At 39.9% G+C, this 249227-nt stretch overlaps 5 protein-coding genes across 15 annotated transcripts; 3 read left to right on the forward strand and 2 right to left on the reverse strand.

Annotated features, from left to right (window-relative positions):
- Positions 1-228: 228 nt before the first annotated feature.
- golga2 (golgin A2) lies at positions 229-20686 on the reverse strand. 5 transcript variants are annotated; one of them, XM_012917025.4, is made up of 28 exons: positions 20590-20686; positions 19253-19387; positions 17158-17226; positions 16200-16349; positions 15822-15868; positions 15389-15452; positions 14805-14864; positions 14152-14232; positions 13530-13568; positions 13350-13412; positions 12909-13002; positions 12661-12767; positions 12421-12479; positions 12112-12253; positions 11857-11946; positions 11586-11693; positions 11249-11336; positions 10760-10902; positions 10354-10572; positions 8969-9082; positions 8630-8854; positions 7929-8028; positions 7489-7580; positions 7066-7288; positions 4611-4772; positions 4417-4523; positions 3964-4156; positions 229-3636 (listed from the first exon to the last, which is right to left on the reverse strand). In XM_012917025.4, the coding sequence occupies exons 1-28, from the start codon at positions 20635-20637 to the stop codon at positions 3371-3373; spliced, it is 3288 nt and encodes a 1095-aa protein (XP_012772479.1). In that variant the 5' UTR covers positions 20638-20686; the 3' UTR covers positions 229-3370. The 5 variants fall into 5 exon arrangements, with proteins under 5 accessions (XP_012772479.1, XP_012772487.1, XP_012772492.1 ...); XM_012917033.4 differs by lacking the exon at positions 17158-17226; XM_012917038.4 differs by lacking the exon at positions 16200-16349.
- A 2498-nt stretch (positions 20687-23184) lies between these two features.
- Positions 23185-33581, forward strand: LOC106674485 (endoplasmic reticulum chaperone BiP). Its single transcript, XM_014409515.3, has 10 exons — positions 23185-23297; positions 23793-23812; positions 30768-30896; positions 30989-31220; positions 31323-31460; positions 31549-31661; positions 31752-32142; positions 32241-32478; positions 32568-32735; positions 32869-33581. Exons 3-10 carry the CDS (start codon positions 30778-30780, stop codon positions 33429-33431), a joined length of 1962 nt encoding a protein of 653 aa, XP_014265001.3. The 5' UTR covers positions 23185-23297; positions 23793-23812; positions 30768-30777; the 3' UTR covers positions 33432-33581.
- Positions 23808-26911, forward strand: hspa5 (heat shock protein 5). The gene is made up of 8 exons (XM_004537999.6): positions 23808-23945; positions 24038-24269; positions 24372-24509; positions 24600-24712; positions 24803-25193; positions 25293-25530; positions 25620-25787; positions 25935-26911. Exons 1-8 carry the CDS (start codon positions 23827-23829, stop codon positions 26495-26497), a joined length of 1962 nt encoding a protein of 653 aa, XP_004538056.1. The 5' UTR covers positions 23808-23826; the 3' UTR covers positions 26498-26911.
- Positions 33582-33848: 267 nt separating the features above from the next.
- rabepk (Rab9 effector protein with kelch motifs) lies at positions 33849-38960 on the reverse strand. Of its 2 annotated transcripts, none has more exons than XM_014409521.3 (8): positions 38588-38960; positions 38362-38416; positions 38112-38266; positions 37707-37862; positions 37341-37505; positions 34546-34695; positions 34265-34414; positions 33849-34158 (listed from the first exon to the last, which is right to left on the reverse strand). In XM_014409521.3, exons 2-8 carry the CDS (start codon positions 38412-38414, stop codon positions 33935-33937), a joined length of 1053 nt encoding a protein of 350 aa, XP_014265007.1. In that variant the 5' UTR covers positions 38415-38416; positions 38588-38960; the 3' UTR covers positions 33849-33934. The 2 variants fall into 2 exon arrangements, with proteins under 2 accessions (XP_014265007.1, XP_014265003.1); XM_014409517.3 differs by having other exon boundaries at positions 38584-38960.
- A 43470-nt stretch (positions 38961-82430) lies between these two features.
- rgs3a (regulator of G protein signaling 3a) lies at positions 82431-204004 on the forward strand. 6 transcript variants are annotated; one of them, XM_012916698.5, is made up of 17 exons: positions 82431-82662; positions 100292-100359; positions 114057-114138; positions 115462-115567; positions 116226-116658; positions 119069-119108; positions 119557-119888; positions 121368-121445; positions 124194-124305; positions 129757-129800; positions 145022-145156; positions 170891-171883; positions 189535-189605; positions 199416-199517; positions 200503-200564; positions 201569-201735; positions 201837-204004. In XM_012916698.5, the coding sequence occupies exons 2-17, from the start codon at positions 100345-100347 to the stop codon at positions 202035-202037; spliced, it is 2973 nt and encodes a 990-aa protein (XP_012772152.1). In that variant the 5' UTR covers positions 82431-82662; positions 100292-100344; the 3' UTR covers positions 202038-204004. The 6 variants fall into 6 exon arrangements, with proteins under 6 accessions (XP_012772152.1, XP_004538053.1, XP_012772153.1 ...); XM_004537996.5 differs by lacking the exons at positions 82431-82662; positions 100292-100359 and adding an exon at positions 109960-110744; XM_012916699.4 differs by lacking the exons at positions 82431-82662; positions 100292-100359; positions 114057-114138; ... (2 more) ...; positions 119069-119108; positions 119557-119888 and adding an exon at positions 120992-121109.
- The last annotated feature ends 45223 nt before the right edge of the window (positions 204005-249227 follow it).

Below are 249227 nucleotides of genomic sequence, written 5' to 3' on the forward strand. Positions count from 1 at the left end.
TTTCCAGTGGCAGAAACAAACTTCCATAAGAAGCCAATTTAGCGGTTTCACCGATAGGGTCCTGGCATTGTGGATGAAGGCTCAACAGAATCATAAAAGCACAGAGAAACAGTAGCTGTTATTAGTGATGATGATACTTATCCTATTATGATGGCAGCAGGTTGTAGTTTCTGTAAGTTGAGTTTTCTTTAATAATAATAATAAAAAAAGAAAGAAATCAAGACAAACCGTTTTTCAATCAGCTTTATTCAGGAGAAGGGGAGAAATATTACTCAAGGGAAAAAAAAATCAGAAGGATTCTGTCAGAAGCAGCACTCATACAAATCAGTTCTCTCAACGATCCTTCATTTTCATCCTACGGTCACTTCGAATTTACATTAAAACTGATTAGTTGAGATGCTAACTTATTTTTCAAATAAATAAAATATTTTCTCTTTGTCAATCTTTGTACTGAATCACAGCCAGTCAGTGACCCCCAAACCCCCGACTCTGGACTAGCACGCATACAATACAAGCTGCCAGTAAATACTGCAGAGCAGCTTCCCCCCCATACACCAGGCATAATGAATATACAATATGTTACACAGGTACAGTATATACACCACCTCTTAAACAGTAGAGACAAGAAATACTTCCTCATTGCCATGTTTCAATGACGCATTTGAAAGGGAATTAGAAAACCTCAGAAATCCACACAGCTGTTATTATTTTACAAGCCCCAGAAAGTCCCCAAACACCTGATGTAGATTTATCTCTTGGTCTTACCCTTTGCTAAAAGCAAAAAAAAAAAAAAAAAAAAAAAGGGACTGATTGCTAAGAAGCAGGGAAGAATGAGGGAGTCATTTTATTCAAAAGCACCTTTTTATGGCAAAGTGCAGAGGTTTAGGGAAGGTGCTGTTTACTTTCTCTGTAAAGAAACCAACATTGAGTACATACAACTACGACACAGTCCCATCTGACGTTGTATAATATACCTAAAATACCAAACTGCTTTCTACCCAATAAATTTGCCCAATAAATCAAGTGCGCGACTAATAATTTAATGAACATGCCCTTTAAAGCACAAGAAAGAAGATCTCAAAATTCAGAGACAAACATGTATGTGTAAAAACTTTTGCAAAAGTAGTCTCAATGAATTCATTTTTTGGATATGACCTTGCAGTGACCCCTTATCTTGCGCATTAAAAGTAAAAAAGGACACACAAAAAACAGAAGTTGCCTAAATTTAGTCTAAGTGAAAGAAAGGGGAAAAAAAAAAATCAGCTGTGGTAATTTGAATGATTAATTATAAAGGGATGCAATTTCACAATTCAATCAATATAGTCTCCAATCTCTCTTAAAGCTAGACAGAGAAACTTGAATTTCAGCCCTGATGTTGGGAGTTTTCCCCAATGTCTTGACTTTTAATGCCCAAAGGAGATTTATTCAAGTGTTTTGTAGCCAATACAACTACCAGCTATAACAAATCAGTCCTACTTTATTCCTAATTTTTAAAAAGAGGAATTTCTTTTCTCAAAATCTAGATGGTCCCTTACCTGTAGAAATAATTTACCATCTCATTCGTTTAATCTGGCTAGACTGTGTCTCATCACACCTCCATCAACACTCAATTTAGCAGAATCCTCAGCGTGCGGCATGAAGCTTCATAGGATCCTCTCTCTTCAAAGAAGCCATGTTAGAAACACATCTGTCCCACCAGCAGCCGGAGCAGAGGTGGGATAAACGAGAAGCTATGTACAGTTTTAGTGCAATCATACTTATATAATCTGATAGAACTCTACAAAAAAAAAGAAAAAGAAAAAAAGAAAAACCCAAACAAAAAGAAAACAACCCCCACAAAAAAAACCCCAAAAAACCCCAAAACAAACCAAACAAAGCACAACGGACGCAATTTTGGCTGAGGAGGAAAACAGTTTGGATTTCACACGTACAGCCTCCACATACGCATGCTCACACAGTCCAGTTGTTAAAGATGTGCATCAATTCGTCATTGATATGTAGAACTACACGTAAATGTAACAGAGAAGAACAGGCTCGTGTTTTTAGTGTCGATTTGTTTGGAAACTTAAAGACCCCGAGACAGCAAAGGCGTGGTTAGGGATAAGATGAAATGAGACGAGTGACCGAGTCTGTGATGAGGTCAGCCAAATACCCCAGAGCACCAGATTACCTGATTTGAGGAAAAAAGATGATGTGTAGCTGCAGGTATAGACATTAAACTATAAGCAACTTCCCCAAAAATTGCAATAACTGCAAAGATGAAATAATGTGAAAAGCAGTCAGCAGCAGCACAGCACCCCAACCACTAATATTTATGTTTACATTTACTTTATCCACACGACTGTTAGGAGAAGATGACTTCACTGCCTTTATAACTGAGTAACTGCTTAACTTCATGGGTCTCTAAGCTCCATCGATGCCCTATACCCTATAAAGGTGATGCCTTTTCAGTCTAACAGGACAAAACAGAAAAAGAAAAAAAAAAATCACAAATACTAACATTTTACAATGTACAAACATGACTTATTTTCAGTGTCTGGAGGAAAAAAGAACAGTACCAATCAGCAACATCCATCTTCCTGAATTATGTAACGTAGCGAGCTCTTGACTTCAAAACTGAACACCGCCTACAGTTTAAAAGCTTTTATGTGCACTAAACCCCTTTCACTCACTTAACTTCACCTTACATCTCACTCCACACTCATTAGTTACCCAACCTGATATGCTCTTTCTGCATCTCCTCTCCTCACTTCACATTAAACACACATACAGGTTAATATTGAGGTTATTACATTCACATGTGATGCTCTCTCTCTCTCTTTTTGTTTTGTTTTTTGGCATGTGTACAGTGGATTTAAACTGACATTTGCACTTGAATAAAGTTGCACACAAACAGGCTGTTAATACTTGACAGCTCTTTCAGCACTCTATCAGTGAGGGGACAGGATATACGGCCCCATTTATTGCACATATGTGTGAGATGGGAATTCAAAACTGAGGTGGAAAAAAAAATCAGATTGCATTTAGGAATACTGACCACTTCCTCGCTGGGAAAAGCATCAGGGACAAACAAGAACATAAAAACAAACAGCAAATACAAAATCCTCTCAATTAAGCCTCACACACAGTAGTGCTGACACGCGGAACGGGGGCGGGTGTTTTAATGTAACTGGGTCAACGACATTCGTGCATCTTCGACCAGTCACGTAAGGTTTCCAATATTATGAAGTGTTTTAGAAGATCATCAGTAAGCTACAGACGTGGTAAACTGTAGGATTTAATATTTCCCACACTTCAACACAAGTCCAACATTTCTCATGTTTACACACACACACACACATACACACACCTAAGCAGTCACACCCACATCTCACACCACCAGGATCTTTACTTCGTCCTGTTCGTCAGGCCGGTAAAAGAAGGGGATGCAGGGGTTTTCTCCCAGAAAAGGGGGTGATCTTTGAGCTCCTTGAGGGTTCTGGATCTCCTGAAGCAGCTGCATGATTTGCTGGGCTGTGGCGTCCTCTTTAGGCACCAGGGGCTTGGAGTCAGTCTGGCCAGATCCAGTCAACAGCATCTGGGATGAGGAAGCTTCCAGACCGGCGGCAGGTTCTGACAGAGGGATGTCCTCCATAGCTTATGCAGCAGAGAAAAAAAAAAGGTACAGAACAGTGATGTTATTGGAAATATGAATTAAAATCTATTTTGAAAAAAGAGGCAGAACAGTTGAAGCGCTAAAGGACCACTCTTTCTGCCTTTCAGACTCACACATCAGTGGATAAAGTCTTCCAGGACTATGAGTTTAAAATAAGCTTCACTGTACACACAAATATCCCAACAAAATAGACAGGATCAAACTCACCTACCTGTGGGGTTGTGTGGAAGTGTGGGTATGTTTATATTTGGTCTTTAAAATCCACCTGCTGTAAAACAATCATGATTAGCATAACTGGTTTTGCTTACCTGCTCCAGTGGCCGCATCAAGCTCTGTGTGCGTGTGTGCTTGGTGGTCTGGGTGAGTGTGTTCCTGTCCAACAGGAAGCAGGTCAGGGTTTACTGTGCCCATGCCGGCTACAGCTCCAGTGTAGCGGTTGTACCAGTCATTCCTCTCAGCTACCAGCCTCATCACAAGATCCTGCAGCTCAGCCAGCTTTGCCTATTGGGCAAAAGGGATAAATAGTGGACACAAAGGACAACAATCATGTTAAGTATGGCACACTTTTTTAGCGATGACCAGGTAAAACTTTAAGATGTGAGAGAGAAAAGTGTTCTTAGGAAGAAAGACTTTTGTCTGTGCAAACAATCTTCAAAATCTTAGGCACCTGCATATTTTGTCATGTCATGTCTTTTGTTTTCATTAATATTGCATAAAAGATATTACTGTGACATTCCTTCTGCATTAAAAGACATCAGTACCTTCATCTCCTCTTTGTCTTGGGCCAGCATGCTGATGTATTGCTCTTTCTCTTGATGCTTCTGTTTCATAATAGCCCGCTGACTCTGGTACAGAGCAATATACTCGCCTGCAAAAATATACATAACAGAAATGAATATGAGGAACAAATGATTACATATGAAACAGGACTAAGAACAACCTATAAAACACTCACCTATAGTGTCAGTCTCTCCAGACAGCTGGATGCAGCGGTGCTCCAGTTCCTCCACCCTCTCCTTCAGGTCTGCTTTCTCTTGCATTAGGGATGTGAAACGCTGCTGCAGCTTCTCCATTGCAGCTTGCAGGGCCTGATGAACTTCCACCGGCACTCCTCCTTCTGTTCAAGCAATAACGGAAAGGGGGGAAAAACTGTTTACATGGCACGAGAGTAAAAGAGTAAACTGGCACTAATAATCCACCCTGGATGACACACGGAGTTCAACAACTTATTCGAACAAGGAACAGCGCTTTCAAATCCGGGGACCAGGAGGCATACAGTGCTGCCAGGGCCAACCTGAGAAGAGGCATCAAGACTGCCAAGCAGCAGCACAGGAGGCGTATCGAGGCCAGGTTTGAGAACAACACAAACCCAAGGCAGGTCTGGGAGGGCATCAGGGCTATCACGGACTACAAAAGAAGAACACCATCACCCTCAGCCGACAGTTCTACTCTGGCTGAGGATCTAAATCTCTTTTATGCCCGTTTTGACAGGGAGAACACCGACCCTGTCCTGTCCCCTCTCCCCTCAACCGACCCTGCTCCGGTCCTGAGCACTCATGAGCTGAGGCGTGTGTTCCGGAGCATTAACACCAGGAAGGCGGCCGGGCCGGATGGAGTGCTGGGCCGGGTGCTAAAAGACTGTGCTGCGGACCTGGCGGACGTCTTCACCTCTATATATAACACCTCGTTGTCCTGTTCACTGGTACCATCCTGTTTCAAAGCAGCAACCATCGTTCCCATCCCAAAACAGTCAAATGTCACATGTCTGAACGATTTCAGACCTGTGGCACTCACCCCCATTCCCGCCAAATGCCTGGAGAGACTGGTCATTAAACACATCAGAGCTGCTTTTCCACCATCCCTGGACTCGCACCAGTTTGCATACAGGGAGAACCGGTCAACCGAGGATGCGATCGCCACAGTGCTGCACACATTACTGAAGCACTTGGAACACAGGAACACCTATGCACGGCTCCTCTTTGTAGACTACAGCTCGGCTTTTAATACCATCCGGCCATACAAACTCCGTCCCAAACTCCACCAACTGGGACTTAACTCCTCTCTGTGCAACTGGATTGTGGACTTCCTCACTAACCGTAGACAGAGTGTCAGAGTGGGTAAGAACACCTCTTCCACCCTTGTGGTCAACACCGGTGCCCCTCAGGGGTGTGTTCTGAGCCCTCTGCTATACACTCTCTTCACCCATGACTGTATTTCCTCCTGCGCGTCCAATCTCATTGTTAAGTTTGCAGATGACACTACAGTGCTCGGACTTATATCCAACAATGATGAGACAAACTATAGGACAGAGGTGCAACAACTAGAGTCATGGTGCCACGACAATAACTTGGTCTTAAACACCAAAAAGACCAAGGAGATCATTGTAGATTTCCGGAAGAGGGGTCATAACAACCATCTGCCTCTCTTCATTGGCAGTGAGGCGGTGGAGAGGGTGAGCAGTTTTAAATTCTTGGGGGTAACTGTGACCGAGGACCTGTCCTGGGGCAACCATATCACCTCAGTTGTACGGAAGGCCCAACAGCGCCTCTACTACCTGAGGAGACTGCGGAGCGCACACATTCCCAGATATCTGATGTTGAACTTCTACAACTGTGCCATCAGCAGCGTTCTGACGTATGGATTTCTAGTGTGGTTCCCCAGCTGCACCAAGGCCGATCAGCAAGCACTCCAGCGGGTGGTGAAAGAAGCTGGCAGAATTATTGGAACAAGTCTGCCAGAGATCAGTAATATCTTCCCCACTCGCTGTCTGAGGAGGGTGCACAGTATCCTGCGGGACCAACATCACCCTGCGCGCCACCTTTTCCATCTGCTGCCCTCAGGGAGAAGGTACAGGTCTATACAGGCCAGAACATCCAGACTGGCCAACAGCCTGTATCCACAGGCTGTGAGGCTCCTGAACTCTCTGCCCCCCTCTCACGGACAATAACCATATCCAACTTCTTAATAGCAATGAACTGGTCTGCATTGGTGCATCATATCTTTATTCTCTTCCCCCTCCTGCCCCCCCCCTCTTTCTTAAATAGATAACTATCATATCTGATATCATATCTCACAGTACAATAATATTGAATGGGTTGCATTGTTGTATTTTGTCATGTTTCTCAGGTCTTTGTCTGAATTTCTACGAACATTATTGCTAAGGATTGTCTTATTGCATTGGAGTCACACTGGGTTAAATATGTACACTTGGGTTTTAAGGGGTATTTATTATTTTCTTCTTTTTTTTGGGGTTGTATGGAAGCCCCAAACGCAATTTCATTGTTCTTGACAATGACAATAAATAAATAAATACTAAATACTAAATACTAATACTTGTTACTCTCCAGAGAATTTAAGTCTTTTAGTTGTAGAAAGATCTGCAAAATTGCACAAACACAAATGCTTCTGACCTGAATGCTCATGGCTGTGTTCACAGTGACTGTGTTGACCGTGACTGTGACCGTGCTCGTGGTCATTAACAGGTGTTTGGCTGTGGCGCTGCTGCTCCAGACTTAGGGTGACGCTGGCCTGGTGCCGGGCTGCTATGTGAAGCCTGCGCTCCTCCTCCAGTTGCCTTCTGGCCTCGTCCCTCTCTGCCTCCAGTTGAGCCAGAGCTCCACGAATAAAATCCTCCTGCAAGGCAACACGAAATAGAAATGAGGGTAAGGTCATACTTTTGTTTCATGCCATAAAATTAAACCATATAATTCACCATAGAATGGCACTGGACATAAAAATATGAACTTTAGACTAAGATGTGATATTAAAAAAATAAAAAGACTGTGAACGAAAGAAAAACAGAACATTTGCATGAGCTGGAAACATCTCTTTACCATCTCTTTCTGGCTCTCAAAATCCTCTGGAATAACTATGGGGGAAGACTTTGTTGGACTTTCTTGCAGGGACTGGCTTTCCACTCCATCTCCTAAAATGATATGACATGTACAACTGTTTTTTAATTCCTTAAAAACCTATCACACTAATGAAACACATGGTGCAGCAGCACTTAATGCTTTCCATTTTTGTTGCTAGTACACAAAAAAAAACTGCACTTCTTCATTTTGAACAGATTAGCCTTAATCTGCAGTTTCTGCTGTAACAACATATTATCTGCTTCAAATTAAGAAATTGTGACACTGTTATTTAAAAAGAGACAGGATAAAGCCACTATACTATTATAACTTTAGAGATAATTATTTTTAAATTGCAGGAAATCTCTCACCAAAGGAAAACAAGGCAGAAAGTGCAAACATGTCAGTAACAGAGAGATTACCTTGGTCTCTGGGTGATGTCATAAGAGCAGAGCTGTTGAGCAGCTCTTTCACCTCAGCTTTCAGCTGCTCATTGTCTCTGACTAATTGTTCCAGATGCTCCTGCAGGAAGAGGCAGTAACGAAAAACAATTAGAGTGTGTTTTTGAGAGTGTTAAGGAAAAACATAAATAAATAATAAAAACAGACTGCAGTTTTCCTTGAAGACGGCCAGTATAGATTAGATCATATTAAAACAGTCATGTCAAAATTATAAATTTTTCTATGCATAAAAATACCTTAATCTGAAATCATTTCAAAACGTATTTTCTGCAGTATAAAAACACTAATACCAGCTCTGCCTTTCCACTCCACCTTCTCTCTAATGGCATGTACAGAGGCAACAGAATGGGCCTAACTTAAGTGCTGAATCCATTAAGTTAGGAAACCCGAGAAGGAGCAACACCCTGAAGCATTAAACACGATGGCCAAGCGAACTGCTGCAAAGTGTCCCAATAATCATTAGTACAGCTCAAAGCTGCACTAATCCCCCTCAGAACTATCAGGCCTGACAGATTTACCACGGCAGTTCAGCTGACAGGATGAATATGAACATACTTTATGCTCTATATTGCAATGTATTATTGTACTGAATTCTAGAATCACAACACCATCTACACAGACTGGTCACAGATGTATATATTAAAAAGGTCTTATATACATACATGGGCTTGTTTAAGCTGACTGTGACTCATCTCCAGCTGTGCACGGCCATTGCTTTCATCGTGCTGTAGTCGGTCCATTAGCTGACTCTGCTGCAGATACTGTTGGTGAAGTTGTTCCCTCTCTGAGACCAGGGCCTGGTAGCCAGCACAGTACTGCTGGAGATGTGCCGCTACCTGATCCCTCTGCTCCATCAGACCCTGAGCTTCTGTACATTTCAGCTCAAGCTGGAGGCAAGAAAATAGAAGAGGACAAAGCATGAAGACAAACAGCAAGTGAGTGCATATTCAGCTGACTTTTCATCTGTGTTTGCTTTAGGGGAGTGCTGTGTGTGACCTCACCTGCTCCTTGACGTTGTGCAACTCCTCTTGCAATTCACCCATTCTGCGTGCAAGCTCCTTTTTCACATGTTGTTCTGATTGGATGGCTGTAGTCAACTCCATGTTCTCATTCGTCTGTTAGATTGAAGGAGTAACAGGAATTTCGGTTTAAAGACAGACGTGTCAAGCACCACTGAGGTCAATCAGATACTTACTAACAAAACACAGCTCTGTTTCAAACAGAGATGGGCAGTAACGCGTTACTGTAATCTGATTACTTTTTCAAGTAACGAGTAAAGTAAGGGATTACTATTGCAAAAACGGTAATTAGATTACCGTTACTTTCCCGCAGGAACGCTGCGTTACTGCGTTACTAAAACCGTGATTTTTTGCGAGAATGTCTCATGACAGTGACGTAAGCGAGTGCGCCGTTAGTGACAACAGCTGTGTGCAGATCAACAATGGATCACATATCGATTGTGGGAGAGAGTATGAGCGTGCAGCGTTTAAAGTGTGGAAGTACTGACCTTACTTTGAGTTTGATTCCATAAAAAGTGACAAAAACATTAGCGTCCATCGTGCGTGGGAAGAAAACTTGTTTTTACAGCGAAAAAAAACCCTAAACTTCCAAGCAAGCACTGAGTGCGCAACGACGTAATGGGAAATTCACAGAGAAACTCGCGGATTCTTCAACTGACCGCAGCACACCTGCACCAGCGTAAACCTCCGCCTACCCCACTCCTGCTTTACAGGTGAAAATAGAGCAACAGGACCGCTGAGTCTTTGACTTTATTTATTTTCTGCTGTGTTTTACTTGCATCTATTTGAAAGAGTGAGTGTAAACACAAAAAATATGTTATTTTATGTGCTGGAATGTGCAGAAAATAGGTTTAAATCTTAAACTAATTTATTCAAGTCAGAGAATGTTGCATATAATTAAATTTTTGCTTGATGCATAAAGTTAAAAGATTAAAACTGATAAAACAAGTTAAAAAAAGAGTTTTCCATTTGATTACATTTTGTATGATGGATTATGTAGAAAAAGTAGAATTGGGCTGAAAGATCTATCGCTTTATCACCTATTCAGGTTGTAAATCGTGTTTTTAAAAAGTAACTAAGTAACTATGTAATTAATTACTTTTGAAAATAAGTAATCAGTAAAGTTACTGATTACTTTTTTCAAGTAACTTGACCAACACTGGTTTCAAACAAACAAACAAACAAAAAAAAAACAACCCAAAACAGATTATGAGAGCATAAATTCGAAGAGAAAAAAGGAAATTATGAAATTAAAGACCAGCAGAAAAAGTAGAATTCTGAGCACTGTGGTGCAAAAATAAGGCAGTTATAGTGGTAACTAAGGGTGTCCTCTAAAAATAAACAGATAGTAAGATTTTCAGCCTCACCAGTTTGACAAAACCGTTCTGTAGCTCAGCCAGCTGGTCCTTCAGTGTTCGGTTCTGGGTGAGAGCACGGCTAATAGTGGCCTTGTCTGACTGAACATCCTCTAGCATGCGTCGGCGGTCCTCAGCCTCCTGGGTTTGGCTCTCCACCTGACGCTCCAGCTCCCCCAGACGCGACTCCTGCTCTGCACACATACGGCTCAGCTGCTCGTTGTCCCTCAGCTGTGGAAGTATTACAGAGGATGATTAACACACTTCAAATGTAAGAGGTGCAATGAAAGCACCAACTCTCTTTGAAACATCCAGAAAGGGAAAAATCAATATGTGCTCCTTTTAAGTGTATATGAAACTATATATGAGTCACATTAACCCATTAAAATGGGTTTGGAGAAAACAATGTGAAGCACACCTGTGCCTGATACTGTGACGTAATGGCATCTTTCTCTTGTTGTAGGGCATTAAGGGCCTCCTGCAAAGCCACTTCATTTTCTGATGGTCCTGAGGACTGATGCTCTGTGCCATGCTGAGCTTCTCTCTCCTGGGATAATAACGCTAGAAGAGAAAAAACACCAATTATCAAGATTTCTAATTCTACTAAACACAAATACTGCAGCTGTGTCACATATGGCCAGTATTTTGAATGCTATATTTGATATGTTTTTAACATATATGCTAAACTAAACATTAAAATAATATTTTACAAGGTTATAAGCAGGAAGACCTGACAATAAACACACAATGGGGCTAATGTTAATCCCGAAACTGCAGATCACTTACTGCAGCCCCATCTGCTCTCCTTCTGACTTTTGTGTTTCTTGATCTTTGCCACATTAAGAAGACATGAAAACTAATGAGGAAAAGGAAGAGGCACTAGATGAGGGTTGTGTGCACTACTCACCTGCAGCATTTCTTAACTCTGCAATGCTGGCCTCCAGTTCTTGCACCTGGTTGATGTTTCTATCCCTCTCTTCTGCCACCAGAGAAACCTTGAGAGAGAGACACACACACACACACACACACACACACACACACACACACACACACACACACACACACACACACACACACACACACACACACACACACACACACACACACACACACACACACACTAATTAGGCTTAAATACAAAAAAATAAACAAACAAAAAACCCACACAAAAGAAGCAGCACTACCATTTTCGCTCTTTATTCAAAGCTATAGTGAAACCATAAGCCATGCTGATGTTACTGTACCTGTGTTAGCAGTTGTTCAGTTTTGTCCTTCCACACACGACCTTCTTCCTGGATCTGCACTGCATAACAATCCCTCTCTGTCTTCAGCTGCGCAATGGACTCCATAAGCTACATCATCACAAATGTAAATAAAATAATAATAATTAAGTCTTCTTTTTTAACTTTTCTATATTGCTTAATCAGTAATGGAATAGGTACAAAATATATTGAATATTAACACAGACAGCAGTCAAACACAGAAGCCAATGATAAGACAAAGGTCCATGTAAACCTGGTGATTGTGCGCCTCCAGCTGCTGCTTCTCTTCCAGCAGTAACTGAACCTGCTGGCTGGCACTGGTAGGATCTGACTGACTTGAGCACTGGAAGAAATTAGTAGGAAAACTAGAATTACTGTCGGCCATACAATATTCAAACACTGGCCTCCTAGACATTGACTCTGGAGTTGTTCCACTACTTCCAGCATGTGGTAGGAGAAAGATGAATTCATACGTGAATGAACTGTGTTTTCCTGGAATTCAACAGACCTGCTGTAACATGAGGTCAGTTATCTCGAGCCTCTTGCGAAGATCTTCTACCTCCAACTTCATTGCGGCATTTTCTTGTGTACTCAGTTTTATCTGCTCTGACAGCTCCGAGCTCTGCTGCTTCGACTCCTCACTCAAATTGCTGTGAACAAACAAATTCAGTGTTTATTTTAAACTCGCCATATCCAGACAAGACTTGGGAAACCTGTTCAAGCCAACTCTTCCATTACAAAGAACCAAAGCATTCAAAATACAAAGACCATATAAAAAAAAAAATCTCCTCAGGCAAGTCAGGATAAAATGACTTACTTTAGTCTAAACACCTCCAATCTCAGATTGTCTCTTTCCTTTTCAAGCTCTTTGTTGTGCTGAGGACAAAAAATAAAAAAATAAAGACTCAGCAAGACAAAAACATCATAGAAACCTATTAAAAACAACCACACAGACAATACGTGCGATCAGCTAAATTAGGTAACACTGCCTTCTTACGAGTTCATTTATTTGCATTTGCATTACTCATATGCAAGTGATTGCTGGATTGGCTGTTACCTTTTCAAACTGTTTCTGCTGCAATGAGACAGAAGAGAGAGTTCTTTCAAGTTCTGACACTCTCTGCTTTGTTGATTGCAGACGGTTATTCAGCTCCTCTGCCTCAGCTTAACATGCATGCACACACACATACAAGGAGAAAGAGGCACACACATACACACCGTTAACTGCTGCAGCGATAAACCATTGCCAAGTTTATTATTTAAAAAAATAAAATCCCCTCCCCCCAAACACACACACACACACACCTGTTTTCTGCCGTGCAGCCTGTTGTGTGTATTGTAGTGCTGTTTGTAGCTCCGATTTCTCAGCTACTAGTATGCCAATGGTCTGGATATGAACCTTGGAAGAGGACATACGAACAAAGAGCACCATTCTTCATATAAGACTAGATAAAGTCAGCTGACTTCACTAACAAGACCTGATTAATGAAACATACAGAAAATTCTAATTTCTCAGAGTAATTACACACAGTAGATTATTTATTCTTGTTAGAGTTAATTAACAATATAGGAAGTGTTAAAAAGGGCAGTGTATGTTGTTGGATAACATTTTATGCAAGTGCAACTCAGTGCACTCTGGCATTATGCACTGCCACATCACACTGTAATACAACGACACTATTAAGTGACAAATAAAGTTGCTCCATAGGACAAATTAAATTTATGCATTTGGGTAAGTGAATGTACCTGTAATTGCTCCCGCATGGCACCCTGCTCTTTTGAAAATCTCTGTTCAAATTCTTTTCGCTCCTGAAGAAAGAAAAAAATAAAGTTGATTAATAACAAAGAGCAAAACATTACAATAACAAAGAAAATAAAGAATTACACAGATACAAATAGAAGGTAAAAAGAGGAGAACAAAAATACCTTTTGTAGCTGATCTGTAAGCTCCTGAGATTGCTGTGTCTGCCAGACCAACAGGATATATATTTAAGTTGGGGAAAAGTCTTGTATATACACACTTTTAATCATCACAGCAGTGCTACACAGTGTTAGCCTATAAAACATAACCAAAATTCTGGCACAGACCTCATGTTCATGCCAGACAGGACAATAATAGCACCGAGCACTAAAATAGTAAACCTATTCTGTTATTAATGTTTTGTTAATCTTTCATGTGGTTTTAAAGCTTGGAGCTCTGGTTATATTGCTAAACTCAAAATGCCATACAATCCTGCATCTACTATCAGGTTATGACTGCTCTGGTCACAAGGTGCACAGAAAGGATCAATCATGCTGCCGTTGTTAATTCTCTGAAGAAATTTTAGTTAAGCTAACAAAAAAACAAATAAATAAATAAATAAATAAATAAATACCACTAAAACCATGCCAACCATAATTCTTTTTAAAGGTTATGGTTACTCAAGATGACATGAAGAATGCATTAAAATGCATGCACTGATAAGAGTGATTAGGGGCAGAGGGAGACGAGTGTTACTGCAATCACACAAAGATGTGCACATGATTATGCATACACACAGCTTCTTACCAGCTGGTCTAGCTTGGTAGTGAGCTGAGAGTTTGTTAGGTTGCTGGATTCCAGGGCGGCTGCCAGCTCCTGGTTTCGACTCTATCACGTGCACGCATGCATCCGGGTAAGGAAAGGGAAAAGGAAAAAAAAAAAAAAAGAAAACAAAAGAGAGGAATAAAGTGCAGTGGCAAAAGTCAAACAAAGAACACATGGGGGGAGGAGGAGGAGAAAATTTAAATGTGAATTATTAACATGGAGGCAAAAATAGCACCATGACAAGTAGTGCATATGTTCTACTAATAATGAGAAGTGGATCAAATAATTAAATAAAACATGTGATGGCTATTAAACTGATAAATGGAGCCAGTTGAGAAGGAGAGGAGCATTCATACAAACCTATTAAAGTGTCACTTGTAAGACCTGCTCCTTCATACAAAGTCTCTGCAACAATATTGCTGGATATCTGAACTTCTACTATACTCCTCACCATAAAGATGACTTACCAGTTATATAAACAATGGGGGGAGTAATATTAGAATACCTTCATTAATCTTGGAAACTCATTTGTTCCACTTGCATGGCTTTTGGATACTACTGCATGAGTTAAGTGACTTGTAATTCAGGCTTTAGAATGTCAAAAACTCAACAAAAAAAAAGTTTCTTCTTCTTACCTCCAGTTCTCGCTCACTCAGAGGAGGTGCGCCATCTCCATTCACATATGCAGCAGATGACTAAAAGACACATCCAGGCAGACATTAATGTGCTTCCCACACAGAAAAATATCAGATGTTTTAAGGTAAATAAGCATTGTCAGGGAATCTGTGGCACCGTTTCTGTTGCCATTCACAGGAGAAACTTTAAACGTGTTTAATATAGTGGATGAACTGCAGATAAAAAACTGATTCGTCATCCACAGTAGGACATCTACTTCACCACAATGGGAAACAGCACTTTAGTAAAAACATGACAAGAATTCACCTGAAACGGTCTTAGAAACCTGAGAAAAAGCAATGTTTGTGGTTTGACCTAACAAAATTAAAGTTAAAAGAAGATCTATCAAACTATTTTAGTGCACCAGTTGATGCTGTCAGCGTGCTTCAGACCACTGGGAATGACTGGCGAAACTGAAAATGCTTTCAGTGCATTCCTACCCAGAATAGACGCAACGCTTCCTGATTAAAACGCCACATCGGTGGTGGTAGTGGTGGTGTGTTATTGTTAAAAGCCAAACTCTGTATGAAAGAAGTGTGCGTACCTCAGAGACCAGGCCGTTCAGTTGCTGCGAGAGCTGTCGCAGGCTCTCTGTGGAAGACAGCGGCCTGCAGGATGACATGGACACACACATCAACAAACACTCAGTAGCTTACATGAACCACTTCACTTTATAAGCTAGCATACGGCTACATAAAAAAAGGTATACTGGAAAAAGTGTTGCTTGCTGTATTCATTCTATAAGATACATATATTATAATAATCCATGAGTTCAAAACACACATATATTTTATGTAATGATGTGTGGGATACCAAGCTTTCAGAACATGGATGTTACAGCAAGTGCCTGCCCTTGAAAATAATCTATTGTCTCCAAACTGTAAACATGTCATAGTTCAGAACAGTCCCCCTTCAATACCCTTCTCCTTAATTACCGATACATAGATATATAATCACGATTCTATGACAGAACCCACCTATTTTCCTCCATTGAATTCTCGTTGCCGTTGGTATCAGAGTAATCCTGCAGGGAGACAAAAATTGAAAGCAGAAAACAGAGAGCATAAGCGACAAATATAGATAAAAGGGAGACAGTCAGCACATTTGATAAAGAGAGGAATATGTGTAATAGAAAAAATAATAATAATAAAAAAGTCACATAAATGGCCTGTGCTGAAACTGTTGTTCCTATTATAACATGTATAAATTAATACAAATGCAGCAAATGAAAAAGGAACTGTTCACACTGATGCTTAGAATGACAATGCAGTTTTATGGCCGTGTGGTGCAACAATGACAGGACAAAATATAATTTTCAAGACTGAGAAGGAAAGAGAAACATAGGAGAGACACACCTGGAGGTCAGTATTGTGATCGACAGACTCAGAGTTAGTAGCAGTGTTAGCGCTAGCGGGGTTAGACAAAGGTGAGATGTAATCAGGCTCGCTGTTTGACTCCTCCAGCAGCTGAGCTGAAGACCTCACGGCCTCCACGTCAGCGAAGGTCTGAGGCGACACATACACAGAAATGCACACACGGGTTTAAACGTACAGAGAAGTAGCAGTTTGAGCTGCAAAGAGACCACAACACACGCATAAAAATCACCAGACTAGTGTTCTATCCAAACTTTTACTGTTAACTTTATCATTTCTACATCTAGATGAGTACAGAAGCTGATAAGAAGAAATTAGACTGTAAAAAATGAATAGAAACACCTTTCTAGCAGTAATTAAGGTGTCCCACTGAAAATGAAGTTCCTGTACTGGTGCCCCATTGCCACTGATCCCACCCATTGTAGACTCTCTGAAATATCTGCAGCATGTCTAGTCTATATTAACGCTATATGCAGTTTTGGCAAAATAAAGCTTCAGTTTTCAGTGGCTTTGATCCAGTACAAGCAATAATCTGCCACATAAAGAGACACACACACACACACACACACACACACACACACACACACACACACACACACACACCAAGATGACACATGGATATTGACATCAGAAACGTGCAACTAGCAAGAATCTGGAAACTATTTATTCAAAGCAATGCAATATTATTTAAAGATCACCAATAATGCTGCGATAAACTGATATATATTTAAAACCAATAACAGGCAGGAATTTATAGACAATTCTTTTTCATGCTTCCAGCTCAACATGACATAAAGAAAACGTTGCAGTTGAAGGAAGGTAAGAATAGAGAAGCAGGGTAAAATATTAAACACCAAACATCAACAACAGAGGGGTGCAGAGAACGATTAAAAACAATCAGGAGGAAACAAAGAAAGAAAAGCCAGGGACAGAAGCTCACCTGACAGTTGCCATAATGAGGGAGGACTATTCCATTGCTTTGACTAAGTGCTTTTAGAAAACTGTCAAACTACAGGAAAAGGAGGAGAAAGAGATTGGAAAAGGGAGAGAAAAATTCAGAAAGTGACAGAGTGGTAAACAAACAAGCACAGGGAAACCATTTCTACAAGCAGGAGGTCTAGAAGTATGCAAGAGGGCAGTAAATGTAGACTGGACTTGTACAGACTCTTTTATTCTGTTAAAAACCACAACAACTAACAAGAGAAAAAAGTAATTTAAACTAAATAACAATTACAATAACAGCTTGGGGAAAGCACAGCATTTTTTTTTTTCAAACGTAGTAGTAGCAGCATAAAATAGTCTGACTGCAATAACTGCACTAAAAATTCAAAGTTTAAGATTTAGCTGACTGGCTGGTGAAAAAAAGAGAGGGTGTAACAGAGACGGAAAAGTTGCATGTGAGGGCAGTCAAGACAGGAAACATGCTTTAGGATAGAAAAGCAAAAGGAAAACGCAACTTTTGTCTGGTAACAACTGGATGTATTGAGTGCAACTCTCAGTTGTACATGCTGCAGACTGGAGTTTCTGCTAATAGCGAGAAGCAGGGTGACAGCTGTCTCACGAATGTATCCAAATGCAGGTCAAATGTCGTCGAGCAGACTCTCGCCACATGCGCAACTGCTGTCTGAAAGCACTACACATATTCTCATGGGTACTTTTAATTTGATTAGAGAGCTTTGAAAACAGGCCACAGCAGAAGATGGTGTTCCACATTAATAATCAAAATGACATTACCGGTAAATACCAAAAAAATGTTCTTAAAAAAATCCAAAACTTGGTAGACTGTCAAGTGAGCTCAAAGAATGTGATTGTGTTACTTGCTGAACACAATTTGTGCCAGTACTTTTTAAAAATCACCAGAACAAATATCAAAGCAATGGTCTTGTTAGCACATTAATTATGTTTTTTACTCAAACAAGTACAAATACGGTGAAAAACAAGTGAGTAATGAAAATCAGAAAAAGAAAATCCCAGGGAAACAGGAAATTTGAATACCCAGCAGCCACCTCAGCTCAACTACAGATATACAGAAGAAATAAATGAACTGATGGATGAACAGCTGAATAATGAGTCACCGCTTTGAAGATCAGGAATTAATTATTATTTATCAGGTATAAAGAGTGCTACTAAAGCACAGGATAAACCTAAAGCAGCAGCATAGAGTAGAGAACTGGCTGATATTCACAGAGGGATTCCCGGGAGAGGAGACTTGAAAACCTATCATTTTTTAATCAGTGTAATTTTATGATTACTCCCATTAAATGTTCTATAACAAAAATCTGATGAACCTGAATGCTGAAACAAGCAGATGACATAAAGTGTAAACTGACAGGGGTAGAGGACAGTGAGTTACTGATATGCACGCAAGTTGCTACACCAGTACTTTTTTGGATAAGTTATTAAAAATCAGCATATACATTGTGGTATTGAAGATATTGGAAATAGTAAGTGTTTTGAGACAAATAACAGAATATATTCAGCTGCCTATCTAGCCAAACTGGCTACAACTCCAGCAGCTTGGACTGCAGCTGGTGATAGTAGTCAGCCAGTTCATCATGCTCAGATTGCTCCAGGTTCTAGCTGGAATGCTGCTCATCTGTGCAGCAGAACAAGGACTACTTTATACTTTCTCATAAAATTATATATTAGTTCTTGAAATTCTTACCTTATGCTACATATTGCAATATGTAAAAGCCAAAGTTGTGGTCAGGGGCTTAAAAAACACTGTCTCATGTGCAACACTCTTCTTAGGTAAACATGTCTGTCATCAGCGCTGCAAAGGGGTCTAAATAGTTCTACTCTGCTGGCCCTGTGTGTGTATTTGACAGGTGTAAGTAAAGCAAATGCCAACTAGATGGAAAATCAGCCACCTGATCTGATAATTGGCAAAAAGCAATATATGCTCTTCAGCCAAACACACAAATACAACACCCTGCAGCTTCAAAGAGCTAATCATCATATGACCATCTATCAAGCACAAAAAGAGTACGACATTTGACGACAACAACAACAATAAAGCAAACTGTTATGCTTACATTGTCTGGAGAGTTTCTGTCTGGTGAAGGTGCATCATGTTGGCTGGATCCCTTCACCTTTCTCTTCTTCTTGGCTCCACCTCCTTTTTCTCCTCCTACACTAGCAGGGGAGCTCTTCTGTTGAAATTCCTTCAGCTGAGTAGGAAATGGAGAAGAAACCCATAAACGTGTGCAGATGAACAATGTCTACTAATATATATTTATTTTGTCACGTGTTACACAGATAATACCAGGACTCTGCAACTGTCCCCAACTATACATATTAATTCAAACAAATTACACTCAACACCTTGAGCGTCGTATCAAGCTGAATGAATGAGGCAATAAAATACGAATTCAGTGCTCCTATTCCAAAACAATGCACCAGCTAGCAGAAAGATCCGGCTTCAGACGGATCAAGGTAGTAAGTTGCGCTAAACAATGATAACCTGCGTATGATATGCATATGACGGTTAAAGCATGCCAGAAAGCTCTATGCGGGCTCTAACAGCTGTGTAACGGGAACTGCTGGTTGTTGTTTTTTTTAACAGTAAAGCTAAATAGCAGCAAAATGACATGTCACCATGGCCACTTATTCGTGAAGCTTGTGGGCCAGCAAGAAATGCTGAGGAGTGACTTCTTGAATCTGATAAGGCCATCTTTCTGACTAGCCGAAAAAGACACCAAGCCAAAGCACACAGCAGGACAGGGAAGAGGGGTGTCAGCTGTCAAAACACCCCCGTCAGTCCATCCAGCTAACTGTGCTGCAGGGGTAGCTTACAAGCTCGATGAGTGCTTTGTTTTAAAACTACCGTTTGTTAGACATTTTCTTATGAAATTAAATCCTGCAGATAACATAAAAAGCTGGCTGGCTGCTGTGCGACATTCCTTAGACTCACACGTAGCCATATATTCATCAGCTAGTTAGCTAGCTTGCTAACGTTAACTTACCTGGGTTAGCACGTTAGGCTTTAACTACATTTAAATGTCAGATGGAAAGTCAAGTAAAGCGGCCAAGCAAGTGGTGCAAGTTAATCTGCGAGTAAATAAACAGCGTGGGATACTATGCGTGTCTCTACTAACTAAAAATAGTCTACATAATCTGGGAAAGTTAATGCTATCACCAGAGGCCCCGATAAAACATCGGTCTCTCCTACGCAACAGAGCCGCGAGAGGAGCGGAGGATGTCGGACAAGCGACAGTGCAGTACTCGGGCGACGTGTAATGACAACACCCTTGCCCCGTAAAAATATACATAACGAAAAGACAAGAAAACAGAGTTAACACAGACTTGTGTACACAAAGTGGGAACTACACTTTCCGCGATATGTGACTGCGTTGATTGTAAAATACTTTACCTTTTTCTTAGCTGCAGCGAGTTTTATTTGCCTACTCTGGTCGGCCATCCTGCTGCTCTGGTGGTCAACTGAGCGATCCACGTCATCAGCTTGGCGCTCATACGCGTCTCAGCCAGTAGGTGGCGCAGAGCTCAAGCTGTGCCCTTATCATATCATAAAACATCTTCATACAGCTTATGGCCGTGAGCCTACAACCTCACATAAATTAGCCTGAAACATGTTTTTTTTCTTTTGTTATATATAATATATAAAGTATTATTTTCGACAGAGTTTACGACAACATGTATTAACATTTTTGTTATGTGGTTGTTGGCTGCTCTCATTGTCTGTAGTTGTTGCTACTTTACATTTGTGTTTCTCTATAATTAAGATAAATATAGTCTATTATTTTGTAGGTTACATTCATTACAAAAAGAGAAATGTACCGTATCTTATTATATATTTTGAAAAATGATTTTTTTCTTTCAATTTCTTTTTGTTATATGTAAATTTACCACGGGTGTAATGAAGTGTAGTACTGTGGAAAAAGTCTTGATCCTACCTTACATAAAAGAAAATATGGAATATAAGGAAAATTCTAACAATTCTGTACAAACAAGCTTGAAAGTCTCTATTTGGAATGACCACCTTTATTCTTCCACACAGTCAGAACGCTGTTAGGCTGATTTCTTGTCATTCCTTTAAATAGTCTTAAAGAATAGTTCTCCAGGCTCCTTAAGGGACATTCAAACTATTTACAAACAAATATGAGAAAAAAAACTCTACAAAATGTCAATCTATTAATTCATATTAATAGAAAGCGTATCAGAAAGGGGTTTCCATACAACAAACACAAGGCGAAAACAATGCCAGTAGTCGTTATATTGTAATAACCTGTATGAAGGGCTATACTGATCACTTCCTCCTTGATTTAGCAACATGGCTCCTCCTAGTGTTAATTATGATATCCAACTCTCTCTCTCTCTCTCGCTCTCTCTCTCTCTCTCTCTCTTTTTTTTTTTTTTTTTTTTTACCAGATTTAACAGTCCAAGTAAAAAGTTTAAATGTATTCAAAGAAAATGACACATTTAACTCAGAATTTTCCATCTGGTTTGTTTCACTGCCCTGTGTAGTTTAAGTCTTAATGAGTCATCATTGTCTTTCAAGTCTACAGGTCAGTTTTGCTTTTGTTTGTAACACAAACAAAGTGGATATGAATGACACAAATAGTAAGCTGCCTGACAGTATAAGGACCTTATAAAGAATATAAATGCATCTTTTAGATTTTCTTGAATAAAATATAATGAATTCTACTAACAGGAACTGAAGGCTTCTCTGTAACAATATGCCTTTCAGTGCATCAGCATTAGCTTTAAAATGAGGGTATCCTTTGATTAGAATATTAAAATGTTCTGTAGAAATCCCTGCAAAGTCTGAAAAGGGCTAATAAAACATGTTGCATTACCTTAAAACAATAAAGAAAAAGATGAAACACTGTAATCTGATGTTCAGTTGTTTTTCTCCCATAAAACATTATCAGAATTGGAGGCCACTAAGTAAGAGGTTTTAAATCTAAACACAGAAGTGTTTATGGTTTTTATGGGAAACACTGTAAATAAATAAATAAAACAAATAGACAAAACTTAGCTGCTACACTGATATTTTATAATTTTATGACTTTTCTATATTCTTCCTGACAGTACAACCGGTTTAGTTCAGGAACCTTCTGGAAATATATCAGTGTGTCAATAGAAGAATTTGGATAAATCACAGTAGGAGAAAGCAGATCAGTTCAATTCTATCCATGTAATGATTTTGGATTCTAGAAAATTCTTGCAATTAGTTGATGTGTTTTTAAAATATCCAAATCATAGCCTTATATTTTGGCTGAAATATATTGGGACACTTGCCAAGGATCATATCTTGACAGTGGCAGTCAGCTTCCTTGACCTTTTAATCAAATATTTGTCTTGTTGATTGAATTGAAACCCAACTGAATGCGCCAGTTTATGTTACCTTCTTATGTGTGCAAAAGATTCCAACCAAATTGAAATCAGTGTGATCACATGTATCTGAAGTCTTTGGCTAAGACTTGTACATTCACTGAGGAAACACCCAGACAACCCAGTTCACCTGGTACAAGATTTCCTGTCAGATTCACCACAATCACACAAAGGATTTGGATTTTCATACTCATTGCAGTTAGTCATTACTAATCACAATTGCATCACTATCTCCTCGTAATGACACGCCTTAAAACCGCAAAATTAAGATTACAAATCTAACACTTGGTGGGCCATTGCAAAAAAAAAAAATTCTTGCAGCAAAAATTTGTAAATGTCTGAAGTGCGAGAAATGCACCCACCCCCCGGCCTTGAGAGTGGCATGTAGCTGCACCAACTGTGTTCAGGATTGCCCTTGACAGACAGCCAATCAGCGTCGGCGCAGTGGACACATACGGTGACGTCGTTTCAACCTGATGTGTGCAAATCAGCGGCGGCCAGCGTGCTGAATGAAACCAATCAGCGTGTTCCAACGAGCAACAGCTCAGCCAATCGCGAGCCTCCACGACGGGAAAGAAGTGACGGCTTATATATGGAGAGACCACATTTCGTCCAGCATTATTCTAGACAAGTAAAGATTTGAAGGAGATACAGTTTGCTCTAAGCGACTCTTACCGGTAGAGGAAACGCAAAGGCCGTTAAATCATTGGTTGTACTTCTGTTAAGGTATGTATAAAGCGTTAATATGAATATGATAATGAAGCATAGCTGTATTTTCCATTTTCTGCAAAATGTTTTATTAAGATAAAACCGGTTAAGCTAAATATTGACAAATAAACCAGCTGAAATGTAACTACACTACTGTCCTCTGAATGAACTGTACATACTCGGTAACCTAAATATAATAAACAGGATGTAGTTTGGAATGTTCTAGCATGGTGGTTTCCCCCTGCATGTCTGCTAGGCATGGTAGCGTAGTTAGCAAGATACCGGGGAATTGGCAGTGGGGTGGTGGTAATGATGGAATGATTGACTGGTGATCCATCTTATTTTATCGAGAATTCATTTTTCCTGTTATATTTTTTTGCCAAGACCAACTTTTAGTCTGCCGTGGGTCTGCAAGCTCAGCAAGTGACATTACGCAGTACCGTTAGTTTCTGGCTAATGGAACTTGGGAGGCTGAACCCACCTAATATCTTACGTTGTATTTCTTTTCTGCAGATCTGCTTGTAGATTTAAGTACAAACAAACAAAGATGAAGCTGTTGTGGGTTGTGATGCTGGTGGTCGGCACAGTGTTTGCCGCCGACGATGATGATAAGAAGGACAACGTGGGGACTGTGGTTGGGATTGATCTGGGGACCACATACTCATGGTAACAAGTCACGTTAAAATCTTTAAATAGTGACATGATGCCACAGTGGAATAAAATGGCATTCAGACTAAATTCAAACTGTTTTCTTGCAGTGTTGGAGTGTTCAAGAATGGACGCGTGGAGATTATTGCCAATGACCAGGGAAACCGAATTACCCCCTCCTACGTGGCCTTCACCAGTGAAGGTGAGCGTCTGATCGGTGATGCTGCCAAGAATCAGCTGACCTCTAACCCTGAGAACACCATCTTTGATGCCAAGAGGCTCATTGGTCGCACATGGGGTGACTCGTCTGTGCAGCAGGACATCAAGTACTTCCCCTTCAAGGTGAGCTTGTAAACTGAAAGTAGAACTTGTAGTTGCTTGTTCTGTGGGTCATGTTTGAGCTAAATTGTTGTTAAATTAATATTGATATGTTTTCCTCTGAAGGTTACTGAGAAGAAGAGCAAGCCCCATATCCAGGTTGACATTGGTGGTGGTCAGATGAAGACCTTTGCTCCCGAGGAGGTCTCTGCTATGGTGCTGACTAAGATGAAGGAGACTGCTGAGGCTTACCTGGGCAAGAAGGTACAAAAAGTCAGAGACTGTAAAACAGGGAAAATGTTAATTTTAATTAAATGGTGTATCATCAAATCTAACTTTATCCTTTTTCCTCAGGTCACACATGCTGTGGTCACTGTCCCCGCCTACTTCAACGATGCCCAGCGCCAGGCCACTAAGGATGCTGGTACCATTGCTGGTCTGAATGTTATGCGAATCATCAATGAGCCGTAAGCATCCAGTCAAAATGAATTTGCAATTTGAAACTCCAAAGAATATCTCTGCACTCCCTTCTAATAAACTCTCATTGTATTCTTTAGAACTGCTGCTGCTATTGCTTATGGCCTGGACAAGAAGGACGGAGAGAAGAACATTCTTGTGTTCGATCTGGGCGGTGGCACCTTTGATGTCTCTCTTCTGACCATTGACAACGGTGTTTTCGAAGTGGTGGCCACCAACGGTGACACTCATCTGGGAGGAGAGGACTTTGACCAGCGTGTCATGGAGCACTTCATCAAGCTGTACAAGAAAAAGACTGGCAAAGATGTGCGCAAAGACAACCGTGCTGTGCAGAAGCTGCGTCGCGAGGTCGAGAAGGCCAAGAGGGCGCTGTCTGCCCAGCACCAAGCCCGCATTGAGATCGAGTCTTTCTTTGAGGGAGAGGACTTCTCTGAGACCCTGACTCGTGCCAAGTTTGAGGAGCTGAACATGGTAAGATATTAATTTGGTTCTGAAAATATTGCGTATCAAACATTATGGGAGAAACTGTTGACCGAGCTTTTTTTAACCTGTGTGTTCTTCAAAACCCAGGACCTGTTCCGTTCCACCATGAAGCCTGTACAGAAGGTGCTGGAAGATTCTGACTTGAAGAAGTCTGACATTGATGAGATTGTCCTGGTTGGAGGCTCCACCCGTATCCCCAAAATCCAGCAGCTGGTGAAGGAGTTTTTCAATGGCAAAGAGCCATCTAGAGGCATTAACCCTGATGAGGCTGTGGCATACGGAGCTGCTGTGCAGGCTGGCGTGCTTTCTGGAGAGGAGGACACTGGTGAGTCATCACTTTTAGAGATATTCTTTGAAACAGGGGTGAGCTTTCAAATGTGGTCCTGTTTACTAAACATTTTCCTTCACTTGCAGGTGATGTGGTTCTTCTGGATGTGTGCCCCCTGACCCTTGGTATTGAGACTGTTGGAGGAGTAATGACCAAGCTGATCCCCAGAAACACTGTGGTGCCCACCAAAAAAGCTCAGATCTTTTCTACAGCCTCTGATAACCAGCCTACTGTCACCATCAAAGTCTATGAAGGTAAGAGTTTGGATATTATTCTTTAAATTTACCAAATAGTGTTTTTATACAAAGACTCCAATGACAAGAAACCCGTGACAGTGAAATAAATAAGTTCCACAAGTCTAATTGTTGACTTTTTTTTTTTTTTTTTTTTTTCCCTCTTAGGTGAGCGTCCTTTGACCAAAGACAACCATCTCCTGGGTACCTTTGACCTGACTGGCATCCCCCCTGCTCCTCGTGGTGTACCGCAGATTGAAGTCACCTTTGAGATTGATGTCAACGGCATTCTGCGTGTCACTGCTGAGGACAAGGGCACAGGCAACAAGAACAAGATCACAATCACAAATGACCAGAACCGGCTAACGCCCGAGGACATCGAGCGCATGGTGAACGACGCAGAACGCTTTGCTGATGAAGATAAGAAGCTGAAGGAGAGGATCGACGCTCGCAATGAGCTGGAGAGCTATGCATACTCCCTGAAGAACCAGATCGGTGACAAGGAGAAGCTTGGTGGCAAGCTGTCAGATGACGATAAGGAGTCCATTGAGAAAGCAGTGGAGGAGAAGATTGAATGGTTGGAATCCCACCAAGATGCTGACCTGGATGAGTTCCAGGCCAAGAAGAAGGAGCTTGAGGAGGTGGTTCAGCCCATTATCACCAAGCTCTACGGTAGTGCAGGTGGTCCACCACCAGAGGGCAGTGAGCAAGATGAGAAGGATGAGTTGTAGGCAGGTCTGAAGTCTTGTCGCTCCTTGGCCCTCTGGCATGTTGGTGTACATATTGGACTGATGGGACTCAAATTGTGAGAGGAGTGGTCGGGAAGGGGCTGACAATAACAAGTGACCATACTGAATTTCCTGAAAGACTTTAAAACAAGTTTCAGTGTGTGAGACGTGTTCTCTTCGCTGGAAGGCGGAGATATTTGTCAGCCTGGATATGAGGCTTGTTGCTGCTGTTCTCAGGCAGTCCTGATGGGGAGGGATGTAGTTGGGTGGGCGGGTGGGTTTTGTGGGTACACTGAATATGGTGTCTGTGGGATGAAGGGCTCTTTATGTTCACAGGCAGTGCAAAAGTTTATTTATTGAATCTGGTCATTGTACTTCTGGAAAGACAATTGAAATAAATGTTTGATACAAACTGTTTTCTGTCTGGTCTTATTTTATAGTTTCAGGTTCCACATTGGTAAAGTCAACCCTCTGAAAACTTCATCTTTCAGTGTATGAAATTTCAATTTTGTACATGAATGAGAAGCATTTAAACTTTTTTTTTTTTGTTTTTTTTCTTTCAGCATTTAATGGTAGCTTTAAATGTAATTATGTCAAATATTTTATTCCTACATCTTTTTTTATTTTACAAAATTCAATATATATGGTACCCAGAGTATTCATGCCTCCAAATACAAATAACAGGTTTATTGGCTCAGGGGGTGCTGGTCCGTTGGCTTCCTCCTCTGGATTCCCATCATCACACACTGTCCAGGGAAATATACACATGGAGTGGTCAAGACGTTTTGGTGGCAGAGCTCCTTTGAATTTCATTAGGAGCCATCTACATTTGTCTGCAAGCAGAAAATATAAAAACAATCATACTTGGATGTTTGTAAACAACTAAAATACCGTATTTATATAGGGTTAAAAAAAAAAATTGGCTTAAAGACAGTGTACCAGTGTTAAATCTGTACATGGAGTTGCTTGCTCCATCTGCTGTCATCCCTCCAAAGATGTAGATATTTTTGCCCAGCACAACAGCTGAGTGGGCAGCTACTCCTGGTGGAATATCTCCTTTGGCCTGCACTTTCTCCCACTTCACGTTCCCTTTAAAGATAATTTAACAGATATTTTTATATCATCCCAGTGCAATGCAGTGATACTCTGAACAATTATGCTGCATGTGTGTTGACATAGTGAATGAATATAGATCTTTGAATCCACCGCTACAATGATGTGATCACGTGTGGCTGGAGGGTGCCTGTCTTGTGTTTCAGGTTGGGACCAAGTAGAAGACACTGCAACAGATTTACACGAAAGTGATGGACAGAGAAAAAAATAATTACTGTCATATAAACATATATTTTTCATATCATTTGTTCAAACTGAAACCAGAAAGGCATAATTTACAGCAGCAAAAAAACATAATTTCAGGGGCAATGCAGAGAATACATGCCCCTTGATATTTAAAATGTGTGCTTTTTGTCTCCCTTAATAAAAATATTAAAGAATCAGGTATCTTATTTTGAAAACTTAAACTTCTTGAAAGACATTTAAAGCTGTGTTTGGATGTTGGCTGTTTTCATTCTCTGTCAAGATGATCCCACACTGCTTGAATAATGTTGAGGTCCAGGCACTGGGGAAGCCAATCAATGACTGGTTGTGTTCCATTGTTTGTGTGCTTTAAATCCAGGTCTGCTTTTACTGCACTGGGGTTATACTGGGATCACTGTCATGCTGAAAATAAAGCCGTTGCCAATTAGATGCTTTCAACAAGGTGGATCAAAATCTGACTGTACCTTTCTGCGTTCAGAATTCCACCAGTTAAAAAAAAAAGCTTCAATGCCACTGTCTGAAATGCTCCTCGAAAACATAACATAGTCTCCACTGTGTATTACAGGTGGCTGTGGGTTCTCTCTGTTGTAGCTCTGTCCTGTCCTTCTCTGTACATATCGATGAGGATTTACATCAAAGATTTCATTTTTTCATTAATCACTCCAACAGACCTGTTGCCACTGATTTTCAATCCAGTACCTGTGTTATTTGGTATACCTCAGCCTTTTCTCCCTGCTTCCCTTCTTTAAGAATGGCTTCTTGAGAGCCACCCCTCAACTTAGACCATTTCTGATGAGGCTTCAATAAACAGCAGATGGATCAGTTGAAAAGCTAGATGCATTTCTCAGGTCCTGTGTCAGGTGTTTGCTGGATTTTTTCCTGTTTCTTAAGGTCATGACTTTCAGGCAATATTCACCTGCGGTAGATTTTTAGGCCTGAAATTTTTTTTTGTTTTGGTCCTCCACTTGTTCATCTTCTTCTGATATTTTATAAACAATCTACAAACCATGCAGACATATGCCAAGTTTTCACCTAATAGCTCTTTGGGAATCATCTTGTCGGTGCAAAAATACAAATTTTGTCTGTCAAACTGTGATATATTTGGCATTTATGGTAGTTGTAGTAGGAACTGAAAAAAATTGGAACAAAAATTGTGTTTCTGCAACAGGCTGCCAGCAACAAAAAGCATAAAGATAGAATTATCTTATGGTTGTATGGCATAACAGACAGACAGACAGGCAGATAGATAGATAGATAGATAGATAGATAGATAGATAGATAGATAGATAGATAGATAGATAGATAGATAGATAGAAAGGGCAGTATTTACTTTTAAGGGAATAGTATTGTATTTTGTATTCTATTTGTTGAAATGTTTAGAAAAAATGGTTTAAATGTTTAGCGATAATTTATCAAGTGAAAAAAGTTAGTTTTTGTAAAAACATAATAGTTATTTAGAAACATTGTACATGTATGCCTATTGCTATATATTTAAACGATTATCATTTGTTACTGTAACATACTTAAGAAAGTCACGATAAAATGAATCAGTTATACTCAAAAAGTGTCCCACCTCAACATGTTCTTAGCAGTCTGAAAACCTATTATCATTTTAAATATCTCCATGTAGCATTATCCCTCTGACTTTCAGATTAATCTTTTGAACTTGAAAGAGAGGTCAAAGGTTAAATTTGGTATGACATTTAAAATCTTTAGAGTCTAAGTTATAAGGCTTTTGGCAATTTTCCACCAATAGACCAATAGGTCATTAAGTTTACAAGGAAGACCTGAGTGTATGCAAGGCCGATTTTAATGTGTTGTTAACATGAACTCACACTACACTCCTACGAAGGTTTATCAGATTTCTATCAAAAGTTTTAAGTGGGAGACTGACAAAAATATAACTGCCTTGGCGGAGGTAATTATACATTTATACATACATTCACTTATTTTTACATACTTGTGGCGTTACATTCACACACTCACACTTCGGCACAAACGGTGACGTCGCCTAAACCTGATATGTGCAAATCAGGTGCAGCCAGCGCGCTAGACGAAACCAATCAGCGCCTTCCACCAAACAGCAGCTCAACCAATAGCGAGCCTCAAAACCGGGAAAGCGTGACGACTTGTTTATGAAGGCTTCTATATATACACGATTTCACAGATGCAATTATGTGAAATAGACAAAATAGACACAGTTTGCTTCACAGTATTGGAACTTTTGGAGGTTATCGTTGCTTATACTGTTTTATTTTGTAAAAAAGACGCTATCAAGACCTCAACTACAAATTGGCGAAGGTAAGACTCGAACCGGCGGCTTCAAACTGGGATTCATGTTGGTGCGTCTAAACGGAGTGAGCTAAACTGACAACAGGGGCAAGTGCGTCACAGATTTATATATGAAGGTTAAAACGTCTATCATCAGCATGATCATTTTTTACATTTTCAACAATACTTTTTTTTTTTTTATCACGAAGTAGTCAGTGTTTAAGAAAAAGGAAAGAATAATATTTAAAAATGCCGAGTGACTTTGAAATATGTTTTATTTGTTGATTTTTTTTTAATTACCACTTAGAATAAAATATTTTTTTGTTTTTAAATTGCCACTAAGAATAAAATGTGGTTGTTGTTGTTTTTTAAGAGGAGCTGGCCAAGAAGGTGGTAGGAATTGCAACCAATGTTACATCACAGTTTTGTCAAAATATTTTAAGTTGCCAAAACGGATTGGACTTATTATACTCTAGGTACAATAACGTAGTCAAAAATGTTTATAGTATTTATTATCTAAGACCAACTTCAAATCTGCTATGGTTCTGGAGCTCAGCAAATCACATCAGTACCATTAGCTGCTAGCTTCATGAACTCGGGAGGCTTAGTCCACTTATTGATTTCAAAGCCACGTTGATTTACGTTGTATTTATTTTCTGCATTTTCCTTGTAGATTGGAGAGCAAACAAACAAAGATGAAGCTGTTGTGGGTTGTGATGCTGTTAGTCGGCACAGTGTTTGCCGCCGACGATGATGATAAGAAGGACAACGTGGGGACTGTGGTTGGGATTGATCTGGGGACCACATACTCATGGTAACAAGTCACGTTAAAATCTTTAAATAGTGACATGATGCCACTGTGGAATAAAATGGCATTCAGACTAAATTCAAACTGTTTTCTTGCAGTGTTGGAGTGTTCAAGAATGGACGCGTGGAGATTATTGCCAATGACCAGGGAAACCGAATTACCCCCTCCTACGTGGCCTTCACCAGTGAAGGTGAGCGTCTGATCGGTGATGCTGCCAAGAATCAGCTGACCTCTAACCCTGAGAACACCATCTTTGATGCCAAGAGGCTCATTGGTCGCACATGGGGTGACTCGTCTGTGCAGCAGGACATCAAGTACTTCCCCTTCAAGGTGAGCTTGTAAACTGAAAGTAGAACTTGTAGTTGCTTGTTCTGTGGGTCATGTTTGAGCTAAATTGTTGTTAAATTAATATTGATATGTTTTCCTCTGAAGGTTACTGAGAAGAAGAGCAAGCCCCATATCCAGGTTGACATTGGTGGTGGTCAGATGAAGACCTTTGCTCCCGAGGAGGTCTCTGCTATGGTGCTGACTAAGATGAAGGAGACTGCTGAGGCTTACCTGGGCAAGAAGGTACAAAAAGTCAGACTGTAAAACAGGGAAAATGTTAATTTTAATTAAATGGTGTATCATCAAATCTAACTTTATCCTTTTTCCTCAGGTCACACATGCTGTGGTCACTGTCCCCGCCTACTTCAACGATGCCCAGCGCCAGGCCACTAAGGATGCTGGTACCATTGCTGGTCTGAATGTTATGCGAATCATCAATGAGCCGTAAGCATCCAGTCAAAATGAATTTGCAATTTGAAACTCCAAAGAATATCTCTGCACTCCCTTCTAATAAACTCTCATTGTATTCTTTAGAACTGCTGCTGCTATTGCTTATGGCCTGGACAAGAAGGACGGAGAGAAGAACATTCTTGTGTTCGATCTGGGCGGTGGCACCTTTGATGTCTCTCTTCTGACCATTGACAACGGTGTTTTCGAAGTGGTGGCCACCAACGGTGACACTCATCTGGGAGGAGAGGACTTTGACCAGCGTGTCATGGAGCACTTCATCAAGCTGTACAAGAAAAAGACTGGCAAAGATGTGCGCAAAGACAACCGTGCTGTGCAGAAGCTGCGTCGCGAGGTCGAGAAGGCCAAGAGGGCGCTGTCTGCCCAGCACCAAGCCCGCATTGAGATCGAGTCTTTCTTTGAGGGAGAGGACTTCTCTGAGACCCTGACTCGTGCCAAGTTTGAGGAGCTGAACATGGTAAGATATTAATTTGGTTCTGAAAATATTGCGTATCAAACATTATGGGAGAAACTGTTGACCGAGCTTTTTTAACCTGTGTGTTCTTCAAAACCCAGGACCTGTTCCGTTCCACCATGAAGCCTGTACAGAAGGTGCTGGAAGATTCTGACTTGAAGAAGTCTGACATTGATGAGATTGTCCTGGTTGGAGGCTCCACCCGTATCCCCAAAATCCAGCAGCTGGTGAAGGAGTTTTTCAATGGCAAAGAGCCATCTAGAGGCATTAACCCTGATGAGGCTGTGGCATACGGAGCTGCTGTGCAGGCTGGCGTGCTTTCTGGAGAGGAGGACACTGGTGAGTCATCACTTTTAGAGATATTCTTTGAAACAGGGGTGAGCTTTCAAATGTGGTCCTGTTTACTAAACATTTTCCTTCACTTGCAGGTGATGTGGTTCTTCTGGATGTGTGCCCCCTGACCCTTGGTATTGAGACTGTTGGAGGAGTAATGACCAAGCTGATCCCCAGAAACACTGTGGTGCCCACCAAAAAAGCTCAGATCTTTTCTACAGCCTCTGATAACCAGCCTACTGTCACCATCAAAGTCTATGAAGGTAAGAGTTTGGATATTATTCTTTAAATTTCCCAAATAGTGTTTTTATACAAAGACTCCAATGACAAGAAACCCGTGACAGTGAAATAAATAAGTTCCACAAGTCTAATTGTTGACTTTTTTTTTTCTCTTAGGTGAGCGTCCTTTGACCAAAGACAACCATCTCCTGGGTACCTTTGACCTGACTGGCATCCCCCCTGCTCCTCGCGGTGTACCGCAGATTGAAGTCACCTTTGAGATTGATGTCAACGGCATTCTGCGTGTCACTGCTGAGGACAAGGGCACAGGCAACAAGAACAAGATCACAATCACAAATGACCAGAACCGGCTAACGCCCGAGGATATCGAGCGCATGGTGAACGACGCAGAACGCTTTGCTGACGAAGATAAGAAGCTGAAGGAGAGGATCGACGCTCGCAATGAGCTGGAGAGCTACGCATACTCCCTGAAGAACCAGATCGGTGACAAGGAGAAGCTTGGTGGCAAGCTGTCAGATGACGATAAGGAGTCCATTGAGAAAGCAGTGGAGGAGAAGATTGAATGGTTGGAATCCCACCAAGATGCTGACCTGGATGAGTTCCAGGCCAAGAAGAAGGAGCTTGAGGAGGTGGTTCAGCCCATTATCACCAAGCTCTACGGTAGTGCAGGTGGTCCACCACCAGAGGGCAGTGAGCAAGATGAGAAGGATGAGTTGTAGGCAGGTCTGAAGTCTTGTCGCTCCTTGGCCCTCTGGCATGTTGGTGTACATATTGGACTGATGGGACTCAAATTGTGAGAGGAGTGGTCGGGAAGGGGCTGACAATAACAAGTGACCATACTGAATTTCCTGAAAGACTTTAAAACAAGTTTCTGTGTGTGAGACGTGTTCTCTTCGCTGGAAGGCGGAGATATTTGTCAGCCTGGATATGAGGCTTGTTGCTGCTGTTCTCAGGCAGTCCTGATGGGGAGGGATGTAGTTAGGTGGGTTTTTGAGGGTACACTGAATATAGTGTCTGTGGGATGAAGGGCTGTTTATGTTCACAGGTAGTGCAAATGTTTATAGTTTTCTCATATATATATATATAATTTTAATTTGAAACTTGTTCAGATGTAAAACTGCAAATTCCAAAACTAATTTCATGTCGAAATATTTTATTGCAATATCATTTTTTTTTCCTTTCAAGCTTTTTTTTTTTTTAGTTTTTTTAGTTTTTTTTTTTTTTATTTGACAACAGTCACAATACAGTCATTATATATGGTACCCAGAGTATTCATGCCTCCAAATACAAATAACAGGTTTATTGGCTCAGGGGGTGCTGGTCCGTTGGCTTCCTCCTCTGGATTCCCATCATCACACACTGTCCAGGGAAATATACACATGGAGTGGTCAAGACGTTTTGGTGGCAGAGCTCCTTTGAATTTCATTAGGAGCCATCTACATTTGTCTGCAAGCAGAAAATATAAAAACAATCATACTTGGATGTTTGTAAACAACTAAAATACCGTATTTATATAGGGTTAAAAAAAAAAATTGGCTTAAAGACAGTGTACCAGTGTTAAATCTGTACATGGAGTTGCTTGCTCCATCTGCTGTCATCCCTCCAAAGATGTAGATATTTTTGCCCAGCACAACAGCTGAGTGGGCAGCTACTCCTGGTGGAATATCTCCTTTGGCCTGCACTTTCTCCCACTTCACGTTCCCTTTAAAGATAATTTAACAGATATTTTTATATCATCCCAGTGCAATGCAGTGATACTCTGAATATGTATGATGCATGTGTGTTGAAATACAAAGTGCTTCCTTTGTGAATCACAGATGTGGACAGTCTTACTTGAATCAAGAGAATACATATCGTTGTGGAATTTGTCTCCAGCCATGCCCCCATGAATGTAGATCTTTGAATCCACCGCTACAATGATGTGACCATGTCTGGCTGGAGGGTGCCTGCCTTGTGTTTCAGGTTGGGACCAAGTAGAAGAAACTGCAACAGATTTACACAGAAGAGATGGACGGAAAAAAGATTATTTTTATATAAGCATATACGCTTTTCATAGCAATTGTCAATAGTGAAACATGAAAGAAACAGGAGAATATGGATTTTCTTTTTGAAAATCTCAATCACAGACAGGAAATGCCTCGAACAGTGACATATCATATTTCCTCAGCACTTGATCTTTTTGTATCTACCAGTGAATGAATAATGAGTGTATACATTCTCTTAATTGTTTGCATCATATATCAATTATGTCTGTTATGTGTGTTTTTTTTTTTTTCTGTTTTTATAATCAGCATTGGGAAGGTTACTTCTAAAATGTATTCCACTACAGATTACAGAGTACATGCCCCAAAATGTATTTTTGTAACATATTCCATTACGTTACTCAATGAGAGTAACATATTTTTGAATACTTTGGATTACTTAATATATTATTATGGTTTTTACAACTACATGAATGTACTCTTGCTGTGTGATTTATTACTGAAGGCTACTCGCCATACCAATACCAACTACATTTTAGAATCTTAATATAAAATGAGTAACAGTAGGGTGGACATTAGGTAAGGCTGCAGTTTTTGCAGCGATCTCGTATAGAAAACTATTTCATGTGTATATAAAACAGGTCCCCGGCTCCGAACCATAGTAAAGGGAACTCTGGCTAATACGTCGGGTTCTGTGTCGGGCTCGTAGCCTGAAATCTAGCTATACTATATTTACATGCTTCCATCTCCAGTTTCTGCTCAGGGACAACTCGTACTTTTCCACTCTCCTTTTTCTCCCTCCCTCGCACACAGACACATAACGGGTATGGCAGTCCATTCTCCCTGCAGCACGGACTACACTGCCCATGAGGCTACATTCTTTAGGGCGATGCCTCTATCACTGCCTATTGCCTTCATATTAAATAATTTCTTGACCAATTTTTAAAAATATTTCTTCACGTCATTATGCGGGTCGCAAGTAGGGGTTACATAGTCCGCGAGATTGACACACAGGCATTAGAGCCTCTTAATGCGTGTTTTGTTTGGGTTTCCACTGGCGTGGAATTACCAAAAATAGAGAGGGCATAGCCTAACATATGAAACAGGAAAAGACCACCGTGTAATCCATTTGTTTCAACAAAGTAACTGTATTCTGAATACCACCCTTTTAAAGGGTAACTGTAATGGAATACAATTACTCATATTTTGTATTTTACATACATAACGCCGGTACATGTATTCCGTTACTCCCCAACACTGTTTATAATATACATCTAGAGCAGGGGGTCCCCAATCCCAGTCCACGAGGGCCGGTGTCCCTGCAGGTTTTAGATGTTTCCTTGATCCAACACAGCTGATTTAAATGGATAAATGACCTTCTCAACATGTCTTGAAGTTCTCCAGAGGCCTGGTAATGAACTGATCATGTGATTCAGGTGTGTTGACCCAGGGTGAGATCTAAAACCTGCAGGGACACCGGCCCTCGTGGACTGGGATTGGGGACCCCTGATATAGAGGTTTAGTCATGAGAGCATCTAAGACACCAAAAGTGATGAAAACCAAAGAATTATAATAATAAGACATTTTTAAAACAATTCAGTACCAGGTTTTCCATAATTTTCTCACATGATTCAGTAAAAATGAAATTTGACCTAAAAGCCATTCTAAGCTGTGGAATAGAAATGCTATTTGACCATATGGAGTCAAGGCTAAGTTTCAGCTAATTAAAAAGGTCTACAGCCAAAATGCTCCCAAAATAAATAAAGAAACAAAATTTACTAAACTTCAAATCACTGAATCTAAAAAGCTGACGCTTAAAATTGTTGCTTGGCTCTAGTGTTAATGAACCTCTACTGCATCAAAATGTCTTTACTGAAAATAACTAAAATACATTTTGACCCCTGGAATTATTTTCAGACGGCCACCGTTCTTAATCCATTCTGGCGAAACTGCGCTCGCATGAATGAGAAATGTAAAATATATGAAATTCAACTATGAACTATGAAAGTTCAAATTTAATGACATTATCTCTATTTGATCTCGTGACTTTTACTCTGATTTCACATCTGATCTTCCTAGAGTAGCAAATACTTTGTAATGCTGTAAATTAAACGTACATATTTTTGAAGCATATGATAAAAAAAATCCCACTTTATTTTTTCATTGTCTTTTACACTATCAATTATTTTACACATTATTTTAAACTGCTGTCAGTGAAATGAATACAACCTTTGCATTTCATTTATTGGTGCCCTACTCTGTTAAATAATTTAACAGGTTTGATTGTGGAGACATCCACAGATAGATATGTAGCCCAGTGAATTGATATGTTTTCTAATATCCTCTCTTTATAGATTTTTTGTCCTTATTTTTAAAACATTATTATATAAAGCAACCATTGACGATTGAGAAAGCATAAGATTACTATTTATGATGAAAATTCAACTCAGCAATTTACATAGATGTCCAATACAAATAGATCAATCAATATCTTAGACACGGCACCCAATCAGCTATTTCAGTTTTCACATCAAAACCCGGAAGAAATAACAAAATTTCATCTCTGAAGCAGATTTCTTCTGAAATACTGTCAGGTGGTGTTATTGTAATGCACTGCGATAAGCAGCAGGTTTATCTGACACAAACCTGTATCAAACACATGAAGTTTGGAGTCAGAGACAGGTGCAGATCCTATTTCCCCACCAGAGAACACAAAAAGCCTGTCTCCAAGGCAGGCTGAGGTGGTGTGGTATGTCCTGGGACTCGCGGGTGTCCCATTTGTTTCTACAGTATTCCAGCGAGGGTTACTGTCTAGACACACACAGAATGGAAAAGATTTGTGGGTATTCAATATATCGTGTAATCTATTTATATGATCATGTATGGTTACAGACTACAAGTTTTCAAGGTTTTCACAGCCATGGTTTCACAGGTCAACAAGAAATCTGAGTGAAACCTTTCTCATCTGTGAAAATCCATCAGATTACTAGGTTAGGTTAAAATAGGATTTACCTGCCACCTGTACATTTTGGATACAGTTGCGATTTCCAGTCTGCTGCGCACCCCCAAACACCCACAGGCTCTGGGGGCAGCTCTCTGGTACAAAACTGCAGTGTTCATACCTTGCCTCCAAACCCTCCCACTCAGCAATGTCCCAGCCATGATTGTCTGGTCCATACAAAAACAAAAATGCAAAGAAAGTTATATAATATCAGTCTGATGGCTGATGATAACTTTAGCTTCTTGTCATAATTAAAAAAGACGTCCCATTAAAGCCTGTAAAACACAAGCCTGATAACTATATTATAAAATACAGAGGTATACTGAGGTCATAATACTGTAAAAGCTGGCTCTGGATATATATATATGTATATATTCAGAGCCAGCTTTTACAGTATATATATATATAATTTTTACCTAGATTTATGATGTGCGAATCTGAGAAACTGCCACTGGGATTGGCTCCTCCAATAATAAGGAGTCTCCCTTTTCCTCCATCTTCAGATGGAGTGAATATACAGGTGTGACCAACACTAACACCTGGAGCACTTCCCCTGGGTCTCAAAGAATACCTATTAGCAACAGAAAAATTTTAACCAGAGGCTACATCCAATGTTATACTCTTTTTAAAATCACAAGTGCACTGAAAGTACTTCAACTCACTAACCATATTCCTTCTTCGGGTTTATGTTGAGGATCAAGGACTGGGAGAAACTCCATGTCTGTCAGAGATACATTAATATAAAGATTGTTTCCTCGTGTTTTGTATCCTCAGTGATGATGCTACAATCAAAGTTATAAGATACGAATAATACACTACGAGCTGGGATTAAAATAATGACTAACACTGACTGACTGTACTTGAGAGCCTCTGAAAAAGCATACATACCTACATTTTCTTACGAAATGTATCCACAATGTAAGCAATCCAAACAGGCCCCTTTTTATTGTTCTAAACACTTAGAGAAGAACTTCTTGTAAGCGACTGAGTTGGAAACACAATCAGCGTCCCCAGTCCGCATTTTGAGCACGAGAAGAGCTTCCTCTCCGCTAACCTGTCCTTCCGGGTGAAAAGAGGAGACTACCGTGGCTTTCCGTATATATTACGTGAAGTAATTTCCCCTTGGTCCCACTTTGTAGTGCACATACGTGAATTATGTTAATAAAGTTAAATAAAAAACTCGTAATTAGTTAACGTAAATACTTAACTACTAGCCAGAATGGGGCTCTACGTTGAAGTCTGTACGCATTTGTTTTACGTAGGTTACGTTATGTCATGCCTTCGTTCCAAACGTGGTTGCCATGGGATTGCCGAGGCGCATGCTCAGTTTACCAATCTCAATTAGCTACTCCTAAGTGCATATTTTATCATACCTAAAACATTAATGTTAATTCCTGGCATGGTTAACGTAGAAAAATGATTTTAAATACAAACTGCAAATTGTTTATTTATTTATTTATTTATTTATTTAACCCAAAGAGTTCTACTTCTCACTTCAAGCAAATAAGGTAGGCAGGCTAAGAGCATTTTCAAACTTAAATACAAGTAAAAGCATAAAATGTTTAATGGTATATTTGACATAGTAATGTGGCTGTGCAAATATTCTCAGGATACCAATATGTCTTATCTGGCTGGAACATAAAAGGTCCATCTCACTTTCTATAAAGTCTAGGCATAGAGTTACTGGGAGTCATAGTAGCGTTTTTTAACAATTATTATTAATTATTATTAAATAATTTCCTCCTATACGTTTAGTTTTACATCAACTTCACGAACACGGAATTGCTACATCATCCGATTTTTTCACTCAAAACTACGCTGTTTAAAAGGTCCAATGTTGCTGAGTGTCGGGTATCCAGTAAATAATTCATTATTAAGGTTAATCTTAAGTTACAAAATGAGTGCTCTGGGTTCATGTATGTGCTTGTGTGTGCGCACGCGCGCCTCAGTTCACAGTGTGTCACATTTTGTCGCCATCTGGTGGGAGATTACATTTACTGCAAAGCACTTGCTAAATGTGCTGCTGAAAGACAGAATTGTGGTTCTGTTGAATGGATCTTTAGAATAAAGTCAATAAGTCAGATATCTACAAACTGGAGCACAAACAGGAAGTCCTGAGGATGCAAAGCAGACCCTCACCCTTCCTCCAGTGAGACCAGACTGTACCACTGTAGTGCCTTTCTCACAACCCTGTTTCCGAAAAGCTCATTGTTATTTGGACATGAGTATGAACAAGAATAAGAAGATTAACTCTGTATACTGGCATTAACTGGCAATTCTGTCAGTCAAAGCAATAGTCGTGAAGGACAACCTCTTCCTGATGCCACTGCCTGTTTTTTCTTCATACCTGGGGGTATTGATCTTTTTTTGTATTTGCCGATTTTACTGTGTTTGAAACTTGAGATATAAGAGGTTTTGGGGGAGTGAAACACAATTCTCCTGCAGTCATCTCTCCCACATGTGTAACTACCCAATTAAAGTCCTTATTCAATATTGGAGATGTTCAGCAATTAGAGCCACAAGTGTACCAGGAAACAATGAGAATTGTGTTATCTTGCGGTGTCAACTCCACTGAAAATCTCCAGTATTTAAATTGTTACGGAGGAGGTGAAGCGGTCAGAGCTGTTTGACGTTTTGCAAAGGATTTCACTGTCCTTCAAAATAAATGACTCGTTTGACAAATCATACAGGCATGTGATAGTGACTTTTGAGGCCAGTTCAAAGATCACTTCTCAATTGTTTCAGTTCACCTGATGGGACCTAGACAGAAAATGCAATTATGTTTTAGCAACCAGGTATTTTAAAACCTCAATAAAGAATTCTTGTTGGGATGGTACCTTAAAATTATAACTCTGGCTCTCCTGCATGATGCTGCAGTTCACAAACCAGTCTGAAGTCTTCACTATAATTAATTTTCTCTTAATTTTAATGAGCTGACATATGTGCTTTTTTAAGAGTTTGAAAGAAAGTATCAAAAGGTAAAGATGGGCGATGCTCAAGTTTGGTACGACTGTGTGCATGTGAGTGAATGTGGATGTGTATGTGTAACAAGTCCCAGTGTTTATTTTTTATGGTTCTCATTTTGAGCACCAGTTTTAACTACAATTTGAAATTTCAGCAATGAATTTGATTTGACCTCTTTCACACAATTTTAACCTAAATTTAAGCTGCAGGATGCAGGATGTTTGGCCACCAATAGAAGATAAATATTGCATGATCCACTGAGTCTTAATTTCTACTGTAACATTCAGATGTTAAGGTCAGAATTTGGCATAAAGAACATGAAAGCATGGATCCATCCTGCCTTATATCAACAGTTCCGGCTGCTGCAATTGTGTTGGGGGATATACCAAGCATTATTTAAATACCATTGCTGTCATCCAGGTTCATCCCTTCATGACCAAAGGCTGCTTCTAGGAGGTTAACATGCTGTGTCACAGAGCTTAGATCATTTAATTGGTTCCTTGATCATGACAATGATGTACTCAAATGGCCTCCACAGTCACCAATCCAGAAAGAGATACAAAAAATTAAGGTAGCTCTGAAGGCAAATTGAGCCCAACACTAGCAAGGTGTACCTTATGAACTGGCCAGTGAATTTATATTACCATATCTGAATTAAGCAAACAATTAAGATAAAATGGGTGTATTTTCAGCATGGTAATATTTAACTTATTCTTTTTTTCTTTTCTTGTTTTTCCATCAGTGATGTTTCTTCTAGTATGTTCATATAGAGCAAAACATCCACAGTGCATTTCATATTTTGCTCAGTAGGTTGTGCTATTGCATTTTGTTTGCTCTAATGTTCCATGAATTCAGTGGGAACAGCATAAAAAGCAACAAAGATTCATGTTATTCCACACACATACTTTTGGACAACAGTTCTAAATAGTTTAGAATAGATTAAGATAAATATAGTAAAAGTATTAAAATCATTTTCATATGCCTATATTGAGGTTTCTTTCAGTTAAAATCAATGTGAGTGAATTTTATTGTACTTGCCCTGACTTAGTTTGTAGTGTTACGGTTACAATAGAAGCCATGAGAAAAAGTTAAGATAATAGGTCCACTCTTGATACTTTCTTATTACCTTAATAACTGAATGAATGAATGAATGAGCAGAAGTATGAACGCAAGAACATTCAAAAATCTAAAAGTAGAGACTCAAACGCTTGAAAGCTTTGGCATCTAAAACTCCTCAAACATATGTGTGCCCTATACAAAGACACATTAGTCGAACCTTTCTGAACATTTATCCCACACTTAGAAAGGGTACAGCAGATATTGTCATTCAGCGTAGCCTTTTTTTAATTCACTGAAAAAGGAAGGAAAATCTTTTAAAAGGACTGCTTCTTTCAAGTTTAGGGACATAATGGGAGATTGATTATATGTCCTTCTGGGTTTGTTTGTAGCCCAGAACTATGTGTACTCTTTGAAGCCCACTTTATTGGTTATTAATCATAATCTCAAAGAGCCTCTAGTTAAAAAGAGTGTAGGCCATGTCTCTGTTGTTGGCCTTTCCTATTAATAATTAAGTAGGAAAAAAAGCCATTCAGGCACAAGGTTAGACTGCTGTGTTGCGTGTTTAATGATAGTCCACCATACAGTTCAGTAATGTGTCTGTGAGACGGACAGCGTAAAAACATGTAAAGTAGCAAAGTGAAATGTAAAAAGTTACGTGGAAATCTGCAGAGTTTGACAGAACAAGTACAAGAAAATGGTAACTACCTACAAAATCATAACATACCACAAGATACCATAAGTACCAAGCTCATAAAAGCACCTGAAATGAAAAAAAGGGTTCCCAGGGTTTCTAGGAAAAACAAGACCAGATGCAAGACAGGAACCTAGACTACAGTTAACAGAGTATAGTCTGTGTGTAGTACTGTGAGACCTATCATCCAAACACAGTTCAGATACTGCTGCTGGCTGATGCTTATCTACAGTTTGTTTTTTCAAGCAGTCTTGATCAGTGTTGATCTTCAGAATACCTGTTCAATCATAAATAAGTGAATGAGTAAAGTATTTCCATCATAATAATATTTAGATTATACTACAAATGGTTTCAAACTTGATATTTGAATTGACACTGCTTAGCCTTTGCAGTGAAATCACTGAACCGATCCTATTGAACATGTTCGTCATATTATTGCCTTTTTCTTTAATGGAGTTATGTGCCGAATAACAATATGGATAGCTGTGTGGTGTAGCTTATTCAAGAGTTTAACCTGTGCTCTAGTGTGGTCCATGGTGTGGGAGGGACTTGTGTGTGTGCGCGCGTGTCTGTGTGTCCTCTCAGTCTTGGATGACACACACACACACACACACACACACACACACACACACACACACACACACACACACACACACACACACACACACACACACACACCTTGTGCCAGTCCCAAACCCAGCAAAAATCTTAGATCAGGAAAGGCATCCAGCTTAAAATCTTTACCAAATCAGACATATGGATCCATATGCTGTGGTGACCCCATGGAAAATAAGGGAACAATTGAAAGTACCTACTAAGCTGTAATTAGCTGGTGTCTGTGTGCTATGGATGCACCTTGCTAACTAACACATTGCATTGGTTGCACTGGGTGCATTTTAACATAAATGGTAAGTTTGTGTCTGTACTCTTTTTTTAATGTTTCTGTAATTAAGGCTTTTTTCGCTTCACATGATGATCTTTTGTGTCATTATTGCTTTTGTTTTTTTGATAGGCTTAATAGACTGTTACTCAGTGAAACAAGTTAGAAGACATGCTCTTCAGTCCGCCTCCAACAGGTGCTTAGCAGTCCCTGTGGCCATCTGAGGATGTAGTCTTCTCCCTTTATGATTCAACAATGATAGAATTCACCTGCAGTCAAAAAACTGCACAGTCATCTGCTGTCTTCCAGGGCAAATTGAAAATTCTTCTCTTCAGGGAACTTGTCCCATTCTTGCCTGCTTATCACTCCGATCTTAATTAAGTCTCTCTCGCCTTTACCTTCTTCTTCCACTAGTACCTAATATTGCCTCTTCTTCACATTTCTCTGCTTTGTAGCTTTCTGTTGCACTTCCTGCACTTCCTGAGTGTCAGCCCTATGGGGACATAGGATTATTTGCTAGATCTAATCATTGGGTCACTGTGGCTTTGGAACACAACTGGAGGCATGTGATATTGGCCATCTAGGGACTAAAACTACTGCTGCACTCAGGTCATGGTACGTTAGGGCTTGCCACACAATGTTAGCTTGACAGACTGTAAAAAATATAAATTATTTCTCGGTTACTCTAGTTGAAACCCCATGGAAAGTACTAATATTTAACTTTAAAACTAGTTAAAATCCAAAAGTTTGTGCAAAACCAAAGTGCATCAGTGAAAATGTGCAAATTAGACTGTATTAGATGGAAGTAAAATCCTAAAAAAACCAAACAAACCCAGCAATGGGCGAGAAAAAGCAGTAAAATTATGAGACAATAAAATATGACACGTTGGTACAACTGGTCTCCAGTGTGCTATTTTGGAGCACATATTGTGGAATAAAGCAGGATATACCGGAGAGGACTTGTATAACTTGTCTGTTTAAACATAGACAGGGTAGAGTGGACTTTTGGGAGTTTGAATAGTCTATTATTTCTGTTGAAAGCTGCAAACACAGTGTGTATATTTTCGGTGTGAGAGACTGACATATGGATACCCATTCCCCCCACCCCTAAACAGGCCATTCCACAGTAGCATTATCTGACCATCTTTCCTTTCAGGGAAACGCAGTATGGGTTTCAGAGAAGTCCTTTGTTTTCCTTTCACTGTAACTGATAAGGACCCAAAAAAAGGGAAAAAGGGGGCTTTTTCTGGGTGGACAGAATAAGAGGAAAGGGAAAATGATCGTGACTTTTTAAAGTCCCGGGGAAGGGACAAGAGGCAGGAGAAAGAGATAACTGATATCATTTTTGTCAGCCTACATTAGCTTCTGAGTGCACGCTATCTTTCTGAGCATGCTGTGTGCACAATACTTGCTGATTTGTGCTCTAGGCGAGGGGAAATCCATTAACCAGATTCCGTTTTTTCGTCGCCTTTAAATAGAGCTCGATTTGGGTGCCTTCTTGGTGGGTGGTCTGCTTGGTAATCGGGATTAATTTGGAAAGTTCATCTCTCGGTTACTGGTACACTGCCACTGGGAAAGACGTCAAAACAATGTGCTAGAGCCATTGCTCTTGTGTCACATTTCACCCAAAGGTGTGTTAAGTCATGCTGCAAAAGTAATCTGGATTTTTGACATGCAAACACAACACTGGATTAGTTTTATCTGTTTGACAGTGCTCCCCTGGTGATTATTCAATCAGGGTATTAAAACATGTTTTTTGTCTTTCTGTTGTTTGCTCTAGAGGTGGCTGTCGTTTCTGTTCTGTTTCCTGTTAGCTCGAATTGATCACCACATTTCTCAAAGAAACAAAATAAATCTGCCATGTAGTTAATTTTAACCTTAGTGTGAAAAATATATTTAAGAAAAGATATATTTTACGTCAAAAAAATAAGTTCTGACCTTTTAAAAACTATATAAGCAAAATACTTTAACCTCGGGGAATGAAGAGATCGAATCTGGGCAGTCTTTTCATATCTTAACCTTGGCTCTCACTTTTCAATAACACTCTTGTATGTCAACATTTGCCAAATCCATCTGACAGCTGTCTAGTACAGTGAATGTCACCCATATGTCTCCAAATCTGCAAATGGTGCTAAACCAACCAGCTCATACATCCAATGGATGCTTTTTCACTATCAGGCAGCAGTCGTATTGTTTAACTTCATATGGAAAGCTGTCGCTGCTACTTGGTAGCTCATTAGGAATAGTAAGAAATAGGTAAAGTACACAATCATAAAATTCAGGTTAATCAGTAAAAATGTGCTGTTAAAGGCATACAAGGCAAATCATAATACATTGAGCATGTAAAATGTATAATTTTGCCATAAAAATTGGAAATAGGGGCACAGATATATTGAAATGCATGTAATTCAAGTAAATGGAAATGCAGCAAAAAAGGCAGAAACAGAGCACGAACAACTCTAATGAGCTTGAAAGTCAATATTTTCTTCTCTTCTCATTGCTTTATTCTTTAATACAGCCGGAACTCTCTTACACAGCTTTCACACACAGCTCCAGGACTCTTGAAGCTCTTCTATGGACAGTTTTTCACGTTTGCCACCTCGTCTTTTGCCCTCCCTTTTTGCCAGTTTCCTTAATTTTTTAAGAATACACTGCAAGGCATGCTGAGATATGCCAGGTTTTCAGCTAATAGCACTTTGAGAATCACCTTGCTGGCATTTTTCACAGATTGAGCTAAAGGATTAGGAACAAATTATCTGCTTTTGTGACAGCCTGGAAAGAGCCTAAATTTAAAATTGCTTCTCTTTTTCAGTTGTTTGAGTTGTTAGTGAATGATAAATAAGTCAGTGTTACGTGGTTTAACAAAAAACAAAAACCTTCCTCTGTCACGACTGAAAAAGAATGAAAAAGCAGCCAATGTCTGAAAGACAACTGTGAAAGACCTTCAAAAACCATGGAGGGCTGTTGAGCAAGTCCATTGTAAAAAGTTACAAAAATTTCCGGCTCCTTGGGAGCAAAATATATAAAAAAGGGTCAGGGTCAGATATGTTTGTTATTCTGTCTGACTGCCTGCACACACACACACACACACACACACACACACACACACACACACACACACACACACACACACACACACACACACACACACGCTCATGAACAAAGCAGGATCAGGTTTCTCTGTCTTCTTTTTAGCTACTGAAACCACCCTGTCTGCAGTAGCAGCTAGCATGCTCTCTCCAAGATGACGTGTCTCAGAGTTTTCTTGCGGAAACCCCCTGCCAATCCCTCAGAGACATCATCCTTCCTAGTCAGTACCTATGGTGAGGTAAATTTCTTTTATTTGAAATACCATCTGAATACTGTAGGGCTAGACTGACACTGTGCTATTTTTGGTAAAATATGGTTGGCATAAACCCACCAATACCAATGACTATGAGAGTATAGAAGAGCTAGCAATGGCACTTATCCGGATGTGTTATTTACTGACCACATTGGCACATTGGTAAAGGATTGTGTTAATTTTATAAAAACGTGTGTCACTGTTTGTGACACCAGAGGCATTCAATCCAGCAGTGCATCTAAGTTGACAAGCATATTACTCCCAGCAACAAGTGGGCTCAGATGTAGTAACATGTCCTTTAGTCTGGTAATGAGGCTTCTCCTCTTTATCCGATGACACATTGAATCATTTATGGAGGGTATTATCCAAACTGGAGGAGGTCGACCTGCACTGTTTACCGAGACGAAAGCCTCATCCATTATCCAGTATTTATCAGTCAGTATAGAGTAAATTAATATGGATAAGGTATTACAGGGGTGTGGTTAAAGTTGTGGGGGGGACTTTTGTATTTTATGCCTGTGATGCATGTGTGGGTGTGCAAGCAGGAAGCCAGAGGCAAGTTCCAACTGTGGCTGACTTTAAAGACCTAAGCAGAAGATTAGCACCTATCTTTGTAGTGAAACATCAAAGCATTTTATATTTTATTGTGAAATTCCCATGTAGTTACAGCACAAATAAAAATTGCTTTACTGTACCAGAGAACTGCTGATATTTCAGATAAAAGGAGGAAAACAGGTTATGCCTGTCTGTCAATTTTCTTTTTAAGAGAGAGTTCCAGGCTAACTCTGGAGAAGGGATCATTACGCAAGCCAATTATTGACTTCAGTGTTTAATGTGGACCATTAATGAATTAATTTTATCCCACAATCCCTCCAGTTTCTGCTCATAACTTTTAACTTTTATACCTATATTTTTACAACATATTTCAACATTCACTTTGTGGAAATTAACTTTGTGGAAATTAACTTTGTGGAAATTAACAACAGAGATACACTATATTGTGTCTCTGTTAGATAATATAAAGTATTAATTCATCTGTCTTCACATGCATATGAACTTGAGTAACACCCCATTCTTAATCCAGAGGCTTTATATGATGTCAGCTCAGCCTTTGCAGCTATAAGAGCTTGAACTCTTCTGTGAAGGCTTTCTACAGGTTTAGGAGTGTTTATGGGAATTTTCTACCAATTTTTCCAGAAGTGAATTTGTGAGTTCACACACTGATGTTAAGCGAGAAAGCTCCCAGTCTCTGCTCTAATTCATCCCAAAGGTGTACTGCTGGGTTTAGGTCAAGTTCTAACCAAACTCACTCATCCATGTCTTTATGGACCTAGCTTTATGCACTGGTGTGCAGCCATGTTGAAACAGAAACAGAAAGAGATCATCCCAAAACTGTTCCCACAAAGCTGGGAGCACGAAATTGTCTAAGATGTCAACCCCACCCCCCAACTACCACCACCACCACCTTTACACTTGGCCGAAAAATACAGTTCTCCTGGCAACTGCCAAACACAGACTCGTCCATCCGATTGCCAGACAGAGAAGCGTGATTTGAGAGAGCACGTCTGCTCTGCTCTGGAGTCCAGTGGCAGTGCGCTTTACTCCACTGCACCTGACGCTTTGCATTTGGTGATGTAAGGCTTAGATGCAGCTGCTCAGCCAGGGAGATCCATTCCACGAAGCTCTCTACTTACTGTTCTTGAGCTGATCTGAAGGCCACATGAGGTTTGTAGGCCTGTATCAATTGACTCTGCAGAAAGTTGATGACCTCTGTGCACTATGTGCCTCAACACCCACTGATCCTGCTCTTTGATTTTACACCCAGTACTTCGTGGCTGAGTTGCTATTGTTCCCAGTTGCTGGATTTCACTGAGCCCCTGAGAGCCCTTTCACAAATGTTTGTATAAGCAGCCTGCATGCCTAGATTGTTGATTTTATATACCTGTGGCCATAACTGAAACATCTGAATTCAATGATTTTGATGGATGAGTGAATACTTTTGGCAATATAGTGTATATTATATGATCCTTTCAACATTTCACTTTGTGAAAATTAGTTGACTGTACTTTGGACTTATAATTGCAGGCAGGGTATTCCTAATGAACAGGACTATGAAAGCATGAAAAAATGGACACACTGCACTGCTTTAAAAAAATCCAATCAGTGACAACTGTTTTCCTGTTGATAAGAAAGAGAAAGTGAAATACTTGTGGACAAAGAAAAAAAAGACCCAAGATTATACTCTTTCTACTTTCCTCCCAATGTATTTGACTAAAAAGAGTTCACAAATGAACTTTATTATAAGCAGTCTCTAAAACTAGACACTATAGCTACAACTTTCTCACACAAAATGCTGAAAAATGCCCCAAAATACAAGTGAAAACTGTTTTATTAATATAAGACAAATTATTAGATGCTCTCCTGCTCAGCGGTCATCCATCCACTCTGAAAGCAAACAAACAGCCTTGACCCAGAGGAACCTGACAGTCTGACAGCTCAGACAGCTCATCAATTCATATGTGTTAAGTGTTCTCCAATTAAAACAGTGACAGCCACTCAAATACACCCTAGCAGGATGTGTGTGAGCCGGTAATTATGGGCCATGTTTACATGTTTGAACATGAATTTGAGTTGGATAAAAAATGTAGAGGAGGACTGGATTATCTGGGTGGACGCTAATCTCACAAATTAGTGTCATCGGATGCTGTTTTATCATAAAACATAAAACTGATCCACCCACTTATCTCCAACAGCTGATCACAGAAAGTGAGTCTCTTTATAACAAACACCCTCCCTTTAGGCACAACTGCCTAACAGACACCAACAGTTTTGCCCAACTCAAGATGAAATAGCTGAAAACGTTGCAACAGTGGTAACTTAAAAGTGATTTTTATTCCCTCAAGTTTTAAAAAATAGGCACTTACAGTGCTTTTTTTTTTTTTTTTAAATATCCAATTTATATTGCTGATGTTAGTATTAATATAAGAAGCTGTAGTTCTATTTTTAGTCAGGATTACTTTTTTAAGTAACTTTTTCTGATTATTAGTTTTTAAGACTTAGAAGTTGCAGGTATACAAAACAAAATGAACAACAAACAAAACATGTTTTGAATTTTCATAGTACAATACTGCATTGTTTGTCCATGAGCCCAATGAAGATTCATTAGACTATTCAATCAGACCTGGGACTATAAAGCATTTTTTTCCTGAAAGAGATCTGCTTTGTTTGACTTAGTGTATCTAATTTTCTGTAGGTGTAACACACTTCCTAATGTCCTCAGCCACCTACTGTTGTTTTAAAGTGTTGTATAAATAAAGCTGAATCGGTCTGGACTTCCAGCAGAATTTTTCTTGCTAATAGCATTGATAAGGAAATGGACTGAGCCTCATAATGATCTGCTCAAATCAACCATCAAAAATAACACTGTGAAAGAGGGAAAAGGGAGCTACCTATTAAAAGCAGCAGTGAAAAAGTCAAATAGAGGACCCCAAAAAGTCAGTAATCTGTTAGTCTGAATAAACTGATGAGTAAGGGTTCCTTGATCTGTTGAACATATCACATATATAGGTGAAGTGCCTTTAAATAATTTGTGTATTCTAGATGGAGAGAAGCATGGTCTGTATACAACTTTTAATTGTATCAGGGTGTGATGAGCATTTATAGTCATACTAGTGTAAACATTTTGCTGACATTTGTTCATACTTGGGCTTTTGTTTGTACTTTGAGACACGTGTCCTTAAAAATTGTCTTCAGTTACTTTTTAAGAAAATGCATAAATCATCCCACCTTGTTGCACGATTAAACATTTTGACCGTCTCGAACATATAAAACAATCAAAATTCTCCCTCTCAGGCCTGAATAACCTGAATAAGCCATCTAATATCTTACACTTGCAGTAACATATTATAATTGATTATGCCTTGAACTAACACTTTACATTATTTCTGTCTGTTGCTGTACAAGTTATGTTGGATACCCCCTCTCTCATATGCCTGACCTGTGTAGTCTTCAGAAGGGATATTTAGTTCTTGGAAGGATTTCAAAAAATGAACCAAATGCTTGGTGCACCCGACATCAGACACTTTAACTAAAAGAAAGTATTATTACTATGATTTTTGTGGTTTGGCGTTATGGAATGCATGATCTTTTCATGTGGGCTCTCACTGAGTTCATCCTGACAATGTGCCCTTTCAAAAGTGGGTCAAATTTGGCCACGAGCTTGAGTTCTTTCAGAAAGCTTCTATTGTTTGTTTGAGTGTGCCTGTGGACCCCTTAGAGAAAGATTTTTCGCTGCCAACCACTGAACTTCATCTGCGGACAATGTGAGGACCTAATGCTTTCTCTTCCCCTTGGGCGTTTGCTATCTGCAGTATAGTTTTCTCCTTTCCAAATTGAAGTCGATGATATCCTTCTCTGATAATGCTGGACATTTTGCAGCAACAGACTGAGGCCACTTCCACTCCCTTGCCAATTATTCTTGCCCCTTAGGACTGTTCAGGGGGATCGTGAACACAAAACAAACCAGTGAAACAACTTTACACAACCTATTGCCAGCTGCAATGCAAATGTTTTTTTCAGGGGTTTTTTGGTGCCTAATCTGAAATTTTAAAGATTTTGATGTGTAACTGACTTGGAAAGGGAGAGAATAGAGGAACAGCAAACGAAGCATAGAAGAAATCCAAATGAAGTGTTTTATGTGGATTTAAAATAAACTGTGTTTTAAAATAAATTTTATTTAAAGACCATCTCAGATTTGCAACGTCGTGTATAGGTGCTGGTCCGACAGAAAATAACAAAGGCTTCATGGCAAATCTGGCCATTTTGAGGTAACATTTTAAGGGTTGAGTTAAAGGTAGTATTTATTTGTAACACAAATTGTAGTGCTATCACTTTGAAAGTGCATTGAAGTGGATCTTAGGAGGCAGGGGGTGGTGGCAAAGCCATGAGTCACTTCTTTCTCACTAGAGACTAGAGTTTGAATCTCACACTGGACCAGCTATTTATACTTTATTTGGTCATTTTTACACTCAAGTTGAAGTTTCACTTCCTGTGAGGTCTATCAAAAGAGACTAGGCAACTCGTGTCCATGTCCATTTTCAGGCTTTGCCATGAACTTATGCGATCATGTGCAATGAACCTGCAATCTTGATGTCTTTTAAAATGCCTGCTTCAGAGACACAGACCAGGTCTGTACAGACTGGCAGTCAGTTGCCAGCTGGGCTTGTAATTTGAATTTGCAAATTATATGAAATCTGTAAGTGAAAAAACAGGAATTAACTGTCATAAATCAGCATAAAGGACAAATCTGTTCAGATCTGTTGTAAATCTGTTACTGTCTGGATACAGTGGAAATTCTCATTAACTAACTACATTCAGAATCTCATAGACTTGAAACAGAAATTCAAAAATTCCCAAATAGATGCTGCAGTAACTACAAAATGACACAGTCATAGTCATGACTCAGATGGATAGCAAGGTGCTGGCAGTCTGTCTGCATTTATTATTTAGGCACTTATTTAGGTGACATTTATTTGCAAAACTTTACCAGTATGTTTGAGTGTGATTGCAGTCAGTTTGAGTCAGCCTGTGACAGTTTGGAGACAGGTTGCCTCCCACCAAGCGATCCAGACCATCACCTTGCAATCGCTTGAGAGTTAGTCACTGCAACTACCTAGTCAGTTGCGCAATGCGAAAAATTCTCTGCAGTCACTGGGCAACCACTAATTTTTTTCAAACTTTTTCTTAAAGTTGTATCACCTACAGGTGCTTGCTAGTTGTGATTAAATGCTCTCTGTGGATACTCTAACTCTGACTTCCATGTTTTTGTAGGAACTGTTATTTCTGGGAGCTGTCTATCATATCTCTACTGTTTTTAGCTAAGCAAAAAAAAGCAAGAAACCTAGAATAACGTAAGTGCAACAATTGAGGATGCACTAAGCTGAATACTTGGAAAATACTTATGTGTTCATGCACTTGAACAAAGATTATTCCCTAAATTACAACAGCTTTCCATTTGGCAGCTTTTCCCCCTGCACACACACTTGGGTGTTCCTTAATGGTCTCACCCCGTGCAGCGTTTATCTCTTATCCCTTCCTCAGAACAGCCAGTAAATTGAAGTTTCTTTGTTATGAAGTGCACAGAGCATCAAATATGTGACAAGATCTGTTAGAAATATGATATGTTCTGTCTTCCAGTTACTAAATTTCTGGAGACCTGTTGACCTAGTGAAGAATGCAGTTCTGTCTTTCAGGAGATATTCACATTATATGGTGCCTCTCTCCGTAGAGTCAATGGACACAATAAAATTGATCTAAAGCCCTGATTAGATAATGCAGCAGGAGCTCCATTTCAGAGATTTTGGCAACTAACCTGGAAGAAGAGCTTTTTGGATGTTATATAACAAGCCTGTTAAAAGAAATTCAGTGAAGAAACGAGAGGACACCTCTCATCAAATCTGCTCTTTGTTCCTCCTTGGATCAAATGGGATGATTTGGCACTCTCCCCAGATGAAAACTTTAAATCCCATACACAGCAGTTTCCAAACTTTTCAAAATGGTTCCTTTTCTCACAGAAGATGTTACCGAACAGGGATTACCGCTGTTCTGTTCTCTTGCTCCTTAATGCTGATAATGGCAGCTTTAACTGTCAGTGTCTCTTGGCATGGCCTGACCGGATGATCTCGGGGTGCAGGTTTTCATATGTAAATGTAACAAATAAGCAGCAAAGCCTATTAAGGCAACAGGAATAAGGGCGAGCTAAAAAGTAACAAGGACCTACACATACACAAACACACACACATACAAATACAAGGCATAACCCTTCCATGAGGCCTTTTCTCTGCTCATTCCTAAATTGAGTGAGTGGAAAATAGCAAGGGCATTTTAAGAAAAATAATAAAAAAGAAAGCGTTAGTAGCATATTTCACATTTTTCAAATTTTTAAGTGAACTCAATTGAAATTGGACAACAAACATGCATCAAAATATGGCCTTTATCAAATATTGTTGCTTTTTATATTCATTAAATGTGAATGTAGCAGCACTTAACAGCCATGGAGTTACGTAAGCCGTGCAGGCAACTTTAAATGAGGCTAATCGATTCCTTCAAAGCAGCAGCAGTCCGTAAAAATATAAAGAACCTTGAAAAATCCCATGTCCAAAGTTTCATCAGGAAATGGCATTTAAGCGTGACTGTGGAAGTCAAGCAAAGATCTGGAGGACCAAGATAAAAATGCTTGTTTGCAGGAGAGAAAAGCAAAAAAAAGTATCAGTACACAACAGTAGTGTGGTCTCCCTGACACAGAAGTGGTGGTGTTGATGCTCAAATACGATGCGTCGCCAGAAGGAGCCCATACATGTGACCTTATCAAAGCAGCACGCGGATAAGCCCGCTGCCCTTCTGAGAAAAGATAAAGTTAAAATTCAGTTTACTGGTCACAATCACCACGAGTAAGACTAAAGGACAAAAAGAGCAGAATTTCATGAAAAGATTACCTTGCCAGCTTTTCAGCATAGTGATGGAAAATAGAAAGAAATTACTTTGAGGTTGTGCAGAAACTAAAGAGGGAGAAGAATGGACTGCGCTGACTAACAGCCAATTCTTTATGCAGATGTCACTCAAACGTATGCTGTCTCTGTCCCCTCATTTGAACATGAAGCAAGTCTTTATGGTTAGGGCCATTTATGCAGCACATGTAAGACATCCTAAATGTACTGCAGATAGTGTAGCTTAGAAAGCGTTTTGGTGGATTTAAATTCAGTAAATCTGTATTCTGACTTTGCTGTACTCATATTCTACAGCTAGCACATCAGTATAAGTTTCTCTCATCTTGTCTCTTTTTTTAAAGCTGTCACTCTCTGCCTCTCTCCTTAAATGTCTTTGCTCGAATTGCATTTGTCTTGTAGTATTTTACCACTGCTGTATGAGTTATGATATTCAAATGAATGACATCAGAAAACACTGACAAGCTGATTTCACTATTTATGTAACTTGTTGTGCAGCTTGAAGAAATAGATACAAAACACATTCAGGGAAATAGCTTGATGCAAATAAAACAGAACACTACTTAATATTTAATATGGAGTATTGCCATAGTTTACATAACATATCTTTGCTCACTGTGTAAAACCTTAGGTAGGTTTTTTTACTTGCTGTAAGTTTGCCTTTTCCCAAAGTTGATGCCAGTTTGTGAATTGATAATACATGAGTGTGTTGGTACATCTCTAGTGTAAAAACGAATGGAGCAAAAATTGAAGTTAAATAAGGATTGAAGTGAAGTTATGTGTTAATTTCCATTTAAATGAACAGAGTCTAGTAGTTGGTAATAGTTTGGATTTTTACAACACTGTGGCTGTGTCTCACACACATCACACATACACAGATGTACATGCACACACACACACACACACACACACACACACACACACACACACACACACACACACACACACACACACACACACACACACACATACACACACACACGCACTAGCGCACACGTCTTCTTCTGTGTAGTCAATTTAATAAATATTTTCAGGGTTTTGTGTTTTATTCTTTCCTGTCTAATTTCTTTTAGTGTAACCGTCTCTGCTGCTGCAACCTGCTGAATACTTTTATTGTTAAGGAGACTCATTAGTTTTTACTGTCGCTACAAAAAGCCTCATTCTAGACCTTTTATTGTGCTGTATTATTTTAATTAAAGAATTTTTTCCCTTTCTGTAAAGCTTGTCAGGTTGGCATCTCTATAACAAAGAGAGCTTGTTTTCCCCTAACCTTCACCTGAATAAGCCTGGCATTTCAAATTCCTGCTCTGAATCCTTCAATACGCAGGACAGCAGAGCATCTTTGCCACCCAAGGGTACATTCATTGCATATCTAAAAAGCCAAAGCAGTGATGAAGAAAAAGGTAGAGTGCATTTCTTCGGATCTTTAAAGGTATCACAGCAATATATTCAGTTGAAGTTCACTGAATTTACAGTGCTGAGCAAAGGTCTTGAGCAAGCCCTCATTTCAAAGGAACAAACGGCAGGCCTAAACAACGATCTGTAGCATATGAACAGCATTTGAAAGTGTTGTCCTTAAGAAACAGAAGAGAATACAGCAAAGACCTGACACAGGACCTGGCTGTTCAGCTGATCCATGTACTGTTTGTTGAAGCCACATCAGAAAGGGTCTCAGTGGAAGGGAAGTCAAGAAGTCAGTACTTAAGGAAGAGAAACAGAAAAAGCAGAGGTGTGCCAAATTACACAAGAACTGGACTGAAAATCAGTGGCAACAGGTCTGATGGAGTGGTGAATCCAAAGTTTTGTTTCATTTTTGGGTGCATTTTTGCTTTTATTGGATTTTGTAAAGATTGATGAATTATGAACATGTAAAAGTGATCATAATGATCTCATGGCCAGTGCAATAAAAGCATAACTGTATAGAAAAGCACTAAGTATAATACTATCAGTCATGGATTAGCCCCCTCAGAGCCTGGACCTCAACATTATTAAAGTAGAATGGGATCATCTAAAGCAGCGGTCCCCAACCTTTTTTGCGCCACGGACCGGTTTATGCCCGACAATATTTTCACGGACCGGCCTTTAAGGTGTCGCGGATAAATGCAACAAAATAAAACTAGTACCGGTACCGAAAAAAAGAAGATTTATTCATAACACACATGAAAAGACCCAGGAAAACCGAGTTAACGTTAAAAACGTTAACAAAATAACGCTGAAAACCGATAAAAACCCTGAAAACCATACATTTCACACCTGAGCCTCAACTCTCGCGGCCCGGTACCAAACGACTCACGGACCGGTACTGGTCCGAGGCCCGGGGGTTGGGGACTGCTGATCTAAAGGCAGCTGACATCCAAAGAAGAGCTTTGAATGTCCTTCAAGAAGCCTGGAGAACTGTTCCTGAAGACTACTTAAAGACATTGCATAAAAGTGAGAGTTCGCACTGTGTGAAAAAATAAAGGTGTTCATACTGAAGGTTGTTGACTTTTAAGTCAAGATCTCATTTTCCTTACAAAACATTAAGAAAGGAGTGGCAGAAAACACAGTACTGTGTGTAGTCTGGCACACCAAATTTGGTATTTGATCCATCATTGTGCTTTGCTGAAAAATAGAAACTCTATCATTTCATTTTTTTTTGCCTGATGAGCTTTTAATCTCCATGGGAATGTCTCTGATCATAGTAGATTGGATAGTCATGTATAATTCCTAGAAACTGATTCACAGTGTTCACAATGTTTCAGTGTTTCTGGATTTCTGAATAAGTGTAGTTATAAGGGTAACATTTTTACGGGTGAACAGCTTAAGCACGAACTATGAAATCTAGTAAGATATTCTTGTCTCCCTTATATTTATTAGAATTATAATTTTTTGTTATTCTTTTTTATTCCATCATCAGGTCAAATACGTATAATAAAAGTACATAACCCCCAGTTGTAGCTGTTCCCTAGAATGAATACGTCTTACCTGTTTAACATACTATTCATGAATTTAAGAAAAACTGCATATTGTTTCGATCTGAACTGCCACTCCAGGTGCGGCTTCACAGTATTGTTTGCGTGGCTCTGAGCTTGTCTTGTGTAATGATTAAGCTCAAGACTGTGATCTTTTCTTGACCGCAAGATGGATAGCCTCCAAACAGAGAACACTTGTGCATGGAGATTATTTTTGGATGACAGGGTTAGTTTGATGGCTACAGCACATAGTAGCTCTCTGTCCATGAGGGCATTGGAGTGGAATTGCGTGCGTGCTTATGTGTCGAGAGTTTTCACTTGTGCACATACTGACTCACCGTGTGCTGTCTCATCTGCTATGCTCGATTAAGTCAGTTCTCATCTCACAGGCTGTAACCTCTGCTTCTAAAATGTCGACATCCTGCCCTGACAGTCATTGTGCTTTCTGTAAGGACAGCTCTGTTCTTCTACTTAGTGCCTCTTTTTGGTTTAGTTTTTTCTTTCTCTCTGAGTATGTGGCAGGGACTAAACACGATCACAGACTTTAGAGGGAAAACCAGCACACCGCAGACCACGGCCTCTCTGTGTGAGGATCTAAACGTATTCTACGCTAGATTCGACACAGCGAACACCATGAGACCGGACAGTGTGCGCACCGCGGATGACGTCAGTGCGCACACTGTGTCTGAGGAGGATGTGCGGAAGTGCTTCAGGAAGGTGAACGCACGCAAAGCTACTGGTCCGGACGGGATTCCCGGCCGCGTCCTCAGGTCATGCGCGGCTCAGCTGGCTGGAGTGTTCACGCACATCTTCAACCTTTCCCTCTCTCTGTCTGTAGTCCCAGCCTGCTTCAAAATGGCCACCATCGTCCCTGTACCCAAATCCTCCACCATCTCCTCATTGAACGACTGGCGACCTGTAGCCCTGACCCCCATCGTAAGCAAATGCTTCGAGAAGCTGGTCAGGGACTTCATCTGCTCTGCACTACCCGACTCACTGGACCCTCTACAGTTTGCATACCGCCACAACAGGTCCACTGATGATGCCATAGCCCTGACACTACATACTGCCCTGTCACACCTGGAGAAGAGAGACACGTATGTGAGGATGTTGTTTGTAGATTACAGCTCAGCATTCAATACCATCGTTCCCTCGAAGCTGGACAGGAAACTGCAGGATCTAGGACTGAGCAGCTCCCTCTGCAGCTGGATCCTTAGCTTCCTGTCTGACAGACGCCAAGTGGTCAGACTGGGCAGCATCACCTCATCCCCCATCACACTGAACACTGGTGCTCCACAGTGGTGTGTACTGAGCCCTCTCCTGTACTCACTCTACACCTACGACTGCACAGCCACTAACAGCTCCAACATCATTGTGAAGTTTGCGGACGACACTACAGTGGTGGGTCTTATCACCAACGGTGATGAGACGGCTTACAGGGAGGAGGTCAGCGCCCTGACCCACTGGTGTCAAGACAACCATCTCACCCTCAACGTCGCAAAGACAAAGGAGTTGATAGTGGACTTCCGGAGGTGCAGAGAAGTACACACCCCCATCACCATCAACGGCGCTGCTGTGGAGAGAGTGAGCAGCTTCCGGTTCCTTGGCGTACACCTGGCTGAGGATCTTACGTGGTCAGTACACACAAACAAAACAGTGAAGAAGGCCCAGCAGCGCCTCTTCTTTCTCAGGAGACTGAAAAGATTTGGCATGAGCCCCCGCATCCTCAGGACCTTCTATCACTGTGCCATTGAGAGCATCCTCACTGGATGCATCACCACCTGGTATGGCAACAGCACCGCCTACAACTGCAAAGCTCTCCAGCGAGTAGTGCGGTGCTCTGAACGGATAATTGGAGGTGAGCTTCCCTCCCTCCAAGACATCTACAGGAAGCGGTGCCTGAGGAAAGCGGGGAGGATCATCAAGGACTCCAGTCACCCCAGCCATAAACTGTTCAGACTACTTCCATCAGGAAGGAGGTTCTGCAGCATCCGGTCCCGTACCAGCAGACTGAGAGACAGCTTTTTCCATCAGGCCATCAGACTGCTGAACACGTCATAGACACCTCAGCTTCACTACTGGAACTTCAACATTATGCACTCCACACTGTATATAAATGCCACTTGTTTTGCACATATTCAACTCTGTATATTTTATATATTTTATTATTATTATTATTATTATTATTATTATTATTTTTTTACTATTTAATTTGTAAAAATGTGTATACACACACACACACACACACACACACACACACACACACACACACACACACACACACACACACACACACGTAGGAAAATATTTAGTATACACATCCAGAAATGCATACACTATTATATATTGTACATATATTTATTAGTTTCAGGTTGGCCATTCTTGTATTTTGCTCGTTTGTGTTGTTGTGTTTGCACATCTCTGTTGCTTGTGGGGCTCGCACACAAGAATTTCACTCGCATGTGCTGTGCCAGTGTGCCTGCACATGTGATGTGACAATAAAAGTGATTTGATTTGATTTGATTTGATTTAGGTGATATGGCAGTGACTGTATTTTGATAGTATTAACTATTTTCCATGGTATCACCTGCTGTGTTATGCAAATTACAATACAGCAGAAGCGATATGTTTCTGGTGTTTATTAAGTGCAACATTTTTGTAACGCTTTAAAATAAAGCCCACGACTAAGGGTGCAATTCTTATTCTTATATTTTATTTTGAAATTACAGTGTAATTATATTTACATACAAATTCTTTAAGGAATACACACTACAGTTAGGGGGTAAGAAATCAGGTTTTTTACAAAAAAAGATTATACTGTTAGTAATTTTAAGTACTGATAAGTAACTACGGTATCTGATCTTATAATGATGGAGCCAAGTCTAACAATTTTTTTTCTTTCACACTTACTGCTCAAACATGACTTTGAAAAGAAGTTCACAGGAAAGGAGTGTCCCTTTTCCTGTGAAATAACTAAAGTTACACATTACTTAAAATGACCTACTTACCCACCTACCAGACTACTTAAATTACAGTATGTCCAGTCTCTATCTAGTGTGCCTACCTTTATGTGTTGATTAGTAAAAATAATTACATTGTAATTGATTTTTTTTTAACATGTTCAAAATAAAGATTCAATTCAATTCAATTCAATTCTGAATTGGGCAGTAATGTGTAATCCGATTACTTTTTCAGGTAACGAATATAGGGATTATTATTGCAAAACAATTATTAGATTACTGTTACTTTCCCGTAAGCACGCTGCGTTACTGCACTTTCTACTACACTCTGCGTGAGAAGAAATCTTTCTACAGCGAAAACATAAACTTAAAATCTGAGCAAGCACTGAGCACGCTGCTCAGATAATCAGTAATTAGTAACTAATTACTATTTTCAAGTAATTTGACCGACACTGATTGTAATTTTAAATAAAATATTTTGAAATTCTATTACACAGGAACAGTGTTGGTCAAGTTACTTGAAAAAAGTAATCAGTAACTAATTACTGATTACTTCCCAAAAAAGTAATCCCATTACACAACCTGATTACTTATTTTCAAAAGTAATTAGTTACTTTTTAAAACATGATTTATCCCCTAAATAGGTAATAAAGCGAGAGATCTTTCAGCCCAATTCTACTTTTTCTGCATAATCCATCAAATAAAATGTAATCAAATGGAACAGTCCCTTTTTAAAACTTGTTTTATTAGTTTTAATCTTTTAACTTTATGCATCAAGCAAACATTAAATTATATGCAACATTCTCTGACTGGAAGAAATTTGTTTGTATTAGTATTTTAAAGTGTTACCAAAAGCTTTTAAGCAAGATATTTGCCAAAACACTACTGGACATCTTTAAATGGATTTAGTTTGGGCTCTTATAATAAACCACTTTTTCTCACCCCAATGTGTGAAAAAGGTTCATGGTAATATTACTACAACTGCTGCAGGAGGGAAATAGTTGAGTATAGAGGTGAAAAACATAATTTTAATCATCACAGCATTCATAGTTATGTTTATGTTCATACAGCCACTCCACATATGATGTTTTTGTATGTAACTACATAATAATAACAAAAGTAGAAACTTGTTATGGTGACTAGATGTAACGTTATGTAGAAAGAAAAAATGACATTGAACGTGATGCATGCCTACTGTTAGAGTCTTTATTAATTCTATGTTAAAAGACCTGTTTTGTATCATGCTTTAAGCCCTACAGCTTTAAAGACATTAACTCAAGTCTCGCTTGTTCATCTTAATAAATTCTGTTTATTGGCACTTACTATAATCTACCAATGGTTTTACAGTCCTTTGCTGCAGGCCGTCTCTGCTGTCATCAGCTTCCCAGAAAAGCCTTATAGTGAGGGGACAGCTTCTTTCCACTGTTTTTAGAAGGCGCTGTGGGTGAAAATGGGTTGACAATGTCATATATGTTGTGCCTCTTGTCTTAAACTGCATCCACACAAATTTTACTAATCACAGAAAGGAAGTACACTGTTATGACTCCTGTAGAAGCAGTACACCTGCCTCTTTGAAATCAGATTGTGTTAAGAGTTAAGATGCTCAAAGAGAAAAATGACATTCAGTTATTTCTTGATTTTTTCTTTTTTTCTGGTGGATGTTTTTGATAGATAGGGTGTGTACTTTTTTGTCTATTCTGTCCTACTTGCAATCTGGAGTTAGTTTTAGCATGCAGTGTTGAAAGATGTCTCAGTTCCTTAAATTCATTTGGAGGAGACAGGAGTGAGGAGGCTTGCTGGAGAAGTAATAGAGGATGTGCAGATGTATCCTTTGAGGAAGTGTTTTTGCCTGTGATGCATGAAAGAGGGGTGATGCACAGCTTGAATATACAATGCCAGGAGGAGGACTCTAGAAATAAAAACATCTTTGCATTTATAGGACATTTTATTATTTAAGACACTTTCTGCCCTTCACAGTCTATGTGTGTGATTAAAGATCAGGTATATCTTGTCATATTTTGTTAAAAGTAGCCCTAAATACACTCACCAGTCACTTTATTAGGTACACCTTTCTAGTACTGGGTTGGATCCCTTTTTCCTTAAGAACTTTCTAAATTCTCTGTGGCAGAGATTCAACGAGTTGCTGGAAACATTCCTCTGAGATTTTGCTCCATATCGACTTGATAGCATCACTCATCTGCTGCACATCTATCATGTGAATCTCCCATATTGGCACATCCCAGGTTCGAAAAGAGATGCTCTTTTGCATACGCTGGTTGTAAATAGTGGTTAATTGAGTTACTTTTTCCTTCCTATCAACGTGAAGCAGTCTGGCCATTCTCCTCTGACCTCTAAAATCAAAAAGATATTTTGAACTGCTCACTTTTTTCTCTCTTTTTTTTCGTTCTCTGTAAACCCTAGAGATGGCTGTGTGAGAAAATTCCAGTCAATCAGAAGCTTGTGAAATATTCACACCAATCTACAGTATCTGGCACCAACAGCCATACTACATCAGAATCACTTAAATCCCCTTTCCTCATCATTCTGTTGTGCAGTTTGAACTTCAGCATGTGGTCTTGATCATATTCACATATTAAATTGCTGCCATGTGATTGGCTGATTAGATATCTCCATTAAGAAACATTTGAACCATATGTATCTATCAAAGTGGCCATGACAGTCCATATGTTGTCATGAACACTGTTCGTGTTCAATGCCATCTGATATGATAAAATACTGCAGCAGCTGGCTACAACAAACAGAGGACAGATTGTCCTCTTGACACAATGTGACAGAGTGTGACACAATGTGACACAATGTGCTTGTGTCACATTTTATATTGAACTGACATCAACTTTAAATGTTAGCTTTGTTGCAAGGATGTCTCATTTTTGTTAAATGGCTGTTTCTCGACCACTCTCTCTCCAACACAAGAGATGGAGGCAAGGACATTGAGGATGTACAAAGTGGGAAAAGAGGAGACTGAATATCTATATAAAGAAACAGGAACTTAAATCTTTGCAACCTATGTTCTGTTAACATAATTGTATATACATTTGTTAAAGATGGATCTGGCTTCTGGGTTTGAAAAGCTAAGCCTTGCATTGAAGTCTTTGGCACCCTTACCCTACAACCTCATTCACTTGTTTCAAGTCTTGGTGGATTTCCAACACAAAGTTCATTTGGCTGTCCCCATCTTCACTCACTTCAGTGATGTTTGGGCCAGCTCGTGCAGTGCTCGGTCTTGGGTCACGGTTCCTCACTGCACTTAGAGCTCAATGTTTAGTAGTCTTTCAAAATCCCCGCCAGTCAATCACTAACCCTGGCATCCACCCTCATCACCTCCTGAAAGGCAATTTATTACACCTGTAGCCCTTTCAATCCCACTCCTTTCACATCTTAGTAACCTGATTATTGGGTGGGTGGTATCATGACAAACAGGTGTCAACAACAGCTTTAACCTCCTAAGACCCGAACTCTTCCACGGCATGCATTTTTAATTTCTCTTTGATATTTGGGCATATTGGAGCCCGATGAATGTAAAAACAAAGAATGACCAGATTTTATTTTATTTTATTTTTTACCTTATTTTGTTTTTAAGAAAAATAAGAGCCACATATGAGGATATTGGTTTAAAATTTTGATAGAACAGTAGCAGTATAATGTCCTTGTAAGTGGATATCAAGCCCATGTAGAGCAAAATTGAGTATTTTAGTCTAAATAACCGAAAATGTGATGTCCACATATGTGGACGCCAGGTCCTAGGAGGTTAAAGCAACCAAATATAAACAGTGAAAATGCTCATAGGCTTTATAATGGGACCTTACCAACCAGATGGCTATTATATATATATATATTTATAACTTCTTATACTGTGTATATTCTATGTAATATATTATCTTTACTAAACTCATTTCATTCATTTGATCTGTGTCAAATAGGACAAATATATTGTTCAGGGACTTTAAAAAAGGAAAACACTTGCATCTGTGTTTTATTTATGAGCTATGTTTTCTTTTTTACTAGAAACAACAAAGTGACATTTACCAAATGTAAAACCAATGAAACCTCACCATTCCTTAGTTATTACACTGATTACATATAATTAGATCGTTCTTTACTGAAATGTTTTCTGGAAAATGACCCATACTTTATTACATAATTATATGTTATTTTTCTATAACCTCTGACTCCCAGCTGTCAGTGTTCAGACTGTCTTTCTTTGGTCTTATTTTTTTTCTTGCTCATCTGGATTTTTTGCATATCTCTTTGGTTGAGCTTTTATCAACATTGCCAAATACAGCAGGCGAAGTTTGGTACTTTGGGGCTACTTCATGACCGATTTTATATGAGTCCTGTTCAGACCAGGAAGATATTTCTCACAGTGTTTTCACTTTGTTCTTCCACTGCGGCCACTAGCACGAAACCATGCCAAGTTTAGTGTGGGAACGACAAACATCTCTTGCACCCCAGCTACAGAAGTGCCAGTGGCGTTATCACACAATGAGGCACCCTCATTTTAGCTTCAGACTGTGCTTTTATGAGGAGGATTAATTAAAAATAGCACAAAGGAGATGTTAGCAGTGGCCATGTCAACATGGTTAGCAAACCTCCTAAAGTTGTGGAAACGTACAGGAAAGAAGAGAGAGAGAAAAACCTGTAGACAGAAAGTGTGAGCAAGAAGGAGAAAAAGTGACAGGTCATAGCGGACGATGACAGCCGTACACACAAAGTTTTGGCGACTTTGACTTGATGCTAAAAACTGAAGTGAGAAAAAGTCACAAGTTGCAGCCAGAAATTGCACAAACACACACTCACAAATGCTATCAGACCCTAGAGGCTGTTTAATCTTTACCAGGTATTATACTTGCAAAGTTTAACAAACAAACAAAAAAAGGTCAGTGTGGTATTTCATTATGACGATTTCAACAGACTGATGAGATCCTTAAAACAAACTTTAGATGTCTGTCAAAGTTATATATCAGATACAAAGCAGTTAAAAATATGAAAATATACTTATCAGTTTTTCTGAGCGCTAAATGAAAAAGCTGATACTGTTCTCACATCTGTGACACATCGATCCACACCCAGGAAATTCTTAACTTACTGCCTGACGTCTTATATTCAGTGGTAGACCATTTTTTTTGGCATAATAAGAGGTGTGAAGGTACAAGCATTTGCATATGCGCTGAGCATCCAATTCCTCGGATTAATATCTCATTATGGGAGCTACTGATAGACGGTGAGAACTACAGATTAAAACTAATAAAAATGAAAAATAGCTCAAAATGTTGAATAGTGAGTTTTGTAAGGCTGTATGGCAGTCAGCAGTTATGGTACAAGTCTGTTTAACAACTGCAGCAAGACTGCTGCCAAAAGTGGTCCATCATATAATGCTAAGCTATGCTTTAAAATATAGCAAGTTGCTGAACTGTTCCTTAATATAAAATATAATACCTGAGGGTGATCTGTCAGCTTTTTATAATATTCTTTCTCTTATTTTCCATAGGTCAGCTCAAGCTTTCAGTCATCCCACAGAATGAAGTGCTTGTTGTCAGTGGTGAGTCCTGTTATAGGTCGTTCATGTCCCCTTTGTTTATTTCTGTGAAAGCAGAACCTCAATGTGAAAATAAATAAATAAACTTTGTCAAGAAAACAGAATAGCAGAATGCTCAATCAGTGCCCTGGTTTCAACATTTCATTTTTATTGTTTTCATTTTGCTATAGAGCTGTAAAACAATGCATTCCTGCTTGGGAATGGTCAAATATTGATAAAATGATATTGAAAATATTGAAAGGCAACCTTAGTCTGATAGCAGAACAATCTATTTAAATTGTTTCTTAATATAAAACATAATTCAATTTTCAATTCAATTCAATTTTATTTATATATAGCGCCAAATCACAACAAAAGTCACCTCAATGCGCCTTATAGGTACAGAGAAAAACCCAACAATCATATGACCCCCTATGAGCGAGCACTTTGGCGACAGTGGGAAGGAAAAACTCCCTTTTAACAGGAAGAAACCTCCGGCAGAACCAGGCTCAGGGAGGGGCGGGGCCATCTGCTGCGACCGGATAATCATTATGCACGATCTGTCAACATGCACATGGACATGAATGGTCATGTTTTTTGTGACAGTCAACACGACTTTATAAATATTTCAACAGGAAATACCGCATAGCTTTTAATGTGTAAATTTATTAAACTTATTTTAAATTGCAAATGTTAATAATAATATAATTATAAAGTCTATGACATGCATGAGTTGAGCTTGGGTCTCTGATGTGAGTAGCTAAATGACTCTTTGTAGCTGTCCAAATGTGTATTTTTGCACCCTTTAAAAGTGGGAAGTGATAATGAGATGGACAAAAAATTGTGTTCAAGGACACCGAAATAGTATTTGTGTTAGTAGATCAGAGATAGTGGCTGTTTCAGGAGCTGTGACACTGCCTTGAATTTGCATCACATAAATGTTAAATGGCACCGTGCACCACTCAAATTACGATGGGCGACAGTCTGTGCCTGGGTTGGTGGGTACATTAATCCACAGAAGGGAAGTTGTTTATTTTGGAGTCATACCAACCAAACCGCAAGCAGCCTTCCAGACATATTTTGCATCCCTGTTATGTCTCTATGTCATCTATATTTGGTCATGCAGTATAGGATTGAGACTTGATATGATCTTTTGGTTTTGCACTGCACGAATAAAGTGTTGCTTAAGAAGAGTTGAAGGTCACCAAAAAATGTTACTACATGCACCCAGATGCAGGCCACTTTAGATTTATTAGATTTATACTAAATATATTTAGTGTTTTATAGATTTGTCTTATTTTTATTATTATTATATTACTTAACCAGTTTTAGATCGGAGCACCAGGACCGCCAGCTCTGACTGGTACCTGATCCACAGACCACTGAACAATATAGACCCCATGGGTTAAGGTTCAGCCACCAACTGTACTACCCAGCCTGACTCCAGAGTCGGACCCAAACCATGCCCCAGGCGTGGTACGCTGGACCTGTGATTTATTATGTTGCATAGAGGTTGCCTGAATCACTTTTTGTCTGGCCCCTCACCCAGGATTTGCATGGGTGAGGCAGATTACTCCTGACAACTTAGTTCCCAGGATCACTGGAGCGCACAAACACCTCAACCTTGATAAGGTGGCGATTCGAGATCTGTTGTGATGAAGAGAGAGTTGAGCTGAATTTACCGTCAGTCTACATTCCTACCCTTACCCATGGTCACAAGCTGTGGGTAGTGACCGAAAGAACAAGGTTGTGGATACAAGCAGCAGAAATACGATTCCTTCGAAGGCTTGCTGGGCTCTCCCTTAGAGATAGGGTTCCTCACTCTATCTCTAAGGTGAGGAGCTTGGTCATTCGAGAGGGAGCTTTAATGTTGCTCCTCAACATTAAAAGGAGCTGGTTGGGGTGTTTCGGGCATCTGACTGTGCCCCTTGGACGGCTCCCAGGTAATATATTCTGGGCATGTCCTACCAGGAGAAAGCCCCAGGGCAGACCCAGGACCTTGATGAGCTGGAAGAGGTGACCAGGATGAGGGAAGTCTGGGCTTCTCTGCTCAAGCTGCTGCCTCTGCAACCTGAACCTGTGCAAGGTTTAGAAAATGGATGGAAAGATGTACTGTCTTAAATTTTTAAGTCATTGACTCATAATGTTTACTTTAGTACAAGTCATTGTTCTTATCAACAAAATACCCATTCATTTACAACACAATGGCTGCTCATTTAACATTTCTTTGTTGGAAGTTTTAACCTGTTCTTCACACGCCATGATATGATATTACTTGATATGACTAGTAATATAACTAGCAAAAAGTGTACACTTTTAGATTATATGATGACTACAGGTAAATCCTGAGTTTGAGCCACAGAGAAGCTACTTTTTTTAGCCAGGCAAACACACAAGAATGAATTCTGATTTAGTGTTGTACCACGACAATAAAATGCCTTTACTGGAAATGGTAAGGTCTGAGAACAGTTCATTAAAGTCTGATTTACTCACAGGAATTGCAGCTGTTTCTAGAAAGCATGCTGATTTCCTTTTTCAGTTCTCAGCCACTGGAAATACTTTATGGTTTCCTGCAAATCATTTTCACAGCTTGTTATTTCACATGTCAGACAGCCTCTTATTCGTTTTTCACATGCTCCAATGAGAAGCAAAAACTCGGGGGTGAGTTAATAGGAATCCGACAAGCTAAACATGGCAGCCCTTTGTTATTTAGAAAGAAAAAAAGAGCTTGCCTGGTACATATGCTTTTATATTTTCTACCCTGTGGTGCAGAAGTACACGCACACACGTGCTAAATGTGAACAAACCTTTTTTTTGTACATTTTTGGAACATGAACAGAGCATTGATGTTCTTTATTAATGTGACCAGAAAGTCATTAAAATGTATTATGTGGTATTTGTACTTATTCACAGTTTTGGAGGCGAGAGACGTGCTGAATGAGAGCCAGGAGCCATGTGACTCTTATGTTAAGGTATGTGCTACAGAACAGAATGATGAAAAAAGCCATTGTGGAAACTCTAAGACAGTAGTTAGTACTGTTTTTTTCCTCTTCTCCTCAGGTTGGCTTGTTTCCAGATTCTGATCCCTTAGAAAGACAGAAGACTCAGATGGTCCCCCGCTGTAGGAACCCCATCTTCTTACGAACCTTTTACTTGTAAGACTTTATCCAGTTGCTCATCTTGCATCATTTGCATTAATGTGATAGGCTGCAGTCTCTGTTGATGTTGCCCTGACAGTGACTAGGGCTGTGCCATATCATACTGTTTGTATTAATACTGTTATAAACATTCATGCCGGTATTAAGTGTCATACTGTAATCGAAATATTTACAAAAAATGTAGCATATGTTATTGTTGTTTCATGTTATTGGTGTTTCATGTTATTGGTGTTTCATGTTATTGGTGTTTCATGTCATTGTGCGCAAATTTACAAGTAATGCATTTCACTGAGACATATACTATATGCAGTGTTGGGTAAGTTACTTTAAATTAGTAACTCAGTTACATTACTAGTTCTATCAAACGTAACTCAGTTACTTCAAGTTACTCGTTACTTTCAGAGTAACTAGTTACTAGGGAAAGTAACTTTGGTTTTACTCAGAATTCTCTTGTTAATGTGTTGCTTCCATAACTGGATACCCAGCAAGATTGCCAGTCTTCTAGCTTGCTTACTTGCCACAAGTGCACTGTGCCACCTACCAATAGAAAGGAAAAAATAATGTGCACATTTCCACGAGAGAAATCCCACGCCTGATTCTATCCTAGCCTGCTTTTTACATCCAACACAAAAACTGCAGTCGTGGTGCTTTCGATTGTACTCAGAACTCGGAAATTCGACCTTCTGAATGGGAAGATGTAGGTAACACCAGACTGCAGCTGAGCTGCATACAGAGCTGGACTGGGACAAAAAAATCGTCCCGGGCATTTTGACTAGAGACCGGCCCACCATTATAGGAAAAATCATAAAGCCTTTGAATGAAAATAAACACTGTTGTGACAGTGATGTTCACTGTTCTGATGGTATATATGCATCAATCTATCAATTGTTTGTTGTAAGACTCAGATAATTATTTTTTTAAAAGTGAGACATTTTAAATGAGAATAAGAAAGTACACTGAACAAAAATATAAACGCAACACCTTTGTTACTGCTCCCATTCCCCATGGGATGGACGTAGAGACCTAAAATTCATTCCAGATACACAATATAACCATCCCTCCCAAACAGTGGTCACAAATCAGTCCAAATGTGTGGTAGTGGGCACATCTGCTATATTGAGATAATCCATCCCACCTCACAGGTGTGTCACATCAGGATGCTGATCTGACATCATGAGTAGTGCACAGGTGTACCTCAGACTGCCCACAACAAAAGGCCACCCTGGAATGTGCAGTTTTGACTCACAGCAAAATGCCACAGATGCCACAAGCAATGAGGGAGCGTGCAATTGGCATGCTGACAGCAGGAATGTCAACCAGATCTGTCGCCCGTGCATTGAATGTTCATTTCTCAACCATAAGCCGTCTCCACAGGCGTTTCAGAGAACATGGCAGCACATCCAACCGGCCTCACAACCGCAGACCTCGTGTAACCACACCAGCCCAGGACCTCCACATCCAGCAGGTTCACCTCCAAGATCGTCTGAGACCAGCCACTCAGACAGCTGCTGGAACAATTGGTTTGCACAACCAAACAATTTCTGCACAGACTGTCAGAAACCGTCTCAGGGACGCTCAACTGCATGCCCGTCGTCCTCATCGGGGTCTTGACCTGACTCCAGCTCGTCGCCGTAACAGACTTGTGTGGGCAAATGCTCACATTCGATGGCGTCTGGCACGTTGGAGAGGTGTGCGCTTCACGGATGAATCATGGTTCACATTGTTCAGGGCAGATGGCAGCTGAGAATGTCCCAGTTCTTGCATGGCCAGCATACTCACCGGACATGTCACCCATTGAGCATGTTCGGGATGTGCTTGACCGGCGTATACGACAGCGTGTACCAGTTCCCACGAATATCCAACAACCTCGCACAGCCATTGAAGTGGAGTGGACCAACATTCCACAGGCCACAATTGACAATCTGATAGACTCCATGCGACGATGTGTTGCACTGCATGAGGCAAATGGTGGTCACACCAGATACTGACCGGTTCTGGGTCCCCAGACCCCCAATAGCGCAAAAAACTGCACATTCCAGGGTGGCCTTTTGTTGTGGGCAGTCTGAGGTACACCTGTGCACTACTCATGATGTCAGATCAGCATCCTGATGTGGCACACCTGTGAGGTGGGATGGATTATCTCAATATAGCAGATGTGCCCACTACCACACATTTGGACTGATTTGTGACCACTGTTTGGGAGGGATGGTTATATTGTGTATCTGGAATGAATTTTAGGTCTCTACGTCCATCCCATGGGGAATGGGAGCAAAAACAAAAGTGTTGCGTTTATATTTTTGTTCAGTGTATTTCCTTGTGCCCCCCCTTTTCCTTTTAATGCCCTACATGGACCCCAGGCAATACTTTGCTAGACCCGCCCCTGCACAGTTACCAGCTGTCAGGTACCTAAAAAAGGATCCTGGTGTTATTTGTCTCTCAGAAACAGTTCATAACTTCTCTTCAACTCGTTCATGTTAACTAAAAGGTAAACCTGTTTCTCCATCACAGCTCTGATGATTCAGTAAGGACATCTCCTGGTTTCATCTTCATGTTTCCCTCTCATCACATAACCAAACCATATCATGACCAGCAGCTTTACAGCTGTGGCTCCAGCAAACATCAGCTGATACTAGAAATTAATATTAAATAAATTCTAACAACAGCTGATCAAGCTTAAACGTGCTGCTGTTGTTTACCGCGACATCCGCTGGTTTCCTCTTTCTGGCGCAAAGTGGGCGATAAATAAACAAGAGAGAAAAGCCGATCAGCTGATCATTGATCAGTTTCATGATTGAAGTAGAATCAGGAGAGGGAGGGTGAGAGGATGAGAGAAGAAGAGGCTGCTGTGCAGCGTAAACACAGAATAACTCCAGCTTTGTGTCTTTTTCATTGTAGCTGAAGTCCGGGACAAACTGTTCCTTTTCACCTCAATAAGAAACGCGTAATATTTTCTCTGAATACCAGACGATTCTTTTTTTTACAGGACGGTTGGCAAATGGTAAATGGTAAATGGCCTGTATTTATATGGCGCTTTACTAGTCCCTAAGGACCCCAAAGCGCTTTACATATCCAGTCATCCACCCATTCACACACACATTCACACACTGGTGATGGCAAGCTACATTGTAGCCACAGCCACCCTGGGGCGCACTGACAGAGGCGAGGCTGCCGGACACTGGCGCCACCAGGCCCTCTGACCACCACCAGTAGGCAACGGGTGAAGTGTCTTGCCCAAGGACACAATGACCGAGACTGTCCAAGCCGGGGCTCGGACCGGCAACCTTCCGATTACAAGGCGAACCCCCAACTCTTGAGCCACGATCGCCCCCAACTCTAATAATTAACCTTATGAACAAAATAAAGTTCAACATCAGTAACATAGCACCCACCCAGCTGTATAGAAACTCCGTCATGCTAGCTAGCACGCAGTACGAAAAAGTCAGCATAAAATAAACTCCACCTAAACTTGGTTCATATCTGACCCAGATGGACTGCAGGTTATAACTTCTTACCTGAAGTTCAGTTCACCTGACACTCTCGGACCAGCGGCCGCTTCGGGTCTCTCCTCTTGCCTCCCTTTTCCTTCATCCACCTGCTGGCCTCCACCACTTGCTAATGTTATTGAATCTGTGGAAGCTCCGTGATAGCCACCACACGAAGTAACGAGTAACGAGCCTATCTAAATCCCAGTAACGAGTAACGCGTTCCTGGTTTTGGCATAATAACTAGTTACCGTGCTCGTTACCACAATAATAACGTAGTTACTGTAACGCGTTACTTAATAACGCATTAGTCCCAACACTGACTATATGTCAGGAGCTGGTATTTTTTGCGGTGTCACCATGGCAACAAAGACAAAAATCATTTAAAATATGTGACAGACGTTATATTTTTTGTAAAAGTTATTCAAGTAGTTTCTTGATGACTGCTCAGTCATCCTGGTAAGGAAATCCCCAAAAGCTGATTCTCTTATTTCCAAACGTTTCTCCCACTGAAAACACTAAATCCAGATGAACAGAATCAACTTTTTGGGATTAATCAAGTAGTGTTTAATGGATAAACCTAATTGCCTAATGACAACCCATTACTTTTTAAATATATATTTTAATGCATAACCCTAAGTAAACAGCATTTGTAATTACCAATGTATTTAAAAATGTTGGAACTGTTGGGACTTATGTTGCTGGTTTGAAAAGTCTGCACCACCCAGTTTTCAGAGGTGGACTTTCTCTTGCTTTTTATTAAGAGCACATGAGAAAAAAGGGAAACAAAATACTGTTTTGAAACTTGTGTTGAGCAACACGTCGAGATACATATGAGATATAATAAACTGTTGTAAGGCTGGGCTGCTTTACATATAAAATAATCAAATGAGATAAAAACATAGGACAAGATGACAGAATTTAAGAACATAAGAAAACCTGAGAAATAAAAGGAAGAAACTTAGTATTGTGGATGTAAAAATCATGGTGAGTTGCTGGTCATTAAAAGGTGTTCCGAATGTACAGATCATGACAAACTGCTCGCCCCTACATGAACTTCTATTATAGGTTGAAAGTATTGGAATCAGTGAAATCGAGCAAAATTTGCAGTGTTGCGCAGCACTAATGCTTACTCTTTCGGATGCACAACAGCTAGACAACCCAAGACATGTCTGAGAGCCAAAGCAGTCAGCACCCCCGTGACCACAGCTAAAAAGGGACCTGTAACAAAGCGCAGTGCTTTGCAAAATATGCAAGGAAACTGTTGGCACTAGAGGTGGAAACCACGCGAGGCAAATTCACACCATTGTGCAGTGGAGATACACAAAGAAGAAATGCTAGCAGCTGGTGATGTGTGATCCAAAATTAAACAAATGACTCAGTGAAGCATCACTGGAGTGCTTGCTAGTTGCATGACATATGAAGAGCAAACGGTGGATGGAAATTACTACTCTTGTTACACTGTGGGAAAGAAGAGCATCAAGCAACTGGTTAAAAAAGTCAAACTTGGCAGGCAGAAAAATTTGTTTTATTATATGAAAATATTGTGCAGCTCATAACGAGTTGCAACGTGAACCTAATTTTCAGTGTTTCTTAAACAGAGACTTAAGCAGGTATTTTATAATTTCACTTAAGATTTCCAGGGAAAATACAGCCTAGGCTACTTTTGTGCTTACATTTGACTTTGCTGTGTACCTACTTTTGCACTACAATGCTAAAGCTTCTGGCACCTTGTGGCAGTCGATTCACATTTTGAATTAGGCAGTCTATCATCAATGGCAGAACCTCATTGGGAAAGAAGAATGAAAAATGCCCTTTCATTTTTGTTGCACTAATAAATACTGCTGCCTGCCAGCTGCAATCGCTGGTAAAATGTACAGTTTTTTATCTTTATTGTCAGAAATATCACTAATGCGGAGTTTCTTGAAAAATTATTGTAATATAACGTCAAGGCTATATTGCCTAACAGCAACTGTATAGACATTTTCAGAATGCAGCTAGCAACACACACACTAATCAGGAGTGCATCTGAAGTCACAGTGGACCCCCCGATTTCTTTTTTTCAGTTCAATCCGCTCGCTCTCCTTTTCCCGTTTGTCTCTTTGCTGTGTTGAAGCAAGATCAGGCCCCAGGATAAGCGGCACATTTTTGGCTCAAGTTGAAATATTTAAAAGACTGATGTGTAAATTGTGTCTCAACATTACCTTTCCTACCATTTGTCTGCATAAACACACTGTCTCAATTTAGAAAGTACTTGACCTAGTTTCCTGTCTTTGTTTTCAGTGTTGTCAGTGAGAGGGGCCTTCATAAGAGACTTCTTTTTACAATGTGGAACTCCAACTCCAAAACAAGGTAACTGCTGGGAAAGTTAACGAAGGTGATGTTGCTGACGATAACGTGACAGTAAAAATTATATAATAATATAGTAATAATAATAATAATATAATAATGCCTTTTTATACTTGTGTTGAAATGTTGCACATTGGTGTTTCTACATCTTTGCAAAGGCACAACACTTCATGTATTATTTTATAATTAATACTGCTGCCTGCAGTGTGTGTAGTGTTTTTCGTATCTGAGTCTGGCAGAGGGAATGTGTTACTCTCGCCTGCCTGCCTTAGCAGACTTAAGCTGAAACAGTGTCATTGCTGGGGATGGAGGACACATGGTTGAGTGAGTCACAAATTTCGTTGTGCAATGTTGTATTGAGAGGAAAGAAGAAAAGTGTTTCTGTTATTTTGGAAATGCTGAAGAAAACACTTCATGGCTCCTTCAAGCCTCTGCTGAAGAAAACAGTAAAAATCTTCACGCCAGTCTTCACAGCATTTTCCTTAAATGTCCTGTTTTCTGCATTAAAAACAAAACAAAAAACAGCCCAATATATATTTAGCAAGTATTCCAAAAGATGCAGTTGTTTTATATGCAAGGGGCAGACTTACATTAGTGGTCAAGTTCAGATCATGGAATGATTATAAAGATAAAGACCTTTTGGGAACAGTTTCTGGGACACAGATTAAGAGCGATTTTCGCATCTTTGGTAAGCAATTAAGCCTCATTCACACCAAATGTCTATATGGTATGAGGCCGGATAAAATCTCTGCCTGATTGCTTTGATATCTTTTTTATCTTTTAGTTATTTCTCAGATTCCAAGTGTAATTTTCCTCAACCAGTAGGCACTAAGCCCTCCTTCTGGCCAGGTATATCCATTAAGTTAAAGATTAGATGTTCTGATTTTCATTGTGCAGAACAGAGCCCGGGTTATTGAAGATTTACTTGCGTTTAGCAGGCTTTCTTAACACATGTAAACAGAAAGACATCTCATACAGAGCTGTGGATTCTTCAGATGCTCTGTAAAGCAAGGACAATGTTACAGTCCCCTGTAATAACCCAGGGCAGCATCTGTTCAGTGAATGCAGTCTGTCACTTCAGATGAACAACAATCATCTGATCGTTTTCTACAGTAGTTCAAGGATCTGTTGAGTCCAGTCTCATGCACTCAAGGGTATTTCATGTATTTATTTCATTCAAAGTAATATTCATATTTTTGCACATTAAAAAGATTGGTTTAGATCTTGTCAGTGCATCTGCAGACATGGTTCTGGTTGTTATTAGCAATCATATGTATGGCTTCCAGCTGCCTCTCATGTGTGATATAAACATACACAAAACGATACAAGGGACAGACAGAAATTCAGACAAGTGCTTGAATCACTCTTGGTTTGGACTGTTTGCGCATGTACATATTATAATCCTGCTTCTTTATTTTCTCTGTTCAAATTATTCTATTGTATCTAAAGAAAGTCTACATTGTACCAAATCTGCCTCAGGTGGCCTGCTGCCAGCACAGCAGAAATGTTTATTCGCAGCTGTGGCATGCTCTAAGCTTCACAGTGTTTCATCAGTGCTTGACTGTATAATTTTGAAAACAAAACAGAAGAAAAGAGATAAAAATACTGTAACAAAGACTCCTTTGGATGTGCTATAAGCATCTTTTATTTTCTTAAGTAATTTGTTTTGCAGAGTTAGTTGTGATGAATCTACAAAGTACCAATTTCTCATTATGACAGGTGGCTGGCAATACAATATTGTGTATATTAGGTGTTGATGTGAAAAGACCATCGCTCTCTCCTTTAGCACCAAGTCTTTAGCACTCATTTCAAAGGGATTTGTGACAACAATAAAAACCCACTTATATACCGTACATTTACATTATTAAATGTCCAACAAACAAAACAGCTTAGTACTCTTGTTTAACATCTATCACGAGATACAGATTGGAAAACAATTTCCAGTGATGCATTTGGTGCACTAATGAATATTTAAATATGTTTATCATAATAAAGGAAGGTGCCACAACTAGAGTGGTGAAGCAATTTGATCTGTTCTATACCATTTTGCACGCACCCTAATAGACTTTAGAGGAATATCTCTCATGTGCTTACACTGAGTCTCCATTCAGACACTTTTAGAAGCATTGTCTCTTATCAAGGTGTCTCAAATCAAAGATCTTGATAAGTTTAAGCAATCACAATTACAACACTGAAACAACATTGGAACAATTACAACATTTTCTGATGTCACAAACTACAAAATTCTTCTTTACCAAAGGCAACCGTTTAACATACATAAAGACCTCATCTCATTTATCTGTATCTGTTTTTCTATTGTTTTCTCTTGTTCTAAACTAGTTGTAAAGCACTTTGGTCAACTTTATTTCTTTTAAATAAATGTGCTATAGAGCTAAATTTGATGTTGATATTGATAAAGACCAAATAACGATACAGCTCATATAATGTGGTAAAAAATAATATGCCAGTGTTAGTTAAGTATCTTTCAGTGGCAGAAACCATGAAACCAACATCGCTCACCACGTGTCTTCCTCCAAATGGTTTAAAAGTGGTCAGTGTTTTTTTTTCTTTCTTTGTTAAATACTCACAATGGTAACCACTGAAGATCAGAGGTGTACGTCATGTCCTGTTTGTTTTTCGACAGTATTCAGTTATGCAATACTGTGCAAAAGTCTTGAGTCACCCTTCATTTCTTTGTAGTTTGCTAGGGATAAGGGAAATAGGAGCAGTGAGTTACTGACAGATATGCAAACATACATTAAGTACAGAGTTTTTACAATTCTAATGAGCCTGAAAGCCAATATTTAGTACGCCCACCTTTATTCTTCAACACAGCCTGATCTCTGCTAGGCAAGATGTCTTCTAATTTCTTTAAGTTGTCTTCTAGGATTGTTCTTTAGGCTTCTTGATATTCAGATATTCAGATATCTTCTTTGTTTTGTTATCTCTCAAGATGATCCCACACTGCTTCAATAATGTTGAGGTTAAGGTAGTGGGGAGGCCAATCCATGACTGATAGACTGTGAGTTTTTGTTCTGAGGCGGGATTTTTAAAGGTCCTTTCAGACCTTTAGCAAACCTCTACAATGTTCAGTGTTAAAGATTTACAACAAAGTCTGTCTCCTTGGAAGCAAAATACATTCTCACAGTACTGCCGCTATACTATCAAGGTGCTCCTGTCAGTGTAAATGAACGTATGCGCCCAAGTGTAAATACAGGATTTGAGACACAGAACAGCTCAAAGGTGTTTAGATAACAACGTATTTCCATAGCACGGACGATACAAGTTATTGCAAACTACTCGTTGGTTTTGGAGTTTTTGGTGGTTTTATGTTACATAACAAAAAATTGAATCTGTGGTTGAAGTGACAGATTTGTACCAGTGGGCGACTATACTGGTGAAAATGTCTCACAGAGCTGCCTCTGGATTCACTGGAAGTTGTGGTGGTTTTGGACACTAGCTTGTTTTACTGAGTGTAGCCAAGAATTGTTTCAGGTTTTCATTTGTGCTGACGAGCGGTTTGGCCATCCAAAATACGAGCAGCTGCATTACTGCTGTCCAGCTGTGAGGCTGTCAAGAGCTATTTTTCTGCTGTATGCATAATTAAACATCCATATTTCCTTCCACCACTACCATACACACACTGCTATAACTAAATTATATACATCAAATGTCAGTTATTGTTTCGTCTGCTTCCAACATCGCCGTTTCCTCTTTTGCTTCCTGTCTCATTATAAATGTGTGGATGTGGTACTGTGGACAGCGTTAGGCTCTACAAAATCTGATATCAAGATGAAGAAACAGTATAAACATTTAAAGACGCTCATTTCTTATGCCTCTATTATTTAATGGTTATGTAGAATAAAAAGCACATTTCAGGTGTCTGACCTGAGTTAGATGATACATGGGCTTCATTGGGGTGTAATAATAGATTTTTTTCTATTCAATCATTCTGTCTGTATCAGCAGGATAAGCACGCTGCTTGGCTGCATGAGCTTCGGTGTGCGCTCACTTATGGATCCAGACAAGGTAGGCTTAAACACTAAAGTAACAGATATACAGTAAATGGTTTCCTGTTCAACTTTCACTCTGCATCTCTGTGTGTCTGTCTATTAGACCATGAATTTAAGAGTTTAATTCAGTGTGAACGAATTCCAGTGACCTCAATAATTTATGAGGAAACACTTTAGGGTTACCAGTGTTAAAGCACAGCAGACTAGCCTGCAGATACTCGAGTGAAACACAGTTTGAGTCCTTCTCTCTTCTGAATTTTATGGGTCATACTCAAACAAGCACACATGCACTGCTTATTTAAGTCTCATGAAAATTAATGTCTGTCATTCAGTGAATCAGAGTTTTAAACCCCCTCCCCAAACAAACCCACATCCACCTGCAAATTCCAAGAGGACATAGTAGAGTATGGCCAAACAAAATATGATGTTGCATGTTGAGATTTCTGTGATGGAACTTCTTCTTTTTTTAAAGACAGCGACCCATACGGGCAAATATAAACAAGCAGTGTGTCTTAGGTGACCTTTAGACTCACTGGCTTTGATGACAAGAAGTCTGTGACTTTTCAGCCACAAGATAAAAAGGGACAAAGTTGGATTCTCTCATTGGTTTGTGTCTGAGCTGTCAAAAACGGCACATCCTGTTCTCATCGCACATACGCTGCTCAGCTGCTGCTGCTCTTCCCTGTGTGCTGAGCTTTGCTGGTGTGAGGACTGCGCAGTCTCACAGATACTAAAACATGATTAAGCGTATATTCCGGTGGTGCAGTTGGGCTGTGCTAGCACGCTCAGAATGGCAAAGCTAAATTGCTGAAGCTGTGCTTTGATAATGGATTAAGTATAATAATTCTAAGGCTGCTGTGACGCCATTAGTTCGGCAAGCATTTAATCATAAGCCCAAAAATAACAGGCCTCCTAGCCCTTGAGGCAAAGTCGGGGAATCACCAACCTCAGTGCGATCTGTTCTGCTGACGTACTGTTAATATCTGTACCACCGTTATTCTTGGTGGGATTAAGTGTTTCAGATTTCAGATGCTAACTAACTACTACTTGCCAGGCGAAAGGGAGAAAACAAATGGTCACAAATGCACAGCAAATACATTTTATTTAAATAGCGCCTTTCAAAGCACCCAAGGACACTGTACTGTACAGACAAAGTATGACACTTCATCCACACACCTACATGCTAACAGAGAAAAGCACTGGGCCTCAGTCTTTCTCCCAGAGCTGTCCCAAGTGTTAGCAGATAAATGTGAGGTCCAAAAGTTCAGTGGTGTTCTTTGGCTAAGTTGGTTTTCCTCCACCGAGCAGCATATCCCTATAACTGCTTTTCTTAGCTCTTTGCTTCACTGTTCAATTATTCAGCCCCAATTTATCCTTCTGTCTCTCCTCTGCCTTTGTAGATGTGCCTTTTTTTTCTTGAAGCAAACCACATATTTACATAAAAAGCCATGCTTTAGCGGGTAGTACAGTAACAAACAGTTGTTATGTAATACTTCTTTACTTGTATGTTATTACACAATTAAGCCTCCTTAATTAAGCCTCCTTAATTGTTTAAGGCAGATGTGTATTTATTATAGCTTTGCTTAAAGGTACATATGCATAAGGTGCATAAGGTGACAATGAGGAAGCAGTTCAGCACCAACTTGAGGCTAAAAACCATCTTGCGTCTTTACTTCAGACTGTTAAATTCAAACTTTTAAAAGAAGCTAGCTGAGAAATAAGATTAGGAGAACAAGCATTAGAACCCCAGCAAGTCTTTTTTTGTAGTTTGACGAATGAAACAACAGAAAGAAATTGTGCTTTAGTCAAGCGAACATCTTCCTTCCTCTAACATTTATCCCAATGAATATTTAATTGGCTTAATATGCTAATGAGGGAGATTTATCTTTGAATCATAGGGAGTTATGTCTCTTCATCCTCCCTGACACATCCGTTATTCTCATCAGTTGTTTTTCATTCATCCTTTCCTACAAGCCTTTCCGTTTCTCTCCTCTTGGTTTATTTCAGAAGTGTTTGGGGCCTTACGAGCGTTGGCTGCTTAACTTGCCTGTCACATCTTGTCATTTGTTTGCACCCTTTTGCCACATCGTGCTTTTTTTTACATCTCTTACGTTTCCTACCTTCTCTTTTCATCTCCCTCTTGACTAACAGCTCTGTTGCTCCCACTCTTTCGCCTTTCTCACATGTACAGGGGAATATTGAACGACGGCACAAATCCCTCTCTGACTTTGAGGACATATGCCCTCCCCCTTCTTTCATACGAGTCCCTGCCCGTCCTCCCCCTCGTCCCGCAGCCTGCAGAAATCTGTCCACTCAGATAAGATGCTTTCAAAATGGAGATTATTGTCACTGTTCATTGCGTCACATTATTTTGTACAAAAAGAGAAGGCTGGCAGTGTATGTGAGTGTGTGTGTGTTGTAATATATGTGCGACACAGTAAAATGATTATAGACTACAGTAGTGTTGCTTTGTTTGTAAGACAGCGCCCACATCATCGGGATTACAAAACAGGTTTTATTTAACGTGCATGCAGCAGTAGAAAATATGTAACACATATGAGCACACACACACATGCGTACACTCCCATGCCATCTGGTTCACAGGGCACTAGTGAAGACGTAGGGGCATCAGCTGTTAGTGTAAACATTACAAGCGGTGAGTTTATGCACATTTAGCCCTGGAGGAACAACCAAACTGGTTTGCACTCGTTTTGGTTTTTGTCTGTTTTTGATTTTATGTACAACATTTTGATGTTGTCACATTGATGATGAGACATGCACTCACAAACATATATACACACAGTCAATCATTGCGTGTGTGTGCTCTAGGAAGTTCAAGGTTGGTACTACCTACTCGGAGAGGAGCAGGGGAGGAAGCAGCATCTTAAAGTACCCACACAACGCAACACTGGTAAGTTGTCATTTATGAGGTCAGGACACTGATGAGTACAGTGATTACTTATATGTGGGCAGTCAGCAAACCTATGTTTGTTTTATGTTTACTTTAGTTCTTTACTTGATTATCCAGCAAACAGGCCCTGTGTGCATGAAATCAAATGTTGACCTCAGTAATTTAGGCCATGCTGTCAGATATAAATATAGAGAAGAAGATTAATTAAGGCCACTTAAAATGATTTTTTTCCCCCAAATTCTGAGATTAAAATCCAAATTACGACTTTAATAAAAGTGATTTTTTTTTTGAGAACAACAAACAAATCAAACATCTGAGATTAATGTCATCCTGACTGATTGCTGGAATTCTGAACTCAGAATTTGGTTAGACTTTTAAGAAGCATTATTATTATTATATTAGAATTAAAACTAGTTTTTTCACTCCAAAATCAGAATTTTAAACCAACAGAAAAACAAAAATATGTTTGAAATATGTTTTTTTTTCAGTTTCCCTAATCCTCTCACATATAAGTACATATTGTTTCAGTTTCTCTAAGTAACACGTTTTTTGTTAAAATTAAACCCTGACTTATTAAATCTCAACCAGTGAAAACACCATTAAAGTTGGTAAAAGTATAGAAAATAAATGTGACATAAGAATAAAATTATTCTCATGGCCAGTGTGCGAAGGTTAAACAGGGCCACTTATTCTTATACGTACGTGTGTGCTAGTCTCACAGCTCGGGGTCTTTATCTGTCTTCAGATTGGGAGGCTGGGGATGCGAGGGATTAAGAGAGTCAAAGAGAGGGATTGGAAGAGCGAACGAGGGAAAGACAGGGAGAGAGTGGGAAGGAGGGAGGGGTCTGGATGAAACCCTGACGTGTCACAGTTTCCAGAGTGAGAGAGAGAGAGAGAGGGGGAGAGAGACAGGGCGCTCCGATACCATTCGCTGCTGGAGTGGATCCCCCCCTTACACATCCAACACACACACACATACACACAGACACTCGCACACCCCGCTCACAGACACATTTGTTTGGAAATCTATTTTTTCTCTTCTCACCACCTTTGAGTGCTCCTTCTCTTCCTACTTATGTTTGCACTCACTCGTAGTTGGTGCTGCTGGTGGTGTGTGCATGTTGGAGTGATGCTTCTCTGTGCCAGCCATGAGAGCAGCCTAGAATAGGTGAGTAGTCCGTGTTGTCATACTTGACTGTACTCACTTTACATGTATTCTGAAGTTGCACGTTATGTTGGAAACAGCACTGCATTTGCCGCGTGGACCAGCGTGGCTTGTTTTGAGGATGCTGCAGAGATGTGTGCGATCTCCCCTAACTTCTTTCTCCTTCTTAAATATACTTCCCACATTTTTAGACATTTTTTTCTTTTATACCTTCTTTTGTGCCCTTGTTCCTCTTCTGTGTGCTTCTTTGGTTGCTCATATTACTTTTAATCTCTCTTTGTTACTGTGCGTGTGATCATAATCTGTCAATTCTCATCTAATTTTCTCGTGCTGGGCTAAAGTGGTCGCTCCACTGGGGAACCTTTAAGGAGCTTAGTTTTCCCTTTCAGTGGATTAGTAATACTGGGATGGAGTCCCCAGTATCATTGTGACCCCATCTCTTTTGTACACACTTGCACAAACCTTTCACATCAGCACACAGAGCTACACATACTCTTGTTCACCCCCAACAACACTCGCCTTCTCCTCTCTCAGTGATGCTGCCAACTTTCCTTTTTCATATTCACGTTCTGGGTTATGAGAATGACGGTGATATCGTGAGACGTTAGCTAACCTATCGCAATTTATACCACTTGGCTGAACTAGGCTAATCTGCCTCATGCAACTTTAAAATTAGTTTTATGCTGCTGTAGATGGAACTGGGGCATCAGATTGGGTAATACTCAGGCATCAGGAAACCATTACCAACCTTGCATGAGGGAATCCTGACTTGTGCTCATAGGCAAATTGTTCTTTTTGGGGTTTGCAAACTGGGAGGTTTTTTTTAAAAAATTTAGCCAAACCAGAAATAGATGTTGAGAAAGAGCTATTTAGGAAGTTTCAACATCTTTATTTCACAGCACATTACTTCAAAAACGAGAAAGGAAAAAAGAAAGAAAGAGAGAACGAAGTAAAAACTGCATGTTTGCATGAGTGAGTGTAGACCGTTTTCGTCTTTTCCACTGGCAATATTGCCCCGCTCCTGTCTCAACTGATCTGTGTTTGTGTGTTTGTGTGAGTGGAAGTGCACACTCATGAATGCGCTCGTGCATTGCCAGCTGGCAGAATGTAGGCCATGGAGGCACTGCTGCAGCGTGACATACACTAACATGGGAATGACCCGAGCCTCATTCATTACAATATCACTCAGCGTGCTTCCATCTTCTCCCTATTTCTCTCCCCCCTCTGTTCTCGGCCATTTTTATTTTGTGCCTTTCACACTGATTATTCATGTGTTTTTTGAATATCCTTTCGCCTCATTTTCTCTGTCAGTTTCATTTCACACATCTCTGTCACACTTGTATTTTGTACACTTGTCCCCGTGTTTTCTCTGATTTCCCTGTTTGTTATTCACTATGACGTCTCTGCCATTTGTCTTCTGTTTTGTCTTTTACCTCATTCGGAGGCAAATCATTATAAGGCTTTTACTAAATAACTTGTTTGTATCACTGCTTTGAATTTTATACAGTACAGCGTATCCTTAATGAAGACCCTGAAATAATAGGATTGGGGTGGGGCATACAGAGAGTTTTGGCAGGCTCACCCTATTCTTGTAAAGCTTTGGACTCAAGGCCAATTTGTCATTTTACTGCATGTCATCATGTTTCTTTTCTTACTCTCTAAGTCTCTCTGTCTGCTGGTGTCTTAGAAGCCTAACAATGTAGAAACAACATCCTTCACTGTATTTGATTATTTTCCGGGAGCAGATTGTTACTGTCTGTTCGTGTTGAAAAGTTTCTGTCGTTCTCAAAGTGAAAGCTGAGTTAAAAGACAACCTTGAGGTTGACGATTGTTTTTGCATATTTATTTCAAAGTCAGAGTAATGTTTTTGTTGTAACTGGGTGCCAGCTGTAGTTGTTTGTGAGTTGTCGTTGGTTGATGAAATCGGTCATCATGTTATGGCCGCCTGCGTGCACTCTTTCAACAGGCAGGGCAGTGGGCGTTATACAAGGGTGAGTCAAACCGTGCAGTGTAAATATTTTATTCCTACTGATACAGTATAAAAGGTAAACAAAATAGAGAGAAAATAGGAAAGATCAAATGTTTTAACTGAGAAATTGCACGACTTTTTGAAAAATATGAACTCATTTTGATTTCGATGCAGCAAAGTTTGAGATGGGGGGCAACAAAAGGCTGGAAATGTAAGTGGTACAAAAAGTGTAATGTTGTTCAATGTAAAATTATGAAGACCTTGAAAATTTCATTATGTACAGTGGATAATGTCATCAACAGATTCAGAGAATCTGGAGAGAGTGAAAGTTACAAGGCCAAAGATTAGTGTTGGATGCATGTGATCTTTGGGCCCTCAGCTAGCACTTCATCAAAAACAGGCATGATGCTGTTATGGAAATCACTGCATGGGATCAGGAACACTTCCAGAAATAATCTTCTGTGAACACAGTTTACTGTGCCATCCACAAATCCAGGTTAAAGCTCCATCATGCAAAGAAGAAGCCTTATGTGAACGTGATCCAGAAACACAGCGCCTTCTGTTGACAGCTCATTTAATATGGACTGAGGCAAAGTGGAAAACCGTTCTGTGAACGCTGTGTCCTCTAGAATAAAAGTGAGAGGGCACACCCGACTTGTTTTGAGTGCTGAATTCAAAGGCTGCACCTCTGATGGTATGAGGGTGAATTAGAGCCTATGAAATTGGCAGCTTACACATCTGGAAACCCACCAGCAATGCTGAAAAGTATATAAATGCTGTAGAGCAATGTATGCTCGCATCCAGATGTTGGTTTTTTCAGGGTTTATGACGTTATTCATTGTTGTATGTAAAAAAAACAACAACCCAAAAACCAAGCAAATATTTTGGTTAAACTTAAGAATTCAACTTTAGCTACAAAAGAAAAGTTAATAGCACCCAAACTCTATGCTTACTTGCTTTGCTGTTTAACTCCACTTAAGAAAAAGTCTCTTATCTGACTTTTGTGTTGTGGAAAATGTGCTTAGTCTGACAAACTTGTTGTATATTTGCATAGTAATGCAAAATTTCCTTTTTAGGTAATTTTGTCAAACCAGTCTAAACAGTTTGAAGACTGAGCTGATCAGAAGCTGAGATCAGAAGCTGCTCTTGACTTCAAAGGCAGTGCATGTTAACAGCTATGCTCCAATAATGCCACAATACCAAATTCACTTTGAAAGAATGTCGCAGTTTATTAACAAACCTCTTCTGTTGAAACAAGCATTTTACTGGTCAGCAAGTTAATCCATGTTAATGTCCACAGACTCTCACCAGAGGTGCACAGTTTGGATCAGTGTGTCTGACTAATCCCTCGCTCAGAGACCTGTGCCATCGCAGAGCCTTGGCTGTGCCAGGCCAAATCCGTGGATGCAGAAATATGCTAAACTGCATTTATGAGACTGGCAGCCATGTGCGCATGAAGCACCATCAAGCTGACCTGATGAGGAAGAAAACTTTATGTGCTTCTTCAGATAAATTATTGACCAGAAGACCAAAAAATAAAAACCAACAATGAATAAATACTTTTAATGGACATTTTCAAAATCTGATATGTGGTCAAAACATGATAACGGTGCTTTTAAAAACATCCATCCGTCCGTCCGTCCGTCCATCCATCCATTCACTTTTTTTAAAAACACATTTACACGAATCAAAAAGGTATTAAAAAACGGCCACAGTAGAGAGACTATTTGGAATCATAGTTTGACAATCTAAGTATCAGATTGTCCGAATTTTTGCTTCCTTTACTTTGTTGGCAGGGACAGAATTTTCTCATGAATGCTTCCACAACAAAATCTATCCATCGCTTTGCGTTGACAGCTAATTACACTGTAGGGCTTCAACAAAAAGGCTGCCATCTTAACTTCGGTTAAGATGAGTTGAGAAGCTGTGCATGAATGGCAGCTAAACAACTTTTTGTGAGATGAGGCGTGATACCTGATGTATCCAGAGCTTATCCTCTAAATACGTGGTTGATACATTTATGTGAGATGAAACACAAAAACACAAAATAAGGAATGTGTTACTTTGGTGCTTTAAACCATACCTCTGCATTTATTGATTAATATTAAGAAAGAAGCAAAAAAAATCTCATACTTCTGCTTTTTTTTTTTTTTTTAGCTTGAGCGCAGTGTGTCAATAGAGACAGCTGACCCAGAGTGACATGTATGTGTGTGTGCTTTTGACCATGGGTAATGCACTTGCCTCCAACAAGCTTACGATGTGGGTCAGGTGGTCTGTATGTCCGTGAAAGCAAAAAATAGCGGAGCACCCTCTGGGTTTGTGCTTAATAAGTGTGTCATCAGCATCATACTCACATTTGTTTCACTGTTTTAGGATAGACGAACGGGGACCCAGACAAAGTGCACAAGCGTACATAAACACTGCCAAGCTTTCCCAGATGGCACGCCGCGCCTTTAGATCAGCAGATTAAAATGGACACTGTGTGATTATAAACGTATATTGGAGGGGGGTGGGCATGAGTGTGGGGGAGGGGGAAGTGTGTTTGCTGTATATTTGTTCTGGTCAACACTGGCGAGGAGTTTGCGTGTGTGCACGATCTTTGCAAGGTTGTGTACTGGATGTTTGACGGGCCATACATCTGCCGCGCGCTTTGAAGGGTGAACCTGACCCTAGGCTTACAGCTGCTTGAGCTTGAATGAAGCACTTGACCCCAAAGGCTCCAATTGGTGCTACACATTGTGCTGTGTTGACACTGTTGGCTGTTATTTAACCCACACAATAAGACAAAGGTGAAATGAAAGTCACATTTGATGGATGAAAGCTGCCATCATAAAATCACTGCTTATTTAAATCCCTGCTCAGGTTTGAATTGGATGAAGTGAGGTTACCAAACTTTTTGACCTGACTGCAAGAATGTTTCTCAGAAAACTGACTGACCTGACGTGAAAGAGCAAAGCTATCGTGAATAAAATTAATTCCACTGAGCTAATTTAGTTTTGCGGTCCTGGTATTGAGAGCTTTGAGCACAACAGAGGTATCACTAACAGTATGTCACACAAGTCAATATATCCACTGAGGGAAAAGGCCTGTAATAAAAGTGTAGTCTCTCCCACCTAACTTGTCACATAATGACACTAATAAGAGGTGCAGACAGATGCATGCACAGTCTGACCGTGGGTGTGTTTGGCATTTAGTTGCATCCCAACCATGAATCTCTGCAGCCTACTAATAGCATGGAGTTCAATCTAAAGTGGGCGGACACTGCTGGGGTCAGAGGCAAGAAACTGAGATGGCACATGTACATGAAGTAAATCTGAATTAATTTGATAGGCAGGCATGTCGGGTCTGCAGAAAGTAGGCAGAAGTAAGTGAACGAGATGGGAGGAAGCCGACAAGCTCTGTGGATTGTCTCATATCAGCATACTGACAGGTCTGACAGTGCTCAAAAAAAGGAAAGCAACACTTTTTAAAGTAAAGCATCAAGTTCAATTCAATTCAATTTTATTTATATAGCACCAAATCACAACATAAGTCGCCTCAAGGTGCTTCATAGATACAGAGAAAAACCCAACAATCATATGACCCCCTATGAGCAAGCACTTTGGCAACAGTGGGAAGGAAAAACTCCCTTTTAACAGGAAGAAACCTCCGGCAGAACCAGGCTCAGGGAGGGGCGGCCATCTGCTGCGACCGGTTGGGGTGAGAGAAGGAAGACAGGATAAAAGACATGCTGTGGAAGAGAGACAGAGGTTAATAACAGATATGATTCAATGCAGAGAGGTCTGTTAATACATAGTGAGTGAGAAAGGTGACTGGAAAGGAAAAACTCAATGCATCATGGGAATCCCCCGGCAGCCTACGTCTATTGCAGCATAACTAAGGGAGGATTCAGGGTCACCTGGTCCAGCCCTAACTATATGCTTTAGCAAAAAGGAAAGTTTTAAGCCTAATCTTAAAAGTAGAGATAGTGTCTGTCTCCCGAATCCAAACTGGAAGCTGGTTCCACAGAAGAGAGGCCTGAAAACTGAAGGCTCTCCCTCCCATTCTACTTTTAAATACTCTAGGAACAACAAGTAGGCCTGCAGTGTGAGAGCGAAGTGCTCTAATAGGGTGATATGGTACTGTAGCCGCTAAGACTGGTGGACCTAAATCTTCACCACCACCACGTCTGGTATACATACAAGCGAAAAAGGGGAGTGGGTGGGTCAGCGCACAGGGCACAGAAACTAAGCTGGCTTCAAACACCATTTATTTCCATAAAACAAACACAGCCAGAGTCACAAATACAAGATAAAATTCCCCGTATACAATAAAAATAGTGTTGCAACCCGCTAAAAACCCTGCCGGCAGAAATAACTATACAATATTAAAACAAGGCTAAAACATGTTTTCCATATACTAAAATTACTCTCCCATAGTCCCATAATCCCACAGTCCAGCCACACCTGGGCGAATGGTCCTTATATGAAGGAGACAGGAGAGGAACTTCTCGTCCAGTATGGTAAAACTCGTCAGCAACAGACCAGGGAGGGGGCTCCTATCGCAGACCTGTCTCCTTCTGACAGCGCGTCGCCGCACAGTCCCGCCCCACTCCACACCTGAACACGGCCTCCCTCGTCTCACCGTCAGATGCAGGCAGAGGGGCATCCCTGCCCTGTCGTGCATTGCAGCCATCGCCACCCACTGTTGCCGTTCCTGCCGTTAGGACTGGATCGCCGAACAACTCGCGGCGCCCCACAGTCAGGCAGCAGTTCGTTCCACACACGTGCGGGGTTGCACGCGTTCCTTTTTCTCCTCCTCACCCTTCGTGCGTCACTCCTCTCTCCTTTTGTCTCTGCACTCACCATCCCCTTTAACAGGTCAACCTGGCGGCTGATAGGCCACCTTGGGGAACGCCCCCACCTCACAGGTGCCTACAATTATCTGTTTAGTCCACAGTGGGTTAAAGGAACATGGTACAACATTAACACAAATATAAATATGAGGATAAAACCATGCAGTATAAATATCAATAAACAAACATGCAATATAAATATCACTATAAAATCATGCAAATAAAATCAACACTATGTACCAATACACAGATTGATAAAACATAAAAACACAAATTTCCACTGTGTGACAGTACTACAAGGTCATTAAGATAAGATGGGGCCTGATTATTTAAGACCTTGTATGTGAGTAGCAGGATTTTGAATTCAATTCTGGATTTAACAGGAAGCCAATGAAGGGAAGCCAAAACAGGAGACATATGCTCTCTCTGTCCCTGTCAGTACTCTTGCTGCAGCATTTTGGATTAGCTGAAGGCTTTTCAGTGAGTTTTTTGGACATCCTGATAATAATGAATTACAGTAGTCCAGCCTGGAAGTAATAAATGCATGAACTAGTTTTTCAGCGTCACTCTGAGACAGGATATTTCTAATTTTAGAGATGTTGCGCAAATGGAAGAACGCAGTCTTACATATTTGTTTAATATGTGCATTGAAGGACATGTCCTGGTCAAAAGTCAGTTAAACGTCTGGGATATTGATCCAGCCAGTTAAGTAGCAGAGGGGGTTGTTGATCAGTATCAGCTGTGTTGGTGGTAATAAAATTAACAACATGTGCACTAGAGGGGAGACAATGAGACAATGGGTTTAGAGTTGGAAGACATTTTTGACACTTTCTCCCTCCTCATTTTCACCAGTTTTGCATTAGACTCAGGTCAGTGTCACTATTGGTGGCATGAGGCGATATGCGGAACTCCTCCGGGATGGCACATCAACACATGCCATCGCCAGAAGGTTTGCTGTGTCTCCCTGCACAGTCTCAAGAGCATGGGGGAGATTCCAGGAGACAGGCGGTTACTCTAGGAGAGCTGATGGGTACACACATTCTGGAATCAAATAAAGAAAAAACAAAATAAGAAAGGAAACCTTTTCAAACTTGTACTAAGACAAGCACATCCCAAAAAAAGGAAAAGGGAGTAGTAGTGTTTTGGGGGCACAGTGTTAAAACACAGTAGTGCTAAGAGGTAGCCAATTTTCCAGCTCTCTCACCAACTAAGTATAACAGGCGTAAAAGGAAGCTTAAGCTGGTTCTAAGCAATACTGTAATTGTCTTGTAATTGTCTTTGGGGTTCAGTAGGACTGCAGCTACATATCTGTACATCTCTTATGGGCACACCTGACTTCTTTAAAAGATTCTGAGCCATTTATGACTCACACCTTCCATGTCACTTTATACCATGTTTCCCCTCACACAAAATTGAAAAATAACCCTGGCAAAAAAGCAAAGGAAGTGCCTTCCAACAGCTTCACCCAATTATATGTAGTTTTCAGGGATTTTTTGTTCTTTTATTTTCATTCTGTTTCCATCATGTTCGGCCAAAATGCACATCACTTGTGACTTTGTTAAGTTTTCCCTACTGGCAGCAAAACACAGGATAACCTGCTCTTGACTATGATGAAAGCTTTCCCTGCTTTCTTTACGTACATTGGCTAAAAGCCTGACTTTGGAAAAGTGTATTGCAGGCTACAGCCAATCAGAATGTGGGCCACTGTCTCAATATGTGGAACGGGGGGACAAGGAATAAAAATGATGTGCACTCCCTCTATAAAGTGGGACACCTGGTCACCCTAGTGTACACAGACGCTGTAGTTGGGTCAGAGTTGTGAATTTGAACTTTTTGTTTCATCTTAACAATAAAACTACTTTAAACACATATTAACTAAATTCCTCTCCACCAATTCCCATTTTAGTTTATATGGAGGAAGCAGCTTGTGCACAGGAGGTGACAGGAGAAGTAGATCTGTCACAGAAAGACTTTTCTGATTCACGTGTTCATTAGTACTGTTGATGATCTTTTTGGTTTAACTATTTTACTTTATAATAACATTATTGCTCATTTATAGCAGTCGTTTTTAAAAGTCACATTATAGTGCTTGTCAAGTTAAACAAATGTAGACAGATTATAAAATCGATGTAGACGATTGCAAGGAAACCTTTAAAAAAAATGTAATAATGTATTATGCCAGCAATGTGCATTAAACCAAAAAGCCAATAACAGGAATTAATACACCAAATGCAGTATAGAATAAACATAAAATAACTCCAAATATCATCAAAGTATCCAGTGCTGTAAAAAAGTGTAACACTATTACTGCTGAAGATGATGAAGATGCTGTTGAATTTCTTGAATTTGTAGGCACTATTCAAACTGGAGATTTCTAGGGACTTTTTAAAAATCCCAAGCTCTAAACATTTCTATGTTTTTTCTCCTTAAATCCTTTCTCCCCCCAATCTGAATCAGGGACAATCAGGCAACACTGAATCAACAGCCATCTGACATAATCCTTTCTGGCTTTCTTCCCTTGCTCAGGACAGAAACAGGAAATGAAATGTGTCTGTCATTACTGTCCGGCTGACCAGAGGGCCCAGAAGTAATCATATTGTCTTATTCAATCTGGCATCGTGCAATAATCGTGAGTGGGTTGCTCAGCTGTTGCTGAGGTCAAGAAGAATTAGGTCAACACTCACCTTCTGTTTTAGAAATATGTATTATTCTTGTGTGATTTTTAAAATGTGTCTTTTTCTGTTTTTTCTGGTATTTATCGTTTCTGAGCAAACACACAATTCATTTGCTGCACATCTATTTAGAAGACTATTTCTAAAAAAGTTAGGATGCTGTGTAAAATCTAAATCCCATAAATTGATATTTTATTCACAATAGAATGTGAAAATGACAAAATGTGTCATTTTAAGAAAAGTATTGCCGCATATTGATTTTGATTTTGGCAACATGTCACATAAAAGCTGGGCCAGTGTTTACTGTTGTGTAGTATCCCCTCTTTTTTTAACAACAGTGCATAAATGTCTGGAAATGGAGGAGACCAGCTGCTGGACTTTTGGGCGAGGATGTTCTCTCTTTTCTTCATTTATTGACGCACCAGTTGGTGAAAGATCTGGACAACCATGCCTTGTAATAGATGCAGTATGTAGTTTAACATTGTCTTGATGAAATATGCAAAAGACTGAAAAAGACAACATCTGGATGGGATGTGCCTTTCAAGATTGATGTTGCCTTTCCTTAGCCATCTTCTGATGGCTGCATTGAGCACGGCAACATGCTATGTCACAAAAACTGGTTTCTTGAAAATTACAATGTACACTGTACTCAAATGACAGTCATCAGATCTCAGTCCAGTAGAGCGCCTGTGGTATGTAGTGTAATATTTCCAGCACCTTGTTGAATCTGCGCCACAAATAATTAAAGCACAAATAGTTAAAACAGTTCTGAAGACAAAAAGAGGTTCAACATAGTACTATCACTGTGTAACTAATAAAGTGTCCAGTAAGTGTATTTGCAAAAAGGAATATAGCCTTTATGTTCTTACAGATGTATTGCTGTAGTCTACCTAAGGCTTCATGTTACTTTTTAATGTAATTTTGTCATGCAATCAAACAGAATAGCTAAAGAGTTAAAACAGACGGTGATAGATCATTAACATTGGCCCCAATGCAATGGAAATGTGATTAAAACATGAATAAAAAGTTTTGTTTTCTGTTAAGCTCAATATTGTGGGCAGGACTTAAGCTGAAACGTTTCTTTGTTGGCCAGCCTCAGTAGGAGTGACAGCTAGGCAGCGTCTTTATATAGGAAACAGGAGAGGGAGGGTGTGAAGAACAAAAGTGGATAAGACTGTACACTCACTGTAGTCGCTGTACAGTACAGTCACTGTACAAGGTGTTTATAACCTCTGTCTAACAGCAAGGATGATGTTGTTTGAATTGTATGGTTTATATTTTTTCATATTATTTTGCTGACCTCTAGTTACTTATGTGCACTTTTACCCCTTTACAAGATAATAGAGAAAGAAAAGCATCTTCAAGCACCAGTTAGTAAATGAATACGGTGTGAAATTGTGCATTATAATAGGTAATAATCTTCTGACTTTTGAAAGTCCTCTCATTTAGTGGTTGTAGATGTTTTTGAACCTCTCACTCTGATTGAGTAGAAATGGGTTTTTTTTTTTTGCATCTCAAGGCTTATGTCAGCTCAACAGAAACAAAGGTTTTAGGTTTGTAAACAAAATATATACATAATATAATATATGGCACATTTGTCTTATTATAATGACACTATCATAAAGTTAGCCTTCGTTTTCAACAGAAAGTTTTGTTATATAGAAATCTCATCCACCGTCTGTAGAGATTATTCTTAAAAATAAAGATGTTATTATCTGTTGAAATCTGTGGCAGAAATGTCACTGTGCTTTCTTTCAGTGTGATGACAGGAATGGCTCTGAATAGATAATGACCCTCAATGTCCAGTTTCTCAGAAAAGTGAAAAACTGCCATAGGGACAGTTTCAAACCTTAGGTTTTGAGTTTTTGTTTTTTGGAGCCAGAAGTGACCAGATCTGGACACACAAGTACACTAGTATCCCTTAGCATAATATATGAGTTACTTTATATACAGAAAATTGATATATCAGGTATTTAGTTTTGGGTTGTATTGGCTTGCTGAATATTGATATATGTCAATAGCAATACTTTGTTCTTTTAAATGTTTGAAATAAACTAAGAGGGCAGAATATAAATGGCCTGCATTTGTATAGCGCTTTTCTAGTCCATAGGACCCCAAAGCGCTTTACACTACATTCAGTCATTCACCCATTCACACACAGGCGATGGCAAGCTACATTGTAGCCACAGCTGCCCTGGGGCGCACTGACAGAGGCGAGGCTGCCGGACACAGGCGCCACCGGGCCCTCTGACCACCACCAGTAGGCAAACACGGGGTTAGTATCTTGCCCAAGGATATTTGGCATGCAGCCAGGATGCAGCCTGGGATCGAACCACCGACCTTCTGATTAGTGGCTGACCTGCTCTGCCACCTGAGCTACAGCCACCCCTACTCCAGAATAGTGGAGATGCAGGACAGCTACAAGTACCTGGGTATCCTACAGGCTAACGGGGACCAGGATAAAGAAGCACAAAGGTCAACAGAAGCCAAATACCTCCAGAAGATATGACAGGTACTGGGAAACCAGTTCAGCAGGAGGAGAGTTCAGCAGGAGGAGTAAACTCCAAGCCATCAGTGCATGCACCCTATTGACCATTTGGTACCCAGCTGGAATAATAAGCTGACCATAAGAGGAAGTAGATGCCACCAATGTCAAGACCCCTAAACTCCTCACAATGCATGGAGGTCTACACCCAACATCCAGGATTCTTAGGCTCGAAAAACTATGGAAATAGGAAGAATGAGCATTAGTGAGTGCCAGAACCTCAATCCAGGAATAATCTAGGAAGAAATGTGAAGTGTTCACGAATACAGGTAGATGGCTATCAGGAAAAGGCTGACATAAAGGAAAGGACAGAAGCTCTGATCATGGCAACACAAGAACAGGCCCTAAGCATCAGATCCAGAGTCGACAGGACCCAGGCTGCAGGCTGTACTCGGAGAGGCATATCCTGTCTGAGATAGTGTATAGGAACAACATAGAAGTACCCAACTCCCAATGGGAGACACCACTGAAGGTCGTTTAAAACAACAGTGCTAAGGTCCTGTGGGACTTAAAGTTCCAGACAGACCAGCAGCTGCTGGCAAACCAAACAGACATAGTGCTTGTTGACAAGGAGCAGAAGCCTGCAGTTGTAATAGATGTGGCAATCCCAGTGGACAGCAACATCAGGAGGAAGGAGCACAAAATAGAAAAGTACAAACATGGTTGAGTCCAGTTCAGTTGACCGAACAGTACAGCTGCCTGTGTTAACACCCACCTGTCGCTCGAAGTGACATGTGGTACCCTAATAATGTATAACTTTAAGCTTTAATACAATTTAAGTGAGTAAGTCATGGAAATAATTCACAGCTTTTTACGGTTAAAAAGTAGGAAACTAGTTACAGATACTAACCGTTGTTGTGTCAGGCTGTTTTTGTTTATTTCTGATGTAAAGCTTGGCATTTTAACAAAGTCTAATGGGACTAATTTGAATACACTTTCACATTAGCTTAATTTTTAAGATCTGGAGCTTGCTGCTTGGATGTTACTTATGTCCTGGAAAAGGTCTGGTGGCAATTATACGTAGACTGATGAAAGGATGGATGAAATAATGACACAGAAAGTGCTTTCAGTTAAACACCAATGACAGGACGACAGAACAGCATGCAGTCAAGTAGTTAGACAGATATGCATCATGGATATGTTATATATGTTTACCCAACACAATAATTATGACAGCAACTATAATACTGTTATTTATATAATACGGAAAAACTAAGCCGGATCCAACTTTTGCTGCCCTACCTCTTTGTGTCTTGTCTTTCCTTGAGAATCAATTTGTCCACTGACCAATAAAGACTCCCTTGAGCACCACACTGCATTCAGCTCTGTGGTGAGTCACACAACTATTTACCAGAACCACCCATAAACTCAGATTGAAGTGACATCCAGTTTAAACCCAAAATATCCTGTTTGTACAACAAATGCAAAATACAAAACCCCAAACTGGGTAAACTAAAGCAGCATTACTCAGACAGACATGCACATTTCATCTAACCTACAAACAACATCTCTGCCTGAGGGATTTGTTTCATTTTTTTTTTTTTTTTACACTGACTGTGGTAGAGGTCATCTTGATGTCATCACGCTTAAGAAATGTTTGAATCTTGAATCACTGAGACTGTCATTCCCCGACAGCTGTGCAGCTTTATGTACCAGAAGGTATCCTATCAAACGTAAATCATACTGCATTATAAAGACCTCTGGTGTTTGTGTGTGTGTGTGTGTGTGTGTGTGTGCGTGCGTGCGTGCGTGCGTGCGTGTGTGTGTGTGTGTGTGTGTGTGTGTGTGTGTATGTGTGCGCGTGTGTGTGCGTGTGCGCGCGTGCAAATTTATTTTACTCTTCAATCTTTGTTGTGTAGATAACGACAAGCACAGAATAAGGGCTGCTTGTTCACTGATCCCAGCTTTAAAACATTCCACTCTAGTTGTTCAATAAATTGAAACCTTTGTTCAGCCATGGCAAAAGTCACTTCCTACATCAAGCAGTGTGTACATAAAATCGGTTTTGACAACAATAAAAGTGAGAGTTGGAATACTGTCAATTCTCACATCTAAAATGATCATTTTTATTTTAGAAGATTACAAAGTCAGTAACATTTAAATAATCCTGACTGCATTTAAACTCCTTCATTTATTTAGATTATTTTTTTAAAATCTGAGATTAGCCTAATCTCAACATACACAGTATTTCCTTCAAATGTATTATGACGGAAATGTCAAAATCATCTTGAAATTGATGTTTTTAAACTAATACAATTACAGAATATATTACACTCCCTCGATTTGTTTTTGTAAATGAGTAGAGCTTTAATTGTACTGTTTTCAATTATACCATAATTTATGTTACCTTTAAAAAAATCGCTCTTTATTTTAGTGAAATTCAAAAACTGATTTTGTTTTTGTTTTTATTTACCAATGATTATTTCAGCTCAAATTAACTTTAAATAATTTTTTTTCAATGGTGTGCTTTTTCAAAAAATGTATTTTACGTTTTATTATTTGTTTTCAGCTATTTGATATTGAAAGATGATTACACCCTTAAAAATATGCATTGAACATAACTGTTTTCATTTAGTCCATAAACTCACCATATCAAATTTCCCACAAAGTTATTCAGGATATCAGACTTAAACATCTTGAATAGTGAGCAAAAATCATAACCTGCTGCTCACAAAACCTGATGTGTGTTTAAATATCTTTAAAACATACTTTTGCTACTCCTATTCTGTTGTCAGTTAGCTGTGCTAATTAATGCATTTTACACAGTGTTTGCTGCTGCTTGAGTTGATCTCGAGATACTTCCAAAGTGAAGTGGAGACATTCGCCTCTTTTCTTGGCCTTTCTGCTCTCTTCATCAAGTGTTTGTTTGTGGGTGACAGCAGGTGAATAAAAAGGGCCTGGATGTCAAGTGATTGAGTGTTGCAATGAGGGACTTAAGCAAAGTCAAAGGCTTCAGTGTTCTGGCAGATCTGACACTGGCTGACTCAACGGCGATGCACTGCCAGCACCTTTTGAATTCTCTTTTTCCTTTTTTCACTCTTGCCTTCTGTTTCTTTCTGTTTTTTTCTCCCTCTTGTCATTGCCTGTCTTTCTCAAATATTCAACTTCTCCCTTCTGCTACCTTTCCCCACATTTTCTTGAATTTGTCTAGTGTGTACTTTTCCCACTGTCCACTGTTTCCATGTGGCATTGCACCACTTTCTTTCCCTTCAATCATGTTGGATATTTCTCACTGCTAGCTGCCGCATGCCTCTACCCTCATATGGCCTGTGCTACTTATGTCTTACCCAGACAAAAGGCTTCTCTTCTGGGCTTAAAGCCAGCCAGGTTAGCCCCTCTTTTTTGCCTTCCCCAGGAACTTTCAGACTCACAGCTAATAGATTTACTTAAAAACTACAACAGGGTTACACAGGAAACGGTGTCCAGAATGTTGAGAAGTGCTTAATTTTGTTTTTCATGCATGTATAATAAAGTTACATTTCATTAAAAAACAAACAAACAACCCCTACCCCCAAAAAACAAATGAAATGAAGTCAAAAAAGAAAAATAATGTTTCACTCATAACCCTGTATGACAGATAAATAATACAGTACCATGCAAAAATTCCTAGACACCTCTCATTACTTTATATTTTGCTTCCAAGGAGGCAGATTTCCTGATAATTTTTAATGTGGTCTTAAGCTACAGTTCTCTTGGTTTTCTGAAGTTCAGTCATTATCATTCCAGTCTTTATACTAAACCATTTTTAGAGGAATGTTTTTTTGTTAAGCCACCTAACACTGACATATGAACCATTCAAGCATAAAAAGGAACTAAACTACTAAATTGTGTTTTCATGCACCATTTCTTTTGTTGAATCTGTGAAAAATGCCACAGATGACACAGTCTGACAGCATAAAACAGTATTTTTGCATCAACAAGGTGATTCCCAAAGAGCAGAATTTTTCATATTTTAATATTAAAAATTAGTTGCATATGTTGGGATAATGTGCAGTGTGTCTGAAAAGAAGAAGTAGCGGGCGGGCTTTAAAAAAACCCCCACTTTATAGTAGCATTCAAAATTTTTGTCTTGATAATACATCTTTATAACAGTGGAGGCTCTGTCATGGTTTGGAGGTCGATTTCAGCCAGTGGTGTTGGTCATCTCGTCAAAATTAACTGAATTATGAATGCAGGGAAATACAGTTAAATTTTGCTCCACTGTGCAATACCATCAAGAAGTGGAAAGTCTCTGATTGGCGTCAGCATCATATAGTACATTCATAAAAAAATCACTACAATGCATTAAAAGCATACCTGGAAAGAAAAATACACAATGAAAATGTCAGTTGTGGATTGGCCTCCCCAGATCTGCAACGTTATTGAAGTAGTGTGGGATCATCATGACAAAGAACATAACAAAAGGCAGCCAGAATCCACAGAAGCGCTTTGATTGTCCTCAGAGAATCCTGGAGAACTATTCCTGAAGACTGCTTAGTTTGACTAAAAGTGTTCAGACTGTGTTAAAGAATAAAGGTGATCATACAGAATATTGACTTTCATACTCATCAGAATTGTACAAACTTTGTTTTTGCCTTACATACTGCACTTCCATGTATGTTACATATTTCAACAATTTACTGCATCTATTTCCCATTTTATAGGAAAACATAAAGAAATTAGGGGTGACACAAACCTTTGCTTAGTTACTAATATGCCACTATAGCAAGAGTGAAATGTGTAAGTGGGGAGAAAATGCAAATCAGTGGTTACTCAGCTATTTTCTTTGATTTACGCTGGGACTGTTTGGACTGAGCTTGCTGAAACTTTGAAAATTTCAGTCTGAGACAGGATCGCGCCTCTCCTACGGTGCGAGAGGTAGGGGTGTGACTCAAGAGTATAAAGAGAGGGGTAAGGGGAGGGGGATAGACACATCAAACAAAGGGATGATGGTAGTGGTTGGAGGGTGACGAATGGGTGGCTCTGTCTGAAGTTTGGGAGGCAAAGAAAGAGAGTGAGGAAAGGTGTACATATTAAGCGAGAGATGTAAACGGAAGTAAAAGCACAGACAGAAAGAGAAAAAGACAGAGCGAGTGAGGGAGATCTGCATCATGGCCTAAAGCTGAATGCTGCCTTTATGAGCTATAGTTAAAAGGACACTGAGGCGTGAGTCCCTGTAACCATAGCAACTTCCCAGGAGCCCTGTGACAGACGGATAATAGAGTGAGAGAGGAGTTGCTTTTCTCTTCTTCACCCCTCCCTCCTTCCCTCCCTCTATTCTTCCCTCCCTCTCACTTGTTCTCACTTCCATTCCTCTCTTGGGCAGTTTGTTGGATCCTCGCATCTTAAAGGGATTTTCCTTCTCGCGGCTGCCCTGTCTTCTTCTTCTTCTGCTCTCTTTTTTTTTTCTTTTGCCTTTTATGTGCGCTCTGAAGTTTCCCAGCCCAGCAAAGGCTGCTCCAGACAACTGTTGCCATAATTGCTTGTTATCTATGTGAGCGACTTTTATGGACTCTCAGAACTGTTTGAGGACTTTATTTTTGTACATCCAGCGGGGCATTTTGCATTGGCACAGGGAGAAATGTGCTCCAAAGGCACTGTCTCAGCCCGTGATTCCTTTGTCTACATTTCAGAGGCTGTGCTGTCAAACCATGGTGCTGCCCCTGAGACCAATCGGCCTGAGAATATGCAATGCTTAACAGTAAGTGTGATAAAACCTTTCTCACTTTTTTTTTTTTTGTGTGTGTGTGTGTGTGTGTAAAGCTTACTTGTGCTTACATTTGTTTCTGCTCTGTGTTTGGGTGTGAGTGAACTGCATCAGAAACACTCTGGAACTTTAATAGCATTTGCAGTGCATATACATGTGTGTCCATATACATGTTTGATGATGCCGTTGCTGTCACTTTATGTTGGAAGTTTCTCCATACAGGTGCACAACTTTTGTGGTCCTTCGTTTTCAGCAGCTGCGTGTGTCCTTGTGTGCTTTATTTACTGGCTTTCCACGTCTGTGTGCAATGAACGGATAGGCCTGTTAAATGTACACAAAGTAGTTGACCCGTGACATTACACCACATCCACTGAAGTCATCATGCATAAATATGCCTGCAGTAAGGGAAATTTACTGCATGAAATTCCACGTTGCACATTCTGAGAAACCATAGCAACTAATTGAATCATTCGCTTAAGCTTTGAGGGGTGAGTGAAGCGAGATGTCATTTCTTGAAAGACAATGTTTGTCAAAAGGCTCGCTTCCATGTGACTCACTTGTGGAGCGGTGCGATTGTTTGTCATTACAAAGGCAAAAGAAGGAATCGTGCAGTCAGATGAGAAGTCACTTTTTCTTAACTGTTCTTGGAGAGCACAAATCCTTTCTACATTGCCTCTCTTGACCTTCACGTTGTGCATTTCCAGTTCTACGTCTTTTTTTTGTAGTTAGTTTTCTCTATTTCCACATTCTTGCCAAGTAGTATTAAAAATGAATGAGTTCAAGCGTCCTCAAAGTTGCTGGAGAGGGAGTGAGGATGCTTTTATCCATTTGAAGTGGCAACAAGGAAGAAGAAAAGCAACATGAAAAGAAAAACCTACACGCTAAGACCTGAGGGGTTTATTTGATTAAAGCACAGTTGGGACTCCTAAGGGACACACAAATGGCATTTTCAATCTATTGAGTATTTCCTGTTTTTACCCTATTTGGAACGCTAACTGCTTTGTTCTTGGCCTTGTGCTCCATGAGCTGCCTCCCTGATGGTTTTGCATGTAGCATGTGGTTTTGGCAGAAGCTTCTTTGCACTGTCCAGTGGTAACCTTCAGTAGGGAGGTATAATAATGTAAGATGTTCCTGGTCTCGTGCCAGCTCTACTGGGAACTTTTTTGAATGAATATTTTCACTGCTTGGCTGCAACCTATGCTACGTGCTCCTTGACCTGAGCAAGATAGCACAAAAGAGTTACTAACATTGTAGCTATTAGAAGGGATGCTTTTATTTAAGCTATCATTACATCAGTGTCATTAAGACATGGCATATGCATAGTCCTTGGCTTTAAAGCTGCTGTCAGATAATGCAACTCTCATTATCAGGTGTTTGTCAAAGAAAAATAATACACCTGTCAGCACTTAACTGTATGTAGCACTTTTTAGTGCTACAGTTTTAAACCTTAGTTAAATTCTGCAAACCTAACTATGTGTAAAAAGTTCCTCAGTTACTCATTCACATGCATGATTGGTGGTAGAGCTACACAACAAGCATCTTGGTTACCACTAGAAGCATTCAGTGTCTTGCCCATGGGTACTTTCACACATGGACAGCCAAGGTATTAAACCTCCAACCGTGTGGTTAATGGACACCCTAAGCTAGCACCGACACACGGCCACCCAAAGAACTCTGCTCCTAAGAAACTGAAACCTAAGAGCTTTTTGAATACAAGTTAAGTTTCCATCCGTCCATTTTCTGAAAGGCATCTTGATCAAACAATGTCTATCACAGTCCATTACAATAAGCTTATTTTTTATCCTCACAATGTCAGAAAGCAATGGAACATATTTATCATGTTAAAACTGGTTTACACTGCATCCAGTGTGTAATTTTTACATTAGCTTATAGATTAAAATTTAGATCTCTGATGAATCAATGCTGACCCCCCCAAAAAGTCTGCTTTTAAAATTTGCTCAATAAATGTGAAAAGTGGTTATTATATTTAAAAATAAATATATAAATAATCTTACTTTACTGCTGCCAGTGGAAGCCCCTGGTTGGCTCTTCGTTTATGCTGTGACTCATTTGACCGTCCTGTGTCACATCAGAGATGGTGCTGGTGTTGTTTTATCCCAAATTACAGCAATTATGCAGCAAATAAATAAGACATAAAATTGCTTTGCTACAAGCATCTTCCAGAATGCATCCTGTAATGGTAAACAGGTGCTTGTTCGAGATAGTTACTTGTATTTTTTCCCCCCCTCCAATGTATGGAGCAGATTACACGAAAAACAAAACAAAAAACAAAAAACAAAAAAAAACAAGACTGAAGAACGGATATTATCAGTCTTTTAGTACAAATGTACAATACGCTGCATGTCATCAGAAAACCCCACAGTACCTCAGTCTAAGTAGTAGAGTAACAAAACATGCATACGAGGCTCAGAAGCCTATTGTAAGAAAGAAAGTCCTTAGCTGGTCACAGACTGTTTAGCAGACAAACTTTGAAAAAATAAAACAATTAATAGTGACTATTTTGGCAGTGGAATGAATGAGAAATAGTATTAATTACTTTTATGACTCATTGATTGCGGTAAATAATTAAGTAGGCAGGCAGGTTAGTTTTAGGGAAACACTGATTTGCGTTAAATAATTTTCGGTTGTTAGATGAGTTATTTTGTTCGGCTACAATAAAAAGTGCTTGTTCGTGGTTTAGGGAGGATTGGTCAAGATTAATAAATGTCAGTGTTAATTTGTGGTTGGACAAAGTAAACAAACTGTTAAGTTGTGTCATGTTTCGGCTATGTGGCAGGCAGGGATTGGACCCAAACGCAAACTCACAGGGACAGAACTTGAACTCAAAAGCACAGCTTTATTGCTGGAAAATAGAACACAAGCAATACAAAACTAAACTGGGACAAGCCAATTAAAATGCACACCAGAAGCCACAGGGAGAATCACACACAGCATGAGGGAGACTACAACACTGACAAAGAGAAACACAGGGCTTAAATACACAGAGGGATAACAAGGGAATGAGACACAGAAGGAGAGCACAGCTAGGAGTAATCAGGCTGGACGAGACAAGGGAAGCAAAACTAGAAACACTCACATGAGACATGGACCTTCAAAGTAAAACAGGAAACACACTGACTGAACTCTAAACATGCAAACTTAACAGCAACTGAGAAGACAGACTACAGGGACCAGAAACATGGTACAAAGAGGTCACAGTAGACACAACATTGAACACAGGGAAGCCATATTACAAAGCCAAAGAACTAAACCTATGATAACCATAACTGAAATCTAGGGAAACAAGAAACAGTACAACAAAGGACTCAAAACATAATCCATAATATAAAAACATGAGATCTCTTCAAAATAAAACAGGAAACATGAGAGGCAGACATGACAACATAAGACAACAGACATGAAACACACGAAGGGCAAGGGAGACTTCGCAGGGGTTGAAAACACAAGGGGGAGCTAATAAGCAAATGAACATAGGAAACCTAATAAGCTTAAACATACACTATAAACATCAAAAGAACTAAAACTCAAAACACTGGGTCATAAGACCCAGGATCGTGACAAGTTGAAATTCAATATTTTGTTGTTTTGTTTGTTCACCTGATCTTATCTCAGATTTTTCACTTGAGTCTGCTTCTGTCTTTAGCTGCCGTTGGCTTCGACTCAAAGGCCAAGACTTCTGGTTTTCTGTAGGGGTCATTGTGTGGATGCAGATAAAAAAGAAGAAAGCTAAGCTATCATTCAACCCTGGCCCAAAATACATTCCATCATACAACCTGTAAGCCTGCTTAAATGCAATTGACCAGTTGTACTGAAAGCCCAACCAGAAACCATGTGCTGCTAACAAAAATCAGATTTTACATGTTAATATGCAGATTTTAAACCCTACACTTGGCATAAAAGTGGGATGTTTTTCCACTTTCCAGACACCCTGAATATCCTGAGTGGAAGTTCCCCCTGTGCTTGTTAAGACAGTTTCTCAAACCACAATCAATCTTTTAGACCAAATCATTTTATAAAGTTAATTTCTCTGAGCTTTATTAAATTACATCAGGTAAAAGCGGACTCCTATTGGTTGATCTTCATGGTATCAAGAAACTGCATGGAGTGAATAAAAAATAATCAATAACAGTTTGAGGCTGCGTCCAACAAATTCTCCCCCCACCGCACTTTGCAATGGCTGAGGCCTGTGTTTTTTTACAGGACCCTAAATTCCACAGCGTCGTCTTCCAAACTGGACGCTTTTTCAGTTTGCCACAAATTAAACTTTGGGTAAAACGCTCAGTTGTTATTTACTTAGCCATCAGGCCACAGTAGAGAAGGTGCGGGACTAATATCTCACTGGCTACTTAAAAACACTGGAGGACTTTTACGGTCGCCCTGTCTTTACCTGACATCCCCAAATGAACACCTTGCTCAGAGGGAAACAGTTCTTGGAGTCACGTTTTGTTGATCCGGGATCTATGAGTTAACCAACAGTCAGCTGGAGTCAGGTACTTGCTTCACATTACTTTTGTGAATATTCCGTTTCGTGGCAACTAAAGCGCTAACCTGAATCCCCACCCCCACAAAAAACGCTGTCCCCCTAAAGCGCTCTCAAGCGCTCCCAGCTGGATGTTTTCAGAAGAACGTCTGGCGTTTTCACTTGGCAAAAAATGCTTTAGTGGACAAAGCCCCTCAGACCTATTCAGCAGATCAGTATGACACTTAAAATGTATCCGTGTTGCTTTAGAAACACTCTGAGATGCCAGCTTTGTGAAAAGCAGTGGTCATATGGCGCTTATGTAGAGAATCAGAGTGATTGCACAGGATTAGACAGAGGAGGTAACTTTAGTTTCACCTTTCACATGCTTTCCTTCTATCGTTTAGGTTAAAAAGTACTTCTCTATATCTTCATGTTTTCCACATATGCAAACAAAACTTACAAATACATTACATTTCCTACACTGCTGGAAGAGTCGCTTTTAAGGTCATTGAGGGCATTGTGGCATCTGCATGTGTAAAAGGTCCTTTCGTCTTCCCTTCTCATCTCCTCCCTCCTTCATTCTTGTTTTCCCTCTTCCTCTTTATCTCCGGGTGAATCAGAGTAACATATGATTGTGCGGTTTGTGTGGGACAGTCTCAGGGGAGACTTAAGGGAGGGGGGGAAGCACATTCACAGACTAAATTAGGGGAGAATGGAAAACCCTTTTAGAGTTTCTCCTTTTTTATTTTTTTTGTACTCTCTTTCTGTTGCCATGTCCCTGCTCCGTTCCAGACCACCGCTAATTTCCTCCCTCACTGTGGTATCCTCCTCTGCATCCTTCTCCTCTCTTTCCCCCCTGTCCCCTACTAAACAAAGAGGTCTGTGGTATCATTAACTGCCTTCTCTTCACCAACTCAAACATTTTTCAGTGTTTGGTAATGGCCTTGCACATGAATACCTTCAGCGATTCACACAGGACTCATTAAAAGGCTTTGGCAATGTTGATAGAGATGTTGGTGAAGATAATACTTGATATACACAAAGGAATGTACCACAGCAATGAAAAAGCACATGGCTATTTTCCATCCACTGAATACGCTTTCACAACTTCTTCTCACGTATTGTGGTTCTTGTGCATTTAGTTAATTAATAAATTAAGTTAGTTAACATGTTTGGAAGATAAACTGTGTTTCGTAGTGTGTGTTGCAGTGTGCGAGCCGAATGTCCCTGTAATTTATTCCGAAATGCTGGTGCTGCTTTTTAAGAAAGTGTTGTTGGCATTTAGGATTAATAATCATAAGAAGGGCATGTTGTGGTGACTGCAGCATTTGATTTGTGTGATATTTAGAGAAAATGTTGATGTCCTCTTAAAAACAAAATCAGAAAATTCTCTTGCAATGCCTTAAATGGAAAACTAAAGCAATTGATCTTTTGAAATCTGACATTTTGAGTTACCAATTTAGGGTGAAGGATTAGTTTACCTGTCAGATTGTACTGAAGTAAAATTAAACTATAGCTTGTTAGAAAGCAAGGACTGCCACCATAATAATAATGGTCACATAATAAATGTAATGGTTCCTTTATATGGTTCCTTTATAAAGATGCCTTTCAAGATTTTGTGGGCACTTACTGACAATAATGTAGAGTAAAAGCTGTTATATAAAACACAAACCAGCACATTAGAAACAAATGTGCTGGTTTGTGGAAAAAAAAAAACAGGAAAATAATCAAGCCTAATGAGCTAGAACAAAACCCACTGAGGATGCAAGGTGGGGTTTGAGTAACGTCTTAAATTGTCCAGGATTTCATGTTTTGGATGTTAGTTTGCAGAGTTTTGGAGTGTGGCTACAGAAGGCTTTGTCTCTCACAGGCTGCAGTCTGTGGAGAGAAACGGGCACCTCTCCTGTGTCTGAGGATAGGAGGGTTAGGAGGCAAGAGCGATGCTGAGGCACAAGACGGTAGAAGGGCTTGCAGGTGAGGTGGAGAGTCTTGTAGAGGAGTGTGATAGACATGTGCCTCTCAAGAACTCAGTAGGAAACAGCACTTTATTACAGAAGTTCAGGGGTGGAAAGAGAAATGCATGCTTGAGCGTTTTTAGCAAGAGGATTAGAAAATGAAACCCAGAGACAAGAGGTGTTGTGGAGGTGGAGGCATTCAGATTGATGTGTTGATCTGAGCAGTGGAGAACGCCTTGGGACAGAGAAGCTAGTGGGGCTTACTGATAGTAATTAACTGCTTTCCTTTGAGAGGTATGATTGGAACCAGGAGAGGGCAGTGCCACAAACATGCATTGGGTAAAGTGGGTGAGCAGAACACTGCAGCATACAATATCAAAGGCAGTGGATGGGTTGAAAAGGCCAGCATCTTTTGCACTGAGGAATTTGTTAGTGATCTTGATGAGAACAATCTCAGTGCTGAGCTAAGCCTGGGTTGTAGGTTGTAGAGTTCATGATTGGACTTATAATGCTGGATCTGTGAAGCAGCTGCTGCAAACTCAAACTTTCTGGAGTTTTCTTTGTTTTCTCACTTTCTAAAAATGATCATCTGAAGCACAGATTTAAGACTTGACATGAAACAGAGATGCCATGTCAGCATTTACCAGTTATGTTTACTGGTTTTTAAAAAAAGGCTATCGGCTCATGGAAATGACAGTGAGCACAGTTCATGAATATTAACAATAGTTGAGCCCTGGACAACATGTCCCCTCACATCAATTTGCTTGTCAGCTACCATTAGCTTTTAAACCGTCTCTGTGCAAATGGGTCTGACACTTTTGTCTGTTGCAAAGGATGGACAGGAAGGGTGAGGTGAGCTGAATAGATGAGAAAGAGTTTATTTTTTTCTTCTTTTGGATTGTGTCTTTGAAAAAAAAAGAAGAATGGCTGGATTCATTGCCAGGAAATATTCTTTTGTGAGTATTTTGGGACTTGGCTGCTCTTAACCTTCCTCTCTTCTCCGCAAGGTGCTGAGCTTATCGTTGTTCTTTCCTATACTTTCCAACTTTTGTTAATCTGAAAGAAGCAACCCTGTCCTGCTATGTTTCAGGGGGAAGAGCAAACTGTCTGTGCCTCAACCCCTAAAATTGCTTCTGATGAGCAGAGCAGTCTTCCACTTCAATTCAAGTGTAGTGACATTAAAAGTAAGAACTGTGATCACTTTGCTGATCCCCTTAGATTTCATGTAGTCCCATCACTTAAACGTGTGAGACATATATATCTGCAATTCGCCACTTGTTCTTTGACTTTACAGTTCAAACAGATGATGTGAGTAACTGATCGATTTAAGGTGGTGCACTGCAGAGAAAAACGTGTTTTTGTTAGTTTTGAGATCTGGTTTTCAGACTAGTGGAAAGAAAACATCCATAATGCACTGCGCATTTACTGCATAAATATACTGTATGTGCTTTATTTTAAAAAATGCGTTGTCATAACATAAATAATCTGCTGGGGAAGTTTCATGATGGCATCTGCACTAGCTACTTGAAAGTTTTTACCTTGTTCCTGTGTAGTTTCTCCCCTAAACATACAGTAAATAAACAATTTGAAGTTCATTGGCCTGCTGCATTCAGGGTTGACTTGCTCTTTATCTCTCATATTATGCACAGTGTCACCCTCAAAATGTTGTAACTATAGTTGCACCTATGACTCTGCATGCCAAACTTCCACTGTTTGAATTTTAAATGCAACTCGAGCTGTGACCTTGAACTCGGTCTTAGACCCATCGTGTGTTCACTGGCTCAGAAGACGTCTCTTCCTTTGATAGCTGTTTATTCAGGTCAGAAAGAGAGAGGCAGAAGGAGGGAGAGAGATCCCACACTACTAAAAAAACAGATTGGCCTTGTCTGGCTCCGAGACAAGCTTTTCAAACTTTTCTTTCACTCTTCTCGCTAAGACCGGCTTTCTTCTCTCCTTTTCTTCTGTCCCTCTAATCCGTCCTTCTGCCTATTTAGAGGTGAACAGCGCAGCGTGAAAGAAAGAGAAAGTGTTTTTGTGTGCTTGACGGGTAACCCTCGCCCTTTTCAAAAGGCAAACAGGGAAAAGCTGCCATCACTATTGGCATGAAGGGATCTTAAAACAATGGCCTTTTCTGCCACTTTATTAACACTGTACAGACTAATGCAGCAGCACTCCTCTTTCACCCCGCTCGTTTTCTGTCCGTGTTTCTTTCCTCGAGCCAGATATTCAGACGATTAAAAAGAAAAAGCAGCAAGCTGGGAATTAAAGGGGCTGTAAAGGGTTAGACAGCCTTTGTCGCAGTCGTGATTTAACAGGTTTTTTCCCTCCGCTGCTATTCAGGCGTTTTTTGTTGTTATTTTGCAGCTGACCACCTCTCTCTCAGATATACGGATATTTAAAACAAAAACAGAAGCAAAGCTTGGATAGCTGGAGCAGGAGGGGAGATTGTTCGGAATTCTCAGACCTGCGAATTTCCGTACCGTGTGCTTGGAGCCGAGTGGGGAGCGACTGAAAGGAAAAGCAGAGGAAATGTGGAAGTCGAAAACATAACAAACAAGCAGAATGTCTGGACGGAGGTTGGGGAGTATGGGGAAAAAAAAGTACGGTGGAAAGAGTCCGATGAGGTGCGAAGTTTGATTGAGGCGCGAGAGTGAAGCTTGTCCCTAAACAACAGTGCTGTCGTTGTATTTTGTGTGTTTTGCCGGGAAATGAGGTCATTAAAATTGGTAACACGCAAAAGTGGAGAGCAATCAGACACGTTTCCGTTTACAGTCCACATGTGGTCCGAGTTTAACTCTGCGACAACTGCAGGCTCAGGCCCGGCCTATTAAAAGTCCTGCCTTTCACGGTCTTATTCATACATGTCTCACTCGCGCTGCCTGCATTAGTCACTGCAGAGTATATACAGTATTTACAAGGGACAGTTCTATAGCACCTTTCACAACCTCACAGTGTCGACTCAGGAAACAAACTGGCCTTATCGGGGGCAGACACACAAAGCTGTTCAAGCAGCAGGGTGGCGAGGTATGCATAAGTGCATGTGTGTATGTGTGCGGAGGGGGGTGGCGGTGGGAGGCACTTCCTCCTATTCTTCTGCTGTTGAAGAGTTCCCATGAGCGCCCCTGCCAGGAGCTACAGTGTGGCCTGAGCGGGCTGAGCCAGCGCCAGTCTCGCCTACATGACGCCGTCACACACTCACACAGCTGATCTCAGGCACTGCTGCAACTTCTGCTGTTCAGGCCACAGGGCGAGGAGCTGGGCCGCGTGGTGCAGGATACAACAGATGGAAGAAGAAAGAAGAGAGATGAAAAGAGGAAGGTTTTGAGTGAGAAAGGGAAGTCAAACACATGAAGCTGAGGTTGGCATGAAATTGTAGGTACAAAGAGAGGCAAAAAAAGATGATTCTGCACAGATGACTGGAGTCAGAATAATAATACATTTTGAGTTTGGAGGTCAGTGGCAGTGTTTTTGCACAGAGGACGGGGAAACTGAGACTCATTTACGGAAAAGCTGGTGCAGCGTGAACGCCCGAAGTATCCAAGGAGCATTTCTCTTCCACAGATTCCTGTTTGTTACCCAGCGAGGTGAGGGACACTCTTGCCACCTAAAGCCACCTCAACTGGACTGTCACCTGGGCACACTTCAATACTAAATTCCCTACAGCCTCTGCCTGGGCAGCTGTCACCACCAAGATGATCCATAACACCCTAAAGTCCACCCAGCCATCGGAGCAAAGCCCCAGGAGAACAAGCTCAGCGGCACAAAGGAAACTTTGGCGATACTCGGGCTGCAGGAGTGCTGGCCAGGTGGAGAGTCACCGTCGTAGTGTGTGTGTATTGGCTGCGGACTTGAACACAGGAGAGGGAGGAGGAAGAGGAGGTGGTGTAATACACACCATCCACGGGCTGTGTCACCTGTGCATCGGATGTAGGCTGCCTCAGGTGTGTCTGAGTTCAAGTTACAGAAGTGAGAGAAAGGGAAGGCGGTGGTGGAAGAGGGAGTGGGAATGGGGAGTGCTTTAGCTGCACGGTTGCAACCTGTGTGTGTGAGTGAAACCCGAGTTAACAGTTTTAATAGTTCTGATCTTGGAACAGCGCTTTCATAATTTATCTGCAACAGATGAATAAAGTTCCCAGAATTATAACACTCCAGCAGCGTAGATAGTTTTTGATCTTTCTAACACAGAAGCAGAATATAAAATATTGAAGTGGAAACATCCTTGTTTGCACGCTGATAAAAAAAGAAAATGCACTTCCAGCTACATGCCAGCAGAAGAATAACTGCCGGCGGTATGGTGGTGTGGGGGTGGGCGGGGGTGTTTTTCTTGAGGTAAGAGACCCAGGAGACACATATTTAGAATGATATGAACTGACACTTTTGGTACACATTTAACATACAGATCAAAATTAGTCAATCAGATGTGAAAATATAAGAATATAATGTTAATGACTCCGAATAAAGATTAATCAGATTTCTGCATTTAGTGTCTAACGAGACTAAAAGAATAACGACTGGAAGTTAATTTTGAGTCCGAACTTACATGATGAAAATTCAGCGAGACGTTAGTCAGATAAGGGTGTGGGTGCGTTTTGCTTTCTTTAGTCAGTGAACATACTGACCCAGATCACAGTGTCCAGCCGTATGTGATTGGTAAGTTTTATTTACTTAACTCTTCTCCTGCACTGTTGGAAGTAAACAAGACAAAACTGTTTCCAACTAAATGTTAGGGCTGTAAAATAAAGGCGTTAGTAATAAAACTTTGCAAATGATTTGAATCATTCACACCTGTTTGAAAACAATAAAAAGACAAGGAGTTGGGGAAAAAAGGCTTTTGAAAGGACAAGGTTGATATTCATTTTCATTAAAAATAATGAAATGAGAAACAAAAGTTGTGCTATCATCAGATCTATATTGATGGTGATTGTGGGTCACGCAAGGATGAGTGAAAAAAAAGAAAAGCACATGCATGAGCACTCTTCTGCTGGGTTCATTTAAGTTTGTTACAACTAACTTAAAATCCTACTTTTTATTCTAGTCCTTACTCATTATGATTGTTATTAATTCATCAGTAAAGCCCTGCTTATACAATTTAAATATTTAATGCATGCTGGCAGCATGTCCCATTCATTTTTCTTCATTTATCTCACTAATACGTCTCGTGATTGATGGAGCAAAATATGAAAAATCATTGATGGATTATTTCCAGGCTCCTCTTTTCTAAAAATAATCCTCCTGATTTAATTTAGAAGTGGAAAAAAAAGGACATCAGACGGCTTTCTAAAACAGACCAGAGGTAGTCCAAGTGATTGGACTCGGCTATGCTTACAAATTTAATTAACGCTGTAAAGGCTATGGATTCTGGATGAATCAATCCAAATTAGGCAGCTCTGAGAGCTCGCTTAAAAAGGACAAGTATCTGAACAAGGAAGAGATAGAAAGGGATAGATGAGACAGCAGACTGGCAGTCTGTGCCGCACTTCTCTCCATTGTCAGTCCCATTCTTTGCTTTTCTCAGATTTCTGTCACATATTCGGTTTCTGCTCTTTCAAAGTGTTTATTGGTGGTTTGTTGTTTGTCTTAAATTCCAGGGAAATGCTTTACTTCAGACCAGCTGTTCCTCTTTTTGTCGCTTAGTTTGTGATCCGTTTTATCCCCTTTCATAGTGTTTTTGTAAAAAACAAAACAAATCCTGGTTTAGGTGAAGAGAGATGGTTTCTTTTTCAGTTTTTAACTGATTTTGATTGAATTTGATTGCTGTCTTCCTACAAAAATATAGACCTACACACACAAAGCACTGAATTAAGTTTAGTTTAAGAACTTATCTTAACCGTTGTCACAGTCGCCAGTGAAGATATGCAGTCATTAGTCTACCAGTTTAAACGTGTCAGTGTTTTTTGTAGGTTGCACTGACATATTCTCCTTCTCCTAATCCCAATTACATAGTTTATGGATGCTCCAAAGGCGAGTGTTTTGTATTTTTCAGTTACTGAGGAAGGACAACAACTAAAAGATTGAATGTTTGGCACATTAGTGAAACGTGTACAAAACTGTGCATCAGTCACATTTGCTTTTTTTTCTTTTTAGGGCAGCGACAAAGTCCGCCGTATTTGTCCGTGGCATGAAAGTCTTTTTTGTAGCAGTGTATTTTTGGAGGGGACAGATTAAAGTGACTCAAGGTTAAAGGAATATGGTGACACGAGGCATAAAATCGGTGGACTATAAGAAACCGCAATGGTAGTCGACATTTCAGGGTCGTGCCGAGCTTCGGGCCCCTGAATAATCAGTGTATTTCTACAAGTTGCTGCATCTCGCTCATGGGCAGACTTTGTAATTTAGGAGCATGTACATGTTTGCTCTGCTGTAGGAATAAAAAAAAGAAAGAAAGGGCGAGCGAGCGGGGATGTCTGTGTGTTTTGGGCCCCCCGGTTTTCAGCAGATGACATGGAAAGTGAGATGTTTTGGATGGAACTTTGTTGACTTTGGCTCAGGCTTTCGGGTGCAGGTATTTGAATGTTTGGCAACACAAGAGACAGACAGACAATGTGAAAGATCCATCAGCATTTGTGCCTGTGTGCGTATGTGATACTTTTCAATGGACAAATATTGGTCCTCTCTACTCTACCTGATTGGACAACATATTCCAGTAAAATCACTTCGTATCGATTATTTGAAATGTTCATGTTTATTTATTCATTTGCAGAATTAAAACCCTACAAATAGCTATAGAGCACAACACAGTTCTTACCAGCACCATCAAAGGATCAAAGGTTAAATCGAACTCGATATGAAATAGGTTGTAGTGATTATTCATGAACTTCCTGTTGTATTGACTTTTTTGGACCTATTTTTTGCAATATAAAACTAACTTTTTACATTAATGGGGGGGAAATTAAAGTCTTTATCAGCTGCCTCTGTACACTGCGTATATAAAATCTGGCTAAATGTTAAGTTAATTGGCAGTCTGACTGTTTTTTCCCCTTTCTCTCAGCTAATGGACAAAGAATCTTTTTATCTCAACAGTTGTTTTTCCCACTAACTCAGCTAATTGGCTTCAATGGGAATCTGCTGTCAAGACAGTTTTAGCAGGAAGTAGAAGCAGAATACAAATCATAAATCCAATTGTCCCGTAGCGAGGAAGGAAGTTGATCATTTTGCTTACGTGCTACTTTTCGTTTCTCAGGTAGCAGGGGAGAGAGTGATTTCCTATCACCGTATCACAAAATGCTCATGGTGTGTGTGCGTGTTTTCTGCAGGTGACCATCCTTCGAGGAAAGGATGGATACGGATTCACCATCTGCTCGGATTCTCCTGTGAGGGTACAGGCTGTTGATCCAGGCAAGTTTTACACGCACGTTGTTAGATACATGAAACCCAACTGTTCCTAAAGGATCCATTGTTCAAACTGTGGGTCTTTAAATACTCGGAAACATGACAAAACAGCGCTGCACTTTTCTTTGAGCCTGCCTTTTATATTTTTGATGGACGGGTTTGATTCAACATCAGAATCTGAGGTTTTTCCATGTTTTTCTCGCTGACTGCCAATGACAGATTTCTGTTTTTAATAGTATTTGTATAACATGAGGATATGCCAAAACAGTGTAGTGCTAAACAACATACTATAAATTGTATATGTCAAGACAGGGGCCTTCTTGAGTCAGAAATGGCTTGGTGTTTTCCTCTGTTCCATTTTACATTTGCTGTATAAATACTCTGTTTGCCTTTGTGTCCCATTGATTGACCTGAGTTTGACATCTCTCCCCCTTTTCTGGCATGTTGCCTTTATTCAATAGCGCCGTGGAGAGAGAAGAGAAATGTGGGGAAAGAGGGCAGGGAAGCAAAGGTCTGGTCAGCTGATGACTCAACTGCTATTGACATTTTCTATTAGTATGCCCCCTTAAGATATCAGATTGCCCTTTTAATTTGGTATGTCATAATTACGTGATGCATTTGAAGTTACATCATCAGTGTGTGGGGTGGGGGGGCTCGTAAAATGACCACTATTACCAGCTCAGTCGGTTGAGTGTGGCAGTAGATAAACTTCCACCATCCTCACACTGCCACTCTGAAAGGAACTAGAGTGAAGGCATCCAACGGGGATAACTATATCATCCTGGCACCCATCAACCCTGGAAGCCAGGTACCGCAGAGTGGTGGTGGGCTGCATCTTCATCATCTTCTCCGTCCTCCTCATCCTCACCATGGTCATATGGTGGCTCATCCTAGATATGTCTCCTTACCTTACATCCCTGGTGCTGATAGATAGATGGACTGTATGTACAGTATGTCTGGGCCATTTGGGTTACTGCTGTCTCACTGATTTGTGATTTATAACATGTTCAGCTCAGTCGGTAGAGTGCGGCAGTTGAGAGCAAGGCTGTCTGTCAGATAGATACCTTTGAGTTAAGCCCCCATGTTGGGAAGTCTCTTCCCAGTTGTCATGTCTTTAATTAAGATGCTGTGTCCCAAGCTAATAATGTGTGAAAAGTTGTGGTCATGATTTTATTGCTTATGCCCTGCAGGGATTTGCCATTATGAATCTCGAAGGCTAAAGAAACAAACTTGCACATAAAATACAAGCTACAGCTCTGGTGTGTGTTAATGGTTCTTGAGAGTGTGCAATGATGCAAACTTTTTGTTTCCATCTTTTTACTTTGACAGGGGGTCCAGCAGATCAGGCTGGTCTGCAGCAGCTGGACACTCTCCTGCAGCTAAATGGTCAGCCAGTGGAGCAGTGGAAGTGTGTGGACTTAGCCCATGCTATAAGGTAAAAACAACACAAACAAAAACAGGCTTATTGGCAACTAAATGTTGCAGAATAACTTTTCATGTGCATATCCACATCTCTATGGTGAAAATTAGGGAAGTTATTAGAGAGGTTTAGAGGTTTTCAGAGATAATTGTTGCATCCAAATTGAGTTACAGATCAGTTTAAGCGGCCCCCTAAGCTAAGCCTGTGGTGTTTACAGGGCTTTCATTTCAGAAGCTGAGATTGTCAGAAACCAAAAGGAAATCCATTTACACTGAAGCGATGTGGGAATAGCTCTGCAATTACACGTTATGAAGTCAGTGATTTATCAGCACTCAACAGCATAATCTTAGTTAAACTTTTAAGGGTTTGATCCTCTGTTTGCTTTTCGATGAGCTGTCTCATTCCTACAGTGATGCAGTTTAAAAACAGAATGAATTAAAGTAGGTTTATTTCTGTATTGGAATCTATTTTTTACAGACATGCAGTAAGTATCAAAGAGTCTGGTTTTAATGCGTATTAAATGTGTGGTTTCAGGGTTGCTTTTCATCCAGATGTTTTTGTTTTTGACTTTTAATGTATATTATAGATATAATTCATTTTGCCGTGCAAATTGAGGCATGTAAATTCCACTTGTCTGGCTTTTCTTAACCATCGTTACTTTGCTTTGTTTCAGGAACAGCGCCAATGAAATCACAGTGGTAGTGTGGCGAACTGGTCCTTCAGCTAAACCTAGTTTTGAGGGTCTCATCCACCGACCCTCCTACAAACCCTCCACCTCAAACTATGATGCCCCGTCACCGCCCACCCGTAGACGTGTACCAGATGTCAGCACAAGTAAAACCCCCCCAGCTGTGCCGCCACTCCCAGCCCACCACCGTGCCACTGCCGCACGCAGGCTACTGGTGAACGGCTCTGAAGCTGGAAATAGCGGCGGTGTAGGCATGGGGACCCTGGCGTGGGGGGCCCAGGGAGGGTCGGCCGAGGAGCTGGACGGGAAGCCGCGGCACCTCCACCATCCTCACACTGCCACTCTGAAAGGAACTAGAGTGAAGGCATCCAACGGGGATAACTATATCATCCTGGCACCCATCAACCCTGGAAGCCAGGTACCGCAGAGTGGTGGTGGGCTGCATCTTCATCATCTTCTCCGTCCTCCTCATCCTCACCATGGTCATATGGTGGCTCATCCTAGATATGTCTCCTTACCTTACATCCCTGGTGCTGATAGATAGATGGACTGTATGTACAGTATGTCTGGGCCATTTGGGTTGCTGCTGTCTCACTGATTTGTGCTTTATAACATGTCGTGAACACTACATACTGTGCATATAGTTCACTGTCATGTAAATATGGAGCAATAGACTGAAAACCAAGAGGATAAAACAGCATATAAAAATAGAGCTGGTAATAACATTATATGCCTGTATTATGGGGAAACTTTTGCTGTATTTCTTTCTTACATTGTGCCAGACATGGTTCATATTAGAGAAACTATGCATATATATGCCTCAATTAATTTATCTAGCAGATTTTCTCTAGACACAAGAATTTCAAAGCAGTTCTTTAAAATCAAATAGTGCTTGCATTTAGGAAGGAGAAAGAAAGAAGAAGGAAACACATATTTCAACATAATATCCAGTGTCTGTATAACATGCATGTACATGAACATTAGGACATGTATATGACATTTTATACAGCATGCACTTTATAGTGCTTAACAGATTTATTAGACCACCACCCAATAATAACATTTATGCCACAGCTGTGCTGTGTTAACAGTGTTGAAATTGACCAAAATTGTTTTGATTTCTGTAATGCTAATTCACCAGTATGCACAAACTCTTTATATAAAATGTACATTTTTAATGTTTATAATAACAGTTCAATATTTATCCAATAGTTATCCATACATTTTCAAAATTAGCATTTTTCAAAGAACAGAAAAAATTGTAAAGCTCATGATTATTTTTTGATTAAGATGTCAAATTATAGATATCTACTTGGATTTCTGCGCAGAAAAATTAGTTTTAGTGGTCAAAAGTTATGCTTCATTTCTGACTCCTGAGAGAAGTCCAGTGCGCTGGCATTTTGTTATCTGATTACAAATAACATTTTCAAACAAAATTTTGTTGAAAGTTTCCTTGTTTTTATGACAGGTGGTCTAATACATTTGTTAAGCATGCTTTTTTTTGCATTCAGTGATCTTGTATATGAGGTAAAAGCTTTCATCATGAAAACAAAATAAAGCAAGTCAACAAATCAAAAAGACTGATCTGAATTCCTAAGCTAACCGTACAATACTAACCCACTAACTAGATTCAGAATGGGTTTGAGACTTTCTTTTCCTGATATGAATCTAAGTATCTTAATGGTTGCTCAGCTTACACAAAACTAACTAACTGTATGCAACTGGTGCAAACACGTAGAGTCTCTGTGTGTCCTTGTTTGTGAGTCTGCCAACACAAAGCTCTGTGTGTGTGTGTGTGTGTGTGTGTGTGTGTGAGTGAGTAATCTGTGTGTGGCTACGTCATGAGGTATGCACCTTTGTCTTTTTCAGATCTAGGTTCAGTTAATGGCAGTGGTACCAAATTACCAAATTATAAGGGAGGGAAGGCAGGCAAATTCAGAAAAATTATAGGCATATTGAAGGAAGAGACTTCAGCTTCAGGCAAAACAGGAACATGCCAGCACAGTGAAGCTGGCCTCCCTTACAAATAGCTGCAACTTGTATCTCAAACAAAGGAGGCAGAGACTGAGGGGATTCTGTTTTGGCCTTGCTAAATATACTAAAAGCCCTGTGGAAATGGGTCACGTTAGTGGCATACCACACAGATACAAAGAAGGCGCTTTGAAAACCAGCACTAAAGAAAATGAAATAGTTATCCAAATAAACAGGCAGAAAAGTGCAATAATGGCATATATATATATATATTATATGAACATTTTGGGACTTTCCAAATCCCTCTCCACCTGCAGATTCCTAGCCCTGCACCCTCACTAGATTGTGATATGTTATGACAAGCAGAAACCATTACTGCCTCGGTGGGTCCAGCCTAAAATTCAAATGGGCTCAAAAGTGTCCTAGAAACTAAACCGAATGCCATGCAAGAAACAAACAAAAAAAATGAAAATGCAGAGATGCAGAGACTGGATAGTCAAAGAAAAAGAGACGAAAACCCAAGGCACACACACACACACACACACACACACACACACACAAAACAGCAAAGACAAAGAGTATGGAATAAATATGGTAAAGTATAAAGTATAGTGAAGTATACAGAATTTTTTTTTAAAATGACAGTTGATCTTTTTATAAATATGTCTTGTTGCATCATCATCATCATCATCATCATCATCAGTATCAGTGTCGGTAGAAAGTTAAGATCAGATTTAATACATTAACCTTTGTCATTGCTCTTGCATGTCTAGATTCATGTTTAGAATGTTAACATTTTCATTTTTGTTTTATTTAGATTGTAATTTTATGTTAATCTCATATTATTCTGCTTTCAGATCTTGAGGCCCGTTTACTCAGACAAGCAGGGTACATTAGGTAAGTCGCGTACTGTATATAATATTAATACCTGTTTAAATTAAATGACTGTTTTGTTAAGTGGTCTACTGAGTTTGTAGATCAGCTTCTATTGTAGAAGGCAACCTAACAGCCTCAAACTAAAGTATTAAAGGACAATTGCTCCAAAATATGTTTTCTACATTACTTATTTCTTTGCATTATATTCTTGTGCTTCTTGTTGGATTTTGTTTGTTTCGAACAGAACAATCTTGCTGTCTCCATTCTTGCACTCCCTTCATCGTCAATCTTCATATTGAGGATTGATTGACTGATTGATAATACTTTATTCATCCTGAGTGAAATTGGATTAAGGCTGCCAGCCTTGCCAGCGCCATCTTACCCTTCATAGATAGGATCATATTTGGAACAGTATCGATCTTAAGTACTGTTCATAATCTGTGTCTTCACTTTCTTTTTTGCCCCACAGCTGCGAGGTTAATCCCCACCCGACAGGCTCCTGTTCCTCAGCCGCAGAGTGGTGCTTTTTCTGGAGGTATGGGTGGAGTTGGTGGTGGCGGAGGCAGCGGCGGCGGTGGCGGTGTTGGTCTCTCCAGCCGTACCGGCTTCCTACGTCGATCTAACAATTCGAAGACATCAAAGGCGCCTCCTGCCTCCTCTAATGCAGCCAGCTACCAACAGCAGAATGCCAATTTCGCCAACTACCAGAACTGTACCATTGTCCGATCACATGCTCCGCACGCAAATTATGGATATGTTAAAGTGGCGCCCAAGATCCTTATCTTCCCCATCTTTGTTCAGGTACACCATTTTTTATGTGCCTGTACATCTTGATTTGGTCGTATCGTTTGTTATTCTTTGTCTACGTTTTACTGGACACTGTATTATATACACTGAAGTCCTGCTGTTCTACTTATACTTACTGCTGAGAGTGAGATTTTACTGAACCAATCTATAGTCGTTTGAACCCAAGGCAAAAGAGTGAATAGATCTAATTTTTGAATGATCTGCTGCTATCATTGTTTCAGTAGAGAGTATAAGACCAGATATGCAGGGACTGGGCAGAGAATGATATGCAGAGGCCCCAGTCTGGACTTGAGCTGTGGATGCACCTGTTCTGTGGTATCAAACGAAACAGGCCACTGAGATACTCTGAAAAACAGTTTTCACAAGCTGTCCAAGTATGATGAATATGATTTATTTCCCCTTCCGCATTTGTGTCAAAAGGAAACAAGACATTTCAGGTTTGCAGTTAGGAAATATGTTGACCTTCATGTCTGAGGTTCTCGTGTTTTGCAAGTCATCCGTGAGCTTTTCACACGTAACACAGACTCGATCTACATATTTTTTTCTGTCTTTAGGCAATAGCACTAACAGCGGTAGTGTTACCGTATGAGATGTCAGGCAGATGTTTTCTGTACACATTTTGGATCAAAGAGTGTCAAAGTTCTGTGCGACCAATTCAACACTTACTTCCAAAATCCACTTTCTTCAGAATAAAACGGCAAATCTAAGTGGGGCTACTCCAAAGAGGCAGCTTCTGTCAAATGAAGCATCATCACTTAATAACTGCTTAGTTTTTCACATGTGCGTTATAGTGTGTTGACCGCAGTGAGATAACTCTTGCGCCTGCACTGACATGTCAACTGGCTTAGCTAGCTTGAGCTGCGATAAACTTTCACACTCTGAAAAACACTGACTGTGCTGTTACTTTCTTCATATAGAGTCATGTATACAAATGTGCAGCCCTGACCCTGTTTCACACGGTATTCAAATGTTGCACATGTTGAATTGGGCCTCTGTCACACCCTGGACTTGAGAGGAAGTCCCCTCCTCCCACGTTGCCATTCTATTTCATTTTAAGTGTCACTGTCTTGTCGTGCTCAACCGCACATACCGCCTCTCAGTTGCAACTTGCTTTCTGTCTCGACAGAATCAGTTTCAGCGGCGTTTCCCTCCATAGAAAAGACCTGCTTTTGCTTTTAAGCAGATCGATTGGATTTGGGAGCCAAAATGGATTTGGTACTGCAGCTTTTCAGCTTACAAATGACAGATGCAATATTATATTTTTGGATTTTATGTTGAAAAATGCTCAACATATGTTTAAGAGGTTAGGTTAATACTAAGCAGAAGGAAAATACTTTACAAGTACTATTTACCTCAATATTACAAGCATTAATGTCCCTAAAGCGGCTGGTTATGAATAACGGGATGAGAACTCGATTCGGTAATGTTGCGTCCTCATTTTTTCATGAAGCCTGTTGTTTTCTGTTGTTACAGCCTCTTGACCTCTGCAGCCGGACACTCATCATATCTGAAGAGATGATACTACATGAGAGCAAGCACCACTCTCTTAAGGTAAGGGCCAATCAAACAGAGTGTCTGTTTTTGCCCGTGCTCATATGAATGCATTTAATTATTTTTCATGCATATTAAAATCTGTCTATGTCTGCAAACCTAAAAACACCCGCTTGAAGCTTTTATTTTAATTTAATGTTCTGACCAAGGATGTAGTTATTGATTAAAACATCTAAAACATTATGCAGGATTTCATTAAAGGTGTCTCTGAGATGCATAAGCCGCTATTTCAAAGAACTCTTTCGTTTCACTGATACAATAAGATCTCTCCGACCAGTGGCAAGCATTCAGTTGGTTTGGTGCATCCTCCTTTGTGGTTTTTTTAATTTGGCCAAAGTGAAAGTGCCGTCTCACTGCCTTGATTCAGAATTTAAGCGAAATATATATTCGTATATATTTATATATATATAGCTATATATGTATATGTATCTATATATAGATATATATATGTGTGTGTGAAAGCATGCAAGTATAAGTGTAAAGCGACATCTCAGGAGAGGAATGAAGTGCAGGAGCTGTCTGAACTGGAGCTGTCCACATGAGTCAAGAAAATCAATACTAGATGAAGAAAGAGAGCAGCAAGGATCAGACTGACAGATAAATTGTGTTTTATGCATCAAACATTGCTTTCAATGTACATTATTGAAAAATGTTATAAATACTATCAATTCAAAGTATTCCTATCCCTGTGACAAGTATGTAAAGTCTCAGAAATAGTCTGTAAATGTTGTTGTGTAATATGTATGAAATGTTATTCTGTAAAGATCGTATTAAATGCCAAATATTCATCGCTGATCTGGTAATGTAATCTTATAAAAGGCTCACATTTGCATGACCCCAATTAGAGTGCAGATTCATGGAAGGAAAAGCTTTGAATGTTTCCGCAGATGAGATGATGATGACATCACTGCAATAACCTTAAACTAGTTCACCAAAAACAGGTGGATATGCCTCGGAAATTTAAGGTGTTAAGTTGGTGTTTCAAATGTTTTATTTGAAAGAAGCACGTGAAACAGGTCTGTGTGGGCTCTAAAAGAAAAGCTTATTTCACTGCTGAATTCAGCTTTGGCCCTGTCACATAATCTCAGCTATACGCGGTAAAGCGGAGCCACTGCTGGCATCAAAGTATAATAATGGACTCTCTCTGGGGTCATGGATAAAACAAATATTTAGCAGGCAGTGTTTGTCGAGAGGGAGTTTCTCTCCACTCTGCCACTTTATACAGGCTGTTTTTTTTTAATGATCTCTCTGTGTTGTTCCAGCTTTTGCTCTTTTAGTCTGGGAGGCAAACTAACATGCAGCACTTTAACATCTATAGACAAACACAAAGACTAAGCGGACCATTATATTTAGTGCAAAGTGAAACAACAGGATTTCACTGTAATCGTTTACATAAGAGATGCAAGTTGATTAAATCACCAGATTTTCAGGATGTATTGTATTATAGATAGATATATTATCAATAAATGTAACTTATTCGATTTACAAAGCATGCTAGTTCTGTATATTCTTGAACATTATATGGAACATTTATGTTTTATGAGATTCTTTACTTAACTGTAAAGAGTATATTGCGAGTTATGTTTTTGTTTGAGACCCTGCGTTCCAGTATAGGTACATTACACTTGGCTTTTCTCCACGTTATGCTTCGCTCTGCTTAACATAGAAGTGTAAAGGGTGCGCCCGCTTCTCCGTTTGTGTGGGCTGGGATATTAATGCATAAGTGCTCAAGGATAAGAGATTAAGAAAATGGATGGAAGTCTTAATCAGACAAAATTGTTGCATGAATTATTGAGCTTTTTGGGACAGCAAGTATGTGTGGAAAATGTAAATATTTGAAGTGGATATTTGATTTTGTGCACAAGTTTGCGCAAATGTTATACATACTAAACATGTGTGCTTCTCTGTGTGAAAACTGCTGCTTTCATGCACTTTGTCCTTTACTTTTCACTCTTACTAGCATTCTCTTCCACCCACTCAGATTTACACACAGACACACACAGACACACACACGCACGCACGCACACACACACATTAACCACATGCTGGCTACATCTGAAATACCCTCTGCTATCTTATCCCTCAGAGGAGGCCACCAAAGCAAAAGCATTGTCTTCAAATGTTGCCCATCTGCACGGATTACAGCTTATGTGTGTTGAGCTGCATGTTTGCACCTGCTTACGTAAGAGGTCTTTTTACCTTAATTTAGGTGTTCTCTTTCTTTTTCTTTTATCTTCTACTTGTTTATCTTGATTTCTTCCTCGGTTTCATTCTTTCATTCTCTGTTCGTTTGACTTTTTGAAACTGTATGTGTGTTTTAAACAACTACAGAGGTGTTCATTGTTTCTTATAGTCATTAAATGCCTCATTCAGTTAATAAAAGATACATTTAGGACTACGTCAGTGTAGACGCATGGTTGATATTCAGACACCAAACCACCGTGTGGGAGGATGTATACATGTGACCAGGGCTCTGTATGTGTGAACTGCATTTCCTGTGCTAGGACATGATTCGGGGGGAAACTGCAGGGGGTGAAACCTGCCAAATATTCAGTGCTGTACGTGTAGTTAACTGGGTTGCAGGCTGATTTTGTAAGGTGGAAAGCCAAAGTGAGATCATCTGAGATGTAATGCGCCCCCACCCCCAGTTCTCACATCCTGTTCCCCTTCACCACCTTCTGCCCTCCATCCCCTTCTTTTCAACGTCCTATTCTTCTCTTTTTAATATCCCCCCTCCATGTCTTTTAGGTTACTGTGTTTGTCTACAACGACCTAATGCTGGTGACGAGAGAAAGCGAGCCAGGCCGATGTAATGTACTTCAGAGTCCTCTGTACCTCCGTCAGCTGCGACTCCAGGAGGGTATGTAAGCCTAAACACGGGAACCGTGATTCATAGATGTCTGAGACGTTGAGGTGGTTATATAGATGAAAAAAATTCTTCTTTTGTGCACTAACAGATTTCTCAACAGTCCCATAACAGCCAAAATCTGTGTGCAATCTGTGTGTGTATGTTATAAAGCTAAACCTTTACAATTCACCACAGAGTAAGAAAGGAAGTGTAGCACACAGAGGCTGTGCAACCAGAAATAAACACGGGGAGCTATGACTGCAGTAATACTTTCAGCTGAGTTTAACCAAAGGATATTTAGGGAAAGACGGTCCAATTTCCTGTTGCTTTGTCTTTTTATTTCACCTTGGTGTAAACAATCATCTCCTCTGCTGTTATGGAGAGAATAGTTTGGCCAGCATGGCCACGCAGAGTACAGACAAATCAAATAAATACGGCCCAGCGTAAATATCTGTGTTTAGAGCAGCGGGTGAGGACAGGGATGGGGTCAGGAGGCATTACTGGGACAGGGCCGGGTGAGAGGGGGGGCTGCTTAGACATGTGCATGGGCAAGAAACTGTACTGACAAGCTGACTGCTCCGGAAGTGGGTTTAAACCAAAATGCAAGCTTTATGCTTTGTGATCTGTTAATGTGATAACAAAAAATAAGGGAAAGGCTGTCAGAAGGAGAGTGTGTGTTCTGTACCAGATCAGTGTGGGGGAATCACCATGTAGGTTTTAGGGTGGCTTGAGAGAACCACAGAAGCACTGCTATGATTATGTAGAGAATGAGGATTACGAGTTCTCGCTTTCTAATATGATTACAGTTATAATAAAAGAAAAGTAACATGAAGGTAAAAACAGGGTGCAAAAATCTTGGTTTTCACTCGGTAACTAAAGCAGGTGTGAACCAGCATTGTACATGTATACAAAGTACAAGAAATGTTGCTGTTTCTTAAGTAGAATTAAGTAGAATAAAGCTAAACTAATAAAAGAGTAATGAAGCAGATTCCTTTCTTCCAGAATTTGAAGTTTGAATTCTCCCGGCACAACAAGCCATATCTGTTTGGCTGCTGTAGTAAGACAAAAGAGATGGTTTTATGTTAGTAAAACAGCACACTAAGAGTTGATTTCAATACATATCTTAAGACCTTTAGTTGAATAAACTTGAAAAGGCTACCCAGCTTTTTTAAATTATTCATTTATTTATTATTTTTCACAGTTTTGTTTTCTATAGAGAAATCAGAGCTCACTTTCAGTATTTTCACAGTAACTGTATATTGGATCTAATCATTTCTGAGTCCTAACTGCTTTGTTTTTGTAGTTTTGTAGTTTTTAGTTTGGACTACTTGTACTTTTTCATTTTTAGAGTTTTATTCCCCTAAGACAAGAAGATTAAAAAGATAACAATAGATAATAGGACATGGAGTAAAATCAAACCGAATATTTAAAAACCTTTTAAACTTGTTATCTAAAATATAATAGGTCTTTATCATCATTATTCATGAAAACAATGAAAATACAAAAACATGCAATAGCGTGAACATGACAAAAGGTAAGCACAGTGAGGTAGTGTATACAGAATAACAGTGACATGTTTTTAAAAATTGCACTTCCTGCTCTTTGGGTAAAGATTTATTACTCCACAGCTGTAAGGAGGGGAGGAGGGGCAGTGCTTTTTACTGCCAGTGAAAAAAGATGTTTTATAATCTTTTGGTTTTGGACTTGATTGATCTGACTTTCTTCCCAGAACGCCGGGGTTAAGAATAGGTGATGTTTAGAGTGGGTGTGGTCCAATGTGATACAGCTGGCTGTCTTTTGGTTTTGGCCACTGAGGGAGGGTAGAGAGTCATCCCGATGATGTGCTCTGCTGCCTTCACCACCAGTTGTAGGTCCTTTCTGTTCTCTCCTGTTCAGCTAGGGGGGGGCGAACATGCTTTAACTTCCTCTAGAAGTAAAACCTCTGTTTGGCTGTCCCCACCTGATGGGAGATACACGTGGTCCAGGTGAGGTCAGCTGACATGTGAATACCAACAATCTACGTCCTCACTGTGTATGCAGAGTGTGTTTCCTGACGGCCTCTATTGTTTCCTTGGTTTTTGTTGGCAGTTTGTAGGCAGTTTCGTCATTGGCTGATATCAGGCCTACTATGGAGGAGATTTTACGATGGAGTTTGTGTCAATTATTTTTCATGTTGTAACAATGGACTGAATAATGGACTTGCTCATGAAGTCATCCACTGATTTGTGGACCATAGTTTTGAAGTTTAGCATCATTGACATTCATTTGCCAGCTTTGTTGTGTATTTTTTGCAATCAATTCGATCAATGCGTTGTTATAAAAATATCTCAAATCTTCAGAAAAGCGCTAACTGAGGTCATAATTTATGAGGGAAGCAGGATTGTTTTCTGGACAACCAGATCTCTTTTTGAAGCCAGAGCATTTGTGGATTTCTGACTGTTAGAACTAATATAGGTCCTTCCATCTTTTACACTCCTTTATTGACAAGTTTTGGTAAAAACTTTGAAATCATTCTTTCATTTTAACAAGCTGTTAAGTCAGAAATATTTGTGACACATTTTTTGACAGGGATGAACGGAAATAGGACATATTAACTAGTTTTATTAATTGCAGCATTACATTGGAAATGCATTGTCATAGGATTTGACTGAAACTAGTAGCACTTCTGAGCTGTTCTTCTCTGTAGACACTGCTCCTCCTCTGGTCCAGTTCTGACCTCCATCCTGCACCCAAACAATCAGTGATCAGCAGGGTGGGGATTCAATTGAGTTTGCGTGTCTGTGTGTTCTTCATGAGAGGACACACACACACGCACACACACAAATCTCCACCCTGAACCCTGTCATTGTTATTTTGCTTCAGCAGCGTCACTCAGGAAAGAGGCGCCGGGGGATTGTGTTTGTTTCAGTGAGGGTGTGTTTTATGCATTTGTGTGTGTGTGCGTGTAAGTACACAGTACACGTTCAGTAAAGGGGCTTTCCTGTGTTCCTGCCACCCCAATACTAGGCAGAGGAGCGTGGGAAACAATGAGAGAGTAAAAAACACATGTAAAGCCAAAATTACACTGTGTCAGTCTAAATATTGTTATTACACTAAACAAGCTAACAAGACTAACGCTCACCATGATGTGAAACCTTCTGACTCTTGAACCAAAATTCTTTATCTTTTACTTTCTTGGTACCAGGTAATCTCATCTTTTTCTTCAGTCGATTAACGAGAAAACTTGAGTGACTGTAAAGAACTGCAAGTATTATACCTCAGACAGCATTGTATCATGGTTTTCTTGATCCACTTCCATTTCAAATGATAACTTTTTGGAAATTAAGTACAAGTTTAAAAAAATTCTATCTTTTAAGAAATCTTTAAATTGTTACAGGATGTCTCCATCGGTATTATTCTCTAATTTAAAACTTAAACCTTACTCATATTATTAGCTTTTTACAATCCTGTGCAGTATGACAGCACTCTGCTTTTTGACATCAGAAATATATCCAACAGTGACCTCTGCTGATGCTTCTGCACATCACACGGGCTTTGGTTATACACTGTAGTGGTTCATTATAATGTGGAGAAAAATTAGAGCCAAAAACAGAACAAAACACACACAAAAAAGCAGCAGGAAGAGTTTTGGGCCTCCGTTGTTGTTTCCTACTGTCACTATTCAGAATCTGGATTCACACATGGCCTTGTAAGTATAGAAAACATGTGTCAATTTGTGCTTCAGAGAAGAGATAAAGTTTTGAATACTGTTTCTCAGTGTTGTTGGACTGAAAAATGACACTTCCTCACAGAAACTGTTGCATCACAATGACACCATAAAACACCATACAGTCTTCTCAGGTTGGCAAATACGGCTTTCACACAGATGATAAGACGTTTTTCTGCTACAGAGCATTTAGGAAGGTTGTAGGTTATGGACCTGGCATTTTGTATTTCTTAGATTACCGAACTGCACATAAGCAGGGGTTTCTTCCTGTGTATATTTGACCGTAGCTGACTCATCATTTTTGGTTGTCACGTCCTGGTGAGATTTAGTTCAGAACCACTTGATTAGGTTTGGGGAAAGACTATGGCTTGGGGCATAACAGATGCAGATCACATGCTAAAACCTTCTCCTGTATGTCCTTTGTTACATCTTCTGCTTGAATAGTGGTTTGCCTGAAAAAAAGCCAAAAATGACTAGAGATTTTAAAGCCACAAGGGGTCGCCTAAACAAACATTGGCTTTTACCTCCTCAAGCAATCGCCCTGCGGTATTTTGCAGTTTTTCTGGTTAGGGTGTGCTCCTCTAAATGTATTTAAAGGTAATCTGAGCTACTAAACTTAAATGGGGGTTAAAACTGAAAAGATGATCATAAAGAGGAGGAAAATCCCCGTTTAAACGGCATTTTGATTGTAAATTCTTTCAACGGAAAGTGAAGAGAGGTTGCTACTTTGGCTTCTTGCTCACTTCTTCTCAGCTGACAGCTGTCTCATTTGGTTTTGTTAAACAGAGTAACAGAAATCATCAGACACAAACCCACATAGTCCCAAAGTGTGATTTGACCATCCAAAAAGCAATTATGATGGAACATTCTGGCAACTCTAACATTGCTGCAGCCAGAGGGGATTGGTCTTCAACCAGCGCATCACACATTTCTTTCCTCTTTCTTGCTCTTGTTTGTAAGTTTATGAACAGACACGGGGGAGTATTAAATATGCTGGTTGGGTTAAACTTAAATCAGTGTTTGTGACAGTGCAGTTACAAACTGTTATGTATTAATCTTCTTTCTGTCGAAGTTAGAACATTTCCTCTGAAAGGTTGGGTTCTTTTTCTTTTTTTAATCCAAGCAATTTTCCACTAATTTCCAATGGGTCATGCTCAATTAATAAAAAAAAGTGCGCCAGTGAACATCAGAGACATTTGAATAAAAGTGTTATTTGGTCATTCTCAACAACAATCAAATGAAAATCATATCAAATAAAATCACACACACATTCCAGTAAGTGAAACTCATTTTTAATGTCTTAATAAACAATTAATATCTTTTAATAATTTGACTTTATTACCTTATTTGGCTTCGTAAGACAGACAGAGATAGATCTGTGGATGGATAGATTTGTTGATCTGTGTGTCTGCTTATGCGAAACAAAACACAACATTAAACCACGATGTATAAATTCTGGGGGTCTGAGTTCGACTGCGTGCGTTCACTCGATTACAACCATTTATCTTGACTCCAGACACACAGGCCTGTCTCACAGAGGGCTTTCTCAGTGAAATATGGGAGGATGTCTATGAAGCTGACGTACAGTAAAAGCTTTCCATCAATAAAAAGCATTTTGTCAGTATCGTAATCGGAAATCAGGAATGCTGCTTTGTGTACAAGAAGGACACGAACGAGCAAAAAAGAGCGCACTAGAGTTGGCTTGGCAAAAAAAAAAGTCTTGTTAACATCATCGTCTTCCTTAATTTGTCTTGCAGATTACGCTGAAGAACTGAGATTCTACCTTATTCACATGACGGAGGTAAGAGAAAGTGTGTTTATGTGCGTGTTTGAAAAAGAAAAATTAGCAAAGACGCAGAGCGCCAAGGAGGGTTTAACTAGAGCGGCCCATTTGGTCTGTGAGCCAGAAGGGGCTATTGGCTCCGCTGGAAATCACATTTCAGGCAAGAAGGATTAGCAGATAACTTTAATGAAAGAGTTTTTTCTCCCTGTGTTTTCCTTAGTTCTGACTCCATCACAGGCCTCACTCCTTCACACGTGATTTTTCACATATGTTCCCTTACTGGAAACACTGAAATTGTTTACTTAGATGAAAATCTGCCAAATCATATATGCGAAGCTACCCCTGTGGTGACCCCTCATGAATAAGTTAGCAGTAGAAAATAGCTTTTTATTGAGATATTAAGAAATAAACATAATCGTCATCGAACACGTTAATGCGTCAAACGTGATGCGTCTCTCTGTTTACATCGTGATTTGTTTTGTTGCTTCGTGTGGGTGCGCTTATAAAGAAAAATAATAATAACTTCATGCATCTGCTGTGAGACCTCTCAGGCTGGCATTTTGAGATAAAAGGAAAGGTGCCATTATCATTGAAATGAAAATGGCTCTCTAAAGGCTAAATGTTTTCCAGTGTTTAAAAAACAAACAAAACATGGCCATAACAAAATCCCAGAGGTCTGAAATGAGCTCATATATATTTATAATGTAAATCACATTCATGAATACCTGTGTGAGATTTCATTTAGTGAATCACAATCAGTTTTTTTCTCTTACTGAGCTTAAAATTAGAACTTTTTAATCAGTGCTGCTAATTAACAGCAATAATTAGTCAAATTTTCAGTTTTATTATACATGACCTTACCATCAGAATCAAAATCAGAAGACGTTTTTATCCCCAAGGGGCAATAAGAACAATAAGTAGCCAGTCATTTGCTTTCCTCTTCTTGAGCTGCCCCTCCTGCTCGCACTTCTTGCTAACTTGATTGCATTTTTTTTAACGCTGCAAGGTGCACGGAAAGGAAATGAAAAAGCAGGTTTCATTATGCTTTTAATGTTGCCATACATTATATTTTCATCACCTTTTACAAATTGCTATCATCCGCCGTTTCACCTCCTCCCCTTCCACAACGTGCACACATCTCTTATGCTGTTGTTTGCATTCAACTATAAGAAGCCCTTAAGCGTAATAATATGATGCAGCTCCATTACTATGCAAATGTTTCGAAGACTTATATAAAAACATGTTCAGCGTTGGAAACCTTACTGCAGATTAATCCAGATTTTTCAGCAAGTCATCTGGCAGAGCATAAAAGTATGCCTCAAAATGCTTAAGCTATTAACATTAGCATGCTGAAGTGTTACTCATAGAGATTTATGGAGGTGTCGCTCGATAGCACAACAGCAAAGGTTAGGTTTGTGCTTTGAAACCATTTTATCATTTAAAAAAAATGTATTTTGTTTCCCGAGCAGGAACATGCATTGCAAAGTTGAATGATTAATGTTCAACAAACAACAGCCAAAAGGTGTGTCACTGTTTGCTATTTATCAACAGAAGCGGTGATCAGCAGTAGTTAAAATGAGCGTTCAACTTAAACATTTATTTTCGGCATTGTTTAGAAATCAATAATGAGAGAAAAAGAACACTTTAAAAGTGCATTTCTGTTTTATTTAATAAGAAACTACTTCCAAAAGGAAACCACACCCTAGTGGAGTTGTTTGTTAGATGTCAAATACAGGATACTGTAAGAAATATCTGACAATTACCAGGTCAGCAGTCAGGAACACAGACATGTCTGTACACATTCCTGTATGCTGTATGGTTACTGAAGATTAAAAGAAAGCCATCATCAAAAATGTAGACAGGCCACCAAGTATTTGTGGCCTGTCCTCTACTATTGTAGATGGTGTTTTTTTAAGCCTGCTGCTTCTTGTTTTGTCCTCCATTTGTCCAGTTTCCTCATCCCAAGTGCTTTGGGGATGTCTTTGTTAGTGTAAAATACTATTGTGTGTTACCTTTCAGGTGTAAAAAGGGGAAGCAGTTGGGATGGACACCCAACTTTGTGAATAAAACAACTTGAAAATGACACGATGTAGGATTTTCAAATTCATGCCATTGGTGCATCTACCAAAAAAATCTCAGACCAGCTGAAATCTTGATCTCACGATCAAGGTCAAGTTTTCTGAAAATCTTGTGAACATGATAACGTGAAAGAGACCTGATCTATGATTTTGCAATTGATATAATAAATGCACCTGTTAAGAATTTCACATAAGTTCCAGTCTCAGTGACCTCAGCCTCAAGGTCAGAGGTCAAGTTTTTGGAAAATCTTGTGAATGGGATGACTCAAGACGGGAGTCACCTAGGATGTTCAAACTTATTTCATAGGTGAATGTACTGGGAGACTGAGGTGAGCACTAGTGGCTTTATGCTATTTGAATATATGAGATGTACAACTAGTGTCCCATAAAGATAAAACAAAGTTACTGTTTTGGAAGCTACTTTTAGTTAAGCAAGGAAACACATAGGAGGTATTAGGCATTATTATCTTTACCTTACAATATAAATCACCTTGAGGCAACCGTTGTTGTCATTTGGCATTATATAAATGCACATGATAATTTTTAAGACCCCTTTCTTACACTACAGACTGAAGTTGTCAGAAGTGGTTTAGAATATAAACTGAAAACATGAACCAGTTTCCTTTTTCACAATCCAGTCAGACGTCTGCCGTTTGTTTTAGCTGACAGTGTCTGCTCATCTGGTTAATCTTTTCACTGAGCAACAGTATTGCATAACCCCCATCTTCTTTTTGTGAGCTGTGCACACACACAGACACACACACCTCGTCACACTGTTTTTGCTTTGAAATGTGCTGCGTAACCTCATTAGCAGCTTATGAATCTTTAAAAGGGTCTTTTTTTGTTTCTGACATTCCAGACATAATGAGAAGGGCCTAAAATCTGCCCCACTGGTTGGAAAAGAAAAAGGAAAAGGCTCCCATATTATTCACTCTGTCCAATTAGACAACACACATATAGAAACTCTTACATAAAGCAGAATGGAAAAGAAAGAGACAGAGTTTGAATAAGTTAATGGCAGGTTTTGGGTGCAGTACAAAACATTAAAAAACATGTTTTAGTGATTATATATCAGCTGTAAATAACTCTTATTGTCATTTGTCAGTGTTGTGCTGCTGATATATCTGTATATCTGCAGGGCTCTTGTTACATATATACAGCTTGTCAGCTAAGACAGCTGCAACAATCCTCCCAAATCTAATGCAGCATATATGGCAGGTATCATACAAGAAGCCAGTGAGTTGTTGTTTCCAGACAAGATTTTCTTGGCTTAGCTTCCTGTTTATCCGACACATCCATCCAAACTGGCTAATACAGTGTAGGTCCTCACTGTGCTGCCAGAAAGCTGTAGCTTATACAGTCATGGACTCCATACGATCTTTGAAGGTATTCTCTGGTATCAGGCATGGAGATGTAGGCAGAAAAGCTTAATTCCTGCAACTTGTTAGGTGGGGGTGGTCATGTGGGGAATTTGAAGCCAAGCCAACACCTTGAACTCGTCATCTCTGTAAAAAAAAAAAAAAGAAATTTATACAGTTCCCTAAGCTTCCTGATATTGCTTAAAGGGAGCATTTATCCGGGAAAATGTATCAGTCCAAGAACAGAGCCTCTGTGATGATCCTTTTAGGCATGCTGACTTGTTCTGTGTCTGTAAAAGTTGTGATGAGGGATGACAAATGCAGCAGTGAGACCTTGGATGACAGTAATGGAGACAAGTCGACAGTCCGAGACTATGACAGGATCGGTGGAGACTTCACCAGCGCTGTTTCTGTGCAATTCTGGCCATTAAACAAAACCCTTCCTATAAATTTGGACGTGTTAGAAATAAATGATGAAACCCAGGTGTTGTAGCTAATTGTATGTGAATATATAATTACAATTTGGATACATATTAGCTGGATTAAATGCAGTAACCTAGCTTGATATTAAGGACAGGTTGATTAGAAAAAAATAGAAGTGCTCATTTAAAACAGCTGTATTGTATTAAAAAAAAAGGGCTTTTTATACACGACTTACTCTAAGATGTGAAATTTATCAGAGTGAAATGAGTGGAATTCCACTGCTTTCCCAGCATTCACAGTGTCGAGATGATCTTCCCTGATTCTTTGTTTCTTTATTAGAGGCATCTGTACTGAGTGTCTTATGCAGAGAGGCCGTAGTGTTATCAACACAACAGTTGGCTCGTGTGTGTATGTGGGAGTAAAGTTATCTGCCCTCCATTGTGTGTTAACACATCAGAGTCTTGATTAGTCTCAACTGAGTGGTTATGTTCCCTTTAATAGGGTGCATTGGTATGTAAAGTGAAGAGTAAAAGACACAGATAAAAGCACAGATAGGGAAAAGATATTAAAGGAGTAGTAATAGGGGATCGTATCTCCTGACCACCAGAGGGCAACGATGTGTTGAGTAGCAACAGTTAGCACAATAGAGAATGTAGCAGAATGCCTAATTGAATTGCACTAACATGTTAAAGCGACCCTGTTCATTGATGTACCGTCATTACCTTTGGCTTGATATACATTGTGCACAAATATTAGTAATTCAGTTATCGGACTAAAAGAAGAAAAGAAACCTGCATTTGTACGCATCCACAAAAAATGAAGACTCCTTTAGCATTTCTTAACTGGCGCCCTTATCGGGTTTAATCAAAAATATTAATGTCAATGCAAATACAGCGTCAGATCTGATTTTATTTACCATTTTCTGACACGTCACGCTTAATTTTTATTTTTAAGTAAGATTTAATAAGGTTTATTTTTACTATGATTCTCTTCTGGACCTCCTTAAGAGAAACAGCAGAGACTTTCGTTCTGCAGATGTGAGAAAAGCTCCCGTTTCTCATGAAATTGTAAACAGTTATAAAATCCTCTCTCTTAATCTGTCTGCCTGTGACACTGTTACAGTCCTCTTCCTTCCTTTTGTCTACTCCTGCCCTTCTCCTCCGTAACTGGAGGTCATCCTATTTTAGATCTCGCTCAAAACAGGACTGATCTAACCCAGATTTATACGTGAAAAAAAGTGTGTGTGTGTGTGTGTGTGTGTAGAGGGACAGGAGGGTGCAACTGGAAATTCAAGTGTGAGTGTGCGTCTGTAAGTGTGTCAGTGACGCAGGAGAGGAGAGAAAGTAAGGAAGAGTTGAGTAGGTAAATGAAAAGAAAAAAAGACAGACAGAGAAAGGAGAGACAGTTGAATGAGATTATTTACCGGTGGGCTAAAATCGTAGACTGATCATGGGCAACCTGGCTGACCGAGTTGGGCCTAAGAAAAGGTTCGTCAGGGAGGCGAGCTCTCTTCAGCAGCACCTGCTATCTGACAGTGGAGATGTAAGTGTCGAGAGCACTCTTAAAAACAGAGACTTCTGCTGCTAACTGACTTCTGTGTCAGGACAGCAAGAGCCGAACTCAAAGTGGCATTTTCTAGAGTGATAGATAACAGAGGAAAATTATTCTATCTGTTAAAAAAAAAGATTTTCTGGTTGTTTTTTCCTCATGGAAGTTAATTTATCATAGTCTGAACATGAATATAAACATTCATTTGGACAAAAGTTACCTGCATGTGTGTAAATTTAGAGGTTACCTGTGAGTATTTAATCGAATGTAATAATCTGGTGCTTTATGGCGTACCAAAACTTCCTGTCTGAGTATAGCTCTTCTAATAGTTGCTAAAGTGTGTGGATTATTCAACAAATGAAAGATGAGAATTCCATTAAGTGAAGTGCATGGTCTCTCATTTACCACCGTTTCCAAGAAATTGCCATTAGTGTCTGACTGCAGCGCAGTGGAGCACCAAAAAACAATAAAATTATAACTTCCATCTTCTCAAAGCCCTGGCTGAAAATAGTGCTTACCTTTAACATACAGTAGAGAAATCCTGTTAATAAGTATCTTCCAGTTGTTGGTTTAGAAATAATTGCCTTTTGTACATCGGTAGTTATTCTGTGGCATCTCCACAGAGTAAGTAGCTCTGTGGAGATGCCACAGAATAACGAAGAAGAGATCAGATAAGCGGAGACTCTGCCAAACTAGGTGAAATCACAGTGTGATTTCGAGGCTGGAGAACAGCAAGGGAGCGCTGTCGTCAGGCTAACATAGGACAGTGTTTTGAACTCAGATGAAATTTATGCAAACTGCCTGTAGAATAAATGTAAAGTGTTCTCATTTTATTACGCACAGGGCGATGCAGTGTGTGGTTTTTTCATAGAGTAAATAAAAGTTGAAGACTCACTGTTTGAGTCCAAGATTAAGAAGATGTCTCAGAGGTGCTTCTGTGTTTTTGCAGTATGCCTTTGTCTGAGGTTCCACACACATCCGAATTTCCCTTTGCTTTAAGTTGCATCATTGGCTGCATGATACACTGGCTGTCACTTGCAGTCTGAAGGCAGGGCACGACTGATACGCAACCAGGGGCTCTTGTCAGCAAAATGCCTACTTTATGATGGCTATCCATTACAGGGCAAGGTTGGGTCCAGTCTCTCAGGGGTCTAATTGAACTGAGATGTACCCTCTTCCCTCAAGCTGAGTCACAACTTAAAGTGTGCTTGGCTTTTTGTCTGATTTGATATGCCAGCGCAGATTGGGCTGTGCATACATCTAAATTTAATCACTTAAAGACGTCCATCTTAATAAAATGATTGCACTGAGATCTATGACAAAGACAAAGTACTCTCTTGAGCTGCACTAAACTGTGGTTTATCTCCCTATTTCATCAGGTGTAGAGCAAATCGTCTTCAGCATCTAAATTATTCATAAACCTTTAAGGGTGAAGAATCATGAAGTAATTTCCAAATCAATAATATATGTTTCCCCTGTATGACATACTTAGAGTAATTAACTACAACAGGCTTTCACAACAACTTGCAGACACTTTGCTATCGACTGGAAAAGTTTATTAAAAAAAGCATCTTTGTCTATGGACAATTATGCTTATGCAATAAAAGCACAGCACACAGTCATATGAAAAGAGCAAATAAGTTAAATTATCAATGAACTCCCTCACTGGATAGTGATGGAAAGAATGCAAAACTTCTGCTAAAAAAAGGCACAAACTGAGAGAAAAAACTTTTGAAACAGTACTTGACATCTGTGGGTCCTGTCATGTGCTTACCATCTTCCCTGGTGGCTTTAGGAAGGGCCTCGGGCCAAGAACTCCAATTTACATGCTCTATTCGTAGCAGCTCTGCCGATGCAACCCACAGAAGAGCCCTGAGCTCAAAAGCAGACAAACAAATGAGAAATAGATTAAAGAGTGTGGGAAAAACACGGAGTCATGAGGAAATGACATCCTGCACATTTCATGTGGAACTTGATTTGTGAATTTCTTTGTGCAATTTATTGACAGTTAATCACACCATTACCTGCTAGCCCGTGAAAGAGAGAGATGAGAGATGCAACGAACCTGGTTTTCAGCTTGAAAAACACACATTGGCTCAATGGATTTAACTGGGAAGACTATAAATATTTTTTCAGAATAGTGCCATCATGAGACAGTGATACGTGAAACCGAGACTTGACTATTTTTCCTGACCTTTTCATTGCATGAGATACTATCTGCTGCTTCATACTAAAAATAGTGCATTGCTGTAGAGAAAGAAGAAGAATGCAGTCATTAATTTCCCCATTTCCCATTTAGGAAACTCAATGAAGAGGCAAAAAAACCAAACAAACCCAAAACCCTTTCTGACACTACACAGATCATTTTTTCCGCACCATTCTCTTGCACATTTATAATGTGATAAGTGAAAACTGGTTAAATTAGTGACTCTCGCATGTATATGTGCTTTGGTATAAATATGATGCTAACTTGGTGATATTAAATTCATAGGTCAGGGTAGTGATTATAAAGAGTCACAAGATCACCAAAGTCATTTCATTCTTGGATTCGTTCTCTGATGAACCAACGTCTGTACAAAATTATGTGTCAATCAGTGCGGTAGATGTTGAGATATTTCCACCTGGTAGCAAAATAATCAAGTTACTATCCCAAGAGCCATGCTCCTTCCACATCCAGTGACATTAGTGAGGGCATTCTGAACCAAGAGTCAGCTAGCTGCTTAAGTATCATTAGCTCGTGTTCACATGTCACCTATGCTGTATCTATAAATGCATTAAATACTAAGATTGCAAAGCCTCAGTGGTCCACAAGCGAGATCCCTTAGCCCAGAGTAATTGAGAGTAATGCCAGGAAAGACATAAAGCCAGCCAGAAAGGATTTAAGGACAGTGACGTAACTCACTGTAACTCACTCATTTGTGACACAGTGAGTCACATGTTCAGCACAAGTGCGTTGGACATGACTAATACGGTATGACGCTGCTCGTGTGATGATGTACAAAGATTTACTCTGGAAAAAAAAACTGGCTTGATGTCACACTTGATATATCCGGAACAATTCCTCTATTATGGCTGTTACAGATGAACTGAAAATACATAACAGCATTTATGCTTTTATTATCATTATTCTGCTACAGCAAGTGCCGCTGGTGGCATTATGTGTTTATCTGCCTTGTAGAGAGCTTTGCCTTACTGAAGAAATATGTACTGATTTTAATGATTTTAATGGAGGTAAGTGCGTGGAGAATGTTATAAATCTCCATGAGCACACATCTTAAGTCACACCGTGTTTCCATATGGCCTAAATAACCTCGGAATTTCCCATTTTTGTGTCATATTTTGGGATTTAGAAAATGCTTACTTACCAGTGAATGTTAGTTGATGGATGATGATATTGCAGTGAGTGTCTATATGAGAAAGTCTGATGAGCAGATGCTCAGGCCTCAGACTACTGAGAAAGCAGTAGGTTTTAATAGGTTTCAGACTTTTTATTGTGTACTTGAGGGGACATCCTTTATATGATCAGTTCATACACGCCTCTCTGGCTCTAAACACGGCAACCCCATCCAACTGCTGTTCAGATCTTTTGTTTGGGCAGCAAATCAAACGATAGTTGGCTTACAGTTATGGGTCTTGGGCTTTGGCATGCCAATACGCAGACCAGCGCCGCAAACATTTTAATACGTCGTTAACAATAAAGGAGGATCCATGTTAATTTTTACCAGTGATTTTTACAAGCTGCAGCAATATTTGACGCTCAGTGATAACAGTCCTCTGGAGAAAGTTCCCTTTCTTCTATAAGTATATTTAAAGGAAAAATGACACTCTTTTGAGGATACTAATCTTCAGATTTTTAGATCGAGGACACAAATGGTTTGAGACAGATGGTGTAAAAGGAGGCCATCTATTTCCACTGTGAACAACTATGTGCCACCTGTAACGTCATCTTGAGACCCATTCCCAGGCATTTCAAGCCTCGCTCACACCTCCGTGTGACCTTAATAACAAATAGGTTGGCATGGCGGAGCAGTATCTTACAAAGCATTCACACCTTGGTTCGTGTGACCCTTACTCAATCAGGCAGATTTAATTATCATGCACTTTGTTGCTTCTTACCCTCTTACTTACTATGGAAAGTACAGGGTTTCAGTCCTTTGAAAACTTTATCTTTCACATGACTGTTCAGGACAATAAAGGTTCAGCTTTCATAACTCTGCTCAAAAGGAAGCCATGCTCTCCTTAGGTGATAAAAAACAACTGGAAAGCACAAGGAAAACCTGCCTGCTACCTTTACTGACTACTGCCTCTAGCATTTTTATTTTTCAGAATCACTATATTACTGTCGCTCGTCTCATCCAAGTTATAGAATGACAACAAAATAATATTGTTGCCAAAATGTCAAACTGTACCTTCGAGCTCTCGTATTTAGTCTGTGATCGTTAACACAAGGCAGCAGAATCATCGTTAGCAGGTGATGTGAAAAACAGAAAGAAGGAAAAAAAAACATGGGCATTAGCTGTCATTGAAACCATGCTAACCTGTGCCAAAGCAGTTTAGGTGAGCTGTGTTGACAGCGGTCCAGTGCACTGAAAACTCATCTGCCAGATGGCTCAGGGGGAGGGCTTCAACCAGGGAGCACTTTAATCAATCTGATTAAGGGGAAATGCTGCCTGTATTTTTAGCCACTCCATGGCAGGCCAGTGACCATTCATTGAATTTTGTTTCATTAGCTCTTATGTTTATCTCTTGGAAGGGTGGATTTATAAACAGGGTGAACTAATGCAGAGACCCAAGTAAAGGGAATTTACTTATTTTAGCAAATAATTCTATGATCATCATAGACGGTAACTCAATTAATGCTAATTATTACAATAAGGGGTTCAGTTGGCTTAGCATTGAGTGGCGTGTTCTTTCTAACATTGCAGCCTGGGCCACTGATGAATCCTGTTTAAAAAACAAAATGACCATAAAAAGCTGCTTCCATATAGTCAGCGTGACTTTAAGGTCTTGAAGTTGAAAACGGTCCCGATTTTGAAGCTAATTTGTTTAGCTGTGCCTTAAATTAGTTCTTTGCATCCCCAAAAGACATGTAGGCCTAGTGTATGCACTGGAAAAGTGAAATGGCACTTGAATGTGTTTAAAAGATTGCCCTGCCGAATAGATTGTGGTGGCAACAGTACAGAAACCCCCTGCAGGGTCCTGACGATTCCCGCCCAAAACATGCAATCTGTGAACTGTCAACAGTTTACTGGCGTGACGGATCGTTTCAGCTGACGTAATGCAATGATGCACAAGTCACTGTCAGGGAAAGTAGACCCAGATAGATGTAATAATACACAGTTTAACAGTACAGCTCATATATCTGTAATAATGGCACACCAAATATAAGCAGGAAAAATGGAAATGGATTGCAGAAATTGTTAGCTGGAGACAAACAAATCATCATTAGTAGTCGCCCAACAGAGCATGGTGCATTTTTAAGATGGGAAAGAAAGTGCACTTCCCTACATGCTCTATTCCTCGCAGTAAGAGTGACTTCATGTTATGGCCAAAACAAAATGTGCATGGTGTCAATAAGTGGCTTGCAGTGTAATATGTACACAACTAAAACTGTGTAAACATACACACTTCCTCTCTTTGACAGATTACGGATGTAAGCCTTCCTGCAGCTCTGAGATGTGTGCATCGCAATGACTCACTGTCCCAGCTGGAAGCCTTTTTGTTCTTTTTTTTGAACCATTATGTCTTCTAAATATGTCCCTACAGTAAGATTATATTTATAAAATGAATTCAGACTGGTGCTACATACAGAGTGTAAAGCTGTGGTTGATGTGTGCGGATGCAGTTGCATGTCTGTCTCTGGGACAGCATCTGTCGTAAATAAGCCATATCCTAAATGTTTGCTTTTCAGGAAGCAGAGAATGCGGGATTATTTCCAGCTTGAATGCCGTACATGCTTCTCTTCAGAGAGGTTGTTGAACAGCATTTTCTGACCTTTCCTGGCATGAGGAAGATCATGCAATGCTTTGCACGAGAGCTCAACCTTAGACCTTAAATAGAAATGTCAGTTTTTTTTTCACTGGGAGCTGTATTAGTTTGCCCAGAGGCTAGTTGTTTACATTTAACTCATTGTATGTCTGTCCCTCTGTGTGTGTGTCCATGTGTGCTTGTGTTCCCAGCCTTGTGGCTCTTGTTGCAGCCTCATAGACTCAGATTCAGTCCAAATGATGGATATCAAAGAACATTAACATTGATTTCTGTCTGCTCTGAATAAGCCCCTATTTCATCATGCTGTGGTGCAACAGAAAAACGTCAGGCCCAATATCATAAATTCTTTTGCTATCCCACCTACCTATTTTTTCTCTTACTGCGACTTATGTTTTTTTTATTTTACTTTATGTTTTTTAAATGAAAACTTAATATTAGATGCTCAATTTCTCAAAGCTCTTCTTTAGACATTGGTTGTTTTTACTTGTGTTTTCTTTCTAGAGAACATAACTGTAATGTTTAGGTTCAGGCTCTGGGGAGGCCAATCCATGACTGATGTCTGTTTTTCTGTCCACATATGATTTTACTGCATTGGCAGTGTGTGTGGGATTTTTGTCTCAAACACACAACCAGGTGCCTAAAGATACAACTTATAATTTGGTTTATGTGTAGACATAACAGTGGTTTATCCCTTGAGGTAGGTGTTGGGTCTGTCTAGCACAGGCCCACCGCTGGAACGAGACAATTTAAAAACACAGCAGTAGGCATTGTTATCTGTGCTTAAAATATTCAGGCTAATGTTACATGGTTTAGCAAAAAAACAAACAAGAAAAGAAATCGTGGTTAAGTGGTGAGTTAAAAGGACTGGAATGAAAATGAGTGAAAAAGCAGACAATGTCCAAAGAAAAACTTTGAAATACCGTCATAAAGTCTGGAGAACTTTTTCTTAAGACCACTTTAAAAAATTGCACGCAAAAGATATTTACCCGACCACCCTTAAGACTGAAGGGGTTATAAGCAGGAGTAGAGACTAACAGTGGCATCCCTTGACAGCGACACCATAAGTACCATTTAACTGCCATTAGTAATGCCAAAAATGAGAAAACTTTAACCACATCAAGCACTTTTCACCACTGGACCTTTCAGCAGCACTATCCTCATCTTCAGCAGGACTCTGAGTAACATTCAAACAGTTCAAATGGCAGAAACACAGTAGAGGATGCACAATAAACCCAACAACCATGCAACCAGTAGAGAAGCAAATAAGCTAGCATCTTCATTCACCACTGACCAGGGCAGTGAGCATCAAGAAAAACCCCGAGGACTTCAGTCAATCTCTGAAGACTTGTACAAAATGGAAAAAATCCTATTTATAGCCCGAGTCGTGTTCAGAAATGTCAGGACACAAATGTTTTTCCCTGACATTGCTGGAAACGGAGCAGCCGAGATAAATGGAATTTATCAAAGAATAAAAAGGAGGAGAAATAGAAAACCAGTGTGTCTGAGAACAAAAGGTTCCTTTAATATTCATCAGAAAAAAAAGAATTTGACTTTGTTACTTCTCTAAAAATGTGACTCAACGATTTATCAGCAAAGGTTGAGCACATGTGCACAAACAGGGATTTGGTAGATGGTAGAAAACCAGACTGTTTTTGCATAGAAAATGCATTTTAGACGATTCCAGACATCCATCCACCTGTTCTTAACCTTTGATCCAGTTCAGGGTCACAATGGGGCTCGAGCCTGCCCCACCCTGGACAGGTCCATCACAGGACCAACACAAAGAGAACCATGACCATTTCAACTTGCAAATGGCCAGAAACCAAGTCCAAGTTCTGTTGCAACTTGCCAGAAAATTAGAAAAAATTTAATGTTTATTGAATCTTCTGACCACAAAAAAAGACATATAAATTGGCATATATGAGTTTTAATTTGTATCATACTTCCTACATTTAAGGGGTTAAAAGGAAACAGAGAAATCTCAATAATATGAGGGAACTTGATCATAAAGGAATTCCTTATTTTGCTGGATCCAGAAAAATTATTTTAAAACAAAAGCGTGTGTAGTGTTGTGGAAGTTTTCCATTTAAATAAAGCCTGCAGACGAGTGGTGAGCAGTAGCTAACATTCTTTAATCAAAACACAAAGAACAGACAACCAAGTTGGTGGAGAGCCTGCATGACCGTGGGGCAGACGGTCAGCAGAGTCTCTCTGAGCCTAGCATTGCTCTCAGTTAAGTACCTTCTCCAGGAACAAAAGGCAGTACACAGCTGTTTCACACCTTAAGGTTCACACTCCCTTGCTACCTCCCAGAGTCCTCGAAGAGACAAAAGACTCTTCCTGTGGAGCTGTCTGCTTCCCCCAACTTCCTTACTAGACCCCCACCATTTGTCTTACAGTATGAGTGTGAGACATGTTAAAATCCAGTGGCACCAAGGCATTATACAATAACATAATGTGATTAATACATAAGTAAAAGAAATTCCTATACAGTAGTAAAAGTTGGTATTTTAAGACCTCCACTTCAAACAGCACTATGTGGCAATGTGATAATTACACAGGAGGAAAAACAAATGCAGGAGGCACGCACAGAGGCAGGGTAAAATCCAAATCCACTCTTTAATCATAGGCAGGCAGTGAAGGCAAACAGAGGAAGGTAAAAGGACAAGGTCGAAAAATAGGCAAGACGTCCATCACAAGTCAAGAACACACAAGGAATAAATAAACAGGAAAATGAAGACATACTAGGAAAACACAAGAGTATGAATTGAAGGCATAAAAGCTACTTTAAACAAAGACATTCAGACAGCTGGAGGGTTCTAGGCACGAGGTATATAAACTGAGAAGGACAATTAGCTCACTCAAGACCGATAAAGCAGACACAGAAGGGAAAAAAGGCAGGAACAGAGATTTCAAAATAAAGCAGGAAGTGACTAACCAGAACCAAACATTATGAAAGGCAGACGCTGACCTCACCATAAATATTTTATCATGTAAACTCTTCTTCCTTTCCTTTATTTATTTTTGATACAGTCCATCTTTGATCAAAAATGCATTCCTTGAATCACGGCCAACAAACAAATGGGCCCATTAATCCATTAAGTGTTTAATGTGTTCATTACTGAGAATGGTCACAGGTCTTCGATTGCAGATTCTAATGTACGAGGAGTATTTATGTCCTCTTGAGTGAAAAGTTACTGGACTGCTGTTTGCCAACTCTTAGCCAATTAAGCACTCGTCAGATTCTTTCTCATGTATTTCCTGGGGATGCATTGATTGGTACTTTTTCAAGAGCACCAGCTTGACACTGGCTACATAATCATTTTGTCAGCATATCAAATTCTGCCTAATGTGGATGCTGGCCTTTATTCAATTTCACTAAAGCAAGCATTTTGCTTCCCAGCGTGGGTGCGTGCCACCTTAAACTCTGTTCTAAAAACAAGGCTCACATAATACCTGAATGTTAAGTCAAGGTCAAATGCTATATAGATACTATAGTCATTCTATAGTCATTCATTATCTCTCTTAAAGGTCTCACAGAAAGAGGCACTCAAACAGGCACACGGTTAACTCTAGCATTCTAGTATTCTCTAGTTTTCTTGAAAAGGGCCAGTAAGATGGGGAAAAACTTGTTTTTGCCACTTTTTTTTCATTTTTATTATACTTTTGTGTTTTATATATTATATTATGTTTATTTTCTTGTGCTGTGACAGTCTTTCACTATCCAAGCATCAGGAGACACTGCTTTTTCATTTAGTTGACAGTAGATGCGTAACTGCCCGCTGTCTTTTCCTCCACCCCTTTTCCTCCTCTCTCCCCTCACTCTCTCTCTCTCTCTCTCCAGAAGTGTGACTGCCTGCTCAGCCTGGAAGCCTATTCAGCAGACCAGAAGCGCCGTGTGTGTCAGTGCCTGAAGGACAACATTGACAAGCAGCTCCAACTACACAGGAGGGAGCCTCCCGTTCCGCATTTTGAACAGGTATGACACATGGACACACATATCTAGGAGCATTTCCAATTTCATTTGAGGCCAGAGATGAATCAGTAAACACATGAACACATGGGAATGCATATATTTGTGCAAACCCCCCATCACAGATGCCCCGTGAATTGCACACACTTTGTGCACAGTAACGTCACGCATGTAAAAGCCTCGTCTGTAGTTCTTATTGCCATAATTCTGATTTTCCACTCACAGAAACTCTTACATTTCTCTGGGGAAGTTCAATGCTGCCTTTGTCTGACGTAAATTTCAAAGTTTAAAAGTTCCTTGACTGTCCTCAAGGAAATTTAGGCCACATCCTCCTAGCAAAAGCCAGTGTTTGTTCCTGTAGTTTCTTTTATAAACCAGTATGATTATTATAAACCGTAACCAGCAGGTTTAACTGAATGCTGTTAGCATCAGGTGCTTTTTTCATTGAGGTAAAGAGTTTGAGAAGAAACTCTGCCTTCTGTGTGAGGCTGTGCTTTGTTTTCTCACTGACATACTTTATTCAAAATCAATGCCATGGCATAATCAAAGATAATGACCTTGGGAATGAGATTTTTTACCTGGATAAATAAAGGACTAATAATAATAATACACTGCAAAGGCTTGTGCATAAATTATTTGAGCTTTTGTTTCTACCTGCATTAACCTTTTAGATTTGTTTCAGTTTTTTCCACGAAATTTTGTAAGAAACAGTTGCTACATACTACTTAGTTACTTTAGGCAGATAGTAAAACAGGAAACTTGTAGGCTGGAATAAAAGAAGGAAAACTGTACGATGCTAAAATCCACCCAGCTGCGGTGAGCTACTGATTCTGCTTGTCAAGGCCTCTCTTTCACGTTTCAGTTAACCATTCTTGTTATTAAAATGTTCAAAAATTGATTAGAGGTGCTTGTTTGTCTTCACTGGTCTATTTCAAAAATGAATTAAATGCACCTTAGCCAACTATCCTTGTCTTAATGTAGCACAATGCGTCACGCTTAAGGATGCACTGGAACTGATCTTTAAGAGCTCATGGGGCTTCTGCTGCCCTGATTAACAGGGTGGCTGCTGGGGATGCTGTGACTGAGATTACCATGGCCCAGTTTGGTCATTTCAAGCTTCTACCCAGGGAAATCTACTCAAACAGTTTTCTTAATTGCTATTTGGGGTTTTTTTGTGTGAAAAAAGAGGTCTAGTCTGACATAAATATGACATCATACGAAGCACTTTTTATTATTAAGAAAGATGAATGCACATCTGTCTGTAATGTGCATTCGTTTGTTTAGATTTTCTCGGACTGATTATTTGATGTAGCGTTTCTGTGAGCACCACTCACATTTCCTTCCTCTTTAATTTCCAACACTTTTTTTTCTCCTTTCCTCCTTCATTTTTGATAAACAAAAGAGACAGCTCATTCACTTCATCAGTTTAAAAGGAGTGCTACCCAGTTCATTTGAGTTTAGCTGAAAGGTGATTAAAAGGGATAAATAGCCTTGTGTGTGGATGGCACACCTGTTGCACATTAAGGGTTCATTTCATCAGTGCATGAAAGAGAGCAAGAAAGACTGACAAGCCGGCAATCTTTCATCTTTCATTCTCTTCTGTCTGCATGCATGTGTATTCATTGCACGTGTACATATGTACATATGTGTTTCCCCTTTTTCAGAAGTTTCAGTCAGACTATCCTCTGTTTTTTTGTTTTGTTTTTTACTATTTCCCCATGAGTGTTATCAACTTCAGCACATATAAAAGCTGTTTTTAACTTAAGATATCTTTCTAATAATATTTGCACTGCTACAGTGTTTTTCTTGCAGGACAATGTTCTGATCTATTGAATCTTTCCACATCAACACTACGTGGAAAGTTGGATTCCTTGCTTGTGTCCTCCCAGGGTCAGTGCCAATTAGGCGCTCCCTGCTGAGTAAATGAACACATTTACACACACGACAGTGTTCAATGTGCTCAATGGCAAAACAACTTTGCGAGCATGCTAAGTCACGTAAGTCGATGCTGTTTATGCAAACTCTATTGACAAAACAGTGTCTTAGCGCAGATGTGACCCAGAAACCTGCCAGGTTTATCACTTTTTCAATTGTGAAGTCTTTAAGTTCCCCCATGCCCGAAAGAGGCTCAGTTGTACTCATTGTTTTCCTCAGATTTGGCCTTTCATCCAAACTAAGTCAGTACACAGCTGAAACATGAGCTGCGTGAACTCATTTTCCAGGAAAGATGGATCTGAAAATGTTGCACATATCACAGAGTAAACATCTGAGAAACATAAGGTGGCGTAAGGCAGCTCGGACACGGTGGCGGTGCAACTGAAGTACAGACAGAACAACTTTTAGTGACCTCTAACACTCTATGGTCACTCATTTTAAACCTGCAGTGTTTTCAGACCAGGAGGCAGAGGAAGATTTCTTTGAAGAAAAACATATTTACAAAACATGCTAAAATGCTCGAGGCAGTTCTTGCCAAAACAAAGTTTTTAAAATTCATCACAAATCCTGGAAAAACCTGATAGTGCAGTTTCGTACATGCGCTGCCCAGTGCGATCACTCCTGTTATTCCTGTTCCGTGCACACTTATTAGAACATTTTATTGTAATCCCTTATTAAATGGAAACGCAGTCCCGAAGGCAAGGGAATACATGCTTAATCATAACATTGTACATCTAGCCAAATTAGTTCACTTTTGATTGCATTTCTCTAGAGTCCCTTAGAGGCAAATAGTTTGTATTCAGTCACCTCCAAATGTATTTAATAATATGCAAATTAGCTTTGTCAAATATGGCATATATGAGGAAAAGTAGTATCAGCAGTGTTGCATGGAAGCTTTTAAAAGATATATATCCAGGTCACTTTACTGTGTATCTTGGGAAGTGTTCTTGGGTTGCTTCACGTTACCACAAAGGAGAGAACGCGTATCAAAAGGTAGTTTCAAATGTCAATCAGACCTAACGTGCAGAAAATTATTCAGAAAATTACAAATTTCTCCGAATAATTGAACATTTTAACACACTTTCACTTTCAAATCATCAGAAAATTATATTTTAGATTCAATTTCCGACACACTGGGATACCCTTTTAGTGTCATTTTGGATGTAAAGGAAACCAAAAACCTATAAAAGTCCATGTTAGAAGGGAAGTGGGGTGGTGGACAGCACAAAGACACAACCTCCAACCAGGAGAAACAAGTTCTATTCTTGTCCTCTTTTGTTTTACATTTTCGTTTTACTTTTCTTTTCACAGTGTAAAAATATGCTCAAAGGAAAACTTCACACAGCTTCAACAAGCTTTCCTTGATTACCACAAGTACACACCCTCTCATGTTTCAGGATGTGGGAGTAAGATAGTATTTCTTTTGGTGACACTTCAGTAACTTCATTTCTGCTTTATTGTTACTGTTGAATCAACACCAGAACCTATTTTCAAAAGCGAATAGACTATGTATTTGATCCGCAGTGTGTATTGCTGCCAGTGAGCAGGAAGAGCAGTAAAGGCGCTTTAGAAAATGATCCATTGATTCAACCGTTTTCTTTGTGTCAGAAAGTGTATTTCTCCTCTCATGCACAAAGCCGAGTAAATCTGCACTTAGCTGAAGCACGCACCTTCCTCAAGAGTTGTGTTCAAATGTGCAGCGAGAGCAGAATCCTCTCCAGAGGGAGAACACGCGTTCTTCAGAAGCCACTATCTACTCGCGTTAGGTTTTTCATTCATGTTTAACCGTAAAATGGGATTATTTCGTCACAGTGTTGATGTCAGCAGCTGCCCTAGTTCCTTCAGTCCCTTAACACTTTTCAATGCTTCCCTTTGGAAAAATTTGGACACAAGCCTCTTTTCTATTGAGGAGTCTCTAATCTCCGAGTCCTAATGAGAGTGGGGCACGATGATGACTTTCATGTCTGTTTTGTGCAGAGCTCCATTTGCTGTCAGCATATTGAACAGACGGCTCACAGCAAACATTTATCATTAACTTGCAAATATGATGCATGCTCACTCTGTCAGCCCTCTGCTGTCGAATCTGTCGCGAAATTGCAGATCAAGAAAATGTCAAGGAAAGTGGGCCACGAGTTAGATTGAGGTTAGAGAGGAGGTTAAAATAATCATAGAGCGGGATGACATGATATCATACAGCAGATGTTGTCAAAAGGTGGAACAACAGAGGATGATCCCAGGCAGAAACCTGCACAAAGGCTGGTGAAATTTAATAACCTGACATACCAGAATGTGCCAGTTAGAGGCCAAACATGGTCGGTTCATAATTTAAATGCTCAAAGGAATAATCTTTTTGCATTAGATTCGCTTTAGGTTTTCGTTTCAGTTCATTTAAATTCTAAATTCATTCAGAAATAAGCCTTTTCTGATTCTGACAAATCAAACAAGTGCTTCTCATGACTTAAACATCAACTCTGGTGCACTTTTTATTTCAAAAGTAGTTTCAAAGAACTCCTATAAGGTATTCTTGGAGGTCTGGGCCCCTTAGATACTAATGTGTTTTGATAGCCTGCTGACACACAAGAGCTTTGCTCTCCTAATTTGTTTACAGTCTGAAATCCCTTCATATCTATTCCACATTACATCATGTTACAATGTGACATCAAGTCATTTTAAGGGACTCAGCGAATGGCAAGCTCATTGAAAGCAATGCACTTTGCTTTGCTTTAGGTCTTCAAAATAAAAGCACTTAAAAACGCCACAGTTACAACTTAAATTGGCGAGCTTTTTAGGTTTTAAATGTGCAGTCTTGAATAACTAATATAAGTAATCATGATCCCTAAGCAGTATACACTAATGATTTACTGTATAGGTTAAAAAGGTAGGTTTTCTTTTTTCCTCATGCACACAAAAAACATTAAACTCAGCCAGAGCCATTAAAAGTGTGTTATCTCCTTCACTGGAGAGCTTCCGGTACATTCTTCATTCTTCAAGAAAAAAATACATTTGCACAGCTGCATAAACAGACACACACACACACACACACACACACACACACACACACACACACACACACACACACACACACACACACACACACACACACATACTTGATGGGAATTTAAATAGGGCTGCCCATTTTGAAAATGACAACCAAGCTCACACACAGTTTGCATTTGATGAGCAATACTGGCGCTCCTTCTCTGAGTCAGAAACTATCTGCAGTAAAAGTTGCACAAATTTTCTACATCAGCACCGTGAACAGTGGAAAAAAAAAGATGGTTTCTGCTAATGAACAAAATGTGTGTGTGTGTGTTGAAGTTTGGAGGCAGCTTGTTCTGTTCTCATCCTGTCTCATTTCACATTTATGAGAATCTGTTTTAGCGCTGAAGGGGTTATAATGCAGCATTCATGTTGGGAGAAGCGGTGACGTAGGGCGACGAGGACCCGCTCTAATTCTTCCTCTGTTGCTCACTTTCTCTCAACTTGTCAGGCTGTTCATGATGAATTATAAAAATGTGGCGATCCTTTCCTGTTCATTGTTTTCCTAATCTGCCATGTCTCTCCAGCTCAGGCGCACTGTCATGCATGCTATCAAAGAAACATGAAGTTCAGGGACAGATAAGAGCTGTCGGTGAATCTGCAGCTATTAAGTAGCATATTTCACACACTGCATTTTAAGCAGGAACACAAAGTAAAAATGGGCTGATGGCTCCAGTTTGGTTTAGGATTCAGTGGCTTAGCAAAATATTTGCTTTGTTTTTAGCACTTGAGTCATTCAAAATTTTCTGACACAGCACACACTGGTAAATATCTCGTTCTATTTACTCCAACCTCACAATCCAGGACAGCAGCTGTCCACAGAAACGTTATTAAAACTGTAAAACTTGTAATCTATACTACCCTTGTTGTGTATTTGAGACTCACAAAATAAGCCATGGGCAAAGCATTGACCAGGCTTTGTCTGTGAATGTTACGCAGGGTGTTTTTGAGTGCCTTACTGAGTAGCAAAACAAATTCTTTTTTCCTTGCTTTTCTGAAAAATACTATGGAATTAGGTCAACTCCAGCATGTCGCCACGCCTAGCTCCAACATCCAGATTCAGAGATAAATGGAATGCAGCATGAGTGCACTAAACATATATTTTAGATGATTGTTTATTAGTCTGGTTAAGTATTAAACTATTAAACATCCGGTACATTTATTCACAGTTAAGAGTCATGCATATGTAGCCTTTTCGGAAGGAGATCAGTAGTCCTCATCTTAACGCTTATTGCTCCAGTGAGCTAATGGAGCAGATTTGTCCTAGACCTGAGTGAAGTTTGTTTTTGTCACACAACAACGGCTTATCACTGTGCACAAAACATTGTCTCAGTTGAACTCTCACAAGGAGTGAAGCTTGTCAGGGAGACAATTATGTTAGCAGACATGAGTGACACTAGTCCAAGTGGAGAAGTAGGTCTCCAAGCTGACATAGAGTGAGTTTTAGTAGATAGTCATCTTCAGGAGGCCGGGAGTGACATCAGAGAGAGCGAGGGGAAAGTTAACAAGTTGCTGAAGGAGTGTGTAGTTTTTTTGACAGTTTATTTTCACTGGGTACACAATGAGGATAGCAGTTAGCCGTGAGGGGTGGCCGCGCATGTGTCATTTCAGTGAGCCATTCTAAACACTTTAAATACTAATATTTACACGTCGGATAAAAGGCACTTTTTTTGCGGACCTCTGCGCGCTTCTTCCAAGATCACTGCCGACTTTACAATTTCAGATAGAAAATTTAAAGTATCCAAACAGAAAGTGAATTATGGTAAACATCTGCACCAGCACATGTTAATATGATTGACATTTCTCCTGCTCTTATTCTCTGTCTGCAACAGATGCATACTTTCCCCCTCGCTGTCTCTAATTAGACATGGATGAATTCCATTTGTCTTCTTGTTGCTGCTTGCTCTCCATCGCACACATGCACACACTCACACGAGGCACATTGCATGCTATTTCTGGGATGTGGTGTCATGACATCCAGATTTACAGCTCCAAATGGTGCAGATGTGAGGAACGTCATAGTGGATCATAATTTTTAATTAGATTTCATCATCCAAAAAGATTTTTCCATAATAAATTAATGGCATTGCTGCTGCTCAGTAGTCATCTTTTAAGAGGCTTAGAATGCACTATGCTTTGCTGCGCCGGCTATAAGTGGTTCGCGCTATTTCCTTTAGATTTTACCACATAATTTCCTCAGGGATTGATAAAGTATTCTGATTCTGATTTGGACTAAATACTGTAAAAAAATTATTTATAGAGATTTTATTGTCTTATAATCACCAGGACGACTATCCACTTTGTGTGCAAGCAATGCCGCAATCTTAAACTTTCCTTAGTTTTGCAGAGTTCTTCATCAAAGCTGGACTGTGAGAAATTAAGACATAGGTGAGATGTCAGTAATGTGCTACTGTATTCATATTAGGAAAATAAGAATACATTCAGTGGTTGACAAAAGTTCAACTTTAACTCAACCCTGTTTTTCGGGCTTGTTTTGTTGTGTGTTCCCTCTTCAAATATAATCTTCTTAACACCATTATGCACCGGACGCATAAAATTTGTATGAATATGTCACGCACTAAAAATATTTTTCCGGCCCAGCTATTCTTAATGTAGCCATTTGCTTAATTTGTGGCATTTGTTTTTTTTTTCAGCTACCATGTGAATAAACAGTTACAACAAGTACAAATGTGCGCCGATACTGAATATAAAATGATATGGAAATAGTAAATGAATTGTATTTTATCTCACACTGTCTGAAATTATGCGTACAGCTCTTCAGATGTGGTCCTAATTCTGCCAACAACTGATCGTGATACAGCTTCGACTCCGGGATTAAGCATGAAATTCTTCCTTCTTGCGAGAAATGGATGAACTCAGATTCTCAAATTCTTCCTTTTGTTGTTTAGAAACATCAGGACCAGCTCATTGTCATCTGATGTCTACTTTTATCAGTTCTTTTTACAGTGTTTACATTTTTTTGAGCTAGTTTTTTCACAAAAATGCAACATATTTGGCACGTGTAGAAACATTACACAACAAGTTCACATCTGAACACCTCTGAATATCGTCTACTTTTTTCTACGATGTGTAAAGGCCTTTTCTCTGGTATCACAGGTCAATCCTGTTCACTTCACTTCCTTTCCATGTGTCACTGTGTTTGTTTTCCCTGCACTTGACCTCGCTAACTGTCTTTCTGTCAGTCGCTCACACACACGCAGACACACACAAATGGCTGAGTGATGTTAATGATTATGGTCTGTGGTGTTAGATTAATTCCCTTGGCTTTCTTTAAAAATTAATGATTTCCTTCTGACGGAGTGATGTTTGGCTTTATTTTAGCTCACCTTTAACTATTCATAACTGTGTTATGTAATGGTAATGCATCAGCACAGAAGGAAGTATAGATAAGAGCCTCGCAGACTCAGACCTAAGAAGGTAATGCAGAGCATGAAATCCATCCACTCTGGGTTTTAATTACGCACATTCTTTACTCTGAAAAATGACGTGTGCTCCACCGAGCATGTAATGGAGCTGCGATAATATTCTAATGTGTAAATTACAAGGATGGTTTTGACACAAGGACATTTCTGATTAATACGACAATTAAGAGACTGAGAACTTTATGCTTTTAGCCACAGCCTAAAAAGAGTCTTTGAAGCAGGTTTACAAAAACAAAACAAAGAAAAAAAAACAATCACTGAAATCTAATTTCCATTAAGTTTATATCCTGCTTTTTAAACGTTACGTCTGGATACATTTTCTCAGGAATAATTTTGGCTAGAAACTGTGAGAGGCAGCTGTGCGTCTGTGCAGTGTAATTGACAAGTGTTTAAAATAGCTATTTGTGAAGCCTATTATGTATTAGCACATGATATGATTAGATAAGGCCTGATGAATAGCTTACATGCCACTCTTCAGATCTGATGCAGACGCATGGTCATTGTAACGGACCAGTTTGGTGTGTGCGTCCCATTACTTGTGAAAGTCATGGCCCTTAACATCCTGCTCTTTTGATAGGTTTTGATTCGGGGCTTTGATTTGCGGCAGATCAACTTCTAAAAATAGCACGTAGTGGAAAAGAGAGAGAGGGTGAGGAATGAGGGACTCTTGCTGCTTCGATCTCCAGAGTTTCGCCGCATTTGATCTTTTCCTAACCAGCGCTCCCTCCGTGATTTTTAACACATCACATTTTTACATTTCCTGCTGTCACTCTCACACCTCTGTCTCTCCCCGATTCCATCTGTCTTTCTTTTGCATCGTCCCCCTCCTTCACCCAATCCCACCCCCACCCACCCCTCTCTTCTCTCAACCCCTCCCACCCCCTCTTCCCTCTCTTCCCTGTCTTTCGCACACACGTTGGCGCGCACGTTATCACCGAGCTGGGGTAGAAGCTGGGACCGCTGCAGAAAGAGCAGAGACAAGAAACACAACTAGGAGAAAAAGGCACTATCACAATATCTGAATAACAGATAGGAGAAAAAAAGACATATGGTCACTGTGGATTAGCAGCCTGCATCTAGTATTTGCACTGCACATGTGCTGTGTGTATGTGTGTATGAACTGTGCTCTTCTTCGGAGTACTCTAGGACACACAACAACAATATTAACGCTCATTGAAACAAGCAAGCACACTGCGTGTCCCGATGCCGGTGTCTAAGGTACTGTATGTCATGTTTATGTAATACTGCTGCAGAGGTCACACTCTTTTTGCTCTCTATATTGTGTCTGCATGCTTGTTAAATATGGTCCCAATGCCTGAGTGTGTGTGATTTGACTGCGGGAGTGTGTTTAGTTTTGTAAATACCATGTTAGGTGAAAGCAGGGACTTTGATAAACATTTTATTTAGACTGTGGTTGTTTCTTGTGAAATCCCCCTTTTGTTTCCCCCCCCCGTTTTTTTTACTGCGAGAATGAAAAATGAACTTACTTGCCAAGTACCGTATTCAAATTTTGGCCTTTATAAAGTTTTTGATGCCACGTTCACAATGGAAAAGCCGAGTCCTGAGATGAGTGTGTGGGTGGAACCTGACAAATGGCTCAGGTGTGATTTACCTCTTTTGTTTACCGAGTGGAAAACACTTGACCTTCTTCTCACCTTCTGCACATGAAATCGATGAAATTTGCTGCGACTGGAGAAACTTTAAACAGTTTTTTCTTTAATGTTATTGTGATCTGTTGGAGTTCTTTTTCTCACATTAACCACTGTTGAACTGTTACCTCAGCATATGAAGCCAAGCATCTTGGACTTTTGTTGGTGAGGGATAAGTATTGACTCAAGCATTTATGTGGAGAGAGACAGCAGGTGTGTCTCTTACCTTCCAATGTCAAATGTTCCTTGCCACTAAGGCGACAAAAGAAGAAAAAAACACAACCTTTCTCCTGGGTAGTGCAGAGAGGCTCTTGTGATAACAGTGACAGAAGAAGAGCGAAAAGAGAGAGGGAAGGAATGTGTGAACTGGTGCGAGGGGCAAAGAGAGTGTCATGTGGATCCGTTATGTCTCATTATTAAAGGTTCCTTTAAAACTTCTCATGTTTGCCATTCAGTTTTAAAGCTTTTATCAGAGGCACTTAGCACCATTATCACATTGTATTACGGTTGTTGTGTTACTCATTATACAACCTCAGTATTAAAATTTGTCAAACAGCCAAAGTTGTCTTTGAATGGTTGGTCATATTTGTTCAGTCTATTTTTAAAAAAAATAAATTTAATTTTAATTTTTTTAAATATAAGATTAAGTTTAGTTTTTGAACTTTAGCATAATTGATATAACTAGCTTGTTTCTTATTATTAGCTAGTTAAGTCAAGCAGTGATGCTTTGTGTACTATTGCAGGTTGACCACAGTTTCATTTTATTGTCTTATTTGCAACATAAGCGTGTCTTAGGTGAAAGTAGACTAACATTCTGTTTTAGCTCTCTTACAACGCTTGTACAGTAAAATCCCTCCTAACCTCAAGCTCACTCAGGGTTTGTTTCAATAGAAAAAAAAAAGTGCATTCATGTCATCAAGTCTAGGATGTTGAGGCAAGCTGTGACTCAGTGCGTTTATGGAGTGCAAACACATCTATAAATAGCCACACGGCACATATCTACAGTGACCTTGACAAGAAGTGTAGAAAATGATGTCAATATAATTGCTGATTGATCAAGTCAGGTTGCACATCATCGTACATGCGTTGTGGAAGTACAACAGACACTGTGTTAAGGTGAGGTCTTCACATGTGTATAAGGTCTTAATCCTGATCTGAGCATGTGTCAGACGTGTTTGCGTCACCAAAGGTAGACGTCTCAGCGAGTGCAGGTTTATTTTTAAGTTATGTTATCTGAATTGGTGACACAAATATGAGGTCACAGAAGAGTGTGAATCATCTGTGGAGTCAGATTAAGCATAAGCTTATGTCTATGACCCTAATAGTATGCAAATATTATTTCCAGGGGTATGCCACAGTATGTTAGTACATAGTACTGTACATAGCAGCTGAGAACTCCTCAATTTATCTGTTTAAATATAAAGTAGAAGGTTATTTATTTATTGTTTCTAATAATGTATCTGTGTGTTTATGTGTTCTTTGCCTCTATTTAGAATTAGCAATATGAATCCAAACAGCAATAGATTAAATGTGCTCTTTGTTTGGCTGTCAGCAATATACCTGTGAAGTTACAAGTGAGTTGGAAGAAAGTTGACTGAAATAGGAAAAGAAAACAGTCAGCACACATAAACATACAGAAATCCCTCCATTTATTAGAGCGATATTATGTCCTGCTATCCCGTGCACATGTTGTAAATATTATCTGTTTAGTGTCCAAAGAAATGCCAGATTTAGGCTTTAAAAGTCAAATTTAGCTGCTATTTCTGCTATCGTACAACGTTATAGATATTGTAGCACCATCTGTCCCTCTGAGATAGGAAGCTTTTCCAAAATGACATCTTTCCCATTTCATGTATGGTTGCTCTGTGACTTTGTGGCCGCATCGTGTGTGTAAGATAGATGGATATGTTTTCTGCTGCTTGTGCTTGTGTGTGTTTACAGTGGTTATGTGTCCATTGTGTCCTTTGTGCACCCTGTGGGACCTGGCTGTAATGGCTTCACCAAGAAATGGAGTTTGGGCGGGGGGTGTGGTGGAGCCACAAATGGACACAATATGTACATTCATGTCTGTCACACACATGTCCAATTATGGAGGACAGTAGAGATGAGTTAGTGTGATTGTTGGACATACACACCGCGTGTTTCTGTCTGAGCTCACGCTGCTCATTCGTCTCTTCTCATTATCGCTGTCTCCTCCCTCTCCTTCATTCCCTCTCCCCCGTTTCCTTCTCACTTGTTTGTGCAGCTCGGGAGTCTACCTTCTTAGCCTCTTGGGCATTCTCTCTTTTCTCTCTCTCTCTCTTGCGCGTGCTCTCTCTCTCTCTCTTCTTCTGTATCTCTGCACAGTTCAGTTGGCCTAGCCCACACTGACAGCATCACACACACCAGCCCAGCTAGCCAGCCACAAACACTCACACACCAGCTTGACAGAGGAAGTAGGCCACTTTAATGGGGATGTGTGGAGTGCCTACATCTGCCTTTAGTGGATTATAACCTGGAACTGCTTCCTCTTGCCAGGTAGGGTTTATATCTCGCACTGTTACTTTATTTTCCATATGAGGAGTACATCTTTTCTGAGCAATCAGCAGAGTGGTTTCATGCAAATGGATTTTATGGGTCTTTTCTTTTGCTCCAGAGGGACAAAAAGAGATTTGAGAGTATTCATGCAGTGTTTGAAAAGCTGAGATGTTAGCACTGCTGGGAGGCGTTTGGTCATATAAAAGAAACTAGACGAAAAGATGTGAGGAAAGATAGTAAAAGTAATAAAGGCCTATTCATCACATCGGGCATCTTTATGACAGGCATATATGAAGAGAGTTTGCCACTGCTGTGTGCTGTTTTGATTCACTTAACTTTTACCTCCACCTTTGATTTGCTGAGGTTTTCGTTTTCTTTCCCTGCTTCCTTCTTTGTTTTAATGCTTGTGCGTTATTTGTCCCTACTGTCACTGCATCCATTTATCCTCCTTTCCTTTGGCAGCTTTAATAGCTCCCTTAAATATTATTGTCTCTGAAATATCATCTCATCCTAAATAAGCAAGAGTTGTGGGCTCTGTTTTACGAGTAACACCCTGTTTACGTCCCCTATTTGGTGCTTTAATGTGAGTGATTTTGGCTTCGGTTATGTGCCAGTGACATATTTTAACCTGTCACATGGCTGGGGAGTGGAAGGGTGAGAAACAGAGGGATACAGAGAAAAGAAGGCTAGGAAGATGGCCATTAAGGAGACATACTCTAAATCATGTTAGAGCAAAGCTGAAAGTGATAGCAACAAGAGGAGAGAGAGCAAACCGAGGGACCACAGGGGAAAACAACAGGAAGCACACTGGGGAAAATTGCTTTCCTCTTTCCCTCATTAGGAGAATTGAGGGGTTATACTCTTCTTAGAGGAAAAAAAAAGACAGAGAGAGTATTAGATGGTGGGTGTGTGGTTTTGTTGGTGCCTGTTGATAAACAGGGATATGATTGATTTCATTACAGTGGTGTTAAGGCTTTGAATCTAAAAGTTTTAAGCACCAGGAGAAGAAAATCTCTCCACCAGTCCTCAATTTCTCCTTTGTCTTTGATCAATAGTAGACAGTGTCAGTGGTGCATCCCTCCGCTGCGTACACATGCAGACACACACAGACACACAAACGATGAATGTGATTTATCAGCTGGTCTTACACTCCCAGCTTGAACAAATGAGATGGTTGTTATAACCTGGGAACATGCATTGCAACATTTTGTCACACAGGCGAGCAGGAAACTGAAAGACAAACCCCAAATTTATGCACACATGCGTGTAAATCCTTCACACAACCATATACACCTACGGTCACACCCAGGGGGCAAATATAGAGTGGAACTAGGTTAAGTGAATATGAAATCTGAACAAACAATCTCGCTTGTGCTGAACTTTATTTAACTAGATTTAAGCCTGGATCCTTTGATACTGATAGAAATTGATACATAATTGTGGATGAGCTTTTCTAAAGGAATGCTAGCTTAATTTAACTGTAACTTTCACCCAAACCAAAACCGTGCCTTTCTTCGCACTTAGGTCTAGTCATATTTAATGATTTACTCTTTGGGCACTTGGTTTTTGTCCCCAAACGGGAGGCAGCGCCATACAATGTGACTGTTTAAACTAATTTATGTCCCTACAGCATGAGTAATTGTGCATACACACACACACTGACATAAACATCTCTGGCCTTTCTTTCTGCCGAGGCCCTTTCCAGTCTTTCTCACTGGTCACATTGTCTTCAGCTGCCTGGCGTCATGGGGCAAGTTACGTCAATGGCATTTTCTCTCTGAACCCTTGGATTCTAACAATAATGTCTTTACAAAAAAATTTTAAAAAACCCTCACATTTCTGCCCGCTGGCTGGTTTGTGTGATTCTTCTAAAGGTTGTGCAGGAGCGGCTATGTGCGGTGCTATTTTTAAGTTAACTCGATTGGAGGGTAATAGGGCTGGGTTTTGTTATCCGCTTCCAAGTTGGTGAAATACTGTATTCATTCAGTTTTCACACCCAAGAAATTATCCCTCCTCAGAGGTTTTGTTCATGTTCTCTGCTGACACTGTTTTGCTTTTTCTTTATATCACAGGCACCGTCAAAGCAAATAAAAGGAGAATAACAATGTATAAGAAATAAATAAAAGAAAAATAAAACAAACAAAACGAAAGTGGAAGTCACAGAAATAATGCAAACTGTAATATTTCTAAAAGAAACCTGTTCTTTGTATGAATATTTAAACCACACGTCAGCCACAGTGTACTGCTGATTTCATATTCTGGGACCTGTCACATTGGACTCAAAGACTGTATTTTAACGATAGCTGTAGATTCTGGATCTGACAAATCAAGGCAATGCAGTAGTGCCTTAACCATTTACAAGAAACACTTCAAACTTTTATTTATTTATTTATTTATTTTCAAAGTTAGTTAAATTATTGTATAAGTTTCAATGGGAGTTAAGGTTGGGGTTTGGTGTTACAGAGGATTTATGGTTTATCAAGAAATCTACGCTGTACCTACGTCGTAGCTACAAAATTCCCCAAAAAGTAACCTGACCTGCACGTTCTGTTTATTAAAGTCGATTTCTAGTGTGCGCTTCTTGCTACTTTTTGAATTTCTCAGTCATTTGCTTCTTCTATTCAATCTTTGTTTTCAGAAATCATAACGACAAAATACTAAAGACAAAGCTTCACAAAACACTAGATGATGTTATAGTGGGTATCCATCATTTATATACAGTCTGTGATTACTCAGGTTCACCTCCAACTAACACAGGATGCATTGTGAACATGCACAAATATGCACAAATTATGAATTTGGTGAATGACGATGTAAAGTCAGTAAAATCATGACAGTGTTGTTTTGACATTAGCTCTGCAACTGCAAATAATGCATGAAAGCAGTGGCGAAATATGTGCTGAATGCCTTCAGCAGATGCTTCAGCAGAGCAGTCATTTAAAAAATAATGAGTTGAAACCTTTGCCATATGTTATTTCACTGTAACAATAAGTTCTGGTGCTAAAATATTTAAAGCACTTCCATCTCTACTAATGACTGAATATCATTTCTTAAACATAAACATGCCCACAACCTGCATCTCCAAGGTTGAACTGGCTGTCAAGTAATCCTGTGAGATTGCTTTTATTATGCCGTCCTCCTTCGTGTGTTGTTAATGTGCACAATATTTCTGCAGCCTTGCAGAAATATGGAAATAAAAATTCGGAACATTTTATTGATGGTTGCAGGCAGCAGTAGCAGCACTATAGTTGTAATAGTAGGTAGCCTTGTAACACTTTAGGAGCTGCCCAATAATGTCACTTAATATGTTCTACCTGGGATGTTCTACCTACTAGCATCTCTTCCTTCATAGCCTGGTTACACTCGATGGTGTTTTTTTTGCCTCAAGTGGTGAAACACACAGATTCTACCTTTAGTAAGAACAGTTTTTTTGTATATTTATTGTGTTGTAGTAGTAGTATTGTGTTTTGTTGGAGGTTGTATGGCACATCTTTGATCTACAGACACTTTTCAGTTGTTCCCTTTAAAGGCCGGTCTACATATGAATCTGCTGGTATCAGCATTCACAATCGCTGATAAATGAAAATTAAGAAAGCAGCGAAGACACGGAAGAAACACTCTTCAGCTATGATGTGAGGGTTGATGCCGCATAATTTGTCCACCACATGCCACTCTGCAGTTTTCCTGTTAGCAACAGGTGTTTGGAAAGCCACAAACAGCAACAATCGGATGACTCAAGTAGAGTCGAGCAGAGTTAATCCACAACTTGTTGTGACAATAAAATAAAATTTCATTTTTTTTTTTTACCTTATAAAATGTTAGAGAAATCTGTTAGGTTTCGTGTGTCTGAAAAAAATTGGATGTTTAATCTCTGACATATTGGTACTGGTCCAAAAAAATCCTATATTGATCGGGCTCTGGTTCTCTTGCTCCTTTGCTCCATGTTCCTTTGTGTATGTTCTCTGTTTTCTGTCCCCTTTTCGGCCTGACTACAGCAGAGGGCTCTGACAGACAAACGACTATTACTGTCTCATCTGTCTTCTCTCAGTGAAATCGAGAGCAAAAGAGGGCAGAGCATTGTGGTGCATGTAATGAGGCCATTCAGAGATTGATCATCTATATGGTTAGGTCCCCTCAGTGAGGTATTCATATTACATGATCCAATAATGGCTCTTAAATCTTTCGACCGCAGCTTGTCCTGGACAATGCATGTCAAAGCTTGCTTAATATACGTTCGGTTGGCGCAGACATGGACACAAACATCCGATCAGCAGCAAACATAATATAGCTATCCAATTGTATGGAGAATGAGCTTCTCACACATAGAGACAGAGACATGTCTCTTGTAAGGTATGAGCTGTGATGACATACATAGAAAAGACATTGAAAAAACAGTCTTAATAATTAATGTACATATAAGTCTTGTAAAAGTCTCGACTCATGCTATGATTTACTTGTGTTTTTATGCAACAACCTGTGACGTGGTTTGAGCAAATGTTTTCACTTCATGCAAGTAAACAGTTTGGGCTGTGTGTGTGTGTATACGGCTAAATTTAGTGGAAAGTAATGTGGTTTACAAGTACGGTAGAAAAACAAGTTTGCTATCACTCTTGAGAGCGAGAGAGCAAGCTTTAATGGCATCACATCCCCGAGGAGGTTTGCAATCGCCCCATATGGAAAAGAATTGGAAAGAACTACAGTACAGGCTACAGAAAGAGGACTTGGTAGCATTCTGGAGACCAAGCAAAGACTCACAAGCTCAGTTTTTCAGTTGTGGAATTTTATATTCAGTAAACAATGTGTCAGTCTGTTGTCTGTTGAGACAAACAAACTAAAAAGGGAGACTAAATAGGACTGGACATATGGGACGTCTTACACAAGGAAGAGTGCTTAATGCTTGACACATAAGAAAAAGATGATCTGAGAGAGGAAGATGGTAACACACAGCTTTTAGGTGAATACAGTTAAATATAGGTGCAGCACAAATGGGCAGGAATATAAAGATTCTCAATAAAAAGCAAGGCTGTGTTCTAAATAAAACAGGAAATACCAAAAATGCAAGTCAAACAAATGTTAATTCAAGAGCTGTGGTTGGTTCTCACACAAGCACAAGTGTGTTTACAAGTGGGGAGCATTTGGTTTGAATCTGTGGACAAAGGTAAGACCTGGGGATGCCCTTTGTGTGAGGTTTAACCTTTCAAATGAACTCCTTGCTCAAGAGTACACGTCAATACCCCGGAGCTGATTTCCCTTTAACGAGTGATGCAATGAGACCACGATTATGCTTATGAATTCCTGATTAAGAAAGTAGTCATGAGTTACAAAACTGTAATTCAAAAACAAGTCATTATCGTCATCAGTGAGGACAAAGGTGGCGCTCAGTCACAAGCTTGTGCCTGAGTAGTTGTCTCAACGTGATCACCATGCAGATTTAATAAAGAGTTGGACGAGGATGATGCTTCGAGTCAGTTTGGAATAAGGTTAACTTTGTTGTTATTCTCTGTTATCACCGTATTCATTTGATGTGTTCCCTCCGGGCTATAAACAGGATGTCTTCTCTTGACTCCTCAGACCTTACACATCCTTTGAAGAAATCAATATCAGATAAGCCAGTGAATAAAGGAGACTTTTGAATAGAGATAAATAGCATCATGCAGGCTTGTTGGGTGGGCTTGCATCACTTAGACAGCCACCCAAATTGCTGTTATAGTGATCCAGCAGTGAGTATGTATGAATAAGTTAACAGAGATGGAGGGAGTGGCAAAGACGAAGGCAAGAGAGGAGAAGTCACGTTCTGTTATTGGATGGTACAAAACATGTCCAACAGCAGTGCTAATTGAGATTAGCTGGATTTATTGAGGCTGCAGTTGGATTTGGCAAGTGTGATGTTGGACACTTTAGACCATTAGCCACCAGTATCACACTAAGTGGAGTGAAGTGATGCTCTTTAATGTAATGCCTTACTTAGAAATAAACAGGAGACAGGAAATTAAAGGAAAGGGGGAAAAGGAAGGAAAGCGATGAAGATGAAAGATGGCACTTTGTAATTGATAAGCGGGAGGGGTTTGGGGAAGCTTTTGGAAAATGCACAGCACAGCTGCTCCCCTGGGATAGGTCTCCTGTTGTTATGGTAACTGTAGGACAGAGGTCACATAATTGTTTGCGGGTGACCATTCACGATTGCGTGCAGTTTTCTGTAGTATCTGTATGAGAACATAATGACCTCAAGACATGCAGACCATCAGCACAAGAATATTTACTCTGATCATATTTGCCATCATGGAAATGTGAATATAGAACCACGGTATTCACTGCTCTCACCTGGTTCATACTGTCCCACCTGGTCTGCAGCGTTAGACTCAGCTGATGGTGTGGATCACAGATAGAGTTTTGTAAAGCACAACATTTAGATCATCATTGGACAGTTTGGTGGAACATACAATCCATGTACTGACTGTAAGTATTTATGGCACAATATGTAAAGGTGGGGAAATTTGGCAGAATTGGTAGCTGTAGGCTTTTCCAAATTTCAGCAAAAAATTACAAGTATGGCAATGTTGTATGTCTGCATCAACATGGTAAAAAAATGAATGAATCAATCTCACATCATACCAATCCAGTAAGAGACAATAATGTAAAGGTTGCAGTTAAGCATATCTTTGGTAGCATTCTTTCATTCAAAGGGAGTTGCCTTTATTTACTCAGGTAAAGTAGAGTCTCTGAAATTGTTGTGTCTTCACTATTGCGAAGATCAGTCCAAATACCGTTTTTTTGTTATAGTTTTCAACTGCTTGGTTTTATAGTTAAGGATAATCTAGCCTTATCCCAAATTTCTTTTAGTTTGAATTTGATGATTGATTAATATCTTTTTCTTCTCTTAATCTGAAAATTATGGGCTATTTCCCAAATTAAAATGGATTCTTAGAAAATGGAAGTAAAAACTTTATAAATTATATTACATTATAAATGTCATCATCTGCTGGTCCATTCCCCCCTCTTTGCTTAAGGCCCACGTAGAGTCCTTAAGCCTGTTCTTAAATTCAGTTAGCTGCTCTGGAGGCTGTAATGTTCACTCCAACTGCAGTCTTCGAGAGCTACTGTCCTGCAACTTTTAGATGCATCCCTACTCCAACGCAGCTGAATCAAATGGTTGAATTACGTCTTCAGCAAGTTTGGCAAAGGCCTGCTAACAAGCCATTCATTTGATTGAGGTGTGTTGGAACAAGGATGCATCTAAAAGCTGCAGGACAGTAGCTCCCGAGGACTGGAGTTGGAGACCCCTGCTCTAGAGAAACCCAAACTCTGTGCTTGAGTTTGATGTTTAACTCTGTGGAGGAGGTGTAAACCAATTGAAAAAATGCATATTCTTTCACATATTTGCATAAAAATGCATATTTGTTCCACCAATCATGCATGATTGGTGGAACAAATATGTGAATAATTAGAGATGGTGATATGCTGTTTTTCATTTGCCTGGACATTTAGCCATTAGCACGGTTGTGGTCATCACGCTGAACAGTTTAAACAACGTTTGTCTTTTCTGTCAGCGGAAAAAAGCGACGAGCAAGTACAGTTAGCTCTAATGGGAATGCCATTCATTTTGAAGTTATCTGGTCAAATGACAAATTAGAAAATAAATTGAAAGTTCGTCTTAATAATAATAGAGATATAAACCTGTTGATGTCTGCTTCAAAGTGTGTTCAGATCCATTCATCAGCTGTTGGGACTGTCAATTATTTATTTAGTTTTATTAAATTTTTACATTGTTAATTTTAGACGCAGGAAAAAAATGTATAAAACATGTAAAATTTCTTTTTTTATTCATTAATGAATGAAAACACCTGCTGGCTTCGTCTGGTTATCAAAGCATTAAATCATATTTTTTCTAAGTTCAGATTTTTGCTGTTTACAAATTCAGATCAGTATTGCTGTTGGCGACTCATTTGAATATGCCATTTCTCTTCAGAATGAATCGTTACTTTGAAGGGCCATACACATGACACCAGTGAGATTTATGAGATCCAGTTCAATTCAATTCAGGCTTATTTATATAGCAACAAATCATAACAGTCGCCTCAAGGACCCTTACTGTAAGGTAAAGAACCTGCAGACCCTACCTGGGAGAAGACGCCAACAATCACAGCAGGAACTTTGCAGTGAGGGGAAGGAAAAACCACTTCCTTTTAACATGAAGACACCACCAGCAGAACCAGGAACAGGGAGGGGCAGCCAAATGCTGCTGCTGCTGGGGGATGAGGGGAGTGACCGTAGGGAAACAGGACAAAACACAGACTTATGCCTGATTTAGATTCCTGTGGGGAACCTTTGTACGTAACCTACGTAAGTAGTTGATGTCATTGCCCACATTTATGCTTATTTGTTAATTACTGTGACGTCGTGCCAGACGATTTTTTTTTTTTTAAAAACTGCTGGGACCTTTTTATTCGTCCTGGCTCCTCGCTTTTCGTTTTTTTTTTCCTGATATATGTTTGCCTCAGGTTTTTTTCTCTACTTTGTACATTCGCTCACATCCATTTCGGGAGTTTCAGCAAATTTCCTCCAGGAATCTGCTGACATTTGTGAGTCCTTATATTGACGCTGTGATTATTGTTCTTTATACTGAGGCAATGATTGTTATCATCTCATGGATAAATTCAGTGCTGCAGGATGTTATAGGATGCAATGAACAGGCCAATCACAGTAGATGTGGGCTGATTCTCCCCAACGTGTAGTTACATTTTTCGGGAGGTGCATGTCAGGTGACGTCATAAGATACAGCATACATTTTCCACTGAAGCATAAATTGGGAATAAGGGAGAGAAAAGAAACACATGGGGATTGAGAAGAGGTGTGTGGAAACAAAATGCTCAGTGCATCACAGAGCATCATATGAAGCAGTCTGAGCCTATCTCAACATAACCAAGGGATGGTACAGGGTCGTGTGATTTAGCCTCAACTATAAGCTTCATACAAAGATAAGATGTAAGATTCAGACTCCTCTCCTCAGCCCTTTTTCACTCACTTATCTCTTTTCTGTGCTGTTGCCATTCACTGACTCCCCTCCTCCTTTCCTCCTTCTGTTTCTGTTATCCACTTTGTCTCCTCCATCTATTCACTCTCCCACCCTGCATCTCACTCTCTCTGCCTTTTAGGGCTGGTTTTGTTTCCTTCCTTAATGAAGCAATGGTGGAGATTATATTCTGTTGAAACATTGATGACTGTGAAACACTTTTGGAACACGTGTACATGCGCTATATGCACACACCGCACACAGACGCAAACATAGACACAAAGGGCTTGCACGCCGCAGATGTCTCATGGCCCATTAGCCTGCGTGTTTCATTCATCTTTCAAGGCAGATTCAGGGAACAGACAATGTTAAAAAGTCTGCAGTGAAGTCAATGTCATATTTGGAAGGTATCTCAAAATTTATTGATATGTTTGTTCTTGGTCTTCGGCTTAAGACACGAGGACATGTTGCTTAAAAGGGGTTAATGATTTTTGTGCGTGTATGTGTGTGCTCGCTGTGGAGAATGTGAGAAGGAACAAGTGTATCTGACAGGACAGGTGGCTCCATTGTGTCTCTAGCCATATCTTCAATGGCCAGGGATTCGTGTGCATAAGACAGAGAGAGATGGGGTAGGCAAGGTGCAAAAATAGACTCCATATAAATCTCAGATCTAAATATGTGAAGAAACACAGAAGGAAAAAAATTATATATATCCCCAAACATCTTAGATTCCTTTGAAATCATCATGTTTATCCTGTGACAAGCCTTGTAACATGATTAAAAGTCATCCATTACTGTCAGTGACTCACTGCTATGACTTGCACAACATGAAGAATAAATGAACAGAGGCAAAGTAAGGAGAAGAAAGGATAAAGTGATAAGCTTTACTTCCAGTTTCCTCTTTGGCTTTTATGAAAGTGCATTTCATTCTAAAAATACCTCCTATATACCCTCTATCTCACCAGAGCTTATATTGGAGGTAATGGGGTCTTGATTTTATCTCTAGGCTACAGTGGACCATTTAGAAATGGAAGGTGAACAAGTCAAAATGTATAAAGAGTAGCATTAATTGTTGCATGCTCAAAAAAGTACAGTCTTTCAGTTTTAAGGTTTTACATATCAGGACATAAATCATCTTTAGTAGGTCTAAACTTGGGTGTATACAACCTTCAGGGAACTACAAAACATGATTTATTATACAGTGTCAATATTTATTCAGCAGACACGAAGCCAAAATGCAGAAGCCATGTGTGAGAAATTAAATAAGTCCTGTGATTCAGTATGTTTTGAATCGCCTTTAGCACCAGTAACTTGAAGTAATTGTTTTCATGTAATTTCATGATTCTTTCACATTGTTCTGAAAGGATTTTGGCCCGCCCTTCTTTACAGCGTCGCTTCAGTTCATTGAATGTTTACAGGTATTCATTTACACACAGCTCTCTTAGCTCTCTTCAGTCCTACCACAACATTTCAATAAGGTTGAGGTCTGGATTTTGATTGGATCATTGATTCTTTTCCTTTTCATTCATTCTTTTTCGGCTAGTGTGCTCTGGATCATTGACCTGTTGCATGACCCAATTTGAGCCTCATTGCTTCACACACATAACACACTTTGGTATACAGAGTAGTTTATGCTCAACTCACTGACTGCAAGGTGCCCAGATCCCGTGGCTGCAAAACAAAGCCAAGTTTCATACCCAGGTGGTATGAGGTGTTGTCATTGATATGCTGCGTTGGAGGGCGCTAAACACTAACATCTTCACTTTGGTCTCATATGTGCAGAGGACATTGTTCCAGAAGTCTTGTAGCTTACTTGATGCATCTTTGCAAACCTAAGCTGTGTCACGACTTTCTTTTTAGAGGGAAGGTGCTTTCTCTTAGCAGCCGTTCCAAACAGGCGATACTTGTTCAGTCTTTTTCTAATCATGCTGTCATGGAGTTTGACATTTACCATGCTAACTGGGGGCTGTAGAGTCTGAGATGTAGCTCTTTTTTTTCTTCAATTTCTCCGAGCAGTGTAATCTGACCTTGGGGTGAATTTCCTGAGATGTCTTGGGAATAATGGCTACTGTCTCGAATGATTTCTACTTATTATGAACTTCAAATTGCTTGGAAATGATCATATAACCCTTCCCAGATTGATGATTAGCAATAGTTCCTTCTCTATAAATCGTTGTGTTAATACACGCCTGAATGCTTCAAATAGGCAAAGTGCCAAAGCATCAGCCTTTACTGAAGCGCTTGCAGTGCACTTGCTGATGATCAATTAATCAAGTGCATTTGATTAACAGCACCTGGCTGCTAATTACCCTGTTAATTCCCAAAGAAGCAGTAAGACTCTCTTTAATTTTCAACACTGCTTCTGCGTATTTTGTATTAGTTTTTGTTTCATATTCAGATTATTTTTTATTATGTCATGATATGTAAAAACGCTAAAATTAAAAGAGCGGTTATTTTCTTTTTAAAATAACTGTAGAGGCCAGGCACATCATCCACTAAGAAACAAAAAACAATAATGGCTGATTTATGTACTTAGTATCCATATTCTTATCTTATCTTCTGCACAAGGGCAGCAATGGAAGCCGTTAATGTTAAAACATTTTGGGATTTTGTTTATGTTTGGTGCTGAATGAAAGAGCACCTTTTTCTGTAAATATGGGCCAAAAGTTTAGACAAAAATACAACCAGGCCAATTGTTTCCGCAGAAACTAATTTGAGCTGTGTAAGTACACAAACGTCTTGTGAAATATCATGAGAACTGCCTGAGAGGAGGCAATATTATCTCCAGTTAGAGCACTGCATCTTGTGACTGCAGCTTGTCATCATAGTTTAACTTGGCCAGTACAATGAGGCCCTTCACAAGACTTGATGGAGACTTAAACAAGTTAAAAGTGATTCTGTAAACTTGGAGATCTGGGATTTAACAGGTAGATTTTATTTTTGGTACTTTTTCTTGGACCACTGTCATTGTCCTATGGTAAATTATTCTATCTTGGGTCAAGGGCCCCTCTGTATAAAGTCTTCTGGTTTCAGGAAGGTGTCTCTGAACCATATTTAGTGGTGAACACCTAACACATGTTAGGTGTTCCTGATAAGAAGAACAGAAAACAGAAATAAAATGCAGCATCAACACATCCCACTAAAAAGTTTCAACTTTGTAAATGTTTCCTATACTCAGACTGATATGTTCAGCATCACCGACTACTCTGTGACCTTTTTATAAAATGCAAATTAAAATATGCGGGCATGAATGATGTGGGCCAACTCAAAAATGATTTTGGAAGGATGTTAAAAGGGATGGATTGCCAAGTGCATGGGAGGAGGACAAGCATTGTGCTGTTACACACACATTCACATTAGTGTGTGACAGGGTTATTATGTTAGGCCTTGGGAAATGGGTGACGGCAGTGGTCATGTGGACTACAGCTATACTTTCAAATGTTTTGAAACATCGCAGGGGAGATAGATGGATGAAAAGATGGGTGGCTGTTTGTTTGTTTTTTAATGTAGGAGTAATCTCATTAGTTTCTGCAAGAGGTTTGGTTTGTTTTCTATTCCACTGCCTCGAGGGCACAGTACCAGTTTAATTTGACTGATTCACTGCAGCAAGCGCGAGTGTAGTGCAGCAGCCAGCAGCACTGGTGAACTGAATAGTAGTATATCACAATATGAACTCACTTGCACTAATATTACAGTATAGTGTCTGGCATTTTATCATTTGATGCAATGTTGGGGACAAAAATTACCAGTGAAGTTGTTTTGTATGTCTCTTTTCATACCTTGGAAGCCCCAGAGGAGTATCTGAGATTTCCTTTGCTTTACCTTGGTCCACGGTGTGCTCTCTCTCATGACATGGTTGTAAGCATTCCAGATGTGGGATGCGTTCCTCCGTCTCCTCCAGGTGGCGCAGCCAGGTCATGATAGTCTCTATGCAAGAATTTGCAGGAGCATTATTGCTTTAAATGGCACTGTGATCATCCCAAAAGACACTGTTTTGTCTTGTCTCGTCCTGCCAGTATAACTCAACATCATTATAGGAGTATTTCAAACCAAACTGAATGAAAGTGTTAAGTGGGTTTATCCAAACAGCCTGAGGCTGACTATTCATTCTCTGTGTCTTTCTTTTTGTCTTTTCCTCTCTTTCCAGATGTTGGAGCCTAAGGTGGATGCCCCTTCATGTGAACTGGGTGGAGTAGGAGGAGATCGAGGAGGTGTATGCCTCCATCTGCCGACACGTAGCTCAGAAGGGGAGGAAAGCAGCCTGTATCCCTCCAGTCCCTCTGAGCCCCCAACGCTGGGTAGTCCTCACCCCTCAGAGCCACTCACCCCTCTGGATGAGGTCTACATGCCCCTTAGAAGTCTGGTGGGATCTGACGAGGGACTTAAGGTACCTCCAACACCACCGCCTTCCACTGAGGGTGAGGATTCCAAGAGCATAGAGGGGCATGAGATGGAACTCTGGAAGGACAGGAAGGATGAGGAGAACAAGCCAGAGGAAGAGGAGGATGAAGAGGAAGAGGAGGCCGGCAGAAAGAGTGTTGGGAGCGAAGGCTGCGAGAAAGAAGATGAAGGAGACGAGGAAGGAGAGAGGAACGAGGAGGAGGTGAACTTAAACCTGGTGGTGTCAAACACAGATGAGGACAATGTCTCAGAGCCGCCTGACACCAACGCTCCCCCTTCCTCCTCCTCATCTTCGTTTGTTATCCCGGAGCTCCGCCTTGACCGCTCCTTTAGCGCCGATGCCCTTTCTTCACCCAACACTGACGAAGAAGAGTACGATGAAGATGAAGACGAGGAGTCTGAAGAAGAAGATGATGAAGACGACAGCGACGATGCCTACCTGCAACGCAGTGACAGCAAGCGCCGAAGCATGGTAGAGGGTGCCACGTGTGAGAAACACGGAGGAGGGGGGCTGAGTGTGCAAAATTCCCTCCGCAGGCGCACACACAGCGAGGGCAGCCTCCTGCAGGACCCCCGCACACCTTGCTTCACTTCTGACAACGCCATCAACTGCCTAGAAACTGGAGGGGGATCCCACAAGGGCGGCTGGACACTCCCGTCACCTAAAACCTTGAAGAAAGAGCTGACCAAGAATGGAGGCTCCATGCATCAGCTGTGTATGCTATTTTCTGGGAGGAAGGTAAGCAACGTCACTGTGAAATACCAGTGAGGCACAGAGAGAACAGGTCACGAAGTACAAGCAACAAGAAACACACACAAACAAGCACTGCGATATTGACCAGTGGTGTTTCAGCTACTCCTCCTGAATAGCCCAGTTACTTTCCAGTGGTTTTAGTGAAAAGGGTGACATCAAGTGGTAAAGCAGAGCAAATGCATGCTCTACCTGATGTTATAATTACATCAGCTTGTAATTAACACTTATAATTATTCACAGATTGCTCACATTTACATACAAAACACTTTAATGCTGATTGTTAAATTTTCATAAATTTCAAATGACTGTCTCATTGGCTCTCTAATGTTGTTATGTAAAAATCTGTAAAAGATCCAAGAATACTGTGAAATTATAGCATTATCTATAATAGCAGTGTGTTTCCCACATCTCATACCAATCTGTGTAAGTTTTAAGAGTCAAGAATTGTAGAAAATTGTAAAGGTAACAAACAAAAATAGAATAGTGCAATAATGAAATAATTTATGGGCTCCTATTTGAGAAGGATTTCTGCAGTTTGAGATTAAGTGCCGGTAAATGTTGTTTCACTTGTCCAGCAGAGGGTAGCATGCATCGTATTGTCTTGCCTTATGCAGCTCACACTCAGTAACAGAAACAGTTGTGCTTTTTCTCACTTTGCTCATGCCAGTGTTGAGTAGTGCTAACTGAGAAATTATTCTGTCTCATGTTCCTGTTCACTATGAAGTAATAGGTTTTTTATTTGTCCTTAGAATTATCACACTGACGGTGCACACGGACGATTAATCATCTGTGCCACCGTTTCTTCCAAAACTATTTATAGTGCTGGTCTGCACACCTGTACACATGTTTCAGAAGAAATAGTTTGGAAAAAATGAGAAAGAAAGAAAAGAAGGATCAGAAAAATGTATTAAATGGAAGGAAAATAAGTCAGTGATAGCAGAACTCAGTAGGCTCTAACAGAGCTGATTAAGTGCTTGCTTTATCAAAAATACTTCTCCTCTTTATCTGCCTCTCCCTCCACAAATCTGTCAGCACACTCGGCAGCCTTAAATGGCAAGGTGTGTACACTGCGCAGGGAAGGAATGCAGCAGACGGAGCTGCAGCCTATTGGTCTTGGCAGATTCAAGGGTAATTTTACTACCTCTTGCCGTCATGGATACAGTTCCTTTGAGGCTTTTGTTTCCATTATTTAAAATGACATCTTCAGGCGCAGTGTGTGTGTGTGTGTGTGTGTGTGTGTGTGTGTGTGTGTGTGTGTGTGTGTGTGTGTGTGTTTTAGTTAAAGCTATCTCTATTTGGTTTGCAGTGTTATGCTGTTACAGTAGGATGAAATCAGAACCACTTATCAGAACCATTTAGCCACACGTGGTGGGGACTTTAATTAATTTAGAATCATTAACCTTGACATTGTTTTTGGAGGTAAAACAAAGAAACAAACAGAAACAGTGTATACAATGTTGTCTGATCGTGTTTGTTTTAAACTTGCAGTGAAACCTTAGCTTCACTGATTACATTGTTTTATTACTATTTGAATATTTGACGTGCCACATCAGTTATCATACACTATAAGATACTTTGCACACAACTCAGTGCGCTGCAGGTTGGTGTGTGCGCGTTAGAAAGTGTGACAGACGTGTCTGGCCTTTAACAAGCACCAGGCGTCCTCCTGTCTTTCTTTCCGTTCTGCACCTTTTCTTCTCACTTGATGTTTTTAGTGGCCTATCATCAGTGCAAAGAGAGCCAGGGACGGACAGAGAGCAGGTCAAGAAAAATAATGTCAGTTTGTTTGACTGTGAGATTTTTCTTGCTTACTGCTTCAGTGAAACGGTAAGCAAGGACCGGACCGGTGAAAAATTTGAATATACTTTTGTCTGTTTCTTTTTAATCCTCGCATTTTTGCCTCTCGACTTTTCAACTGTTCATGTTTTATCCATGCAATGAACCTGATCTAGCTCAACTGTTTATAAATGTAAAAGTTCTTTGGTGTCTTTTCACATTCCAGTAGTTCCTGTGGTATTTTATGGTATTACATAAACTTTATAAGGCATTTCAATCAAAGACAACAGAAAGCAAAATTATAGCAATAAACATTTTAAAAAGTTTAAACCAGTAATACTTAAATTTGTGTCTTAACCAAGTAGCCAGTAGTAGCGCTCTTTCAAGGTGCTTGGTGCTTGTTTTATGTCACCGCACGAACAAAATACTTTATGAGACAGAAAGTCAAATTTGATTTCAAATAATTGTTAGTCATCTATGTAAAATAATTTTATTTATTTTTTTTTACCATGATTGTGGTAAACAATATTTTTAATTAGTTTTTTTAAAGTTTAATTTAAAAAAGCTAAAATTGTTCTATGTAAACAACCAAAACAAATGGAAACCAGAGATGATCAAATTATTCTTTTTTTTTTTACAATAGTTTTTACAGAAGGAGCTAAAACCAATAAATTGTATTTCCAGTGAGGTCATTACATTGACTCTCCTCTCGCTGCACAGACACCCACCCCCTCGCAGATGTCGCTGACATGTGAGGATCTAACCCAAGCAACCCAAAGAAAGAAAGAAAAAATCTGTTTACGGGGCTTAAATGTTTGTTTGGATTTTGAATAAATATCGCCTCTCTTTACAGATGTTGGGTGGGGAAACTATTTCAGTGTGTTTACTGAATGTGTGTGATGCTTACATTCTTGCGTTGACATAAGGATGGCCCCAGGCAGATAGTATAAAATGAACACTGATGAAAACAAATTAGTATGTATTTAACATTTAACATCGGTGTAGTTTGGCATGATGTTATGGACACCTCTGACAGTCGTAAAAATGGTCTCAGCGTACTTCCAGCCCAATCACTGAGGCCGACTTGCAGTTTTCTCTCATGCAAGGCAGTTTCTGTAGCTGTCCAGCATTATATAACATTAACTCCCCCCCTCTTACTTTTACATGAAATAATAAAAACAGTTGTTTAACATTATTTAGCATTATTTAAAGAGAGAAAAAAACATATTGTTGGCTTGAACATAACTTAAAAATTCAGTACGTATGCAGATGTTTTCCAGTAATGTTTGTGCACTGTGCACATAATCAGGCCGTCCAGTTCTGTTGTGTTGGCTCCCGCACAACTAATTTAATGTTATAAAAATATATATATTTTTATAACTAATGTCTAAAATATAATTGGGAGAGTAAAGCATATGTATTATGTTAAACAGGTTGAACGCTAGAAAAACACTCATTGAGTAGAAAAGATAGTTAGGGTTAAGCACACATTAAAGAGGTTAAAACAATAGAACACACAGCTGTGTGTTTGGAGTGACGTACCTTCAGAGAAAAGATTGGCTTCTGTTTTTCTCGCCTTTACATAATACTTTCTGTGCTGTAATAATAAGCAAGAAAAACATTTACAGGAACTTAAATATTCTATTTTAGGGTGACACAGAAAAATATGAGTAAAGCCCCAGCAATTTTCCACTAGAAAAACTATTCTATTAATCCTTGTCTCTCATTATTCCTCAGGCCCTAAGTTGCATATTTGTTAATTTTAGCTCAAAGGTTATAGGACTCCATATCAAGATTTTTGTGTTTATCTCATATGGCTCAGCGCATGACCGGGCCTAAGAATAGGGTTGGTTGTGTTTTTTTTTTTACTGAATGAACTAAATAAGTTATTCACGGAAACTGTTTAAAAATATAGTGTATTGATGAGTACCAGGCTCATCTCAAGTGTTTTGTTTCAGCATAAGACAAAACAGGCGCCACAGGTAATTTGCCAGGTGCCAAGGCACACATCACAATCGGCACGTATCGTCTGTGAGCACTACGACCCACTGAACACAGATGGCGTTGTGGACAAAAGCGTGGGTTTTCTTGATTTTGTTGTACAGTAGTTGGCCTGGATGGGACAAAAGGCCACAGTTCAAATGCACGCAGGGCACAGCCAGTCCACTGCAATGCTAAATGAGTAACATGTAAATATTTACTGAGACTGAGCAAACTTTCAGAGCAGTCAACACAGCATCCTGTCACCTCCTACTTATTGACAAAAAAAATGTGAATGAACTGAATGCAATGTTTTTTTTAGGTTGTGCTGTGTTACTCCACAGTTTACAGCAAACTTTAATGGTGGAGAGTCCATAATGTAAATGTAATGTGAGTGTCCATGTACGTTTCCAATAAAGGGAAAAAGGAGTTATGTAAGTCTGAACAGGACTTTTTCTTTTTTTTTTAATTTGGGAACAATTTATTATCTCTTGTTGTGAAATCAGGGACATCTCCCTTTGTCTTTCGGTGAAGTCTTCTGTGCTGTCTGGAAAGTTCCAGAGAGATGTTATGTCATTCTCCCCTATCCCTGTCTCTGTATGTTTGATTGTTCATTTGTTTTTTAAATTTTGACTTAAGCAGGAAGAGGAATGCACAGTTGGGGAGAAAGTAACCGCACATACCCACAAACCCGAGGTGGCACATATATACGTCTAAGTCTATATACATATTTCTGCATCAAACAATCCCTTAGTCACTCTGTATGCAAACAGAGAGCTTTATTTCATTCTTTCTTATTCTTTTTTAATGATTCATCTTCACTCCCAGCCATATTGTAGCTACATTACAGAACAACACACAGCCAAGAGGTCCTCTTGCATTCTCCTTCAATTTTTCCACATAACAGTTTCCATTCGTTTTATTTACAACATTGGCCTGAACTGTTTTGGCATATCACGAGAAGTTATGGCACTTGTAAATCACACACACACATGCACCCACACACAGTGCCAGTGGTTTTCCTACGGCGCACTGTTTTAATGCTGTGATTTTCATGGAGTCACTTTCTCAACTGACTTTTAACATCTTATAAAGCAAGAAACCATGTGGTAACTTAATTGCCTAATGAAGAATAAAATATTCAGGTTGAAGCTGCAGGTCCCATACAAAATGTCTCTATCCACACCAGCAGATAAAGTGCTTTGGAGAGATGAAAATTAAGTTTATGTTGTCGTGCAGAGTCCATTAGCCCAGATAATATAATGCTATCTACTTATCCAAGTTAGCCTGCCTAAAATGACTTCACATCTGCAAGCCACTTTGCAAACCACTTTCCCTTCAGCACTGGCTTTTCATGCTTAGTGAATGAGGCATGCAGTGTTCTGTGCTGGCATCTCAAAAGAGCTGACAGATATTAATAATTGTAGATTACTGACATATGATTAAATGTTGTAATATGTAAAAATGTATCTGTCTAACATAATCCTCTCTAAAAGCACAGTATAGATAAACTTGATTAAACTTGTGCTAGGCCAGCTTAGAGCATCCAGAACCAAACATGTATGCTGTGGATGTTTCAGTGCTGAGTAGAGGCTTTCCTGTTGCAATGTGCATTTTAACTAAGTTAAACTAAGTTCAGTAGAAGTTCATAATATTCTTATTGGCTTTGAGAATGATGTTATTGCTTACATCCACTCCTTAAACGTTTGTTAGAAGCTGTTTCTCGTAGCTCTACGAACACCATTTTAACATGTGGAGAAATTCCAGGCTTGATAAGTGTACTTTAACTAATTCATACAAAAGTAAAGTAGTAGAATACAGACACATAAAAAGTGTGTCTGATTTAAAAATGTAATCTTTGTTAAAGATCTCAACGTTCATACTCCAGTGCTACTACTTAACCACTCATTCATGGAGTTGTGCATTTTTACAAAACCCCCACAACAAAGGCTAGCTAATCCTGAGTAATTATGCTTGCATTATCCTTGTTTATTTGTTATCAGTTGTTTGCCTGTTTGTGACTGTGCCTGAATTTTAATGGGGTTCGTGAATAGTTACTCTTCTGAACTGTGCATGAAGGAGTGCTCTACACATGTCAATACCAATGACTGTAGAGGACCCTGTCTCAGTAATTGTAACAGACTGCCTGACACCTGCTTCCAGTACCAACACTTAACAAAGTTAGTGACTTTCTACAGTATGAAGAACCAACACGGGAGACCTAACAGACCTAACTGACTGAGAGCTAGGAAATCACTGGAGAGTATTGTTTCAGTTGTCATCAGCTTGATGACTAATACAATATCGCGTTATCACTTGCATCTCGGGAATATGCAAGACTTTGAGCAGTATACAGGAATGACCATCAGCATTTGCTCAGTGACCTATAAACTAATTACTGCGCAGAGTGTTTGATGATTTTTCTTTCGTCAGACACGTTGCCCTGATGTCAGAGCACTTACTAGAAGAGCTCAGTTCAGCAGACCCGCACTGTCTCCTATAGTGTATTCTCTTTGGTCGGTAAATGTTGGGACTTTGGATGCTATCACTGGCATTCTCCTGACATTCAGATGACTCAAGACAAGACAGACTCCAGAAGGCCTCCTGTTTCATAGTTGTGTCCTCTGTGTGTTTGAACTGAGGTGTTTACAGCGCTCGTTGCCATAGCAGTGTTTTGGGTGAGTCAGCCAAAAAATACTGCTATGGCAAAATATTTAGATAAATAAATGTTTATAGATGGTTCCATAAGTAACCCGTGTACAGCTGTTGTTATTAATGATACCTGTGGCCTTTAACGGAACTGTTGTTCACATATGTGTGCGTCACCCACCAGTTTTGCACAGTGAAGCTTACGGGACATTGCTCTAGTTGGTACTGTTTGTCTTATTAAAATAATTATGAGCTTCAGAAAAAAAAGCTCTGAACGTATACATCTAATCTCAGCATTTAAAGTAATGTAGTGAAGTTGTTTTTTTTAATTAATCAAATTCACTTAAAAAGAGCAATTTTCTCCATCTCCTGTTTTTGTCTCCAAATGCATTTGGCTCAGTGAAACAATACAAATGGTTAAACATACCAAAACTAAATCAGATCCTTCTTCCACCTAGCAATGTTTGGCCGACTGGGTATTTAATAAAATATTTAATAAAACAAATATTCCTCTATATTTAATAGCTTGCTTGCATGTTGGCATATATTCTACTATCCTGCAGAGCATCATCTGCAGCACACTGCTCCTCTTTTAACCACACATTCAAATCTCTAAAGAGGCAAAGGAGGCAACTCTAACTATGTTATATTTATTGAGATCAATAGTAGACTTTCTGAGTTTGAGAGTTAATGAATATGTGAAAATGACTTGGCTCTTTAAAGTGTTTTGCAGCATCATGGACCGTATTCAATATGCAGTAAATGACGATCAGGTTCATTATAAAGTGTATGACTGATCGTTTTGCTCTTTTGTGGCTTTTCCTCTCTATTAGTGCATCAGTTGCAAAGCCAACAAACCCTGCACATAATTTATTTGAAGATTCCCTTTAGAACTGCATGATGACAGCAGCCCTGTTGCATAGCTGTAAAAAGTGATAAGAAGCTGGATAACTCATCTGTGTAAGGAATTCTGATGCCAATGATGTCCAGGAATACATCTAGGCTTTTTTTCTTTTGGGGGGGGGGGGTGAATTTGGTTCATTTCTCATTTATTTGGTTAGGTTTGTACTCTAAAGCATATTTATTTAGTGGCTTAATAAGAGGTTGTAGTGGAAAGAATTAGATTATAGCCCCACTTAACAGGCAGTGTCATCTGTGTTGAAGTGCTGAAAGGAAAACTCACTTTCTCGCTGTGTTGTTGTTCATGCTGTAGATCGTTCTGAAATGAAGCAGTAAGAATCAGAGGGGGTAGGGTGCATTTTTATATCCCCACTGGGGATATTAAAAAAAATTAGCAGGGGGGAGATATGTAGACCAGAGAGAGGGGAAATCCTCCTCTACCCTCTATCATACCCTATGTTGTAAACTGACTGAGAGACCAGCATATATACCTTGTAGCTGGGTATAAATATAATAGCAACAAAACAGATTTTGGCCACCAGTGCAGGACACGTGTAACTTCTTTCTGTCCTTTAGCTAACTTTGGTTTTTCTTTTAGCTAGTGCTGTGAAGCGCAAACATCAGTTATACATATTTCATTTTGCTGGATAAAAACCAACAAATCATTGGAAAATAGCAAGCTAAGTTGCCATATCAGCCTCAGAAATTTGGATGAATTAGCTGATCTTATCCACTCAAGACAGTATTTTGCCTAGATAGCTTGTAGATTAGCTGGCAAGCTAGCATTAGCCAGCATTAGTCTCAAGAAAGTGTGCTCAGTGGTGATTTTCATCCTCCATCTCTCTATGAGCTCAGTTGAATTTTGGCCGCAATATCAGTCACATTCACATTTTGCTGGATGATCTCCACTCAGTAAAATACTTCCAAATACTTCAAAATTTTCATCTAAGTCCTTTGCAAATTATTTCACAGATTATAAATGGCAAATCATTCAGTACATGAAACTTGCTGTGTAGTGCTAACAGACTGTACTCTGTCAATACTCTTCAAGGTCGCTATTATTGCAGTTGGTAATACTGTTAATACCAAATCTGAGCATTCATCTGCACAGTCGGTTGTCTTGGATAGACTTTGAATGAACTGTGTGTTCTGACTGAAGTAAAAGAGGGACATACATGGAGACAGACGTACATGTGCAATTTGTGCTATCAGCACATAAATCTGCCTTGCTTTGCATTGTAGAAGCATGTAAGTGTGTCCCAGCACGCACAGAAACAGGACAAAGTCGTACACTCTGTTGTACTCCCTGGGCAGCAGAAGTCAGGGAGAACAATGCTGGTGGGAGGATAGGAACACACATGCTGTCCTCACAGGATGGGAACAGAGTCAATGGAGCAATCAGCCCTGAAGGGTAAAGACAGGAAAATCACAGTTCACTCTTTGCTTGTTCATTATGGAATAAAAGATGTAATTTAGCTAATGAATAATCTTTTTATTCCTAACCCTTTTATGTATTTTCCATGGAGTTCTTTTGCTTGCTATTTTCTGTTATGACTACAATAATCTGTTGAATGCCTCACATTTAATCGTGCAGCAGTGGTACTAATTAACGTAAAGTTGACTCAGCTTGGACACAGTATAAATAATGTTTATCCTTTTTTTTTTAACGTAAAGTACATTTAGTTTGCTATAGAGAGAGAACAATTATTAATTTCACAAAATGTATTAAATACACTGCTATAGCTTTTGTTTATTTTTAGTTGATAAAACCTTTTTTTTACAAAGCCAACCATTTCTTTTAGTCCAGATTGGAGAATGACATTTGTCTTTAGCAGGCATTTTATAGCTTTAAAACAGCCGACGCACAAGAAGCACTGATGTTCTACTTTTGCTTTCAGTTTTCTTTTTTGTGGACAGGTTACTTTTTAAGGGACTATTTGCACAGAAAATAAAAATAAATAATAAATAAAAATAAAACATACTTTTTTAAAGCTGCTGATTTTCAGAACACATCAAAGTAAAAGAGTTTGGACATGGCGACTTAAAAATGACTGGGAGCAGATGCTTTAAGTTCTCAGTCACTCTACACATTGAGACCAATGGTAATGCCAGATATTCCATGACTGTTGTGTGTTGTTTACTTCCCTTGGGACGGAGGAAGCATGACATTTACACAAATGGATGTGTGACCCACATCATTCCCCTGCTTCTGTGTTTGGAATCTCATTTGCAGCATTCCTTCCTTCCCTCTTGAATGCCATACGTCTCTTCCTGACCTGCTACTTTCCTAGTAATCACTTTAGTTGGTGGCAACCAGCCCTTCTGCTTGGCTGTGATAAAAATACAAAATGCTAATAACAGATTCAAGGCAGCACCTGCTACTCACAGCACTAACACTCTTGCTCTATGTGTTACCACTCTGACCTCAGGACCGTAATGATCAACGAGACTGACCACTCGTTGATGACTGGTGATGCAACATAAAGCCAATAGGACAGTGTTATCTGGCTCCCTCATATTGATGTGGAAACATTATACTGAAACTAAAGGCAAAGAATTTATTTGCACCAAGACAGTGGTAATTATTTAGGATTTAAATAACCTCCCTTTATCAGGGATGTAACGTTCTAGTTATAAAAAGTGCAGCTTATATGTGCAAACGCACTTTAGTATGATCTGAACAGTCTGTATTGCTGAGGACTGTAACTGCTATATTGAATCCTAGCTGTGAAGCTTTAGTAGCAGTAGTAATAAAGATGTCAGGATGTTCATCAAACATGGAACATGAAAAAAAGTCATCAGACTGAACAAGGTCAGCATGATGACTTTTTAGTTTTCCTTGCTTTGGCTATTAAAGTAATTACAAGAGAAGCTGAGATTTTATGAGACACGTTGTTCATTAGATATCCTGAAATAATATGTTGAAAAATCTAGATGGACGAATGTGGATTTTATCTGCAGCTGCAGTAGCCTTGAAGGCTAAAGGCTTATTATTTTACAAAACATACACTTCAGTAAAGACACAGTTTTGTAGTTTTGCCTCTGTATACCACCACAGTGGGTTTTTAAGACTTTCAACTTTACGTCAATGGACTTAACAAAAACAATGCTTTAAGTATTTAGGAATTATAGACCATTTTAAACATACATTCAGAGGGTTAAAGTTATTTGGACAAACTAACATAATTTTAAATATAAGGATTTTTTTAAATACTTGGATGAAAAGCCTTTCGAGTCAATGACTGCTAGACCATTACTGCAGCCCCCTTTAGTTGCTGCTTGCTTGTAGGTCTGAATTCTCAATTCAATTTTGTAATTAATAATTGAATTGTTGACTGACTTTAGCGTTGAACAATATCCCATTACTCTGACCTGAGAAGCTCTTTGGTTACTGTATATATACATATATATCTTATATACTTATTTAAAATTAGCTCAGTATGTGTTTGTTTTTTTGACATCTTCCTAATGTAGCTGCTTCTGATTAGGAATCAGTGACCTACTTTTTCAGTCTGTGTATAACAGCCAGTTTTGGGGAGAACTCTGTAGCTGCAGCCATTTAGAATTACATGCAGAAAGGTCATCTGCTGGTCAGAAAATGTCTTAGTAACCTGACATCTTGTCAGAGCAGTTCAAAAGAGTGACGTTGTCCTAGCATTGTTCATTAACATACCATGACATGGGAAGTACTAATGCAGGAAAGCAGCCATCTCCGGAGAGGTGCTGAATAACAGGAGGCAGGGAAGAATCAGATCAAGCATTCAATATACCCAGACATCCTCACACACACACACAAGCACAAGCACACACTCAGACAATGCACCTATTGTAACCACTTTCATAATGTAGTTAGAGTAGGAATGAGTCCGTATCCTGGCTGCTGGTCACTGAGTTTGTTCAGAGATATTTCTGATAATTGTAGTTGTCCCATTGTACTGTTTGGGTGCGTGTGTGTTAGAGTGTATGTTACCGTTCGGTTACACCAACAACTGTACACATTCTGACCGATGAATGCAGATAAACATCATGCAGCCACTGGGAAGACCACAAGATTATTTCCTATCATTTATAAAGGAAGCTGGAAAAACAATAACTGAAGCAGTTATATAATAACGCATAAAGAATTATAGAGGCATCTAAAAATGTTTTCTCAGAGCTTTTAATACAAAGCCATAAAAGAACTGTGGAAAGAAAATGTCATACCAAAAGAAGCACTGAAAGCATCGTGTGTATGAATATGAATAATTGTTTACAATATTCTCCCTATCTTGTTTTTCTCTTCAGACACAGGTCACCCAATCAAACTTAACTATATAAATGGTTTAACATGCCAGAATTAAAGACTCCATCTTTTTTAGCACTATGTTGTCAGTTGTAACATTTAACTTTAGTGTTTAATCTGAAATGATCTCTATTTTCCTTATGCTCTGAATTCAGTTCATTTCTCTTTTATTTAGTTTAGGGTAGTTTTCACTCTGAAAAGGCAGTGGATGTTCACGTAATGAAACGTTGACACGGAACACGATCTGAATCATCCCTCTATACAATGTCATCTCTGTTGTCACTTTGAGTTCTTCCACTTAAACACTTTTCAACAATTTTTGCAGAAACAACAAAAATACACCTTCAACAGCGATAATTGTTTTGGAGCATAACCAGTTGTCTTTTATTATACCTTAAGTCTAATGCAGCGTCTAATCACTGATTTCCTTTCCAGAGATGAAAAAAAAAGTAAAATAAAATTGAACACGTACGATTACCTTATAATATCTTTTCGCCAAATAGCCTGTGTTGCACATGAAGGAATGATAAAAACAGTCTAACAGCAGTGCCAGAGCACATTCCAAATGATTATTTTAATCAAAGCGTGTTCATTATCATTTTTGACCTCTAATTATCAAGTATGATTTCTTTAATTGAATTTAGATTAGTTTTAGATTATTTGTTTTCAGTGTGTGTTGATATTACACTACAATTACTGAGAAAACCTACGAGAGATAATTAAAAAAAATAATTACGATTCGGAGTGATAAAATGCGGTCATCTGCCTCAAATTAAGCAAAGCTAATTGTCGAGTAGTACTTTCCTGTGGAGGTCCTGGAGTTAGAAAATACATCTTTACGCAAAGTAGGGACCTTTATGTGAAACTATCTTCAATACATGTTTTTTTTATATACTTGCATGAATATAACTGTGCGTCACTCGTTCTATTTTGAAAAGTAATAATAGGCCATTTGCATAACAGGCTTTCATAACCCAGGAAAATCACCAGACACAGGCTGCTTGTTTGATGATTATCTTGGCCATTTTTCTTGCCCTTGAAAGTATCTGCACAGATTTATGCCAGAGACTTGGAAAAAACATAGGTGACTAGAGACAAAAAACAGCAAACTCTGCTCTCTCCAAGGACCACTGAAGGAACAATGGATTGTTTAAATCAGCCAGAAAATACAACAGTATACAAAGGGAAAAAGGCAAAAGCTCACATTTAACAAAGAAACAGGAGACCAAAAACCACAAAACCAAATGCCTAATATGCAATTTTATCCAGTTGCATGAACTACATAAACCGTTTTTCCAGTTTTCCAGTTCCCTGAAGCAAGCGTTTTGCTTGCCAGATGAGGAAGGCTAATGAATGAATGAATTTGTAATATAAAGAAGCATGCTGTAATTTTGCATTTTGCAGCTCACGCTATTGATGTCTGACCCTTTCCTTTTGTCTGCTTTGTGCTCATTGCTACGTTATCACAGTGAAATCAAAAACAGCTTATAGAGTGATTTTAGGTGAGGGCTTGAAGATAGAAATACATTCTGAGCTTTATGTTATATTCATTGCATGATTGCATTTTGGTGTTCAGATAACAACTTTTGAATGCACAAGTAGGATTATACCAATAAAAGTCAACCCAGATTGAAAACTGTGCAGACTGGTCTGAAATCAGGCAGGCAGTCATGTGAAAAAAAGTCCTCTTTTTTCTGAATTCTGTGGCTTTCGTGTGCTTAAAAATAACACTTTAATCTTCAGGGAATCTTTTTGTTGTTGCTGTTATAGCCTAAAGCCTACACCAGCCCAGCTATCTAAACCGTTAATATTTTAGTATCGGTAAAACTGTGTTTACTTATCAAAGCTGGCTCGCATCAGAGCTTCTGGAAAACCAGGTTCAGAGCAGGGCAGTGATGCAAGGTTTTAACAGCATCATTAGATCACTGTGAATGGGGTATGCCACATAAACACTGCCACACAATGCCAGGAAGCGGGGCTCTGACACGCAGCACCAATCTAATGCTTTACTAGTTGGAGTGGATTGCTCAGACACTGGCTTGTGAGTTTGTGGTCAAACAGACAAAGAAACAGGGGGCTGAAATGGATGGAAGCAGTCTGAAGGAGGCCTGATGACGAAAAGGCAGCAGGGCATGAAAAGCCAAAAAGTAGTTTGAATACACAAAGAGCAAAATACATTTATTCACCTCTACGGTTTTAGGTTGGGGGCGGATTTGGAGTCTGACCTGAGTCTGGGTCAGGAATCCTTCTGAGCTGTGTTCATAATATTGTTCTTACAGTGTGTTTGTCGGTGGTGTGGAGTTAAAGAATGAACAATTTATTGAACTGAAGGCAAATAGTTTGTGTCCTATCCCAGTGTGGCACACACATATTCTCCTTTGATGTTTACTGAACAGACATGCCACGAGCATGGGTGTCTTTTTATAAACATTTGAAACTTTATGTAGAACTCTCCAGAACACGTTTGCCTATGTTATTCACATATGCATACATATATAAGTACACACAATGGCCTCCAAAGGCACATGTGTCACGAAGTCTGTTAAACTTTGTATCTACACAGCTGTCCCGCAATCCGTAACAGCGTGCCAACATGTGCATCCCGTGCGTCAGGGGGCTATGTCGCCATGTGGTCTTTGGCTAATGCTGTGTTTTCTTGCTGTCTTCAGTTAAGTTTGTTCTCACAGAGACTCGTGCACCAAGGCTATTTTTAGAAAAGCCTCATACTTTTGTTATCCTCTACTGACCATTGCCAGGCACACAGTTGTGTGTACATGTGTGTGTGTACCGTGTGCGGGCGTGAAGCTGGGCTTGGGCTATCAGAAGGAACAAAGAGGAAAAGGAGCAAAACAGAAGAAAAGTAGAACTAATACCTAAGAATACATTTTTAATGCTTTTATATTATATTTTTTACTACTCAAAACTAAATTCTTTGTATTAACAGTGCTATACAGTTTGCTGAAACTCAAGTTTTGAGGCTCTTTGGGAGTTACACATAAAGTCAGATGGTGTTTGGTGCTAATATTCCACAGGTTTGCAAGTAGCTTATATCAACAAACTGTAATAATATTTTTCACTGGACGACAGGACCATGGCCTCATAAAAAATATTTCCGTTTCATTTATTTAAAACATAGGTGTCATAAACGTCCCTGTTGCTCTGCCGCTGTTTCCTATGAAAGGCTTATATTCAGGTAGACAAGTGGTAATTTGTTGAAACCCATAATGACTTCCTCTTATGTAGAGTTTAATCAGTGTGTTCCTGTAGATTGCACCCTCACCCTCATGAATAGAAATTAAGTGGAAGGTAGAAGGGCATTTTTATCCTGTGTGAAATTATGGTGTTGCAACTGAAGACACTCCTCCCTTTTGACTAACTTTCCACTGACATCACAGAGCCATATTTCTTGATTTGCAGTGCTGCTGTTGGGTGTAGACAGGAGGTTTGGCACTCCGTGTGTGTGTTTGTGTGTGTGTGTGTGTGTGTGTGTGTAGAGGGAAGGTAAGAGGTGAAAAATACTTATCATTTTCAGGTGTCAGAATATATTTTATTTTATGATCTATCTGTGCTCATGGCCTTTTTTCCCTGTTTGAGCTTGGATGCCATCCACATTAATGTTTAAGGCAGACTACCTCTCCAGATATGTTCAGCAGCAGGTGCTAATTAATTTAAAGGGTTGGCATGTATTTGGATGAAACATCCAGATTGTAGCAAAAGCTCACATATACACCCCTCTGCACTCATTTAGGTGAAACAGTAGTCTAGTTAAACATCACCTGGCATGAGGACAAGTTTCTTTGAAGAGGACAAAGTCTTTTTCCAGTTGTGTCCTGTACTTTCAGGGGGAAGCATCATTGATGGCTCTGTGGAGACTGGGGCTGCCCTGTTGTTCTCTTACTCTGAGATTAATGATTAGATTCTGGTTTCTCCCATGAACCTCAGTGACATAGTCTCTTTCCAGACTAAATAAATAAATACATAATACATGGACTATGTTTGTAGTTTGATTCTGTTGTGTAAGTTTTGCTTATCACAGAGTAAACATCACGGGTGTTTACTGGTATTAGATGTTGAATGACATTGAACAAAATGGACATGAAGTAACAATCAAGACAGACACTGACTAAGTGTCAGTTTAATATGTAAAAACATGTTTGCGTGATGTTGAAATCGATCAGTGCCCCAGTCTACATAACCAAATACAATATTCTTATTTTGCCCATAAAATGAAGCCTTAAACAGACGCACATCACAATTTTGTCTGTGCTCTTGGATTGTGCTTATTTTTAGATATCTCCTACAACATATTCTCACTCACCTTTCACATTCGACTATGACTTTAATCTGAATGCTTGGAGTGCATCACTCTGCACTGCACACAGTGACAACCTTAATCTTTGTTAAAGGAAGGAGTTATTAAAAGAGTGTAGGAGACATGTTCCATCTGTAACTGGAGCTTTGAGGAGACAAATCCACTCACAGGTACTAAAGGTGATTAAAAAAAAAGCTATGCAATCTGTAGTATCAAATCTGCTCTGAGGGAAGGAGGCACTGACACGTTGTGCTCACTCACATCAGCTTCAGCAGTTTCTGCGTTGTCCTGCTGAAAGCTGAGGTTGTCAGAATAAGCTACCAGCTAGAAAAATGATGTACAAACGCAGTTAAGTTAAATTGAGCGTATTTCTCCGCCTTTTTTTGGCAGTGTTTAGAGTTGTCAGTCACTTCAGTAGATCAATAGATTATTCCACTTTGAGCAGAAACAATAATGCAAAAGCACGACAGGATATAGTTTGGCAGCTGGTATATGTAGGGTGGTTCAGTGTGGAAGGATGCATAAAGCAGGAAGTGTTTGCCCTTGAGACTATGCATTATTGTTAAATACAATAATAACGGTACAAGCACAATGTAGCCATTCTAGCTGTATGCACGCAACTGGACAGACAGTTTGAAACTAATCATTTAATAACACTACCACCAGTATGTTTCTGTCATACCACCGAGGAACCCAACTGGTTTATTACATTTTTAACCTTTACGTAACCTTGACAGAAGTGTTTACGGATATGGAAAGCTATTTCGTTTAAATTGCAACTTTGATTTAGCACAGGCTTGAAGGAGACAAAAAAATGTGTAGCTTCCTCGATTGATAGGAAACAGCTGCTGTGGTAGGCTTGAGGTCTGACAGCTTATAAGGGCTCAAAAGAATTCATGGTAGGAAAAGAAAAAATACAAATGGTATGTCTTTAGTTTTGTTGCTGCATTTCTAGAAGAATTTCTTTATTTCACCAAAGTAAAAGCTTCACAAGACCTTTAAGAACTGTGGCACTGCCAACATTTGTAAAGAAAAAACAAAGGAAAAGAGAAAAAAGCCCTCACTCTCAAGGTTGAAACGCAAGCTGGGGGTCTTCAAAGATAGAAAACACACGCCATCTGTTACCAGCTGGCCAGTATCTAGCTCGGATGTGTATTGCTGTAATACAATGGCTCATTATTTAGAGCCTCACTCACACATACAATGGGGGCAGTTTCAGACCATCAGATTAGTGGAGATTGACCCCTTCTCCACCCTGAAGCAACTTCCCTTTTCCCTTAACCAATCAAAATGGTGGGTTGGCAGAATGTGTCATGTGAAACCCGGAGTCTTGGCTCAACACTTCAAACCTAGGGCACAGTTGGAGGCCAACAGAAACAACAGCTGTAGTCTTTTACACTCTCCCACTCTCACAGATTTCCTTACTTTGTTATGCCCAGACAAACACCAAGTGTACCCGTGAGATACAGGCACACACCTCAGAGAGCACTGTGGGATTTACAATGTGGACTGCTGCTATGGAATAACCATTTTGGAGGCTGGCTGTATGTGTTACCTGGACTAGCCTTGCTTTTGATAAGGACACTCCACGGACTTACTTGCTTCCTAGCCAATTGGGTAGTCATAGCCAATTGGAGGTAGTCAGAGCTTGCTACAGTCTTTGCAGGAGCCTGCAGGGCCCTCTTTCTGTGTGGAGGGTGGATGATGCAGTGTGTCCTCTCCTTCCTCTTCCCTCAGTTGAGTGCCGGATCCCCCTGTAGCTGCGAGGTCGGCCCCGGAGGAACCAAGAAGAAGAAATCCAAGAACCTGTGAGTATTCAAATCATATATGGATATGTCTATCGTGTTCCATTTATTTTGTCCCTTTGTGTGTTTGCTCATTTAGGAATTTGTAAGGATTTTCTTATCAATTACCCTGGTGCAACATTAAGACAATACACGAAAAACAGAGCATTGCTATTTAGATTTTAAATGCAGACTTTATTTGTGTATGAGAAGGAGAAGCGATTTGAGTGGTAATTAAATGACATGACAACACAGATCTGACAATTATATTAAATTCAGAGTTTCCACTTGGATGTGTCAAAAGAAATGTCCAATCAATAGTAGCTCTAAAGCTTACCCAGTACTCAAAGTTGGTAGGATGCAGTGGACATTTTGGTACATAATCAAGATTAAAGGCTTGAGCCAACCTTTATTTCTTTATATTTTTCTTCCAAGGAGCCAGACCTTCTTGTTATTTTTTAAAATAATCTTGAGCATTAGTTCTTCAGGCTTTCTGAAGGTCTTTTGAGGTTTTTCCTTAGATGTCGGCTGCATTTTCACTCACCTTCAGTCCAGTCCTTTCAATAACGTGACATATTTTCAGAGGAATGTTTTTCTGTTTATTAAACCACCTAATGTTGACTTATGAACGATCAGGATAAACAAGGCACCTAATTCAAGGGATGAACCAGTGTTGCATCTACTCACAAAAGACATCTTTAGAAAGAACCAAAGTAACCTGTTGCAAAGACACTTGAATTGTTTCCAATTCTTTAGTTGAAGTTATAGAAAATGCCAAAGACTGACAGGCATAAATTCATATTTTTTCAGCAACAAGGTGATTTTCAAATAGCTACTAGCCAAAATCTTGGCATATCTTAGCATTAAAGCCTCATCAGAACTCATCAGAAGTTGGCCATCAAGAAGCCATTCTTAAGGAAGCAAAACAGGGAGAAAAGGCTGCCAACTTTTAAGAACTGGGCTGAAAAATCAGTGACAATAGGTTTTATGGAATGATGAACCCACATTGATCATTTTTAATTCAAATTGTCATCATTGTATACAAAGGAGGTCAGGAGAGTAGGTGTCTAAAGCCATCTGGGAAACACGGTGGAAGCTCTGTCATGGTTTGGTTTGGGGCTGCATTTCACCCAGTGGTGCTGGAGATCTTGTCAAAACTGATGGAATAATGAATCCACAAAAGGAAAGTCAGATTTTTATCTGCCATGCAATACCTTATGGAAAAAATTTGGATGCCAACAGCTTAGTTTTTCAGCATGGAAATCATCTCAAACGTATTGCTAATGGAGTAAAAATGTACCTGGAAAAAACAGATATGAGTCATGGATTGGTCTCCCCAGAGCCCAGACTTCAACATTACTGAAGCAGTGTGGGATAATCTTGTGAGAGAATTGAACCAAAGGCAGCCAACATACAAAGAAGAGCTTTGAATGTTTTTGAAGAAGCCTGGAGAACTTTTCCTAAAGACTGCTTAAAGAAATGACAAGAAAGCTTGCAGAAGAGTTTATGCTACGTTGAAGAATAATTGAGCTCAAGCTCAGTAGAATTGTATAACTCTGTTTTTACCTAATATATTGTACTTCCATGTATGTTTTTCTTTTGCCAAGAATAAAAAAAAAAATCAGCACATGGCGACACGTTTCCCAACTCAGCAGAAAAACAGCAAGTATGGCAGCCCTCCTGTTCATTCACCAGCCTTTTAATGCTAATGTAATCAACAGAGTGTACAATTTCACACCCCTCTGTAGCGTGGAATGTATTAAACAATCCATCAATCCAGTCACACCCTTTGTGTGGCTGGATTGATGGATTGACGACTGAGAGTGTTAGGACAAATACCCAGTAGATGTCGAGTGTCATTTTAAAATTTAATTTAGATGAATTAAGGCAGATAGGAAAACTGTGGATGTGCTTCTCGGGTGTAAATGTGACTAATTAATGTTGCACGCATAATATCTACATGTTCACGGACCTGCAAATGCAGAGATGTGCTATAGACTTTGAAAGACAAATGTGAAAGTTAAAGCTCATAGTGTAATGCTGCTCATCAACTGCTTAATGAAGCGGTAAATGAGGTGTATGGAACCATATGCGCGTTTCATATTCTCTTTGAGGTGAGAAGTAAGGTGTACATGTTGGGGATGCACATGGGCTCAGCAATTCATCGGCTGCTCGTTCTCTTCTTTGAAAAGATGAAAGCACATTTCTTACATTGCATACAATAAAACAGTAGCTGTCCTTGAGCCTGTTACTTTTTTGCAGTGTTTAGTTAAAGAGCAGATTAAGTGATTAAAATTCCTCAGCTATTTTTTTCCCAGTGGTCTGGAGTATGTAGCCTGTTTGTCAGCTGTTGCAAACCTATTCAGCTTGTCTTCAATGTTTGAATAAAACAGGCATAAAAAGAATACAATATGGAATACAATATACTTTTAATGTGAATATATCGGGTGTGCCTATTTTACAATTCAAGACCCCAAACACAGAGCAAACTGATAATACTGAGCAATGTGTGCCTAAATAGATTGGTTAGAAAAAAATGTGACAGCTTGATTGACTGCAGTAGGTAGAAAAAACCTTTGTCATCTAATACTACACATGCTGTCTTCTGGCACAGCCAAGGCAAGTGCAAGCTTGAAGCATGGTCTACAGGCCAGTGATAAAGTACTGTAATTTTTTTTAATCAATATGTAATGCAGCGCTCTTCATTTATTTGCAGTTCATATTATACTGCAATATTGCAACGACACATAGGACTACATCCATGCGGCATTTCTCTTAAGTTTGAACTCTTCTACACTGGCCAACAATCACACTGACATATTAGAGCGTCAAGGAAAGTATATAAGGAAAGTTAAAAAAAAAGAAAAGAAAAAAAGATTACAGGTAAAAAAAATACTAATTCTCAAACTGCTGCTATTGAACCATAAGATTTGTACTTGATTTTTCTCAGCTGTAAGGTGGGACGTTAGGGTCACATGAAGTAAACAACATTAGTCAAATTGTCAAAATGCGGAGATTAATCTTGCACCAGTCTCTGCTTTTGTCCTTGCTCTAATAAAAGGATGTTGTGCTTCTTGGGTGCCATGGCCTTCAGCTTAAGTGGGTTCATGCTGTGTGTGTTAGAGGCTAAGCAAGTAGCATTTCTACTACATGGTTCTGACACTGTTGAAGGTTGCATGAAAACAAAAGAGTTTTTTGTTCTTAAACTGTATGTCAGTCAGTCATGAAACTCTCTTCTGTCACCATCAGTCAGTAAAATAAGGATGACTCTAAATGTTCAGTGATGCGAGCCTCTTTTTGAATATACAGTTTTCACCCACTTCCAGTCATTTACCAATATGCCACACTGCAGACCAGTAGCAAGGGAAATATCTACTCATTAAGAAGAATTCACCAAAATTCTCTGTGCTATAGATTAAAATATGATGCACAAGCATGCTCGAAAGAAATTAAATATCAAATTACTTCGCTTGAAAGTAGGAGACTGATTAATAACATGGGAGCCGCTTGAGCGAGTAGATGTAGATTAGTGTAAAGCGGAAAAATTACATCTGACATGGCCAAATCATACCAAGAATTAGCCATTTAAAACTTTAAGAAGGGTCTCTTTGGGCAAGGAACCAGAGGAGAGACGGTTGGGAGTGATGTGCAGCAAGAGGTCTTGCAGCGACTCTGCCTCGCAATTCACAGGACTTCTGCTACTAACATCTAGGTGCCAGATACCACAGGGGACCTTTAGAGGTCTTACAGAGTCCATGCCTGGCTGGTCAGTGCTGTTTTTGCAGCAATACCAAAGCATATTAGGTAAAGGTGTTCCTAATACTTATGTCTACATATGGCTTATGTATCTATACAACTTTATCTTGATCATCATTTATAGCAAAAAAGACACAAATATGGTCTTTCTTCAAATAAGCATTCTTTCTAGCATCTTTATTCCACAGACAATGGATCACTGCATGGTGACAGCACTTTCAAACCAGCAGCAATAAAATCCATAAATCTGATACATGTTGATAGGTTCAGGATCAGAATACTAAAGCGTTAAATTGGTAATCCAACTTCACTTCAAAGAGATGCTAAATGCACACACATGGAAAAGGCACAAAAATGAAGAAAGATACTCAACAACTGTTATTGGAAACACAACGCAAATGAACATCTGTTCATTTCTGCCATTCTGTCTGACTCATGTATAGATTTTACACTGAATATATGCAGTGTTCTCATTAGTATTGCTGGATAGAGATTGGCCGTCATTGAAATATAATACAGATAAAGCGGTTTCCTGCAAAATGATTAGTATCCCTGTAATTGGTGCCAAGGTACAAGAACTAAGTCATTTTTTGTGGTGTGAGAATTGGCCAAGTGTCCACTGAAATGCTTGCAAATTTACTGCTGAGATTAACTACTTAAAGTTCCTATTTTTGAAGAAAAGTCCAAGTTATGCAGATGATATATATTATTACACTAAACTATATATTTCAGCTTAATAAATCACACTAAAAAACACAAAAAAAGGCATTTAGATGTCTGGGGCTCTTTCATCGTACATTAAAGTGATGAAACCTCAATTTTCCATTGCCCTTGAAACTATTTACAGTTTATAGGTTCATGCAGTGATAGCTCTACTGCAATGCTGAATACTTGTTAGTTCTACATGATCAGTCAGTGCTATGCTGTATGAGTCCTGCTACTGTTATAGCGCTCCATACAGCATTGTGGGATTACACAAATTCTTCTTTCTTGTCCACATTTATTCTATATTAGCCAGTACACAGGACAGCTAGTGTGCAACTGTTTTCTACTATCACGGTTTTTAGGTCCAAGCGACACAGTCTCAGAGGCCACTGTAGCTCCATGCTAAGAGAAAAAAGGTCTTTAAGCAAATTGTTCTGATGCAGCTCGTCACCTTGGACAGAAGACCCTCTCCCATTGTAGTCCAAGCCTCTCAAACCCCAATTGAGGGAATCTGCCTTTAAACAGTCCATGTGGATTGAGTGAGCCCAGGGTCCGCCTTCTCCAGACCCTCAGGGCTATATAAAGCTCCACCAGAGCCTCTCAGGGGTTAGAGGAATGTGATTGCCAAACAGAGCCCTGGACTTTTGACACACACTCACATGCAGTACATACTGCCTTCATGCTGGCACCCATGCTTCACACGATGGTTGATTTCTCAGAGAAATACCTGGAAAGGTAAGAGCAACTGTGTTGGGCGTGTGTGGATTTAACTGCGGTTTGAATGTTGTTAACGAGAATTAGAAACATCAGCAGGGAGATTGAGAAAAGTGTGAGCAGGGGCTGGTTTGAGTCCCACATGGATTATTGCTCTTAGGCTGGTAGGAAGCTATCTGACCTCTACATGGATCTCATTTGACAGTCACAATGAGGGAAAAGAGTCCCCCACGAGGCTGAAGGACTGAGACTATTTTGGAGGAAACAGCTTTTACTTCTAACTTGAGGCTGTCCCTTTTTCTTAATATACGCAGCCTGGATTTCAGGAATAGGATTGCTCATGTGGTCTTTGTGGCTAGGAAGGTGAGTTTCTCTGAAATAGAGCTCTTTTTTTAGCCTTGATTGAGGGAGATGGTGGACGTGATGGTGTTATATTTATAGACAAAATTTAGGACAATTCCCTTTTTCATTGTTCTTCCAGGAATATTCAAGGGCTACTTCCTGTTGGTTACGATTCCCATGATTATTATCTTGATGAATGTGGCTTGTGTTTCTGGACACCACTGTTTCGTGAGTGAAGAATCTACAGTGCAAGTGCTTACAATTTCCCCACATAAATCTCACAGTTATTTTGACACAACCCTTGACCCGTTATAGCGACACACACACAAATACACAAACAGGCACATGTGCCAGCACAGCGTTATTTGTGTGTCATGTCCAGCATCTAGTTCACAGGCAAACGGCCTTGAGTAAACAAGATCTGCTGGACACAAGACTGTGCAAATATGGGCTTAACAAAAGTTTAAGCACAGTTATTATGATAAATGTAGTGAGCGGTATACTGCAATGAAGTGGAGGATTGGATTTGTCTTGTGCTTATATGGTACACTGTGCTCTGCAATATATCTGTCTACAGCTGTCTCCCCATGTGCTACAAGAGCCTTTCCCAGAGAGTGCGGCCTACTTTCAAGAACACCAGGAATAGCCAGGGGGGTGCTATTAGTACGACTAATGTGAGCCAAGCAAAGAGGGAATAAAGAGCATGGAAACCTGCAGATAATTGCAGCGCAAAAGACCTCTTGCTCCTTCACTCAAGCACGTAAAAGTGTTCTCTCTCGCAGAGAAGCAAGCAGGCGCATAACGTGCGTTCACATTATACCTGTGCCTCACTTTTTGCAGTGGTCACTGTGTTTAATAAAGCAAAAACAGCAGCATAGATATGGAAAAGGACTAGGGGCCGATTTAGAGCTCAAGAGAGGCAGTAAAGAGGAACTTTAAATAGAGAGGTACTCAAGGTCAGAGGCTGTGAGGACTGCGACTGTGTATGTACCATTAACACATAAAGAGCAGAGGTACAAAGAGCACCGGATAGATAACTGTTCTGCACAGTATTATGGTTAAGTGACTTTTGTCAAGTACAAGAAGACTTTCCATCTCCAGGACTGAACAAAATGATACGTAAAATTATGTAACTGCACTTTCTTCTGCCTTTTTATGTGAGAAGCAGCAGGCTTTGCCAGTATTACAACTGCTTCATGTTTTTATGTTGCTCTTTTATTATTTTTATATGTGTGCTAATGGTTCAAAGGGGCTTTAACCAGGATGTTCTTCCTTTGTTTGGGTGATTATTTACATTAATGTGATTGTGAAGAGTCGTCCGCACAAATCACTTAATCTAGCTCTGTAAGATAGTGAAAACCAGGACTATGAAAGCCTTTCTTGAATTGGTGGAAGTGGTGTTTACTTCCGTTGACCAAATAATCACACAGGCAATTTATTTCATGGCTGCAGCAGCAGAGTTCCTGCAATTACTGAAAGGCATACACAGAAACAAAGCGTTAATGCACTCCAGGCTGTGTTGATTTAAATAGAGAATGGTAACATGTGTCACTTATTCCACAGCTGGCATTGTGTTTGAGTTTGTTTGTTGTTGTTTTTAAATGGATGGAAAGATCATTTAAGAAGATGATGTAAGCTGCTTGGGTGTGCAGTATCCAGTGGCATCCACTTGGTGGCAGAAGAGAAACATACATTTCCTTTAGCTGTTGTGACATCATTGTCACATTATTGACACATGGGCTCAGCTTGTATAAAACCAGACAGAAATACATAAAGCAGCTTTGTGATGGGAAGAGTGAACTTTTCAGCTCTTATAAAACGCTCCTTTCTTTTTTTTTTAAACTCACATGCACTTGCAAGACAGAGCTTTCCTTTATGTTAACACATGCCCAGCTTAAACGTAAATTGCCTCGGGTACAAACTAAATATAGAACCGTCTAATAAACCCAGCCCTGATGTTACGAGTTTATTTAACAGCACAAGGTTTTTCTTTTTCTTTCCCAGCAGTAATATCCTTCAGACTCGAGCGGTTCACGAGGATGCCGTGTAAGAGCCCTGTACAGCAGTTAAACATCTGGATTTGAGTCTGTTTCACGCAGAGCGCTTGTGCTATAGCAATCAATGGATGAGTCATCTTCTCTTAAAGATATTTCCATTTCCCCGGTTACCTGGCCTGAAAAAAAGGCTCTTACATGGATTTTTCTAGATCTATATCTCAGCTACAGGGCTTTTTTCATAGAACATTTGCATTTTTCACCATTTTAGCATTAAAGGAAGTACAAAGGAGCACAAGAGTGATAAACACAGGCCCTTTTAGTTCCTGTTAATTTCACTGTACCAAAGACTGGCTGCATTTCTCCATCAGGGCACTTATTGTGTAGTTCTAAATTAATGGGAGGGAATGTAACAAAGCAGCCAGAATTTTAATTTGCATCTGATTTTAGACAAGAAGGGCAGGTGCTTATATTTTCAAAAAATATAGGGTACCGGTATACTAATGCTATTAGTTTTTCTAACAAGGAAGCCAGTTTTTCCACAAGAAATTCTCTGCTGCTGCTTGTTTGCATGAAATCAGCATGCCGTGTGATTTGAAGCAGCTTGTGATCCATTTATTTCCTTCTGCTGATCCAGTCCTGGGTCATGGGAGACTAGAGACCATCCCAGCTGCAAACTAAAATAAAATTTAAAAAAATCTAAAACAGGAATATTACTATCTCTAAACATCTTCCAGAAAGATAATGAAAGAAAGAAAAACATAAATAGATAAAAGATCTCATCAGCACTTTCTTTTTCAGGTTACAGCTCTTTACAGTTTCCTTCTTTCTGGACTATCCCACAAGCACCCCATGTGAAACCATAAGTCTGAAAAGTGCAAATACTCCTTTTTTGTGGTCACACGATCCTGATTTTAAAGGAGCGATTAGCATTTTGCCAACCGTTCGTGCACTTGTGTGGTTACATGTGTACAGGCATGTTTCTACTTCACCTGTCCTGCAGCCTTTGGAAAAACGCAAATCAGCAGCGAACTTTGTTCTCTGTAGCTGCGACGCTACTTTTAAGCATTGCAAAAATTGCAAAAATATACGCAAACACACTGGTAGAGACTTTGAGTTTTCCAACACCTGTCTGGCATGAAAGCTCCAGTGAAGTGGGCACGAGCTGGCACAGGTGCAGAGGGGTTCTTTGAAATGGTTGTATGTCTGTTCTTTTATTACTCTCCATGAATATTCACGTGCTATATTTGTGCTAATCCGCAAGTGCCGGGCTCTTCCGTCCTCCTGTGTGTGCATGTTTGAATGATAGCTGTCTATAACTGGAAGCCCTGTTTCTTAATTTGGGGTGTGCATGCTCTCCTGGGGGGGTTGTCAGTTGGCAGGGGGACAGTTTGCAGTGATTAGAGCCAGCCCAGCGCACAACGTTGTGCTGCATTATTAGCAGGCCAGTCAATCCACAGTGGAAATCAAAAGCAGGGACTCAGGAAATGGGTGTTGAGTGAGGTCACATCCCAATGAGGCAGCACGTGCTCCAGGTCAGGAAAAGCCAGGACACGCACCATGGGATTATGGGAATACGCAGAATCCTGCTGGGGGGGCCCATGGGTACAGAGGACTGGTGTGCTACCTTATCTGAGACTCGATGTGGCGCATGCGCAGCAGGGCGTCTCTGTGTGTAAGATGGTTGGAGAAAGGTGAAACAGGTGAGGTGGGCGGTCAGGAGGGTGTTGGGTGCTGCTTCTGGATGAAAGCAGCAGAGCACTTGGGGATGTCACCGTGCGCCTTTGGCCTAGGTCAGTTTTCTCTCAGAAACCCCTCAAGGCACACGGAGAATGGCGTGATGAAACAGAGGAGTGAGGACTGAGTCTCTCTCCTCCTTCTCTGCCACATTCGTTTAGTCCCTGCCGAGGAACCTGCCAGGGACACATCTACAGGAAAGGCTGTTAGAGAAATTAGATTGACACGAGAGGCGCTGACAAGAAGCGGCGAAAAAAGGAAATTGACATCTGCTGCTGGAGAATTCTGTGCCATCACACCAACATATCCGGCTGACAACTAGAATGTACATAATGCTTATCTCCTTGTTTTTCTGGCTTTTGATTGGTTTGCTTTTGTATGGATTGGATTTACAGCACCGTGGAGCTTAATTGCTGATTCCATGCGTTGGATTGTTTCAGTTATGGATTTTGGACTTGGAAACTCAACAAACTTTCTTCCCATGTCTCCTTTTTTTTGTCTTCCTTCTCTATCCACTTTATTTCATTTTCTTACCCTTCCTTCCTTCACATCACTTCCTCCTCTCTTCTACCTTTCTTTCACTCAGGGCCAAAGACATGAAGAATCGGCTGGCTTTCCTGCGGAGGAGGAATGAGTCCCCAGGAAGCAACCCAGCCGGGAAGTTAGACAAATCTATGAAGTCAGTCAAGTAAGTGGCCACTTCCTGACAGCGTGTGCTTGTGGGTGCGTGTCAGACGGTTTTCTGGATCTCACCACAACTGGTGATGACCTGGCTCTTGGAAGACAGATATGTGGGCAGAGATGGGAGTGTGCTTGCAGTTTGGCATCAATTAAATGAATGGGAGAGTGTGTGAGTAAGGCTGGCATGCCAGAAGGAAGGAAGGCATAATGCTTGGATGCAGCCCTTTAACTTCTCTGTGAACTATATTCATCGGTTGAGTAGATTCATATTTATTTGTGTGGATCATTTGGCATCAAGTAGGCAGAGTAAATATCCATCCCCAATGTATTCAAGGTATAGCTAATATAACCATAATAATCATAGTTTTTGTGGCAGTGCATCTTATCTGGTCTGCTCGATTTAAAAAGGAAGTTAATCTGTCTTTATGTCATTACTTAGAAGATGTAAGAACAAGGAAAAAGTGTAATATGCAACAACGTTTGTTGGCGAGTCAGGTGAGGTAATAGAATATACTATGAAACTAAAATATTGTCCAAAATAAGGCCTGACACGTGGATTGCAGCGGGCTAAGATTGGCCGTTAAAAAGGCATACTTCATTGCAGGATACAAAAAAAGAGGCAGCAGGGGGCAGACAGATACCCATATGAGTAGGAGGTCTTAAACCAGGCTGCGCATCCTCATTGGCTGTCTGAAGCCACTCCCCCTCTCCACTGCCTTCCAAGTTGCATTGAATGCAACTATAAAAGCCTCCCCCCACCACTACAGTGGAGCAGACTCATGGCTCTCGCTGTTGTGACCATTCATAAGGTAGAACCGAATGTGAGAGACTAGACACAGAGTGGAAGGAAGCAGTGAGAGATAGAGAGATAGAGGACGTGTCTGCATCTGCATTTCCTCTCACCTGCCCAGCAAAGTTCTGCGGATGGGTCACACAATGAGAAACCTGGCTGAAATGGGCTTGTTAAAGAATCGCTCTGCTTTCATCTGCAGGCCCACCCCAGAGGAAGCGCTCAAATGGGGGGACTCGCTTGATAAGCTGCTGTCTCACAAATGTAAGTGGCTGGATTCTTTTCCTTTCTTCTCTCGACTTTTGCCTCATGTGTTTTACATTCTTGTGTTTTACATTGCTGTTTAGTGCAGCATGGTTTTAGACTCAGAGTGCATGCTTAAGGTAGAGAAGGAAGTAGATGAGCACCGAAACTATGCACTTACTGACATATACATGCACACACATACACGTTGTTTATGTAAATGTGCAGCTTTCAGCAAGTTTCCATAACCTAAAAGACACTATTCATAATTGAGACAGAATGACAAAGTGAGACCAACACAGGCATCTCTCTCTTGTGCTGCTATTCTGAGGTTTTCCACAATTCATCACCCACAATCTGCTCCCGATTCTTTTACAAAAGCTGACACGACGCCAGCGCTACATCTGCTAGTCATTCGGTTTTGCTGGCCTCTTTATTTGCTCTCTTTTAATTTCCTTACCTCATTCCTGCTTACCAGAATGAGGTAAGAGATGACTGCGTGCATTGGCTCTGCTTATCAGCGTGGGTGATTCATGGGAACGGAAAGGTGCAGACAGGAGCTGTGGGAGGACAAGGTTTCCTGCTATTCTCTCTCCTGGATGCCTTCTTCCTTAAATCATTAACAGGACCAAAACTTTAAAAAAAAATCAGACCAAAGTGCCTCATAGCCCCCCCCCCCCCCCTTGCACTGAAACAGTCACTTCTTTGTTCATTCGCAGCTTGTGCACAGGAGCAGCATTGCCATCATGCCCCAAATATTAAGGAATTACAGAGTCACAGGGGTGATGTCACTTAAAAGGCTGTTGAACAGTTGAATGTGCGCTGCTGTATTCAGGTTCTCTTTTTTTTTTTTTTTCACGATTCACTTTATTCCAACCACATGACTCAAAAGGCCGTCACCGAGTTATTTTTAGACACTGAAACTCTGAGGAGGGCTTCAGCTTTGAGGTTGCCATGGCACTTTAGTCAACTCTCTCCTTGTTTATTCTCCTCCTTCCCCTCCCACCCCTCTGCTTTCCCCTCAGATGGTCTGGCAGCATTCAGAGCTTTCCTGCGCACAGAGTTCAGCGAGGAGAATCTGGAATTCTGGCTAGCATGCGAGGAATACAAGAAGATCAAGTCACAGTCCAAGATGGCCTCAAAAGCCAAGAAAATATTTGCAGAATACATCGCTATCCAGTCTTGTAAAGAGGTGAGTGCGAATAAACGCAGCCTGTAAAAAAAGGGCTTGAAAATGGTAAAGGAAATATGCATTTATTCCTGGACTTATTCTCACTTATTTTGGTTCTGCAGGTAAATCTGGATTCATACACTAGAGATCACACTAAGGACAACCTGCAGAATGTGACACGCTCCTGCTTTGACCTAGCTCAGAGGCGGATATACGGGCTGATGGAGAAGGACTCATACCCCCGATTCCTGCGCTCTGAACTCTACTTGGACTTAATCAACCAAAAAAAGCCTAGCTCCACTTCAACTTCATCTTCGTCATAAGAGACTAGAAAAAAAAGAAGATGAAGAGAAGAGAAAGATGATGAGAGTAAAAAAGAGGCCAGACTTGAAAAGTTATACGTAGAGTGGGTGGGATGTGCGCTTCTTTGTCTGCCTTTATTTTTTATTTTTGTCTTTCAGTCTGTTCATTATTTTCTGTTGTGGTGTGAGAGGTCACGGCAAACATATGGCACTGCAAAGGAATGTAGTTTACATAGTTATGGGTGAATGGCTCGACTGATGAGTGGATGGATGGATGGATGGATGCAGACGCCCATGAGCAAGGGCTGGAGCAGGAGCTGGACGCTTGTCTCATCACTGATTTTTGTTCTCCTTTTTTCATTCATATTGTCAGCAAAAAAAATATCAATTTGTTTTTGTTTTTGTCCAGTTGTACTGGAGTAAAGGAGGAGTTGCATCATAAAAAAAAAAAGAAATCCCTGCGACACGAAGACAGTCCGGTACTGTTTTATCACTTTTCCGCCCCCTTCCTTTATTTCTTTTGAGAATTCCCTGCTTTGCTCCATCACGTCTCTCTCTGCGAAGCAACTTCAAAGCTGTCGGTACGACGCGACGTCCTCTTCCTTCACGTTCTCTCATCAGACTCTGTGACAGAGGAGGAAAAATCAAGCTGATGTCTGAATGAAAAGCCACCGGCGTGGCTCTGGTTTCACGCGCATCCGTTTAAACCCTGCTTCCGCTCGAAGCTTCTATAAATGGCTTTCACCTTAGTTTGTTCATAAGACTGTGGAAAGACGACGTGAGTGTTCAGCACAAAGACAAAGACGGGCAAAGAACACAGACGTATAAATAGTAGATGGACTGGAGCTGTGACAAAACGCAAATATGTGTCTCACATTAAAAGACATTAAAATCTACAAACACACAAAAAAAACCAAGACGACTTGCTTCCCGTCTCCATAGACTGTTTACGACAAGGAAGGAAAATCCAAGAGGAAGAAGATTAAAAACATCTCCTTTAACATTGTAGCTCATGGACTAATCAAGGAACCATTCTCAGGACATTGCTATGACAGGTTACTGCTTAGTTTATGTGCTTTTCTGTTTCTGTTTTTATACACAGTTGTTTTTTTTACATGCTTTAGGGTTCCAACATGCACTCCCCGCTCTTACTGAGCAATACACGAGAGGTTGCTCGTTTCACAGAGAAAAAAAAAAGCTTCACATGTACAAAGGTTTGCTATTTATTTAGATTAACTTGCTGGATGCTTCTGCAGACTTCCTCACGTCCTCCAAGGCACTCAGCTGAAAGCTCTCACTGTTCAATTTAACCACCAAACAGGTCCAGTGCTGTCCTGAACTTTTAAGTGCAATATTTTATTGTTTCTTTTTATTTTTTATTTTATTTTAATATGATATTTGGTTTGTTTCTTTGGTCGTTTTTTTTAATGGGGAAGACGGAACAGTTTGAGCTCTGTATTAACTTTATTTGTTAAGAGAAAAAAAATACTTAGAGCTATAAGGTTGACTTACAGCGTAAACTTTCAAGAAGCATAAGTAGTTTAAGCAAGTGATTCTAACTGTGTTAACTCTCCCCTCCCCCCCGGCAGCAGGCAGCTGGGGGAAGGGGGCAATATGGTTGTAAATATTATTCTTTAAGAAAAATATGTGATAGCACATTTAAAAAAAAAAAAACGAAACAAAAAAACCCCAAAAAAGCCAAACAAGTCCCTGCTGGTGATGAACGTGGGACCCGGCTGTATCTATGTAAATATGAGAGACTCAAAACTATAAGATGACATGTATTGTTTAAAAAATAAAAATAAAACATTAGGTGAGCGAGAGCAGGTACAGTCTGCTCTTTTCCCTGGTCATACACTGCTTGTAAGGAGTATCATTATCACTGTTTACAATTCAAAATGCATCTCCGGTAATAGCAAGTGAAAACAGTAGAGTACATGTGGTGTCATTGCTAATGATAAATAAACCAACCAACCGATGACATAAGATGTCTCTTGTCTGTGCATTCTTTTTCTTTTTTATGTTATTTTGTTTTTAATGCCTATCTGTGCTGGTCACAAACATGCTGAGATGTAATGTGATGTGCTCTTCAGGTGGTCCGTGAGCTCCCGCGCACTCCCAGAGAAACAAAACACATGCATTAAGCATGAAGTTTCTCGAAGGAAGTGTTGACATTTTGGAAAATGCATTCATTTGCCTTTTTGAAGCTAGCCTCGGCACATAATTATATTAGGTGAGCATAAAAACTGGATGACATTTAGTCTGGCTTAGTCCAAGCACACACCAGACGTCTTTTGAAAGGAAGTTGTAATTTTGGGCAGTTTTTTGAGTTACATTAATTTCTTTCCACACACCTATCAAGTCGCAACTTCAGTTTTTGATATGTAACAAGTCTTGAGTGTTTGAACTGAAGGCTCATCCAAGAGGCGATGCTACTGATGGAAGTATTTAACCCAGAGTGGGGCTGTCCACTTGGTGGTCCTGAGGGTTCAGTCACTATTAAAAACGTGACTGAACTGTGAAAAAAGAGGTGGGAAATTTCCGATGTGAACATTATGGACTGAGAAGATCAAACTATCTGGAGAGGAGTGAAAGAGGTCATCTACGTCCATTGTGAACGACCATTGTTGAACAGAGGTGGTGGCTTTTGACACCAGCTGTCAGCCACCTACAACTCAGACTTCTCAGGCGATTCAACCCCCACTCACCCCTCGACCCGTGTGACCTTAATAACTCACATGACGGCAGGGTGGGAAAGAATTCACTCCTCGGCCACTGTGGCCATAATGACCCACACCTTGTTTAACACCTTTAAAAAAGATCCTTTTTATTAATTTTTTAGTTTTATAATAAATATTTAAACTGCCAAATATAAAACAATTAAAATAGTTGTTTTCAAACCTTGCAAACGCTCAAAAAGTGTGGCTTTAGAAAACAACTTGGAACAATGATTGTGAACATTGAGACTTGCCCTGATCCCAGCTGTCTTGTTTTCTTAATAAAGGACGGTGTAAATGTGACACAGGGTCGATGGCTGGCTGGGTTTTTGGGTTGGGATGAGAGAAACAGTTGGAGGTCTATGAGAGTCGTGTGTGTGTGTTTGTCTGTGTTTTTTGGAGGGGGGTTGATCAGTCTGAAGAGGCGTTGGAGACAGTAGTAACAGCACCTAATCCTCTTTACCAGTTGCCATCTGTTTTGACAGACACAGCTTCTTTTTTCCAAAAGTGCTTCCTCTCTGAAGTGCTTCCCCTTGGCCGTCTCTATGTATTGAAAACATATACTTTTGTTCATTTTCTTTTTTTTTTGCTCATCCTTTCTACCAAACAAAGTTCATACGCATGAGCTACTTTGCCAATTCTTTTTCCTTCCTTAATGTCATTTGTGTCACTGTTTTTAAATTCAGCTATCAACTCCAAAACACATCCATCTCACATTTCCTGCCCAGATCCCTCATGTCCCGCAACCATGTCTCTCAGTCTTTCCTCCTCTGCGACAGCCTCTTATCGCACCATTCCCGTCAAGTGATAACTTGCTACCAGGATATTGCATGACAGCTAGTACAGTTAGTTTCATTTTTTTAATATCATTTTTTACTGTACTTTGCTTTTCAGTTTACCAGCATGCACAGGCACACATAAAAAAAACTAGAAAAAGAATGATATATAAAATTCCAGTTTCTGACTTTAACTTTCCCGCTTCTTGATTTCTTAGTTTTTTGCATATATTTGTCATACTTGCATGTTTCAGATCATCAAACTAATTTTAAGAACTGCAGGTCTCACTTCCCTCAGTTAAGGTCAGTGTTCATGACTCACAAAAGGCTTGTCTCACATAAACAAAAAACATCTTAATGATCCACAAGACTTTGGGGAAAATATTCTGTGGACTGACAAGACAACAATTAGACTTTTGTTACATCTGGTGTAAAACTAACAAAGAATTTGTTGATGGCTATTTAAAGCTCTTCTTTGGATGCTAGCTGCCATTTGTTCCATTCTCTGTCAGATGATCCCCCACTGCATCGATAATGAATGATGGATTGGACTCCTGGGAGGCTGATAGTGTTATATTGTGTGTTTTTCTATCTAAATATGCTTTTACTATATTGCTACCATGGATGCAGCCACTCCCAATCAATTGCTGGGATGGTGGATCCAAATCACATGGTGCTTTCCTGCCTTCATAGTTCCATCTGTTTTGGCAACATCCCAAACCATGACAGAGCCTCCACCAGTCCAGTCCTTGAACCTGAAAATAGTCAAGTACAAGACCAGACTGACACTAAGTGAAAAAGCAGCCACTGTCCAAGAAAAAGTTTTGAAAGACTTTCTTAAAAAAAAAAACAACCTTGAGAATTATTGCTCAAGATTACTTTATGAAATTTTTAGCCTGTATTCTTGTAAACAAAATACTAAGAAATGAGGGGTGACTCAATACTTGTTCACAGCACAGCATCACACAGTAAGTGACAAAAGACGTGAAGCACATCAGACGTATCCATTTATGATTTGAGTACTCACAGGTTCTACTTTTGGTTTTTCTGGGGCTGACCTCGCAGCTACAGGGGGATCTCACACCAACTGAGAGGCGAGCAAGAGGAGGACACTCTGTATAATTCACCCTCCACACAGAAAAAGACTATAGCAAGCTCTAACTACCTATGCAATGACAACCCAAATGACTTTCTAGCTATCCAGCAAGTAAATTTGTGTCAAGCTAATCTAGAGTGAGGCTAGTTCAGATAAGACACACAGCTAGCTTTCTGTTGCTTATTCCATAGAAGCATGACACATTCTAGCTAGTTTTGCACAGTACTGCATATTGCTGCTGGAAAAAGTTGGGAATCTCTGTTTAATTTGGTTGCTTCAGCCACTCAAGGAAGTTTATGTGACTTGGTTTAAACTTGGATTGCCAATGCCGCTTCAAATAGCTTTATACACCATTCATAACAGCATTTCCAAGAGTGTTTCAAGTTCATACAATTTATGTCAGAAATATTAAAACATATGTTTAACATCATCACTGGGCAATCACTGGGTGATATATATAATATATGTTGGATATTTTGCATAGTGAAGAGAAAGCATGTGAACTAAACAGAATCATGACACACTGTCTTGCTGGATTCAGCGGCGGTTCCCTGCTTGCTGCTGCTCCCATGTATCTGTGCAGCAGTCACAGGGGCTTAAGCCTCACTTAATCCTTAATTCTCAGATCAGCCTATCCTTTCAGCTCTGGCACGTTTGCAAAAGAAACATCATATCTTCCCTTCTGCACTCGATGACTCAGCAAACCCCTCAATCCTGGATGCTGTTGAGGGACTTTAATATGCGTTTATTTGTTCCTTACTCCAATGTGTGCATACTTCAATAAACAAGCCTGTTATGTTAACACTATTAGCCCAAGTCCCAGCAGTTATTTTAGAACAATGATGCAGATACAAAAGAGGTATTCATCCTGCTACATTCACTGCATTTCCTGACCAAATTCATGAGAGTCAATGACTCTGGAACCCCTTTGCACATGTGGATGGGAGTAGAAAGAGAATAAACTTTCTTTTTGTCTTTTATATCATTAAACTACATAAAAAAAAGTGTCAGTGCATTTTCCCTTGTGTCTTATTTAATTTCCTCAGAAAGATATACAATTATCTTCTGAGATTTTATCCTTATCGAGCTGTTTTCACGTGAACTCGATTCATTGTCCTTAAAAAGCTAATGAGATGGAGAGCAGCGATGTCCACAAGTGAACCTGACAAAAACAAAGATTTAAGGTAACCCCTGGAGGTAAAGAGGAGAAAAGGCAGGTGTGCCACAACAAAACACTTTAAATGATGAATGCTGTGAGTGAAGTAACGCTAATCCTAAATACACTTCACTAATAGGATTGTAATCAACTGAAAACCCACTGACTTCATCAGATTACAAGCCAGGAAAACCATACAGTCAGTGTTGTTACCTGAACCTGCTTCTTGAATAGAACATAAGATGTCTACATTTAGATACATCCGTAATTACGTCAGTGCCATGAAATGCTTTGTTCTGTTGGTTTTATTAATTTGCTCATCTGGGATAGGCTCCTTGTCCCCTGCTAAGTTGAACTAAGTGGAAAAACACGGACGGATTTCTGTCTCCCCAAAAACTGCTTAAACCAACAGGGAAAAAATTCCCATTCCCCTTTTGTCCTGCTCAGCATTATCATGACTAAAATATTGATGAAGTCCCTTTTTTTTATAAAAGGAAGAGGAAAAAAGTATGTCTAGAAAAACGTTTCTGGTCCCAGATTTGATTCTGCCAGCTGGTGTCTGCCTGTGTGGGCTGTTTTCAGTAAGGTGGGGCTTTAATCTTTACAGATAACAATAATTAAAAACAAAAAACACACACAACCCCCCCCCCCCTCCAAAAAAAAATATATAAATAAATAAAAATAAACACAGGAGCACCAAACAGAGATAGTCAAACTAAAATTAATTTTAATACTTCCATTTGGCAAAATAGAGAGAACAACGAAACACAAAGGGACCTTTACATAAACACAGATTGAGACAGAGGGACCTCTACATTGGAGAGACCAAACAGCCACTTCACAAACGCATGGCACAACACAGAAGAGCCACCTCCACAGGACAAGACTCAGCAGTCCATCTGCATCTTAAGGATAAAGGACACTCTTTCAAGGATGCCAGTGTTCACATTTTGGACAGAGAGGACAGATGGTTTGAAAGAGGAGTGAAAGAAGCCATCTATGTCCACTGTGAGCGACCATCTTTGAACAGAGGCGGGGGTTTACGACACCAACTCTCTGCCATCTATAATCCAGTTTTGAGATCCCTCCCCAGACACCTTAACGCCCACTCACATCCTGGGCCATCTGATCTCAGGAATTTGCATGATAAGGTGGGGCCAGGTTTCACAATGAACACACCCGAAACCCTGGCTGATTGGAACCCACGCCCAGTTTCCCACCTTGGCTCAGGCGATCAGATCAGGGGGTCCTTTTGTCCCTCTGTGGGGGGTTACTCCCACTAGGTTTATATCTGGGACTCTCCACCATTTGACCTTAGAATTGAAGAAGCTTCTCGGATGAGAGGTGAAACGTCTTCAAGTAACTTAAAGAAGTCCAGACGCTTTTCTTTGCAAGCTCCATTGACGAGAGAAGACACCATACTAGCATCTGGTTAATGTGATGCAGTGGATTATGTCATTGGCAAAAGAGCCTGTTGAGTATTGCAGCATCGACAGCGATCAACTCGAAGGAAAATGACGACGGAGGCAAAAATGTCCTTAATATTTTGGGAACTTTATTCCTCATCAACATGCGGCAAAACTTTTCTCATGGGTGCCATTTTCGTTGTGGTATACTTTTTTTTTTTCTTAGGGGCGTGATGACGCAGCATCCGTGCTCTTACAATGAAACAGTGCCTCCTTGTGGTGGCAACTAAAATACTGTCTCTGTTAAACCACAGTAACCATAATGCAGTTAAACACTGTACAACATGAGTACACACAATGAATATCTTAACACCCCCTCTTGTACTCAGGTTGCTGGAATCAAAGAAAAGTTGTACAATAAATGATAAACAGTTGTACAATCTCTACCACACTTCCTTTTTTCTTTTTCTCTCCTTTTTTCTTTTAAGCACCAAACATAACGTTAGCAAACTTAGCAAGTTTTAGCTTAGAAACAGGTTTGGTCATAACATCTGCAACCATTTCTTCAGTGGTGCAATATAACAGACACATTTTCTCTTCATTTACAATGGACCTTACAAAATGATATTTAATGTCCACATGTTTGCACCTCTGTCGGCTCACAGGGTTTTTAGCCAGGGCAATTGTTCCCTGGTTGTCCTCGTACACTATTGTTTGAGTGTAGCTGTAGTCATCTATACCTTTCAAAAGCTGTTCTAAATATATACACTCTTGCATTGTGGAAGCCAGAGCCATATACTCTGCTTCACAGGTAGAGAGCGCCACAGTGGGCTGTTTCTTGGTCTTCCATGAAACTAAAGAACTGTTGTTACATAGACGTACACAGTAACCAGTAGTGCTGCGTCTGTCGGCAGTGTCACCTGCCCAGTCAGCATCACTGTAGGCCACTAGACCCAAATTTTCATCTGTGTTTCTTCTAAAACATAACTTCTTATCTTTGGACCCTTTGAGATATCTCAACACATGTTTCACAGTTCCCCACTGTTCTTCTGTAGGCTCATGGAAATGTTGCGATAACTTGCTTACCACAAAACTCAGGTCAGGACGGGTACCTGATGCAAGGTATATAAGACTGCCTACAGCCTCTCTATACATCCTCACATCTCTTATCTTAGTAGCACCTTCTGTGTAACACAACTTCTGATCACAGGGAGTTCCTCTGGGTTTACAGTTCTGCATGTTAAACCTCATCAGTATCTTGTTGACATAGGTTTCTTGTGACATTGTTACACATCCATCAGACTGAGTGAAATCAATACCCAGAAAATTCTTAAGTCTGCCCAAGAACCAACCAAGATGGCGCCGCGTATGGATGCCCTGGTGCTTCAGTGCGTTACTTTTGTTTTGTTTTTGTGCATTTCTTCTGTGTCTGGGCACTCCTCTGGATACTCTTACACCAGAGAAGAGCTCCTTAACTACAGGACCACAACGCCTGTGGATTTATTTCCAATATTTGTCGCATCTGCGGCAGATTTACTGCAGACTCTGACCAGGAGAGCGAGACGCCGAAAGAGAGGAAAGCGAGCCGGCGCACTCGTGCGTTTGAGGAGACGCGGACTGCGAACGGCTCTTCCTGGGATCTTCCTTTCTAATGTACGCTCACTTGGGAATAAGATCGACGAACTGGCCCTGATGAGAAGCATGAACAGAGACTTTGCCTCATCCTGTGTCTTATGTTTTACGGAGTCGTGGCTCTGTGAGGACATCCCGGACAGCGCGCTCAAGCTGGAGGGCTTTCATCTGCTGCGCGCGGACCGGCAGGCCGCTCTCTCCGGTAAGTCCAAAGGTGGAGGGGTCTGCTTCTACATCAATAGTGGCTGGTGCACAGATGTGACAGTGATTGCTCAGCACTGCTCTTCCTCTCTGGAATATCTTTTTATTCACTGCAAACCGTTTTATTCTCTGCGGGAGTTTGCTTCATTCATCCTGGCCGCTGTTTACATCCCGCCAGACGCGGATGCGCAAGCAGCTCAGTGCGCACTCGCAGGGCAGATTCTCCACATGGAGCGGACATTCCCGGACTCTCTCATCATTGCTCTTGGGGACTTTAACAAAGCCAATCTGAGCCATGAGCTTCCAAAATATAAGCAGTATATTAAATGCCCGACCAGAGAGGAGAGGACATTAGACCACTGCTACAGCACAATCAGCGGGGCCTATCGCGCGGTGCCCCGCGCTTCACTCGGACTTTCTGACCACGTCATGATCCACCTGATCCCCGCGTACAGACAGAGGCTGAAGCTCTCCAAACCTGTCGTGAGGACCAAAAAACTGTGGAGCAACGAGGCTGTGGAGGAGCTTCGCACGTGTTTGGAGACCACAGACTGGGACACAATGAAGGCTGCTTCTAACAGCTTGGACGAGTTTACGGACACTGTCACCTCCTATATCCACTTCTGTGAGGACAGCATTGTGCCATCACGTACCAGGGTGAGTTATAACAATGACAAACCCTGGTTTACTCCTAAACTCAAAAAGCTGTGGCTGGAAAAGAGTAAGGCGTTCAGAAGCGGAGACAGGGACTGCTACAGAGAGGCCAAGTACAGGTTCACTAAAGAAGTGGACATTGCTAAACATCAGCACTCTGAGAAGATGCAGCAGCAGATCTCAGAGAATGACTCGGCCTCTGTGTGGAAAGGTTTTAGGAATATAACAAACTACAAGCCTAAAACCCCCCACTCCACTGATGACTTGCTCTTAGCCAACACCCTTAACGACTTTTACTGCCGTTTTGACGAGCCATCAGGCAGCCTTCACACCTTCAACGACCCCAGCAATAGAGGCACTTTGGACACTCATTCCCCCACCTCTCCCCCCTCCATAGAGCCATCACCACCTTCAAACTGTTCACCTGCAACACCCGCCCCCTCACCCCACACAAAAGAGGATTTCACACCACCTCCTCCCACCACAACTCTTCATATTCATGAAGCAGATGTGAGGAAGCAGTTTAAGAGTCTGAATGCTCGAAAAGCTCCCGGCCCAGACGGTGTGTCTCCTGCCACCCTCAGACACTGTGCAAACGAGCTGGCCCCAGTGTTTTCTGGCATCTTCAACTCCTCACTGCAGGCATGTCATGTGCCTGCCTGCTTCAAGTCCTCCACCATAATCCCTGTCCCCAAGAAACCTAGGATCACTGGACTAAATGACTACAGACCCGTGGCTCTGACATCTGTGGTCATGAAGTCATTTGAGCGCTTGGTTCTCTCCCATCTCAAGACCCTCACGGCCCCCCTCCTGGACCCCCTGCAGTTTGCATACAGAGCCAACAGGTCTGTAGACGACGCCATCAACATGGCCCTACACTTCATCCTGCAGCATCTGGACTCCCCAGGAACCTACGCCAGGATCCTGTTTGTTGACTTCAGCTCTGCCTTCAACACCATCCTTCCAGACCATCTCCGAGGCAAGCTTTCCCAGATGAATGTGCCTGATCCCATCTGCCGGTGGATCACTGACTTCCTGACGGACAGGAAGCAGCATGTGAGGCTGGGAAAGAATGTCTCGGACTCCCGGACCATCAGCACCGGCTCCCCTCAGGGCTGTGTTCTTTCTCCTCTGCTCTTCTCCCTGTACACCAACTGCTGCACCTCCACCCACCAGTCTGTCAAGCTAATCAAGTTTGCAGATGACACCACCGTTATTGGACTCATCTCGGACGGGGATGAGTCTGCCTACAGGAGGGAGGTTGAACGTCTGGTGTCCTGGTGCAGCCACAACAACCTGGTGCTAAATGCCCAGAAGACAGTGGAGATTATTGTGGACTTCAGGAAGCACACAGCCCCACTCCCCCCCATCATCCTGACTGACACCCCCATCACCTCTGTGGACTCATTCCGCTTCCTGGGTACCACCATCACCCAGGACCTGAAGTGGGAGCCCACCATCACCTCCGTCATCAAGAAAGCCCAGCAGAGGATGTACTTCCTGAGGCAGCTGAAGAAATTCAACCTGCCAACACGGACGATGATGCAATTCTACACTGCAATCATCGAGTCCATCCTCACCTCCTCCATCACCGTGTGGTACGCTGGAGCCACTATCAGGGACAAACAGAGACTGCAGCGTGTTGTGCGCTCTGCTGAGAAGGTGATTGGCTGCAGACTCCCATCTCTGCAGGACCTGTACACCTCCAGGACATTGCGGCGTGCAGCTCGGATCTCAGCTGACCCTTCTCACCCTGGACACAGTCTGTTTGACCTGCTCCCCTCAGGCAGGAGGCTCCGGTCCATTCGCACCAGAACCTCTCGCCATAAGAACAGTTTCTTCCCCTCTGCTGTCGGACACATGAACAATAACCATATGACTGTCCCCGCCACAAACACATGACCCTACGCTGTGTCACTGCATCATTCCATGTTTGGCACTGATCACCACCTGCACTCATGTATATATCTTTCTACGCAGCACTTTAATTCTTATTCTCATGTATATATCTCATGTATATCTCATGTATATCTCATGTATATCTCATGCATATATCTTTCTACGGAGCACTCTTAATTCTTATCTCATGTATATATCTCATGTATATCTCATGCACATATCTTTCTACGTAGCACTTTTAATTCTTATTCCTACTTTTATTTTTTCATGTCTATATAATCGCAATTTATGACAGTATGTTTGCACTGAAGCACCGCAGCAATTTCCTAATGTTGTAAACCTGCTCAACATTTGGCAATAAACCCCTTTCTGATTCTGATTCTGAAGTCTTTCATCTTAAATTTGACTGAAAGCATTTCTTTCGCATCCTTCATTACCTTTTCATTGCCAGCAGCAATTATCAGGTCGTCCACCCAGATGATCATAATCACCTTACCATCTTTTGTCTCTTTGGTATAAACACAGTGGTCTGCTGGGTTTTGCCTGAAACTGTTCGCTGTTAGGTATTCATGCAAGATCCTATTCCAGTTACGACCAGATTGTTTTAACCCATACAAGGATTTTTGTAATCTACAGACTAGCCCTTCTCCCTCTTCATAACCTTCTGGCTGATCAATGTAGATTTCATAATCAATGGGAGCGTGTAAATATGCTGTCTTCACATCCATTTGATGGAGTAACAGGCTCTCCTGCGCTGCTTTCTGTAACAAAACTCTTATGCTGGTTAAGTTGGCTGTTGGTGAGAATGTCTCTCCATAATCTATCCCCAACTGTTGGCTGTAACCTTTGGCTACGAACCTTGCCTTGTATCAGTCGTTTCCCTCAATGTCACTCTTAACGGAATAAACCCACTTCCCCCCCACTGTTTTCTTTCCCTTTGGCAAAGTGGTTAGGGTAAAAGTGTCATTTTCCCGTAATGAGTGAATTTCTTCATCCATGGCTTTGATCCAGTTCTTTGAGTTAGCTGATTCTATGGCTTCCTTAAATGTGTTTGGGACACCACACACTGCCCTGTAGCAGTAGTCTATGGTAGTGTGGATCTCATCGCTGCCACTGTTGGGAGCTACAAAGTCATTTAAATGTCCCGGTTTTCTTCTCTCCCTAAGAGGATACCTTTTGTTGACAAATCCATCACTTGTCACACTTGTCTCTTTTCGTTCACGCTCATCAGGTATACCACTTTGTGGACTTGTGTCTGTCACAATAGGTTCTGGAACCTCATTGTCCTTGTCACCTTTCTCTGAAGGTCTGTTAGCCATAGGTTGTCTTACTCTGCTACAGTCATCATTTAGTTCTCCCTCATCTGTCTGTGTTTGTCTTTCTACATTTACTTTGCTCACAAACTTAACAAGTCTATGTTTCTGAACTTTCTCAGTTTCAGGGTGGTAAACTAAGTAGGCGGGACTGTTCTTATCATAACCTACAAAGAAACTTTGGTCACATTTTGAATCAAGTTTCCCCTTGTCCTGTTTGTATGCATAGCACACAGACCCAAATTTCTGCATTTTTGACAAGTCTGGCTTTTTACCTGTCAGCATTTGGTAGGGTGTTTTCCCTGTTCGCTTATTAAAGCATCTGTTCCGTGTTACAGCAGCAGTTTGAATGGCATAGTTCCATAGGCATTTTGGTAGCTGACTCTCAATTAGCATGCACTTGCCCATCTCGAAAAGAGTACGCCACCCCCTCTCGGCTGTACCGTTCTGATGGGGTGAGTACGGGGCTGATGTCTCATGCTTAATGCCATTTTTCCTTAACAGGGTTTGGAAATCTCTGCATGTGAACTCTGTCCCATTGTCTGATCTAATGCATTTTACGTTGCCATATGGTGCAACATCCGCTAGAAATTTCTCTGTTGCCTGCACTGTATCAGTTTTCGTCTTCAGGAAATATACAAACACTGAGTTTGAATAATCATCAGTGAATGACTGCACATATTTGTACCCATCAATAGATTCAATGGCTATCGGACCTGCTAAATCTGTGTGTACCATTTGTAAAGGAGCCTTTGCTCTTGTATCCGGATCTCTGTTTCGGGTTTGTGCAAACTTTCCCTGGATACACACATCCTTTTCAGGTCTATCGGTTCTCCCCTTAATCTGCATACCGTTAACCACACCTTGCAATCTTACTACATCTTCATAGTTGCAATGACCTAATATCTCATGCCATGCCTGTATGTCATGACAGGTGTTACACTTATCATTACCCTCAACTTCAGTCTGCAAATAGTACAACTTGCCATACACATGAATGTTAAAGTTAGTACCGTCTTTGTGGGTCAACGTGTCCTGCCCTTGTTTAAAGGTGACTGTTGCTCCTAATGCAGTGGCTGACTTTACAGAGAATATGTTCTGGGGGTATGATGGAATAAACAGCGCATCTTTCAGCGTTGCTTTGCGTCGCTGGCCTGTATTGTCAATCAGGAGCACCTCTGCGTCCCCCCTCTGTTGGGCGACGCCTCTGCACTGGGTACCGTCTGCCAGTTCTACGCTGTGTGACTCCGGTCTGAACGCGTCGTCGAAGCTCTTGAACTTGGCGATGCTGTTAATGATGTGTGAGGTAGCCCCAGTGTCCACCAACAGGCCTTTCTCCTCAATGCTGTACGCTGACTGCTGGACTTTGATGTCTACGCCCTTAATCCTGAAGGCATAATCTGGCGTTTCTGCTTTGGATCCGTTGCCGCTCTCATCTGCGACCTTCCGCGCGCCATCTTGTTTGTCTTTATGTCTACATGTGGTATCACTGTGTGTGCTGCTTTTGCAATGACTGCACCACGTCCTCCGTCTGCACACTTTTGCTCGGTGGCCTTTTAGTCCACACTTGAAACACACAATGTCCACATCGCTCTTGTATCTGCATTGTGCGCTGGATCTCGTGTGCTCACGCCCGGTTCTTCCTCCTGTTTTCATTACGTTGTCGCTACACTCGGATGCGCTTGACTTTTCAGTGTCTTCGAAACTCCGTAGCTTTGTTTTGAACTCAGCAAATGTCATATCGTCTTTATCGTGAGTAACGTGTATTGCAAATGGCTTAAAACTTTCAGGTAGACCTTTTAAAACCATAGCAATCAATAACCCATCACCTAAAGTCTCACCCGCATTGCGCAGTGCTGTAATGGCGGCCTCTGCTCTGATGACATAGTCTGTGACAGTCTCTTCCCTCTTTTTCTGAAGCGATGATAGCGTGGTGTACAGGTTGATGATTCGGGGCTTCCCCTTTCCAGCGTAGTAGTCCCTCAATATTTCTAATGCTCTTCTCCCATTATCAGGGGCATCTCTCATAATCAGTGAGAGGCTTTTATCGTCCAAAAATTGGATTAACTCAGCGTAAGCGTCAGCGTTCTTCTTACCGTCTGCTGCTACTTCAGCCTCACTGTTCGGTTCCTTCAGAACAGTGGCTTTTAATCCCAACAAGTGCAAATATCCTAGCACCTTAGTTTCCCAAAGTTCATATCTGGTCTCATCTCCGTCAAACATGAGTCGAGGCAGCCTGCTTGCTCCTCGTTGATCCATGTTGCTATTTAGCCGTTAGCCCGCTATCCGTTGTGGCTCCGGATCTTCATGAGAAAAAACTCTTCTTCGAGTCGGCCCTGGGCCCATAACCTGTTGAGTATTGCAGCATCGACAGCGATCAACTCGAAGGAAAATGACGACGGAGGCAAAAATGTCCTTAATATTTTGGGAACTTTATTCCTCATCAACATGCGGCCAAACTTTTCTCATGGGTGCCATTTTCGTTGTGGTATACTTTTTTTTTTTTCTTAGGGGCGTGATGACGCAGCATCCGTGCTCTTACAATGAAACAGTGCCTCCTTGTGGTGGCAACTAAAATACTGTCTCTGTTAAACCACAGTAACCATAATGCAGTTAAACACTGTACAACATGAGTACACACAATGAATATCTTAACAGAGCCGGCAAACTAAAGTTAGCAGTGCACTTTCTAATGTCGATATTTGTTTGGTGGAAGCAGGATGAAAACAGTGTGGGTATTTGAATCTTAGATAAGAACTATAGCAGTGGAGCTAATGTGTGCTGCTATTTAAAGTTTGTGGCTTTTACAAGCATGCAGAGGGTTGCTACCTGCTTAGCATCACTGTAGCGATAGTCTGTAGTGACATTACCTTGTATTTATGCAAATACAAATTTGCTTTGATATATATATATACACATATATATTTAAAAAAAATTCCCCGCTCGCCCCCGCGGGTGGTCTGTCCTTCAAGCTCTTCTCTGAGCCCTTGCTATTTCTCGAGCTTCTCATGTTCCTTCTTTCTGATGTTGCTGTCATTGGGAACCCGCTACATCGATCACTACGGCCGTCTTCCCTCAGAATCTTAGCTCGGTCATTCTCCACCACCCTAGGGGCGTCTCCCATTTTGACCTCGGGACTTCCAGGCCATATTCGGCACAGATGTTTCTGTATACTATGCCGGCACGATCTATGTGCTCTTCTATCCAGGTATGATTATTTCTGCATTGGCAGCGTGAGATCAATATCATGCTGAAAAATTAAGCTCGGTACAGTTAGATTCTCTCTGACGGTATTGCATAGTGAATCAGATTCAGAGGGTATATTTCTGCATTCATATTTCCATCAGTTTTGACCAGATCCCCAACAGTGCTGGCTGAATTCCAACACCAAACCATGAACAAGCCTTTACCATCTTACCAGTTATCCAGTTTCCTTAACTTTGTAAGGAAAAACTCCACACCATTGCTGAGGATATGCAAATTTTTGGAGAACCCTTTGGGAATCAAAGTCCAAAAATTCTTGAACTTTTTGCAAACAGTCTGTTAATAACAAAGTTACCAGAGATACAATTTAAAGCTAGTTCTTTGCTAAGTTGTTTCCCTGATGAGCTTTGTGCCTTTTTATGCTTGAATGATTCATAGGTCGGTGTCAAGTGGCCTAACAAACAAAAATAATTTCTTTGAAAATGTTTAGGTACAAAGACTGGACTGACAATCAGTGAAAAAGCAGCCGAGGTCCAAAGAAAAACTCTGGAGAACCACTGTTCAAGAACACCTTTTAAAAAATTACAAGGAAAGCTGGCTCCTTGGAAGCAAAAGATAAAGAAATGAGGAGTAGCTTACGACTTTAGCTCTGCACTGTAAGTACCGTGGATGCTTCAGTTAATGTTCACATCCAAAAATCAGAAAAAAATAAGCTATTACGTCAACAGGCTATTTCTCAAATTGCTGATGCTTGGAATACTTTGAGCGGCATAATCACTAGCTCTGAGTCTGACGTAACACCTTTGGGTTGTGGTTGAATAGCACGAATGCGCAGCGGTCAAAGCACGGATCAGAGAGGTTTCCCCACATTTCAAACACCATGGACTGATACCTGTTAGAAGGAAAGAAGGGCCTGCCTTATTTGGGCATGCTGTTCTTCATAAAGGTCACAGTGAGTGCGTGGATCACGAGGAAATGCAACAACAAAAAATCCCATACGCAGGTCCTTCACCAGCAAAAATGTTGAGTCATTGGAGGAAAAGTAAAAGTGTATGTTTATTAGGGGTGCAACGATATTCGTTGAACCGTTCGATACAGTGCTTTCGGTTCGGTATGCATATGTATCGAACAATACAAAATTTTTTATTTATTTTATCAACTTTCCTTCTGACGATGCTGTCTGTGTTGAGCGCTCAGTGGATCTGCGCTCGACAGTGCAGCCTAGGCGGAGTAGTCGAACGCAGATTCACTGAGCGCAGGGCAAGCTAGTCAGACAGAAGTTAAGCTCTCCTTGCAACATGGCAAATTGAACCTCCCCCACCCTCATTCAGATCTGGCCTTTGGAACTATTTTGGTCTTCATGTGACGTATGACCCTGAAGGTAAGCGCGTCATGGACAAAAGTAAAACACTATGTTGGATGTGCCATGCAATGCTCAATTACATGGGTGGGAACTAGTGCGTTAGCGCAGTTAGCTCGTTAACGTGTTGGCCGTCCAGCCCCACGCATGGGGTGATCCGCGGTAGCTCGTTAACGGAGATTTACCATGTTGTGGCGTTAACGTCATTTCAGATGAACGCTGACAGCACTAGTGTGAACACAATGAATATGACTGCACATTTACCCGGACATCATCCTAGTGCAAAGACCAGTGGAAGCAGTCAAAAACAACAAGCACGCATGCTACAAACTTTACCCGAGTCATTTAGACAGCCGTTAGCACATGATTCTCATTATGGGGACCTGATATGTTTAATATGCTGCTGAGAATATAGCCCAGAAGAAGCGTATAGTATAGCTTTTATTTTGGAAAGAGCCATTTCTCTGTAATAAACTCTCTTTTCCAAAGATGAGTGATTTCTCGATCAAATATATATATATTTTTTATTACTTTGTTGTTTCAGCAACATTAAATTTAAAAACTGTACTTTTGAGTTAAAATATATATTTATAATTTTAATAAATGACAAATTAAAAAGGCATGAACATTTTTTTGTATCGAAAAAATATCGAACCGTGACACCAAAGTATCGAACCGAACCGAACCGTGAATTTTGTGTATTGTTGCACCCCTAATGTTTAAATAAAACAAAAGCCCAATCTAGATTAAATTTAAGAAAAAATCTAATCACAATCACAGTTGCTTTTAAAGCATCTTTATAAGCCAACTGGTGTTGAGCAGTGTATCAGAGCTCCTCAAATTCTTTTTTTGTGTTCTTTTATTCTTATCAAATCTGGTCACCTCTTTGATTCCCCCCCCATCTCTGCATATCCTACTTACTAGACTGCTGGTGGCAACCTCACCAACAGTTACACAACTTATTTCCTTCCCCTGTGCACCTTAATTCAGATTAATGAGCCTACTGTGTGGAGCTGGCATTAGTCTGTGTGTGTCATCCAAAGTCGTTATGTGATACAGGGGAAATGCATCAAGCTTGTGAAATCACCGGGGGCGCGTCACGCCGAACTCACTGCCCCTAAATCTAGTTTGACTCATGGGTAGATTAAAATGTTTCATCACCAATTACTGTTGGAGTAAATCTGCATGGGGGATGCATTTTTCCCCCGTCATTAGATCTTGGTTATTAGCTTTGTCACACTGTCTTTTATGTGAGTTCTGTGGGTTCTCGAAGATCTGGATTGTACCTGTAAAGCAATGTAGGTCAACTTCTGTTGTTTTTAAAATGTGCTGTATAAAAGAAATTGACTCCACTTGACTACACTCTAAGAAGAAGCAGATTTCTAGAGGGAGCGAGGTTTTAATCGCGGGTCTTCATAAAAATGGGGATTTACATAGTTGCTGTAGCTGCAAAACTTGTGCTATTCATGTGACAAGAAAATACTATACATAAAAAAACAAAAAGTGGACTGAAAGCTTTTGAGACAGCTTCACTTTTAATCTGAAAAGAACGTGATACTTGAAGTTTAGCAGGCATTTAAAAAACTGAAAAACTAGCGAAAACTGAATGATGACCCATAATGGGGAAATGGTAGCATGGGATCATAAACTTTCTTTGAGCTGATTGCTATCTGTCTTCCATATTTGAGGACCTCAGCTCAGAAAATGACCGAAAACATGTTTCATGCATTGATGAAATACCCATAACAACTCAGTCTTGGGCAACAATCCGAACTGTACCTCTCTTTTCACCAGACACACAATTCAATCGCTTGTCATCGCTTTTAGTGCTGTACTTTTCACCCAGCTTTGTTTACCACTGTATAGTACACTCAGATCCTCCACTCCTCCTGACCTTGCCAGATAAGGTCGAACTACTCATCTGTCCGCTGCTGCCATGTGGTTTTGGATTATCTTAAGGCCACGGCTTGGAACATAAGGAGAAGCTGGGACAGAATTGAGGGAAGCTGGAAGCAAAAGGATTGGGGCTGTGGCAGTGTGCACTAATACACAGACTCAATGAATGGGGTTTCCAGTAATTTTCCTAAATGTGGAGTATATTTAACTGCTGATTTAATTTATGATCCGACAGAGGTGGAAATTGAGGACATGGAAACTAACACTGCACTGTTACTATGGGTAACAAAAGTCAGTTTAGTAGCCCTGTAAAATAGTTCCCCTTAAATGGAGATCAAAGTGCATTTTCAGGCATAATGTGAATTCATTTAGCCAGCTTGTATCAGCTGATCATCAGCTGACTTCTCTGAATAGACAGATTCACTTTAGAGGGGTATTTTGGAAATCATATTATTTGATTTGTAGCTGCTATTTATAGCGAGCAGAAGTCAAACCATTTAACATTCTGCATTCACTCACATAATACAACTCATGTAATCTGATTTGATCACAGACAACATTCACAAAGTTAACTGATGAATTTCAGAATGTCGATTTAGACTGGTTATTAGTATTTATCAAACTGTCTGGTAAAGCGACTGCACTCTAACTGCAACACAGAAAAGATCAGAAAATGTTGCCTGATCTGATGAGTCTCGACTTCTGCCATGACACGATAGGAGAAAATGAGAGCAGCTGCTTTCAGTAGGTGCCATCTAGGACTACTGAGCAAAGACCCATCTCCACTAATCTCTTAACCAAATGTTGTGTTTACAGTGTAGTGTATAACAAGGAAGAAGAGCTTTTCCTAGTATCAACACTTCCACACCTAAGAAGGAAAGTGTTATAATTTGGCTATATGTAAACAAGCAGACAAGCGTTAGCCTGTTACGATAGGATGGTAGAGAGAGAATTTGGTCTAAACAACTTGAAATCATGGAGCCATCCTTCCTTGTATTGACAGTTCAGGTATAATGCCATTGGTGATATTTCCTCGGCACACTTTAGGTCCCTTAGTACCACCTAAGAGTTGTTTAAACATCTCAGTCTACTCAAGTATTGTTGCTGTCCAACCCTTTATGACCACAGTGCACCCATCTTCTCATGACTGCCTCTCACAGGATAACACACTATGTCACAAAGCTGAAATCATCTCAGAGTAATTTGTTGACATGACAATGATGTCAGTGTACTCAAATGGCCTCTGCAGTAACACATGGATGCCCAACCTGGTACTGGCAAGATGTTCCAAAAAAGAAAGGTTTCCAGTGAGATGTGTCTACTATACCTTCAGATTGATCACAAAAGGTTTAAATCCAGCTTCAAAGTTGTTATTTTTTCAAATGTTTTATGGAACTTTGAAAAAAAGTCTTAATGCAACCTAAGAAAAACAAAGAAATGAAATCAGTAAAAGAAAACATATCATTATCAATCATAGCACTTCATTTAACCTTCTTTTATTCAAATTGATTTCTTATTCATTTTCAGGTTTTTTTTCTTGTTTGTTTCCTTGGCGATTGTGTGTGATGACACAAATTTGATCCCCTACATTTCCTGCCTAACAAACCAAAACACAAAGACACACATTAGAAACTCCTTGGCACACATATAAACCTGGCCCACACGTACCAATCAATACAAAGTTTACACATGGATTAAGTGTACTGAGCTGTATCTGCAGGTGGTTGCCACAGCTGAATGATTTATCCACTTTCCACTTGTCTGTCACAGACCCTTGGTTATGCAACAATTTAACACTAACCAGACAGCCTTTCAGCTTTTCTTGCTTTCCAGTTCTTGACTTATCTTCTCTGTCCTACCTTATTTTATGTTTCCAGTTTGCTGTGTTTGTTCATACAATGCAGTATTAAGGCAAATCTCAGCTGCAGCCAAGAAGCATTTTTGCTCCTCCTTATAGAAACAACACAAATAACAGATTTCAGAAATAACAGAAAATGGCCTGGGTGGGCATGTGGGAAGCAAAACAAAATCGTGACCACTGCCTGTATGGAGGATACCTGATTGCAATCAGCTATAACATACAGTAACAAGCATCCAAGATACATTTGGAAAAGATCTCCCCTACTTATAAGGCCCCATTTGCAGAAATAGAAATATGTTGGCAGCATGTATGACTCTGAGCTCAGTTGTATAAAGTTTGTCCTCCATCAGCAAGAATGATGAGCTAAAGGGGGTTTACAGTAGTTTCCATCTTGGCTGTGAGTCATACATCTGCAAACTGGATCTCCTTGAGATTTATGTCAGCCAAGTCTGTGCAAGTTAATGCAGGAAAGCCACAAAGAGAGCGCAGAATGAGTAAGTATAATCATAATGGCAGATGAACAGAGATATGATTGCCGGGTTTTCAGAACAAATCAGAATATTTATGATAATAAAAACATAACGAATAAAAGTTTACATTGTATTTTTAAAATTATATTAATAGAAAAGTAAGAAAAGGCATGGTGATAAGAATAAATAAGCAAACAGGCATTAAGAGGATTAGGGATCTGAATGACGATGAACTCTTTCCCCTCTAATTAAGTTCTCTTTACAATGTTCTGTTTCTCTGCATTTCTACATCCACATATTTAACTGTTATGCATTGATGCAAATGCTTGTTTACAAATTTCATGCTGTGCTCACAGTCGAATGCACTTACATATTTCCTAGAAGGACAAAAATCTATTGAAAAGTCATTATACCGTGTGTGTGTGTGTGTGTGTGTGTGTGTGTGTGTGTGTGTGTGTGTGTGTGTGTGTGTGTGTATGGCTGCAGAATGGAAAACATTAACTATGAGCTTAACCACAGCTCGATGCTCTCCAAGTAATTTTTTACAGATTGGATCAAAAAAACCCATCACAGTAAAAATAGTCGATCACAGTTTTAGGTTTGTGCAACCCTCAACAACAGCTTAGGTATTAGCAAGTATTTCCATCAGACGCCTCCATATCTTCAAGAGCCAAAAACAAGAGGGAGAAGTCAAACCTCTGAGTGATAACATCCATTTAGAGCAGCCCTGGATTTGTTGGGGCAGGTTACTGTCTGACATTAGAGTGACTAGCTTCCTCTCCTGTCTGTCAAAGTCTGATTACTTAGTGTGAAGTAAAAGGGGGTGTCAGTTTTGGGGAGTGGCACTGTCATACAGGCTGACACGTCAACAGCTGTTCTCTGTTGGCTTCAGGCCGCATTCGGTGATTGCAGACCATTAATTCTTTGATGGCTGTACATGTATAGCCCCCTCTAAAAGTGGATTGTAAACATGAGGTAAAAATATAACAGAGGAGGGGCTGGGGACATGAAAGGAGGGACGGTGCAAATTATGAAATAGAAAATAAGAGCTCAAGGTCGAGGGTCGGACAATCACAGTGTAGCATATGTAACTGTTCAGCGTGCAAGGAAGTAACATAAACATGATATTGCATTAATGAGCTTGTTCTCATGATAAACTCTCATGTTGGACTGTATAATCTACAGTTTACCATTCCAAATGATGCGTATAGCAATAACCTGATGGTAGCAATAGTCCATTCATCACAAGTAGCAAATGGCTCACATCGAAGAGTGAAACTCAACATTTTAAATACAAAAAAATCAGAATAAAATGAGGTGATTTGCAAGTAAAGTTGCTAGTGCAACATAATGAGCAGCATTATCTGCTGTTCTGTATTACGGAGCTTCACTGTGCCTATGGCTGATCTGCTAAAACACTTTAAACTTGGGCCTACTGTGCTCACTGAGATGCCTGTTGCTGCTTGTCTTTTTCCCTGCAGTCATGTGAAAAGACTGAATAGACTCCTGTGAAAAAGCGAGTAGACCCCATGATTCAGTAGCTTGTAGATCCTTTAGCAGCAGTAACTTGATGTAATCATTTCCTGTATGACTTCATCAGCATCTGAGACTGTTGTGGAGGAATTTTGTCCCATTTTTCTTTATAACATGATTCAGTTCATTGAGGTTTGTGGACATTCATTCATGCACAGCCCTCTTAATCCTGTCGCAGGATTTCAATCACTTAAACACCTCAATTCTTTTCTATTTGAGCTATTCTGTTGTAGATTTGCTGCCCGGCTTGGGATCTGTTTGAACAAAGTTTTAACTCCTGGACAAATGGCCTCACATTTGACTCTAGAATATTTTGGTATACAGAGAAGCTCATGGTTGACTCGATGACTTAATGGGGCCCAAATCATCACCCCTCCACTACCGTGCTTAACAATCAGTATGAGATTTTTGTCCTGATATGCTGTGTTGGGTTTCCACCAAATGTAATACTGTGCATTAGGTCAAAGCATCTCCATTTTGATCTCATCTCAAGGTTTTTCAGCTTTGGAAACCTGAGACATGCCATGACATAGATTTAAAAAACTTTATCCTAGCAACGCTTCCAAAGCCACAGTAGTTTAGTCTTTTTATAATTTGTTGTTAACTTTAACACAATCTAACTGAGAGTATACGGGTAGCTCTTGTTTCTTGGGATGAATTTTCTCCTCTTAAGATTGTGGCAACACACATACCTGTAAAGTGCCAAAACTGGTGCTATAGAAGTGCTCTCAGTCACTAATAATCAATAATCAAGTGCATTTTATTAGCACCTGGCGCCTAATTCCTATGGATGCTTAAAGGTGTACTCAGTACTCCATACAACCATGTGAAAACCTTCTTTTTCTCATGCCTGTAAATGGTTGTGATGGTGCTGGAGTTTATTGCCAATGAAGACAACATTTCAGAACTCAGTGAAAGATCTTAATTTTCTGCTTGTCACTACCAAAACTCTAATAAATCAATTACTCTGCATCTGTTCAGTGTGATCATGTGGGTGACTATCAACGCAACACTTACACAACAGCCTCGTTTCCTTGTGGGAGCAGCTGGTTACAGTAGATGCCATTCGCTGATATTTTAACCAAATGTTGCGTTTACAAGGAAGTGAATAAAGAGGAGGAAGAGCTTTTCCTAGTACCAACACTTCCATGCCTAATAACAAAGAAAGTGTCACATTTTGGCTATATGTAAACAAGCAGACAAGCCTTAGCCTGTGCAGGAATATACTGAGGGTGGTGGGGTTATCCCTGCCCTGCAGTTCCTTATTATGTTGTTTTGGAAAATGCAACTCAGTAAACAAAGCAAATCATCGTTACAGGAAATTAACGCAAGAAGGAAGACAACTGTCAGAGGCAGTAATTTCCAGAAGGAAGTATTTCCATGCCTTGGTTCCAGGACTACCCTCAGCACATCCAAAGGCCTGCAAGTCACCTGCATCCAATGACATTCAATTTGGTAGTCATTATCGCGCATACACAGAAAATCTCTGATTGTTTATTTTTTTGATCCGTTTGTGTATTCTTGGTTGATTACGGCTCCTTCGGGGTGAAATCTATAATGCTGTATTTGCTGTATTTTATTTACTGGAAGCAAACACATGTGGAGGGTGAGGCTGTGCTGTGATTTTGGATGGTGGTGCAGTTTTTCTTTCCACACTGAGGTTGTCTTGTCTTTAAAAGTAAGTCTTGTTAAAAGGACTTTAAATAGTTTATTCGGCTGGCGGTTAGACAAGGATAGAATAACTGGATTTGGGTCTGCCGTAGTAACCACAAAGGCTTAGCAACAACCTTGCTGATGACAAATTAGCATTTTCCACCGTGTGACTGCTTTCACTTACTTTTGGATCTATTCCTGTCTAAGACATTGTGTCCCACATATGGTGGGGGCACGAGTATCTATGTGCTTTTGTGTGAAAAATATCATCTTAAATTGAGTTAAAATTTGAATGATGTAAACATTTCGCTGAACCATTCACGTACATGTCATATGTTTAAGGACGGTTTGCTTCTGTTGCAGCTGCACAGTGAAACTGTTCTGCAGCTAGCACAGTACTGGCGTGTTTGCTGAAACGCCTCATTAAAAGCTGGTGTATATACAGCATACACATAAATCGGCCTGCCACAGCTCCTCCACCTCGTACAAAGGTTTATAAATATCTTCTATCAAAACCTTTTGGCAGTTAATACATTTCATTGTTTGCTGACTGAATCCCCTCAACAGTATGTAATCATATCATCATCTTTTGTCTTTGTCTTTTTTTGTGCCACTGCACAGACATATTTTATTGATCTGCAGCACTGATATATTAGGCGCCAGCTACATAAACTGTTATTTCACAAACTGTTCATCCGTAACACAATATCTCCCTCATTCTCCTGCAATGAAAATGTTAAGGAAAGACCTCGCTCAGTGACAGTAACGCGTCCTCTTCGTGCCTTTGTTATCTAGTAACACAGTGGACAATGTCAGTGTGTACTGGCTGTGTTTTAAATTTGTCACCCAAACTGAGCAACTCTGGAAGGAAATAAAAGCAATAAGTAAAGGTTAATCAGCACTGAGGTAAGGTAAAGAATAAAGTTGTAACATATAGTATTTGTGACACAAATAAGTGAAATGATTATTTATCTTATTTTTTTCACATAGCAACCATGTAACAAGAACAGTCTTTACACTTTTGTGTCATGCCAGGAACAACAGACCAGCAAGACCACACTGGGTCCACTCCTGTCAGCTGCTAACAGGAAACTGAGGCTACAATTTGCATAAGCTCACCAAAATTGCACAATAGAAGATTGGAAAAAATGCTGCTTGGTGTGATGACTCTTGCTTTCTGCTGTGACGTTAGGGAGGTAGAGTCAGAATATCAGTGTTTCTGGCTGTTGGTGGTGCAATGGTATGTTGGATATTTGGAACTTGGAACACTGATGGCTTTTTTACACCAGCTCAGTGTTGTTTAAATGCCAAAGCCTACCTGAGTATTTTAGATCTGGGAAACCTGCAGTCAGCTGAGACTGAAGAAGTCACTTGGATAAGTGACAAAACGTTTCTCCCACCAAAGCTACGTCCAGATGAACAGAATCAACTTTTGGAGACTACCTGAGTATTGTTGCTGACCATGTCCAAAACCACAGTGTACCCACCTTTGGATGGCTGCTTCCACACAACATGGATAGCACACCATGTCACAAAGCTCAGATCATTTTAAACTGGGTCGATGAACATGACAGTGAGTTCACTGTATTCAAATGAGCTCCATAGTTACCAGATCCCAGGCCAGTGGAGCACCTTTAGCATGTGGTGGAACAGGAGATTGTGTGACTGTGATGCTGTCATGTCAACATGGACCGAAATCTCTGAGGAATGTTTCCAGCACCTTGTTTAATCTATGCCATGAAGAATTACGGCAGTTCTGAAGGCAAAAGGGAGTCAAACCCAGTCCTAGGAAGGTACCTAATTAAGTGGCTGCAGAGTGTATATTTGAAACTATTCCACCAGTAGTAATGGTAACACGTCAGAAAATCTTGTAAAACCAGGGGTTTCTCTGACACCTCGCTACACAGATTTCAGTATCGGTGTGTCAGCTGATGCACCATGATAAGAACCATGTTTGAACCATAAAGGTACATTGACAGTCCCCAGAGGATGACGCCTACTACAGCAGGACATCGTTAGCATGCCAACATGAGATTACTAATAAACTAAACCAAATAAGTACTAAAACCTCATAGCGCTGCAGTATCTTTGTTTTATCTTTCTTCATGCTATCAATTTGCGGTATTGATAGGTCATTAATAGCACTGGGAGGGCCAAACACTGCTAACCTGTGTATCCCACATCACATTATTGTGCTTAGACTGAAGATATGGTGCACAGATGTGGTGGAAGAACTGCGTAATGCAATTCAAAAAAGGCTCCTTAACTGGTGCTCATAGGTGGAACGCCTTGTTTCATGGTTGTCCACAAGCTGGAGTTATTTTTTTTTAATTTTGTGGAATTTTGCTATTTTATGGCAGAATAGCGGTCAGTCAAATGTCAAATGTTACTCAACAAAAACAGACAAAATAAATGGAATAATGGAGTAATGTGTTACATCCATACACACAGAGACACTAAAATGTTTGGATAAAATATGAGACCAAAGGAGTAATGATTGCAGCTATTGTTTTTTCCACCCCAACGATCCTTTCTTCTAGTTTATTCGCTCTTTCATTAACTCATACCCTCAGGTTTCCTTGGTCGGTGACTCACTCCTGCCATTCCTTAAGCCCGAGACTTTCCATTAGTCTCTTAGCAACCAAGGATTGATCCCTCAGGAAGCAGTCAGGAAATTCTTCATCTCTTTTTTTGTCTGATGTAAAATTAGCAAACAGGAACCAGAGAGAAAGAAAAGGAAAAAAAAAACCCTTATTGTTTTCCCTACTGACTCAACAGCTAGCATGTGTCAACAGATTGTAAAACTGTGCAAATAAAAGCTGCCAAATGGTAACGAAGAGACAACATGGTGATGCTATTTAAAAAGAGGAAAAAGGGCAAGTTATTTAAAATGAATCTAATTCATCATTTATAGACTTAAAGCAAACGATGTTATCATAATTGGAAGTTCAGAGACATTTCTGGAATGAGGAAAAACATCCAAGGACTGAGGAATTTCAAAACCTTCTTAGTGGCAAAAGATTTTTAATGGAAACCACATGTTTAAGAACAGAAACATCTGCTATCCAAGATGCCTTTCAAATCAAATACCTTCTCTAATATCCTAGTTTTAAAGCAGTAAAAACACAAGCCACTGCTTGTCAGTGCCTGCACCCTAGGACGTGGGATGGTTCTAATATCATCAGTTTCATTTCAGTAACATGCCACATGCTGATTTTTAACGTAACCAGTTTTCCAGTTAGAGCTATAAATTATTATTCCTCCCCTCATCATGACAACAACAATATTTTAACTGGCTTGCTTCCTTTTCCTCCTCAGGATGGGCTGGATGATAAAACACATTTTGCTGAACTTTCTGAGACCAAAAATAAACCAAACAAAATTAAAGTGGAGGTTTTTTGTTTTTTATCTTTTACCAGGAAGGCCATTATTCTTCGAACAAGGCTGTAATTTCTTAACACAGTAACTTTGATCCACCCATTACTCATTCGTGTTTTTACTTCCAAAATGCAAAATATGTATTGACTTAAAGTGCGTAATCTTCCTACAGAAACTCACGTCACAGGCAGCCAAGTTATTCTACTTACATCTTATACGCACACACTTTGTGTTGTTTTTTCTTTATAAACAGTATACCAGACGGGTTTGTCAGGACAGAAAAACTACTATGAAAAACTTCACATATCTTTGGAGATTTTTTTTCCCCTGTGTTGCTCGTTGACTTCGAGTGTGACACTTGAATCAACTCCCACTTACAAGCATTGGACAACTGGATGGGTGGTGTGGATGAGTAGATCAGCAGAGCATAAATAAACAGATAATTCACCGGAGTATAAAATTAAGCAGAGATTCAGTCAGCATGGAAATGATGGAATCAACATAGGAAGTTAGTCTTGTTGAGTTCAGTGCTCACGTAAACAGAGGCGCCACATTTCAGTATTTATACCAAGTGAATGCCCATAACGCTGTCAACTCACTAATGACGCATGCTTTACATCACATTGTGACTAACAGGCTTAAGTGTTTGCATGAAGCTTTGGGAATAAAAAAGATATGCTTCTGGAGGGAAGGTAAAATGTTAAACTGTTTATTGCGTCCTCTACCCCTACGGGAAATGCTTCAAGGGAGTGTAACCAAACATCAGAATGACGCTACTCTTGCTGGTTGGAAGAGAAATGAGACACAGGAAAAGAACACGCACACACATACATATCGTTTTTGTTATGGTAGATAACTCTGCATATTTACTGGCAAGAGTACCAATTTAAAAAGCTTATTTCCCTGTAAAAAGGCTAGTATGGTGCTTTTTGGCATTCTAGTGCCCTTGTAATTTTAAGTAAAATCATAATGTGCTGAATAAAAAGTGTACCCCCATAAAACAAAAACCAGTAAAACAATATGTTTTTCATATTGTAAATTATTGAACTATTTCTGCAAAAATCTTTTATTGCTTGGGGTTTTTTAAAGATCTGAAAAATGTGGCAGCACGGTAAGCTGGAATATGATGAGGTATGAGGAGATTTCAGCATTCAAGGTGGCAGTTAGTGTCAAATGCCCGTACAGAACTGGAGTCAAGTGCAGAACCAGATGTGGAGACAGCAGAGTAAAATTCTCAAATTTTACATTTTACACCTAACGTTGCGTGGGCTAAGAGTGGCGAGTTCAGGGCATGGCTGGTGGTTCGGTGACCTGTTGAGGCACACTGAGAACAGCAGAAGGGAGTTAGCAAGTTCAGGAAACTTGTCTGGGGAGAAGAGACACCGTGTGGCTTACTTGGCAGGTAAAATATTTAGACTTGGAGGGGGAGGTGAAGGTCCGAGTGGCAAGTCGGGTGCAAAGATGAAGGGCTGACCTGAATTCCAGAATTCCTTGTGAACAACAATGGCAGAAGGGCAGGCAGGTGAGTGTGGTGAGGGTTTCCTTCCAGGGGGTTGGAGCGTGGCGTGAGTCCAGTGAGAGCTTGACCAGTATCGGAAAGTCAAGTTCAGCTGTAGAGTGGAGCTGTGGCATGACGAGTAAACTGTAGCAAAAAGAGATCAAGGTAATCGCACATAAAACTTGGTCACAGAGCGAGAAGAATAAGCCTGTTACCAACACAGGTAAGTTGACAAACTTGCGGTGAAGGGACAGTGACGCTGGCCATAAATAGCCTCCTGTAGCTCTCCAAAAGTTGATTCTGTTCATCTGGACGGAGCGTTTTGTGGGAGAAACGTTTCGTCACTCATCCAAGTGACTTCTTCAGTCTCAGCTGACTGCAGGTTTCCCCAATCTTATAAACAGTACATTTGCATAATGACTGGTTTCAGTCATTATTTCAAATGCAAATATTTCAAAAAAGCTCAAATGAGTCTTTTGCTGTTCTATTAACTAATTATTATGGAAAATCACAGGGATTTAGTGGTCATTAAAATGCATCCGGAATTTGTAAATTGATTACGATTCATCTCATAAATCATGACACACTGCTCTCCCTTGCATAAGCTGCCTTTATAGGTTAAAAGTATCAGTATATGTATATTGGTATAGGTGCTTTGAGTACTTCAGTAGAGTAGAAGACACTATATCACCACCAGTCGATTTACCAAAACATTTATTGCTTGTCTCAATTATTCCGATGGTAAATCAACATTTCGGTCTCATGTTTGAGAAAGGACCAGATCATCTTTTATGTAAAAGTCATGATGCTGCTCTTGCCTAATAACAGCTAATATAATTTTCATTTCCACCACAGAACACGCTGAAACTAAATGTCAACAGATTATTGTTGCAGTTGCAAAGGTTAAGCATGCTGAGAGTGGAATTTGTGTTTTACACCACATCCTGGCGTCACTGAAATGTCTCAACTCTTATCTCGTAGGAAAAAAGAAAATAACAGCCCTATACTTAAATAAAATCTGAAAGATCAAATTCTATTAAAAAAACAAAACAATTTTCCATTCACAAAACCAAAAGCAGGGTCGTACCACTCCCAGTAATGATCAGCCCAATACTCCATTTCTTTATTTCAATGTTCCTTCGTGCCAAGTGAAATGAAATGTGCCAGATCTTAACCTCCTGTTGTTCGGTGCCGTTACATTCTCCGGCTTAGTTTTCAAATCGTGTACAAGCGCTGAAGTGATGCAAAAATGTGTCGGTAGATTAACCGAGAGATGGAGGCGGCCCACGTCCTCGTGACAGCCGGCGTGAAATACGGCTCCAGCTGCAAGGTTTAACAATCAGTTCCGCTCCCAAAATAACCTTTTAACTCACAACAATTTTTCTTTCCTACCCATTTTTCTTTATTTACTCCTTCCCTTCTCATCCAAACAGATTCCATTTCTTTTTTTTTTCTTTTGAGCAAACACTGATATAAAAGCCCCCTTTGTCTAAATGATAAAAAGCTATCTCTTTGACAAATAGATGAAACCATCAGTGACTGAAGATCTGTTCTGTTGCTTTGGCTCTTTGTATCACTGCTCAAACACATCTTGAAAGTATTGTAAAATTGATGCAGCATTTCTGACACTATGTAGTTTGTTTTTCATAGCACTTGGATGACATTATTATGAAAGGGGTATTTTATATATGGCTTTTAGTGAGTATTGGCTTTTCTCTATTTATTTGAGAACCCCTGCCTCTTTGTTACCTGTTTGAGCAAGGCCTTTCCATCCTGATTACAGAGATCAAGGTAAACTGCTGGAGTTTACAAGCTTTTTTTCACTTGGTAATGATTGAAGCTACGATGCTGTTGGGTGCTTTGAATACTCCACAGGTTCTTTTGTATCCTTCCCTAGATACGTGCTTGATACAATCTAGTCTCCAGACAATATTGATTCTTGCAGCAATGCTGAATTCAATTAGGCACTCCCAAGCATCTCAAGGATCTGTGAAGGATGGATAGGAGGAGGGGTGCACCACATCTCGATTCTGAATGCGATAATTAATATCCCCTTAAAAACTGTAAAAAGGGATATTTCATTTTAACTAAACAGTGAAATACTGTGTACACCAATGTATGTAGTTAAGGAGATAAATACTTTGTTTTTGTTCAAATCATATGAATGCACTGTAAGTCACTGGCTTATGAAACAAAAGGTGGGAGCTGTCTAAAAATAGTCCTAATTGGACCTCATTCATTCATGAGCAAAGCCACAACTTGTAGGCTGAAATAAAGCATCTAGGTCATTCATACCTTAAAAAAAACAGAGAGATAGAAGCTGCTGGAAAGTCATCCAGATTAGAGATCACGTTTGGTTTCACAAAATCCTCTACTCTGGCATCATCAGCAAGCGCTATGATAAGGGTCGATGCACAAATGAAAGCTCACATTTGCACGAGCGTGTGTACACAACTGGATTTGTACCTCTCAACATCACATGAAGAGGATTCATCCATTAAGATTATTTGATGTCTATTTTTAGCCACGTGCACCAAAACAAAACACATGGGTGGATGACATCACGTTAATACTCCCAAGTACACTGTAATAAACATGTGGCTCATGTTGTGATGGTTATTATTATTATAGGAAATGAAAGGTCTGTCGAGGAACTCACCTGTGTTATTAGGATGTGACATTATGAGCATCGCGTGGTCTTTTAAATGTTTGATTTCAAACTTTCTGATAGCTGAAATTTAAAGAAGCAAATAAATAGGAAAAAGAAGAAATATCTGTATTTTCTCACTGTACTCTATGTTATACCACTAGTTCTAGTAGTGAAAGTGTGGAGCTTTTAAGGACATGAAATACATGAGAGCTGTAATGTGCATGAAAACCCATCTCCTGTACAATGACAAAATAAAGGCAAAGAACAGTCTATTCCCCTGCTCTCCAAGTCGGTTATACCTGTAGGTCAGTTATGTAATTTCGCACAATTAGAACATGTGCTTGAGTGGCTCCGTTTCTAAACGATGTAATGACAGAAAAGGGACTGATACAATCCCCAAAAGGAAGGAAGGACATTAGAAAGGGCGGTGCATGGGATAGATAATTTTCTCCACCAGGATTGTGTAACATTTGCACACCACATGTTTTTGAAATAGCTTTCAAGAGGAATAAATTTAGACAACTGCACCCACACAAACACAAAATCTCTGGCCTTGTTTGTTGCAGTCTGTAGGTGCGTTTCACATCTTGTGCTCTCTTTCATCAGCACCTATATTGAAAATTAGTGCAACTGCTGAACCAAGACATAAAACAACTCTTGTTAAATGTTGAATGCCAATTGTCTAAACTGCACATAATTTATGTTTTCTTACTGAAACCTTAGCGTTGTTACCTCATAGCAAGAGGGTCCGGGGTTCAAACCTCCTGAAGGAGTTTGCATGGGTGGAGTTTATGTGTTGCCCTTGTGCCTGCCTGGGGCTTCCTGTCACATGTTGCCTAGTGTGGGAAACACTAACATGCATGCTAGGTTGACTGGATATTCTAAATTGGTTAATGGACGACTGTCCTTCTGTGTTAGTCCCGACAGACTGGCACTCTTCCTCCTGGTTTCTCAGAGGTGGGATAGGCTCCAGCCCCTTGCACTTGTGGATTGGATATGTAGATGTAAACTGCTTCTGTTAAGTGAATTGTTGCTGGTTGCTTAAATGCCTTTTATTGAAACTCTATCACTATGAGTAAAAGTGAAGTATATTTAAATAAGGCTTTATCTGCTGTGTCTTAGAGTCAGTTCTGCCACTGCCATCTTGTGTCACTTTTTCCTCCCTCTGCTCTGCTCTCTGCACGTTCTTATCCACCAGATGCCAAATGTTTCTATGAGCATCATTTAAAATTCCCCTTTGTGTTTATGACAAAAAGACTTCTCTTTCACAAATAGATAAAAACCATCAATGAGCCTTTTCAGGGAGAATGATTTTGTTTATTTTACAAAAGGCTGCCTCGTGAATGCTCAGCCCGAGCACCTGTTCTGTTGCTTTGCCACATTATATCACTCCTGTTGCTGCTCACGCACATGCTGAAAATACAGGAACTGCAGCGTTTCCCACATTATGCAGTTTTTTTTCCTTACAGTACTTGGATAACATGACTTTATTATGAAAGTTGTATTTTATATATTAACATAGGAAGACCCTTTGTGGGACATCCACACTTTAGCTGATGCTAAGTGTGATTTGGCAGTGTCATGACTCACTCTTGAATGACAGCACAGGCACCGGCCTGACTGTTCAGTCAGTCACACCCGTGTGTGCTTGTAAGAGCATACATTATTTAGCAATAGAAGTTATATATAAATAATTAAATAAACTAGTGTATTGTTTTGAGTAACCTGCCAACAGCCTGCCTGTAAGAGACAAGTGAGAAGGTGAGAGGACAGAAATGTCACTACTGAGGTAGTAATTGAAAAAAAAGTATTTCAAGACACACGGTATGCAGACAAATGTGAAGTATGCTTCAAGAGTCTTGTTTTGAAGGCTGATATCAGGAAGGATAGCTCTCTGGAGCTGGCTTGATTACTCTAACCTTATGTATCATGCAGTATGTGGGCTGTAGATGGGCCAGTTACTTCATGTCTATCTTCACAGTGGCCTACGCTTTCCAAGTAAGCCACCACCACTGGGCACAGTACACACCTAAAACTAGAGTTAAGTAATGGAGCACTCATACTTTACACGCATAAATAAATTTATGACGCACAGGACTGTACTCAGAGTGGAGGAGTTACCAACATCAAATCCAATTCAGGATCAAATGTACATTTATTTTATACTTTGTCCTGGATTGTTTTTGTTTTTATGGTGTAAGCAGAAGCAGCAAAGAAAGCAAACTGTGTCATCTATCTATCTATCTATCTATCTATCTATCTATCTATCTATCTATCTATCTATCTATCTATCTATCTGTCTGTCTGTCTGTCTGTCTGTCTGTCTGTCTGTCTGTCTGTCTGTCTGTCTTTATCAGAAGGACACAAATGTTTTTGTAATTATTCTGAAATGATCACCAATTGCCCTCAGTCTGCAGCTCCATGCAAGACCTTCCTGTTGCAGCATTCACAAGGTCCCCCTGCCCAAGAGGGCACATGTACAGGCCTGCCTTAAGTTTGCCAGTGAACCTCTAAATGATTTGGAGAAGGCCTGTGAGAAAGTGCTGTGGTCAGGTGTGGTCGATACCAAAATCAAGCTTTTTGACACATTTGCAGGAAGAGAAATGTTGAATATGGTTCAAGGAAAACCATCCACGCAGTCAAGCATGGAGATGGAGACATTATGCTTTAGGTTGCTTTTCCACTAAGGGTATAGGACTATGTAACCACATTACAGTTTTTCTCAGTTGCTTTGGTGCATTTCTCACAACAGAATTCAACTTTGCACAATAGTTAGTTCAACCTCCACAACATGTAGTCGTTTTGACACAACCTTGTGGCGGTTTCATGTTCATTGACTTTGGACGAAGATACTTTCCCCGATGCATCGATAGAGCTGACATTCGCTGTGATGTTGATGCAAATATGTGGGCAGACAGACGGGAGCGTCTAGATATCAATGATTGATATGCAGCAGTGTCTGTTTTTCAGGGGGTTTTTTGTTTCATAACTACTGCAGTAAGGTTTACTGTCTAAGTGAGTTTATGTTTGCTGTAAAATGTTTGATTTACTGTATTTCCCCAGTTGCACAATGCTGTGAACAGTTTCAATTAAATATTATCAAGAGTGCATATGAAGTGTCTTGATTTTCCTTTACAATTTATGGTTTTCAACATGCCATGCATGCTGTCATGGGAAGCACCTACAAAGAAATCCGTCACAATGAGAACATGTTCAAACCATTTGATTTTGTGACCAAAGGTGCTGGTGTAATGACTTGTAATTGTGACAGCCCTGACACTTTGATATAAGTACTTGCTTTCGATGAATATATTATCTGTTTTGATTAAGGGACTTGCTTTTGAAGCATTGACTACTTATTTTGAACAACTGACTTTTCTTTTTGATGAAGTGACTCACTTTTGCAAGTTATCCACCATGTTTTGCAGTTTGCACTAATTGTTTTGAGAAGAGCCTTAGTAGTGGTGCAGAGATCAATTCTGTTGTGAGAAATGCATCAAAGCAACTGAGAAAAACTGTAATTGGCCAATGACTGGGACTGTGTACCCTAAAATCTTGGACAAGAACCTCCTTTCCTCAGCCAGAATACGGAAAATATTCAAGTAATTAGACGCAAATTCCACTAAAGAACAGATGACAGTTGCTGTGACATTCTTGGAAAGGAAGAAAACTAAACCAGACAGAAGATAAAGGAAAAAAGGAAAAAAAGGGAAAAGAGCCCCCAGAAGACATCAGCGCAGCTCAAGGGGGTCACAGCCCAATGCATCAGTGGTTGTATTTATTACAATGATCTCAAATGAGTTGCGTTAGAAACTCTACATTGGTAAATCATTCATTTAGAACAGTCATCGACAAACTGTTTGTGAATCAAGCCATTCTATGTAGGCAGCTACTGAAATAAGGACAAAAACAGGTCAGCGCCGTGAATGCTGCAGTGTTTTGTAACATAACTGTGTAGGCTGCTGACTCCCATTCTAAGACTCAATCTCTGTCTCTCCATTCACAAGAGAAACAGCCAGACAGACTGACAGTGGGAGGGAGATATGATTAAAGTGGAAACGAGACAAAAAAAGATCTGAGAGAGACTGAAGAGGACCGAGGACAACATAAAGGTCACCCACTCACAAAGGAGAGCAAGATGAAGAACATGCCCAGAATAGCAGCAGATAGGTCAGATGATGAGAGTATCAAATAAAGTCATTAAACAATTCTTAAACGGGAATCACAAGAAAGCAACACAAATAACAACAACAAAAAAAGTCTGTTTTTCTCTTACAGGTCACCGCTGCAACTAATATGGCGTCCACCTACAAATCACGAGCAGCTAAGCATCTTTTTTTTAGGGCTCCCTCTGGACACATATATCTTTAGTTGTTTGTCATCTTCCATTCAAAACACAAAAGACAAAACCAAGCTGCACAAGAGGATCATGAGTGCTGGTTACACAGAGGCTGATGAATATGGAAAATGAAGCATAATAGAAGCGGCTTCAAAGAGCAATATACTCCTCTGAGCAGTGAATGGTCAAGCAAGCATGTTGTTATTCAATCTGTCACAATGTTAGAGGGTTACAAAAAGGGAAGGACAGATGAGGTGATGTACACAACACAGAACTAATGGTGTTAAAAAACAAAACACTATTGGTTTAAAAAGCTGCTATTTCAATTTTAATAAAATCTTAATGCGTGTTTGTGAACACACACTTGGTAGCAATGAGGAGGGAAACTGCATTTTATAACCTGTGGAAAAAACCACAGGCTCTGAGTGGTGCAGTGATTATCACCACTCTCTCTGTGTCTGTGCGTGTTCTCTCCGGGTACTACTCCTCCTTCCCATAGTCCAAAGACATGGATGGAGATGGTTAATTAATGATTCTAAAGTGACCATAGGTTTGAATGGCAGTCCATCTCTTTCTCTTAGTCCTCTGAGAGCTTGGTGACCTGTTCTGGGCGCATCCTACCTCTCGTCCTATGACAGCTTGGAAAGGCTCCAGTGACCTCCCAGCAATCATGAACTGGATAAGCGAAAGACAATAGATGGATGGGCATGGTAAAGAAAAATTGCAATATGTCACCCTGGAATGTAGAGGATAGATTCCAACGTAACTTATAACCAGGACTCTGGAAAACAGAGTAAGTTACCAACGAATATGAATAATTTAGTTCAATTAAATTCAAATTATTTATACAGCGCCAGATCACAAGAACAGTTGCCTCGTGGTACTTTGTGTTGTAAGGTGAAGCCCCTACAATAATACAGAGAAAACAGAGAAAACTCCAACATTCATATGACCCCACCTATGAGCTAGTGCTTTGATGACAGTGGGAAGGAAAAACTCCCTTTTAACAGGAAGAACACTCTGGCAGAACCAGGCTCAGGGCGAGGTGGCCATCTGCGGCTACTGGTTGGGGGTGAGGGGAGAAAGACAGGACAAAGACACGCTGTGGAAGACAGCCAGAGATTAAAAATAATGATTAAGTACAGAGTGGTGTATCAACAGGAGGGAAGAGATAACTAAGAGATGGAATTAGCCACCAGTGAAACAAGCTAGGTGATGGATGTGGAGTTCATTAGTCTGAACTCCACAAATAACAGACTCTGATTAGATTTAAATCAGAATTATGTGATGCTGCTGTGTCCAATCTTGCAAATATAAATAGAGTGAAAGGCTATTACAGTGCTAGCTTCTGTATGTAAAGATCAAAGAGATTTATATTATTAACAAAATAGCAAATTAAAGAGTTTTATGGCGTCTCTCGACTTTGTAGTCTACATGTCCTTTTATAAAATATAAAATCTTTCTATTTTAAAAATCAGATTGCACATCAAACATTACTTGCATTGTTTTAAATACAAGGCTTTACTGAAATCTTTACAATACCGATAAGGTGAAGTGGAGTCATGCTTTCAGGTTCATTTAAATCATACAGCAAACAGAACTGATTTGATTTGGTTTGAGTTAACACAATGAAAAAGTTTGGTCGACTCAAGGGCACATAAATTACTTGGTTGTCTTTTAGCTTCCCGGGATTGAATAAGATGTCTTTTCTCCGTTTCCGTTTCTCACACTGCCCACAAAAATAGCTCCTGCAGTGTTTACAATCTGTCCACTAGCTTAAGCACAAAGAGTGCATTTGTCCTGCGTGGCAGGAGTCGGTTGTGTGGATCAAGCAGAAAACAAAACCAGCTTTTTTAGAATTTGTAGAAAAAAGAAAGAAAGGAAGCCTTGTTTTAGCCCATCACCAGTGTAGCTAGTCTGTGGAAATGGTAGGAAGGGACTTTGTAATTGCTACTATATCATAATTTAAAAATTGCAAATAGCATTTAAATATATTTACACTGAAATATTGGAGAAGTTACAAGTAGACAAACCAGTTTTACCCACATAAGATGCAATGCATCAGAAATCATATGATGATAAAAGACTGCTTTAAAGGACATCCATGCTCACCAAGAAGACAGACAGACAGGACGTAAGAAGTCTGACATGAACTCTGGTGGCTCATAACTGTTGCATCACTCTATGAATTGAAACCTCGCTGGATTCTTGAGATGCTCAGTCGCTATTATAAAAGCTCACTAATGAGTTTCCATTTATAGACAGTTAATTTATATGATGTCAGTGCTCAGGTCAAGCCAACACACACACACACACACACACACACACACACACACACACACTTTTCTGTATCTCAGAGGAACTCATCCTAGTGGGTAAATGTACGAATACCTTAAGTCCTTTTCTAATTTACAACCCACAGTCCCCAAAACATTGGCATTAAATAAAAATATAATGCAATGATCTGCAAATCCTATAATATCATGTCTTTTTCACAACAGAACAATGAAAACATATTAACAATTGAAGTGTTTGAAGTGTTTGAAGTGTGAAAAAGTACCATTTTAACAAATATATTTGATTACTTTAAATTTGATCTCAGCAATAAAAACGTTGGGACAGGACCATGTCTACAATTCAGATGATCCCCTCTTCTTTTAACAACAGTGTGCTAACTATAGCAAACTACCAAGGAAACCACCAGCTGGATTTCTGGGAGAGGAATATTGTCCTGTTTTGTCTAAATGATTTCATTAGAGAACAATCTGGACTGCAGGAAGCCCAGTTCAGCAGCCTGACTCTTCTACTATGAAGCCATTTTACCTTAGAAGATGCAGTATGTGGTTTAGCATTGTCTTATTGAAAAAGATGTCGTTTGAACAGGAGAATATGTTGCTCTAAAATCTGCATATACCTTACCTCAGGATTGATAGTGCCTTTCCAGATGTGCAAGCTAATAAGGCAATAATGCACTAGTCAGAGATGCAGGCTTTTGAACTGAGCACTGATAACAATCCAAATGGCCCCCTTAACTTTTTAGTGCAGAGGATGCAGAGTCCATGCTTTCCAATACAATTTCAAATTCAATGGATTAGGGAGTTGCGGTCACAGACCATGGTTCCTAGAAGTGTTCCTGAGCCCATGCAGTGATTTCCATGAATCATGCCTGCTTTTAATGCAGTGCCGTTGGAAGATCCTGAGCATTCAATGTTCATTTTACACTTAAATATTTCTTCATATTCTAAGAATTGTTAGTCTTTGCAAATTTATGTTCATGAACATGATTCTGAATTTTCTTTTTTCAACAATTTGTCGATACACTCGTTTGCAGATTGGTGAACCTCTGCTGCTCTTTACTTCTGAAAAATTCTGGCCACCTTACTAATCGGTTGCCAGTTAACCTAATTAGCTGCAAAATGTTCCTGCAGCTGTTTCTTTTTAGAACCACTTGCTATTCCAAGCCTTTTGTGGTTTATGGGAGCGGTTCTTTTCAGCCCAGATCAGTACTCAGAGATTTACCTGGCTACTTTTTTACTGTATTCAGATCTTAAAGTTTGACTTTTATTAACAACAACTGGCTGTTAAGGTTATTAAAAAACCACCAGAACAGCAAGTTTACATGTTTCACTGTTAAACCATTAACAAATAATTCTAATAATCATTTACCTATAGTACAGCAATTGTTTACAAACCATTTCATGGCCCTTACATAGACCCAATTAAAACATTTTTTCGTGACATGATAATAGTACGCTGTAATCATTAACCTTTGTAGGAGCTATAAAGAAGGTATAAATAAGCACTATTATCTTTTATTATATTATACTGACAAATATATAATTCTATTTGCAGTAAAACTCACACAAGCACACAAGCACGCACTCACACACTTGCACAAACATATTGCAACTTGAATCATCTGCTGTAATGTTCACTTGTTACCACTTTAACAGAGGGTCATTCATTGTGCAGATACATTCCACATGTTGAAAAGAAGCCATCTATGTGTTTTTTTCTATGAAACTTTGTCACCATCTGCAATTTCTGGCAAGTATAGTACTCTCTGTGCAGATGGAAAAATGTTGTTTTTCTTCATACTTGGGGCGCATTGTAATCATATGGTATTCTAACTTGGCTGTTTTCCTGGTTTTGTTCTCCCACAAGTCATGACAGATGGTGTATTTAGGTCACTGTCACTGTTTTCAATAACACTAAAATCAACTGATCTATCAGGCTTTCATTTTATTTGGAAATTAACTATGTACCCCTTTATTTAAAAAAAACAACCTTCACAGGCTCAAACGGTTTAATCTTTAAAAATAACAACTATTAGAGATCACATATGTTGATTTTGAAATTTTCATTTGCCCTTTTTGTCTTTCTCCCATAGGACCAAAAATGGGTCTGATTTTAAGATGACGTGCTCTTTCTGACAGAAATGTATTCTGATAAGGCGCTGTTAAGTGTTCCAATAGGCTCACTTATCCAGTGGTAGGAAAAGTTAATTATGGCTCCAAATACCTCAAAGGTGCAAAAAAGGTCAGCTATCCTTCCAACTTTCCATAATATGCATGTCCTCGTTTAAAGTAATCTGAAAAGAACACTCGCAGGTATAAAGGAACATTAAGGAAAACTATTAAATACAAAACATTAATAATTTTAGTTTCTAATAAGACTTCTCAGTAAATGAGAATGTTACACACCAGAACAGATAAAACATCAAAAATCTATGAAAATGACACATTTTATTAGTATTATAAAACAATAAGTTTTATTATTTTATTATTGCTAACTTAAGGAGGCATTAAATGTGATATTAACCTTGACTGTAGCATGAAATGCGTTGTATTTTCAATGTCTGTTAAAATATACTAGTGTTGCAACATGTAATAAAAATTGATATTAAAATATACTGAAGTAGAAATAGTGTTCTAAATCATCCCAGTAATCATAACTGGATAAAGTTTACTAACACAATAATACAAATATCCCAGAAACTCAAAACTCTGGGTCCAAAACAGGGACCATGACAGCTTTGTTAAGCAATGTTGAATATATTGTGTTATACTGTAAAATAAACCCAGTGTCACCCACATATGAGGACATACTTTAATAAAGAAGAAATGAAAATAGTGTTCAAGATTAAGTAATGCAGTAATGACTTCCTGTTCAAATGTGAAGTTTCGGCATAAGGCCCAACTAATCGTATATAAAAAGTAGAAAAACAAAAATGCAATGTAAACAAGAGCTCAGATCTCTGGAGGATAAAGAAATATCCCAAAATTTTGAGAAGGAACACATTTTGCACAGACATTCAATGTATATGACATTCACTGCCCTCAAGGACTCAATTACCCTAACACAAGATTCAAAGTCCAAAAAGACAGTCTTTCTTCTGAGCAAAGACTGACTGCTCACACAGCAGATTGGTCAACTCGGGCAAATAAATTCAGTAGCAAAAAGTAAGGCGGAAACCAAGAATAGATACAGATTCATGTGGAGAAGGAAAAACAAAGGGCTTTAATGCTTCACATGTGGTAAGATGATCTGGCAGCTAGAGAGGGTAGGATTCAGACTAAATACACCAACAGTAAGAGGTGGGTGAGAAGTCAGACTAGTGGTCTACTAGACAAAATAAAACAGGAAGTGGAACAAAAAGACATGACCTAAGACAAAACATGACATCACAGTGGTTTGTAGCAAAAATATCTCAACCTCTTTTATATGGGTTGGGAGACATTCATGTCGCCTACAGGGTGAATTGTAACTGCTGTGGTCAAGTCTTGCAATGTTATACTGCATACTTTATTTTTTTTTAAAGATCCATTATTTCCCATCAGACTCAGCTATATTTGGTGTGTAGTGATAATTAGAAAATGTTGGCACACTGACAGACTAAATTAAGCTCCGGACATGGTAAGAGTAACCATGCAGAAACTGCAACTTTGCTATAATGCTTTCTTTCATTCACATGGTCATTTTATTTTTGGACGAGACTTTTTCAGCCAAATAGGAAGTTCATGCCAGTGATGAAGACTCGGAGAGATTAGATCAGTTTTGTTGGCAGAGTGAGTCGTGTTTTGTGCACTTTTCAACTTTCAGAATCAAACTTTATCATATAACTATTTGAGTTTACTCAAATTGAAACCAGTGTTTCCAATTAAAAAGCTTAAGCAGGGGGCTATTTAGTAAAAGAAGGGCTCCAGCTGGTGAATTCAAACCCAGGGCTTTCTTGCTGTAACTGCTAACCACTGCCCACTGTGCTGTCATTTTATATATATGTATTTATTGATTATTTAGGTTTGGATGCTTGGCTCAAAATGTTCTTTTTGATTATATTCACTAAAGTAGAGCTATATTTTGATTTCCTAGTGATCCTGATGATTTAAAGTGGAGGCCTTTACACTGTAGTGACCAAGCATAAAAACATCATAGAAGTACATACAAGATTTACTGTAATTATCTTTGGAAAGGGCAATAGTGTAATTAGATATACTTTAGGCCACAGAGGTTTACTGCACAATGATTCTGTGTTTTATTTTTAGTTTCTTCCTCAGCCTTTTTTTTGGCTTGTCCTGGATATGAACGCGTAGGCGATTTCAGTCAGTGACTACCCTGTCATAACTATAATTACAATACTTCTCCTCCCTCATCAGGTGCTTACACTGCAAGTGAAGAGATCCAGTTAAGGCTATAATGGGCTTTTTTGTGTTTCTTTTGTGTTCTCCTCAGAGTTTGCAATCATGTAAAAAGCAAAACAACGAATAGCCTCTGATTATCTGCAGGCTGACGCTGAATAGAAAGTGACCAAAATATCTTTAAAGCAGTGCTTATGCTATTGTGTAATGATTTTGTTAGAGTATAATAAGTTAAATGTTGCACCTATGCAGCTGAAGCATAGCTTTTCCATCCAAAATATGACTTGAGTCATGAAATCAGCATTATTTAGAGCATATGGCATAAAGAAAGGATATAATCTGAGAGTTGAAACATCGCAATACTGTGGGTAACAACAGCTGTTTCTTCACAAAAGTACCAATTCATGTTTTGCTTGGGGATCAAATACTTATTTCATTCAGTGAGATGTAATTTATAACTTTTATGTATTGACTGATATTGTTTCCCTTTCCAATAAAATGAAATTACCATAAAAATGAGAGATTTTTCATTTCTTCGTAAGTATGCTTACCTACAAGTCAGTAAATATTAAGACGTCATTGTTAATAATCACATGATTCTTCTAGGCTTGCAAGGCAATGAAAAGAGTCTGTAGGGGCATGATGTACATTTACTTTCATGTTATTTTTTCATTCCATATTTATTTCTCTGGCTTGATTGCAGTGACGTATTTACTAGATTTACTTATTTACTTGTCTCATTATCTAGAAGTACTGAAACGGCTGCGAAATTAAACAGACTGAAAAAAACAGGTGCTTGTAGACATACTGTACTTATTAGCAGCAGTATGAAACAGTAATGAAGGTGTGTGTTTTCTCTTATTTATATTATATGTATTTTCTATTTTTTATAAAAAAAAATATTATATATTTTTATATTTTTTGTTTAATAGCAAGCTCAGCTGACTGCATAAAGTTATATAATAAATTTATTTTGATCAAATAATGCATTAATGACCAAACAACAAAAACAAAAAACAGCTGAGTGCTTCTTTAAATGTGTGGGACTAAAGCCCATACAAGCTTGTTTTTCTATCATCTCCTGAAGACAAACAAAAATATCCTATTTTTGATGATGGGCACACATTAGGCTCAACCAGACTGCATGATCATAACCAACGCTGGACACAGAGTGCCCTTGAGAAAAACCTACAATTACCTGTGGCAAGGTAAGGAACTGCAGTAAGGATTCCCACCTGCTTTTGCCTGTGGTCAACCAACAACTACTGTTTTCTTGAACCGACAATACATATTATATGAAGCATGAACTTTTACACCGTAATAAGTGTTCGCAGTGAGGCATTTGATATTTTAATTGACAATAGGGGTGAGGTTACATCATTGTGTTTACTGATCATGCTGCAGCATAACAGCTGTTGTCTAAATGAATACTATTGTCATTCAGTAGTTTGCATTAAATAAGGTCATCTCCTATATTTATTCATGGATGAAAATAGCTCCAAAACAGAAATGATTGTGATGTACAAAATAATAGTTTCACATTGTGTACATCACTTATGCTAAGTACTGCGCTTGCTCTACACTCCGGCCTCCTTTTGTGCTTTTATTTGTCTGTTTGCACAGTTTGTACATCAGCTGTAAAAGAAACTATTCCTTCAATCTTCAAATACACAAAGGTGTAAATAATATTTTAAGGAATAAAGTTATTGGTGTCTGACTACATCATTGTCATGGCCCTGGTACTGCACATGGTGCAACCATGACGCTGTTAGCGAGACTGTCAGTAGTGTTATTCGGACACTTGCGCTTTTCTTGATATGATGAAGTGTGTCCATTGATGATGCTCAAACCAACAGCGCTTTTAAAATTCAAACTGTAAAAAGCAGTGAAATGGACCAAACCAGGTTTGTTGTGACACCACACAAGTTATGGAAAATATTATATTAATTTGTTCATAAACTACATAATGATATCCTCATTAAGAAATAGTTAATAGTCCACAGGCAGCCCCTTGACACCTGTTGCTATGACTATCTGGTTGTTCAGTGATGACGTGACGAATCCTACTTCCGGGCCTAAAGTAGTCTGCGTTTAATATGGCTTTTGTGTTGTTAACATGTTTAATGTTATGTATTTTCTTCTATTTAATCTCAAAAAGCTCCTAAAACAGTCAGTGATCACTGTTGACCTCCCTCGGCTTTTATTACCGCTAATCATTTATTTAAGCTCAGTTTTTAAAACCTTAGGATGTAACTACAGCCCAGCCCATGCAGCAGTATATGAATGACTAACCTCATATTGTGGATGGATTATCTCAGTTGTTCTCCTGGCTGAAGTTTGTTCCTTTTACAGCATCCTGCCATGCGATTACATTTGTTCCTGACCACCGAGAACACTCACGTTAACTTTTATCGAGTGGAAAAAAAAGTTAGCTTGTTTATGTTATGCTAACATAGCTGTGTCGCTAGCGGTCACGTAGCACATCGTTAAATACCAGCTAGCCAAACTTCAGTAACCCTACAAACGTCACTGCTTTTTAGTTTTCTGTCTTCATTTATGCTGGAAGTGATAGCAGAGCTGTACGTTTGAATTTGTTTCCAAAACCCCGCAGTCAGGACATGCTATATTGTATTTAGATAGAAGCTAGCGAGCTAACTTCCTGCTAACTTCTAACTCCGTTAAATGTCATAAATTCCGTTTTCACGGATGCCTGGATGTTAAACTCAATTGTTACACCTGGTAGAGCAGAACGCTGATCATTTTATTAAAGATGAAAGACTAGACAGTTTTTCAACTCTCAGTAATGCCATAGTGATCGTTTGATATATGGACCTGCAGCAGAGTTTAGGTCCAGACACGGCTAGTGACGTCAGACTGAACAACCGGATTCCATCCTTTTAAAATGAAACCTTTATATTAATCCAATTACACTTATAAAATTTCATGTTCGTTGTCTAGCTGACAACATCTGTCCACAGACACACAAACATACTATAGAAACACCCTTTAATCGTCTAAATAATAACAAAGGCCACTGCGATCCAATTTCGCCATGATGACACAGGCACACAGGCGTTCGAGATCAAAACGGTACCTAACGTGCTTTTAGCAGCTGAAAACAATGCAGGTAAGAATCCGATCACTGAATGATCAACCACTGATGATGAGAACATGTATTTTATTATTGTTTAAAATAATGCTTCATTGACTTGAAAGGAATTTAAACCCTGAACTTTCACTGAAATGGGACATGAACTATAAAGGGTGACTTATTTTTGATATAAAAGTGTTACAGTTTGATCTAAATTTGCAGACTGATATAGAACACAGGCTGAGGTTAGCTGCTCCAAAAGGCAAAGCATAAGTCCAAAGGAAGAAACTACACACAGAGTCCAAAATGGAGCCACAAACTAGAACAACCAGACCAAAGAATCACACAGAGACTCTCTGATGAAGACTAAAGGGAAGACAGCAACTATAAATAGACAGAGAAGGTGACTGGGGCAGAGAGGAGACACCTGGGAAACATACCTGACATTAACAAAGACAATGAGACAGGGGAAGGAAAACTAAATACCAAGCGCACAAGACAAGAGAGCAACAAAATAAAACAGGAAATACCAAAAACGTGACAACACCGGACACAGAGACCAAGAATTAATCATGGCGGAAGCACAAACGAGAGACTAAACTGAAACTCAGGAATTGAAACTAAACTATATACGGTAAATAAGATGGGACGAAACTGCCAACACATAACAACACATAACAACAAACAAACCAGTGATTGATAGAAAATAATAAATGTCAAACATATCTCAAAGGTCAATAATTCAGAACATGAGGTTGAAACCCCCCCAAAACCAAATGGGTAGGTGTGT

Source organism: Maylandia zebra, linkage group LG7, assembly GCF_041146795.1.
Source record: "Maylandia zebra isolate NMK-2024a linkage group LG7, Mzebra_GT3a, whole genome shotgun sequence".
Lineage (NCBI taxonomy): Eukaryota > Metazoa > Chordata > Actinopteri > Cichliformes > Cichlidae > Maylandia > Maylandia zebra.

Bases quoted from the DNA above. Each gene is read 5' to 3' on its own strand.
- golga2 (XM_012917025.4), bottom strand. From the start codon at position 20,637: ATGGCCGACCAGAGTAGGCAAATAAAACTCGCTGCAGCTAAGAAAAAG. The intron at 19,388-20,589 runs GTAAAGTATTTT...TTTCCTACTCAG, and splicing joins TCGCTGCAGCTAAGAAAAAG to CTGAAGGAATTTCAACAGAA. The intron at 15,453-15,821 runs GTGGGTTCTGTC...GTCATCCTGCAG, and splicing joins AATTCAATGGAGGAAAATAG to GCCGCTGTCTTCCACAGAGA.
- hspa5 (XM_004537999.6), top strand. From the start codon at position 23,827: ATGAAGCTGTTGTGGGTTGTGATGCTGGTGGTCGGCACAGTGTTTGCC. The intron at 23,946-24,037 runs GTAACAAGTCAC...GTTTTCTTGCAG, and splicing joins CTGGGGACCACATACTCATG to TGTTGGAGTGTTCAAGAATG. The intron at 25,531-25,619 runs GTGAGTCATCAC...CTTCACTTGCAG, and splicing joins TTCTGGAGAGGAGGACACTG to GTGATGTGGTTCTTCTGGAT.
- LOC106674485 (XM_014409515.3), top strand. From the start codon at position 30,778: ATGAAGCTGTTGTGGGTTGTGATGCTGTTAGTCGGCACAGTGTTTGCC. The intron at 31,221-31,322 runs GTGAGCTTGTAA...TTTCCTCTGAAG, and splicing joins TCAAGTACTTCCCCTTCAAG to GTTACTGAGAAGAAGAGCAA. The intron at 32,479-32,567 runs GTGAGTCATCAC...CTTCACTTGCAG, and splicing joins TTCTGGAGAGGAGGACACTG to GTGATGTGGTTCTTCTGGAT.
- rabepk (XM_014409521.3), bottom strand. From the start codon at position 38,414: ATGGAGTTTCTCCCAGTCCTTGATCCTCAACATAAACCCGAAGAAGGA. The intron at 37,506-37,706 runs GTAAATCCTATT...GTGTGTGTCTAG, and splicing joins CCAAAATGTACAGGTGGCAG to ACAGTAACCCTCGCTGGAAT. The intron at 34,696-37,340 runs GTTTGTGTCAGA...AATCTGTTGCAG, and splicing joins ACTTCATGTGTTTGATACAG to TTTCTTCTACTTGGTCCCAA.
- rgs3a (XM_004537996.5), top strand. From the start codon at position 110,496: ATGATCCATAACACCCTAAAGTCCACCCAGCCATCGGAGCAAAGCCCC. The intron at 114,139-115,461 runs GCAAGTTTTACA...TTACTTTGACAG, and splicing joins GGTACAGGCTGTTGATCCAG to GGGGTCCAGCAGATCAGGCT. The intron at 121,446-124,193 runs GTAAGGGCCAAT...CATGTCTTTTAG, and splicing joins GCAAGCACCACTCTCTTAAG to GTTACTGTGTTTGTCTACAA.